Source organism: Salmo salar, chromosome ssa16, assembly GCF_905237065.1.
Source record: "Salmo salar chromosome ssa16, Ssal_v3.1, whole genome shotgun sequence".
NCBI classification, from domain to species: Eukaryota; Metazoa; Chordata; class Actinopteri; order Salmoniformes; family Salmonidae; genus Salmo; species Salmo salar.
Window position 1 is genome coordinate 12,011,270 of NC_059457.1, and position 227,916 is coordinate 12,239,185.

The window sequence follows — 227,916 nt, forward strand, 5'->3', positions numbered from 1 at the left end:
TAAATTGTAGAAATTCATACACAAATATTGAAAGCATTTAATGAGAAAACTAAAAGTTGTTCAACATGACAATATTGTCTCATTTATATTCTGTAATAATGTATTGATGGTCCTTAACTAGCCCTGGAGATACATAGACTATACAGTGAGTCAGGTCTTACATCAGCCGGCTGAAGCTAATTGGCAAAATAATTAACTCTTCCCACCTGTGAACACACACACACGAGGCACTCACATCAAACCACACCCCAATTCAGCCATGGCCACTAGCATTTCTTAATGAACCAAATCTAAAACGAGGCCAAATCAGGAAGTGCAGTCACCCTTTACACCTAACTAATGACATGTTGCGCATCTACCTTGCTACCTTGCAGATAAGCCAAGGAGGAGGACAGATGAATACAGCGGGCCAATGGAGCACTTACAACAGCAGCAGCATTGGGCAACTGGTAGGGAAGATGATGTTAAGGTGACCCAGACACAGACCCAAAACAAGTTAAGCTACCCTAGTATCCCCTTGACCATTTTGGATTGCAAAACTCAAGAGACACACCAGACAAGACACAGAGACAGCAACATAAGAACAGGTGATGGAGAGAGACACACCAGACAAGATATAGAGACAACAACAGAATAGTAAGATATGATGGAGAGAGACACACCAGACAAGACACAGAGACAGCAGCAGAATAATAAATGAGGGAGAGAGACACCAGACAAGACACAGAGACAGCAGCAGAATAATAAATGAGGGAGAGAGACACCAGACAAGACACAGAGACAGCAACATAATAATAGGTGATGGAGAGAGACACACCAGATAAGACACAGAGACAGCAACAGAAGAATAGATGATGGAGAGAGACACCAGACAAGACACAGAGACAGCAACATAATAATAGGTGATGGAGAGAGACACACCAGATAAGACACAGAGACAGCAACAGAAGAATAGATGATGGAGAGAGACACACCAGACAAGACACAGAGACAGCAACATAATAATAGGTGATGGAGAGAGACACACCAGATAAGACACAGAGACAGCAACAGAAGAGTAGATGATGGAGAGAGACACACCAGACAAGACACAGAGACAGCAACATAATAATAGGTGATGGAGAGAGACACACCAGATAAGACACAAAGACAGTAACAGAATAGTAAGATATGATGGAGAGAGACACACCAGACAAGACACAGAGACAGCAACATAATAATAGGTGTTGGAGAGAGACACACCAGATAAGACAGAGACAGCAACAGATGAATAGGTGATGGAGAGAGACACACCAGATAAGACACAGAGACAGCAGTTGAAGAATAGGATATGATGGCGAGAGACACCAGAAGGACAGAGCGGGCCATAACAGAAGAGAATAGACAAAGGAGACAATAACAAACAAGAATCTGAGACAGCAACAGACGAGACACAGATACCAACGGACAAGACACAGAGAAAGTGACAGAAGAGGGCAGATGGAGAGAGAACAGAGGTGGGTTGAGCACACAGTAGATTTTATCACTTCAAGCTGCTCTAGATTTCTATAAATTGTATTTACAGACAGTGACAAGTAAAACATGGTTTACAAATCATTTACATTTGAGGTGAAAAAACGGTGAAATGACTGTTAAAACAATAGTTTACTTCTACACTTTTTACAACCAGGTCAGGAGGAGAGAGGAGGGTTGACAAAAGAGACAGCAACAGAAGAGGGCAGACAATGGAGACAGCAACAGATGACACAGAGCACGCGATTCAGAGAGGCAGAGGAGGGGTGTGCACACAGTAGACTGTATCCCTTATAGCTGCACTATGGATTCTAATTAGTGTGTGTGTGTGTGTGTGGGTGGGTGGGTGTTCGGTACTGTAGGATTCTTTAGTCAGTTTGGCTCATTGGACGGGTCAGAGTCTAAGTTGGAAGTTGTTGAGTGGTATGGACGTTTTTGGCAATACACTGTAGATGTATGTGTTCCAGAGTAGAGAGACTCACAGTTGCTACTGTAACTGAATACTGGCAGTGTCTACTGTGGCAGGTGGGAAGGTGCAAGTTACCTGAGAAATATCTAATCTCTGAATGTTCTAATCTCAAAGTGGGCCAAATGCATGCATTTAGCCATTGACATTTTAAGTGGGAGGATCCCTGCAGACCCCACCTTCTGGCTTTGGGCTAAGCCCAGAATGTCTTCAAATCCTAGAAACACTCCTGGATTGAGTTCCTGTGCCTCTTATAGAATATTAGCTCAAAGGTATTACTTAGTTCCTGCACCTAAATATAAACAGTATCGACACCCAAATTGAGTAACAGCACCTACGTATTTCAGTCGACATCAAGCACAGCCCCTGACAGCAATGATTGGGCGGAGATCTCTTGGCCCTCCTTTCTCTATGGGAGGTCAGCTCCCACTTAGGCCAGTCAAAGCTCTTCTTTGTCCAGGCACCCCAACGTTGGAACGAGTTTCCCCCTGGTAATAGGACAGCAGAGTCCTTACCCATCTTCCAAAAACATCTGAAACCTTACCTCTCCAAAAAGTGCTTTTTTTAAATTCCCACAGCACCCCTCCATCCCCCATAAAAAAACACTTTAGAACACAACAGAAGGTTAAACAAATCAAAATATATTTTATATTTGAGATTCTTCAAATAGCCACCCTTTGCCTTGATGACAGCTTTGCACACTCTTGGCATTCTCTCAACCAGCTTCATGAGGTAGTCACCTGGAATGTATTTCAATTAACAGGTGTGCCTTCTTAAAAGTTAATTTGAGGAATTTCTTTCCTTCTTAATGCGTTTGAGCTAATCAGCTGTGTTGTGACAAGGTAAGGGGTATACAGAAGATAGCCCTATTTGGTAAAAGACCAAGACCATATTATGGCAAGAACAGGTCAAATAAGAAAAGAGAAATGACAGTCCATCATCATTTTAAGACATTAAGTCAGTCAATAGAGAACATTTCAAGAACTTTGAATGTGCAGTCGCAAAAACCCTCAAGCACTATGATGAAACTGGCTCTCATGAGGACCGCCACAGGAATGGAAAACCCAGAGTTACCTCTGCTGCAAAGGATACGTTCATTAGAGTTACCAGCCTTAGAAATTGCAGCCCAAATAAATGCTTCGAAGAGTTCAAGTAACAGACACATCTCAACATCAGCTGTTCAGAGGAGAGTGTGTGAATCAGGCCTTCATGGTCGAATTGCTGCAAAGAAACCACTACTAAAGGACACCAATAAGAAGAAGAGACTTGCTTCGACCAAGCAACACTTTGTGAGACGCAGTGTGGGTGAGCGGATGATCTCCGCATTGGTGTTTCCCGCTATGAAGCATGGAGGAGGACGTGTTATTGTGTGGGGGTGCTTTGCTGTTGACACTGTCTGTGATTTAGTTAAAATTCAAGGCACACTTAACCAGCATGGCTACCACAGCATTCTGCAACGATACGCCATCCCATCTGGTTTGGGCTTAGTGGGACTATCGTTTGTTTTTCAACAGGACAATGACCCAACACACCTCCAGGCTGTGTAAGGGCTATTTTACCAAGAAGGAAAATGATGGAGTGCTGCATCAGATGACCTGGCCTCCACAATCCCCTGACTTCAACCAAAGTGAGATGGTTTGGGATGAGTTGGACCGCAGAGTAAAGGTAAAGCACCCAATAAGCACTCAGCATATGTGGGAACTTCTTCAAGACTGTTGGAAAAACATTCCAAGTGAAGCTGGTTGAGAGAATGCCAGGAGCGTGCAAAGCTGTCATCAAAGCTGTAAGGTTCTGCTTTTCTTTTCTTAGTCAAACTTGTGTTCTTTTTCTTTGTGTTCTTGAACGTAGCCCTGTTTCTTTGTGTTCTGGAACGTAGCCCTGTCTTTCATTTTTGTTCATTGATTTTACCTATGTTCGTTTCTCACCTGGTCTCATCAGCTCCGTATTTGGTTCAGTTCTTTCTGTTTTGAGGTATTGTTTGTCATTGACTGCCTACCTGTGTTTGATCATTGCCTGCCTGTGACCACGATTCCATCGGCCACGCTCCGCGCATGAATCTACACCTTTTTCTCCCTGAGTATTCATTGCTATTTGAAGAATCACAAATATAAAATATATTTTGATTTGTTTTACACTTTTTTTTGGTTACTACATGATTCCATATGTGTTATTTCATAGTTTTGATGTCTTCACTATTATTCTACAATGTAGAAAATAGTAAAAATAAAGAACCTACTCATTCAAGGGTTTTTCTTAAACTTTTGACTGTGTGTGTGTGTGTGTGTGTGTGTGTGTGTGTGTGTGTGTGTGTGTGTGTGTGTGTGTGTGTGTGTGTGTGTGTGTGTGTGTGTGTGTCATCCTTGCCTTTTTTGAACTAGCAATTTACTTTTTTTCCTACTAGCTGTGACTTTGCTGATAGCTACTTTATTGAGGAAAATATATCTGCCCCCCCCAGATTGCATATAAACACATAAGCCGTGAACAAAATGCTCGGACTTTGCAGGGAGGTCCAGTGAAACTGCACCACGCCACTGTAGGAGTGTCTGCTAAATGACTAAAATGCTAATGTATTCAATGTTTTATATACAGTAGTAGAAAAAACAATCAATAGCCATCTTGACTGCCTTTCACAATATTGAAAGCAAAGACAAATCCTTACCACTTCTTCATTTAAACCTCAATTTTCTTTCCATAGCACTTATAATGAAGTGCAATACTTCAAGACAGATCTTTCTAAAGCCTAATTTTTCACAATAGTAATTAAGCCAAATATAATGTGATACCTACAGCCTTCCTGATTCCTTATTACATGTGATTAAACAGTGGGTTGTATCGATCTGAGTTTTATTCAGATGAGCCATCACTGTGAGGAGAGAGTGCTGAGATTGCTGACTGGAGCCAATGGAGGACTGCAGAATGACTTGGGGTTATTGTTTAGACTCCTCTGCTGTGTGTGTGTGTGTGTGTGTGTGTGTGTGTGTGTGTGTGTGTGTGTGTGTGTGTGTGTGTGTGTGTGTGTGTGTGTGTGTGTGTGTGTGTGTGTGTGTGTGTGTGTGCATTCAGGGTTTGGAGCGGCAGTCCTGTGCTCCCCACCGGGCCTGGCTGGTCTTGAGAGCAGAACTCTCCACACAGGCGGTCACTCGACCTGCTTGACAAACTCTACAAGATGGCGCCGCACTGGATGGTAGACGTTTTGCAAGCTCCCACCCAACTTTGCTATTTTGTGATTCTTTTGTTGTTTATTTTTACTTTAATTTTCTCAATGTATCCGCTGTCATTTCTTACAACCGACAACTTCTGAACATCAGATCAGCAGTTAGTTACCAGTTCTGTCTTCAACTTCGACTCATCTTCCCTCATCTTTCTGTAATTCTGACCCAATTTTAAGGCTACTCAAGAGGAAATGTCGACGTTACAGAGGCAAGAGAGGGGGGATCCTGCCGTGATTAAAGCGAAGGGAGAAATGGCCCCCTCTTCCGTCTTTTCTCCTGGTCACTTGATAATAAAATGGATGACCTCCGATTGCGGATTTGCTACTAATGGGACTCTCGAAATTGCAAAATTCTCTGCTTTTCTGAAACATGGCTCTTGGACAAGATGGCAATCCAACTCGATGGATTCTTCATTGACCGTGCCCACAGGACAGTGGAGTCGGGGAAATCGAAGGGGGGAGGGGTTTGCCTCTTCATCAACAATAACTGGTGTGCTGATTAGAGTGATGTGGAAGTGTCGATCCATTGTTCACCCGTCTTGGAATACCTGATGGTCAAATGCCTGAGGGAGTTTTCAGCTGTTATCGTGACTGTTGTACACATTTCACCTCAGGACAAGAAAAATAAAAAGCTGGCACTTAACGAACTGTAAGAGGCTATAACCAAGCAGGAAAACTTAGAGCCTGCTTTTCTGGTTGCCGTCAATTTTTATTCCGTATCATTAAGACAAGCGTTGCCCAACTTCCATCAACACGTCTCCTTTGCCACTAGACCACTGTTATTTTACCCACAAGCAAGCATACAAGCCCCTCACTCATCCGCCATTCGCCAATTCAGATCATGACTCTATACCCATGCTCCCTGTTTACAAGCAGAAGCTCAAACATGAATTACCCATAACTCGCTCTGGGAAATGGTCTCCAGAAACAGAGATTATGCTGCACGACTGCTTTACTAGCGCTGATTGGAATGTTTCGGGACTCCTCTGATAACATCGATGAGCAAACCCCCTCTGTCACTGGCCTCATTAGGAAATGCATAGGCAACGTCCCCACAGTCAAGGTTTGCTGCTTCCCCAATCAAAAGTCCTGGATTAACACTGAGGTTGGTACTAAACTAAAGGATCGGGCTACCACACACAGTGGTGTGCAGACAGCCCTGAGGCTATGGCTGAGGATAGGAACAAGTAGAAGAAGTCCCGCTATGACCTCTGCAGAGTCATCAAATGAGCAAAAGGACAATATAGGAATAAGGTGGAATCATATTACACAGGCTCTGATGCCCACACAAGCGCGCACAGTTGTGAAGAAGGCGTGACAGGGTATCTTCCCCGTCCAAGTGGTTGAAAAGTTTTGGCATATGTCATGGCTCCTCCTGGCACCAGAGGGCGACAGAGTCCGCCCTAGAGACTTTTATTGGACTCAGGTGTGTCTTATTATTTCATGATTGTGTCCCTGTTAAAAGAGGTGTGTTTTCTGTGGTCCTTTGCAGAAGCTTGTTTACTGTGTGCATTTGTTTCCTGAGTGAGTTTTTGTGACTTATTGTTTGCTGTTTTTTCAAGTGTACTGTGATCCTGCGGCTACCGTATTTCAGTAAAGTATTATGTTTATCCTTAACCATTGATTCTTTTTATTTATTTATTTTATTTATTTCACCTTTATTTAACCAGGTAGGCAAGTTGAGAACAAGTTCTCATTTACAATTGCGACCTGGCCAAGATAAAGCAAAGCAGTTCGACAACATACAAAAACACAGAGTTACACATGGAGTAAAACAACATACAATCAATGATGCAGTAGAAAAAAAAACAAGACTATATACAATGTGAGCAAATGATGTGAGATAAGGGAGGTAAAGGCAAAAAAATGCCATGGTGGCAAAGTAAATAAAGTATAGCAAGAAAAACACTGGAATGGTAGATTTGTAGTTTGAAGAAAGTTCAGAGATAAAATATAAATAATATGGTGCAAAGGAGCAAAATAAATAAAATAAATAAATACAGTAGGGGAAGAGGTAGTAGTTTGGGCTAAATTATAGATGTGCTATGTACAGGTGCAGTGATCTGTGAGCTGCTCTGACAGCTGGTGCTTAAAGCTAGTGAGGGAGATAAGTGTTTCCAGTTTCAGAGATTTTTGTAGTTCGTTCCAGTCATTGGCAGCAGAGAACTGGAAGGAGAGACGACCAAAGGAGGAGTTGGCTTTAGGGGTGACCAGAGAGATATACCTGCTGGAGCGCGTGCTACAGGTGGATGCTGCTATGGTGACCAGTGAGCGGAGATAAGGGGGGACTTTACCTAGCAGGGTCTTGTAGATGACCTGGAGCCAATGTGTTTGGCGACGATTATGAAGCGAAGGCCAGCCAACGAGAGCGTACAGGTCGCAGTGGTGGGTAGTATATGGGGCTTTGGTGACAAAACGGATGGCACTGTGATAGACTGCATCCAGCTTGTTGAGTAGGGTATTGGAAGCTATTTTGTAAATGACATCGCCGAAGTCGAGGATTGGTAGGATGGTCAGTTTTACGAGGGTATGTTTGGCAGCATGAGTGAAGGATGCTTTGTTGCGAAATAGGAAGCCAGTTCGAGATTTCACTTTGGATTGGAGATGATTGATGTGAGTCTGGAAGGAGAGTTTACAGTCTAACCAGACACCTAGGTATTTGTAGTTGTCCACAAATTCCAAGTTAGAACCGTCCAGAGAAGTGATGCTGGACAGGCGGGCAGGTGCACGCAGCGATCGGTTGAAGAGCATGCATTTAGTTTTACTTGTGTTTAGGAGCAGTTGGAGACCACGGAAGGAGAGTTGAATGGCATTGAAGCTCGTCTGGAGGGTTGTTAACACAGTGTCCAAAGAAGGGCCAGAAGTGTACAGAATGGTGTCGTCTGCGTAGAGGTGGATCAGAGATTCACCAGCAGCAAGAGCGACATCATTTATGTATACAGAGAAAAGAGTTGGCCCAAGAATTGAACCCTGTGGTACCCCCATAGAGACTGCCAGAGGTCCAGACAGTAGGCCCTCCGATTTGACACACTGAACTCTGTCAGAGAAGTAGTTGGTGAACCAGGCGACGCAATCGTTTGAGAAACCAAGGCTACTGAGTCTGCCGATGAGGATGTGGTGATTAACAGAGTCAAAAGCTTTGGCCAGGTCAATGAATACGGCAGCACAGTATTGTTTCTTATCGATGGCGGTTACGATGTCGTTTAGGACCTTGAGCGTGGCTGAGGTGCACCCATGACCAGCTCTGAAACCAGATTGCATAGCGGAGAGGGTGCGGTGGGATTCGAAATGGTCGGTAATCTGTTTGTTGACTTGGCTTTCGAAGACCTTAGAAAGGCAGAGTAGGATGGATATAGGTCTGTAGCAATTTGGGTTAAGAGTGTCACCTCCTTTGAAGAGGGGGATGACAGCAGCTGCTTTCCAATCTATGGGAATCTCAGACGACACGAAAGAGAGGTTGAACAGGCTAGTAATAGGGGTTGCAATAATTTCGGCAGATAATTTTAGAAAGAAAGGGTCCAGATTGTCAAGCCCAGCTGATTTGTAGGGGTCCAGATTTTGCAGCTCTTTCAGAACATCAGCTGAATGGATTTGGGAGAAGGAGAAATGGGGGAGGCTTGGGCGAGTAGCTGTGGGGGGTGCAGTGCTGTTGAATGCAGTAGGGGTAGTTAGGTGGAAAGCATGGCCAGCCGTAGAAAAATGCTTGTTGAAATTCTCAATTATAGTGGGCTTATCGGTGGTGACAGAGTTTCCTATCCTCAGTGCAGTGGGCAGTTGGGAGGAGGTGTTCTTATTCTCCATGGACTTTACAATGTCCCAGAACTTTTTAGAGTTGGAGTTGCACAAAGCGAATTTCTGTTTGAAAAAGCTAGCCTTGGCGTTTCTAACTGCCTGTGTGTATTGGTTTCTAACTTCCCTAAAAAGTTGCATATCGCGGGGGCAGTTCGATGCTAATGCAGAACGCCACAGGATATTTTTGTGTTGGTTAAGGGCAGTCAGGTCTGGGGAGAACCAAGGGCTATATCTGTTCCTGGTTCTACATTTCTTGAAAGGGGCATGCTTATTTAAGATGGAGAGGAAGGCATTTAAAAAAAATAACCAGGCATCCTCTACTGACGGGATGAGGTCAATATCCTTCCAGGATACCAGGGCCAGGTCGATTAGAAAGGCTTGCTCGTTGAAATGTTTCAGGGAGCGTTTGACAGTGATGAGTGGAGGTCGTTTGACCGCTGACCCATTACGGGTGCAGGCAATGAGGCAGTGATCGCTGAGATCTTGGTTGAAAACAGCAGAGGTGTATTTAGAGGGCACGTTGGTTAGGATGATATCTATGAGGGTGCCAGTGTTTGCGGCTTTGGGGTTGTACCTGGTGGGTTCATTAATAATTAGTGTGAGATTGAGGGCATCAAGCTTGGATTGTAGGATGGCTGGGGTGTTAAGCATGTCCCAGTTTAGGTCACCTAGTAGCACGAGCTCTGAAGATAGATGGGGGCAATCAGTTCACATATGGTGTCCAGAGCACAACTAGGGGCCGAGGGGGGTCTATAGCAGGCGGCAACGGTGAGAGACTTGTTTTTGGAGAGGTGGATTTTTAAAAGTAGAAGTTCAAATTGTTTGGGTACAGACCTGGATAGCAGGACAGAACTCTGCAGGCTATCTCTGCAGTAGATTGCAACACCGCCCCCTTTGGTCGTTCTATCTTGTCTGAAAACGTTGTAGTTAGGGATGAAGATTTCAGAGTTTTTGGTGGACTTCCTAAGCCAAGATTCAGACACAGCTAGGACATCCGGGTTGGCAGAGTGTGCTAAAGCAGTGAATAAAACAAACTTAGGGAGGAGGCTTCTAATGTTAACATGCATGAAACCAAGGTTATTACGGTTACAGAAGTCATCAAAGAGAGCGCCTGGGGAGTAGGAGTGGAGCCAGGCACTGCAGGGCCTGGATTCACCTCTACATCCCCAGAGGAGCAGAGAAGAATAAGTATGAGGGTACGGCTAAAAGCTATAAGAATTGGTCGTCTGTGACGTCCAGAATAGAGAGAAAAAGGAGCAGGTTTCTGGGGGCGATAAAATAGCTTCAAGGTATAATGTACAGACAAAGGTATGGTGGGATGTGAGTACAGAGGAGGTAAACCTAGGCATTTAGTGATTATGAGAGAGATATTGTCTCTAGAAACATCATTGAAACCAGAAGATGTCATAGCATGTGTGGGTGGAGGAACTGAGAGGTTGGATAAGGTATAATGAGCAGGGCTAGAGGCTCTACAGTGAAATAAGCCAATAAACACTAACCAGAACAGCAATGGAGAAGGCATATTGACATTAAGGAGAGGCATGCTTAGCCGAGTGATCAAAGGGTCCAGTGAGATTCAGACAGCTAGCCGGGCCATAGGTAGCAAGCTGGTGGAAGATGGGAGGGAGGTCTGTTTTTAGCCACCTCGTGCGTTTCCATCTGTGGTTTAGTGGGGTTCCGTGTGGAAGGGGGGACCAGTCCAAGTTGGCAAAATAGTTAGTTATAGTGGCCCAAGAAAAGTGTCCGATAGACCTATTCAGATCGCAGCCGAAAAGACAGCTAACGATTAGCGGGCCGCAGATGGGCGATCAGGTTACGTCGCGACGGAGGGGCCAGTTGGATAACTCCCTCGGGCAGATAACGTCGGTGGTCCAGTCGTGAAGACCCGATGGGGCTCCGCATCAGCAGTAAAACGGGTCAGGATAGGTGAGTTGTAGCCCAGGAGACACTTCAGCTGGCTAGCTCAGGAATAGCCCAGGAGTGGCTGACGGAACTCTTCAGCTGGCTAGCTGGCTAGCTCCGTAATAATGTGTGTTAATTCCGTGACCGACGTTGCCAATAGTCACTCAGGTAGCAGCTAGTTAGCTGCAAGATCCAGGTGTAAATGTCCAGAGCCTGCGGTAGAAATCGGGGAAAGGAGAGAGAATAGGTCCGGTATGCTCTGGTCTGAGTCGCGCTGTACAAAAACTGGCGATAGCTTTTCGAGCTAATGGATAGCTGAGGACAGCTAACCGTGGCTAGCTGAACTTCAACGTTAGCCAGTGAAAATGGCTAACCTCTTGCTAGCTTCTGTTGTGGAATTCAGATGAGGTAAGTAATACTTTCTTTTTTAAATTGGTGAGGCGGGTTGCAGGAGAGTGCTTTGAGGTTGAGTTTTTAGAATTAAAAAAAATATATATATAAAAATGTAAGTGAAGAAAAAAAAATATGTAAATATATATATACACGGGACACGACAAGAGGAGGTTAGAGGACGTCTGAACTGCTACGCCATCTTGGGAAAAAAAAAAAAAAAATCCTCGTCTGGTCTCTTCTCTGCACCTGGGTCCAACCTTACAACCTCCCAGCAAGCTCCTGCCACAACATGGACTCAGCAGAGGTCACGCAGATACGGAATGTGTTAGCCCAAAAAAGAACACTGTTAGGATGGCAGCAAGAAGCCTCCTGCAGAGTCAACTATATGTGAAGATAGAGAAGTGTGAGTTCCACGTATCCCAGGTTTCCTTCCTGGGTCACATTATCTCTACCACAGGCATCCAAATGGACCCTGTAAAGATTGAGGCGGTCCCCAACTGGCCCCATCTCACCTCACTCAATCAGGTCCAGCGGTTGCTCGGGTTTGCCTATTAATACAGCCGTTTTAAAAGCAACGTTGGTGCGTCGGTAGCACCTCTCATGGTCCTAACCTGCAAGTCCCAGACCCATTTTTACTGGAACCCAGGCTGACATTGCATTCATGGAGCTCAAGGGACGTTTCACCTCTGGACCCATCCTTGTTCATCCTGATCCGACTTGTCCCTTTGTGGTGGAGGTGGACTCCTCAGACACCGGAGCAGGGGAGGTCTTTTCACAGTGGAATGTGGAGGACAAGAAACTGCACCCATGCGCCTTTCTCTATAAAATTAAATCCTATAAAATAAAATAGCCAATTTGGATGCAATCAAATAGCTTAATTTCTCAGAGATCAAATTATACTTCAACAAAATAATCTTGCAGGAATGCTAATCTTATCTGTTTCTAACAACATAAACTATTTCAGAACAATCTGAGATGGTGGGTGTCTCTTGTGCTTTTTCAGGTGGAACTCTCCGCAGCTGACTCCCCTTCCCTGCAGAGAATGGAGTTAGTAGGATGCTCCTAGATGACTTGGTTAATATTCCTGTTCTCGATCCTACCAACCAGCCATGGATACATGTCACTCACTGTGGAAGTTGAAAACAGAGACCTCTGGCAACGGGGGCCTCCTTGGCGAAGGTAAGCCCGGCCCGGACACAGACTAAAAACAACTTCGCCGACGTGGATCCAAAGGTTCCGGCACCTTCTTCACTGGGGGCTTCCAATTCCAATAAAAAATGACTGTAGCTCTGCTGGATTAACTTTTATAGATAACTTTGACACCTTCTAGGAACAGATGATGCTCTACAGGAATGACATAGTCCATCCACATCATCTTGGCTCCTGGACTCTGTCTACACATTTCAAGAATGCATTGAGACAATAACTTATCAATGACTCAAGCCCAGCTCAGATAATCCCTACCATTGTGTGCCTATGAACCAGAGTTATACTGTTAGCACTAAGGCGGTGCGCCCTAGTAGGAAGTACACTGTGTGCAGCTCACCCTGCGCTATCAGCTCAAACATAAATAACATTGTCATGTCTACTTCTGATAAGCTTCCCAGTAAAGCAATAAAAACAATCAAGCATCCCAGAAAAGTGCTAAAAATTTCCCACATTAACATATGTAGCCAAAGATACAAGGTACATGAAATCAGTAACTTGCTAGTAACAGATGACATTCATTTTCTGACTATCTCTAAAACTCACTTAGATAATACTTTTGATTATATAGTGGTAGCAATATATGGTTATAATATCAACAGAAAAGACAGAAATGCCAATGTGGGCGGTGTTTTGCTGTCTATATCAGAGCCAAATTCCTGTAAAACTTAAAGGTTCTCATGTTAAATACTGTTGAAGTAATATGGCTACAGGTTCACTTGCCTCACCTAAAGCCAATTATTGTGGGAAGCCGCTATAGACCACCAAGTGCTAATTGTGAGTATCTGGATAATATATGTAAAAGGCTTGATAATGTATGTGATACATTTTTCAAGTTACTAATAAGCATGCACCCATTAATAAAATGACTGTAAAAACGGTTAAATCCCAGTGGATTGATGAGGAATTGAAAAATGGTATGGTTGAGAAGGATGAGGTAAAAGGAATGACAAGTCTGGCTGCACAACCGATTGGCAAACGTACTGCAAATTGAGAAATCATGTGACTAAACTGAATAAAAAGAAGAATAAACTATACTATGAAACAAAGATAAATTATATAAAGAATGATAATAAAAAGCTTTGGAGTGCCGTAAATGAAATTTTAGGCAAAAAGGCAAACTTAAGCTCCATCATTCATTGAATCAGATGGCTCATTCATCCCAAAACCCACTGATATTGCCAACTACGTCAATGATTTTTTCATTGGCAAGATTAGCAAATTTAGGCATGACATGCCAGCAACAAACACTGACACTACACATCCAAGTTTAACTGACCAAATTATGAAAGACAGGCATTGTAATTTTGAATTCTGTAAAGTGTGTGGAAGAGGTGAAAAAAATATTGTTGTCTATCAACAATGACAAGCCACCTGGGTCTGACAACTTGGATGGAAAATTACTGAAGATAATAGCGGATGATATTGCCGTTCCTATTTCCCATGTTTTCAGTCTAAGCCTACATGAAAGTGTGTGCCCTCAGGCCTGGAGGGAAGCAAAAGTCATTCCTCTACTCAAGAAAAGTAAAGCCCCCTTTACTGGCTCAAATTACTGACCAACCAGCCTGTTACCAACCCTTAGTGAACTTTTGGAAATAATGTGTGTTAGTCCAGATACAATTCTATTTTACAGTAAACAAATTGACAACAGACTTTCAGCACGTTATAGGGAAGGGTATTCAACATCCACGACACTTACACAAATTACAGATTATTGACTGAGAGAAACTGACGATAAAAAATTGTGGGAGCTTTGTTAGACTTCAGTGTGGCTTTTGACATTATCGATAATAGTCTTCTGCTGGAAAAATATATGTGTTATGCCTTTACACCCCCTATTGTGGATAAAGAGTTACCTGTCTAATAGAATCATCGCCAACATAATACAGGTTGAATCAGGAATTCCACAGAGCCGCTGTCTAGGCCGCTTACTTTTTCAATCTTTACTAATGACATGCCACTGGCTTTGAGTAAAGCCAGTGTGTCTATGTATGCGGATGATTCAACACTATACATGTCAACTACTACAGTGAGTGAAATTACTGCAACACCTAACAAAGAGCTTGCAATCTGTTTCAGAATGGTTGCAGTCTGTCAGTCTATCACTGTGCCATTCGTTTTTGTCACCAAAGCCCCATATACTACCCACCATTGCGACCTATATGCTCTCGTTGGCAGGCCCTCGCTTCATACTCACCGCCAAACCCACTGGCTCCAAGTCATCTACAAGTCTCTGCTAGGTAAAGCACCGCCTTATCTCAGCTCACTGGTCACCATAGCAGCACCCACCCGTAGCACACGCTCCAGCTAGTCACCCCCAAAGCCAATTCCTCTTTTGGCCACCTTTCCTTCCAGTTCTATGCTGCCTGGAACGAACTGCAGAAATCACTGAAGCTGGAGACTCACATCTCCCTCACTAGCTTTAAGCACCAGCTGACAGAGCAGCTCACAGATCTCTCCACCTGTACATAGCCCATCTGTAAATAGCCCATCCAACTACCTCATCCCCATACTGTATTTATTTATTTATTTATCTTGCTCCTTTGCATCTCTACTAGCACATTCATCATCTGCACATCAATCACTCCAGTGTTTAATTGCTATATTGTAATTACTTCGCCACCATGGCCTATTTATTGCCTTACCTCTCTTATCTTACCTCATTTGCACACACTGTATATAGACTTTTTCTACTGTATTATTGACTGTATGTTTGTTTATTCCATGTGTAACTCTGTGTTGTTGTATGTGTCGAACTGCTTTGCTTTATTCTTGGCCAGGTCGCAGCTGTAAATGAGAACTTGTTCTCAACTAGCCTACCTGGTTAAATAAAGGTGAAATAAAATAATATAAAAAAATAAGTCCTAAATATTTAAGTCATAAATAATAAACTAAAAGCATTGTATTTGGGACAAAACATTCACTCAACCCTAAACCTCAACTAAATCTTGTAATGAATAATGCAAAAATTTAGCAAGTTGAGGTGACTAAACTGCTTGGTGTGACCTTGGATTGTTAACTGCCATGGTCAAAACATGTTGATGCAATAGTAGCTAACATGGGGAAAAGTCTATCCATAATATAGCTCTGCTATGCCTTCTTCAGTATTGGACCCTTTATTCAATTTTCGACTAAAATTACATACCCAAATCTAACTGCCTGTAGCTCAGGACCTGAAGCAAGCATATGCACATTCTTTATACCATTTGAAAGGAAACCATTTGAAGCTTGTGGAAATGTCAAATTAATGTAGGAGAATATAACACATTAGATCTGGTAAAAGATAATACAAAGAAAAAAACATGTGTTTTCTATTTTTTTTATAATCTTTGAAGTGCAAGAGGAACGCCATATATCAAAATAGGAGACTAGGTGTAATTTCGATTTTGTCCACAAGATGACAGCAGTGTGTGTGCAAAGTTTCAGACTGATCCAGTGAAGAATTACCTCACTACACCATATTTTCAATCAAGTCTGCCAGGAGTTTGCCCAAATGTGCCGAATTGGTCAATTTATACATTTTCAAGTACATAACTATAGAGAACATACAAAAATAATAAACAATTAAAGTGTACATACTCCCAGGAATGTCATACATCATTAGCTTCCCTACAGAAAAGACACTAACCTTCACACATCTAGATGGCCAGGTGGGTGTGGAGCCAGAGACAGCAGTGGGGTCAAAATGTAGAACCCAGTTCCTACATTTTAATATAAAATAGATTTTTTTCAAACAAAACTACACTACATTTTATCTCTGGGACCCTCAAGATGACAAATCAGAGCAAGATTACTGATTGTAAGTACATTCTTTATCTTCAGAGGTGAATGTACCAAACCAGTTGCCGTTACAAAAGTGTTTTGTTGTGCATTATCCTTAAACAATAGCATGGTATTTTTGTTCTGTAATAGCTACTGTAAATTGGCCACTGTAATTAGATTAACAAGAATTTCAGCTTTCTGCCCATATAAGACATGTCTATGTCCCGGAACGTTGGCTGTTGTATACAACATTTTCTAGTCACTTTATCGCATATTGAGCAACAACCATCCAAGGCAGGTCCTACAGGCCCTAGTAGTCACACCTGGACTACTGTACAGTCATGTGGTCAGGTGCCACAAAGAGGGATTTAGGAAAATTACAATTGACTCAGAACAGGGCAGCAAGGCTGGCCGTTAAATGTTCATGGAGAGCTAACATGAATATGTCAATCTCTCTTGGCTCCTGAGTGGCGCAGTGGTCTAAGGCACTACATCTCTGCGTAAGAGGTGTCACTACAGTCCCTGGTTTGAATCCAGGCTGTATCACATCTGGCTGTGATTGGGAGTCCCATAGGGCAGCGCATAATTGGCCCAGTGTCATCCGGGTTTGGCCAGGATAGGCCATCATTGTAAATAAGAATATGTTCTTAACTGACTTGCCTAGTTAAATAAAGTTGACTTCATCACGACTTGCTTTTGTTAGAAGTATTGACATGCTGAATGCACCGAGCTGTCTGTTTGAACTACTAGCAAACAGCTCGGACACCCATGGATACCCCACAAGACATGCCACCAGAGGTCTATTCACAATCCCCATGTCCAGAACAGACTATGGGAGACACACAGTACTACATAGAACCATGGCTACATGAAACATTATTCAAATCAAATTTTATTGGTCACATACACATGGTTAGCAGATGTAATTGCGGGTGTAGTGAAATGCTTGTGCTTCTACGAATCAGGTAACCGATGCAAGCTGTAGATTCAGAGTTAAAAAACATCAAAATACACCTTATGGAACTGTGAAGAGACACATGCTAACACATGCACTCTACACACAAATGGATTTTGTATTGTAGATATGTGGTAGTAGAGTAGTGGCCTGAGGGCACACATTTAATGTGTTGTGAAAAGTGTTATGAATGTAATGTCACCTAATATTTTTTATTGTATATAACTGCCTTAATGTTGCTGTATCCCATGAAGAGTACCCTGGCAGCAGCTAATGGGGATCCTTAATAAATACAAATAATACGACCCACCATATATTCTCTGAATGTTCTGAGAACATTGCTTAAGTCACACCATTTTTGAGAACATTCACAGAATGTAGAACTACTGACATTCCCACAGAGAACGTTGTTTCTTAACATTCTCTGAACAATTTCAGAACATGGCTTTAAATAGGACCATGAGGAAACATGCAGGAAACGTTATTGTGAACGTTATGGTTTCTTAACGTTCTCTGAATTATTTTAGAACATTCACAATTGCAGAACGTTCCTAGAACATTACTAAAAATGTAATTAATCATGTTTGAACTTTTTGAACACGTTCTGTTGAAGGAAAGGAAATCCCAAGAAAATATGTTATTTTTTTGTCAAGTTCTAAGAATGTTCCAAAGCCAAGTAACTATCCTAAACCATTCCCAGAGAGTTCTGGGAAGGTTGTATACAAAATAACCATAGGGCAACCATGCTCTTACCAAGCTCTAAGAAACATATGGTTCTCAGAACATTATGTGATAGCTGGGATTAAACTGTTAAAACAGTTTCTACTGTCATGCCCTGACTTGAAAGAGTCGTTTTTCTCTGTTTGGTTAGGTCAGGGTGTGACATGTTTTTTCTTTATTGGCCGAGTATGGTTTCCAATCAGAGGCAGCTGTCATTCGTTGTCTCTGATTGGGAATCATACTTAGGCAGCCTTTTCCCCACCTGTGTTGTGGGTTATTATTATTTCTGTGTGTGTACGCCATAGTTGCGTTACATTTCTTGCTGTTTACCTGTTTATTGTTTTGGTTCGGTTTTCTTCAAATAAAGATGTGGAATTACCGGCACGCTGTGCCTTGGCTCATATATGACAGGGAATTTGAAGATAGAGAATGTGACATCTACATATATTATGTTTTTCATTTTGGCTGAAGTCGAAATATCAATATTTGTTCATTATTAGTGAAGTTGTTCTACTATAGAGAAAAATATCCTCAAGAAAGCCTGAGATCCATTTTCTTTTCACATACTGAACCATTCATTTAAATTCTTATCAAAGGCAAGGTTCCACTCTGAACTGCTTCTGAATCACCTGACTTGACAGAGACAAGAGTACTGTATCGGTGCTGCTGTGCATCTGAATGGTCTATGTGACAGGGAGGTCAATGGGGAAATGGATACAAGATGAATGCTCTAGAGTCTTGATGGTTCTCTTTTCTGTGAGTCTGAGTCAGAGCATGTCCGTGAGTTCTTGGGTAAGAGGAGAATAAAGGTGTGAGAAGACATCCACAGCAACAGTCTCAAGTGATGTATGTGTTCAATAAGATGCACTCAGTGCATCTCTCTGTTTTTTGTAGTTGTACTCCAGGGCCCAGTTGCATAAAACACGGTAAGTCAATTTTCCCCTCATCTTTTCCCTTAAAGTTTCCATAACTTTAAGTCAGTTGCACAAAACATTTTAAGGTGAATTCTCCCCTTAAATTAAGTGAAAAAAATTAAGAGTACCTATGAGGTCCCTTAACTGCCTCATTTGGTATGGATATAAATGTAAATAGCAGTGAGGATTGACACTGGAGATGAGAAGCAGGTAGAGGGAGAACATTTAATAAACAACGGCCATGAAACAGAACAGGAACAACGTCCTAACAGGAGAAAAATAACGACATCAATGCTGACACAGGGAACAAACTGAGGAGCAGACAGATATAGATGGGGTAATCAACAAAGTAATGGAGTCCAGGTGAATCAAATATTGTGCAGCTGTGTGTAATGATGGTGACAGGTGTGTGTAATGAAGGGCAGCCTGGCACCTTTGAGCGCAAGACAGGGGGAGTGGGAGCAGGCATAACAGTACCCCCCCACACACACCTGGCGTCCCACCTGGGCGAGCCTGATGGGTCGGCCGAGGCATTGGTGCTGGACAAGCTGGCTGAGGTGTAGAAGCCCAACGAGCCAGCAGAGGCGTGGGAGCCCGACGAGCCAGCTGAGGTGTGGGAGCCTGACGATCCGGCTTAGGCTTGAAAGCCTGATGATCCCACTGAGGCGTGGGAGCCTGACAAACCGTCTGAGGCGTGGGAGCCTCATGGGCCGACTAAAGCATGACGTTGGGTGGGCGTCTGCCGAGCCAACCGAGGCAAGAAGATCTCTCGAGCCAGCTAAGGCGTGGAAGCCCGACGAGCTAGCTAAGGCACCCCCGGTTCCATCGGTGACGGCAACTGGACCCGACGTAACAAACAAAAACACAAACTCCCTGATGCTTCCTTTAGGGGTGTCAGCGTTCTGTGAGGATCAACGCAGGAGACGAGCAGGTACAGGGAGAACATTTAATAAACAATGGACATGAAACAGAACAGGAATAGTGTCTGGACAGGGGAAAAATAACGACATCAATTCTGACAGGGAACGAACTGAGGAGCAAACAGATATAGAGGGGGTAATCAACAAAGTAATGGAGTCCAGTTGAGTCCAATATTGCGCAGCTGCACACAATGATGGTGACAGGTGTGCGTAATGAAGGGCAGACAGGTGTCCTGCAGCGCCAGAGAGGGGGAGCGGGAGCAGGCATGACAACAGCATTTGTGGAGGTGAATGTTGCCTTCATCTGCTCTGGTTACGAAAGGAAAACATCAACCAGCTTAGCTAAACAATGGAAGGTGCACAATCCATGGCTACAAAGCTAGCTGGCTAGTTAGCTATAACTACTCTGTAAGCTACCTTGACATACTAGAAAGTAATATAAATAAGTTGAGAAAAAAGTAACTACAAGAAACATGGTTTATTATCTTACAAAGCAATTTGGTTATCCTGTCTTGATTGTAGAAGTTATATTTTGCTATCTCACAAAATTAAAGCGATCTCTTTGACGAGACATTTCGTCAGTGAATCAGGCCATCTCCATGGTAGCCAGATAGTCTTTCTGCCATACATGCCTTCAAACTACTGTAAAACCCCTTAAGTATGCCCTTACTTAAGGACTCTATGCAATGCCCTTAAACAATTCTCTTAGGTAAGTGAAAATAATTTCTTAAGGAAAACACTTAAATGTTTTATGCAACCGGGCCCTGACACCCAGGGCAGGACGGAGAGGGAGACTGTAAAAACATTCAACAACTGAGACATAAACTAAACAATTTCCACAGACATGTAACTAACAGAAATGGAATAATGTGTCCCTGAACAAAGGGGGACAGTAACAGTCAGTATCTGGTGTGGCCACCAGCTGCATTAAGTACTGCAGTGCATCTCCTCCTCATGGACTGCACCAGATTTGCCAGTTATTGCTGTGAGATGTTACCCCACTCTTCCACCAAGGCACCTGCAAGTTCCCGTACATTTCTGGGGGGAATGGTCCTAGCCCTCACCCTCCGATCCAACAGGTCCCAGACGTGCTCAATGGGATTGAGATCTGGGCTCTTCGCTGGCCATGGCAGAACACTGTCATTCCTGTCTTGCAGGAATTCACGCACAGAACGAGCAGTATGGCTGGTGGCATTGTCATGCTGGAAGATCATGTCAGGATGATCCTGTAGGAAGGGTACCACATGAGGGAGGAGGATGTCATCCCTGTAACGCACAGCGTTGAGATTGCCTGCAACAAGCTCAGTCTGATGATGCTGTGACACACAGCCCCAGACCATGACAGACCCTCCACCTCCAAATCAATCCCGCTCCAGAGTACAGGCCTTGGTGTAACGCTCATTCCGTCGACGATAAATGCGAATCCGACCATCACCCATGGTGAGACAAAACCGTGACTCGTCAGTGAAGAGCACTTTTTGCCAGTTCTGTCTGGTCCAGCGACGGTGGGTTTGTGCCCATAGCCGATGTTGTTGCCGGTGATGTCTGGTGATGACCTGCCTTACAACAGGCCTACAAGCCCTCAGTCCAGCCTCTCTCGGCCTATTGCGGACAGTCTGAGCACTGATGGAGGGATTGTGAGTTCCTGGTGTAACTCGGGCAGTTGTTGTTGCCATCCTGTACCTGTCCCGCAGGTGTGATGTTCAGATGTACTGATCCTGTGCAGGTGTTGTTACACGTGGTCTGCCACTGCAAGGACGATCAGCTGTCCGCCCTGTCTCCCTGTAGCGCTGTCTTAGGCGTCTCACAGAACGGACATTGCAATTTATTGCTCTGGCCACATCTGCAGTCCTCATGCCTCCTTGCAGCATACCTAAGGCCCATTCATGCAGATGAGCAGGGACCCTGGTGTGACCTTAATTGCCTACCGTCTGTAAGCTGTTAGTGTCTTAACGACCGTTCCACAGGTGCATGTTCATTAATTGTTTATGGTTTATTGAACAAGCATGGAAAACAGTGTTTAAACCCTTTACAATGAAGATCTGTGAAGTTATTTGGATTTTTATTAATTATCTTTGAAAGACAGGGTCCTGAAAAAGGGACGTTTATTTTTTTGCTGAGTTTATATGGTAGGTAAAATCCACAGTGCAGTCGCTGCTTTACAATGTGCATTGCACCCAATGTGCACTGCACTGTGATTGATGGAGAGCTGCTCCTACTGTGCTCCCCTGCCTCCCTTTCTCTCTGATCCAAAATAAAAGGTGGCTTTGGTTTCTGATACAAGTCCGATGTTTTCGAACAGACAACAAGGTGCATACATGCACATTTCCTGCAGGGATAGTACTTCAGGTGGGAAAGAACTGATGGAATAGGAATGAGAGAGAGAGAGAGCTTAGGCTTCACTAAGCAGTCATGTAGACTCCTGGTCTGAATTCAGAATTCCACAAAAACCTCAAACGATGTGCAAAGAACTGTGAGCCCTTTTTGGCATAATCTCTAATCACCATCCTTGTGTTTGCATAAATATCTGTCTTATGACATCCTGTTTTCCTGTCTGTTCCCAGTTATCGGAAAAAGGAACAGTCCCATCTACATCCCTCCACTGATACAGAGATATCATATGCACAAACACGCGGACACACACACACACACACACACACACACACACACACACACACACACACACACACACACACACACACACACACACACACACACACACACACACACAGCATTCAACTACTGTATTTAGTTGTTTTCCGTCTGTGTGTTTTGTTATGTCTGTCCCACCAGGACAGACATGTGCTTGGATCCATATCAGTACAACTCAGCAGCTGCTTCACAGAGATAACACATCCCCCTCACAGTAACTGGGTTATTACATACTGAAGCTATAACACAGCCCCCAACTTGTGCCTTGTCACAGAGGAATTGGTCATATTCGCAAGTTAACATTTAGAGCTTTTAGAGATGTTCGCTGCTAATGAGGCTTAGCCAAATAGTAAAATGCTTCTTTCTGGAAAGTAGGTTGAGGACATAATAGGGTGTAAGCAGTTTTGTCTTCTGAACAATAACAAGCTACACTACAGTACCTGGCAACATGGTGAGTAGAGCCGGCCAGCGTTATGGACTACACTAGAATGAAAGTAATGTCATTTAGCAGATGCTTCTCTTCTCAGATGCTGGATAATGGATCATTACGCAGATGCAACTAACAGTCTGTGAATACAGTAAGCTATGCATTGTATAGCAGGTGTGACAATAAAGAGTTCTGTTGAGCTCAGCACATTCTGCCTGATGTGATGGAAATCAGAATCTATGAAGCAGGTCTTGCAATGTGGCATATCTAGCTCAACGCAAATCAGCTATATGTTTTCAGAGTACTTTTTTTATTTTAAGAACTTAAACCCGCCTCAAGAATCATGAAGTAGGCTTGCTGTGGACATTTTTGTTGTTACAGCTACTTTGCATCCTATTGTGATTCATCATTTGTTACCATTTACATTCTATGTAATTAGCATCCTGTTATATGCTTTTATAGCGTTTACCATTTACATTCAGTTTTGTCATCTCTGATTATAGGAAGCACAGTGATGTCAGTGTCTGCGGCCAATGGTGTTGTCACATCCTGACCAGTAAAAGGGGTTATTTGTTATTGTAGTTTGGTCAGGGCGTGGCAGGGGGTGTTTGTTTTGTGTGGTTCGGGTTTTTTGGTTTATGTTCTACATTTTCTATTTCTATGTGTTTATCTAGTTTTTCTATTTCTATGTTGGGTTTTGGTAGGACCTCCAATTAGATGCAGCTTGTTGTCGTTTCCTCTAATTGGAGGCCATATTTAGTTGGGGTTTGTTTCACTTGTGTTTTGTGGGTGGTTGTTTCCAGTATAGTCTGTGCACCTTATTGGACTGTTTTCGTCGTTTGTTTTGTTTAAGTGTTTTTCCTTTAAAAAATAAGAAGATGAGCACTTTACTCGCTGCATTTTGGTCCACTCCTTACGACGCCCATGACAGAACCACCCAACAAAGAAGGACCAAGCAGCGGAGGAAGGAGCAGAAGGAGAGCTATTTGGACTGGACATGGGAGGACATCCTGGACGGCAAGGGATCCTACACGTGGGAAGAGATCCTGGCCGGAAGGGATCGCCTCCCATGGGAACAGGTAGAGGCAACCAGAAGAGCGGAGGCAGCAGGAAAAAAGGACCAACAGCGAAGTTATGAGGGAACACGGGTAGTTTGGCTGGGCCAGGGGTGAGCCCTGAGCCAACTCCCCGTGCTTATTATGGGGAGCGTTTGGCGTGGAGAGCACCATGCTATGCGGAAGTGCGCACAGTCTCGTCCATCCGCAAGCACAGTCCGGTGCGGTTGTCACGTCCTGACCAGTAAAAGGGGTTATTTGTTATTACAGTTTGGTCAGGACATGGCAGGGGGTATTTGTTTAGAGTGTTTCGGGGTTTGTTGGGCTACGTGTTTATGTAGAGGGGTGTTTGTTTAGAGTGTTCCGGGGTTTTGGTTAATGTTCTATGTTAGTATATTTCTATGTTCTGATCTAGTCTTTCAAGTTCTATGTTTAGGGTTATTGGTTTGACCTTCAAGTGGAGGCAGCTGTTCTTCGTTGCCTCTGATTGAAGGTACTATATAGAGGGGTGTTTTTTGTAATGGGTTTTGTGGGAAGTTGTTTTTGCACTGCTGTGTTTAGCCTGTAATACTGTGCGTTCGTTAGTTTACTTGTTTTATTTTGTATGTGTTCTAATAAAAGTTAATATGAGCACTTAACCCGCTGCGCCTTGGTCCACTATATACGACGACCGTTACAGCGGTCGATACCAGCCCCCCGCAAGTGCCGTGCTAGAGTAGGCATCCAGCCAGGAAGGAGTATGCCTGCTCAGCACATCTGTCCACCAGTGCGTCTCCTAGGCCCAGGCTACCCTGCGCCTGCTCTACGCACGGCAGCCTACATCATTCCAGCCATCATTCCACGGCACAGCCCAGTTACTATAAGAAAAATTGGATTTCCTTTGCTGTTCTTTGTCAGAATGCACTCCCAGGACTTCTACTTCAACAACAAATGTTGGTTTGGTTCCAAATAATCCATAGTTATATCCAAATAGCGGCGTTTTTGTTCATGCGTTCAAGACACTATCCGAAGGGTGACGCGCGGGCGCATATCGTGACAAAAAAAATCAAAATATTCAATTTCCGTACTTCGAAGCATGTCAAATGCTGTTTAAAATCTATTTTTCTCATAAAATAGCGATAATATTCCGACCGGGAGTCGTTGTTTTCGTTCAAAGACTGAAAAAGTAAAATGGAGTCTTCACGTGCATGCGTGCACCCGTCTCATTGTTCTCAGATCGACCACTTACCAAATGCGCTACTGTTTTTCAGCCAGTAACTGCAGAGTCATCATTCAACGTTCTGGCGCCTTCTGAGAGCCTATGGGAGCCTTAGAAAATGTCACATTACAGCAGAGATCCTCTGTTTTGGATAGAGATGACAAAGAAACAAAGAAATGGTCAGAGAGGGCACTTCCTGTATGGAATCTTCTCAGGTTTTGACCTGCCATATGAGTTCTGTTATACTCACAGACACCATTCAAACAGTTTTAGAAACTTTAGGGTGTTTTCTATCCAAATAAAATTATATGCATATTCTAGTTTCTGGGCAGGAGTAATAACCAGATTAAATCGGGTAAATTTTTTATCCGGCCGTGAAAATACTGCCCCCTATCCTGAACAGTTTAAATGCAGTGGTACGTGCTTTCAGTTTTGCGCAAATGCTGCCATCTATCCACTGTTTCTGGTTAGGGTAGGTTTAAATAGTCACAGTGGGTATAACATCATTCACCGAATCAGCGTATACGTTGATATTATTCTCTGAGGCTACACAGAACATATTCCAGTCCGAGTGATCAAAACAATTAGACTGGGTTTCCCTTTGTAGTGCGTAATATGTTTCAAGCCCTGCCACATCCGACGAACGTCAGAGCCAGTGTAGTGGAATTCAATCTTAGTCCTGTATTGATGCTTTGCCTGTTTGATGGTTCGTCTGAGGGTATAGCGGGATTTCTTATAAGCATCCGGATTAGTGTCCCGCTCATTGAAATCGGCAGATCTAGCCTTTAGCTCGGTGCGAATGTTGCCTGTAATCCATGGCTTCTGGTTGGGAAATGTACATACGGTCACTGTGGGGACGACATTGTTGATGCACTTATTGATGAAGCCGGTGACTGAGGTGGTATACTCCTCAATGCCATTGGATGAATCCTGGAACATATTCCAGTCTGTGCTAGCAAGACACTCCTGTAGTGTAGCGTCCGCATCATCTGACCACTTCTGTATTGAGTGAGTCACTGGTATTTCCTGCTTTAGTTTTTGCTTGTAAGCTGGAGTCAGGAGGATAGATTTATGGTCAGATTTGCCAAATATAGGGTGAGGGAGAGTGTAGTATGTGTCTCTGTGTGTGGAGTAAAGGTCGTCTAGAGTTCCCCTTGTTGCACATGTGACATGCTGGTAGAAATGAGGTAAAACAGATTTAAATTTGCCTGCATTAAAGTCCCCGGCCACTAGCAGCGCCACTTCTGGATGAGCATTTTCTTGTTTGCTTATGGCCTTATACAGTTCGTCGAGTGCGGTCTTACTGCCAGCTTCGGTTTGTGGGGGTAAATAGATGGCTACCAATAATATAGATGAGAACCCTCTTGGTAGATAGTGTGGTCTACAGCATATCATGAGGTATTCTACTTCAGGCAAGCAATATCTTGAGACTTCTTTAATATTAGATATTTCGCTCACCAGCAGTTATTGATAAATAGACACACACCCCCACACCTCGTCTTACAAGACGTAGCTGCTCTGTCCTGTCGATGCACAGAGAAGCCAGCCACCTCTATATTATCCATGTCATCGTTCAGCCACGTCTCGGTGAAACATAAGATATTACAGTTTTTAATGTCCCATTGGAAGGATAGTCTTAATCATAGATCGTCCAGTTTGTTTTCCAATGATTGCACTTTGGCCAATAATATGGAGGGAAGTGGTGGTTTACCTACTCGTCTGCAAATTCTTACAAAGCACCCCGCCCTTCTCCCCCTTTTCCTCTGTCTTTTCTTCACGCTGATGACGGGAATTTGGGCCTTGTCTTGACAAAGCAGTATATCCTTCACGTCGGACGCGTTCTGATGTCCAGAAGCTATTTTCGTTCATAAGAGACGTTAGCAGTAACATTATGTACAAAATGACTTACAAACAATGCAAAAAAAACAAATAAATAGCACAGTTGGTTAGGAGCCTGTGAAATGGCAGCCCTCCCCTCTGGCACCATTATATTAACCATTTATAAAGGTGTGCCAAGCTTGTAGCGTCATACCCAAAAAGACTCAAGGTTGTAATCACTGCCAAAGGTGCTTCAACAAAGTACTTAGTAAAGGGTCTGAATACCTATGTAAATGTGATATTTCAGTTTTACATTTTTTATACATTTGCAAAAATGTATAAAAACCTGAATTTGCTTCATCATTATGTGTATAGATTGATGAGGGATTTAAAAAAAAGAAGGCTGTAACGTAACAAAATGTGGAAAAAGTCAAGGTGTCTGAATACTTTCCGAATGCACTGTACTCAGTGTTTTCCATATGTGCATGGAGTAGCCAGCAAAATGGAAAAGTAGCCAGCCAGGAAGTTCCATGCTGGTCATGCAGGGTCCATGGGGTCATGCCCTCCGGGAAAACAAATAGCAGAACGAGTTCTATTTTGGTGGCCTCTGGTACATTCTAATGGCTTGATTCCATCCTAAATACACAGCTAAATGATTGAATACTTTAACGACTTTACCTCCCAGATTGGTCAAATGAGTCGTGGTATTGTGTAGAAAGACATGACTTTACAATTAAAATGACTGAAAATGTTTGAAGTCAATGTGTTGTTAGTTGTTTTGGATATCGTCTAGGCCTAGGCCTATATGATTAGGACTTTTTTATTAAACCTTTTTTAACATTAAACCTGTCTTCTCTTGAAATTAAAATAATATTTACAGTTTTACTGCAATATATGAATTGCCACAATGATGTTTGTTCTTCAAATTATGTATATTATTGGCTCTGTTGCTGGGGACACTTAAGGTTAGGAAACCAATGTTTCATTTTGTAATTTGGGTATTCCTTTAACAATCACTGTGGATGGGATTCACAGAGTTGGTAGGGTTTCAGACCTGTCAATCAATCACTGTAGGTAGGATTTTGAGGGAAGATGGTAGATTAGTAATCTAGTCAGAAAAACTAGTCTAGTCCACTCTTTCAATGTAATTTACTGCGGAAAAAACTAAATCTTAAATTTAGTTTATTGAGGCAAAAACCTATGAAAAAAGGTTGTGTTCTGTCAATTAAAAATCGATTCCCTGTTGAGAAACAATATAGAATTGCAGAGGACCCCCAGACCCCCCACTAGATTACGCACCTCCACTTTTATGCAATCAGTCCATGAATAGATCTAGTATGACTGAAGAATAAAGCAACTGTTAAACATGGGCTTTGCTACACAGAATACTACTCCATTGTCAACACTTTAATCAAATCAGAAGGTCTATATCAATATATTTAACAACACCATAGTAATACCAAGTATCATGACATTAGCTTTCATAACCTTCAATCTGTTTCTTTTATCATATTTTGGACCAGAATGAGGCTCTCTCTCCTCTACGTAGACTCCAGCCACCCTAGTCATAGACTGTTCTCTCTGCTACTGCACGGCAAGCGGTACCGGAGCACCAAGTCTAGGTCCAAGAGGCATCTAAACAGCTTCAACCCCCAAACCATAAGACTCCTGAACATCTAACCAAATGGCTACCCAGACTATTTGCATTGCCCTCCCCCCCTTCTGCGCTGCTGATACTGATACTCTCTGTTATTACCTATGCATAGTCACTTTAATAACTCTACTTACATGTACATATCACCTCAATTTGATTTGATTTCCTGCAGTGAGAATTCAACATCTTCATTGAATGTTTTCTTAATTTATCTGAAAATAATCGGCAAAAAGCAGTAGTAGCCTACTGCTTTTGTTGGATGAGAGCGAGAGGGAAAAGGATACAAGGTAGTGGTCGGAGACTTGGAGGGGAGTTGCAATGAGATTAGTGGACGAACAGCATCTAGTAAAGATGAGGTCAAGCGTATTGCCTGCCTTGTGAGTAGGGGGGGAAGGTGAGAGGGTGAGGTCAAAAGAGGAGAGGAGTGGAAAGAAGGAGGCAGAGAGGAATGAGTCAAAGGTAGACGTGGGGAGGTTAAAGTCACCCAGAACTGTGAGGTGAGCCATCCTCAGGAAAGGAACTTATCAAGACGTCAAGCTCATTGATGAACTCTCCAAGGGAACCTGGAGGGCGATAAATGATAAGGATGTTAAGCTTGAAAGGGCTGGTAACTGTGACAGCATGGAATTCAAATGAGGAGATAGACAGATGGGTCAGGGGAGAAAGAGAGAATGTCCACTTGGGAGAGATGAGGATTCCAGTGCCACCACCCCGCTGGCCAGATGCTCTCGGGGTATGCGAGAACACGTGGGCAGACGAGGAGAGAGCAGTAGGAGTAGCAGTGTTATCTGTGGTAATCCATGTTTCCGTCAGTGCCAAGAAGTCGAGGTGCTGGAGGGTAGCATAGGCTGAGGTGAACTCTGCCTTGTTGGCCGCAGACCGGCAGTTCCAGAGGCTGCCGGAGACCTGGAACTCCACGTGGGTCGTGCGCGCTGGGACCACCAGGTTAGAGTGGCAGCGGCCACGCGGTGTGAAGCGTTTGTGTGGCCTGTGCAGAGGGGAGAGAACAGGGATAGACAGACACATAGTTGACAGGCTACAGAAGAGGCTACGCTAATGCAAAGGAGATTGGAATGACAAGTGGACTACACGTCTCGAATGTTCAGAAAGTTAAACTTACGTTGCAAAAATCTTATTGACTAAAATGACGAAGATGATACAGTACAGCTGGCTGGTGAAGTAGGCTAGCTAGCAGTGGCTGCGTTGTTGACTTTGTTTGAACGTGTAGCTGGCTAGGTAACCTCGATAGTTTCAGTACTACACCTTATCATGGTACAAAAGCAACTATGTAGCTAGCTAACATAGCACTAATCAAGACGTTCCTTTGTAATGTATTTAGTTTCTACGATGCTGCTCGTCGGTAATAGTTGGCTAGGTTTGGAAAATGGCGTCGCGGGGGACGAAAATAGCTGGCTAGCTAACCTCGATAATTACTCTAAACTACACAATTATCAAACTATGACAAAGACAACTATGTAGCTAGCTATCACTGCACTAGTCAAATCGTTCCGTTGTAATGTATTAGTTTCTACAGTGCTGCTAGTCAGTAAAGGTTGGCAAGCTAGCAGTGAGTTTGATGATGACTAGGTGTGTTGACTAAGTCTGGAGTCTGGACAACGGCGTCGCGGCGCGGCGCGGCTGGCTAGCTAACCTCGATAATTACTCTAAACTACACAATTATCTTAGATGCAAAGACAACTATGTAGCTAGCTAGCACAACACTAATCAAGTCGTTCCGTTGTAATGTAATAGTTTCTACAGTGCTGCTAGTCGGTAGAAGTTGGCTAGTTGGCTAGCTAGCAGTGTTGACTAAGTTAGGAGGACGAAAACAGCTGGCTGGCTAGCTAACCTCGATAATTACTCTAAACTACACAATTATCTTTGATACAAAGACGGCTATGTAGCTAGCTAAGAAAAATTGCTCAGATCAAACAAATCAAACCGTTGTAATGTAATGAAATGTAATATTACCTGTGGAGCAAAGCGAAGTGCGACTACCCGCTCCAAACCCGGAATGCACCTCCGTACCTTCAGGCTCTGATCAGGCCCTACACCCAAACAAGGGCACTGCGTTCATCCACCTCTGGCCTGCTCGCCTCCCTACCTCTGAGGAAGCACAGTTCCCGCTCAGCCCAGTCAAAACTGTTCGCTGCTCTGGCACCCCAATGGTGGAACAAGCTCCCTCACGACGCCAGGACAGCGGAGTCAATCACCACCTTCCGGAGACACCTGAAACCCCACCTCTTTAAGGAATACCTAGGATAGGATAAAGTAATCCACCAATTTGTAAGTCGCTCTGGATAAGAGCGTCTGCTAAATGACTTAAAATGTAAAATGTAGGGAGTCAAATGAGTGGCTCTCTCAGCGATGTGATTTTGGTTCTGTTCACCTAAAAGATCCGTTTATAAAGAGCTGTTCATTTGCAAACAACCCATCACTAGGCTACACTTGGTTTCCTTGTCCCGATGCAATACCATGCACATATAACTACGTTGTATGATTTCTGAATAGCAAAGGGATATAGGAGAAATACTTTCAGTTCGACACCTTTTATAAACTATTCAACACTTGCTATTCGGTTGTCAATCAAAGCACAGTAAATAGACTACGCGTCCCTACTCTGTGGCTGGCTGTGGTATGCCTATGAAACACACAAAATCTTTGTGCCACAAAACAATAATTATGTGGATTTCAACTCATTGTTACCACTTACATTACACGGGACGTGTAAATTCACTGACAGGAGATGATGCTCATGCTCTCCTTCACAACCAGGTGAAGATCAAGAAGCATCATGCTCTTCCTCCTCTGTGAAAATAAATTTGACTGCAGCCAACCAGAGTGCACAAAAATTACACAGGTACTGAGAGGCGGGACAGGCGCCAGACTGATAAATCAGCACTGTGTCCCTGTCATTCCTTGTTTTGTGACTGACAGGCACCTGTTATATCAATAGATCACTAGAAGATGCATACTGTATAGTTCATTCTAGAGGGAGAAGGCAATACGGACCTTTCTGACTAGCGAATTGAAACTTTTAAGTGAAAAGAAGCCTAGTTAATTAATGAAGTGGACAAGGTAGCCGGCTACAATGAGTCTATAGGCTATTTAGCAAACGGCAGGCACTTAAAATGAAAACATTGCATAGTGACAGTTGAGAGGTATGGTTTTCTTTAGTAAGTCAATGACCTGAAATGGGCCTCTCTGTCCCTCTCCAGTCTGAAGGGATGATGGGATTTGAGAATGTGGATGTGTGTGTGTGCATGTGTGTGTGTGTGAGAGAGAGAGAGTTCATCTCATCTGGTGGTGGGGACTGTGGCAGAGTGTGGTACTTTGATGTGATAAACTTATTCCCCTTGTGTAATTCACTTACGTTTCTCGGGTTTCCCTATTTCCTGCAATTATGGGACCTTGTTTCCTCTTTACAGCCATTTGAATGTTTATTTGTTTTTTGCTGTGGCTATAAAGCCAGTCTCCACGATCATAAATCCCTAATATCCAGCAGAAGTTGTTTTTCCCCCTGTATACTTGCGGTTCGACTTGTTTTCTCTCGCTCGACATTATTAGCTTAGTGCTGTGGAAATTCATCACTCAGATCCCCACCACTGAGCATTGGGGAGAGAGGCGGTTGGGTTTCAAAGACTGACGACTACCTGCGAAACACGAACTAGGACCAGGGTTGGTGTGTGTGTGTGTGTGTGTGTGTGTGTGTTTTTGGTTTAAAAATGCAGACAAGTGGGGACATTTAGCTGGTCCCCACAAAGAAAAAGGTTGTTTTAGGTTTAGTGGTTAGGTTTAGGGTTACAATTAGGGTTAGGATTTGGGTTTAAGGTTAGGGTTAGGTTAAGGGTTAGGGGAAATAGGATTTTGAATGTGAATCAATTGTTTGGTCCCCACAAGCATAGTAAAACAAACGTGTGTGTGTGTGTGTGTGTGTGTGTTTAGGATTCCTTTCCTGTCTCATAGATCTACACTGCAATTATGCACAACATGCTGTCTCTGCCAGTGACATGCTATAGTGGCTACAAGCTTATAGATCATTTTTGGGCTGGACTGGGTCTGACCTAGACTCATCATGCCACAATCTCCAATTGACCTTACTTCTCCCCTGGCATCTGTGATGGAGAGTCTGCCAGGGACTCTGCCACTGCCACCCCAAATTCACTTAGTCATAGTGATCCTTTGGACACAGAAGTAGAATAGGAAGAGAGAACCATTCAGAAAGACACATCACTAGCCAGTCTTTTTATGGACTCATTTTCTCTTTGTTTTAAGGGTGATTCTACAGAAGTGGTGCAAATTGGGGGTTGGAAAAAAATTAAAATTGATATCCTATTTTTCCCAAACTTTCAGCACACGTCTTACAACATATGTTAGATAGACACATCGACTACTCATACGCTGTTAAAACCTCTTTGGGATAGGCGTGCTGCTAGCTCCCCACCTCGACAACATCCGGTGAAATTGCAGAGCGCGAAATTCAAAATACAAAATTCGTAATATTAAAAATTAATGAAAATACAAGTGTCTTACATCGTTTAAAAGCTTAACTTCTTGTTAATCCAGCCGCTTTGTCAGATTTCAAAAAGGCTTTATGGCGAAAGCACACCATGCGATTATCTGAGGACAGGGCCCCACATACAAAAGCATTACAAACATTTTCCAAACAAGCAGAGGCGTCACAAAAGTCAGAAATAGGGATAAAATAAATCACTTACCTTTGAAGATCTTCCTCTGTTTGCAATCACAAGGGTCCCAGGTACATAACAAATGGTCCTTTTGTTCGATAAAGTCCTTCTTTATATCCCAAAAAAGTCAGTTCAGTTGGCGCGCTTGACTCAGTAATCCACTGGTTTCCCTCGTTGAAAATGCATACAAATGAATCCCGAAAGTAACAATAAACTTCGTCCAAACAAGTCAAACAACATTTCTAATCAATCCTCAGGTACCCTAATATGTAAATAAACAATAATATTTAAGACGGAGAATAGTATGTTCATTACCGGAGATAAATAACGAAGTTCGCGCCCTCACCGACGCGCGCCACAATACTACAGCCAAAATGGGAGCCACCTAGAAAAACTACAAATGGCAGGCGAAAACTTGAGGAGAATCCATCCGGATTTTTTTTCTTCTTGAACTCACCACTCTTTCAAATGGCTGTCTATGGGAATATCAATGGAATACCTGCCAGATTCTAGTTCCAGTTGTGACCTGGCATATACACTATGAACTTAACTGCTTACTTAATTGTTACCATATCTAATGGGGCACATGTGATTGACATAATACATTGGGGATGGGCGTGGAGTGGGGGGGGGGGTCTGATGACATGAAATAGACCTCTTTGGCCACGTACACCAGTGGGGGGGTTTGGTATTGAAAAACAGAAGCATAATGCAGAAAAGTGCCTCATATCTATGGTAAAATATGGTGGTGTATCTTCGATGTTATGCTATTTTACTTCCATTGGTCTTGGGGCCCTTGGTATCAATGATATCATGAACTTTACCAAGTACCAGGACATTTTAGACAAAAAACCTTGTTGCCTATTCCAGCAAGACAATAGCCCCAAGCACACCAAAATCCACAAAGAAATGGCTAATTAACCACGAAATCAACATTTTGCAATGGCCATCTCAGTCTCCGGACTTCAACCCCATTGAAAACCTACCTCAACCCCATTGAAAACCTACCTCAACCCCATTGAATTGAAGAGGGCAGTCCATATAAGCAGATAAAGGATATTGAGAATCTGGAAAGAGTCTGTATGGAGGAATGGTCTAAGATCCCTCCCAACATGTTCTCCAATCTCATAACATTTTTTGAACATTTAAAATATTTAAAATGTAAAACATTTTAAAACATTCTAGCTCAGCGTCATTATTCTCACAAGGGGAGGGTGCTAGAACATTGAAAACAGGGGTGACAAGCAATTGCATTGGTATAAATAATAATTTCCCTTTTTAGTGCATACAATATAGCTCAGTAGTTGTATTATTTATTTTATACACTCTTTTTTGCTCATCTTTATCAAGGCTGCCACTAATTATGGACCTGACTGTATTTATTTCTCACTATGTCAGCAGTATTAAACTTGATATTCTCCCTTACCCAAACACAGCAAATACACTGCCATAAAAAAGTATTTGCCCCCTTTCTGATTTTCAAAATGTTTGCATATTTTTGATAATGACTGTTATCAGATCTTCAACCAAAACCTAATATTATATAAAGTGAACCTGCATTTACAAATAACAAACTAAATTGATACTTATTTTATTTATTTAATTAACAAAGTTATGCAACACCCAAATTCCCCTGTGTGAAAAGTAATTGCCCCCTTACACTCAATAACTGGTTGTGCCACCTTTGTTGATCAGTCTCTCACATCTGTGTGGAGGAATTTTGTCTTTGACTCTTTTGCTTGGGCCGTGAGTTAGCCTGAAGGAGCAGAGCCTATATCGCTAAGACTTTCATTTTTTAATAAAAAGTTAAACACATTTCTACGTGGTGTTTCCTTTCTGAACTAAATATAATGGGGTATTTCTGCTATTTCAGCACTAATGTATAGTGTAAATCAGGGATGGGCAACTGGCGGCCTGCGGGGTCCCCCTTTTCTAGGAACTCAGTCAGGGTCTCAACTTACTGTTGAAAGTTAGAATAGTAGAGTACACAAGGTGCAATATTCTCTTGTTAAGTCAGTCACTGATAGTAACTCAATTAGCCCATGTCAGCTAACATTTTTCTGGATTGGTAAATTAGTCTAGTCAACTATCTAAACTTGTAGTAATCATGGTCGAATTACCAACCGGGGGCCCCAATTGAATTTATTAGTCACTCTCACTCATATTCAAATCTGCAAACATTTCTCTCCATCCTATGGCAAAATGTGTAGAATTGCAGGAAATTAGTTTTAAAATCGCAAAATCTTCTCTTCGCCCCATGACAAAGTGTAGAATTGCACAAAATTAACTCTAAAACATACTTTTTTCCTTTATGCTGTCAAGAGGTGACTCGCTAAAAGGTTTTGCTCGCAACTAAATTTCACTTAAGGCCCCCAAAATGCTAAGACTGGCTCTGACTGTATGTGTGGGTATGGATGTGGGTACACAGACCCGCGAGCCACTGCGGCCCTTCATGATGAGTTCAGATTTTTTTGTGGCCCCCACCTCATCAAAGTTGCCCATCCCTGATGTAAATCAAAGGCATGGTGGGCTCATTATTTTGGAGAGAGTACATCAGAGCTGGAAGCAAAGTGTCTTCTATTAGAGAGGATGGGTTTGTCCTCTCGCTGTGTTTAATCTGTGATGTGTTTGGTAGTGTTATCACGATATCAGAATTTTGACTTCGATACCAGGTTTAGTATCACGATACTCGATACCATCACAATACTCGATACCAAAACGATACCACAGCAAAAAAAATGCCGTATTAGCCAGCCACAGAAAGGCACTTGATCCAGACAGATCTTTTGAGTTCAATAACATTACATGACATTTTTGATGACAATTTTTCAGAGATCCATGTATGACTTTGTTTTTACTAGTCTAACTACATAATAACATAATGGCAATCATTTATTTGAATGGTAAATATAGCTATTGATAAACTGGGTAATCACAATACAGGTGAATGCATATTCAATAGGAGTGTGTGCATGCATTGAGTTATTGCACTTGTTTTGGCTGATTTCGTGGGACTGCAGATGAAAAACAATCTGTTTACCTTCTATTTGGGACTTATTTTATTGTATTGATCAACAACATTTGCATAGAAGAAGTGATCGCTTCTTTTATAAGAGTGTTTGTGGTCTCTTTAAGAGTAATGATGTCATTCACTAGGTATATGCACAGTTACACCAGAGAGTTTCAAAGGGCGCGTTCCTGTGCCTAGGCGTTGCTGACGCATGCCAGATCTTACAATGCCTGTGTAGGTATTTTAAGTATCAGCTCACCACATCATACGTTATTGCAATCTGTCTCTAACATGTAGGCTCAACATTTCCGAACAGTCCCATTACAAGTCAGAATGTTAAATGAACTTAATTTGGACATACCTGTGGTCCGCTTATTTTATCCTTATGTCGGAGGTAATCTGAGACAAAATATCCTCAGGGAAGCGTTATTAGCCAGACTTTTACTATGCTGGTCTGTATATGGTTCTGTCGGTTTGTATTTTCAGTTAGAATTTTCAATAGTGATGCAATTCACATGCCTGCCATGTACAGTACCTTCAGAAGGTATTCACACCCCTAGACTTTTGCATTTTTTTCTTGTGTTACAGCCTGAATTTAAAATTGATAAAATTTAGATTTTTTGTTAGTGGCATACAAACAATACCCCATAATGTCAAAGTGGAAGGATGTTTTTCGAAATTTTACAAATTAATGAAAAATCAAAAGCTGAAATGTCTTGAGTCAATAAATATTAAACTTCTTTGTTATGGCAAGACTAAATAAATGTAGGAGAAAATATTTGCTTAACAAGTGTAATAATAGTGTTTAACATAATTTTTGAATGACTACCTATTCTCTGTACCCCACATATACAATTATCTATAAAGTCCCTTGGTCGAGCTGTGAATTTCAAACCACAAAGTCCAGGGAGGTTTTCCATTGCCTCGCAAAGAAGGGAACCCATTGGTAGATGGGTTAAAAAACTAACATTGAATATCCCTTTGAGCATGGTGAAGTTATTATTATTATTCACTTTGGATAGTGCATCAATACACCCAGTCACTTCAAAGATACAGCCGTCCTTCCTAACTCAGTTGCCGGAGAAGAAGGAAACCGCTCAGGGATTTCACCATGAGGCCAATGGTGACTTTAAAACAGTTACAGAGTACAATGGCTGTAATAGAAGAAAACAGGATGGATCAACAACATTATAGTTACTTCACAATACTAACCTAAATGACAGAGTGAAAAGAAGGAAGTCTGTACCTAATAAAAATATTCCAAAACACACATCCTGTTTGCAATAAGGCACTAAAGTAAAACTGCAAAAAAGGTGGCAAAGAAATTAACTTTATGTCCTGAATAGAAAGCGTTATGTTTGGGGCAAATCCAACACAACACATTGCTGAGTATCACTCTTCATATTTTCAAGCATAGTGGTGGCTGCATCAGGCTATGGGTATGCTTGTCATCGGCACGGACTAGGGAGTTTTTTGGGGATAAAAAGAAATGGAATAGAGCTAGGTACTGGCAAAATCCTAGAGGGAAAACCTGGTTCAGTCTGCTTTCCAACAGACCCTGGGAGACAAGTTCACCTTTCAGCAAGACAATAACCTAAAAAACAAAGCCAAATATACACTGGAGTTGCTTACCAAGATGACATTGAATGTTCCTGAGTGACCTAGTTAAAGTTTTGACAGGCTTGAACATGTGTGGCAAGACTTGAAAATGGCTATCTAGCAACAACCAACTTGAGAGAGCTTTAAGAATTTTTTTAAGAATAATGTGCAAATATTGTACAATCTAGGTGTGCAAAGCTCTTAGAGACTTACCCAGTAAGACCCACAGCTGTAATCGCTGCTAAAGGTGATTCCAAAGGGGTGTGAATACTTATTTAAATTAGATATTTGTCAATTTGCTGTAAGATACAAGCAATTCCGGCTGATTGCAAGGAAAAGCTATTGTTTAAATATTGTGCATCATCTGCAATGTGAAGGAGATTGAAAATACAAACCAGAAATGCAATCCAACAGAGCCATATACAGACAGGCGCCCCAATAAGTCGGGTTAAAAATACTTTCCTGTGGACATTTTATCTCCACTTCCTACTGTCAAAAGGACCAACAGCCCGGACAACCGGTAAAGTAATCGAAAATATGATTTTATTCAACATTGTGACTTGTAGAGAATCTTGTGTCTTTTTAGGGCGACTTCTTTCAGACTGAATATCCATGCGGTAACCATGGTAACAGTCTGATGTATTAGGCAAAGGGAGAAGGAGAGAAGATTAAGTTAAATAATAACGTTTTTGGTGACAGCTTTGAAATCAGCATATTTTGCGTTATGGTTTCCATATTATCACAAAGTACTAGGGTAGTGAATTGATGTTCGCATCAGCTTTAAAGTTAGCCTACAAAGCTGGAAGCTACCGTTGTAAAGCGTTCTAGCTTGTAATGGACATTGTTTTGTGAAATGTAATTAACAACTTCAACATTTCTATATGCCGTGTTACATTATTCTGTGCAGCATGAGTGGGGAGCTAAAATGATGCAGCCCAGACTCCCAGTGAGTGCAGTGGTTCCTAAGGACAGGGTAGAGCTAGTAAAGAGTGGAGCAGGCACGGAGCAGGCACAGAGCAGGCGCGGAGCAGGCACGGAGCGCTCGCGCCTGGGGACATCAGCTGTGCTGATTGACAGACTTGATCCTCTCTCAATCAGTAGACGATGTGAGACACATTTGACAGAATTGAATTGATTTTGGGTAACAGACATATACAACAAAATGTACAATGTGGACCCAGAGGATATCTTGAAAGTATTATTTAAAATGCTTGTTTCCAAAGTGGTCCTCAATGGAAAAGTAGTACCGAAAGTAAAAAACAAAACCTAGTATGAAACCTTTTTTATATTCCAGTATCAAAAAAGTACAAAAGTTTGGTCTGGGTTCACAAACTGAACTGTACCGTAATAAACATAATTAAAGAATAACTAAAATAACATGGGACAGGAAGTCATATTCGGTGCTGTTTTTATATCCTGATAGGAGCAGCTCATTGAATTTGTTAATTACACAGAAGGCAAACCAGACGGCCCCATTTTCTCGGTTTTTTTAAAATTTACAGATAGGCAGATAGGCTCCAACACTCAGACATCACTTAAAAAACAAAGCATGTGTTTAGTGAGTCAGCCTGTTCAGAGGTAAAACCAGGGATGTTCTATTGATAGGTGTGTGAATTAGACCATTTTCCTGTCCTGGTAAGCATTCAAATGTAATGAGTACTTTTGGGTGTCAGGGGAAATGTATAAAAAGTACATAAAGTAAAAAGTAAATACATTTCTTTAGGAATGTAATGAAGTAAAAATAAAAGTTGTCAAAAATATAAATAGTAAAGTAAAGTACAGATACCACCAAAAACTACTTAGGTAGTACTTTCAAGTTTTTTTTACTTAAAATAAATCCTCTTAAGGATTAGCCCCTTTTTTAAATTTTTGCCTAAAATGACATGTCAAAATCTAACTGCCTGTAGCTCAGGCCCTGAAGCAAGGATATGCATATTTTTGGTACCATTTGAAAGGAAACACTTTGAAGTTTGTGGAAATGTGAAAGGAATGTAAGAGAATAACACAATAGATTTGGTAAAATATAATACAAAGAAAAAAACAACTGTTCTTTTCTATTTTTTTGTACCATCATCTTCGAAGTGCAAGAGAAAGGCCATAATGTATTATTCCAGCCCAGGTGCAATTTAGATTTTGGCCACTAGATGGCAGCAGTGTATGTGCAATGTTTTAGACTGATCCAATGAACCATTGCATTTCTGTTCCAAATTTTGTATCAAGACTGCCCAATTATGCCTAATGTGTTTATTAATAACTTTTCATGTTTAAAATTGTGCACTCTCCTCAAACAATAGCATGGTATTATTTCACTGTAATAGCTACTGTAAATTGGGCAGTGCAGTTAGATTAACAAGAATTTAAGCTTTCTGCCAATATGAGATATGTCTATGTCCTGGGAAATGTTCTTGTTATTTACAACCTCATGCTAATCGCATTACCCTACGTTAGCTCAACCATCCCGTGGAAGGGACACTGATCCCAAAGTTACACCACTGACTTTTTCAGAAAAGCATGCTCTTATTCGCACTTTACTGTTTCTGAGAAATGGTCTCCATGACAAATCAGATGGACCTTTCTATAATACAGTTTGACATTCCTTTCACATTAAAGATGATTGCTAGCATATCTGGATCTAATCGCTGGGAGATGTATTGATAGCTTTTCCAAACACGCCCTCAATAAGCAGTAAAGAATAGCATATTGCATCATGCCCTACATACTGTATATAGCCAAGTTATTTTCTACTTCCTATAGCCATGTTGTTTTTACTCATTATTTTTATTTGTTATTCACTGTTGCTATTTCTATTTTTTATTCGAAAAAATATCTTATCTTTAACTCTGCATTGCTGGAAAAAGATCCGTAAGTAAGCATTTCATTGTTAGTCTAAACTTGTTGTCGACGAAGCATGTGAAAATAAAATGTTATTTTATTTGAAACAAGTTAAGAAATAAGTTGTCCAACATGATTTACAAATGATTGATGAAGTTCATCAATGATTTTAATTAAATAACCCTCTACACTGTAATCTATATGCACAATCGTTTTTCCAGAACCTCCTCTAACGTAACGTGTTCAAGTTGAGAAGCACTTGGCACTGTATTTATTTTTAATTTCTAATTTAATATTATCTGATGTTGTTCTTGTCTGTAACTATTCTGTACTCTGTCATGTATTTTTACATTTTATGTGGAACCCAGGAAAAGTAGCTGCTGCATGTGCAATAGCTAATGGGGATCCCAATAAACTAAACTAAACTGGAGGACAACTTTCTTCTTTGTTATTGAACTAATTAGAATGACCTTATCTAGCGCCCACGTTGGTACCTCTATAAGTCATTATTCACTGACTGGAGTGCTATATTAATGAAAGCATTCCCGTCAGACACTTAAAAAAAGAGAACCAAAATGACAAATCTATGTATCGCCCTCTCTCCTAATTGAGAGGATAACTATTTTGGAACCCTGGTGTGACCTCAACCTGTGAGGTCACACCAGCTAGGTTTAGCTCGGGTTTTTCTCCTATGATGACATTGCTGTTTCCTTGTCAGAGAGTGTCAGTCGAGGCCTTTCATACAATTCAATGTGAAATAATTTGCCCTTTCACATACTGTAGGCAGAGGATTACAAGTAGGCATTCATTAATTATAGTCTCTTGTCCCTGCTATCATCCATGTTCCTCTATCAATCAAAAGACTATAGTGAACATGTAGGCTTGTTGATTGACTGAAGTGCTCGTCTTGATCGGTTTGTCTTTGACCTCCCTCACTGAGAGGTACAAAAATAAACAATCAGTCATCATTCTCAACAGCCAATCTGATGTCTAATTTAGCGCCGTATGAATCACTGGGGAAAACAGATGCACGTGAAAGAACATACACATAAGCGTCAGGGGTGTGGTCACAGAAATAATTATATTCTATTGAATGTTGTTCATGGCTCATAAACATCATTAATCAAGCTGTTCAAAAGTAATTTCCTGTCGCTGAGCTGGGCAAATTCCCTTGTTATGGTGTGGAGCAGTCTCCTCTCTCAAGTACAAGCACAATCATGCATTAAATGGGGTTTTCTATGTCCAATAATGAAATAGGTTCGATGGTTTTGTTTGCTTTACCTGTCAGATCTCATCACTGCTGAAGCTGTCCCATGATTCAACAGGCACTGAAGGTACATATGCGGTCAAATACTGTATATTGGTAAAGTGCAAGGGTGCAAATATACACTCAGCAAAAAAATAAATGTCCTTTCACTGTCAACTGCGTTTATTTTCAGCAAACTTAACATGTGTAAATATTTGCATGAACATAACAAGATTCAACAACTGAGACATAAACTGAACAAGTTCCACAGACATGTGACTAACAGTCAAAAGTAACAGTCAGCATCTGGTGTGGCCACCAGCTACATTAACCTCTCTGGGCAAGGTGGGACGTGACCGTCCCACACTATTCAACAGCGAGTGAAATAGCATGGCGCGAAATACAAAACAGCAAAGAATATCATAATTTCAATTTCTCAAACATACGACTATTTTACACCATTTTAAAGATACACTTCTCCTTAATGTAACCACATTGTCCGATTTCAAAAAGGCTTTACAGCGAAAGCAAAACATTAGATTATGTTAGGAGAGTACACACAGCCATTTTCCAAGCAAGGACATGTGTCACAAAAACCCAAAACACAGCTAAATGAAGCACTAACTTTTGACGATCTTCATCAGATGACACTCCTTGGACATTATGTTACACAATACATGTATGTTTTGTTCGATAAAGTTCATATTTATATCCAAAAACAGCATTTTACATTGGCGCGTGATGTTCAGAAAATGTATTCCCACCAAAACCCCCGGTGAATGTGCACATCAATATACAAAAATACTCATCATAAATGTTGACAAAATATATAACAATTATTTAAAGAATTATAGATATACTACTCCTGGATGCAACCGATGTGTCAGATTTTAAAATAGCTTTACGGAGAAAGCACATTTTTCAATATTCTGAGTACATAGCTCGCCATCACAGCAAGCTATACAGACACCCGCCAATTTCGGGGTCACCTAAACTCAGAATTAGTATTATAAATATTCTCTTACCTTTGCTGATCTTTGTCAGAATGCACTCCCAGGACTGCTACTTCCACAAGAAATGTTGTTTTTGTTCGAAATAATCCATATTTATGTCCAAATATGTCCGTTTTGTTCGTGCGTACAGAGCACTATCCAAAGGCATAACGTGCGAGCGCGGTACCAGAGACGAAAAGTCTAAATGTTCCTTTACCGTTCTTATAAGCATGTCAAACGCTGTTTAAAATCAATCTTTATGGTATTTTTTACGTAAAAATGTGATAATATTCCAACCGGACAATAGCATATTCATTCAAGAAGAAAAAGAAGGAACGGTGCGCTCGCGGGATCGCGCATATCCAATCCCTTTGTCCCCAGGCAGTCCACTGATTGACTGAGCTACTATTCTCTGCCCAGTGACAGGAGAATGCTGAAAGAACTTTCTGAAGGCTGTTGGACAGCCAATGGAAGCCTTAGGAAGTGCAACGTGACCCCACAGACACTGTAGTTTCGATAGAGATTCAAAAGAAGAACGACAATTCTCAGACTTTCCACTTCCTGGTTTTATTAACTTCAAATGTTATACAAACAAAACACCACTTCGAAATTATGGGGTAGTGTGTACAGATCAGTGACACATGTAATATATTTGACATTCAGGCTGCATCACAACAGAATGTAAAAAAAGTAAATGTGTGTGAATACTTTCTGAAGGCACTGTCTATACCTCAATTACCTCGTACCCCTGCACATCAACTCAGTACCGCTACCCTGTGTATGTAGCCAAGTTATCGTTACTCACTGTGTATTTATTCCTTGTGCTATTATTTTTTATATTATTTATCTTTTTTTCATCTCTGCAATGTTGGGAAGGGCCCATAAGTAAGCATTTCACTGTAAGTCTATACTTGTTTTTTTTACGGAGCATGTGACAAATCAAATTTGATTTGAGGACAACACAAGAGTAAGATGCATGCCTCATCTAGTACAATGAAAAACTATTATTGCTACATGCTACAATGATAATTATATAATCTCAGTAGCCATAAACGCTCAAACTTTTTGAGAGAGGATGGAGATGAGATGAGGGAGGGAATGGAAGGAGGAAGGAGGAGGTTAGAAACTTGAAGGAGAGACTAAGAGTTGGGCAGAGAAATGCAATTATATTAGAAGGACAAGGGACTCTTCTGTTCCTTTCTGTTTAGATTCATGAATGATCTCTCTCTCTCTCTCTCTCTCTCACTTTGTCAGGCCTAATTTTGTCTAGCTAGGTTTTTCTCAGAGACTCAGAATGCCTTTGTCCTCTATACAAATGGCAGCTGCATCTACTGTAGCTCAACAGGAGAAAAGATATGCGCAGGACAGCATTTCAGGTCTAAATGAATAAACAGTTTCCCTGCTCTCTCCAGAAACTCTGAAACTTCTAGTTAACTTATATAACTGGAGTTGCATGGCGTTGAATTTGAACTTAAATGCAGCTACTGTAATTCATGCTTTGAATGATGACTTTTTGTCATATTACATATTTATCATTCTACTGCAGGCTTTAATTACCTCATGGACCTGCATCACCCATAGGACAGCTGTTGTACTCTGTAGGGTGGAGGCCGGGTGGCTCCCCTCCCAGCCATCTCATCTGGCCTCCATCCCGGGCCCCTGGGCCCTACCCTGACAGACGGCGAGGGCCCCTCCATGGCCCTAGCCTTGAATTATAAACGAGGGATCCCCCCAGCACCCTGTGACACACCGACACCAGTTGTTTGTTAGCGGCAGAGCTGTCGTGTGGAAGCAGGAGAGTGCTTGCTGGCAGGGCTTTGGATCCAGCAGGGATTTTACAAATCACACAGAGCATTATTAGGTACAGCACAAACCCCAAGGTCCTGCAGCTTTCCCCTGCTTTATCACTTTCAAATTTGTTTCAGATTATTCCCTTTTTTGGCTGCTGTCTGTAATATACTTTGGGGCTCTGTGAGTTGAGGAGGGGTTGGGTGTCTTGTTCATTAGCTGGCAATGTTACTATAGTAATTTATTAATGGTTCTGATTTCTTTACTTTTACTGTTAAATCTCTGGTTGTTGTCTTTGGTCAGGAATGAGGAAGGCACTGTTACTGTACTTCTATAATTCTGTTTTCATCTCCCTCTGACGTCTTTCCTGTGGTGATGGTGCTCGTCAGAGAGAGTCTGCTGTTCCCTCAGGGACCTGACCCGTTGTGAACACGAACACCAGCCCAAAGCTTGGCTGAATTGACTCTCCCCAGCAGCCTGTAAGATGCATCCTGTTTGAGGCTGGACTTTCTGAAGTTCAAGTAAAGTGTCCAGTTATTCACACCCTCTCTGAATACTGAAGATAGACAGGGAACGTTTCAGGTAATATTTAGCTTCTGTTCTTATGCTTTAAGCAATATGTTTTTGAAAACTGCTATCTTGCATTTAATGATTAATTCATTCTCTCGACAGTTTTTATTGCCATGCTGCAACTTATTGTTATAGAGGTTATCTGAAACATTGTCCCATCTAGATTTAATGGAATAAAAGTGGAGGAGTGAGAGGAGGATAGGGAAGTGGAGGAACGCATATGGAGTCTATTTGCATCCTCTCTCTCTCTCTCTCTCTCTCTCTATTAAAACCAGTGAAAGAAGTCCCTGGCACAGTACATTAGCTCCCAACCATGTTAACATTAATCAGATTAGGACAGGAAGCCACCATGCCTCTCCTGCCCCCTCTCTATCAGGCCGCCCTGGCATGCTGATCAAGCATTCAATGCTAGTTTTACTTAGGGGTTAACAGAGTTCACCTCATTGTTCACCCATCAAAGCAGCATATGGTTCTGTTATACTAGTTCTGTAGACGTAGTGCAGGTTCTCATTAGAGTCAATGTAATCTCCTGTCCAGTCCAACGACTTACAGACACACTATCCCCTTTGTCTAACTGACCCCGCTATCAGCAATCATCATATTATTGTGAATCCTCCGAGAGAATATTTTTATACATTTTCTTTATTTCACCTTTATTTAACCAGGTAGGCCAGTTGAGAACAAGTTCTCATTTACAACTGTGACCTGACCCAATATAAAGCAAAGCAGTGCGAAAAAAAAAACAGAGTTACTCGTGGGATAAACAAAAGTACAGTCAATAACACAATAGAAAGATCTTTAAACAGTGTGTGCAAATGGAGTAAGGAATTAAGGCAATAAATAGGGCATAGTAGCGAAGTAATTACAATTTAGCAAATTAACACTGGAGTGATAGATGTGCAGATGATGATGTGCAAGTAGAAATACTGGTGTGCAAAAGAGCAAAAAAGTAAATAAAAACAATATGGGGATGAGGTAGGTAGTTAGGTCCTGTGTGGCTCAGTTGGTAGAGCATGGTGTTTGCAACGCCAGGGTTGTGGGTTTGATTCCCATGGGGGACCAGTATGGGGGGAAAAAAGTATGAAATGTATGCACTCACTACTACTGTAAGTCGCTCTGGTTAAGAGCGTCTGCTAAATGACTAAAATGTAAAAATGTAGTTGGATGAGCTATTTACAGATGGGCTGCGTACAGCTGCAGCGATCGGTAAGCTGCTCAGAAAGCTGATGCTTAAAGTTAGTGAGGGAGATATGTCTCCAACTTTTGCAATTGATTCCAGTCATTGGCAGCAGAGAACTGGAAGGTAAGGTGGCCAAAGGAGGTGCTGGCTTTGGGGATGACCAGTGAGATTTACCTGCTGGAGCACGTGCTACGGGTGAGTGTTGCTATGGTGACCAGTGAGCTGAGATAAGGCGGAGCTTTACCTAGCAAAGACTTATAGATGACCTGGAGCCAGTGGGTTTGGTGATGAATATCGCGAGGGCCAGCCGACGAGAGCATACAGGTCGCAGTGGTGGGTGGTATATGGGGCTTTGGTGACAAAACGGATGGCACTGTGATAGACTGCATCCAATTTGCTGAGTAGAGTGTTGGAGGCTATTTTGTAAATGACATCGCCAAAGTCGAGTATTGGTAGGATAGTCAGTTTTAAGAGGGTATGTTTGGGAGCGTGAGTGAAGGAGGCTTTGTTGTGAAATAGGAAGCCGATTCTAGATTTAATTTTGGATTGGAGATGCTTAATATGAGTCTGGAAGGAGAGTTTACAGTCTAGCCAGACACCTAGGTATTTGTAGTTGTCCACATATTCTAAGTCATAACCATCCAGAGTAGTGATGCGGGCAGCGATCGGTTGAAGAGCATGCATTTAGTTTAACAAGCATTTAAGAGCAGTTGGAGGCCACATAAGGAGTGTTGTATGGCATTGAAGCTCGTTTGGAGGTTTGTTAACACAGTGTCCAAAGAAGGGCCAGATGTATACAGATGGTGTCATCTGCTTAGAGGTGGATCAAGGAATCACCCGCAGCAAGAGTGACATCGTTGATATACACAGAGAAAAGAGTCGGCCCGAGAATTGAACCCTGTGGTACATATAGACTACCAGAGGTGTGGACAACAGGCCCTCCGATTTGACACACTGAACTCTATCTGAGAAGTAGTTGGTGAAGGCAGTCATTTGAGAAACCAAGGCTGTTGAGTCTGCCGATAAGAATACGGTGATTGACAGAGTCGAAAGCCATGGCTGCACAGGACTGTCTTTTATCGATGGTGGTTATGATATGGTTTAGTACCTTGAGCGTGGCTGAGGTGCACCTGTGACCAGCTCGGAAACTGGATTGCACAGCGGAGAAGGTAAGATGGGATTCGAAATGGTCAGTGATCTGTTAGTTAACTTGGCGTTTGAAGACTTTAGAAAGGCAGGGTAGGATGGATATAGGTCTGTAACAGTTAGGGTCTAGAGTGTCACCCCCTTTGAAGAGGGGGATGACTGCGGCAGCTTTCCAATCTTTAGGAATCTTGTACGATATGAAAGAGAGGTTGAACAGACTAGTAATAGGGGTTGCTACAATGGCGGCGGCTCATTTTAGAAAGAGAGGGTCCAGATTGTCTAGCCCAGCTGATTTGTATGGGTCCAAGTTTTGCAGCTCTTTCAGTGTGACAGTGTTTCCTAGCCTCAGTGCAGTGGGCAGCTGGGAGGAGGTGCTCTTATTCTCCATGGACTTTACAGTATCCCAAAACTTTTTGGAGTTAGAGCTACAGGATGCACATTTCTGTTTGAAAAAGCTAGCCTTTACTTTCCTAACTGACTGTGTGTATTTGTTCCTGACTTCCCTGAAAAGTTGCAGGTCGCAGGGACTATTCGATGCTAGTGCAGTCCACCACAGGATGTTTTTGTGCTGGTTGAGGGCAGTCAGGTCTGGAGTGAACCAAGGGCTATATCTGTTCTTCGTTCTACATTTTTTGAAAGGGGAATGCTTATTTAAGATGGTGAGGAAATTACTTTTAAAGAACAACCAGGCATCCTCTACTGACGGGATGAGGTCAATATCCTTCCAGTATACCCGGGCCAGGTCGATTAGAAAGACCTGCTCGCAGAATTGTTTTAGGGAGCATTTTATAGTGATGAGGGGTGGTCTTTTGACCGCGGAACCATAACGGATGCAGACAATGAGGCAGTGATCGCTGAGATCCTGACTGAAAAGTGCAGAGGTGTGTTTGGAGGGCAAGTTGGTCAGGATAATATCTATGAGGGTGCCCATGTTTACGGATTTAGGGTTGTACCTGGTGGGTTCCTTGTGAGATTGAGGGCATCTGTCTTAGATTGTAGGGCGGCCAGGGTGTTAAGCATATCCCAGTTTAGGTCACCTAACTGAACGAACTCTGAAGATAGATGGGGGCAATCAATTCACATATGGTGTCCAGGGCACAGCTGGGAGCTGAGGGGGGTCTATAATAGGCGAGAGACTTATTTCTGGAGAGATGAATTTTTTACATTAGAAGCTTGAACTGTTTGGGCATAGACCTGGAAAGTATGACAGAACTTTGCAGGCTATCTCTGCAGTAGATTGCAACTCCTCCCCCTTTGTCAGTTCTATCTTGACGGAAAATGTGGTTGGGGATGGAAATTTCAGAATTTTTGGTGGCCTTCCTAAGCCTGGATTCAGACACGGCAAGGACATCAGGGTTGGTGGAGTGTGCTAAAGCAGTGAGTAAAACAAACTTAGGGAGGAGGCTTCTGATGTTAACATGCATGAAACCAAGGCTTTTACAGTTACAGAAGTCAACAAATGAGAGCGCCTGGGGACACACAGAGCCTGGGTTAACCTCTACATCACCAAAGGAACAGAGGAGGAGTAGGATAAGGGTACGGCTAAAGGTTATCAGAACTGGTCGTCTCGTGCGTTGGGAACAGAGAATAAAAGGAGCAGATTTCTGGGCGTGGTGGGATAGATTCAGGGCATAATGTACAGACAGGGGTATGGTAGGGTGCGGGTACAGTGGAGGTAAACCTAGGCATTGAGTGACGATAAGAGAGGTTGCATCTCTGGAGGCACTAGTTATGCTAGGTGAGGTCACCGCATGTGTGGGAGGTGGGACAAAACAGCTATCTGAGGCATTTTGAGTGGGACTATAGGCTCCGCAGTAAAATAAAACAATGATAACTACCCTAAACAACAGTATACAAGGCATATTGACATTCGAGAGAGACATAAAGCGAGGCATAAAGCAATCACAGGTGTTGATTGGGAGAGCTAGCTAAGACAACAACGGGTAAGACAACAACAGCTAATCAGCTAAGACAACAACAACAGGTAAAATGGCGATGAATGGGCAGAGAGGGTCAGTTAATTACACACAGGGCCTGAGTTTGAGGCTGGGGCCAACAGATAAACAAAATAAACTAAATGGAGTACCGTGATTAATGAACAGTCCAGCAGGCATCAGCTATGTAGCCAAGTGACCATAGGGTCCAGTGAACAGCAATAGATGAAACAGGGAAGCCTTTACTACACTAGGCGAGAAGGAGACACGGCGTTCAGAAAGTTAGCAGGCCAGGGCTAGCAGAAGCATCTTCACCGACGTCCGGCAAAGACCGGTTGAGGGCATATCGGACGGAATTACATCGGCAGACCAGTCGTGATGGGTCGGCGGGGCTCCGTGTCATCAAAGGGTCCAGGCCAATTGGCAAAAGAGGTATTGTAGCTGGAGTAATTTAGTTCGCTAGCCGGAGATGCGCCTGGCTTGAGGCTAACAGGTGCTAGCTTCAGGACAAGGGCATTAGCCACTATAGCCACTCGGTTGCAGCTAGCTAGCTGCGATGATGGTGCAAAAGTCCAGAGCTTACGGCAGGAAGCCGGTGATGTAGTGGCTTCTAGTCGTGCTAGTGAAGAGTCCGGGAGGCATCAGCTGTGTATAGGGTCAACAGAGCAGGCCGAGAGATGGGCCTGGCTCAAGGCTAGCTTTGGGGCTGGACCACTCGGTAGCAGCAAGCTAGCTGCGATGATCCGGTGTAATGGTCCAGAGCTTACGGCAGGAATCCGGTGATGTAGTGGAGCAAAGCAGTCCGATATGCTCATGGTTGATCTCGTGCTGTGCAGACTGGCAGGTATTATCCAGGCTAAAAGCGGCTGGTGTCTGAGCTAAAGGTAAAGGCCACTAGCAGTGGCTAACAATGACTAAATAGCTAGTAGCTAATTATTTCAGCCACACCAGTTGCTGACAAGTGTATAAAATTGATCAACACAGCCATGCAATCTGCATAAACAAACATTGGCAGTGGAATGGCCTGTACTGAAGAGCTCAGTGACTTTCAAAGTGGCACCGTCATAGGATGCCACCGTTCCAACAAGTTAGTTCGTAAAATGTTTGCCCTGCTAGAGCTCTCGGTCAACTGTAAGTGCTGTTATTGTGAAGTGGAAACGTCTAGAAGGAACAACAACTCAGTTGCGAAGTGGTAGGCCACACAAGCTCACAGAATGGGACCGCCGAGTGCTGAAGAGCCTAACGCGTAAAAATCGTCTGTCCGCGGTTGCAACACTCACCACGAGTTCCAAACTGCCTCCGGAAACAATGTCAGCACAAGAACTGTTCATTGGGAGCTTCATGAAATTGGTTTCCATGGCCGAGCAGCCACACACAAGCCTAAGATCACCATGCGCAATGCCAAGCGTCGGCTGGAGTGGTGTAAAGCTCGCTGCCATTGGACTCTGGAACAGTGGAAACATTCTCTGGAGTGATAAATAAAGCTTTACCATCTGGCAGTACAAAGGATGAATATGGGTTCGGCGGAAGCCAGGAGGAAGGCTAGCTGCCCGACTGCATAGTGCCAACTGTAAAGTTTGGTGGAGGAGGAATAATGGCCTGGGGCTGTTTTTCATGGTTCAGTCCAAGCCCCTTAGTTGCAATATTAACGCTACAGCATAGAATTACATTCTAGATGATTATGTGGTTCCAACTTTGTGGCAACAGTTTGGTGAAAGCCTTTTCCTGTTTGAGCATGACTGTGCCCCTGTGCACAAAGTGAGAAATGGTTTGATGAGATCGGTGTGGAAAAACTTCACTGGTCTGCACAGAGCCTTGACCTCAACCACATCAAACACCTTTAGGATTAATTGGAACGCCGACTGTGAGCCAGGCCTAATTGACCAACAGCAGTGCCCAACCTCACTAATGCTCTTGTGGATGAATGGAAGCAAGTTCCCGCAGCAATGTTCCAACATCTAGTGGAAAGCCTTCCCAGAAGAGTGGGGGCGATTATAGTAGCAAAGGGGGGACCAACTCCCTATTAATGCATGTTTTTGGAATGAGATGTTCGACAAGCAGGTGTCCACATACTTTTGCCCATGTAGTGTATCACTGCATTGTCCCCAAGTTCTCTCATGTGCTATAAATTCCAGGGCTCCAAAAGACAACCTGAAACAGCTGACCACACAATCTAAATCACAGGTGGGCAACGTGAAGCCAAACACATTGGGAATAGAGCCAAGGGAAAGGAGAGTGCCCATTCAGCTGATGGTCAGCAAACTGAGAGGGAGTGAGGCTCTGAGATTGTGTAACACACATCCTAAGGCAAGAGGGAGATGGGTTCATTTAAGTCCTCACTGCAGTGTAGTGCTTTTTAGGTACTGCTTTGTGATTCTATCTATTGTACAGCAGGGCACTGTACTGTATGTGTGGGAGCTCTTCACTGTTACTGCAACATATAATCGTGTTCAATTATTTAAAAAAAAACATTACATAAACCTATGATTTGCTGTGTATAGCATAATTTTTTATATATATTCTTGTGAAATTTAGATTATAAACTCATGACTTAGCAAAAATGATGTAACTTGGCATTCGGTTTTTAGTTGAAAGCCAGGACACAGAAATGTAAATCAGGGTGTCCAAAATGTAACTGTACTGTAGGTTTGCTGATGAGGTATAATTCCAATTTTTATGGACTTCAAGATTGCACCATTAACTTTTGTTTCAGAAGTAGCTTGAACTTCCTAATACAGTGGTGGATATGTCGACTCAGCAGTCCTCCAAGCTGTGTGGACTGATGTATAAATAGTTAAGAGTGAACTTTAGAAAGACTTCCAGCTTGTCTACCTTCGAAGAAATGACACCTCCATTGTTCTATGCTCAATTAAGTCTTAACTTGGACCCGGCAAAATTTAGTTTTCACCCCATTTAAAAGGAGACTTGTTGTTGTACCTTACAAATATATGCAGCATTTGTGTCAGTCATTATGCTTGTTCCCACTCTCAATCATGTTTAGCTAGAAGATTGGGCATCTGACAGAGGCAGATGGCCAGGGAGGAACAGGGGGCAGAGGAAAGTGTGGCTAGAATATGGTAACATTCATTACACTAGCTAGTTCTACATCCAATTGGTGACAGATTAATGCGCATTTGGTAACACTTCCTTTTAAGTGGTCCTTATTACAGTGTAATTACATGTGTAATTAAACTGACAAGTATTGTAGTGAACTGTAACGACTCATATTTACAATGTAGTAACATGTACCTGGTTATAATTGCGTGCTGTAATTACAGAAGGGTAATAACGAATGCTTGTTACCAATGCACTGTATATATTGGGCTTGGGCTCATTAAATATCTTTAATGTAGGGCTCATCAAATGTATGTACGACTTATCAGGCTTGATTTTTCGATCAAAGCTCTAATCAAGTCCAGACATAGGCCTATTTATATGCTTTAAAATGCTTTTGAATGACAGTTCCGGGTTTTGGTGGGAAATACAGGGTTACCCGGGAGAAAATGTATTTATTCTTGGGATGGAACATTTGTAAAATACCGAGGAAATATTCAACCCTACCTCCCACTGCCATTTCCCGCATAATACATTTTATCGACACATAAAAAGATCCCACCAACAATCTGTCGGCACTTATAAAATTACACCTAAACTTCCTGTTTCCATCACAGCTGTGGTGAATTTTTGTATCAATATGACTTTACTTGCATAAAAACTGTGTATAGAAATGTGATTAGTAGCTAGGTTTCCATCTAGTTGGCAAGGGTTTTCATGCAAATATTCAAAAATCTGCACAAAAAACAATATCAGCATTTTCCCAGCAGAGATATGTTTCCATCAAATTGACTTGTTGCAGATAAAAGGCTGTGCGTGATGACGTAGTGCACATATAAATACATTTTGTTGTTAAATACCCATGTACTGAATAAAAAAAAATAGGGTTTGCATTGCAGTTTTAACTCTACTGATGGGTTTCTCACCAAAAATGTTGCTTTATATAGCGAGTGTGCCCACTCTGGTATTGGCAAGTGCGTTCTAGCCAACAGCACTATCTGCTTGCTGTTGGCTAGAGCGCACGTGTAGCTTACATGATAAGATTATATGGACAAAAGAGCAAGATTATTTGTATTATTCAAACGGCAGCAAAGCATCGATTATCATGTCAGCAGAATAAGACGCAAGATATTTATTGGAAAGGAGCATCAAGCTCATCAGCTTGCACTTTCACCAGCCTGTGAAGTTCATCACTTATTTCATCTGTAGCGTCATAATACATCAGCATGCTTTCCGCTGACATTTCTCGCATCATTCATTTTACCAACACAAAAAGATCTCAACTTGTGTAGCGTATTTTGTTTTTTCAACATTTGGAAAGTTTACCGAACTTTGACATTTTTTTATCAAACATACCTTACTCCCATAAAAAGGTTGGCTGGAAACCTTGTTAGTGATACTAAAGGCAGACGGTTGTTTGAGTGGGCTAAATTAGCAGGCTGCATTAGCTAGCTAAGTAAGTGAAAGTGAACATTTTTTAAACAAATATAACTAGCCCCCTTTCTCTCTGTTGCTTCTCCTTAATCTTTGAAGAACTTAAATTGTTCAAAACTGTTAAACTATTGTCTTTCTCTCGGAGTCAACTACTCACCACATTTTATGCACTGCAGTGCCAGCTAGCTGTAGCTTATGATTTCTTTACTAGATTCATTCTCTGATCATTTGATTGAGTGGACAACATGTCAGCTCATGCTGCAAGAGCTCTGATAGGTTGGAGGATGTCCTCTGGAAGTCATCATAATTACTGTTTGGACTAATGATTATGTCCCTAGATCAGCTAGATGTAGGCAAGAGTGTGCAAGGCGGTATTGAATGTGTCACTGTCTGTCACCTTGATTACTCCAATTTGACTTTCGACATGTGCACCTACGTTATAAACTTTAATTCGTAGGCTAGGCTGTAGTCAACCTCATGATGGGTATAGGAGAAATGTGTGTATTAGCCTAAACCTATCGATGTTACATTGAGCTGGGTGAATGAAATATGAATGACAGTCCTCCAACATAGTGTAATAGAAATAAGGCCATGCTCATAAAATAAATAAAAAACGTCCTCCCCAATCTTAAACGGCACCGACTGCCACTGGTATCCGCGTGAGTGACCAAGGTACAGTAATGGGCCTCAACATCACCTTCTAACCAGACAGCACTATAGTGGTCAAAACAAAAGCCAATCAGCATTAAGTGTACTAGCGGGTGAGGGCATTCACAGCCGACCGCTCAGATGAGCTCCAGCTAGACGGTTTTTCATGATTCTAGGTCTCACCGGATTAGCGACCAACAGTGTTTTTTCACCATATGTTGGTTGGTGATGTACAGTACTTCAGCACAATGAGTTACACATGTAGTTATATGCTCCTCATCTCCAGCAGCCCAATTGGAAGCCACCATCCTGAGGAGGAGAAAGATTCACTATGTGTGGAAGCTCAGTGAGGCGAGCCTACATCACATCAGCATGGGTGAAGAATGGTCTGCTAACCTCAGGATCACTCTAATGCTAAATAGTGTTCATTCATACAGGGAGCTGCTAAATGAAGTACCCCATATATACTTTAGTACTTCTACTAGGAAGTTACTTTATATCGCACTCAAATTAAATGAAACACTGCCTAAGAACTGTAACATAATTGGGCAATTCATAGACAGTTTCAGGCTTTTAGTGTGTTGATTATTTAGTCAATAATCAACACATTTCCTATCTTAATTCTCACCATTATCTCTGATAGACTGCTCTACTGTATCAACACAGCTAAACACTACCTAAACAGTGTGTTTAATTCAAATATTACTTGGGATATATGATATAGTCTAAATCAGAGAGTAATACTGCAACTACCTGAGTGTCACGACTTCCGCTGAAGTTGGTGCCTCTCCTTGTTCGGGCAGCGTTCGGCGGTCATCGTCACCGGCTTTCTAGCTGCCACCGATCCATGTTTCTTTGTCGATTGGTTATGTCTTGATTGTTCACACCTGGTTCCCATTTGGTTATGATTACTTCCCTATTTAAACCCTCTGGTCATCATGATGTTTTGTGCGTTATTGTTATACTGTTGGTATTGTTCGTTGTGTTTGTAGTTCTTGTTTTCCCTGCGTGGATTTTGTATACTGAATTTTTATTTGAGTAAATTACTTAATTTTTACTCAGTTCGGTGTCCTGCGATTGACTCCTTTCCTCATCACCAATACACTGACACTGAGGACATGCATTTAGATTCATTTATCTGCCTTTACTCACTGTAATTGCATCTGATGGCCTCCAAACGTTTAGAATATTTCAGAAGGGTGTAATGGACGCCTGAATCAATTACCTGCAACTCCCATCAAAGTGCAGTGTATAGCCTCAGAGAAGCAGATCGGACTGACACAGCACACAACACACTGCCTGCTGAGAGTGACCAAACACTTTATAGTCTATTACACGTTATTAATAGATTTATTTTATGAAGATACAGAACATGGTCTATGATATTATTCATATCTTTATCTTAAACCCCTTTCACACTATTGTACTGACCCAAACCAGGCTGCCTCAGACCTTTTCTTTTTAAACTGTCATTTCCAGCACAGCTAAGCAACTATGGTGGATATGTATCCAGTCCAGAACAGTTTTTATTTATTTGATTTAACCTTTATTTAACTACACACTACAGCATCGTCTAGCTTGGCTTGGTCCGGCTCAGTACTGTGAAAATCCCTTGATTGTTGTTAATGTCAGGCATTCTCAGTAAAACTGAGTAGGTAATAGGTTGAGGCGTACGTTGGTATGTTGAAGCGTACACGTACACATCTGTGTCTGTGTTTATGCATGATGTAAAATAAAAATGAACCATTGCACAACAGTATTGCAAAAACAGCCACACATGCCTCTATATGGGAAACAGCCACCCCCTCATACATACACATGTTATAGAGATTGCCAGATGGGTTTCCTCAGACAACGTCATGGCAGATGCAGAGTAAACACCTCCAGCCTCAGGCACTGTTCTCCTCTACGTGCTGTTACCACTACCTCATGGTCCCACTCCCAGGTCCACATTAGAATACATTTCCTTACCATACATCATACCAAACACCCACCATTATTCAATGATGTATGTTAAGTGATGTTTATTTCACCTTGCTAGGGGATATGTTTACATAGCATTTTTTTACATTTTAGTCATTTAGCAGACACTCTTATCCAGAGCGACTTACAGTAGTGAATGCATACATTTCATACAATTTCATACATTTTTTTTCTGTGCTGGCCCCCCGTGGGAATCGAACCCACAACCCTGGTGTTGCAAACACCATGCTCTACCAACTGAGCTACAGGGAAGGCAACGCAGAGATTGGCTTGCCTCAATGAGGTTTTAGTGAATGGTAGCATAGGGGAGCATTATGGCAGACATCCACACAGCCATATATGATAACGTAGGCTAAAGTACGAAAGGAGTGCGAATAAACTCCCATAGTCTTCAATACAGACCCGATCACTAATAACTCGCATTGGCAGGCACAGTATAGCCTACGTACAGTATACAAAGTGATTTGTGTGGACAGAAGACAATGGATGGAGAGTGCAACTGACAGACGGCTGGCCATTAGAGGTGTGAGGATGCTCTTGTGACACCTACTGGTCTGCATAGTCTCAATTTCCATCCTTTTGAGCGGCTCATAGAAAAGCTGGAATAAGGGAGACACTTTGCAGATGATGAAAAGATATGACAATTGGTCTCAGATATTTGAGGAAATGTACTTAAAATGAATAAAAATGCTATGATGCCCCAGTGAAACATCACAATAGCCTATGTCTGTATCAAAAGAGAGGTTGCCTAGTTTGTAATACTGTTCTATTAATGTATTCTAATTTCATCAGTGTTTTAATGGGTTGGACATGGACCTTATAGATAGACCTATGGTAGGCTACTATCCATTAGTAAATATGTTTTGATCTGAAATTGAACAGTCTGCCTAAACGAATTATCAAATACTGTAGCTACATTTGATTCACTTCCAGATATCTCACACGTGACATTTACATTTTAGTCATTTAGCAGACGCTCTTATCCAGAGCGACTTACAGTAGTGAAAGTATACATTACATACATTTTTTCTCCGTATTGGTCCCCCGTGGGAATCGAACCCACAACCCTGGTGTTGCAAACACCATGCTCTACCAACTGAGCTACAACTGTTACATAAGAGATGAATATAATTCGATTACAATAATAAGTTGGGCTAAAAACAAACAAAAGATAACTATTGTAAAATATACTGTGTCTGTAAAATGTATATAGTATGTATAAAATGGAAGTAGAAATCTATTAGTTTAGTCAAGTTAGGTGAGGGGTGGTAGGGTTAGGGGACAATAGTAAAGGAAAATATATAAACAAATATATATACAGTACCAGTCAAAAGTTCAGGGTTTTTCTCTATTTTCTACATTGTAGAATAATAGTGAAGACATCCAACTTTGAAATAACACATATGGAATCATGTAGTAACGAAAAAAGTGTTAAACAAATCAAAATATATTTTATATTTGAGATTCTTCAAAGTAGCCACCCTTTACCTTGATGACAGCTTTGCACACTCTTGGCATTCTCTCAACCAGCTTCAAGAGGTATTCACCTGGAATGCATTTCAATTAAGAGGTGTACCTTGTTAAAAGTTCATTTGTGGAATTTATTTCCTTCTTAATACGTTTGAGCCAATCAAAACCATCAAGCACTATGATGAAAGTGGCTCTCATGAGGACTGCCACAGGAAAGGAAGACCCAGAGTTACCTCTGCTGCATAGGATAAGTTCATTAGAGTTACCAGCCTCAGAAATTGCAGCCCAAATAAATTATTCAAGTAATAGACACATCTCAATGTCAACTGTTCAGAGGAGACTGCGTGGACATTAGACCAGTGGAAATCTGTCCTTTGGTCTGATGAGTCCAAATTTGCTGTGTCTTTGTGAGATGCAGAGTAGGTGAACAGATGATCTCCGCATGTGTAGTTTCCACCGTGAAGTATGGAGGAGGAGGTGTGATGGTGTGGGGGTGCTTTGCTGGTGACACTGTCTGTGATTTAATTTAGAATTCAAGGCACACTTAACCAGCATGGCTACCACAGCATTCTGCAGCGATACACCATCCCATTTGGTTTGCGCTTAGTGGGACTATCATTTGTTTTTCAACAGGACAATGACTCAACACACCTCCAGGCTGTGTAAGGGCTATTTGACCAAGAATGAGAGTGAAGGGGTGCTGCATCAGATGACCTGGCCTCCAGAATCACACAACCTCAACCCAATTGAGATGGTTTGGGATGAGTTGGTCCGCAGAGTGAAGGAAATGCAGCCAACTCAGCATATGGGAACTCCTTCAAGACTGTTGGAAAAGCATTCCAGGTGAAGCTGGTTGAGAGAATGCCAAGAGTGTGCAAAGCTGTCATCAAGGCAAAGGGTGGCTACTTTGAAGAATCTCAAATATAAAATATATTTTGATTTGTTTAACACTTTTTTGTTACTACATTCCATATGTGATTCCATATGTGTTATTTCATAGTTTTGATGTCAGAACTATTATTCTACAATGTAGAAAATTGTGAAAATAAAGAAAAATCCTTGAATGAGTAGGTGTGTCCAAACTTTTGACTGGTACTGTATATGTTTTATAAATACGTTATGGGGGATTGGAAATGATGCAGACAATTACACTGATGAAGCCACAATCTATATGCAATATTAAAGCCGATCTATTCCCTAAAAATAAAATAAATAAATCATGCACTTTTAAATAAACTATAATTCTTTCATCGTCAAAAGTAAATAATTGAGACATGTTTTTGATATACCAAACGATTGTATCTCCATTACCATTAATAAAATGTTTTACGCAAAGAAAAGACGCACAATTGTTATGAGCGCGCTGATGTAATTAACTTGTGAGATCCACGAATGTGCAAACATTGGCCGACAGCTTTCCTGCGTCTCATCAAGAATGTCAAACGCTCCTCGGTCACAGGCTCACAGCGGCCGCTGGTAGGAATGTCTGGGTTTTGTTTAAACTCTGCTGCTGTCATCGCTTCAATCTATTCGTTTCAATGCTGCGCTTCGCTATTTCCCGGACCCTGAGAATTAGCCTACTCCCTTAACTCGTCACTCAAGCCACCTATCACCGCTTTCCTCTCAAATCAGTGTAACTATAGGTACTGAAGCAGTGCCATCGAACTTCAAAACCCGCCCGTCTGGGATGGATTCACCGCGGTTTCTCACACAATTTATTACCAAGTGTCAGGGCTAAATAGTTTGCAGGTATTTATTTTCGTGGGGGCTGTGGTGAGAGAATTTATACTCCTATATTTTGTTTCCTTTTTATAGGTGGAATAAAGAACTTCGCACCACAACATACATTATGGGAATGTATATCCATTTGCTGCTTTTGCAGTATTTGGTTTCGAATTTTATGTGCAATGCTCTCGCTTTCGTCGAAGAACCCACAGATAAGCATGCGAAGTCGGATGGATATTGCGGCAGGATTTTACGGGCACAGACACAGGGTACACGGAGAGATGGCTACAATGAGTTTCGGCTAAGAGTCGAGGGGGACCCCGAAAACTACCAACCTGCAAGCATCTACAGAGGTATGCAACTAGAGCACAGTTTACTTACAGTTACTTGCTTGACTTTTGTTATACCCACCAAATTGAAGTGGCTTTGAAATGACAACTATCAGAAAGTAGCTTATTCCAGTAGCCTAACACCAAAGGCAAGTTTAAGTTCCGTGCACAAGTGACTTCATTTCGCAAATGTAGCCAACCAGAGTAGGCTACTTATCACACCTCATTATGTCACTTAAAATGCAAAACATGTAGGGACAGTTCGAAATTTACGGGGGGCGGGGTTGGTCCAACTCAAGGTGTCATAAAACAAATGCACCCCCCTCCTCAATGCAGTGTTCATTTTGGTACTCTTTTTTGTTGTTGTTGATTTAGTCTAGTCTTAGTCTTAGTCTGAATCAGGTTTGTCATTTAAATAATGATTTAGTCTTATTGTCAAAATAGCACAAACAGTGGGCCATTTTAGTCAACAAAATGCCCTTTCATTTTAGTCACTTCACATTTGTATTGCCTCATTAATTTATAGTAAACATAAATCACTGACTTCCATTTGAACAAACATACATAGCCTTGTCCTACCAACATATTCTTCTGCATAACATCATTTTCTTCCCAAGCATAACATTTTATTCCCAACAGCAGAAATATGACAGACATGTAAATAATATATAACAATTATCTGGCCATGTAAGGGGACCTAATTCAGCCTACCTAGATATTGCATATTACATACAAAACAAGCACACACACAAGCAGAGAGAGAGGGAGCGAAACGGAGAGTAGTACAATCACCAGATGCAAAGTAGTATGGGTTGCACCTCCGTCACTTAGTTGTCATTGTTATCAACGTTGCAGCCACATTGATGTCCAAAAGTAGAATGTGGCTAATGACTGTTTCGCCCAGTGATGTAGTCGAGTCGCTAAAACCTCGAGTCAGAATCAAGTTCCAGGTCCCTTGTGTTCGAGTCTGATTAAATGATGAGTCACCAATGGTCGAATCACGAGTCAAGTCACAAGTCCCTATGGCGGAAGTCCGAGTCCTTGTGCTTGAGTCCTGGTCCAAGTGTTCAAGTCGGAGTCACTGGGTCCACATTAACTCCAAATAAAGTTATTTACCCAATCAGATATAGTGTAGTGGGATTTAGTCAATAAATTGTTCGCTATCCATTTCCCTTTCTTTCCATGCTACCAGGGCCACGTTCAGTTGCAAAACATACTTGAACGCTGCAGATAGAAATTCTATTAACAGAGCCAACATTATTCCTTATTCAAAATGTCAGAGGCATGTTTGTTCTATATAGCATATTTCTATCCGAATGTATAGCTAGCTAATGAGGTAACATGACTGAACAAGGTGTTGCCTAAACAAATAGCTAACTGTCCAGTTTTAGAAAAGCCCGGTATACACTTTATGAATGTAAAATGGACAATAGAAAGAAAAAAACATAGCGCCGGTATTGTGGGTCATATCTTTTGGATGGTGATGGCTAGAATCAAGTAATTTTGTCAGAGGATATGAGGGAGACTTTGTTAGTATGTTGGTTACAGAACCTGGCTATGAAATGCAGTGGGGAAAGTGTCAGGGTTGAGTGAGACTACAAATTCAACAACTTTTCTATACTCAAGGGAGTATTGTATCGTTTTTAATTTCATAAAGCAGCTTGTGCTTCTTAACGGGAAAGGGTAACTAACTAGAAATCTGGTGGTGACTAGTTAGCTACATGGAAGCAAGCATTGCCTGTGCGATATGTGTATTCGGAGCCTGTCTGCCCACACTCATCGCTTGCTCACCTGCAGCTCACCAGCTGATGTAGGCTAGTGTGAGTGTGCCACGTCCTTCCCATTGCGGAACAGAACTGTGCTGCTAATATGAATTGTGCTTAACACTGAAAATCTCTCAATCTCTCCAAAAGCTTTTGTCCATTCCATTTAGTAGTCAGATGTTAGTCAACTGAAATTATATATTTTTTTGTTTACTTATAGTTTTTTTTCTGGGTCTATTTAGCAGTTATAGTCATGTCAATTGAAAAATTGGTGTTTGAGCAATATTTTGTTCACTTTTTGTTGACACAAATACTGCCCCAATGTAAAAAAAAATGTTTTCACATAACCCTCCCCTTGCACTTGAGCATGCTTTTGTGCCACAGTCAATGCCACGCAGGGCTATGGGCCAGAAGGTTGCGGGTTCGCCGACCACCGTGGACGAGCTCCCTCTCCCTGCCTGTTTCATTACGCTAAGATCAGAGTCGGCTGCAGACAATGATCAGCTAGGGGGAAATCAGATTTTCAACATTTTCATGCCATATTTATAATTTTAGAAAATATATGCAATAAATGTTCCACAAATTTTCTGCTCCAACGCACCACACAACCAATAACAAAGCATAACGACTCCTGCAGTTTTATATTTTTAAACATCACAATAAATGGACTATGTCAACCTCGAATAACAGAAAATACCTCCTTACCTATCTTGTAGGCCTGCCCAGTATCAAATGCTTTTAAATATTTTGGTGTTTTGTAACAGATGTCTCTTTCCATTCATCAAATGGCCACTGCACATTTTGGATTGATTGATATTATTTGTCAGTCATTTTTTGTTGTTGGGATATACACATTTTTTAGATATGCACTTTTTACATATTTTCTACCAGCATGTCACATGTGCAACAAGAGGAAAAAAACTCTAGACCACCTTTAATCCACACACAGAGACTCATACAAAGCTCTCCTTCGCCCTCCATTTGGCAAATCTGACTATAATTCAATCCTCCTGATTTCTGCTTACAAGCAAAAAATAAAGCAGGTAGTACCAGTGACTCGCTCAATACGGAAGTGGTCAGATGATGTGGATGCTTCGCTACAGGAGTGTTTTGCTAGCGCAGATTGGAATAAGTTCCGGGATTCATCCAATGGCATTGAGTATACCACCTCAGTCACCGGCTTCATCAATAAGTGCATCGACGACTTCATTCCCACAGTGACCGTACGTACATTTCAGAAACAGAAGCCATGGGTTACAGGCCACATACGCTATACACTTATAAGAAATCCCGCTATGCTCTCAGATGAACCATCAAACAGGCAAAGTGTCAATACAGGACTAAGATTGAATCCTACTACACCGGCTCTGACGTTCGTCGGATGTGGCAGGGCTTGCAAACTATTACGGACTACAAAGGGAAGCGCAGCCGAGAGCTACCCAGTGATGCGAGCCTACCAGATGAGCTAAATGCCTTTTATGCTTGCTTCGAGGCAAGCAACACTGAAGCATGCATGAGAGAACCAGCTGTTCCGGACGACTGTGATCACGCACTCCATAGCCGATGTGAGATACTTTTGAAATGTTTTTATTTTATTTAACTAGGGAAGTTTAAACAGGTCAACATTCACAAAGCCGCGGGGACAGATGGATTACCAGGACTTGTACTCAAAGCATGCGCAGCCCAACTGGCAAGTGTCTTCACTGCCATTTTCAACCTGTAATACCTACATTTTTAAACTACCACCATAGTCCCTGTGCCCAAGAAAGTGAAGGTAACCTGCTTAAATGATTACCACCCCGTAGCACTCACGTTGGTAGCCATGAAGTGCTTTGATAGGCTGGTCAGGGCTCACATCAACACCACCATGATGGAAACCCTAAACCCACTCCAATTTGCATACCGCCCCAACAGATCCACAGATTACGTAATCTCAATCGCATTCCACACTGCCCTTTCCCACCTGGACAAAAGGAACACCTATGTGAGAATGCTGTTCATTGACTACAGCTCAGTGTTCAACACCATAATACCCACAAAGCTCTTCACTAAGCTAAGGACCCTGGGACTAAACACCTTCCTCTGCAACTGGATCCTGGACTCCCTGACGCCCCCCCCAGGTGGTGAGGGTAGGCAACGACACATCTGCCACGCTGATCCTCAACACTGGGGCCCCTCAGGGGTGCGTGCTTAGTCCCCTCCTGTACTCCCTGTTCACCCACGACTGCATGGCCAAACATGACTCCAACACCATCATTAAGTTTGCTGACGACACAACAGTGGTAGGCCTGATCACCGACAACAATGAGACAGCCTAAAGGGAGGAGGTCAGAGACCTGGCAGTGTGGTGCCAGGACAACAAACAAAGGAGCTGATCGTGGATTATAGGAAAAGGAGGGCAGGACAGGCCCCCATTAACATTGACGGGGCTCAAGTGGAGCGGGTTGAGAGTTTCAAGTTCCTTGGTGTCCACATCACCAATGAACTGTCATGGTCCAAATACACCAAGACAGTTGTGAAAAGGGCATGACAACACCTTTTCCCCCTCAGGACACTGAAAAGATTTGGCAGGATCCCAAGATCCTCAAAGTTCTACAGCTGCACCATCGGGAGCATCCTGACTGGTTGCATCTTCGTCCGAGGGCCCAAAAAATTGTCAAAGATATATTTTTACACTGCTGCTACTCGCTGTTTATTATCCATGCATAGTCACTTTACAAATTACCTCGACTAACCTGTGCCCCTGCACATTGACTCGGCACCGATACCCCGTTTTTATTTAGTATTGTTATTGTTACATAATTTTCTTTTTACTATTGGACTTCCATTTTTTATTTTTTTGTAGTTTATTTAGTAAACTAAAACAATCCAACAATGCAGTTCAAGAAAATAGAGGTAAGGGCTTCTAAGTAAGCATTTCACGGTAAGGTGAAATGCGACAAAAAAAGGCTTACGCGACAAATATGATTTGACACACACACACACACACACACACACACACAGTGTGAAGATTTTTAAAAGTGACCGGGATTGCACTATTAAGTCGAGGACCTATTTCCATTGTGGTCCCTATTTTATTTTACATAAACGCATATATACGATTTCATAGATACAGACAAAAAATGATTGAGTTTGAGGGGGAGTTTAAGTACAAGTTTGTCTGTAGTTTATGCTTTAGATGTTTGGGGCTGCTGGTGAATCATGATGTGGAGGCATAATCAAAGTGACACTGGACTAGCGCACTTGCCAGAGTCATTGGGATGTATATAGCTAGGTTTCTATCTAATTGGTTAAAGATTTTCATGCAAATATTCTATAATTTGCGTAATAACAATATGCGCATTTGCGAGTTGTTTCCATGCTGTTTAATTATAGCGGGCTACCGTCTTGAAAGGTACGGGAAAAAAATATAAATGCAACATGTAGTATGGGTCCCAAAGATCCTCAACATTTTCCAGACACACAAAGCTTATTTCTCTCAAATTTTGTGCAAACATTTGTTTACATCCCTGTTAGTGAGCATTTCTCCTTTCCCAAGACAATCCTTCCACCTAACAGGTGTGGCATATTAAGAAGCTGATTAAACAGCATGATTATTACACAGGTGCACCTTGTGCTGGGTACAATAAAAAGGCCACTCTAAAATGTGTAGTTTTGTCACACAACACAATGCCACAGATATCTCAAGTTTTTAAGGAGTGTGCAACTGGCATGTTGACTGCAGGAATTTCCACTAGGGCTGTTGAAGGAGAATTTAATGTTCATTTCTCTACCATAAGCCACCTCCGATGTCGTTTTAGAGAATTTGGCAGTACGTCCAACCGGCCTCAGAACCACAGACTACGTGTAACCATGCCAGCCCAGGACCTCCACATCTGGCTTCTTCACCTGCTGGATCTTCTGAGACCAGCCACCCGGACAGCTGATGAAACTGAGGAGTAATTCTGTTTGTAATAAAGCCCCTTTGTGTGGAAAAACGTATTCTGATTGGATGGGCCTGGCTCCACAGTGGGTGGGCCTGGCTCACCCATAGCTTTGGCCCTGCCCAGTCATGTGAAATTATAGGACAAATTGGGAGAATGATGATCTGGAACTGACAGCGCATCTCAGTATCAGAACTTATACAGCCAGACTGGCCTGCTAATGTGCTTTTCTAGACCTTATAAACGGTTGAGAGTAGACCCACAGCAGATCCAAATGGAATGATTTTGTACTCACTTAAAAACAATAATGCAATTATTCATTGTATTGTCCCTAAATAAGATCAATTGAATCAATTCTTGCTCTGCTTTCTTGACATCTAAATCAACCAGGCAGGTCCTACAGGTTCTAGTTGTCGCACCTGGACTACTGCCCAGTTGAATGGTCATGTGCGGCAAAAAGGACATACAGTTGAAGTCGCAAGTTTACATACAATTGTTTACAGACAGATTATTTCATTTATAATTCACTATCACAATTCCAGTGAGTCAGAAGTTTACATACAGTAAGTTGACTGTTCCTTTATACGGCTTGGAAAATTCCAGAAAATGATGTCATGGCTTTAGAAGCTTCTGATAGGCTAACTGACATAATTTGAGTCAATTGGAGGTGTACCTGTGGCTGTATTTCTAGGCCTACCTTCAAACTCAGTGCCTCTTTGCTTGACATCATGGGAAAATCAAAAGAATGGTGTGAAAAGTGCAAATCAATCCCAGAACAACAGCAAAGGACCTTGTGACGATGGTGGAGGAAACAAAGTATCTATATCCACAGTAAAACGAGTCCTATATCGACATAACCTGAAAGGCCGCTCAGCAAGGAAGAAGCCACTGCTCCAAAACCACCATAAAAAAGCCAGACTACGGTTTGCAACTGCACATGGGGACAAAGATCGTACTTTTTGGAGAAATGTCCTCTGGTCTGATGAACCAAAAATAGAACTGTTTGGCCATCGTTAAGTTTGGAGGAACAAGGGGTCGCTTGCAAGCCGAAGAACACCATCCCAACCGTGAAGCACGGGGGTGACAGCATCATGTTGTGGGGTGCTTTGCTGCAGGAGGGACTGGTGCACTTCACAAAATAGATGGCATCATGAGGATGGAAAATTATGGGGATATATTGAAGCAACATCTCAAGACATCAGTTAGGAAGTTAAAGCTTGGTCGCAAATCGGTCTTCCAAATGGACAATGACCCCAAGCATACTTCCAAAATTGTGGCAAAATGGCTTAAGGACAAAAAAGTCAAGGTATTGGAGTGGCCATCACAAAGCCCTGACCTCAATCCTATAGAACATTTGTGGGCAGAACTGAAAAATGTGTGCGAGCAATGAGGCCTACAAACCTGACTCAGTTACACCAGCTCTGTCAGGAGGAATGGGCCGAAATTCACCCAACTTATTGTGGAAGGCAACCCGAAATGTTTGACCCAAGTTAAACAATTTAAAGGCAATGCTACCAACTACTAATTGAGTGTATGTAAACGTCTGACCCACTGGGAATGTGATGAAATAAAAGCTGAAATAAATATTCTCTTCTTAAAATAAAAACATTCTTAAAGTAAAGTGGTGATCCTAACTGACCTAAGACAGGGAATTTTTACTAGGATTAAATGTCAGGAATTGTGAGACTGAGTTTAAATGTATTTGTCTATGTAAACTTCCGACCTTAACTGTAGGTAAATTGAGTTGGTCCCGAACAAAGCAGCACATATCGCACTTAGATGTACACAGAGGGAAAGTGTCAATCTCTCTTACGTTTGGTTTTGTACACCCCTTCAAACAGCTGAAAATACAATATTTTTATCATGGAAAATATTTTTCACAGCGGTTTATTTGGTACAATGATTCTCTACACTATACTTGCTTGTTTTGTCACAAACTGAAATTAAGTGAACTATTCAAATTTTAGCAACCAGGAAATGGCCCACATACTGTAGTAGGCTCCACCGGCTGAGTTTGTTTCTCTTCTCAGTACCTGGGAGGGTCTGCACTTGGGATGGGACTACTTACTTTATCTTTGACCTATATTCTCTTAACTCCCCTCCTTTCCTGTTTCCAGTGACTCTGTACGCCTCCAGTCCCTCCTATTTTAGAGGCTTTACACTCATCGCTCTGAAGGAGGGGACGGAAGGAACCAGAGACGACCACTATGCTGGCAAATTCCAGGTAATATACTCTGCATGTTTTCTGTGCTCATATTTGAGTAATTATCTTTTGTATTACAAAATCACCACAAAGAGTCAATACATTCCTCCTAAAACCTCAGTAAGAACAGCTAAACGAGAGTTGTCTCTTTCGCTCAACTTGCGATGAAAATACACCACCTACTGAGTGAGAGTTCTCGAACAGTGAGAACAAACATCCTTAACTACCTCATAATATAAAAAGGAACAAACGCTCCCACAACCTGCTTAGCTTCAGCCCACACTGGCTCCTTCGTTTCCTTGAGTGTGTAACCTTTTTCTACTCTGAAGGTTTGAATCCCATTTTCATTGGCATCTTCAAATGTCCCTAATGCCACCCATGATAGATAATCAAATGCATTCAATATGCATTATGGTCCTGTTGAGGTCATGACATGATTATTACAATCGCATTACTACTGACTGGTTTTAGGTCTTTGTAGAAGTTGTCAATAATGTTAAATTTCATTAAATATCAAGCAATCCATCCACAGCTGGGGTGTCACGGCTGTCGAAAGGAGCGGACCAAAGTGCAGTGTGGTTGTAGTTCCACATTTGATTTAATCCGTGAAACTTTGCAATACATAAATAACTGACTTGACAAAACAACAAACCGTGACGCAGAGAGAAACAAACACTACTCAAAATATAATCACCCACAAAACCCAGGAAGAAAAACCCCTACTTAACTATGATCTCCAATTAGAGACAACGAGGACCAGCTGCCTCCAATTGGAGCCCATCCCAAACAAGCCAACAGGGTTTTGTATTTCTAAGAACATAGAAAAACACAAAACACCCCCTGTCACGCCCTGACCTACTCTACCATAGAAACTAACATCTTACTATGGTCAGGACGTGACCGTACCCCCCCCCCCAAAAGGTGCAGACTCCGAATGCAACTTAAACAAACAAAAACAAAAAGGGAGGGTAGGGTGGGCAACTCCAGTTTATGGTGGCTCAAATGCAGTCCACATAACCTTAACCTCCAGCAGAGGAGGCGGCTCCGGTTCGGGGCGTAATCCCCGCTCCACCCGCTGATCCTTCTGCTTTATTACCACCGGACCGTGGATCGTCGTCGAAAGAACCGGACTGTAGATCATTGCTGGAGGTTCTGGGCTGCAGGCCGCCGCTGGAGGTTCCCGGCTGCGGAGCGTCTCTGGAGGCTCCGGACTGGGGAGTGTCTCTGGAGGCTCCGGACTGGGGAGCGTCTCTGGAGGTCTGATGCATGGGACTGGCATAGGTGGCGCCAGACTGGTAACACGCACCTCAGGTCAAGTGCGGGGAGGAGGCACAGGACGTACTGGGCTGTGGAGGCGCACTGGAGGCCTGATGCGTGGGACCGGTACAGGTGGCACCGGGCTGCTGACACGCACCTCAGGGCGAGTGCGGAGAGGAGGCACAGGACGTACTAGCCTGTGGAAGCGCACTGGAGGGAGTGTGCGAGGAGGAGGCACAGGACGTACTGGGCTGTGGAGGCGCACTTGAGGTCTGATGCGTGGGACCGGTACAGGTGGCACCGGGCTGATGACACGCACCTCAGGGCGAGTGCGGAGAAGAGGCACAGGGTATACTGGGCCGTGGAGGCGCACTGGAGGTCTGGAGCTTATGGCTGGCACAACCCGTCTTTGCTGGATGCTCAACCCAGCTTGATAACTGCAAGGCGCGGGCACAGATCGCACCAGCCTGTGAGTGCGCCCTGACGACACAGTGCGCATCACCGCATAACACGGTGCTTGCCCAGTCACTCGCTCCCCACGGAAAGCACGGGGAGTTGGCTCAGGTCTCACCCCTGACCCCGCCAAACTACCAGTGTGCCCCCCCACCCCCCCAAAAAAATGTTTGTGGGCTGCCTCTCGTTCTTCCCCGGCAGGCTTCGATATCTGTCCAATACCTGGTCCCCTGGGAGGCGCTCTTCTCCTGCCCCTAAATCCTCCAAAGCCCTGGATATACTCCTCCTTTTCTCCTCAAATGTCCAGAGGTCCATATCACGCTGCTTGGTCCCTTAGTGGTGGGTGATTCTGTCACAGCTGTTGAAAGGAGCGGACCAAAGTGCAGCGTGGTTGTAGTTCCACATTTGATTTAATCCGTGAAACTTTGCAACACATAACTGACTTGACAAAACAACAAACCGTGACGCAGAGAGAAACAAACACTACTCAAACTATAATCACCCACAAAACCCAGGAAGAAAAACCCCTACTTAAATATGATCTCCAATTAGAGACAACGAGGACCAGCTGCCTCCAATTGGAGATCATCCCAAACAAGCCAACATAGGTTCTAGTTTTTGTATTTCTAAGAACATAGAAATAGAAAAACACAAAACACCCCCTGTCACGCCCTGACCTACTCTACCATAGAAAATAACATCTTACTATGGTCAGGACGTGACATGGGGGGCAAGCCCGCAGGCCGCCCAATGCATTTACGGTATCTCTCAATAGTAACCACCATTTATTTGTATATTTGAGTGATATAAAATAAAAGTGTACTATTTATTGCCTGATAAGTATGTATGGTTTAGGTTAATTTTCCATCCATTGTGGGCTCTGCCCGTCAAACAGAAGGGCAAATTTGCCTGTGTATCGCTAAGCTAGAAATTGATAACAACCTATTGTGAAGTGGGACTGATTGTCATCATTTAATTGCACAAATAATTGACAAATTATTCAATGAGATCAGCATGACACAGCAAAATGTATTTCCCATCCTATTGAACATCTGCTGGGAGATGTGCAAACAACAGCCTCAATCAATTTAAATAAAACTAAAGTATGTGAAGATAAAGTTAGTAAAATACTCCACTTGTGCCTTAGACCTCAGAGAAACAAACACAGATTTCCTAACCCTCCTCGCTCTTATTTATCTAGGCCAGAGAAGTTATTACCCAGGGAAGCAAGGGAAGCAAACTAAGTTTGTTTGGAGAGAGATGAGCCCAGATTAGATATAACCTTGTGTTTACAGAGATTAAAAGCATCACTTTGTTTCTACGTTACGGACAAGCTGACTCAGTTGGATATCTGCTCGTTAGGTCAAAGGGTGCGAGTGCATTACATGTAGCAGGGAAAATACACATTAGTGGTGGATGATCTACAGTGGCAGACTCCTTAGTGAAGGAATATTATACCACAGCAGGATATGACATAGTTAGGGGGAGATGGTCAACAGGTTAGGGGAAATATATGGTCACCTTGACCAAGTTTCAATAGGGCCCTGTGTCATAATGACCATGGCGTCTGTTCTTGCTGTGTCTATTCTGATAAAGGTATAGTTGTACCACTCATTTTCTCACATTTTTAAGAAGCAGAACTCAACTTCACACCTTTTTCGAAGGCAAAACATTTGCTTTCTTTACAGCATCATACTGTTAGATTTGGGTATGATTGAGGAACTATCTGTCTGTAGCGCAGGACCTGAAACAAGGATATGCATATTCTTGATACTATTTGAAAGGAAACACTTTGAAGTTTGTGGAGATGTGAAATTAATGTAGGAGAATATAACACAATAGATCGGGGTAAAGATAAAACAAGCAAAAAAACATGTGTTTTTTATTTATTTTTGTTGCATCATCTTTTAAATGCAAAATAAAGGCCAAACATTGAGGTAGGAAGCTGGGAATAATTTAGATGTTGTCCACAACAGGGCGACAGTGTGTGCAAAGTTTCAGACTGATACATTCAAGAATGAGAGAGCTACATAATATATAATATAAAGTCTCCCAAATGGCGCAGTGATCTAAGGCACTGCATCTCGGCGCTAGAAGCGTCGCTACAGACACCCTGGTTCGAATCCAGGCTGTATCACAACCGGCCGTTATTGAGAGTCCCATAGGGCTGCGCACAATTGGCCGGGTTTGGCCTGTGTAGGCCGTCATTGTAAACAATATTTTTTTCTTAACTGACTTGCTATGTTAAATAAAGGTTAAACTTTTTTTTGTTCTTTTTTTTTTTAAGTCTGCCAGGTGTCCCTCACGAGTTTGCCCAAATGTGGCCGAATTGGTCAATTGACTATTTTCTACATTGTAGAATAATAGTGAAGACATCAAAACTATGAAATAACACATATGGAATCATGTAGTAACCAAAAAAGTGTTAAACAAATCTAAATATATTTGAGATTCTTCAAAGTAGCCACCCTTTGCCTTGAGGACAGCTTTGCACACTCTTGGCATTCTCTCAACCAGCTTCATGAGGTAGTCACCTGGAATGCATTTCAATTACTATGTGTGCATTGTTAAAAGTTAATTTGTAGAATTTCTTTCCTTCTTAATGCGTTTGAGCCAGTCTGTTGTGTTGTGACAAGGTAGGAGTGGTATACAGAAGAAGGCCCTATTTGGTAAAAGACCAAGTCCATATTATGGCAAGAACGGCTCAAATAAGCAAAGAGAAACAACAGTCCATCATTACTTTAAGAGTGTGTTTTCTGTCCAAGTGACCTCCTTTTTAAAAGCTTTTCACACAAACCCAGCCAGCGTCAAAGGTTTTATTGGAAGGGAACAGCAGTAGTGTTACCATTACCATCTCAGCCGCTGTATTTGTATAAAGCATAGTTCATCATTGTTTTTATTTGGGCCAGAGATTGCACGCAACTGTTATTTAGTAGCATCCTTGAGCTAGCTCTCAAGGCTGAAGCTCACTGCAGCATGACATTGATGTTCTGTTTTATTTTTTTAAAATTTAAAGTCAATCTGCTAATAAAGTATACAGTAATAATGAGGTATAACTCTATATATTGATTCTCTAATACTGTAGCAAACATGTTCAGACATTTGTACTGTTTGAAAAATATTATATATTAAGATTTGATATCAGAGATTGCTTGAACATCTCTACGGGTTTCCGTAGTAATATAAGTGTTTGATTGATAGGAGGCTCAAGGCAAATGTTTAGTGCTCTCGAGTCTGGAGATTTCCATCGAGATCGGAAGAAACATGCTACTTTTAAATCACATGTTGTGACATTTTAAATATTGTGTCAGAAAGTTACATCCGCCCTGAGTCTCTTGCCAAGCTATCATTTATTCTATGTCTTGATTTTCTCCCATCTGCATCTCCTTGAAAAGACACATACTTTAGCAGGCGCTGCAAAGCATCTGTGTTTGCTGTGTCACCCGGGATGGAATGACTATGAAAACAGCAGTGTTCAGCTGCTCCTCCAGACCCCCCCTCCCCCCTACAAGACAATGGAATCATTCCCTCCTCCTTCCCACAGGGTAACAAATAGATATAGGCTGGGTGTTCTGTAAGAAAAGCACAGTTTCCGAAGTAACTCAACTCCAAGTTCAGCTTTCTCCTATGAATGTGTTGTTTTCCTCAGCACTGTCAGTTGTTTTGTAGCTGCCTGTGACTGACAGGACCTCCATGGTGAAGAGGCACAAAAATACATTTCAGTATGAGTATAATGTGGCCTAAGGAATACTATGGAGGAATCCTGGTGGAGCTTATGTGAGTTGGTGAGAGAAAAGAGAGCGCCACAGGGAGAAAGAGACAAAGACAGCGAGAGTGAGAGATACTAGTTATAGTGAGGGAAGACTGGGCTCACGGGTGCCTAGACAGGATGCAAATTGAAACAATTGTCAGTATCAATGAAGACATTTTTTTTTTTCTAAAAGACCTCCAGAAGGAATTCTTCCTCTTACACAAATTTATCAAGGAAAATTGCTTCCCTCCCTTACTTTCTGTCATGTGTAAAGCATCTGGCTGTTAGATCAATATGATTGTGGAGTCAGGGCAGCTGGCGAACATTCAACGGGGCCCCAGAGGTCATCTCTGTGTGAGTCTGTTGCTCGTCACGCCTGGCTTTTATTACTCTCTCATGGCCGTGGCATAGAGGGGGACTGGGCTGGACACGCCATGGACTCACAACACTGTTTTACCACTGTTTCATTGCGTAATTTGGAGTATAAATAAATAAAATAAAAAGTATTTTTATTACTGTCCTACTTTCAAGGACAGGATGCCTAGAATGTTATGCACTGTACACTCAACTGTCAATCAACCAGTCACATTTGTAGAGAGATGAGATGAAACAACATACCTACAGTGGAATTCAATGTCATAATGTATTACGACAACTCTGTTATCTATCATTTTGAACTGAAGACATCTTAGTTTTCATCAGTTTTAAGAGAAGTTGTTCGCATATCAAACTACACAAAACAGATTGTTACAGTACGTGTAATGCCAGTGTTGGCGTCTGAAAAGGATTCCATTTGAAAACATTCAGCCACGTGTGACTGTGAAATACACTATTGATCCTAGTATGAGGGCGTAGTGGAGTGTGACGCAGCAGCGAGGTGACTACAGATTACAGCCTGTCTCAAACACTAAACCATTGGTTTATTACAAGGAGCCTTGAATTATAGCATAGATCAATAATGAAAATTAGTCATAAGTCTGAGTTGTGATAATTAAAACATTAAACTTTTTCGGCACAGATGTAGTGAGCAGAGCTCCATGGGTGAAAGTTAAAATACATTTCTCAAAGGTTCTTGATCTATTTTTGAAAATGGAAAATGTTATTGACTCAATTACTCACTTTTTTTGCATCCATAACTTTGTTTCTTGGAAAAACATATGTGTCTGTGTGTTTTTTATTCTTTTGCTTTTTGTCCAAAAAGGGATTTTGGTGAGAAGTGTTGTAATTCTGACTGGTTTCCTGTGTTCCCTAGATCATAGATGAGGAGGACACCCAGTTCATGACCAACTGTCCCCCGGCTGTGACGGAGAGCACCCCCCGCAGGAGGACCCGGATCCAAGTGTTCTGGACAGCACCACCTTCTGGCAGCGGCTGTGTCATCCTCAAGTGGGTACCTTTTTTTTAATACTGATACTATTACAACAGTTATTACACTACTACCACTACCATTAACCACTTGTCCCATCTTGATTACTGTCCGGTAATATAGTCAATTGAAGCCAAGAAAGACTTGGCAAAGCTGTAGCTGTTTTTATTAAATGTGTTTGAGTGTCCCCTCACAGTAATATTTCTCATTTAAATCTAGAAGAGAAGCAGTTAGTCTCTCGTCAACCCTCAACCAGGAAAGACTGGCATGCATGTTGTTGATGTAAGTCCTGTATGTGCAAGGCGCAATGCTCTGTTTTGAGCCAGCTACAGCTTTGCCAAGTCTTTCTTTGCGTCACTTGACTATATTGACTATATTACCGGACAGTAATCAAGATGGGACAAGACCTGTTAATGCTAACAATTATTTGTTTCAGAATACTATTTCTCAATATTGATACAGATGGGGTCAAATATATTGGCACCTTAGCACAATTCACAATTTCTTCTAAAATAAGAACAAATTCTTATTTACAATGACAGCCTGGCAAGAGGCAGAATGCCTCCTGTGGGGATGGGGACTGGGATAAAAAAAATTAAAAAAGATAAACAGTCAGACAACACAGACATACGACACTGTCAACAGTACAAATACAACAGCAAACAAAGTGTGTGTGTGTGTGTGTGTGGAGGAATGTGTGTGATGTGTTTGAAGTTCAACAACATGCTTCCTTACTTATGGCAACGCAAACTAGTGAACTCAGGTGACAACTAGAGACAACTACATGTCTGCATGTTGCTAGTGATGTCCACCCGACAACCCTGTAGAGATCACGATGGTGAGTTAGACATCTCAGATTGGTGACCAAACGAGGGGCTGCATGATACAGAGTCAAGAGCCTTCAGTATAGAGCTTGAGGCTTGCACATACATAGTATCACCGTAGTCCAACACAGAAAGAAGTTTGACGACTCAACTATTTCCTGGCGGCAAAGAAAAAACAAGCTTTGCAATGCCACAACCCTGGCATTGCAAACACCATGCTCTACCAACTGAGCTACAGGGAAGGCTGTGTCTCCCAATGTTGTTGGTTTAAATAATAAACAACAGGGGACCTAAAATGTATCCTTGAGGCACACCCGAGCACAACTCTATGGTGTCCGACTTACAACCATCTGTCTTAACACACTGGATTCGATTTGACATGTAGTTCACAATTCACTGCAGAGCATGACCAGTAATCCCAATACACTTCAATCTCTGCATCAAGACAGTATGGTCCACAGTGTCAAATGCCTTTGACAAGTCTATGAATACAGATGCACAATGACTATCATTCAAAACCCTCAAAGTGTGTTGTGACAGTGCTGTGGCTAGACCTGAAACCTGATTGCGTACCACTCAAAATATTGTTTTCCTGGAGTGGAGGGCTGCTTATTGACTAGGGACTCCAATACCTTTGCCAGGACAGGCAATTTAGATATGGGCTGATAGTTATTAGGGATGCTTGTTGCATACGTCCTGGAATACTTTATGGAAATAAGGAAAGGCTAATTCAACATTAGGGATGAATTCAACTCTATTCCAGGCAATTTAAAAAACCCTGAGTATCAAACTGCTTCCAGTTTTTTTCATGACGATACGTGGGGGTAGTTTAGAAACCATCCCTTACATAGACAGTAGCACAGAGATAACTTTTATATAATTTGCAAAACACCAGAAGCATTAAAACAATGGAGTGTTGTTTGAAATAAGATCAATCAAAGACCATTTTAGAGGACACTTTTGCACTCAACCTTGTTACATTGTTAACTATCAGAGTTGGATGTCAACCAATCTAGGTTCAGGTCACCCATTAGCACACATTCAGATTGGACATTCTGTGAGTATAATAAAAAAATACAATCCAGGAGCAATCAATAGCAGATGGGGGTCTATAACAACAGGAAACAACAAGATTCAAGGATGCGCAGGGATTTGTATTGAAAGACAGATATTCACATTGCGTGGGTTTGGTAGAAGAAGTCAGAATGATCGCTGAAATATTCTCTATGTATATAGCAATGCCATCACCCTTAGATTTGCGTTCAGAACGAAAAACATTGTAACTATCAATGCTGTCGGGCTGTATCACCGCCTGGTACGGGAACTGCACCGCCCGCAACCACAGGGATCACCAGGGAGTGGTGCAGCCTTCCCAATGCATCACCGGGGGCAAACTACCTGCCCTCCAGGACACCTAGAGCACCCGATGTCACAGGAAGGTCAAAAAGATCATCAAGGACATCAACCACCCGAGCCACAGCCTGTTCAAATCGCTATCATCCAGAAGACGAGGTCGGTAAAGGGGACCGAGAGACTGAAAAACAGCTTCTATCTCAAGGCCAGCCGACTGTTAAATAGTCATCACTAGCCGGCTTCCACCCAGTTCCGCAAACCCTGCACCTTAGAGGCTGCTGCCCTATATACATAGACTTGGAATCACTGGCCACTTTAATAATGGAACACTAGTCACATTAATAATGTTTACATACTGCTTTACTCATCTCATATGTATATACTGTATTCTATACTACCGTATTTTAGACAATGCCACTCCGACATTGCTCGAGCTAATATTTACAGTACCAGTCAAAAGTTTGGACACACCTAGTCATTCCAGGGTTTTTCTTTATTTTGCCTTTTTTCTACATTGTAGAATAATAGTGAAGACATCAAAATTATGAAATAACACATATGGAATCATGTAGTAACCCAAAAAAGTGTTAAACAAATAAAAATATATTTGAGATTATTCAAAGTTGCCACCCTTTGCCTTGACAGCTTTGCAAACTCTTGGCATTCTCTCAACTAGCTTCATGAGGTAGTCACCTGGAATGCATTTCAATTAACAGGTGTGCCTGAATTTGTGGAATTTCTTTCCTTCTTAATGCGTTTGAGCCAATCAGTTGTGTTGTGACAAGGTAGGGGTGGTATACAGAAGGTAAAAGACCAAGTCCATATTATGGCAAGAACAGCTCAAATAAACAAAGAGAAATGACAGTCCGTCATTCATTTAAGACATGAAGGTCAATCAATCTGGAAAATGCCAAGAACTTTGAAAGTTTCTTCAAGTACAGTCATAAAAACCAAGCACTATGATGAAACTGACTCTCATGACGACCGCCACAGGAAAAGAAGACCCAGAGTTACCTCTGCTACGGAGGATAAGTTCATTGGAGTGAAATTCACCTCAGATTGCAGCCTAAATAAATGCTTCGGAGTTCCAGTAAGACAAAACATCAACTGTTCAGAGGAGACTGCGTAAATCAGGCCTTCATGGTCAAATTGCTGCCAAGAAACCACTACTAAAAGACACCGATAAGAAGAAGATACTTGCTTGTTCCAAGAAACATGAGCAATTGACATTAGACCTGTGGAAATCTGTCCTTTGGTCTAATGAGTCCAAACTGGAGATTGTTGGTTCCAAACACTGTGTGTTTGGGAGACGCAGAGTAGGTGAATGGATGATCTCCGCCTGTGTGGTTCCCACCGCGAAGCATGGAGGAGAAGGTGTGATGGTGTGGGGGTGCTTTGCTGGTGACACTGACTGTGATTTTTATTTAGAATTCAAGGCACACTTAACCAGCATGGCTACCACAGCATTCTGCAGCAATACGCCATCCCATCTGTTTTGGGCTTAGTGGGACTATCATTTGTTTTTCAACAGGACAATGACCCAATACACCTCCAGGCTGTGTAAGGGCTATTTGACTGAGGAGGGTGATGGAGTACTGCATCAGAATACCTGGCCTCCACAATCACCCAACCTCAACCCAATTGAGATGGTTTGGGATGAGTTGGACCACAGAGGAAATGGAAAAGCAGCCAACAAGTGCTCAGCGCATGTAGGAAATCCTTCAAGGCTGTTGGAAAAGCATGCCTCATGAAGCTGGTTGAGAGAATGCCAAGAGTGTGCAAAGCTGTCATCAAGGCAGAGGGTGGCTACTTTGAAGACTCTTTTTGAATACTTTTTTTTGGTTACTACATGATTCCATATGTGTTAATTCATAGTTTTGATATCGTCACTATTATTCTACTGTGTGGAAAATGATAAAAATAAAGAAACTCTGGAATGCGTAGGTGTGTCCAAACTTTTGACTGGTACGGTATATATTTCTTAATTCCATTATTTTACTTTTAGATTTGTGTATATTGTTATGAATTGTTAGATACTACTGCCCTGTTGGAGCAAGGAAGACAAGCATTTCGCTACACCCACAGTTACATTTGCTAAATATGTGTATGTGACCAATAAAGTGATTTGATTTGCCAGTGATATATTTTTTGAGCCAGGTTTCAGAAAGCTTACAGTACATTTGGAAAGTATTCCGACCTCTTGATTTTTCCCACATTTTGTTACATTACAGCCTTATTTAATCTACACACAATAACCCGTAATGACAAAGCAAAAACAGGGTTTTAGAAATGTTTGCAAATTTATAAAAAGGGAAATATTACATTTACATAAGTATTCAGACCCTTTACTCAGTACTTTGTTGAAGCACCTTTGGCAGCGTTTACAGCCTCAAGTCTTCTTGGGTATGACACTACTAGCTTGGCACACCTGTATTTGGAGAGTTTCTCCCATTCTTCTGCAGATCCTCTCAAGCTCTGTCAGATTCGATGGGGAGCGTTGCTGCACAGCTATTTTCCGGTCTCTCCAGAAATGTTCGATTGGGCTCTGGCTGGGCCGCTCAAGGACGTTCAGAGACTTGTCCCGAAGCCACTCCTGCTTTGTCTTGGCTGTGTGCTTAGGGTCATTGTCCTGTTGGAAGGTGAACCTTTGCCCCAGTCAGAGGTCCTGAGTGCTCTGGTGCAGGTTTTCATCAAGGATCTCTCTCTTTTGTACTCTGCTCCGTACATCTTTGCCTCAATCTTTACTAGTCTCCCAGTCCCTGCCGCTAAAAAACATTCCCACAGCATGATGCTGCCACCACCATGCTTCACCGTAGGGATGGTGCTACAGTGGTTCTTCCTTTAAAAGTTGTGAGCTTGCACTGCGGGACTTAGAGGTACCCAGCGTCATGGATTCATTGCTCCAGACCACCACAAGGGGGAGTTAGAGCACTCATTATGCATTTGGGTCCCAAGGTTTTTATATAACCAATCATATCGAGTGATTCCAATGACAAGTTTTGACGCGAGCCACCCGTGCCTGGTGGCGTTTTTCAACAAAGATGGCTGTCAAAACATTACGGTGGAACCAAATGTAAGTAGTTCTAACGTTCATGCAAGAAATGTACAATTGAGAGGAATATGTTAGTTCATGTAGAGAAAAACGTTTCTGGCAATTTTTTTGTGGTTTTCTAAATAGCGAGATTATCTGACTAGCGAACATTAGCCAGCTAGCTAGTGTTAGGAGAATGAATTTGTAATTTGTGTTTGTTTTAGGGACTCCTGAGAACACAAGCAAACCAGGCTGTCGTCTTGTGAAACAATGGATGTAAACAGTCTAGCTAGCTAAAGCACTTACAGCAAATTGAATGTACAATTGTGTAAACTTGCCTTGCAATGCAGCTGAAGTAACATAGCTAGCTAACTACTTATTTGCTTATTGTGTAGTGGAGGATATCAGTAACTGTATGCCTATGGATGTGTAGATAGCTACAGTAAACGTTTGGTATGAATATTAGTTCAGAATCTATGAGCCTCAGCTATCATAGTTGTTGTAGCAACTTCAAGACTGAATGGCATTAATGAAGCCTATGGATAGAGTAGAATATAGTAACTTTATTGTGCCAAGGATGCAAGTCCTATATACAGTTGAATTCAGAAGTTTACATACACTTAGGTTGGATTCATTAAAACTCATTTTTCAACCACTCCACAAATGTCTTGTTAACAAACTATAGTTTTTGCAAGTCGGTTAGGACATCTACTTTGTGCATGACACAAGTCATTTTTCCAACAATTGTTTACAGACAGATTATTTCACTTATAATTCACTGTATCACAAATCCAGGGGGTCAGAAGTTTACATACACTAAGCTGTGCCTTTAAACAGCTTGGAAAATTCCAGAAAATGATGTCATGGCTTTAGAAGCTTCTGATAGGCTAATTGACATCATTTGAGTCAATTGGAGGTGTACCTGTGGCTGTATTTCAAGGCCTACCTTCAAACTCCGTGCCTCTTTGCTTGACATCATGGGAAAATCTAAAGAAATCAGCCAAGACCTCAGAAAATAAATTGTAGACTTCCACAAGTCTGGTTCATCCTTTGGAGTAATGTCCAAACTCCTGAAGGTACCACATTCATCTGTACAAACAATAGTACGCAAGTATAAACATAATGAGACCAAGCAGCTGTCATTCTGCTCAGGAAGGAGATGACCGTACTTTGGTGCGAAATGTGCAAATCAATCCCAGAACAACAGCAAAGGACCTTGTGAAGATGCTGGAGGAAACGGGTACAAAAGTATGTACAGTGAGGGGGAAAAGTATTTGATCCCCTGCTGTTTTTGTACGTTTGTCCACTGACAAAGAAATGATCAGTCTATAATTTTAATGGTAGGTTTATTTGAACAGTGAGGGACAGAATAACAACAAAATCCAGAAAAACGCATGTCAAAAATGTTATAAAATGATTTGCATTTTAATGAGGGAAATGAGTATTTGACCCCTCTGCAAAACATGACTTAGTAATTGGTGGCAAAACTCTTGTTGGCAATCACAGAGGTCAGATGTTTCTTGTAGTTGGCCACCAGGTTTGCACACATCTCACGAGGATTTTGTCCCTCTCCTCTTTGCAGATCTTCTCCAAGTCATTAAGGTTTCGAGGATGACGCTTGGCAACCCGAACCTTCAGCTCCCTCCACAGATTCTCTATGGGATTAAGGTCTGGAGACTGGCTAGGCCACTCCAGGACCTTAATGTGCTTCTTCTTGAGCCACTCCTTTGTTGCCTTGGCCGTGTGTTTTGGGTCATTGTCATGCTGGAATACCTACCCACGAACCATTTTCAATGCCCTGGCTGAGGGAAGGAGGTTCTCACCCAAGATTTGACGGTACATGGCCCCGTCCATCGTCCCTTTGATGCGGTGACGTTGTCCTGTCCCCTTAGCAGAAAAACACCCCCTTAGCATAATGTTTCCACCTCCATGTTTGACGGTGGGGATGGTGTTCTTGGGGTCATAGGCAGCATTCCTCCTCCTCCAAACACGGCGAGTTGAGTTAATGCCAAAGAGCTCCATTTTGGTCTCATCTGACCACAACACCCAGTTGTCCTCTGAATCATTCAGATGTTCATTGGCAAACTTCAGAAGGGCATGTATATGTGCTTTCTTGAGCAGGGGGACCTTGCGGGTGCTGCAGGATTTCAGTCCTTCACGGCGTAGTGTGTTACCAATTGTTTTCTTGGTGACTATGGTCCCAGCTGCCTTGAGATCATTGACAAGATCCTCCCGTGTAGTTCTGGGCTGATTCCTCACCGTTCTCATGATCATTGCAACTCCACGAGGTGAGATCTTGCATGGAGCCCCAGGCTGAGGGAGATTGACAGTTCTTTTGTGTTTCTTCCATTTGCGAATGGAACTCTGTCTTTACAAACCACATAGCATATCATTACAGCAGTATGTACCGGTATGTTAGCTAGCTACCTAAAGTTAGTAGTTATACATCAAACTTGCCAGTATATTAACTATAGGCTATCTAACTACCCAACGTTTATTGACTTGATTATTCCAGTCATTCTTAGCTGAGCGAAATGGTATAGTCGTTGTGCGTTCTCAATGGACATTCGGGTGCTTTCGTAAATTCGCTCTGGCTATCCATAGGAGAAGGTAAACATCTGCACCTCGATGGTGTCAACTGTGCTTATGTCTGCGTAATGAGAAGGTAGGGAAAAAATGAAAACGGACTATTTCTGGTCTAGCGATCGATGACAAAGGAGCTCATTGACCAGACTTACATAATTCCAAAGAGGAGATTCTCCTGGTTTTAAAATGGTGCCTGACTTGAAAAAAACGAAATATACACAGCGAGATATTTGGCGAAATAGACCAGCATGCCTCTCCATAAGAAAATAACGGGGGTAGCTCAGCGTTCCAAGGGCAAAAAGTATTTTGGGGCTAGCATTTGATGACAACTGAGCTAGCTTCCCAGGCTCACATAATTAGAAAGAGGAGATTCTTATGATTAAAATGGCATCTGACTTGAAAAAAATCGAAATATACACATTGCGAGATATTTGACGAAATAGACAGATATGCCTATATTTCCCCCATAGGAAACAATGGGAAGACCACACAGTTCCAATATTATTATTTTTTTGTTTACATTTTAACTATAAAACAACGTGAGCAGGTCTCATTGCCAACAATAGCGAAGCAGGCATTGTGACGTTGAAAAATAAGCTGGGAATAGAATGTTCGAAAGGCGAGTTGTTGCCACGGTGCTCAATATGAGTTGGCAGGGTGAAAAATGCACTAAAATAAGGCTTGTTTTTCTGCGATTACTTCAAAACGACGGCAAGCAGCTTGGAAATATGGTTATATTATGAAACTGGGCTCCACGGCAGATACAATTAACTAGTTTTTATCAGAAAAGAACGTTGTTAAGAATTTCATGTGTCCAGCGTACTATCTTCACGGATTTCAGAGCACTCTCGTCTGAGTGTACCAGAGCACAGAATAATTAATTTACAAGCGCTCAACACCCGTTGAATATGGCCGGTGTCAGTAAACGTCGGGAAAAAAGTGGAATTAAATTGTTTCCAGCAGCACATTTACAGTCACCAACGCTCTGGTTAACACGAAAACTACCTTACCAGCTCAGCTAGGGCGAGTAAAATGGTCAGAGTGGTCTCATTTGTGTCTGGAAGTAGCTAGCAAGCTAGCCAACATTAGCTTGGGTGCTTGACTGCCGTTGTAAGACCAGAACGCTCAAATGAACACTACTCCTCGGCCCGAATGTCCAGTTCTTTATATCTTTAAAAAAAATAACTCAATCTGGCTTGGTGTGAATATACAATCAGAGGGGTGTACAATTCTTTATAGAAATGGGAGAATCTTTGGTTAGTTAATGTTGGTTCTGATTAGTAATTCACCTGATTCAAATAAAATAGTTGCAATATCTGCTAATTGATCATTACTGAGAAGCTTGTTAACCAGATTTTTGTCCTGCATGTCCAGAATGGCGTTCAAATCTGTCCAGATAACCAGTTGTAATTTTAATATTGCAGATAGATTGTTGCGTCTATCAATGCAATTGTCTGTATCATTTCCAATCCCCCATAGATTTTTTTTTGTAAATATATATATCCATATACATCCATAAACATTCATACATATACACATTATATACATACATACACAAACGTTATTATTCCTCGCAAACCCTACCACCCCTCCCCCAATAGGAGTAAACTAATAAACAATAACACTTAGGCTTCTACCTTCAGTTTATACGTACATACTATACACATTTTACAGACACAATCTATTTTACAATAGTTATATTTTGTTTGTTTTTAGTCCTGGCCTTCCTCTGTTTCTGATGTCCATCCAGTTTGATTTCTATTTGTAACAATGCTATTTCACAAAAGTTCTGAACCTATATACATTTTACAGACCCGGTATATTTTACATTTGTTATCTTATTGTTATTAGTCCCACCCTTCAGTTACATTCAACCCCTCCCATCTATCTCTTAACACCATCCATTTTGGATTTCTATTTGCCATTTATTTTTCAACTGTGCTGTGATGCGTCACAAAAGTACTAAACCTTTCTATTCTCATAGTTTCTACAGATTGTAAATTTAAAGATAATTTTTGCTAAAATAATTATTATATTATTGATCAATTGACTATGACTTTTCAAATCACCCAGTATTGCTATCTGCAGCGTTAGTTCTAGGTAAATGTTGCAATTCTTCCATCATTCCTGGACCTGTAACCAAAAACGAGCTACGTATGGACAGTACCAAAATAAATGATCTAATGACTCTGCCTCCTCGCAGCAAAATCTCATCTATCTATCTATCTATCTATCTATCTATCTATCTATCTATCTATCTATCTATCTATCTATCTATCTATCTATCTATCTATCTATCTATCTATCTATCTATCTATCTATCTATCTATCTATCTATCTATCTATCTATCTATCTATCTATCTATCTATCTATCTATCTATCTATCTATCTATCTATCTATCTATCTATCTATCTATCGCAATAATTTTTTATAATTTCAATTGAAAAATTTGAAGTTTTGAATCCGGCGTCGTTTTGCGTGTCAATTCATAAACCATGTGCCATGGAATCGGTATATCGAAAATCTCTTCCCAACTATTTAGAAATGTATATGGCACAGCTGTCAACTTTTTGGTCCTTAAATGAAACTGGTATATATTTTTTATTTATCACAATTTTCTTTAACCATTTCTGGTCTTTAATCCAGGGCCGACAGACACGTTCCTTACTTTTTTCCCTCTTCAACTTGCCTTTACCATTTTTGTGGTAATGTTGCAATAAGTTGGTTGTAATTTTGGGTAGAGCAGACATTTCCATGTCTGTGTTAGCTGCATGTGTGACAACTTCACCAGTCTTACTTATGATATAATTTACAGACAGTACTTTTTTTTTATTTTATCGAAAAATACGTTTTTAAAAAATCTATTAGTATATTAAGTTTAACCACAATATTGGGGTGAGACGTTCTTACTAATTTACTAGAGAACCATTTCTGATTTAAGTATAACTTTTGTATGTGTGATGCCTTGAGTGAGAGGTCTAATGATTTAATATTTAATCATTTCTGCCCTCCGAATTCATATTCATTATATAAATAGGCCCTTTTTAATTTTGTCTGGCTTGCCATTACAATAAAATTGAATATTTTTTGGTTCATATAATTTAAAAAGCAGGTCAAAACCATAAGCAAATAGGTAAACTGTGATATGACTAAAGAGTTCATCAGGATGATTTTTCTACAAAATGTTTTCCTTTCCATGACAGCAAGATCTTATCTATTTTTGCTAACTTTCTATAAAGATTTATTGGAGTGAGATCATTTCTTTCTTTTGGGATATGTATACCGAGTATGTCCACATTTCCCGTCAGACCATTTTATTGATAAACTACACGGTAATGTAAAAGTTGCATTTTTTTAGTACACTTATCATAATTTGGTTTTAATCCAGAGAAGTTAGAAAAAGTATATTGATCCTCTGAGGCTGTGGAGGGATTCTAATTGTGGTTTTAAAAGAAAACATGAATCATCAGCGCACAATGACACCTTTGTTTTTAACCATGAATTTCTAATCCCTTAATATTATTGTTGGATCTAATTTTAACAGCTAACATTTTGATGGCAATAGCGGACAACCTTGTTTTACTCCTCTTGACCGTTTAAAACTGTCTGAGACATAGTAAATAATGGCTATTTTACACCTAGAGTTACTATACATTTTATAAGAGATTCTCCAAAATTGAAATATTCCAGGCAATTATATATAAACTCCAGTCGTACTTTATCAAAAGCCTGTTCAAAGTCAGCTATGAAAACCAGGCCTGGTTTCTCCGATATTTCATAGTGTTCTATTGTTTTCAGTACTTGTCTTATATTATCTCCAATGTATCGTCCATGTAAAAAACCTGTCTGATAAGGATGAGTAATATCTGACAAAACCTTTTTTTAATTCTATGCACCAAGCATTTAGCTAGATTTTTTGCATCACAACACTGAAGTATAAGAGGCCTCTATTTTTTTTAAATGGACTGGATCTTTATATATACCACTTGGATCCTGTTTCAGTAATAATGAAATCAGACCTTCTTGTTGCGTTTCCGATAATCTACCGTTTATATAGGAGTGGTTAAAACATGTTAAAACAACCAGTTGTAATTCATTTAAATCTAACAATATGCTGTTCAGGGAATAAAAAAAAACATAGGGTCATATGAATTTGGAACATGCACATTATTAAAGGGCATTTTCTTTCCATTATGGATACATTTAAGGAAAGTGATTCTGCTTTCTTGGTCTTCACCTTTAACCAAGATGGTAATTTTGAGATTCTTATCTATCATTATGATTACACCTTTAGTCTTGTTTGGGGCTTATGGAAAAAGCAGCCAGTTTGTACAAATGGTTCTCTATTCTGTGCTTGTCCTTTTGCAGCAGGTGTGTTTCTTGGAACATTGCTACATCAATATGGTTTCTTGCTAGGATTTCAAGACAGCTGGAAGGTTTAATAGGTGAGTTTAGGCCTAACGTATAGCTAGCATTACCATTATTATTTTTAAAGTTGTATTAATGATGTAATTATTATCTTTAGTGTTAATAAGCCAAGCCAATGGATGTAAAACAAAAACATGACCCATAGGATCTAGAGTTGGGATCAAGTTTACTGTGCTAATGCAGATACAACAAAAGAGTAATTGAGAGTACTGTATAACATGGCGAACTTAGCAAATTAGGCATTTGTGGTAAGTACATAGGGGCCTCCATCTTTTGTGCATGTCCGCTATTGAGTAAACAACACATTTTGTAGTTATCACTGTTTCGATTATATATTAATGTCTTCGTTAACATGTCATTTGTGGGGGATACTTGCTGATACAGACCTGAAATGAATTGACAGGAAAGCACTATCTGATTTAGTGTCTTTTACTGCATTGGAATTGTGAAGCCAGGAGGCGTTGCCTCAGTGTATTCCGGGAGAAGCTGTGACACTAGGTGAACCTAGCCAGACTAGTCAATTTACACTTTGTAACATACTCCCTCTCTTAATTCAAATGTCTCCTGGCATTTGAGCCACTTGAACTGTCTTGTACAATCATTGTTCCATTGCCCAATGGGAATATACTGTAAGATATCAGTCCACAGGGGAAGTTCTTGATTGGCCATTATTCCCATGCTGTTCCCAATTGAAGGCCAATAGAAATAGGAGGGTCGACCTAGCTCTGAGTAGGTGAGCACTTCCCTGGGCCGACGATCACAAGTTGAACGTCTGAATTCATGTTGATCATCATGGCACTCTGCTGGTATCATTGAGTCGGTCCCATAATTGCGGTTGTCAGGTGTCTCCACTGGATATGCATTATCTGTGTACTCTGAGTATTTATCTTGCAAATCCAGAGCCCCATTATGATCACTTGTGTTGCCATCAATGGCTGTAGTAGTCTTTGTCACACTATTTACTTTTTTGATTGTTGCTTCATTGGATGGGAGGAAATCTGCTGCAATAGGGTTCAGGTTACTCTCTTCCACTCTCTCTGGAACTGTATTTTGAGGGACCTTTGACACAGCGGTCTGTCATTTAGCAATTCTGGACACAAAGACAAAACCATCTCATTGTCATCAGAGAGGTCAGTGTCACTCAAATGTGAGTTCTGACTTGTGCTGATTCCTATTGAGTCCTCCTTGTCTGTCGTTTATTTGGATCATGGCCTAGTGTCTTTCCCTCTGTCTCGAGGCAAGTCATTGACAAGTTGTAACAAATTGCGGTGAAGGATTCTCTGCATCCCAGTGGCGTTTATTTGGATCATGGCCTAGTGTCTTTCCCTCTGTCTCGAGGCAAGTCAATGACAAGTTGTAACAAATTGTGGTGAAGGATTCTCTGCAATTTCTGTCCACAAAGGTCGAACTTTGTAGACAGGGTTTTCACCCACCTGTTCCACAACCATGTAGGTATACTTCTCCAAGCAGGCTCTCAGTTTTTCTGGCCCTCCTCTTTCCCATAGGTTTCTGACAAGCACACGGTCCCCAGGTTGAAGAGGTATGCTTATTTTTTTTAACTTTCCCTGTGCAAATGAGTGTTGGCTGTTCTTTGACGTAATCTGATAGCAAGTCATCTGAACAGGTAATTTTAAACTCATGGCCCAGGTTGTGGTGAAGTTTGGCTGGATTTCCAGAGTGTGGAATATAGTCATTGAAGATCTTTTAAGAGGTCTCACGTGACCAACAGGCATTATGGTCGATCTAATCACCAGAGCTCCGCAAACCCAATACCTCTTTTTTTTCATATTTTAAACACATTATTTCTATAATTAACTCTTAAAAAATGAACCAAAGACTGACTAACAATGCCAATGACCCAAGGAGGAAAGAAACATGGCGCTTCTCTGAGTTCTTTGCCTATAGTTAAGTGTCAGAAGAAAGCCCTCAGCACTGAAACTGAGGCCTTCATAGCTGGCTACATTTCTGAGGCGTTAGCCAAGCAACAGAACTCTTTTGAAGCTATGTCACAATGGGTGTTAGCTGATGCGGTGGAACCACTCAACAAAAAAACATCAAGAGACTTTAGCGGCTTTTGAAGCCCTTACAATTGACATTGAGAGATGGATGAAAGTGGTTGACAACCTGCCTACTAAAGTGGACAATCAGCAAGGTGGAATTAGGGAAAGCAAACAGCAAACGCCGCTGGTCCTGTTGTGAAGAGGAGGACTCAACAACGGGGCCATGCAAACACCAGGGAACCTATGGATTAAATTAACTGGTCAAGAGAATTTATCCACACCTTCAAGGAACTTTGAGGAACATTTAATCTAATTGCTTGTGATCATTTTGAACTTCAGCAACAGAGCACCAGCAAGCTAGTGTACTAGCTTTCCAGCTAGCTGAGTGATTGAGACAGTAATGTTACATATAAGTTACACTGGACGCTACTGAAGAGAATTAGTTAGCTAGCTAACAGTTGTGATGACTTAGCTGCTAAAGTTAGCTGTAACATTACTGTCCCAATCACGCAGCTAGCTGGAACGCTAGTACACTAGCTTGCTGGTGCTCTGCAAGTTAACCTAGATTCTACAAACAAAGTTTTATTTTACAACAAAGTTATGTTCACAACGTTCTGTGTTAACTTTGTCTAGTGGTAGCTTGCTATCTAGCTAACCTAGCCAGCAGCTAGCTAGCTTGTTTCACGTTGCTATGACAACTGCACAGCTAGAGTCAGCTAAGTCAGCTATCACCATCACCACTGAATGATTTAGATATCCATGTTTGTGCTACATTTAAGCTTAATTGTTCAGTCATTTGAGCATTTCTTGCCTTTCTCATATCTCCTTTGTGTCAGTTAATGCAAAATATTTAGGAAATGGAGGGATCTGGGGAGTGTTTTAGACACTGCAGTAGAAACCACTGCGTTCAGTCACGGGTCTAACATTGAGGGGAGAGGGAGAACTGTTGTGTCCTAACCTGTCAGGGAGTGGAGGGATTATTTGTTTCAATTGCTTTGATACATTTTGTAGGGTTATTAGGGTGGGATGGCAATCTGAAGGGTTTTGTAATTTGATTTTTAATTTTATCCAACAATGGATATGTTTACAGTTTTTCCTGGAATATCTGGTTTACAGTTATTTAGTTGGCAACTAAATTATCCATCAAACTGGAATTCAGATCAATTTAGTGATAATTTCCTGTAATCTGAGGGGTCCTAATGAGCCAAATAAGCAAATTAAATGTCTTGACGTATCACATAGGAATAAAGTTGACGTTGCTCTATTGCAAGAGACATCTTTTAAAGGGTGATGTCTGTAGACTTCAAAACAAATACTACAAACTGGCAGCTGCTTCCTTTTTCATATCGAAATCTAAAGAGGTGCTTATTCTACATAAACACAATTTACCCCTTAAAATTTGAAAAAGTGGAAATTCTAAACAGGGCCGATTTTTTTTATTTTTTTATTTTTTTATTTAATAATATATATATATTTTTAATATATATATATATTTTTTTAATGTTTTTATATATTTTTTTTATATATATTTTTTTTTATATATATTATTTTGAATTTATATTTTTTTTGTAATTTTTTTTATTTATTTTTTTATAGTTACATACAGAATGTTCCACTCTGTTATGGAAGGAAAATAGCATTTGTATCTATTTATACTCCTAACTCATATGACAAAAATGTTCTCCCTTCTGGAACCAGAAGCTTGCTCAATTTATCGGAATCTAAGCTTATTATTAGAACTGACATGGATGCCATTATTGATTTGGGGAACAGTGGGTTAACTGCCTTGCCCAGTTGCAGAATGACAGATTTTTACCTTGTCAATCCAGCAACCTTTTGGTCAGCCCCCTGCACCTCTCTGATTCAGAGGGGTTGCGTTAAATGCGGGAAAACACATTTCAGTTGAATACATTCAGTTGGACAACTGAATCTGTAGGTATCTGCCTTTCCCTGATTCTAAGCTAGATAGATCTGGACCTTCTCATAGCTCATCACAAGTGAATGCTTCCAAACAATTTCTTAAAGATCTTAATCTTAATGACTGTTGGCGATTTCATAATCCCACAACTAAGGACTATACATGCTTTTCTGCTAGATGTAAGTCAATTCTCGAGAAAGTCTATGCTTTAACAGTTACTGATATTGCATGTTACATGGAATTTATTAAAACATTACTGCCCATTCTATCTGATCATAATCCCATTCTTTGTCAATTTTCAAATCTTCCCAATGAAAAGCGTAGACTGAGATGGAGATTTAATAATACTTTAATACATAACTGTTTAGATTAAATTTAAATTACTTTTTAAAAATAAATTATCTCTCAGTGGAGGACTCAATTACTCCCGAGTGGCGCAGCGGTCTAAAATACTGCATCTGTGCTAGAGGCGTCACTACAGACCCTGGTTCGATTCCAGGCTGTATCACAACCGGCCGTGATTGGGAGTCCCATAGGGCGGCGCACAATTGGCCCAGCGTAGCCCGGGTTAGCATTTGGCCAGGGTAGGCCGTCATTATAAATAAGAATTTGTTCTCATCTGACTTGCCTAGTTAAATAAATAAAATTAACTGCAAAAGGTTTCATAAAAGGTAACACTAAACCTTTTTCCTCTCATTTACAGAAATTAACATTTCAGAAGATCAGTGAATTAGAAAATAATTGTACAATTCTGGAAGACTTGCTTAAAAACAACTATTCAACAGAGAGAAATTGAGCTAAAAACAAGTAGACTGGAACTTAATGACCTGTTGCAACGTAGAACAGAAATCATTATGCAGAGGGTGCGACAAATATAACATTTTCAAGGGAGTAGGCCTAGCCAGTTACTGGCACTGTAGCTTAAACATGCTGAAACAATAAATGCAACTTTTAGAGCATATTATTTTGATTTATACAGTTCCTCACATAGCTTTGATACTTGCCGACTGCTTGTCGGCAGTTCCTGGAGAACCTTATGTTGCCCAAACTTTCTCAGGAAGGAACCTGTCACTTTATTACATTTACATTACATTTCACTTTATGTGAACTGAAAGCTGCTCCTTTTAAATATGAAGAAAGGGAAAGTGCCTGCTTTTGATGGAATACCGCCTTAATTCATTCTCAATGTTTGGGATGAGTGCAGCTATTATATCCCTAATCCCTAAGAAAGGAAAAGACCTCACAGATTGTGCTAATTATCGGCCAATCAGTTTAATCGTAACAGAACATGAAGATGTATGCCAAAGTTCTAGCCATACGCCTATAGAAAGTTATGAACAAGCTCATGCATCCTGACCTAACAGGGTTTATTAAAAGTTAAATGTAATCGAAAATGTAATCTATGTAAACCCCAAAAGTAGTTATTTGTCATGAGGGCCATTAACAATAACTAGTAATGCTGCATACTCAAAGGATAAAATATTACCTTTCTTGTAAAAAATAATTATAAGTTGCTGAGGTGTTGTCACTTTTGAGGACACAAGCTCAAGTACACAGTACAAATAGGAAGAAAATATGAAATATTTATTATGAATAAGGCTTGAAATGACTTACAGTATATGCTTTCTAAATGTAGTAACGGCTAACTATAAGATTTCACCTTCCTTACAAATATATGCATTTTACAGTTGTATGTTTATTTTCTAAAAGTCTCTCTTGATCAAAACTTCTACCCCCATCACTGTGAACGTCTCACAGAGCTCTAGATTGGCTTCCTGAACTCATTAGGAACACGCCTTTCATCTCATATTGAGCTTGCCCTTCTATGACAGTGTTTTTTGTTTAAACTTACATGCTAAACATGTTAATCGATCTCTGAATGTGCTACCATGATGAAACCACTCTCTCCTGCCGCGCTACATGTAACAATTGCATGCATGTGCTTTGTCAGTGGCAGTGACGTAGGGTTCAGCCCGGAGATTGATATTTGGAAGAGCGAATTAAATGGTAGGAGGGACATCCCAGCTTCAAGTGGTTTCAGATTTCACATCCTACGTCATACAGGCTCAGAAAATATACCGGTACCAGAACCACGCAGGTCCCCTAAACAGGGGACTTTACATCTTAGAGGTTCGTCAGGCAGCCGATAATATGCTCTGCCTGTTTCATGTGATTGCTGAGGCTTCCAACCTGGATACCCCATATGCAGTGTTATCATTAGATGCAGAAAAGACCTTTGACTGCTTAGAGTGGGAATATTTATGGCTTGTTCTTGAACATTTTAGTTTTGGGGCTAGATTTATACATATGATCCACACCATGTATGTGAATCTTTCTTCTATTGTATCTACTGGCACTACCCTTTAGGTATTACAATGGTTCTTCCTGTAAAAGTTGCGTCTTACTGCAGCATACCTTGCGGGCTGCTGCAGAATTCTATGGCACGTTATTTAATTGTCAGCCATTGTTACCATTAATGCTAGTTAGTGCTAGTTTGACCACCAGAGGGCATCTTTGAGAAGCATTTGATAGTCTTCAATAGTGGCTGTACTAGAGAATTTAAAACCTTTTTTGTAAGAACATAGTATGGGATTGATTTTAAGAAATTTAGCTTTATTAATTTGATTATTATTATAGTGTTTCTATTCAAAGAAAAGCGAAAAAGAAAACCCTCAGGGTTTCGGTTAGGAAAATATGGCACTGTACAACGGGTCGGGAGTAGGCTACAGTACTAAGAGCATAACATTTCCACACCCTAATTGTCGTCTAACCAATACCCAAACTGAGATTCAGTGAAAATGAAAATCTCACTGATTTATCAAGACCAGTCCCCATGCTTGTCTCAGAGCAGCACGAAACAGTGACGAAATACTGTAGTTGACCACAGTGGGAAGACTATTTCTTCAAATCCTATTGCTTCTAACTTCAGTATGGTTTTTAAATAAGACCTACACCACTTTTAACAGCACATTACTGAACACTAGTGAGACTCATGTCACCTACAGTATATCTAAAAATATTTTTTTCAATGACTTGACTCGGCCAATAATTTGATTTCTAGGGAGTTTTTCCTAGGGAGTTTTTCCTAGCCACCGTGCTTCTTTCACATGCTTTGCTTGCTGTTTGGGGTTTTAGGCTGGGTTTCTGTACAGCACTTTGAGAATATCAGCTGATGTACGAAGGGCTATATAAAAATAAATTTGATTTGATTTAAATTTGATTTAGAGGATTGGAGGATTCTAAATTAATTTCTAAGGGGCATTTTTCGTTAGGGAAAATCTGATCTGTGAGAATATCTAAGGGACTTTTATATAATTCCAAATTAATAATAATAATCGCTTTGTTTAAAAAAATAACGATATTTTGGAGATTTTTTTTTTTTCAAATAACCTAATGTGAGCGAGAATAAGGCCATTGAACAAGGGGTGAGACATTCTTACTAATTTGTAAATTAAGCCAGTTTGTTAGTAAGAATGATTTATTTCTGTTTTTAGAGGGAGAGAAACCAATAGCCCACCGTCACCTCATGGGTCTCCCCGTCGCGGACGGCACGGGTATCGAACCAGAATCTGTAGCAACGCAGTTTTCACTGCTGCGCCACTCGGGAGGCCCCATCCACAAAGTTTAATGCTGATCAATTGCCTTGCACAAAGAATCAAAATACAGAGAGGTGTTGTCAAGTTTCTATTGTCCTGCTAATAGCCCATAATGGGCTATTATAATGCGTTGTGTCCAGGTCAGGATAACCCAAACATTTCTTTATTAAAGACTATCAGAAAGAATGTTGGTACTTATTTATTTTGATCCAAAGCCATGAATGAGTGAGCCACACAGCTTTATGTAGGTGCCGAGGCTATATGACTGTGCCATCAACTTGATTATTTAGCAGACATCACTTGCTTATATTCAATCAACACATATCTTAAGAATATCATGTAATATAATTGAACATTTTCGTTTCCCTTAGAATAAAACCCTAGTGTAAAAACAGTTTTAGGAAGTAATACTGATGAGTAGAAACAAAAAAATAAGTGCTTTTTCAGGGTGTGCACGTGCAGGACAGAGGAATAGTAATTCTTAAACTATTGTTCTAAATTCAGTCACCTTCTTCATCCTCATCATTCAGTTAATTGAAATTCAATTTTGAAGTAGTGCACAATTATCAGTTTCTATTTGGTTTATGTCGCCCATTCATTGTCAGTTAGAGACACCTATCATTCCAAATGAATTTCCTGAAGATGTGGTTAAACCCAGAGGTGTCAGCTCCTTGGCTTACTATAGAAGAGTCAATAATTTATCCGATTTAGATTAGAAGATTTATTTTCTGTATTGCCTCCTAAAAATGATGCATTATTGTTTGGACCTATTATAGCATACTGAGTCAATGTGTGGAAAGCTACAGAGAAACATGAGTTTTAAATGGCATTCATACTTTCCAGTATGGCATAATAAAGAATTCTTAGAATGTAATAAACCATTTACAGTGCATTCGGAAAGTATTCAGGCCCCTTGATTTTTTTCCCCCCACATTTTGTTACGTTACAGCCTTATACTAAAATGGAGGAAAAAACAAACATTTATATCCATCGACACACAATACCGCATAATGACGAAGCAAGAAAGGTTTTTAGACATTTTTGGAAATGCATTACAAATAAAAAAACGAACATATAACATAAGTACTCAGACCCTTTACTCAGTACTTTGTTGATGCACCATTGGTAGCTATAACAGCCTCTAGTCTTCTTGGGTATGACGCTACAAGCTTGGCACACCTGTATTTGGGGTTTCTCCCATTCTTCTCTGTAGATCCTCTCAAGCTATAAGGTCTCCAATGCCAAAATAACATGCAAAACAGGCAACCCCAACTGCCCTGGATGATGAGTCACCACTGGTCGCTGCACAGCTATTTTTAGGTCTCTCCAGAGATGTTAGATCAGGTTCAAGTCCGGGCTCTGGCTGGGCCACTCAAGGACATTCAGAGACTTGCCTCAAAGCCACTCCTGCGTTGTCTTGGCTGTGTGTTTAAGGTCGTTGTCCTGATGGAAGGTGAACCTTCGCCCAAGTTTGAGGTCCAGAGCATTCTGGAGAATGTTTTCCCTCGATCCTGACTAGTCTCAAGGTCCCTGCCGCTGAAAAACATCCCCACAACATGATGCTGCCATCACCATGCTTCACCGTAGGGATGGTGCCAGGTTTTCTCCAGACGTGATGCTTGGCATTCAGGCCAAAGAGTTGTTTCTCATGGTCTGAGAGTCCTTTAGGTGCCTTTTGGCAAACTCCAAGTTGGCTGTCATGTGCCTTTTACTAAGGAGTGTCATCCGTCTGGCCACTCTACCATAAAGGCCTGATTGGTGGAGCGCTGCAGAGATGGTTGTTCTTCCATCTCCACAGAGGAACTCTAGATTTCTGTTCAGAGTGACCATCGCATTCTTGGTCATCTCCCTGACCAAGGCCCTTCTCCCCCGATTGCTCAGTTTGGCTGGGCAGCCAGCTCTAGGAAGAGTCTTGGTGGTTCCAAACTTCTTCCATTTAAAAATGGAGGCCACTGTGTTCTTGGGGACCTTCAATGCCGCAGAATTGTTCTGGTATCCTTCCCCAGATCTGTGCCTCGATACAATCCGGTCTCGGCGCTCTACGGACAATTCCTTCGACCTCATGGCTTGGTTTTTGCTCTGACATGCATTGTCAACTGTGGGACCTTATAAAGACAGGTGTGTGCCTTTCCAAATCATGTTCAGTCAATGAATTTACCACAGGTGGACTACCACATCTGAAGGATGATCAATTTAAACAGGATGCACCTGAGCTCAATCTCAAGTCTCATAGCTAAGGGTCTGAATACTTATGTAAATAAGGTATTTCTGTGTTTTTATTTTGAATACATTTGCTAAAACCTGTTTTCGCTCTTTCATTATGCGGTATTGTGTGTAGATTGATGAGGACAAACATGTATTTAATACATTTTAGAAAAAAGCTGTAACGTAACAAAATGTGGGGAAAGTCAAGGGCTCTGAATACCTTCCGAATGCACTGTATATCAGATTCTTGGTCTAAGGGTATTTATACTTTCAAAGACATATTCAATGTGAATGGACTCTTCAGTTTCTAGGAAATTCGCCAGTGTTTTAATGTCCCAGGTTCATCATTTTGTGTTTACCTTCAACTCCACCTACCTATTCGAGCCTATGGGGTCCTCTGTGGAGCAGAATTACAGATTTACCGGTACACCCATTGGTCAAACTTCTAACGAACAGATGATCCTCAGAATAAGTTGTTTCTCATGTCTATAGTCAATTAATTCTAGCAGCACAAAAACAATGAATTTTATCCACTGAATGCTGAAAAGAAATTACACTTTCTGACAGACAGACAAATTGGGAGACGGTATGGAATCACCGATTTAGTTAATTTTTAAATCTTTGTTTGGCGAGCATGAGTCCTGTTTCTCTGTTTTGTTTTGCGTTTAAATGCACACTTGAGTGTGCATAGATGTACCTGGCTTGCGTGCCAGAATAAGTGGGGCTTCTTGTATATACAGTGCCCATTTGGGTATGTTTTGACTGTTCACTTTTGGTTAACTCAAGGGGAGGCTGAATCTGAGCCTGGTAACCTGTGCGTTACGGGTTAAGTCAGGTTTTGCCAGACGAGGGTTTTGAATGCTGACATTTTAAAGTCATAAGTTTTGTAAATATTTGTAAATATCAAAATCATATTGAAACACCAGCGCTGTGAAAATAAATTCAACATCCATTTGCACCTCTAGCTGCCTCCTGCTGAATCTATGTCCTTATGACTGCTAGGAGGTACCTATTTTACGCCAGGATATACCCATGCCCTCCAGTACTTTTCTCAAGGTACCTAGTCAATAGAGGTCAGTTCAAGAGGAGAGTAAGAGGTGATACTCATACTGCCCATTGGGGCCCTTTCTGGGGTAGTTTTCTGCTTGATGGTAACATTATCCTCAATTTCTCTTTGCATAAAAGGCCAAAAAAAGGACTGTTCATCTGTAGCCCTCTGGTAGAACCAGTTGTTTATTTGAACCTGCTCCCCTGAACAGTACACCTCATTCCAGATACAGTTTGTTCCATTCATGGAGGTATTTTCTCAGAGCAGTGCTCTAGTTTGTCCATTGCTGACCAAGTGGTTGATTGTTCTCTCTGAGGAGCTTGAGCAGTGGGCCTATAGTGGGATCTTCCTCTTGAGCTCTCCGGATCTCGTTGTTGGTCACAGCCGGCAGCAGCATTTCAGTCTTTTCTCCAACGGGACAGAACTGGATGTTCAAGGAAGCCAGCCAAGAGGACTCATTTTCTGCCATCCTACTTCCCTGCCAAATGGCTGAGATTGTCTCCTGTGACAATTCCTTGTCAACCACCTACAAATGCCCCTCCAGAGTCACAGGCAGTTGTGACGGTGTTTGCATCACCGTTAGTTTGTCCTGGCCTATACTTTGTTAAATAAAAAATCTGCCAGCTCTCCCACCCATCTATGCCATTGGCATTCAGCTTAGCAGTGCTCATAACATAAATCAAGGGGTTATTGTCTGTTTACACTGTAAAATGGGGGAGTGTAAAACAGTCTCCGAATTTTTCGCAGACAGCCCATTTCAAAGCCATAAACTCAAGCTTTCTTGAATGCAAATGATAGTCTTTCTCTGCTGTGGTGAGAGTTCTTGAGCCATAGCCTATCACTCTTAAGTTCCCTTCCAGCTCTTGGTAGAACACAGCTCCCAAACCTTCACCTGACGCATCTGTGTGAAGGACCAATGGAAGTTCAAATTCTGAACAGGAGTAGGTCTATGAGCCGCTTTATGGTTTGTAGATGTTCGGCTGTCCAGTTCACCATTGCTGTTGATGGGAGTTGGCCTGTGTCTGAATGTTTAGTTTTGGATTTCTTCTTGACAGCTTGGAGTAGCAGGTCACCTGTTTTTTTGGTGGTTTTGGAGCAATTCATACAATACTTTGGCAATTCTGGAAAAGTCCTGTTGGATGTGTTTGCAGTTTGTTTTCCTTGTGTTTCAGATTATTTTGTGCCCAATAGAAATTATGGTAAATAATGTATTGTGTCATTTTGGAGTCACTTTTATTGTAAATAAGAATAAATTATGTTCCTAAATACTTCTACATTAATATGGATGCTACCATGATTACAGATAATCCTGAATTAATATAATGATGAGTGAGAAAGTTAGAGGATGAAAGATCATACCCCCAAGACATGCTAATTTATTGGTTGGAACCCTGTGGTCCTAGACACCTCCTTAATTTCCTTTGACTGTCTCTCCTTTTGTGTTTTCTCTCCACCGTTAACCATTGCATCAATATCATCTTTCAAGTTAAGCGGTATTGAGAAGCCTTGATTCTCTGATTCCATCAATGCAGAGAAGCTTAACCGTATGTTGATATACTCAAACACTTCATCACAGTCATTTGTCTCTGGAATGCTGTCTCCCTTTCAACTAAAGGTGCCACTGCTCGCAGCTCCAGTTCATTTAACTGTGGTAATTGTTTGTTTTTTTCTTCCCCCAAACAAGTGTCTTATATGCAGAAACTATTGTGGACAACTACTTGAAACTTCACACCGTAGGTCTAGACTAGTTCTGTCCTGCTGTTGATCGCTGTGCTGAAGTTGTAGCAGGCTGGTTGTCTCCTCACTCCACTGTAGCAATCCCGGTTGAGCCCCCACATTGTCTGGGGCCTGAAATGAATTGACAGGAAGCAGGATCTGATGTACTGTATTTTACTGCATCAGCTTCATGAGTTGTCCATACAGATTCATTTCATAGGGTTCAACAACTCATTAGAACAAATAACACAACAGAGCAAAGAGCCAACTGAATAAATAGACAAACTGGAATACAGGTAACTAGGCTAGCTAGCCCTAATGATAAACAACTTCAGTTGCTATGGTAGCTAGGGAGCTAAAATATTTGCTAAATGTAGCAACAAACTCCAAAATACAGATCTGCCACCTCTCACACAGTGGTGATTTTAGCATGTAAATCTTGGTGGGGCAAACATAATTATGTTTTTAGATGTATGCCAGTAAAGCTACTACACAGCACTAAACAATACATTAATTGCACTATAACGGTGACAAACAGTGCGCACAAACTGTTAAGGCCTACATAAAGCTGTCCTAACAGCAAAGTTATTTTTTTTTTTTGCACCATGGAGTAAATACTTACCACTGCTTCACCTGGCTATCAGCGGAGACTTGTCTGGCAGAGAAACAGTTCATTCAGCCTCATTTACTGCATTTAAAAAAACCATAGCTGATATGGCTGACTTGCTTTAAACAAATGTGGTCTCTACTGACAATTGAGATGTGCAAACTATGGCATAAGGGGAGGACGAGCTGATAAGAGGCAATCTGTAATTTCGATTAAGACATTAATGAGCGAGCTAGGACAGACTTTACATATTTGTTGAGCACTTGTATAATGTACAGCAACAGAATTCAGAACATGGGCCATTCTTACAGTATTCTCCCTCTACACCAAGTCAGAACCGTAGGATAAATAAACAAGTCATATAAGCACACAATGAAAGCTCTTACAATATTTGATGATCATTTCTCTAAAACAGGCTATAGGCTAAATGTGCACCACCAAGTCAGAACAGTAGGCTAATTTATGAGGGGAAAGGGAGCAAATTATTAAGGTGAGGCACATGGGCTACTAACGGCTTGCTACACAACATACATTTAGTATTACTTTCTTAACTAAAGTATACATATCTTCCTGGCATATTACGTCATGTATGCAGCAGCATACAATACCTTTTTGGACTCACCTTGTTTTGCTGTGCTCACTTGAACAGGAAGGTGGTGCGTTGGTCCTTCGTGAAAAATGTTATCAAACTTTATCAAACTGTCATCAAAGTCTGGCATTCTCTGGATTTATGGTGCTTTCAAGACAACTGGGAACTCAGGAAAAAAACAAGGTTGAATCATGACGTCAGTGATCTTCAGGTCGGAGCTCTAGAAAGAGGCCCGAGTTCCCGACTTGGAATTCCGAGTTGGATAACCATTCAAAACGTATTTTCCCAGTCGAACCTCATTTTCTTCCGTTTTCCCAGTTGTCTTGAATTCACTAAAGTCTGAGATTTCCGAGTTACCAGTTGTTTCGAACACGGCAGAAGTCATGCTGGATTGACAGCATGGGCAATGTGAATGTTTATCCTTTTAAGCTTGGAAAAGACACCCTTAAATCTAGACTTGGACCACACAATCACTAGTCTGAATAGTAGGCTAGTGATTGCTTTGAATGCTTGCAGTTAGTCACAGATTCCTTCCAAACCACTCATTGTTGAATTTGCAATTTCCAACTTGTTGTGTAATGTTTATGTCCAGTGGCCGATGAGCACCGAAACATTTTATCTAGAATTTCCTTCCATAATTTCTCTTCATATGACAAGGATTGAAAATAATTTGCCAGTAGATTGTCGACTTGATTCATGATGACGACCGCTAGCTAAAATTTTGAAAGTATGGTATTGCTATAGTAAATAACATAATTAGCTGTAATTTTCTGTGGCCAATTTATCTGAGCCTTCTTGGATGGGCACATCTAATGTAATTCTATGGCAGTACCCAAGAGACTTGAATTTTCGAGCTCTATCCGTATTGTCCCCATGAGTGATGGAACACTGAGCCAATTATGGCACAACTAGAGAACATTACCAACCCCGTATTTTCCACTGACTGCCCCACCACCACAGAAAGCACTGAGCTAGGCTGAAAAACCTGAATTTTTTTGGAGCTGCCTTACTCAAGAAAGCAAAAAAAGAGACCGTGATTGTAAGCAGCTTTATTAACTGAATGATTTTTAAATTTTTTGTTTTTTACATTGTTTGCAAACTGATATGTGACATGAATAAATGCCAAAATAACATGCAAACATGCAAAAAAAAAAACTCTAAACAGGTGGGGCTCAAAACAGGTGGGGCTCTGCCTCACCTTCCCTGAATGACGGGTCACCTCTGCTTCACGTATTGGGCGTGAGACATGTATTTAACCCTCATCTCACGCTCACATACCACACCTCATGCTTTAAAAAGTGCTGCTTTTTGGCCTCCCGAGTGGCGCAGTGGTCTAAGGCACTGCATCGCACTACAGCCTGGGGTTCGATCAATGACTGGAAGTCCCATAGGACGGCGCACAATTGGCCCAGCGTCGTCTGGGTTAGGGGAGCGTTTGGCCGGGGGGGCTTTACTTGGCTCATCGCACTCTAGCGACACCTTGTGGTGGACCGGGCTCCTGCAGGCTGACAAACATCACCTCTCCCAAGCCTGTTGGGGAGTTGCAGTGACGAGACAAGATCGGAATCATGAAATTGGGGAGAAAAAGCTGGTTAAAAAAAGTACTGCTCTTATTTTTCGAATTAGTCCAATTGTATAGTCAGTGCTTTAACTTTTCAACTGTGCCTCACGAGTTAAACATGCATCTCTCTCATGTAGAATAAGTAATCACGTCGGCTCTATTTGTGGTATTTCTATCTGCAACTTTCGAGAATATTTTCATACTAAACATGGCCATGTCCTGCCACAGAACTGTGAACCGCGGCACATTGAAGCAAATTATTTGTCTAGGTATGTAAGGTCATCAAAAGGATTGGATGCACTTTTTAAAGAAACGGCCCTCAAGGATAGAGTGGAGCAGACGCAGCTGAATGGAGAGAGAGAATGTTCTCCTCTGAGTTTATAAAACTGTAGAAAGAGCAGCATGGTAGCACTGTTGTCTTGTATAATGTTGTCAACAAATTAGGTTGCTGTTACTCCCGTCCCATATACAGAATGTTGCCTTTTGACATCATGTGCTAAAGTCGATTTTAATCCACACTTGAATTAGCCTGGTCCCCTCGTTTCATGTTTGTTATTGAGCCTAAACTCTAGGGGGCTGTGACAACGAAAAGGCAACAGACAGTCCTACAGTGGGGTTTGAAATGATTGACACCCTTGATAAAAATGAGGAAAAATGACTCTATATATAATAAATGATTCAAATACTGAGCTACTGTATATTGTATGCTAACAAAAATAAGGAATTTATATTCAATTGCTCAGAGAAGGAAAGTAATATATTTCTCAAAAAGGTAGGGGTTAAAATGTATAGCTCTGTTTTCAATACCTCACCTTCCGAGGATAATGGCACTGAGCCTTTTTCTAAAATGTTTTATAAATCGGAGAACACATTGGGAGGAATCTTAGACAATTCCTCCATACAGAATCCTTCCAGATCCTTAATATAATTTGTTTGCTCTTATGGACTGCAAGCACCGCTTGACTCTCTTCCCAGACTTGTTGATGAAGGGTCCGGTCCCTCGATGATCCTGTCCTACGTGAACCTTTCGAGAGGCTAGCTAAACGAACGCTACATAGCGTGCTAGCCAGGTTGGCTAACTCTCTGAGGTGAGCTAGCTATTACTAGCTATTTCTGCATCCCCACGGTAGAGTTGCTGGGGTAGCTCTCTTGTTTAGTATACGTATCTTTAAGTCGCTCGGCGAGCCGACGTAGATCTTTGCGCAACGCGAGAAAACACGGTGTCATCTATTTTTCTCAATGAGGTACCTGAGTGCCCCGCTGGGAACAGACGCTCCTGCGTACCAGTGGCCTCAAACACTCCTTTACGTGATTCCGCCAGTGGTTCTGATTCAGCCCACGTTGAATTGGGTGCGCCGGGAGGGCTTACCATTGATTCTTGTGGCTCCCCGTTGGCCCAAGCAGCCTTGGTTCATGGTGATCATCTGCCTTTTAAGCGGGGACCCGTGGAAACTCCAATTGCGCTCCCATTGCGACTTGCCGCTGGTTTTGGAAGCACTGTATGTGGCCCCCTTTGATCCTCAGGAGTTGATGGATCTGAAGATCCTCTCTTACAAAACCTCCCTGCTCATGGCTTTGGCTTCAACTAAATGTGTTGGGGACTTCTGTACACTCTTCCTGTACTCTAAGGTGACGTTGCTTCCAAATGTGGCCTTTGCCCCGAAAGTCATGGCTATGTCCTACAGGTCCTTAGCTTTTTGAGCTATTCGGTTTTGTGACCAACTTTTTGTCTGTTTTGCTAATCCAGGTCGCGGCACGGCGCTCTCTAAGCAGCGTCTCTCCCACTGGATTGTAAAGGGTATGTCTCTGGCATATAGCAGCAAGGGGCAAAGGTTACCTAGCGGTGTACGCACCCACTCCACTAGGGGTCTGGCAGTGTCTTGGGCGTTGTTTAAAGGGTTGACTGTAGGAGATATTTGTGCTGCGGTGAGTTGGGCATCACCACACACTTTTGTGAGGTTTTATCGCTTGGATGTCACTGCTCCCAGTGTAACACACAGTGTAGGGGGAAAGGGGAAAGTCGCTAGGCAACACATTGTGTGCATAATACCCAGGCTGCTACATCTGGTGGGGTCAGGTCTGGGTGGTCTTCCATTGTCCAGTTCATTTAGTACCCATTGGGATCGGCTTGGTGCGTGATTATATTTCCCCATAGCATGTGTACCGAAGTTGACTGACAAAGGGAAAGTAACGTTATGACTATAACTGATGTTCCCTGAAGGAGGGAAACAAGGTACAACACCTGTCTGGCCCCACTCCACCCATACCTGTGCTCTGTGAAGTGCGGTATTAAATTGAAGGAATGAACCCGATTGTCACGCTTATCGTACAGCGAGCCAATAGTATGTTTTGCCTTGTTTCCCTCCTTCAGGGAACAAAAGTTAGTCATAATGTTACTTTTTCAATGGGTTTCAAGTCCGGAGACTGAGATGGCCATTGCAAAATGTTGATTTTTATGGGCAATTAACCATTTCTTTGTGGATTGTGATGTATGCTTGGGGTTATTGTCTTGCTGGAAGATCCACTTGTGGCAAAGTTTCAGCGTCCTGGAAGACGCAACCAGGTTTATGGCTAAAATATCCTGGTAGTGAAGTTCATTTTTCCGTTGACCTTAACAAGGGCCCCAGGACGCAAAATAACCCCATAACATCAAAGACCTGATATGTCCTGATATGTCTTTGTCCATGAATGGCTGCAAAAATACATAGCCTCATATTCATTTTCAGTGTTGGATATTAAATGCTCCAGGCCTCAAATATCATTTTATGACATTTTTGTATTGTGTACTTCCTAGGCAGAGATGGTAGGGGGACTCACAACTCATAAACACATTACATTTTGTCTATATAGAATAAGATGATGGCAAGGATCTTCAACTAATACTAATACAAGTACTTTGTTGAAGCACCTTTGGCAGCGATTACAGCCTCAAGTCTTTTTGGGTATGACGCTACAAGCTTGGCACAACTGTATTTGGGGAGTTTCTCCCATTCTTCTCTGCAGATCCTCTCAAGCTCTGTCAGGTTGGATGGGGAGCGTTCCTGCACTCTACAGAGATGTTCGATCGGGTTCAGGTCCAGGCTCTGGCTGGGCCACTCAAGGACATTCAGAGACTTGTCCCGAAGCAACTCCTGCATTGTCTTGCCTGTGTACTTAGGGTTGTTGTCGTGTTGGAAGGTGAACTTTTGCCCCAGTCTGAGGTCCTGAGTGCTCTGGAGCAGGTTTTCATCAAGGATCTCTCCTGTACATTGCTCCATTCATCTTTGCCTCCATCCTGACTAGTCTCCCAGTCCCTGCCACTGAAAAACATCCCCACAGCATGATGCTGCCACCACCGTGCTTCACCGTAGGGATGGTGCCAGGTTTCCTCCAGATGTGACACTAGGCATTCAGGCCTTTAGAATCTTGGTTTCATCAGACCAGAGAATCTTGTTTCTTGTCCTTTTACTGAGGAGTGGCTTCCGTCTGGCCATTCTACCATAAAGGCCTGATTGGTGAAGTGCTGCAGAGATGGTAGTCCTTCTGGACGGTTCTCCCGTTTCAACAGAGGAACTCTGGACCTCTGTCAGAGTGACCATCGGGGACCTGGTCACCTCCCTTACCAAGGCCCTTCTCCTCCGTTTTCTCAGTTTGGCCACGCTGCCAGCTCTAGAAAGAATCTTGGTGGTTCTAAACTTCTTCCATTTAAGAATGATGGAGGCCACGGTGTTCTTGGGTACCTTCAATGCTTCAGAAAATGTTTGGTACCCTTCCCCAGATCTGTGCCTCGGCACAATCCTGTCTCAGAGTTCTATGGACAAATTCTTCGACCGCATTGCTTGTTTTTTTGCTCTGACATTCTCCGTCAACTGTGGGATGTTATATAGACAGGTGTGTGCCTTTCCAAATCATGCCCAATCAATTGAATTTACCACAGCTGGACTCCAAGTTGTAGAAACATTTCAAGGATGATCAATGAAAACAGGATGCACCTGAGCTAATAGCATAGCAAAGGGTCTGAATATTTATGTAAATAAGTTATTTCTGTTTTAAATTTGTAATAAATTTGCTAACATTTCTAAAAACCTGTTCACTTTGTCATTATAGGGTATTGTGTGTAGATTGAGGGAAAAAAGTATTATTTTACCAATTTTAGAATAAGTCTATAACGTAACAATGTGGAAAAGTCAAGGGGTCTGAATACTTTCCGAGTGGTGTGTGTTTATTTATTTATTTATTGGTCATAGTCCTAAGCCATGTCAAAATATGTAGAATTTCAGGAAATTAGCTTTAAAACTGTAACATTTTCCTGGGGGAGGACCCCCAAACCCACATCTAGGGGTTGTGTCAGGGGGCAATGATTTTCAAGATAGCTTGGAGTGAGATTTTCTTTCTTTGAAAGTTGGCAGCCAAGAAAATAGCACTTACATATAAAACTGCATTTGGATATGAATTTCATAACCTGTTAGGTATGTTATGAACTTGTTATCAATAAGCCTCTTAACTGTAAACATGTTATACAGGCTAAAAATGAAAAATGTACTGTCACAACAGCTAGTGAGCTAGCAGTCCGAATGCCCTTTAGCTGACCAATTCAACATTAGCTGACGAATTCTTGAGTAAACAACACATTTTGCAACGATCAAAAGGTCATCACTGTTTCGACTATATCTTCAATTGTTTATGTCTTCGTGAACATGTCATTTGTGGGGGATACTTGCTGGTACAGACCTAAAATGAATCGGCAGGAAAAGCACGATCAGATATAGTGTCTTTTTATTGCATCGGCTTCATGAGTTGTGAAGCCAGGCGGCTAGGCGTTGCCTCAGTGGATTCCTAGAGTAGCTGCGCTACCCACGCACACACAAACTTGCATGATTAGCATGAAGGGAGAATAGGCAGCCTAGCCCTAATAATTCTCAAAAAACAGTTGAAATTGGGTGTTAAATAACTATTACCATGGCATATTGCTTACTCACCTGAAAGCTCTTTCTTATGTTAAGAAATGTGAAATTGAGGTGAGATCGAATTGGTGCTTGAATACTGAACAATTAAGCTCTGCTGTATAGATATTTAAGAGAGATTTTTCCCTAACACATCCTGTCTCTCCATCCCCTGCCCTGTATTTACAGTGCAAATAGTGCTTTGCTTCACTGACTTAGTGCTAGATGTAACTCACTCCTCTCTGCCTAGCTTTTTGAAGCTATATCCACAATAGTTACTTTTAATATATCTTCCCGTCCCATACGACAGATGGCTTATTGCAGTCCTGGTATTATTCCAATAAATGTTGCACCGAGAAACATCTGCTATGCAAATCCCGCCGTATTGCTGTCACTTTGTCTTTGCCTGTCAAAGTAGAGATACAGCTCTCTACCTCGTACCGGAGCGTTGGGCTGCCTGCCAGACAAAGGCCATGAAACACAGCTGCCAACTCTATCCACTGAACATCAAATAGAACTCAAATTACTGCTAGAAGAGGATCCAATACTTCTCCCACTGAATATCACATTTAACAGCTGAGATCCCAAAACGATGCTCCTCCTTCTACACTACAGAGTCCTGCCATTAGTGCTAGTTTATCTTGTATACTGAAATGTCAACGGCTATTATGTCATAGGGCACTGCATATAAAGCCCTTAGAGGTTTGACCTGAATAGTGTCTTAGAGTTGCTGAAGAAGACAGACTCTCTTTTTGAGGGTGAGGTTAAGAAAAAACAGTGTTTGAGAGTCAGATGAAGAAGAACGAGAGATGAAGGTCTACATGGAGCTTCCGCTCACTATAGCCACCCTCTCCCCAGTGACACAGAGATTGCAGGCGGGCAGCAGCACTGGGGACATGCGGAGCCAGGGCCCACAGGCCTGTGTGTGGGACCACAACTAAAGGATCCTAAACACTCCCGCAGGAACTAATGTTGTGGACAGAAGCCCAGCCCAAACCGTTGGCGTGAAGAACATAACCATGGAGAGAGCCATGGAAGTCAGGGATATATTAACCAAAGATTACCCAACTGCAACCTACTGATGCCAGCAAATGTTAAGATATTTACATTGGGTTAGTTATTTTACCAGGCAAGTCAGTTAAGAACAAATTCTTATTTTCAATGACGGCCTAGGAACAGTGGGGTTAACTGCCTTGTTCAGGGGCAGAACGAGAGATTTTTACCTTGTCAGCTCGGGGATTCGATCTCGAACCTTTGAGTTACTAGTCAAACACTCTAACCACTAGGCTACCTGCCGCCCCATTTTAAAGTGAAATGATAGTGAAAATGATGTATTATAACATGCAAAGTCCCCGCTGAGCTCCATACAATGTAACTATGGCCTTTAGAACAGCTGTATGGCTGAGCATATATATCAAAAGATTCAGTTGTGGAGAAAAGTTTGGCCTTGAGTTTGTCTGTTTGGAGAAACACATGTACAGTGAGGGGGAAAAAGTATTTGATCCCCTACTGATTTTGTACGTTTGTCCCTGACAAAGAAATGATCCGTCTATAATTTTAATGGTAGGTTTATTTGAACAGTGAGATACAGAATAACGACAAAACAATCCAGAAAAACGCATGTCAAAAATGTTATAAAAGGATTTGTATTTTAATGAGGGAAGTAAGTATTTGACCCCTCTGCAAAACATGACTTAGTACTTGGTGGCAAAACCTTTGTTGGCAATCACAGATGTCAGACGTTTCTTGTAGTTGGCCACCAGGTTTGCACACATCTCAGGAGGGATTTTGTCACACTCCTCTTTGCAGATCTTCTCCAAGTCATTAAGGTTTCGAGGCTGACGTTTGGCATCTCGAACCTTCAGCTCCCTCCACAGATTTTCTATGGGATTAATGTCTGGAGGCTGGCTAGGCCACTCCAGGACCTTAATGTGCTTCTTCTTGAGCCACTCCTTTGTTGCCTTGGCCGTGTGTTTTGGGTCATTGTCATGCTGGAATACCCATCCACGACCCATTTTCAATGCCCTGGCTGAGGGATGGAGGTACTCACCCATGATTTGACGGTACATGGCCCCGTCCATCGTCCCTTTAATGCGGTGAAGTTGTCCTGCCCCCTTAGCAGAAAAACACCCCCAAACCATGTTGTTTCCACCTCCATGTTTGACGGTGAGGATGGTGTTCTTGGGGTCATAGGCAGCATTCCTCCTCCTCCAAACACGGCGAGTTGAGTTGATGCCAAAGAGCTCCATTTTGGTCTCATCTGACCGCAACACTTTCACCCAGTTGTCCTCTGAATCATTCAGATGTTCATTGGCAAACTTCAGACGGGCATGGATATGTGCTTTCTTGAGCAGGGGGACCTTGCGGGCGCTGCAGGATTTCAGTCCTTCACGGCGTAGTGTGTTACCAATTGTTTTCTTGGTGACTATGGTCCCAGCTGCCTTGAGATCATTGACAAGATCCTCCTGTGTAGTTCTGGGCTGATTCCTCACCGTTCTCATGATCATTGCAACTCCACGAGGTGAGATCTTGCATGGAGCCCCAGGCCGAGGGAGATTGACAGTTCTTTTGTGTTTCTTCCATTTGCGAATAATCGCACCAACTGTTGTCACCTTCTCACCAAGCTGCTTGGCAATGGTCTTGTAGCCCATTCCAGCCTTGTGTAGGTCTACAATCTTGTCCCTGACATCCTTGGAGAGCTCTTTGGTCTTGGCCATGGTGGAGAGTTTGGAATCTGATTGATTGCTTCTGTGGATAGGTCTTTTATACAGGTAACAAGCTGAGATTAGGAGCACTCCCTTTAAGAGTGTGCTCCTAATCGCAGCTCGTTACCTGTATAAAAGACACCTGGGAGCCATAAATCTTTCTGATTGAGAGGGGGTCAAATACTTATTTCCCTCATTAAAATGCAAATCATTTTATATCATTTTTGACATGCGTTTTTCTGGATTTTTTTGTTGTTATTCTGTCTCTCCCTGTTCAAATAAACCTACCATTAAAATTATAGACTGATCATTTCTTTGTCAGTGGACAAACGTACAAAAATCAGCAGGGGATCAAATACTTTTTTCCCTCACTGTACGTGTCGTGGCCTCAGATCCTGTGGTTTGATGAGACTATCACAATTTTCTTTTAGCCCCCAAAAGGTTTCTGTCTGCCGAGAATAGTCTCTCCTGAGAGACGAGCTGTAGAGTGTGTGAGACAGAGTAGTCATACAGTATCTGTCAGAGATTTGATGGACTGTCCTGAGGATCAGCCTCAGTCTGGCTCTCTGCACATTGGTATTCTGCTGAGGTTGATGGGGAGCAGGTCTGGCAGTGCCTCTGGCGTGCGCTCTGATGGGGGGGATTTTACCACCTCTCCTCAGAGGAAACAGACAGTCAGTGCCTCTTACACTCCTCACGTAACCTTGTAAAACCATCCGGAAGTCTCGTAAGCTTACATTATTTTTCGCTACAGCGCATCGGTAATCAGCATGGTAATTACGAGGCTCCTTCTCATGCACTCTGTGTGTGTGTGTGTGTGTGTGTGTGTGTGTGTGTGTGTGCCCCGTCCGTCCGTCCGTCCCTGGGAGTTGTGAGCTAACATGAGCGCTGTATTGCATTGTGCTGTCAGTGAATAGAAGGAATGCTATTCTTTCTCCTCTGCAGGGCCAGCATTGTGCAGAAGAGGATCATTTACTTCCAGGATGAAGGTTCCCTCACTGTCAGACTGTGTGAGAAAGGTACAGCATATCTGTCCTATACGAATATTACTTCTCACGGAACAGCCCAATGCTTTTATATGGTCTGTTACTGTAGTAGATTATAATGGCGATATTGTATGTAGTCATATTCAGAAATTATATTCGGTCAAGCAAGATCACCATTCTTATCTTCACTTTGTGTGGGTGTGTGCGTGGGTGGGGTTGAGGGGTCATGCGTACGTGTGTGTGGGTGGGTGGTTGTGTGTGTGTGGGTGGGTGGGTGGGTGGGTGTGTTTCAGAGGCTGTGTTTGGGGAGACCACAGAGAAGCCCCCTCCGGAATGCTGTGCCTGTGGGACGGCCAAGTACAGAGTCACCTTCTATGGGAACTGGTCGGAGAAGATTCACCCTAAAGACTACCCCAGTAAGTCCTTCACTGCAGTCATGTATGTACACCCACGCACACTGCACATTGCTGTACAACTTCCCACCTGTTGCTCAACTGTCCGTTTGCTCTGGAGTGTGAAAGGATTTGCACCATTTATAGTCATTAAGCAAGATATTGTGGTTTTGGAAGAAACACAAAAAGGTTACATTTTACCCTGGACATATTTAGACTGTCTGTTGACTTTAGTAACATACTGCACGAAAGAACAGCACACTGTAGTTTAGAGCAGTGGTTCCCAACCTTTTTTGAACTGTGGCACACCTTGATGGGATATTAAATTCTGTGGCACACCTAAAATGTCCCTTCTAATTTATTTAGTGGTAATGACCTCATCTGATCCATACTGCAAATCATCTATTGTCTGTGACGTTTTTTTAAAGGTTTGTTTTCATAGTTTCTTACTCATGATGGTTCATTTGTGCGTACCCTTTTAAGAGCTTCCTGTCAATTTGAGCCAGAAAGAAAAGCATGTAGCTCTGATAAAATAGGTCTTTAGTTTTGAACGGTTTGGGCTAAAGATGAGCTGCCTTCTGCACTGTAAAGGTGCAACCACAGACGCAAAGCCATGCTCTGTTTCGTTATATGGCAGAGGCTGTAGTATAGCTAGTATAGCTAAACCCAGAGTATAGCTAAGCCCAGAGTATAGCTAAGCCCAAGGACTAATCAGACTTGCCTGTTCTAATTCTTTTCACAGACAAAGTAAAATCATACGAATGAGTTTGCTCGTGATGGGCACCCCTCAAAATGATACGAACATAACAGCAGCCTGAGTGCACTGGACTTGAAACAACGATACAGATGTAATCATGTGCCATTTCATGTTTTATCAGACTGGCACTGCATTCCACAGGTCATGTTTATAACGGTTAAAAAAAAACAAGATTAGGAAAGGTTTTCCTAGACTCCTGAGAGTTCCTCAAGGCAAACCACTTTGGAACCACTGGTTTAGAGGATTTCTCTCAAATTATTTGTGTGTTGTTGGGATTTAAACAAATACTTTTCAGTAAGCCTAAGTCAGTAAAACAGTATGATATTGGATAACTGTTATGATACAGTCTCCTCTTTTGGAGCTGATGATCCGAACCACACACATATTCCCTGCAGTCAGTGTTATGTAGTCACAGCTTACAAAGGGAATCGCCATAAATAATTTGAGATGGGAAGAGACTCTTTTGGCAGGAAACAAGAAAAAAGTTTTGGTACATTAAAGCACATCACATGGATTCTCTATAGGCCTGATGGGCTTAAAGAGATGAACTGTATAGTTTACCTTTCCCTCCAGCTTTATATCTAATCTTTCACGGAGGGAAGCGTATCATGGGAAAACTTAATTACATTCAAGGGTAAGTAAAAAAAATGATATGTACAAATTGGTTGGTGTGTGTGTGTGGTCTGACTGGGTCTATTCCAGCCTCAACTCTTTCAGTAATGATGAGGGCTCCACCAGTGGAAGTGCGGGCCTGTCACAGTATATCTAACAGTGGCCTTCCAGCCACATGCATGGCTAATGAACACTGTCTCCACCACTCTGCTGTTAGCCTCACACGCCCAGCAGACACAGTTAAAGCCAGGAGCGATCTGTCAGCCTCTACACCTACACATGTAGGATCTTAATTTTGCTACAGTTTGCTACAGCAGGAAAGTAGTCCTGCAGCAACAGAAAATGAGTTCTAATTCATCCACATTTTTGTAGGGGGTTGATACATTTTTCATAAGGGAAAATCAAGTCTTAAATTTCAAAGTGGAAATTGCAAACTTCATTAGCCTTTTTAAACCTCAAATGCACTGTGAGTTTAACATTTCCTGCATTGCAGGAAAGTTCTCCTGCAACATGGTGATCAAATTAAGATCCTACATCTGTACACAGACACACGCAGACGACTTTGTTTCTTTGTCACCACCCTATACAGGACGTGCCAATCATTGGTCAGCCCTCATCGGGGCGTCCCACTCCAGGAGCTATGTCCTGTGGGAGTACGGTGGCTTCGCCAGCGAAGGGGTGAAACAGGTGGCAGAGCTGGGGTCTCCAGTTAAGATGGAGGAGGAGATAAGACAGAAGGTAGGTCCTAAAAAACATCATGGGTTCCGAACTGTTCATGTTTGCTGATCCGCAATATCTGATCTTCAGACAAAAAGTGGCTTGGATCTGACTTTCTGATGTCTTAATGTGCCTGTCTCCGCTTCTGAAACAGCATGTCAAAGGTTGATCAGTTAATGGAAGGCCCTCTCTGGCATATTAATGAAACACACAAGTCTGTATATTGGCTGATCTGCACCGCTCTGCTATTTAGTGCTAATTCCCTGCTCTCGGGTGACATGGCAACAATAGTGTTGAGGCCAGGGACAGATGAGATGCAGAGGGGCATTGTGGGATGGCTGTGGAGGAGCGGTGGCATGGCTAATGGAGGGAGAGGTGAGTAAGGATGGCCGCCTCACAGAGAATCTTAAAGGTCACACAGGAAAGGCTCGTAACCCATGTGATCCTTTCTTCACCACAATGCTGTGAGGGCCGACTAATAATGGGAATGTTGACAAGTGTCAGATGGAGGATAGTGTTCTTTTTGACTTCCTGTCACAAGCAAATATGATTGGTTGTCACGGATTCTGGATGTGGGCACAATCACCAATATCTGCTTTCAACTTTTCTGTTTATAATTCAATTACTCAATTGTTGTTGTTGTAAAATAAATTACTGTGATATCAATCAAAGTAGAATTAAACCCATAGGAATGTGCTCAATATACATTTGAAACACCTATTACTGATTGAAATTGGTAATAAAATAGGGATAGAATTACACAGGAAACATATTAGTTAATGGTCCATATAAAATACACATTCTTCCAGAATTCAAAGAGCAGTCTTTAGGTCGTGTTATGACTTTGTTTATGGATGTGGCAGTGACAAGTGTTCTCAAATCCATAGAATTAGGAATTCAAATACTTGAATGGACATGAACCTTCTTATGACAGTGTAAATGGTCAGCCATTTTGGTAAGGGAGTTGGTAAGCCAGTAGTCAGCCAGTGCTGTCATAAGATATTGGGTAAAACAATGAATTTGAAGATTATTTGCACAGTGGGCTCTAGTTTAACAAACCTAACGCAATGGTAAATCTAAGCGCTGGCTGTAGGTCTATTGGTCCGGGGGTGTGTGAGAAATATTTTTTATATTTTCACAGCCAGAATTATGAGAACAATAGCTGGCGGTGGCTCAAAAGGGCTGGGTTTTGATGTATAAACAAGTTGTAAGTGTGACGAGGGCTTGGCCACTGGCCAATCAACGCATTCCATGGCTTATTTGAAAAAGCAAAAAAAAACATTTAACCTTTTATTTAACTAGGCAAGTCAGTTAAGAACAAATTCTTATTTACAATGACAGCCAAACCCTAACCCAGATGACACTGGGCCAATTGTGTGCCGCCCTATGGGACTCCCAATCACGGCCGGTTGTGATACAGCCTGGAATTGAACCAGGGTCTGTAGTGACGCCTCTAGCACTGAGATGCAGTGCCTTGGACGCTAAGCCAATCGGCATTATTACTACATGCTTTTGTCTCAAGTTCTTTAGGTTATTTGTTTTATTTTATTTAACCTTTACTTATCCAGGTTAGTCTCATTGAGATCAAATACATTTTTCAAGAGAGACCTGGTCCAACCAAGACAGCAGCAGGGGGGAACAATATTTCAGACAAATATCAGACATAACAATTTACAGACATAGACACACCATAAACAGAATTTTGACGTAGACGCACATAAATTGTGCGTCTACGTCAATAGACGCTTGTATGTTCTGTAATTGTAATTTATGTGCGTCTACGTCAAAATTCTCTATATATATATACCCCCGCATGAAGTCCTAATGACAATCACATTCCTCAGTAACAGGTGTCAACCAACCTTTTTAACACTTCTGATCTGTTCTGACTTTAACACCCGTTTAAAGTAAGTAGGAGTGAGACCTTAACTGCTATTTATTTCCTGACCTTATCGAAAAAGAACAGAAATAAAGCGGCAGTTTTCCCAAAATGGCCTTAAAGGTCATGGTATGCCAATGTTTAAGCCTACCTAGAGTCAGTGAAAACCAGCCAACGGCACTATAGAGATCACAGTGATGTCAGACGCTTTCAGTTAAAACCTGGTCTGCAGCTAATAGTAGTAGGCGGAGGTTTAGATAATTGCTTTCATGGCTCTATGCACCTCTGAGACAAAGGTTAGAAAGAGAACCTGGAGCAGGAGTGCTCGGGAGTGCACAGGGTGCTCATTTTGACCTTTTAACCCTATTAAATAATTTGCCTGCATCAAGAAAATGCTGATTAAAAGAGTTCAGAATAGAGGTTTTCTCAGTTACTACCTGTGAGTCTACCAGCAGTTGTTAAGGAAGCTGTGCATCTTTTTTGCACTCCAAACCTTTCACTACTTGCCAACCTTTGTAAGGATTATTCAGATTCTCAACATTAGATTTGAGGTAGTCTGCTTTCAGTTTTCGGGTCCTAGCTACACCCTGATTCATTCTGAATGCGTTTAAAAGCCATCCAACCATCAGCTGAATAAGACCCTCTTATTGACGGTCTTTGCGTTATCGTCAAGTACTGGCAACAGTAAAAAATTAAAATGACATGTTTGCTCACAAGCCTATGTTTGGAGTGTTGGCAGTCAACATTGTTGTAAATTGCTTCAAGGAGCCTAGCCTATATGTCTTTACGTATCACACGTCTCCTAAAATGGAAAACACTTAGCTCTTGTAAATGTTATATTATGTTTGAGGCATGTTCTCAAAAAGAAAAATATAGCCTAGGCCTGCCATTGATACCATATTATAGAACTGAATCATTTAAATATGTTTGGAGGAGCGCAGCTTTGGTAACCGGACGAGATGCGCTCTTTGGAGATGTCATGAATACTTGAGCAAGCGATATATAGCACTCTGAAGAATAGACCATTTAAACACCTTTTATGGATAGGCTACTTTGCAAGGTCAGGATAAAAAAATACATGACGCATTGCTGTTAAACTAGCCTTAGTAGCTGAGGCCTAGGGAAAGGGTACCCTATGGAGGGCTCGATATGAAACGAAAAACAAGCAATCAGTTTTTTTAAAACAACAATATTCATAAATAAGATGGGGTCAGAAGCATGATATCGTAAATTGCTTTATGTGTAACATTCGCACGTCTATACAAAATACTAGGTTCCTGTCAATTGTATGTGCGAGGCAGATTCTCAAAAAACGGACGAGGTGTGCTTATTGAAAATGGGGATGGATAGCCTACTTGAACAAGCAAAATGCAAGTATGTATAATGTGAATTATGAAAATGAATGAGGGCAAAAACCTCTAAAATATTTCAAAGCACTCTCAGTAGACCATTTCTACTGAGAAATGGCAATTACAACAACTGTGACAGAATCTCCCACCACAAATGGACCAAGCAGCGGAGAAGGGAGTCAAGGGAATACGGTCTGGACTATAGGAAGCAGCGCGCTTGGGAGGAGATGGCATCCTGGTCGCTGGAGGTATTGGAATCTAGGATTGACTGGACATGGGAACAATTACTGGACTACTGTGACAACCTGCCTGGGAGGAAGGTAGAGCACGAGAGTCACCCCCAATAATTGTTTGGGGGGGGCACACGGGTAGTTTGGCTGGGCCAAGGGTGAGCCCTAAGCCAGCTCCCCGTGTTAATATGGAGAAGCGTATGGAGTGGAGGGCGCCGTGTTTTGCTGAAGTGCGCACAATCTCGCCCATACGCACGCACAGTCCGGTGCGAGATATTCCAGCCCCTCGCAGATGCCGTGCTAGAGTGGGCATCCAGCCTGGTAGGAGGATGCCTGCGCAGCACGTCTTGTCGCCGGTACGCCTCCTAGGACCAGGCTACCCTACCCCCGCTCTACGCACGGCAACCATCAGGCCCCTGCACAGCCCAGTTCGCCCTGTACTAGTACCCCGCTCGTACAGGGCTACTAGTTCCATCCAGCCAGGAAGGGTTGTGCAGGAGGTGAGATCAAGACCGCCTGTGCGCCTCCATGGCCTGGTGCTTCCAGTTCCTGTCTCTCGTGCGGACCCGGAAGTGCGAAATCCCAGTCTGGCACGTCCAGTACCAGCACCACGCACCAGGCTTCCAGTGCGTCAGCCCAGTCCGACTCGTCCTTGTGTCCTCCTCCCAGAGTGCTAAGAACCTTGGCGTGATCCTGGACAACACCCTGTCGTTCTCCACTAACATCAAGGCGGTGACCCGATCCTGTAGGTTCATGCTCTACAACATTCGCAGAGTACGACCCTGCCTCACACAGGAAGCGGCGCAGGTCCTAATCCAGGCACTTGTCATCTCCCGTCTGGATTACTGCAACTCGCTGTTGGCTGGGCTCCCTGCCTGTGCCATTAAACCCCTACAACTCATCCAGAACGGCGCAGCCCGTCTGGTGTTCAACCTTCCCAAGTTCTCTCACGTCACCCCGCTCCTCCGCTCTCTCCACTGGCTTCCAGTTGAAGCTCGCATCCGCTACAAGACCATGGTGATTGCCTACGGAGCTGTGAAGGGAACGGCACCTCCATACCTTCAGGCCCTACACCCAAACAAGGGCACTGCGTTCATCCACCTCTGGCCTGCTGGCCCCCCTACCTCTGAGGAAGCACAGTTCCCGCTCAGCCCAGTCAAAACTGTTCGCTGCTCTGGCACCCCAATGGTGGAACAAGCTCCCTCACGACGCCAGGACAGCGGAGTCAATCACCACCTTCCGGAGACACCTGAAACCCCACCTCTTTAAGGAATACCTAGGATAGGATAAAGTAATCCTTCTAACCCCCCCCCTTAAAAGATTTAGATGCACTATTGTAAAGTGGTTGTTCCACTGGATATCATAAGGTGAATGCACCAATTTGTAAGTCGCTCTGGATAAGAGCGTCTGCTAAATGACTTAAATGTAATGTAATGTAATGTAATGTAAATGTAATTTCAAACCCCTTTATTCATAGGCTACTTGGCTAATGGCCAGAATAAAATATGCATCTCTGCAATGCTGCTAAACCAGCCCTGATTAAGGGAAGGGTAGGCTATCCTTGGTTTATAATCAAATTAAACAAAATGGGGGGAACCAATCACCGGGACAAAGGGCACATCTCTTTTCCATGGGCATTGTGCGCCATGGCTGGATAGGCTGTGCTTCCACCGTCAAAGTCCATGCCATTATCAACTGCGTTACCACTGAGACCTGCTTTTTGTGGGTCTTAACTTCCCATTAGCACTGCATAAAATTTGAACTTTTGCACTTGTTTTTGACACACCTCAATATTGCCACACCTCCCATCTCAGCACAAGAGACCTGCCGAACCTAGCGTTAGAGCTGGAAAGTGTGCCAGTTTTTACATGGAAAAATTGCAATCTAATGTGCGTTTGACACTTGCTTCTCCTTAGTGCCAGACGTAAATAGAGTCCAGTGTGTTTTTTTTAGCTAGCTAGCCTGCCAGTTTAAGCGGAATGATTACAATATTGTTTTTATTAACTTCCAACATTCCATACAAACAATGCAGGAAATCCACAGCCATACACTGGCTGAAAACAGTTGATGATTGGATTTAGACAAGTTGTAAATGCAACAAGTACAGAAACTGTATAATATTAGAACACACACATCATTCCAAGAAAACAAACATTGAGACAGTTATGGTCTGTTTAAATACACTACCGTTCAAAAGTTTGGGGTCATTTAGAAATGTCCTTGTTTTCCATGAAAACATACATGGAATGAGTCGCAAAATGAATATGAAATATAGTCAAAATGTTGACAAGGTCATAAATAAGGATTTTTTATTGAAATAATAGTTTCCTTCAACCTTTGCTTACTTAAAAGAATACTCAATTTGCAGCAATTACAGCCTTGCAGACCTTTGGCATTCTAGTTGTCAATTTGTTGAGGTAATCTGAAGAGATTTCACCCCATGCTTCCTGAAGCACCTCCCACAAGTTGGATTGGCTTGATGGGCACTTCTTATGTACCATACAATCAAGCTGCTCCCACAACAACTCAAAAGGGTTGAGATCCAGTGACTGTGCTGGCCACTCCATTATAGACAGAATCCCAGCTGACTGCTTTGGGTCATTGTCCTGTTGTAGGAGGAAATTGGCTTCAATTAAGCTCTGTCCACAGGGTATGGCATGGCATTGCAAAATTGAGTGATAGCCTTCCTTCTTCAAGATCCCTTTTACCCTGTACAAATCTCCCACTTTACCACCACCAAAGCACCCCCAGACCATCACATTGCCTCAACCATGCTTGACAGATGGCGTCACGCACTCCTCCAGCATCTTTTCATGTTTTCTGCATCTCACGAATGTTCTTCTTTCTGATCCGAACACCTGAAACTTAGATTCGTCTGTCCATAACACTTTTTTCCCAATCTTCCTTTGTCCAGTGTCTGTGTTATATTGCCCATCTTAATATTTTATTTTTATTGGCCAATCTGAGATATGGCATTTCTGTGCAACTCTGCCTAGAAGGCCAGCATCCCGGAGTCGCCTCTTCACTGTTGACGTTGAGACTGGTGTCTTGCGGGTACTATTTAATGAAGCTGCCAGTTGAGGACTTGTGAGGTGTCTGTTTCTCAAACTAGACACTCTAATGTGCTTGTCCAGTTGCTCAGTTCTGCACCAGGGCCTCCCACTCCTCTTTCTATTCTGGTTAGAGCCAGTTTGCGCTGTTCTGTGAAGGGAGTAGTACATAGCATTGTAAGAGATCTTCAGTTTCTTGGAAATGTCTCGCATGGAATAGCCTTGCTTTCTCCGCACAAGGATAGACTGACGAGTTTCAGAAGAAAGTTATTTGTTTCTGGCCATTTTGAGCCTGTAATCAAACCCACAAATGCTGATGCTCCAGATACAGATCAATTAGCCTTTTAAAATGATAAACTTGGATTAGCTAACACATTGTGCCATTGGAACACATGAGTCATGGTTGCTGATAATGGGCCTCTGTACACCTGCAAGTGCCTTGCAAAAGTATTCATCCCCCTTGGCGTTTTTCCTATTTTGTTGCATTACAAACTATAATTTAAATTGATTTTTATTTGGATTTCATGTAATGGACATACACAAAATAGTCCAAATTGGTGAAGTGAAATGAAAAAAATTACTTGTTTCAAAAAAAGTAATGCGTGCATATGTATTCACCCCCTTTGCTATGAATCCTAAATCAGATCTGGTGCAACCAATTACCTTCAGAAGTCACATAATTAGTTGAATAAACTGCAATCTAAGTGTCACATGATCTGTCACATGATCTCAGTATATATACACCTGTTCTGAAAGGCCCCAGAGTCTGCAATACCACTAAGCAAGGGGCAGCATGAAGACCAAGGAGCTCTCCAAACAGGTCAGGAACAAAGTTGTGGAGAAGTACGGATCAGGGTTGGGTTATAAAAACAAATATCAGAAACTTTGAACATCCAACGGAGCACCATTAAATCCATTATAAAAAAATGGAAAGAATATGGCACCACAACACACCTGCCAAGAGAGGGCCGCCCACCAAAACTCATGGACCAGGCAAGGAGGGCATTAATCAGAGAGGCAACAAAGAGACCAAAGATAACCCTGAAGGAGCTGCAAAGCTCCACAGCGGAGATTGGAGTATCTGTCCGTAGGACCACTTTAAGCTGTACGCTCCATAGAGCTGGGCTTTACGGACGATTGGCCAGCAAAAAGCCATTGCTTAAAGAAAAAATAAGCAAACACATTTGGTGTTTGTCAAAAGGCATGTGGGAGACTCCCCAAACATATGAAAGAAGGTACTTTTGGCCATCAAGGAAAACGCTATGTCTGGCGCAAACCCAACACCTCTCATCACCCCGAGAACACCATCCCCTTTGCTTTGCTGCAGGAGGGACTGGTACACTTCACAAAATAGATGGCATCATGATCGAGGAAAATTTGGTGGATATATTGAAGCAACATCTCAAGACATCAGTCAGGAAGTTAAAGCTTGGTCGCAAATAGGTCTTCCAAATGGACAATGACCCCAAGAATACTTCCAAAGTTGTGGCAAAATGGCTTAAGGACAACAAAATCAAGGTATTGGAGTGGCCATCACAAAGCCCTGACCTCAACCCTATAGAACATTTGTGGGCAGAACTGAAAAATGTGTGCGAGCAAGGAGGCCTACAAACCTGACTCAGTTACACCAGCTCTGTCAGGAGGATAGGGCCAAAATTTACCCAACTTATTGTGGGAAGCTTGTGGAAGGCTACCCAAAACGTTTGACCCAAGTTAAACACTTTAATGGCAATGCTACCAAATACTAATTGAGTGTATGTAAACTTCTGACCCACTGGGAATGTGATGAAAGAAATAAAAGCTCAAATTAATCATTCTCTCTACTATTATTCTGACATTTCACATTCTTAAAATAAAGTGGTGATCTTAACTAACTGACCTGAGACAGGGAAATGTTACTAGAATTAAATGTCAGGAATTGTGTAAAACTGAGTTTAAATGTATTTGGCTAAGGTGTATGTAAACATCCGACTTCAACTGTATGTGTTCCCTTGTCTTGACAGTCCCAAATCTATTTGCTCCCAATTAGATAAGACACTCTATAACTTTATATGGAAAAGGAACCCTCACAAAGTAAAAAGAATAAACCATATGACCAAAAGTATGTGGACACCTGCTTGTCGAACATCTCATTCCACAATGGGCATTAATATGGAGTTGTCCCCCCCCCTTTGCTGCTATAAAAGCCTCAACTCTTCTGGGAAGGCTTTCCACTAGATGTTGGAACATTGCTGTGGGTGCTTGCTTCCATTCAGCCACAAGCATTACAGTGAGGGGAAAAAAGTATTTGATCCCCTGCTGATTTTGTACGATTGCCCACTGACAAAGAAATGATCAGTCTATAATTTTAATGGTATGTTTATTTGAACAGTGAGAGATAGAATAACAACAAAAAAATCCAGAAAAACTCATGTCAAAAATGTTATAAATTGATTTGCATTTTAATGAGGGAAGTAAGTATATGATCCCCTCTCAATCAGAAAGATTTCTGGCTCCCAGGTGTCTTTTATACAGGTAACGAGCTGAGATTAGGAGCACACTCTTAAAGGGAGTGCTCCTAATCTCAGCTTGTTACCTGTATAAAAGACACCTGTCCACAGAAGCAATCAATCAATCAGATTCCAAACTCTCCATCATGGCCAAGACCAAAGAGCTCTCCAAGGATGTCAGGGACAAGATTGTAGACCTACACAAGGAAGGCTGGAATGGGTTACAAGACCATCGCCAAGCAGCTTGGTGAGAAGGTGACAACAGTTGGTGCAATAATTCGCAAATGGAAGAAACACAAAAGAACTGTCAATCTCCCTCGGCCTGGGGCTCCATGCAAGATCTCACCACGTGGAGTTGCAATGATCATGAGAACGGTGAGAAATCAGCTCAGAACTACGCGGGAAGATCTTGTCAATGATCTCAAGGCAGCTGGGACCATAGTCACCAAGAAAACAATTGGTAACACACTACGCCATGAAGGACTGAAATCCTGCAGCACCTGCAAGGTCCCCCTGCTCAAGAAAGCACATATACATGCCCGTCTGAAGTTTGCCAATGAACATCTGAATGATTCAGAGGACAACTGGGTGAAACTGTTGTGGTCAAATGAGACCAAAATGGAGCTCTTTGACATTAACTCAACTCACTGTGTTTGGAGGAGGAGGAATGCTGCCTATGACCCCAAGACTACCATCCCCACTGTCAAACATGGAGGTGGAAACATTATGCTTTGGGGGTGTTTTTCTGCTAAGGGGACAGCACAACTTCACCGCATCAAAGGGACGATGAACGGGACCATGTACCGTCAAATCTTGGGTGAGAACCTCATTCCATCAACCAGGGCATTGAAAATGGGTCGTGGATTGGCATTCCAGTATGACAATGACCCAAAACACATGGCCAAGGCAACAAAGGAGTGGCTCAAGAAGAAGCACATTAAGGTCCTGGAGTGGCCTACCCAGTCTCCAGACCTTATTCCCATAGAACATCTGTGGAGGGAGCTGAAGGTTCGAGTTGCCAAACGTCAGCCTCGAAACCTTAATGACTTGGAGAAGATCTGCAAAGAGGAGTGGGACAAAATCCCTCCTGAGATGTGTGCAAACCTGGTGGCCAACTACATGAAACGTCTGACCTCTGTGATTGCCAACAAGGGTTTTGCCACCAAGTACTAAGTCATGTTTTGCAGAGGGGTCAAATACTTATTTCCCTCATTAAAATGCAAATCATTTTATAACATTTTTGACATGCGTTTTTCTGTTGTTGTTATTCTGTCTCTCACTGTTGAAATAAACCTACCATTAAATTGATGGACTGATCATTTCTTTATCAGTGGGCAAACGTACAAAATCAGCAGGGGATCAAATACTTTTTTCCCTCACTGTAGTAAGGTCGGGCACTGATGTTGGTCGGTTAGACCTCGTGATTAGGCCTCACAGTCAGCGTTCCTATTCATCCCAAAGGTTTTCGATGGGTTTGAGGTCAGGGCTCTGTGCAGGACAGTCAAGTTGATACACACCGTTCTCGACAAACTATTTCTGTATGGACCTCCCTTTGTGCACTGGAGAGGACCTTCCCCCAACTGTTGCCATGAAGTTGGGAGCACCATTATTCCTCCTCCACCAAATGTTACAGTGGGCATTACGGCAGGTAGCATCCATCAAACCCAGTTTCGTTAGTCGGACTGCCAGATGGTGAAGCGTTTCCACTGCTCCCGAGTCCAATGATGGTGAGCTTTACACCACTCCAGACGATGCTTGGCGTTGCGCATGGTGATCTTTGGCTTGTGTGTGGCTGCTCGGACATGGAAACCCATTTCATTAAGTTCCCGACGGACAGTTCTTGTGCTGATGTTGTTTTCAGAGGCAGTTTGGAACTTGGTAGTGAGTGTTGCAACCAAGAACAGATGATTTTTATGCGCTACGCGCTTCAGTACTCTGTGGTCCCATTCTGTGAGCTTGTGAGGCCTACCACTTCGCGGCTGAGCCGTTGTTGCTCCTAGACATTTTCACTTCACAATAACAGCACTTACAGTTGACTGGGGCAGCTCTAGCAGCGCCGAAATTTAACGAACTGACTTGCTGGAAAGGTGGTATTGTTTGCCACGTTCAAAGTCAAGAGCTCTTAAGTAAGGCCTTTCTACTGCTAATGTTCGCCTGTGTGTGCTCGATTTTTATACACCTGTCAGCAGTGGGTGTGACTGAAATAGCCGAACCCACTAATTTTCAAGGCGTGTCCACGTACTTTTGTATATATAGTGTGTGTTCTTAATGTGTTGGACTTTACTACTTTTAACCAAGTCGAAAAGATATATATTGGACAAATCATTACTTTAAAGGACCCAAACCTTTTGGTTTACAATACCAAATCTTATTTTCAGTAAGTTTAGTGGTTTAAGTTTCCTTTTGCAGTGTCCTTATGCAGTTGAAAAATGTGCTTAATTGTTGGTCCCTTCTATGCAAACATATTTTCCCCCTCATAAGTATGTTATATGGAATAATCTTGTCATAAAATATAAAAACAAGCCACTATTTTTAGGACATTGGTTTAGAACGGACATTTTACTTGTGGGTCAGCTTCTCATTTCGGACGGACATCTTTATACATAAAATTATTTTTTTAGAATGTATGCGCTCACTCTCTCACTAAAGGAATATGAAACAGTGTGTTACCAGATGGTGTTCTAGCCCTTTTGAAACAAATTGTGGTCAATACAGATCCATCACTTCTAAATTCAGCCATAGTAATTGTCTCTATTATTTTTTTTTTGAATCAATAATTCATTAATTATAGAAACTTTGTTGTAAATTAGTTAAAGGTATGGACTTTATCATACAAATATGTGATCACAAACAAAGTCAGATAAACACTCTTTAAAATAACTAAGGTGTTACCTGTTCAACGAAAGTATTTGTAAATATATTAGAAATGTTGATGAGAAATGTACATTTTGTCAATCTGGGACAGAATCTCTTGAGCATTTGTTTTCCTAATGTGTGTATGTGACTGTGTTGTGGGTGGGTTTTCAGCTGGACTTAGGTAGAATATTTTGGCTACAGTCGGGACATCCATCTGCAAGCTTCTGATGTTCTTTTTGTTTTTGATAGTCCAAGATTCTCCACTAACAAAAGTATGTGATGAATTTGATTATAAAATGCATTAAAAAAAACATAGTATTCAATATTTTTAATTGTAGATTTAAACAATTACTTTGCCACATTGAATACTATGATCTGTAAGAAAAAGACGGTAATGAAACCAATTGATACTCTTAAGCTTTTCAAATTTCTTTGAATGTAAAAACCCTGTGTTTTTGTGTTTGTTTGTTTGTATGCTTGATGTTTTGTGTTACAAAAATCTATACTGTACATCCTTAAAATTTGTAACACATTTTATTGCGTATCCTTCACAATGAATGGATTTTTTTTTTAAACAATGGCTGCCATTTTTAAAGCATTCTAGAACTTTGAGTGTTTGCCATAGCCACTCTAGAAATTCCATAGGATCTCTATGCTCATCCCTTCTGTCATCCATCCACTGCTGTGCCCTGGCCTGTTAAGTCTACATCATTCATCATACCTGTCATCTGTTTGCTTTGGAATGGCATCTCCTTGATCATATATCAATGTGGCCATCAGAGTTCTTTTTTTTTTTTTTATATGATTCTATGTAGGCCATTCATATAATGGCTTACATACTGTAAACATTTCTCTCTAAAGATGAAGCCATAAGAGGAAGATATTTAGAGTGAAATCATAGATATGACAGCAGGGTTAGATAATCAGTGTTTTGGCATCTGTGAGTGTCTCTCTGACAACATGGCTGTGTCTGGGAGAGTGCGTTTTGAGGTTTCTGCTATCTGGTCTATGGTGTGTTTTTCTTAGAAATCGTCAGTCTGTTCCATCTGTGTATTGTTTTATTTGCTGAGTACGTAACAATGTGATCTGTATTTAGATTACTGTGATTTCTCAGTCATTGCTAATCCAAAAGAGAGAATAAAGTTGCTGCACACACACAGATCCAGAGGTAAACTCATGCTTCATTTGTCAAAGCTTACACAATAAATTCTAAATGTCCTGATGTTTGTGACAGTGACGAATGTTTTCATGCTGTATAGGGTTAAATGCAACTACATACAGTGGCAAGAAACAGCATGTGAACCCTTTGTAAATACCTGGATTTCTGCATAAATTGGTCATAAAATTTGATCTGATCTTCATTTAGGTCACAAAAATAGACAAACACAGTCTGCTTAAACTAATAGCACAGAAACAATTATACGTTTTCATGTCTTTATTGAACACACTGTGTAAACATTCACAGTGCAGGGTGGAAAAAGTAGGTGAACCCTTGGATTTAAAAACTGGTTGGACCTCCTTTGGCAGCAATAACCTAAACCAAACATTTTCTGTAGTTGCGGATCAGACCTGCACAACGGTCAGGAGAAATTTTAGACCATTCCTCTTTATAAAACTGTTTAAGTTCAGCAATATTCTTGGGATGTCTGGTGTGAACTGCTCTCTTGAGGTCATGCCATAGCATCTCAATCGGGTTGAGGTCAGGACTCTGACTGGGCCACTCCAGAAGGCGTATTTTCTTCTGTTGAAGCCATTGTTGTTGATTTACTTCTGTGTTTTGGGTTGTTGTCCTGTTGCATCACTGAACTTCTGTTGAGCTTCAATTGGCGGACCGATAGCATGACATTCTCCTGCAAAATGTCTTGTTAAACTTCGGAATTCATTTTTTCCGTCTGATACCAAGCTGTCCATGCCCTGAGGCTGCACAGCAACCCCAAACTATGATGTTCCCTCCACCACACTTTACAGTTGGGATGAGGTTTTGATGTTGGTGTGCTGTGCCTTTTTTTTCTCCACACATAGTGTTGTGTGTTCCTTCCAAACAACTCAACTGTAGTTTCATCTGTCCACAGAATATTTTTCCAGTAGCGCTGTGGAACATCCAGGTGCACTTTTGCAAACTTCAGACATGCAGCAATGTTTTTTTTGGACAGCAGAGCCTTTTTCCGTGTAGAATGCCCTTTCTTTCTCACTCTTAACATTCCATGCTCATCATTTGACAATGCCCCGGGAAGTGACATTGTCCAGTTATGGGGTGATTACATTTTCTAATTCTGCTACTGACCTTGGGGAAATGCTACTGAAGGAGCTCAGCATTCATTTCTTGCCAGGGAAGGGACATAGTTTCTTCTTAACACCGACACGTAACAGTAGCATCAAGATAAGGCAGGGCAAAACATGGATTAATCTGAATATACTTAAAAGAGACACCATAGGACAAGAGCTGGAAGTGATGCTCAGAATGTAAATCTCCATGTTCTGAACACTTTATTACAATGTTTTGTTGGATATTTTTGTAAATAATGAATGAAGATTAAAGCTAGAATCTGCAGTTAAAACAATAACAAAGTTGCCGCCCTGCCTCTGTTTTGGTAAAATGATGATGATGGATGGGTTTGGAGAAATATATCCACACTCAAATGTATAGACAGAGCTATGGATGCAAGGACTGACCATCCATGAAATCAAAATGACAGTTTTAACCATATTTTGAGGCTATAGACCTTTTTAATTGTCAGAACAATAATGCGTTCTATATGCATGTGCAACCAAGAGGTTCCCCAGTAAACATCAGATGCTGTAGTGTGCCATAATTGCTAGCTAGCTAGCCATCTAGCTAGTTAGCTGTCTAGCTAGTTAGCTGTCTAGCTAGCACAAAATTACAAGTTCGTATTTCTTGATCCAACCAAAAAAGAGATCACACAATTTATATACACACATTGACTTGATGCTACCAGATCCACTAAACAAAACATTTATCAGATGCCATGACCTCTGCAGACCCTTACATAAGTGTGCTGATGGGCCTATTTCCAGTTTATTATTAGTTTGCTCTAGTGGTGTTAGCTAAATACATTTTGGCTAGCACAGCAAATAACCACAGAGCTAGTGTGATGTGAAGGTAGAGAATGTTCAGCTTACTTGGTTAGCCAGCAAGATGGAGATGAATTAATCTCGTGACAGCCAACAATATAATTCAACTAATGTATGTATGTCAAAAGTGAGCTAGCAGCAAAATAAATTAGACAGAGAGATCAAACTGCTGAGTTGGCCTGCATACGATCCCAGCTTCATCCCTGCAACTCAGGACAGCAGATTTAAACAATGGACGCAGAAAGGCATCACATCATTCAGTACAATTATAAGGAATGGGGACCTAGATAACGTCCAGGACCTAAGTAAAAACAACATGGCTTGGATAAACAAGATTTTTACAGATACCAACAAGTTCGACATTATTTCTTAAGGGAGATAAAAGTGACTGACCCTCGAGCACCTCCAAAAATCTATCCAAGTATTCACTAACGCATACAACTTGGGGAGTAACAAAAAAACTATCTCAAATCTCTACTTGGGTATTCAAACCTCAGAAACATTCTACAAACTATATTAAAAAGAAATGGGAGGAGGAATTTAACATTGAAATAACTGATGAAACATGTTTGAACATATTAGAGACACAACAAAGCTCCACCAACTCAAGGTCATGGAGAGAATTCTGTTGGAAGAATGTTGTACGTTTCTTCATAACACCTAAACTGAAATCAAAACAGACTGGCTCCCTACATCCTTGTTGGAGAGAATGCGGCCTATCGAGGGTGGATCACTCTCATATCTTTTGGACTTCCCCCGCAATCGAAACCTACTGGGGAGAAATAAGATCTAACATTGGAAAAATTATGGGATTTGACATAGAACAAACATTCTTTGTACTTGGGTGAAATACCTGATAACTTACACAATAGAGAAAAGTACCTCTTGAAGGTCCTACTGGCAGCCAGTAAAAAGGCTATCACTAGGAAATGGCTACAAAAGACCCTCCCACAGTGACACAATGGATAGACATTGTAAAAGAAATACACCACATGGAGCGTATGACCTTTGCTTTAAGAACACAAGAGGAGAGAGGTCAGGAATACTGGGAAAAATAGGTTTCGTACTTGGAAAAGATCTAATTCAAAGATGTCAATGTAACTAATATGATGAAGGTATGACGTGCACTATAACTGCCAGATCCTTTTTGTTGTTCTTTTATTTTACTTTATTTGTACTTTTTGTGTTCCTACAATAAAAACAAAGTATAAAAAAAGTGAGCTAGCAGCAGTAATTACCCCACTATCAACCCCTCCTCTCGCCCTCACAAATCTGTCTCTACTAGCTCTTAATTTTCTTTCTTCAAAACACAACTATATTTTACCCAGCTGTATTGCCTACTTAGTTTCAATTAAGAAACATAATAATGAACCGCTAGCTTGTGTTAGGCATGTAATATTGACCTCCGGTTATGAGACCTAGCTAGTGGTTTGTTTACATGTAGTAAAGCTAGACTATAACACAAATGCTAGTGCTCACACCTTGTGGTGGTGATGTTGAACTGCATATAATTACACCAGGATGATACATAAAATGAAGCAAACAAATTGCAACTATGTCAAGCAACATTTTATTTTTAAATTAAATCAAATGATCCTTAATATATTCCTTTCTGCACAACCTCATTATAGTGATATTTGCTAATAATGTCTCTCTCCTGAACATGTCATCCTTAAAGGGGCATTCAAGCAGTTGTTACATACAATTTTGGAGTCATTAATTAATGATATGCACCCATTGATTCTTGAAGAATGGAAAGGTCAAATGCTTTATTATCTAAATGTTAAAAGTGTGTGGGTGACGGAGGGAAACAAAATGGTGCAGTTTGAGGCTATGTGGCGGAGAGTGATGCGGGAGATGGAGGTGTAAGCAGGTAGGTCTGTGTAGGACTGATGTTGTGGATATTTGTGTGGGTCTGTGTGTTGTCGCTTGTATATGTATGTTTTGTATTGTTAAAAAATATATATGATTCGTGAAGAATATAACTTAGAAATGCCTCATGAGCTTAGTTAAACTGTCATACCCCATCAGAACCCAAAGTATAAGCTTGTTTTACTCCAATGTTTGTAAACAAAGTACATGTAAACAAATACTATATAGCCTAAAAACCTGTTTTAAGTTTATAATTTTGATATCATGGGTGGTCAGTCATAGCATCCATGTGTCTAATGAATTTGAGAGTGGTTACATTTCTCCAGCCCCATCTGTCAGCTTTTTACCGAAACCGGAGCGGGAAGTATGCTTTGTTATTGTTTCAACTGCTGATTGCTGCTGTAAGGCCAGGGCCGGTGCCAGATCGAATCAGTTGGACGGGCATTTGATTTCCATAGGCGGACACATTTTTTTCACGGTACCTCGTGTGCACACGCACGCTTTGTTTTTTTAGAACACCATAACCACTGGGCCTCGGGTGACTGCAACATTCTAACAGAATAATTAATACATTTTATATATGCTATCACATGTAGAAAATAGGCAGAATCTACCACACATCCAAAGCTGATTTGTGAAGGTGCTGGAGGCAAAACTGGAGAAACAGTTCTATCACAAAAATGATAATTTGGCTGTGTTTATGAAGGTCTTAGGTATCATTTCACTGGTACTGTATATATATTCTAAAGCTCAGACACACCTACTCATTCCAGGGTATTTTTTTTATTTATTTTTTCATTATCCCCTGTGTATTTATACCTGTGTTCTCTGTTTGTCTGTTGCCAGTTCGTCTTGTCTTACCAGTGTGCTTTCCCGTCTTCCTGTTTCTCAAGTTCTGTTTCCTAGTTTTTTCTGCTTCTGACCATTCTGCCTGCCCTGACCCCAAGCCTGCCTGCCGTCCTGTACCTGCCTGACTCTGACCTGATCACGAACCTCTGCCTGTCCTCGACCTGCCCTCTGCCTGCCCCGTGTTCATAATAAATGATCTGAGAACTATGCTATCTGCCTCCTGTATCTGCATCTGGGTCATATCCTGAGTCGTGATAAATTGAGATGATTTGGGATGAGTTGGACCGCAGAGTGAAGGAAAAGCAGCCATCAAGTGCTCAGCATATGTGGGAACTCTTTCAAGACTGTTGGAAAAGCATTCCTCATGAAGCTGGTTGAGAGAATGCCAAGAGTGTGCAAAGCTGTCATCAAGGCAAAGGGTGGCTAATTTGAAGAATCTCAAATATAAAATATTTTTTGATATGTTTAACACTTTTTTGGTTACTACATGATTCCATATGTGTTATTTCATAGTGTTGATGTCTTCACTATTATTCTACAATGTAGAAAATAGTAATTATAAAGAAAAACCCTTGAAGGAGTAGGTGTGTCCAATTTTGACTGGTACTGTATATCTTTTTTTAAATAACACAATCATTTTAATTACTTTTACTGTAAAATATGTGAAAACAAAAAACACAAATTTTAAGTTTTCAATCACTTATTCGTGGACTGCCTTTGTTATAACTATGAAACAGAAAGCATCGTGTTGGAACGTGGTAACAGCAAAAGCAATAATAGCTTTATAATAGCTGAATATACTGTAAGTGTCGATGATGGCAGTCAAAAATCGTCAATTATCAGTTGGCGCATGTCTATGTCACATATATAACGAAAGCTGGTGAGTGCGTTGCTGATTTAGTTTTTTTTCTTGATATGAAATTTTGTGCTGATAATCAACCGGTAGCATTGTCTTGTTCTATCCAAACGCCGCCGTCCCTTCCTTTCTCCTGTCTCACTGTTTCATTTTGTGTTGACACGAGCATCTGGCTTTTTTTGCGCTTAGTCCTCGGAGGTGTAGGTTCATGCTGAGGCTCAGAATCAGAATAATAATTATCAGGGATGTCATCAGGATTCATTTCTTCCCCACCATCGAAGTCGTTTTCATTCAAATCTTGTAGCATTTGTCTTTGTCTTCTTGCCACTGTAAATTACGGACGCTCTCACTGTGTTCTCCAAATAGTGGATTTATAGAGGGTACATGCCATTTTAAGATTATAATTAGAATAGATCAATACAATAGAATGGCCCACCCTTTTCTTCATTCACAATTGGTGATTAGAACATGATGCAAGGTTGGCTTCCCCTCGCTCATCAACTCACCCATTCTCCCCAATTCTCCACACCATGCTTTACTTCATTTACTTAATCTCTTGTTATACAGTATGTGTGAAATTAGTTTCGGTATAGTTTTGGTTCAGTTTCAGGGTGATTATCAACTGGGAAGGAGGAGGGGAGCAGGAAGGAGGTGGGGAGCATGCCCAACTGTTGGGAGAAGGAGGGGCAATGGGGGAAAACATTCAAAAAAGTAAACTTAAACTGGTTATAACTCCAGTTCTGTTTGTGATATTACGATTATAACAATGACAGTGTGTTTTATAGACTTAATTTGTAAAAGTCAAGGACGGAGGGTGGGCATGACTTAAACCAAATCAAATAAAACAAAATTGTATTTGTCACATGCGCCGAATACAACAGGTGTAGACCTTACAGTGAAATGCTTACTTACAAGCTTACTTACAAGCCCTTAACCAACAATGCTTTAAGGACACTAGTTAGTTGAGGTAATATGTACATGTAGGTAGAGTTAAAGTGACTATGCAAACAGAGAGTAACAGCAGTGTAAAAGAGGGGTCTGGGTAGCCTTTTGATGAGCTTTTCAGGAGTATTATGGCTTGGGGGTAGAAGCTGTTAAGAAGCCTTTTGGACCTCGACTTGGCGCTCCGGAACCGCTTGCCGTGCGGTAGCCTAGAGAACAGTCTATGACTAGGATGGCTGCAGTCTTTGACAATTTTTAGGGCCTTCCTCTGACACTGCCTGATATAGAGGTCCTGGATGGCAGGAAGCTTGGCCCCAGTAATGTACTGGGCATACTACCTTCTGTAGTGCCTTGCGGTCGGAGGCCAAGCTGTTGCCACACCAGGCAGTGATGCAACCAGTCAGGATGCTCTCGATGGTGCAGCTGTAGAACCTTTTGAGGATCTGAGGACCCATTTCAAATATTCTCAGTCTCCTGAGGGGGAATAGGCTTTGTTGTACCCTCTTCACGACTGTCTTAGTGTGTTTGGGCCATGATAGTTTGTTGGTGACATGGACACCAAGGAACTTGAAGCTCTCAACCTGTTCCATTACAGCCCCGTCGATGAGAATGGGAGCGTGCTCAGTCCTCCTTTTCCTGTAAATGTCAGAGTAATAAACACATCTATTAATGAGCAGTCCACATGATTGCTTTAGCAGTTCTAGTGTGGGTTTTATTGTAAAGGCAAGTCAGTTAAGAAGAAATAGTTCTTTACAATGACGGCCTACCAAAAGGCAAAAGGCCTCCCGTGGGGATGGGGGCTGGGATACATTTAAAAAAAAAAAAAACACATCACGACGAGACACACCAAAACACTACATAAAGGGAGACCTAAGACAATAGCATGGCAGCAACACATTACAACACAGGATGGTGGCAACACATGGCAGCAGCGTAACATGGTAGCAGCACAAAACATGGTACAAACGTTATTGGGCACAGACACCAGCACAAAGGGCAAGAAGGAAGAGACAACGATACCTCACACGAAGCAGCCAAAACTGTCAGTAAGAGTGTCCAGGATTGAGTCTTTGAATGAAGAGATGGAGATAAAATGGTCCAGTTTGAGTGTTTTTTTTTTGCAGCTCGTTCCAGTCGCTAGCTGCAGCGAACTGAAAAGACGAGCGACCCAGAGATGTGTGTGCTTTGGGGACCTTTAACAGAATGTGATTGGCAGAACGGTGTTGTATGTGGAGGATGAGGGCTGCAGTAGGTATTTCAGATAGGGGGGAGTGAGGCCTAAGAGGGTTTTATAAATAAGCATCAACCAGTGGGTCTTGCGACGGGTATACAGAGATGACCAGTTTACAGAGGAGTATAGAGTGCAGTGATGTGTCCTATAATGAGCATGGGTGGCAAATCTGATGGCCGAATGGTAAAGAACATCTAGCCGTTCGAGAGCACCCTTACCTGAAGATCTAGAAATTATGTCTCCATAATCTAGCATGGGTAGTATGGTCATCTGAATCAGAGTTAGTTTGGCAGCTGGGGTGAAAGAGGAGCAATTATGATAGAGGACACCAAGTCTAGATTTAACCTTAGCCTGCAGCTTTGATATGTGTTGATAGGTGCTGAGAGAAGGACAGTGTACCGTCTAACCAAGTACTTGAATGAGGTGACTACCTCAAGTTCTAAACCCTCAGAGGTAGTAATCACATGGGTGGGGTTAGGGGCATTCTTCTTACCAAACCACATGACCTTTGTTTTGGAGGTTTTCAGAAGAAGGTTAAGGGCAGAGAAACCTTGTTGGACACGAACATAGCTTTGTTGTAGAGCATTTAACACAACATATGGATAGAGGCCCGCTGAGTATAAGACCATCATCTGCATATAAATGGATGAGAGAGATCCTACTGCCTGAGTTATGTTGTTGACGTAAATTGAGAAAAGCGTGGGGCCTAGGATCAAGCCTTGGGTTACTCCCTTGGTGACAGGCAGTGGCTGAGACAGCAGATGTTCTGACTTTATACACTGCACTCTTTGAGAGAGGTAGTTAGCAAACCAGGCCATAGACCCCTCAGAGACACCAATACTCCTTAGCTGGCCCAAAATAATGGAATGGTCTACCGTATCAAAAGCTTAGGCCAAGTCAATACAAATAGCAGCACAACATTGCTTAGAATCAAGGGCAATAGTGGCATAATTTAGGACCTTTTAAGGTTGCAGTGACACATCCCTAGCCTGAGTGGAAACCAGATTGCATACCAGAGAGAATATTAAAGACATCAGGAAAGCCAGTCATTTTTTCCAACACTTTTTGATTGGACATGATTTGGAAAGGCACACACCTGTTTATATAAGGTCCCACAGTTGACAGTGCATGTCAGAGCAAAAACCAAGCCATGAGTCCCCAAGAACACAGTGGCCTCCATCATTCTGAAATGGAAGAATTTTCGAACCGCCAAGACTCTTCCTAGAGCTGGCCGCCCGGCCAAACTGAGACATCGGGGGGAGAAGGGCCTTGGTCAGGGAGGTGAACAAGAACCTTATGGTCACTCTGATAGAGTTCTAGAGTTCTTCTGTGGAGATGGGAAAACCTTCCAGAAGGACAACCATGTCTGCAGCACTCCTGCAATCAGGTCCTTTATGATAGAGTGGGCAATCCTCAGTAAAAGGCACATGACAGCCTGTTTGGAGTTTGCCAAAATGCACCTAAAGACTCTCAGGCATTATGGACAGTATTTGGATAGAATATGTAGTATATATGAAGAATATGTAGGATAGAATAGTATATTTACAGCAACAGTTTAATAGGATGGCCTTGACGAAAATACAGTATATATACGTATGAAATGGGTAAAACAATATGTAAACATTATTAAAGTGACCATTCTATGTACATAGGGTAGCAGCCTCTATGGTGCATGGTTGAGTAACCGGGTGGTAGCTGGCTAGTGACAGTGAGTAAGTTCAGGGCAGGGTACTGGGTGGAGGCCGGCTAGTGATGATTATTTAAGAGTCTGATGGCCTTGAGATAGAAGCTGTTTTTCAGTCTCTCGGTTCCATCTTTGATGCACCTGTACTGACCACGCTTTCTGGATGATAGTGGGGTGAACAGGCCGTGACTCGGATGGCTGAGGTCATTGAAGATCTTCTTGGCCTTCCTGTGACATCGGGTGCTGTAGATGTCCTGGAGGGCTGGCAGTGTGCCCCCGGTGATGCGTTGGGCAGAGCGCACCACTCTCTGGAGAGCCCTGCGGTTGCGGATGCTGCAGTTTCCATACTAGGCGGTGATACAGCCCAACAGGATGCTCTCAATGGTGCATCTGTAAAAGTTGGTGAGGGTCTTAGGGGCCAAGCAAAATGTCTCATCGTTGTTTGTAATCAGGGCTACCACTGTTGTGTCGTCTGCAAACTTGATGATTCCGTGGAAGGCGTGCGTGGCCACGCAGTCATGGGTGAACAGGGAGTACTGGAGTGGGCTGAGAACCTACACAGACGCAGCAAATTGCAACTATGAAAATGCTCATCCCATTTCCAGACTCGAAAATGCAAGTAAAGATTCCTGTGGAGTATGTGGTCTCTAAATGCGTTGCTTGTTGCAAAAAAAGCAGGAAAACTTAAAGAATGTGCCTTGCAACGTCTGAATCCGACTCTAATTAAACATTTGGCAGCACATCACTTTTATACAGAAGGCATAGAGTATGTCCCCCTCTATATCCCCCTCACAAGGCTTGGATTAGCTCAGTCTAGAGCTGGGGCAATTTAGAGTAAATAAGATCTCTGGGGAGCTCTCTCTGTCAGCCCGGCCTTTCCACCACGCCTGCTAGCCCGTCCAGTCCACAGTACATGATGGGAAATATTGCCCAATACTTTTTACAGACAGTCTTAAGCTATCTCGGTTTGGACGGCCGCCACAGAATTCTTCCCTGTGTGAATCTTCTGCTCGCTGGGCCCTTTGTTCAGGCAGGATTCAGTAGAGTAGACCGCTGCATTGTTTGACAGGAGTTCCAGTAGTTTACCGAGGAACAATTGTCTAATTTCAACCAACTGGCAATTTCCTGGCTGCCTGTCAGCTTAGCTTTGCGATGTTGCATGGAGACATCAGTATTTGAAAGACAGGCCTAACCCCTCTCTTGGCTTGTGAGGCTGTTTTTACAATGGACTTGAAACTGAATTGAATTTTACTGAGGTAGAAGTTTCTGTACTTTTATTTTTTTGTTATATCAACGTTTCCTCAACCAGCAACGATTGTCACTTGAAAAATAGATGTAAAACGATATTGCTTGGTAATCATATCCCAACCATCTGGTGTTTATTGTTTGAGCTTCTCTCATGACTGTTATTAGATTTCTGACTTCACTCACCATTGTCACTTCAGAACTATGTGATATGCTCGTGAATACTTTGTCTGGTTTCTACAGAACTGTGGATCCCACTCATCTTTTTACAGTCTGGCCAGTGGCCATACACATTCCACTACAGCTGGTCAAACGTGTGTGTGTTTGTTCGGGCCCACCACCCACTTTAAATGCTTTCCCAGGGGACGAGAGAGGCTTTTCCTCCGTAGATAGGATGTATCCTAAGCACCCATGTTTGACTCTGTCCAGTCTGCCAGTGTACTCTGTTCAGGTCTGGTGGACACAACTCCACCAGGGGAGAAAGTCTGGTCCAAAGGTGCACAGTTCATAGATTCCAGTAAGCCCGGGATTACAGAAGAATCTCAAACATCCAGCTGGGAATTAGCTCTGATAATAAGACAAAGCCCAAGATCTCTTAACAAATCTTTAATCCTGGGCCTGGAGGAGCGATATGCCTCACAGCACCCACAGGTGTGCACAGGTAAACAATATTGCTGGGGTTAATTTGACTTTCTGTTTACCTGGAAGAATAATCACGTGAATATTTGATAGAAATTTTACTTTGGTTGGAGATTGTTTTGTTTGTATAGTTCTGCAGAGCACAAAGACTTCCTGTAGTAGTAGAGCAGCATGGTATCAGTGACATGCAATATAGCTCTATACTGGAGGTTATATGTAAACGTCATAGGCAACATGCGCTAGCTATGCACAGGGTCTTTATCTGGCCAGGGACATCGAAATTAGTGCACAAACATGTCCGACTATTTCCTGGAGTATTCCATTTCAGCTGTAAACAAAGTTAGAAGTTTGTTGTCAGTTATCGTCGGTCTGGAAGTTGACAAAGCGCATCTATATCTTATCCTCTCACCAGACACTTCACAGATAGAATGTATTTTGACTGGAATGTCTTTTCCTCCGTCTCATAAACAAATCCTAAGTGTTTCGGTCTGTCTTTTTACTTTACTTTTTTTCCCCCCCGAAGGCTTCATTTCACTGAGATTGTCAGAGGGTTGGGATGAAATCAGCGGGCATGCCAGCTTGCATAGCTGTCCTTCACTTTCATCTGAATACTTGACTTCTTCAGAGGAAATTGCTGCAAACCTATCCGAAAGCCAAACTCAGCCTTTATTGCCTGCCATATACATCCCGGTAAGCGGGTAAAAACCTGAAGCATCCAGGCAGCGCTTGACAGCATCTCTTCCGATCCCCTCCAATCTTGACATTTCTAAAGCACAATAAAATAATGAATTTCTGCTTAGTAAAGCTATCTTCAAATGGAATCTCAAATGTTTGGAAGTACTTTGTCACCTCGTGGCAACATCAGTATACTGAAGTCCCGAAAGCTCTGGGAACTTTAGCAGGAGCTGTGAACAACTAACTGTTGTGTGACTGACAGTGTGTACTGAGGGTCAGTGTCCTAGGCTTTTGAAGGGCAGGTCCTACGCTTTTGTAGTGAAGGTTCCCTTGGTGGGTTTTTGTTGTTGTTGGAAACATTCAACATGGTTCTTGGCTTGTTCCCCAGAGGGATTGTACTGAATGTCTCTGTCTCTATTAGTAGGAGTGTTCCCATGTTAAGATTCAGGCAATATGGCCCGATCCCTCCAGCTCCTAAAGTCCTCATAACACAGAACCCTGTAAACACAATAAAGCCACATTATGCACAGAGCTTCTTTAATTCATGAGGGTCCCCTCATAAATGTGTTTTCAATTAACGGCATTTGGCAGCCATGGTTTTCCTATGTAAATGAACCCTTAGGTCCAAAGGCCTTTCTGACAGTAATCTACCCATAATTTGCTCTGTGGATTCCTCCCTCCTGTACCGCAGTGAGAGGCCTGAGAGCATGCATTTACACACACAAACATACACACACACACACACTGGTTTGAGTGACAGTCTGGACTTTCTCCCCTAAACACACGTCACACTCTCTCCAAGGCAGCTATTGTCTTGTGGTAGGAATGTGATATTCCTTAAGAAAAGGATTTCCAGGACCGTCTCAGTGTCGGCATGTCAAACATTTCATTCCTCTGTACAGTTCCCCACTGCTGCAATGTGGTCACTCTCATACTGCTGCTCTATTATCTTTATCTAAGAGTAACATTGAGAGCGAACACTGCCTATTATACAATTCATACACATTACCATATCATTATTTGATAATAATCAGTGGGAGGAATTATAGTGTATCTGCCAAGATGTAAACCTAGAGTACATTATCCTTAGCTATACACCTACACAAGCCTGGAGGCATTCCATTCATATTCATAGTAAATATACTGAAATAAATATAAACGCAACATGTCAAGTGTTCGTCCCATGTTTCATGAGCTGAAATAAAAGAGCCCAGAAGTTTTCCTTATGCTCAAGAAGCTTATTTTTTCTAAAATGTGTTGCACAAATTTGTTTACGTCACCGTTGGTGAGCATTTCTCCTTTGCCAAGATAATCCATCCACCTGAAAGGTGTGGCATATCAAGAAGCTGATTAAACAGCATGATCATTACACAGGTGCACCTTGTGCTGGGAACAATTAAAGGCCACTCTAAAATGTTCTGTTTTGTCACACAACACAATGCTACAGATGTCTCAAGTTTTGAGGGAGCATGCAGTTAGCATGCTGACTGCAGGAATGTCCACCAGAGCTGTTGCCAGATAATTTAATGTTAATTTATCTACCATAAGCCGCCTCCAACGTCGTTTTAGAGAATTTGGCAGTACGTCTGACCTCATAACCGCAGACCATGTGTAACCGCCAGCCCAGGACCTCCACATCTGGCTTCTTCACCTGCGGGATCGTCTGAGACCAGTCACCCGGACAGCTGATGAAAAGGTGGGTTTGCACAACCAAAGAATTTCTGCACAAACTGTCAGAAACCGTCTCAGGGAAGCTCATGTGCGTTTTTGTTGTCCTCACCAGGGTCTTGACTAAACTGCAGTTGGGCATCGTAACTGACTTCAGTGGGCAAATTATCACCGCCGATGGTCACTGGCACGCTGGAGAAGTGTGCTCTTCAGGGATGAATCGCGGTTTCAACTGTACCAGGCAGATGGCAGACAGCGTGTATGATGTCGTGTGGGCGAGCAATTTCTGATGTCAACATTGTGAACAGAGTGCCCCATGGTGGTGTTGGGGTTATGGTATCGGCAGGCATAAGCTACTGGCATCGAACACAATTACATTTATTAATGGGAATTTGAATGCACAGAGATACCGTGATGAGATCCTGAGGTCCATTGTCATGCCATTCATCTGCCGCCATCACCTCATGTTTCAGTGTGATAATGCACAGCCACATATCGCAAGGATCTGTACACAATTCCTGGAAGCTGAAAATGGCCCAGTTCTTCTACAGTAGGGCCTGCATACTCACCAGATATCTCACCTATTGAGCATGTTTGGAATGCTCTGGATCGACATGCATGACAGCGTGTTCCAGTTCCCGCCAATATCCAGAAACATTGCACAGCCATTGAAGAGGAGTTGGACAACATTCTACAGGACACAATCAACAGCCTGATCAACTCTATGTGAAGGAGATGTGTCACACTGCTTGAGGCAAATTGTGGTCACACCAGTTACTGACTGGTTTTCTGATCCACGCCCCTACCTTTTTTTTAAGCTATCTGTGACCAACATATGCATATCTGTATTCCTAGTCATGTGAAATCCATAGATTAGGGCCTAATTAATGTATTGCAATTGACTGATTTCCTATTTTTGTTCAGTGTAGGTGCAGTGCATTCGGAAAGAATTCAGATCCCTTGACTTTTCCCACATTTTGTTATGTTACAGCATTATTCTAAAATGAATTAAATAAAACATTTTCCTCATCAATCTACAAACAATAACCCATAATGACAAAGAGAAAACAGGTTTTTAGACATTTTTGCACATTCTTAAAAAATAAAAACAGATACCTTATTTACATAAGTATTCAGACCCTTTGCTATGAGACTCGAAGTTGAGCTCAGGTGCATCATGTTTCTACAACTTGATCGGAGTTCACCTGTAGTCAATTAAATTGATTGGACATGATTTGGAAAGGCAAACACCTGTCTATATAAGATCCCACAGTTGACAGTGCAAAAACCAAGCCATGAGGTTGAAGGAATTGTCTGTAGAGCTCCGAAACATGATTGCGTCGAGGCACAGATCTGGGGAAGGGTACCAGAACATTTCTGCAGCATTGAAGGCCCCCAAGAACACAGTGGCCTCCATCATTCTTAAATGGAAGAAGTTTGTAACCAACAAGACTCTTCCTTGAGCTGGCCCCCCGGCCAGGGGAGAAAGGCCTTGGTCAGGGAGGTGACTCTGCCAGAGCTCCAGAGTTCCTCTGTGGACAACCATCTCTGCAGCACTCAACCAGTCAGGACTTTATTGTAGAGTGGCCAGACGGAAGCCACTCCTCGGTAAAAGGCACATGACAGCCCAGTTGGAGTTTGCCAAAAGAGCACCTAAAGACTCTCAGACCATGAGAAACAAGATTCTCTGGTCTGATGAAGCCAAGATTGAACTCTCTGGTCTGAATGCCAAGTATCACATCTGGAAGAAACCTGGCGCCATCCCTACGGTGAAGTATGGTGGTCGCAGCATCATGCTGTGGTGACGTTTTTCAGCGGCAGGGACCTTGAGACTAGTCAAGATTGAGGCAAAGATGAATGGAGCAAAGTACAGAGAGATCCTTGACAAAAATCTGCTCCAGAGCACTCAGAACATCAGACTGGGGCGAAGGTTCACCTTCCAACAGGACAACGACCATAAGCACACAGCCAAGACCACACAGGAGTGGCTTCGGGACAAGTCTCTGAATGTCCTTGAGTGGCCCAGCCACGCTCCCCATCCAACCTGACAGAGCTTGACAGGATCTGCAGAGAAGCTTGAGAGAAACTCCCCAAATACAGGTGTGCCAAGCTTGTTGCGTCATACCCAAGAAGACTCGAGTCTGTAATCGCTGCCAAAGGTGCTTCAACAAAGTTCTGAATACTTATGTAAATGTGATATTTCAGTTTCTTTTATACATTTAAGGGAGCTTTGAAAAAGTCAAGGGGTCTGAATACTTCCCGAATGTACTGTATCATCTCAGCAGAAAATAACATAATTTGTTTCCTCATCTACAATGATTCAGAACTTAACCTGTTAGGGCTAGGGGGCAGTATTGACACGGCCGGATAAAAAACGTACCCGATTTAATCTGGTTACTACTCCTGCCCAGTAACTAGAATATGCATATAATTATTGGCTTTGGATAGAAAACACCCTAAAGTTTCTAAAACTGTTTGAATGGTGTCTGTGAGTATAACAGAACTCATATGGCAGGCAAAAACCTGAGAAGATTCTGAACAGGAAGTGGCCTGTCTGACAAGTTGTTGTTCATCTTGGCTCTTTTTATTGAAGACTGAGGATCTTTGCTGTAACGTGACACTTCCTACGGCTCCCATAGGCTCTCAGAGCCCGGGAAAAAGCTGAATGATATCGAGGCAGCCTCTGGCTGAAACACATTATCGCGTTTGGCAAGTGGCCGATCAGAGGACAATGGGCTTAGGCGCGTGCAGGAGTCGACCCTGTGCTTTATTTTCTTTCCTCTTTTTACCTAAACGCAGATTCCCGGTCGGAATATTATCGCTTTTTTACGAGAAAAATTGCATAAAAATTGATTTTAAACAGCGGTTGACATGCTTCGAAGTACGGTAATGGAATATTTAGAGATATTTGGTCACGAAATGCGCCATGCTCGTCACCCTTATTTACCCTTTCGGATAGTGTCTTGAACGCACGAACAAAACGCCGCTATTTGGATATAACAATGGATTATTTGGGACCAAACCAACATTTGTTATTGAAGTAGAAGTCTTGGGAGTGCATTCTGACGAAGAACAGCAAAGGTAATAACATTTTTCTTATAGTAAATCTGACTTTGGTGAGTGCTAAACTTGCTGGGTGTCTAAATAGCTAGCCCTGTGATGCCGGGCTATCTACTGAGAATATTGCAAAATGTGCTTTCACCGAAAAGCTATTTTAAAATCGGACATATCGAGTGCATAGAGGAGTTCTGTATCTATAATTCTTAAAATAATTGTTATGTTTTTTGTGAACGTTTATCGTGAGTAATTTAGTAAATTCACCGGCAGTGTTCGGTGGAAATGCTAGTCACATGCTAGTCACATGCTAATGTAAAAAGCTGGTTTTTGATATAAATATGAACTTGATTGAACAAAACATGCATGTATTGTATAACATAATGTCCTAGGGTTGTCATCTGATGAAGATCATCAAAGGTTAGTGCTGCATTTAGCTGTGGTTTGGGTTTATGTGACATTATATGCTAGCTTGAAAAATGGGTGTCTGATTATTTCTGGCTGGGTACTCTGCTGACATAATCTAATGTTTTGCTTTCGTTGTAAAGCCTTTTTGAAATCGGACAGTGTGGTTAGATTAACGAGAGTCTTGTCTTTAAAATGGTGTAAAATAGCGTCCCACCTAGCCCATAGAGGTTAAGTGTATTTTCATATTCTCTTCCAAACCTTGCAAGTACAAACCTGTACTGCCAAGTCTAATTTTAGAATACTTCTTACTTCTGCTTGTATTCCTTGGCCAACCTCCGACTGTTTTGTGAAAGGGATATGTTGACGGATGAGGACACTTGTCTCAGAGAGCACTGGTGAAGTGAGCTGGCGTAAGATAGCACTGAGTAGAGACATGGGAAAGTGGTTGTCAGTTATTTGTGGGAGAAGATGAGGGAAGAGGGAGGGAGGTGTATAGAGAGTGGAGGTTGTGTAGTGAGCTTTGGCCGCTGACAGACAAACTCACCAAGCTGACCTAATTGGTGCCGAGCAGTGAAGCCAAACGGAAGGAGCTGATTGGACACAATGAGCTGAGGATAGTGATGGTGATGGTGGCTGGGTAGAGAGACATGGTTGAGCTCTCCGTGTGTGTGTGTGTGTGTGTGTGTGTGTGTGTGTGTGTGTGTGTGTGTGTGTGTGTGTGTGTGTGTGTGTGTGTGTGTGTGTGTGTGTGTGTGTGTGTGTGTGTGTGTGTGTGTGTGTGTGTGTGTGTGTGTAGGGATGTTGACGGGGAGGATTTAAGAGAAGCACACACTGCTTGGAAACATGTCTCAGTGCTGTCTGGGTAATGAATAGAGTGGGGATATGAGAGCGAGGAGAGAGGGAGCACTGGCCTTCATACGGACCCCTAGGCTACTGTCTCACTAATAATATATGATGAGTTTCCAAAATGGCAAGAAATTAGTTGTGCATTTTGATGAGGTTAAATTGACACCTGTTGGGGATTTTGGTGACTTACATCTGCTGCAATTCTTGCACATCTTTCTTAGGATGTCTAAAACTGTTACCTGAAGTTACTCGAGCCATATTCAGGACACCCTCACGCTGAAATTAGAACGTTTGCAGAGACAACTATCTCTTAACACACTCTGTCACGTTTGATGTCCGATGCCTTTGATAGCACACTTTGTAGTGGGATACTACATCAAGGCTCAGAGACTCATACAGTCAGTCGATGGCCTTATTTCTCTCTTATTCCTTTGTTATAGTAGCTCACTGTCAAATATTTATTCCATACTACTCTACTTTAGTTAACTGCTCTTCAACTACTTTTTAAGGAGGCCAGTATATTATTTGCTAATATCAACAGGACTTCCAACCAATCAAGTGTCTATTATTCATAGGTGTAGCTTCTCTCTTTGATAAAGGACTGGTGAATTGCTTATTTTGATGTTTTTGTAGTCATCTGATTTTGATGTTGGAAGAGAAGGTCATTTTATTGATAATCAGAATTTAGTCACTGAAATCAGTCATCCGAATTGACGACAACTAATGCATATATCCTATTCAAGACATCAAGGCTCCCTGAATTTGAAATGAAAGATTGTTGCTGCACACGGTACCTGTCTGTTGGCCTCACTGAAGGTGAAGCTGAAATCCTCTGTCAGCAAATCAATTGTAAAGATCGGATCAGGAGGAAGCTCTCTCTATATGTTAACCGACAGAATGTCCAAATAGGATTGTCTTTTTTCTCTTTTCTTTTCATACTAGGGTGTTATTGGAATCCACAAATCGTTTGTTATAAGATATGAGAAGTTGAAAGGAAAACTTTAGGAGGCTTGCAATATCAAAACTCTTTTTGCTAGTAGCTCGAGCTCTCTTCCCCCTTTCAACTATCCATAAAAGCCCCTGATCTCCAATGTTTACAAGGAAACATTTTCTAGCCTGAAAAAGTGGTAATGCTATGGTGGAGAAGCAGATCCACAATTTTATTAGATATCTAAACTGGGCGGTAATTACAAGCCTGAGGGATTGCCTTTGCAACGAGATTAACATTCTGAATATGTATCACACAGCCCAGAAGGTGATTAATATGATTGCTTTGGTATGTTAAGAATTTTATAATATCCTCTTCCCTGAACACTGGCTGAATGGTAAGATGCCCACCACACCTGGTGTAGGTTCTCTTAACTGTGACATTGGCTTTGAATTATTAGCCAGACAGAACACAGTCAGTTTCGTCAAAAACAAGAATGAGCTTATGAATCAGCAATTACATGTGAAACCCTAAGTGGGAATGGATGGTTGGGCATTTCAACAAAACAAAAAGATTAAAGGATTTTTTTATATAGATTGTGTTCTGTCCTAATTGTTCTCTTGTATAATTGTTGTCATGTAATTGAAAGAAGGGACTAAGGTTTTGACGGAGAGGGATTTGATTCAGTTCAGGTTGAAGAACTTTCTGTTAAGATGAAAGAGGAGGTAGCGAAGCCCTCATGCTTGATGTCAGAGATACTAACGAGCAGCCCAACAACAAAATACCAAAAGATTTTTCTCTTAGTGCTGTAGCATGTTTTTAAATGTATTAACCACTCCACCACCCACCCTCTTCGGATTACACATATCTTCGTTTTTTTTACAGCTTTTTTGCTACATATACATACAGTTGAAGTCGGAAGTTTACATACGCCTTAGCCAAATACATTTACATTTCTGACATTTAAAACAAGTAAGAATTCCCTGTCTTAGATCAGTTAGGATCACCACTTTATTTTAAGAATGTGAAATGTCAGAATAATAGTAGAGAGAATTATTTATTTCAGCTTTTATTTCTTTCATCACCTTCCCAGTGGGTCAGAAGTTTACATACACTCAATTAGTATTTGGTAGCATTGCCTTTAAATTGTTTAACTTTGGTCGAATGTGTCGGGTAGCCTTCCACAAGCTTCCCACAATAAGTGGGGTGAATTTTGACACATTCCTCCTGACAGAGCTGGTGTAACTGAGTCAGGTTTGTAGGCCTCCTTGCACGCACATGCTTTTTCAGTTCTGCCCACAAATGTTCTATAGGATTGAGGTCAGGGCTTTGTGATGGCCACTCCAATACCTTGTCTTTGTTGTCCCTAAGCCATTTTTCCACAATTTTGGAAGTATGCTTGGGGTCATTGTCCATTTGGAAGACCCATTTGCGACCAAGCTTTAACTTCCTGACTGATGCCTTGAGATGTTGCTTCAATATATCCACATAATTTTCCTCCCTCATGATGCCTTCTATTTTGTGAAGTGCACCAGTCCCTCCAGCAGTAAAGCACCCCCACAACATGATACTGCCACCCCCGTGCTTCACAGTTGGGATGGTGTTCTTTGGCTTGCAAGCCTCCCCCTTTTTCCTCCAAACATAATGATGGTCATTATGGCCGCACAGTTATATTTTTGATTAATCAGACCAGAGGACATTTCTCCAAAAAGTATGATCTTTGTCCCCATGTGCAGTTGCAAAACGAAGTCTGGCTTTTTTTATGTCGATATAGGACTCGATTTACTGTGGATATAGATACTTTTGTACCCGTTTCCTCCATCATCTTCACAAGGTCACTTGTGTTCTGGGATTGATTTGCACTTTTCGCACCAAAGTACGTTCATTTCTAGGAGACAGAACGCATCTCCTTCATGAGAGGTATGAGAGCTGTGTGGTCCCATGGTGTTTATACTTGCGTACTATTGTTTGTATAGATGAACGTGGTACCTTCAGGTGTTTGGAAATTGCTCTCAAGGATGAACCAGACTTGTGGAGGTCTACAATCTTTTTTCTGAGGTCTTGGCTGATTTCTTTCAATTTGCCCATGATGTCAAGCAAAGAAGCACTGAGTTTGAAGGTAGGCCTTGAAATACATCCACAGGTACACCTCCAATTGACTCAAATGATGTCAATTAGCCTATCAGAAGCTTCTAAAGCCATGACATCATTTTCTGTAATTTTCCAAGCTGTTTAAAGGCACAGTCATCTTAGTGTATGTAAACTTCTGACCCACTGGAATTGTGATAGAGTGAATTATAAGTGAAATATTCCGTCTGTAAACAATTGTTGGAAAAATTACTGGTGTCATGCACAAAGTAGATGTCCTAACCGACTTACCAAAACTATAGTTTGTTAACAAGACATTTGTTGAGTGGTTGAAACATTAGTGACTTCAACCTTAGTGTATGTAAAATTCCGACTTCAACTGTATATATTTTGTTACGTTACAGCTTTATTCTAAAATGTATTAAATTGTTTTTTCCCCCTCATCAATCTACACACAGTTTTAATGACTCCAACCTAAGTGTATGTAAACTTCCAACTTCAACTGTATATAGCATTCTATTGGTGGCAAGAATTTTATATAAAAACTAACTGTTGAATCAAGTGTAGTTTTGTGTACCAGTTCATAAACCATATGCCATGGAATTGGTTCAATCGAAAAGCTCCTCCCATTTATTTTGCAACCTGTATGGCGCAGCTGTCAACATTGTTTTCCTCAGATGAAACTGGTATATTTTTCTATTTATTCCAGTTCCTTCAGCCAATTTTTATCATTTATATATGGCAGATAAACAAGTTCCCATCCTTCTCCCTTTTCCACTTGCCTCTTCCATTTTTGTGGTAAAGCTGCAATCAGTTGGTTGTAAGTTTGGATTGAGAAGATATTCCCATATGTGACATAACTCCTCCGTTTCTATTCTTAATATCATTAACAAATATAATTAAAAAAAATGTAATTTTTTTTCTCCATAAATTATGTTTTTTTTATCAGTATATTTGAATTTAACCATAACATTTGTTGCAATATTTGTTCTATCTTTTCTGGAGGATAAAACTGAAATTGTGACCAGCTTTGTATGGCTTGTTTATTAAGAAAGGGTGATACTTTAAACAAAATTTCATTTTCAAATAGTCGGAAATGAGAAGTTGTAATCTGTATAAAGGCAAAAATGATTTTTTTTTTACAAAGGATGTGCCCTTCTTAATAATCTACTGGAGAACCATTTTGGGTTTAAGTTTAACTTATGCATGAGTGAAGCTTTTAGTGAGAGGTTTAAATCTTTAATATTTAATCATTTTAGTCCCCCAAACTCATACTCATTTTATAAATAGGCACAATTAATTTTGTCTGTCTTAGCATTCCAAATAAAATGAAATATTTCTTGCTCATATGATTTAAATAAAATGAGTCATCTGGAATAGGCAGTGCCATGAGTACGTAAATAAACTGTGATAGGACCAAAGAATTAATCAATGTGATTTTTCCATGAATAGACAAGTATTTATCTCTCCATGGTTGCAGAATCTCATCTATTTTTGCTGACTTTCTATTGAAATTAATTGTGGTAAGTTCATTTATACACTGCTCCAAAAAAATAAAGTGAACACTAAAATAACACATCCTAGATCTGAATGAATGACATAATCTTATTAAATACTTTTTTTACATAGTTGAATGTGCTGACAACAAAATCACACAAAAATAATCAATGGAAATCCAATTTATCAACCCATGGAGGTCTGGATTTGGAGTCACACTCAAAATTAAAGTGGAAAACCACACTACAGGCTGATCCAACTTTGATGTAATGTCCTTAAAACAAGTCAAAATGAGGCTCAGTAGTGTGTGTGGCCTCCACGTGCCTGTATGACCTCCTTACAATGCCTGGGCATGCTCCTGATGAGGTGGCGGATGGTCTCCTGAGGGATCTCCTCCCAGACCTGGACTAAAGCATCTGCCAACTCCTGGACAGTCTGTGGTGCAACGTGGCATTGGTGTATGGAGCGAGACATGATGTCCCAGATGTGCTCAATTGGATTCAGGTCTGGGGAACGGGCGGGCCAGTCCATAGCATCAATGCCTTCCTCTTGCAGGAACTGCTGAGACACTCCAGCCACATGAGGTCTAGCATTGTCTTGCATTAGAAGGAACCCAGGGCCAACCGCACCAGCATATGGTCTCACAAGGGGTCTGAGGATCTCATCTCGGTACCTAATGGCAGTCAGGCTACCTCTGGCGAGCACATGGAGGGCTCTGCAGCACCCCAAAGAAATGCCACCCCACACCATGACTGACCCACCACCAAACCGGTGATGCTGGAGGATGTTGCAGGCAGCAGAACGTTCTCCACGGCGTCTCCAGACTCTGTCACGTCTGTCACATGTGCTCAGTGTGAACCTGCTTTCATCTGTGAAGAGCACAGGGCGCCAGTGGCGAATTTGCCAATCTTGGTGTTCTCTGGCAAATGCCAAACGTCCTGCACGGTGTTGGGCTGTAAGCACAACCCCCACCTGTGGACGTCGGGCCCTCATACCACCCTCATGGAGTCTGTTTCTGACCATTTGAGCAGACACATGCACATTTGTGTCCTGCTGGAGGTCATTTTGCAGGGCTCTGGCAGTGCTCCTCCTGCTCCTCCTTGCACAAAGGCGGAGGTAGCAGTCCTGCTGCTGGGTTGTTGCCCTCCTACGGCCTCCTCCACATCTCCTGATGTACTGGCCTGTCTCTTGGTAGCGCCTCCATGCTCTGGACACTACGCTGACAGACACAGCAAACCTTCTTGCCACAGCTCGCATTGATGTGCCATCCTGGATGAGCTGCACTACCTGAGCCACTTGTGTGGGTTGTAGACTCCGTCTCATGCTACCACTAGAGTGAAAGCACCGCCAGCATTCAAAAGTGACCAAAACATCATCCAGGAATCATAGGAACTGAGAAGTGGTCTGTGGTCACCACCTGCAGAACCACTCCTTTTTTGGGGGTGTCTTGCTAATTGCCTATAATTTCCACCTGTTGTCTATTCCATTTGCACAACAGCATGTGAAATGTATTGTCAATCAGTGTTGCTTCCTAAGTGGACAGTTTGATTTCACAGAAGTGTGATTGACTTGGAGTTACATTGTGTTGTTTAAGTGTTCCCTTTATTTTTTTGAGCAGTGTATTATTTGAGATGTGAATACCAAGTATGTCTACTTCACCATCCATCCATTTTATTGGTAAACTACACGGTAGTGTAAAGACAATGTTTTAACAATCCAATACGTAAATCTTTACACTTGTCATAATTAGGTTTTAATCCAGAGAGGCTAGAAAAGTGATCAAGATCTTAAATGAGACTGAGCAGGGATCCAGATTGCGAATTTAAGAAAACTAGAATCATCGGCATACATTGAAACCTTTTGTTTTTATCCCCTGGATTTCTAACCCCATTATGTTCTTGTTGGATCTAATTTTAATAGCTAGCATTTCAATGGCCATAATAAATAGATATGGAGACAACGGACAGCCTTGTTTTACTCCTCTTAAAAGCTCAATACTTTCTGAGAAGTAACCATTATTTACTATTTTACATCTGGGGTTGCTGTACATAACTTTAACCCACTGTATAAGATATTCACCAAAATTAAAGTAATCCAGGAATTTATATATAAATTCTAGTCGTACTTTATCAAACGCCTTTTCAAAATGTGCAATGAAGACCAAGCCTTGTGTCTTTGATGTTTCATAATGTTCAATTGGTTCAAGTAATTGTCATATATTATCTCCAGTATATCGTCCATGTAAAAAACCTGTCTGATCAGGATGAACAATATCTGGTAAAACCTTTTTTATTCCATATGCTATGCATTTCGCCAGGATTTTCACATCGCAACATTGAAGTGTTAGAGGCCTCCAGTTTTTTAAATGGACTGGATCTTTATACAGTACTTAACCACCTGGGTCCTGTTTTAGTAGTAATGAAATCAGACCTTCTTGTTTAGTACCTGAAAGTCTACCATTTGTATAAGAGTAATTAAAACATGCTAATAATGGATCTTTGAGTACATCAAAAAAAGGTCTGATATACCTCTACTGGTATACCATCAAGCCCTGGTGTTTTTCCAGACTGAAAAGATTTTATTGCCTCAAAAAGTTCCTCTTCTGTAAGTTGGCCTTCACACAGGTATTTCTGTAAATGTGTTAATTTTACATTATAATTAGGAAATAAATCCTTACAGTTAACATCATTCAGTGGAAATGGAGGAGACTGAAAAGAAAACATATGCTTAAAATATTTTGCTTCCTCTTTCAAAATATAATTTGTTGAATCATGGGTAACTCCATCATTTGTAACGAGTTTCTGTAAATTCTTTTTAGTAGAATTTCTATGTTGAAGATTCAAGAAAATGTTTGTGAATTTTTCACAATTTTCCATCCGTTTCGCTTTATTTGTGTAAAGAATTACACTTGATCGTTCTTGAATAAGTACCTCCAATTCTTTTTGTTTTTCCTCTAACCTATTTTGTGCCTCTATAGAACAGTTTCCATAACCATCTACCTGCTCTGTTGCTTCCTCTATTTTCTTTATTAGTCTAATCTCTTTTGACCTAAACTGCTTTTGTTTTCATGAAGGGTATTGTATTGAATGACCATCTGAAAGTACATTTGAAAGTGTCCTATATAATAAGGGATCTGCTATGTTGTACAAAAAAAGTAAATTATTAATTATTTTTTCTTAGTTAAGAACAAATTGTCATCCAATAGGCTTTGATTACATTTCCAATATCCCCGTCCACGTGGAAATTCTGTAAGAGTTATATGGAGGCAAATTAGATTGTGGTCCGATCGCATTCATTCTCCTATTAATACTTTTTTACTTTTGATGCCAGCAAGAATGAGACTAGGAAGTAATCAAGATGGCTAGCTTGATTAAGCCTCCTATGTATATCTCACTAGGTCAGTATTTTTCAACCTCCATATATCCACTAGTTCTAATGTATCCATGATCTTTGTGATCTCCTTAAGTGCTTGAGGGTGATAGTGTGTAGAGTGAGGTACGATCCATTGAGGTACTTAAAACCGTATTATAATCTCCCACCATAATAATAGGTTCTTTCATTGCTTCTGAGCTCAATAGATTATTATATATATTTTCGAAAAAGTGTGGATCATCATTATTTGACCCATATAGATTAATTAGCCAAATCTGTTTTTGGTCCAGTAGCATATTTAAAATAATCCATCTTCCTTGCAGATCTGTTTGCACAATTCGATCAAAATTTGTATTAATTAGTATAATCACCCCTTTTGAGTTTCTTTGCCCATGATAAAAATATATTTCTCCCTCCCAACCTCATCTATATTTATAGAATGAGTTTCCTGTAAACAATAGATATTATATTCTTTCTCTTTTAGCCATGTAAAATGTGTCTTTTTTATAATCTGCTAAGCCATTACAATTATAACTTGCTATACTTACTTACCATATTGATACCCAAGTTTCAATTATACTTAACACAACCAATGTTTGTAAACTTACTATTAAAAAGCACCATGATGATTAAGTGTCCATATAGCTGTACCATAATAATTTGCACGGTTAAGCATACTGTAGCTGCAACTTTGTAAACCTCCAATTGTCCTAATATTCCACGCACTAAAACCTCCCCCCATATCTAGGTCTATTGTCACTAAGACCATCAGACCATCTCCCTGACTCATGACGCACCTTTGCATCCTAAGGCAAACCCTTGGCCGACAATTGGCGTTGACCAGAGGGAAATATGGGCAGTCCCATGATAACATAAATATCTATGAGGATGCTTAAGAGAACCAACCAAATAACATGGAAAACAATAAAAAAAATAACAGCACAATCTTATAAATGCATACTCATATTAGAAAGTCCTAGCAAGGCTATAAGCATGTCAGTCCAGCCTGCTTAGTTCATTGGATTCAATTGTTCCATTTTTTTTTTAAGAGAAGAGAATGAAGAGAAAACAACCTAAATATATTGCAAGACCAGACATTTTTTAATGTTCATTACATTCAAGAAATATTTCATGTAGTACTCATTATATCCTGTTGTATTCCGGAAAAAAATAAAAGGAAGAAGGACAAAGGAACATAGATTCTAACTGCTGCTAATGACTGCAAGTAAAAAATGTGTCTTAGGCATCACATTATTTCCTGTTGTATCGTGCCGTGGCTGTGCCAGAGCTGACCGCAAACCAAACCCGGGCACCCCTCTATGGGAAGGCATACCCAAGTTCAACTCACAATCGACTCCGACACAGCCACGGCACGACAGCCAAGGACACATGCAGTACTGACAATCCAGAGCGAGTAAACTTTTTAAATGTAAAAGGGTAATAACACCAATTATTTTAGGATCATATAGGCCTTTTCCAATAGAGAACCTAGGCAGGTTTTTAATTATATAATAGTTTATCCTAGCCCTATAATAAATCTATTCATATTCATTAAGTTTTATCTTAAAAGCTAATCGTTCCGATTCACATCGGCGAACAAGGGCTGCACCATATAACAGCTTTTAATTCATAATATACCCCGACCTCTACAATATGGCCATATCATATTAAACTTTAAAAAACTACCATGGTATTTCTAATGTACAATCTTCAACTTAAATAAAGAAAAAATCATAAAGAAAAAAGTCAGCCTTACCTATCTTCGCCTTCCCCTAAATCAAAACCTGATATTATGTCCATATAGTCCAAAGTTCCATAATGCCTAAATAGAAAAAGGATAAGTTCATCATACACATTCTGCATTACCATAAGTCCAACCTTATTTTAAGTTCACATAGTGTAACGTGGGTCGTATAAAGGGGACCAAGGCGCAGCGTGTATAGTGCTCATATTTACTTTTAATCAATACACTTTAACAAAACAACAAAACGACCGATAACAGTTCCGTCAGGTGACATACATTAAACAGAAAACAACTACCCACAAAACCCAGGAAGAAAAACCCCTACTTAAATATGATCTCTAATCAGAGGCAACGAGGATCAGCTGCCTCCAATTAGAGATCAATCCAAACATAGAAATAGAAAAACTAGAACTTAAACATAGAAATATATAACATAGAAAAACCCAAAACACCCCCTGTCACGCCCTCACCTACTCTACTATAAAAAATGACATCTTACTAGGGTCAGGACGTGACACATAGTCCTCGGTTCCATACTGCATGAATATAAAAAATATATACAAATATATATAAAAAAATCGTTCATGCAACAAATAATTTTTTTTGTAAAAAACAAATGAATCCGTATTTGTACTGTGTAATGCGGTGCAAATATGTGTTGGGGACTACTTCAACAGGAGGTAGCTATCACTCACAGCCACGTTGTAATCTTCGAGTCCTTGAACATTTGGTTGTTTACTTACAATTTATCCACCACCAGACGAGCATTCTGCTTCTCTGATCAGAGCCTTTTGAAAGTGGGGTACAGGGCACGCCATCTGTCCACTATTTCATGAGGAAATTGCTCATTAATAGAGAATGGGGTGTTCTTCAATTCCCTACCCTGTTGTAACAAGGCAATTTTCATTCTGAGTGGGTTAGCATAGCTACGATCAGACGGGGCCTTCCCTCTGCTCTGCCACCGAAACGGTGAGCTCTTTGAAAATCAATTGTTTCCACTTGTTTGTCCATCATCATGAGATTACGTTTCATGAACACCTTGACTTTTTCCTCCGTTGACTGATAGTTTTCATTTTCATCATCCTTTATCCCCATTATAGCAATATTATTTTTCAAACTTCTGCACTTTAGAGCAAGTAATTCGGCTTTCATTGTTTTATTATCATACCGTAGCCTCTCTGTAGTAGTGTCTTTATAGAAGTCCACGGTAGTTTTAATATCTTATTTTCCGCTCGTATTTCTTCCATAATTTTATTAGTGTAATCCATTCCTGTTTTTAAGGCCTCAACCTCCCCAAGTAGCCCAGGCAATAGATCCAGTTTTTTTAACTGCTCGCTCATGCTTGAAAGCAATGCTCAATCTTCTGGATACATAGTTATAAAAATGTCCCCCTCCAATGTTAAATTAGGAATTTTAGACTTGTTTGTTTGTTTCAATGTATCCGTTTCTTTTTCGAGCATATCAAAATGCTGATCAATAAATAGTTCCAGATTCTCTATATTATCCAGAATGTTTGTTTCGTAGTTATCAGCTAATACTCAATTTTTGTGATTAGTTCATGGGACAAGCTGTGCCTTCCATGCTGCCACCGCCACATCATCAAAATCCAGAGTGCATTTTTTACTGTAGCATGTTAGCAATTAACAAACTATGTGTGTCTTAGCCACAAGGAACGTTCTGCTCAAGCCTTTGTAGTGTACCATTTAGCAATGCTAGTGGAAACGGATTGTATCAGTTAGCCGTGCATTGAAAAACATGGAGAAAGAGCGGCGAATAATCTCTTCAAACCCACAATCATAGTAGGCCTGGCTGTTGATTCCTTTGTTTCATTAAACATTTGGCAGGCTGGTTTATTGATGATGAGACATTCAAAGGCCTTGGATATGACCCTGTTTCCTTTGTTAGGGATGATTTGTGAATTATATTTTCTGTGTGACAAGTAGATGACTTTGGTTCTCGTCCCTCTTCATTATAATTGTTTGACTCAGTTATCTCTACCGTCACTTTCCATTAATGTAGTTCAGAGTTACTAGAAGAGACAAGATAATTACAATTGCGTGGCTTATGTGGTTATTGCTATCCTAACAGCCTGAATCACACATTTACATTTAGTCATCTCCATAGAGCTTCGGTGGGGGTATCTACAGCGCCTCAGACCTGAATGTACGTGGATGGTATGGTAATACTTTTATCAGCAGTTTGACGCTGGGGAAAATAGTGTTTTTTAAAAGCATATCTCTACAGTTAGGCTATGTGTATTTTACATGTTTATATAGATAAAAGCATGTGACTTTATAATAGAGTTCTACAAAAAAAGTGGTACAAAAAACTACAAAAGAAAAGTGTCTATCAGATGGGCCTACGAACAAGACAAGATAGAATATTTAGTGCGTAACTCCCTACATTTCTATAAAAGACAGATCCAAGCTTGGCTTATACCTGCATGCATATACAGTGCCTTCAGAAAATATTCACACCCCTTGACTTTTTCCACATTTTGTTGTGTTACAACCTGAATTTAAAATTGATTTAATTTAGATTTTCTTGTCACTGGCCTACACACAATGCCCCATAATGTCAAAGTAGAATTATGTTTTTAGAAATTTGTACAAATTAATAAAAAATGTAAAGCTGAAATGTCTTGAGTCAATAAATATTCAAAGCCTAAATAAGTTCAGGAGTAAAAATTAGTTCCATGGACTCGCTCTGTTTGCAATAATAGTGTTTAATGACTACCTCATCTCTGTACCCCTCACATACAGTTATCTGTAAGGTCCCTCAGTGGAGGAGTGAATTTCAAACACAGATTTAATCGCAAAGACCAGGGTGGTTTTGCAATGCTTCGCAAAGAAGGGCACCTATTGCTAGTAAAAAAAAAGCAAGACATTGAATATCCCTTTGAGCATGGTGAAGTTATTAATTACACTTTGGATGGTGTATCAATACACCCAGTCATGACAATGATACATGCGTTCTTCCTAATTCAGTTCCCGGAGAGGAACTCAGTGATTTAACTATGGTGACGTTATAAAAAAAAAAAAAAAAATTGTTGTGGTCATTTCACCCCCTTTTTCTCCCCAATTTTGTGATATCCAATTGCGATCTAGTTCCAAAGGCTGGGCCTAATATAGTGTATAAGAGGTCATACAATAAGTTTTGTCGTGATTCTTATGTTAATGATGTAAATAATATTTGCTGGTGTGTAATGAGGATCAATCAGATGCTGCACTTTACACGTTTATGAAATTGCTTATTCCAGTTACAAATAAGCATGCACCCATTTAATGTCTGTAAAAACAGTTAAATCCCCTTAGATTGAGGAGGAATTGAAAAAGTGTATGGTTGAGAGAGATGAGACAAATAAGTCTGGCAACACAACTGATTTGGCAAACGTAATGCAAATTGAGAAATCATGTGACTAAACTGAATAAAAATAAGAAGAAACTATACTATGAAACAAAGATACATTATATAAAGAATGATACTAAAAAGCTTTGGAGCACCTTAAATGAACTCTTCGTCAAAAAGGCAAACTCAGCTCCATCATTCATTGAATCAGAGGGCGCATTCATCACAAAACCCACAGATAATTCCAACTACTTTAATGATTTTTTCATTGGCAAGATTAGCAGATTTAACCATGACATGCCAACAACAAATGCCAACACTACACATCCAAGTATAACTGACCAAATTATGAAAGACAAGCATTGTATTATGAATTCCGTAAAGTGAGTGTGGAAGAGGTGAAAAAATGATTGTTGTCTATCAACAATGACAAGCCACTGGGGTCTGACAACTTGGATGGAAAATTACTGAGGATAATAGCAGACGATATTGCCACTCCTGTTTGCCATATCTTCAATTTATGCCTGCCTGAAAGTGTGTACCCTCAGGCCTTAAGGGAAGCTAAAGTCATTCCGCTACCTAAGAAAGTAAAGCTCCCTTTACTGACTCAACTAGCCGACCAATCAACCTGTTTCCAAACCTTACTAAACATTTGGAAATAATTATGTTTGACCAGATATAATGCTATTTTACAGTAAACAAATTGACAACAGACTTTCAGAACGCTTATAGGGAAGGACATTCAGCAAGCACAGCACTTACACAAATGACTGATGATTGACTGAGAGAAATTGATGATAAAAAGATTGAGGGCTGTTTTGTTAGATTTCAGTGCGGCTTTTGGTATTATCGATCATAGTCTGCTGCTGGAAAAACATATGTATTATGGATTTACATCCCATGCTTATTGTGGATAAAGAGTTACCTGTCTAACAGAACACAGAGGGTGTTCTTTAATGGAAGCCTCTCCAACATAATCCAGGAAATCAGGAATTCCCCAGGGCAGCTGTCTAGGTCCCTTACTTTTTTCAATCTTTACTAACGACATGCCACCAGCTTTGAGTAAAGCCAGTGTGTCTATGTATGTGGATGACTCAACACTATACATGTCAGCTACTACACCGACTGAAATTACTGCAACACTTAACAAAGAGCTTGCAGTCCGTTTCAGAATGGGTGGCAAGAAATAAGTTAGTCCTAAATATTTCCAAAACCAAAAGCATTGTATTTGGGACAAATCATTCACTAAACCCCAACTAAATCTTGTAATGAATAACGTGGAGCAAGTTTAGTTGACTAAATTGTAAACTGTCATGGTCAAAACATATTGATACAACAGTAGCTAAGATGGGGCGAAGTATGTCTTAATAACAACACTATCAACAAGGCAGGTCCCACAGGCCCTAGTCAGGTGCCACAAAGAGGTACTTAGGAAAATTACAATTGGCTCAGAACCGGGCAGCACGGCTGGCCCTTAAATGTACACAGGGAGCTAACATTAATTATATGCATGTCAATCTCTCATGGCTCAAAGTGAAGGTGAGATTGACTTCATCACTACTTGTTTTTGTAAGAATGATTGATTTCAGATGATTTCTTGGTTGGGCAGGGGGCCAGAAACTCATTTGGAAGCCTGCCTACCTGGCCGGACTGAGTAAAGTCAACTCAGCTGAAGGTCTTTTTTTTAAATAGTATTTATTATTTTACCAGATAAGTTGACTGAGAACACATTCTCATTTACAGCAACAACCTGGGGAATAATTACAGGGGATGAATGAGCCAATTGTAAGCTGGGGATGATTAGGTGACTGTATGAGGACCAGATTGGGAATTTAGCCAGGACACTGGGGTTAACACCCCTACTTTTACGATAAGTGCCATGGGATCTTTAGTGACCAGAGAGAGTCAGGACACCCGTTTAACATCCCATCTGAAAGACGGCACCCTACCCAGGGCAATATCCCCAATCAATGCCCTGGGGCATTGGATTATTTTTTTAAACCAGAGGAAAGGGGGCCTCCTACTGGACCTCCAACACCACTTCCAGAAGCATCTGGTCTCCCTTCCAGAGACCAACCAGGACCAACCCAGCTTAGCTTTAGAAACAAGCCAGCAGTGGGATGCAGGGTGGTATGCTGCTGGCAAAGCAGTCGAAGCAGTTACCGCTAGTGATTCGTGGGTTGACTCTATGGGGCAGGCAGGTTTAGGGTCATGAAATATTTTGTGGATGAAGGGCAGGTAGGTTGAATAAAGAAAAAACATATAAGTGCATAGGGCTATAAGCTGTAGGGCCCAACTGTACGCACACCAAATAGCCTACACGCCAATCGCCAAATACTTTTGGGAACGGGCAGAAAAAGTAAATGTAGAGCCACTGAGTCAAAAAGGACAATGTCTGAGTTTAATTCAATAAGAGAAAAGCTGCGAAGTGAAGAGTTAAAAATAATGAGAAGGGAGGGTCAGAAAAGTAATGTTTGGGAAAGATTTGGTGAAGTGGTCAAAGAGGATGATAGCAGTGTTACAAGACGGGGACATCAACCAGGCCTATGGCACGTCAAGGGAACTGTAGCCTACTGTTCAGATGGGTTAAATGGAAACTGAAATCTGGACACTGACTTTAGGTCTACAGTCTCTCACATAGCCTTAATATTAACTCCTGCGGAATTAAGCATTTCTTGCAGTTGAAGTGTTATGTTTATCAGCTTCATAAAAGCTGATATTCAACCACATAAAATGCATCGAAGCCGAATTGAAATATTATCAGAAACATGTTGGGTCATTTTGAACAGAAAGAAAGTTATTGCATTTTCTCTCCGGTGCCTAAACGTCTTTGCTCCGTGAAAGAAGCAGAGATGACAAAGAGAAGTTTATTCTGTTGATCAAGGGTTTATTTAGTCTTCTAAGTCAAAGTATAATGACAGCAGAGAAGCTGTATGTATATAATTATAAACAGTTGACTAACACATTGAGAACTTGGGACTATAAGGTTCTATCTACAAAAAGATGATTGCGATAATTGGCTTTAAAGTTTCAAATCCTCCTTGGTTTGAAATGGGCACCCCTACATTTTATCCCCTGAAACACAATCCTCTAGCAGCTAGCTCATGCCCTCCTGCACACTTCCCACATTTTGGAATCTCCCTCCTACAAAGTGCTGCGACATGACCATAAACATTGCAACACTGCAGTGGATTCGGCACAAATGTTCTAAGAGGATAACTCATACATCCTAACATGACCTTGGCGGGTCAAGACTCAAAACTCAAAAGGACTGACAGTGACTGCTCTGTTTCACCACGCTCACCACTGGGTTTGCGTCTCATCAAAACGGCGGGAATCAAAAACACCAGGAATCTTTAACTTCAATTGCTCCAAATCCACCCTTTAAGTTATCCCATAAATCACTCCTTTCAATGTTGCCCTGTTCCTAAGAGCAAAGCAAGAAACAGATCTTGACCCAAGTTGTGTGACACGGAGTGCCCGCTCCCTCTGGTCAGAAGAAAAACAAACAAATATCACAAGTCCTCTACAGGTTCCCTTCACTAATTCAACTGCACCCAACTCCTTTCCCACCCACCCTGAAACCACAAATGGAACCGCCAAAAGGCAAGGATCCATTTTCTTAAAAAATGTCACTCCTACTACCAGATTCTTAATCAGAGTCTTTATCATTCTTTATCGTGTTCATTGGTGCCAGGGTCGTGTTCCAAGCTCTTCATCGCACCTTCCACCTCATTTAACTCGCCCTCATTCACTTCCATTTCACCTCCAGAACTCGGTCTGGCACACGGCACACTCTGTTTGCACTTGACACCACTCTTCTTCGACACACCATCTGAATTTTTATCGCCATCTTCCTCAAATTCAAATCCAAACTCTGCTTTCCTCATTCTCCTCGACCTCTTCTTCTTCTTTTTTCCCTTCCATTCCTCCTCAGAAATACACCTTTCTTTGTCCCTGTCCCAATATTCTTCTTCTCCCGACTTTGTGGCATCCCGATGTAACGCCATGCATTATCGTCCTGCTCACCTCGGTCATGCATTGTTAATTTATCATGATGTGATATGGTTATTCCTATTGGCTGATGCATTATGGTTAGTGGTATTTAAACCCTGTAATTTCCTTGTTTGTCAGACAGGACGGGGAACAGGTTGGCATGCTGCCGGTTACAGTTATATTTGAAGCATGTTTTTTTCTTTGCTTGAGCTCTACTTATTTTGATTCAGATTGTCTTTGAATAACGGCCTGTTTGATATTTTTGTTTTTACACATTGTACAGTAGCCGGCTATTTGTCACGTTTGCTAATAAACGTGTAACTCTGGGCAACAAGAACTATCTTCATTGTCAGCCTCCTCACTGTTAAATTGAATCTGTATTTAACTAGGTAAGACAGTTAATTAAGAACAAGTTATTTACAATGACGGCCTACCCCAACCAACCCGGGCGATGCTGGGCCAATTATGCCCTATCAGACTCCCAATCACAGCCGGATGTGATTCAGCCTGGATTCGAACCATGGACTGTGGTGACACCGCTTGCACTGAGATGCAGTGCCTTAGACCGCTGCGCCACTCGGTGTGACCAATAGCATATGGATGGACCATGCTAGTTGGAAATTAGAATTGACAAATTACACTCGAATGAAAGTTTGAAATGTCCATGGCAGGGTCGAAAAAATGCTTTGAAAACTGACTTTGAAATGTTTACAACTTTAAAGGCAAATGTGGGGACACCATTTGTGTACTTCTATTCATCTTCATGTTAAATTATTTGAGGTATGTTGAAAAAATGTCAAAGTTTTAAGAAACCAAACATCTTAAGTGTCTTTCTTCTCATCATTATGTGCAAATGTGTTTTCAGTCATGTCTCACGTCAAAGCACTATGATACCGTGTCTGCAGTATTATTTCATTTTGGCTGGGTTAATTAAATTGAGTCATAGCCTAAACTAATTAATGCTGGTCTGATGACAACAGAACACTGACAACAGAACAATTCATGCGTCGGTCTAAACATTGTCTAGAGAAATACCATGTAACGAAGCAGGAAGGACAGACAGAAAGACACAAAGTTTGTCTTTAAGTGTCAATCAAAAACTTTATTTAAACAGGGAAATCTTATGAAATCCTCTTTTACAAGGGAGCCCTGCACACAATCATACAAATTCACAATATTTACAATTCCAAAGCAATAAAACATACAATATTTACAAGCAGTTCAAGAACAGTAACTTATAAAACACAATAATGGAAAACAAACACATTCCTCAGTAAAAAGGTTATCAACCAGCTGTCTGAACTGCCCTAGCGGCACCAAAACATCAAATGTTAGAGATTACTGGAGATCATTCCACAAGTAAGGTGCAAAAAACCTAAACACAGATCTACCTAACTCAGTAGAGACCGAAGGGATCTCTGGAGTTAGCCATCTCTGAGACCAGATCTGGTAGCTCGTATGTCTGTAGGTTTACAATAAAGTATGTTTTTGCAAGAGGGCTTTAACCATCTGTATAGCCACTTCGTGCTAATTAGACATACACTACATGGGCAAAAGTATGTGGACACCTGCTCGTCTAATATCTCATTCCAAAATCATGGAAATTATTATGGAGTTGGTCCACCCTTTGCTGCTAAAATAAATCCCACTCTTCTGGGAAGGCTTTCCACTAGATGTTGGAACATTGCTGTGGGGACTTGCTTCCATTCAGCCACAAGAGCATTAGTGTGGTCGGGAACTGATGTTGGGCAATTAGGCCTGGCTGGCTGGCAGTTGGCATTCCAATTCATCCCAAAAGTGTTTGATGGGGTTGAGGTCAGGGCTCTGACCTCGACAAACCATTTTCTGTATGGACCTCGCTTTGTGCACGTGGGCATTGTCATGCTGAAACAGGAAAGAGCCTTCCCCACACTGTTGCCACAAAGTTGGAAGCACAGAATTGTCTAGTATGTCATTGTATGCTGTAGCGTTAAGATTTCCCTTCACTGGAACTAAGGGGCCTAGCCCGAACCATAAAAAACAGCCTAGAACATTATTCCTCCTCCACCAAACTTTACAGTTGGAACTATGCTTTGGGGCAGGTAGTGTTTTCCTGGCACCTGGTAAACCCAGATTTGTCCGTCGGACTGCCAGATGGTGAAGCGTAACTGATCAATCCCGAGAACGCATTTCCACTGCTCTACAGTCCATTGGTGGCGAGCTTTACACCACTCCAGCCGGCGCTTGTCATTGCGCATTGTGATCTTAGGATTGGGTTCGGCTGCTTGGCCATGGAAACCCATTTCATAAAACTCCCGACGAACAGTTCTTATGCTGACGTTGCTTCCAGAGGCAGTTTGGAACTCGGTAGTGAGTGTTGCAACCGAGAACAGATAATTTTTACGCGCTTCAGCCCCTGGCAGTCACGTTCTGTGAGTTTGTATGGCCTACCACTTCGCGGCTGAGTTGTTGTTGCTCCTAGATGTTTCCATTTCACATTAACAGCACTTACAGTTGATCGGGGCAGCTGTAGCAGGGCACAAATTTGACGAACTGACTTGTTGAATAGGTGGCATCCTATGACGGTGCCATATTGAAAGTCACTGAACTCTTCAGTAAGGCAATTCTACTGCCAATGTTTGTCTATGGAGGTTGCGAGGCTGTGTGAGCGATTTTATAGACCTGTCAGCAACAGGTGTGGCTGAAATAGCCAAATCCACTCATTTGAAGGGGTGGCCACATACTTTTGTATATACAGTGGGGCAAAAAAGTATTTAGTCAGCCACCAATTGTGCAAGTTCTCCCACTTAAAAAGATGAGAGAGGCCTGTAATTTTCATCATAGGTACACTTCAACTATGACAGACAAAATGAGAAAAAAAATCCAGAAAATCACATTGTAGGATTTTTAATGAAAACAAAAGTTTATCTCAATACTTTGTTATATACCCTTTGTTGGCAATGACACAGGTCAAACGTTTTCTGTAAGTCTTCACAAGGTTTTCACACACTGTTGCTGGTATTTTGGCCCATTCCTCCATGCAGATCTCCTCTAGAGCAGTGATGTTTTGGGGCTGTCGCTGGGCAACACGGACTTTCAACTCCCTGCAAAGATTTTCTATGGGGTTGAGATCTGGAGACTGGCTAGGCCACTCCAGGACCTTGAAATGCTTCTTACGAAGCCACTCCTTCGTTGCCCGGACGGTGTGTTTGGGATCATTGTCATGCTGAAAGACCCAGCCACGTTTCATCTTCAATGCCCTTGCTGATGGAAGGAGGTTTTCACTCAAAATCTCATGATACATGGCCCCATTCATTCTTTCCTTAACACGGATCAGTCGTCCTGGTCCCTTTGCAGAAAAACAGCCCCAAAGCATGATGTTTCCACCCCCATGCTTCACAGTAGGTATGGTGTTCTTTGGATGCAACTCAGCATTCTTTGTCCTCCAAACACAACGAGTTGAGTTTTTACCAAAAAGTTCTATTTTGGTTTCATTTGACCATATGACATTCTCCCAATCCTCTTCTGGATCATCCAAATGCTCTCTAGCAAACTTCAGACGGGCCTGGACATGTACTGGCTTAAGCAGGGGGACACGTCTGGCACTGCAGGATTTGAGTCCCTGGCGGCGTAGTGTGTTACTGATTGTAGGCTTTGTTACTTTGGTCCCAGCTCTCTGCAGGTCATTCACTAGGTCCCCCCGTGTGGTTCTGGGATTTTTGCTCACCGTTCTTGTGATCATTTTGACCCCACAGGGTGAGATCTTGCGTGGAGCCCCAGATCGAGGGAGATTATCAGTGGTCTTGTATGTCTTCCATTTCCTAATAATTGCTCCCACAGTTGATTTCTTCAAACCAAGCTGCTTACCTATTGCAGATTCAGTCTTCCCAGCCTGGTGCAGGTCTACAATTTTGTTTCTGGTGTCCTTTGACAGCTCTTTGGTCTTGGCCATAGTGGAGTTTGGAGTGTGACTGTTTGAGGTTGTGGACAGGTGTCTTTTATACTGATAACAAGTTCAAACAGGTGCCATTAATACAGGTAACGAGTGGAGGACAGAGGAGCCTCTTAAAGAAGAAGTTACAGGTCTGTGAGAGCCAGAAATCTTGCTTGTTTGTAGGTGACCAAATACTTATTTTCCACCATAATTTTCAAATAAATTCATAAAAAATCCTACAATGTGATTTTATGGATTTTTTTTCTTCTCATTTTGTCTGTCATAGTTGACGTGTACCTATGATGAAAATTACAGGCCTCTCTCATCTTTTTAAGTGGGAGAACGTGCACAATTGGTGGCTGACTAAATACTTTTTTGCCCCACTGTATAGTTTAAGTCCAACTAATTTAGAGTGTCACAGAAATGTGGTTTTTCCTTTAGTCAAATCAACCACGCTCAGTATCCACGACTAGCTTTGCTAAAGGATATTATGTAGTTTGGAATGTAGTTTGGAACCAATAGAGAATGTTTGTAATGTTAGAATGCGCTGGAGTTTTGACGTAACATGCACACTGTAAATCTCATGATTGATTGAGTTCTTTTTTCATTAGGCAGGCACTGATATTATTTATAATGTGCGTAGCTTTGGTTAGCCTCAGGCGTCACTGGTATACAGTATCTACTATGGCTTGAGTAGCCTCAGACAACATTATACCATGATGTCCTTTTACCTGCAGATCTGCTGTTACAAATGTATTCCCCTGGTTGATAAAACAGAGCCTATACCCTGACATGATTAAATAGTCTGTGATTTATGTTTGACTAATGTAATCTCTTGTCAAGTAATATCTAACATAAATTCTGAATTATGGATGATTTATCACTTGGCACCGCAGAAAACATCCTCCAGCACCCAAACATGACAAATTACCCTTATCTGATGAGCCAGAGTAAACTTACGCTAGATGCTTTTGCTGTTGCCGCAGTGATGTTATTAAAAGGAAATATTTAATCACACAGTATTTTTCCAGGCCTGAGGCAGAGAAAGAAAGACAAGTCTTGTTGGTCATATGACTCCTGTCTCATTTTGTTAGACATTGATTAATAAAATACAGGACAGAGCTGCATGTGTATAAATGCTAGCCTCCGAAACGATTAGAGACCAGCCCAATTGACGAGGCAAATCACTAAATGACAGCAGACAGTTTGATCATGACATCTTTTCCACATATGATTTTTCCATAGAGACCGGTGAGAGGCATTGAGATGTACTTATTAACAAACGTGAAATTAAATGGAGAAAAGCTGGTCACAGTTAGCAGTCTAGGTCAGACAGAAGACAGATTACAGTCAAAATTATGTTTATGCTTAAGAACTAACCTTGCACTCAGACTCAAATGAAAAAAACATAACAACCTAAACCAATGTTATGTAATAGTCCCATTTTCCTATTTTTGAAATACAAAAATACATTAAAGACAACCCACACGCATGCAAGCACAGGCACATAGTCTGAATATCTTGCATCCCAGGGATTACGTAAAATCGCGTACATCCTATAAGAGATGTCATTATAATTCCACAGTGAATTGAAAATACATCACACAATATCCAGACCCACACACTGGGGAGCAAGGCCCACCCAATAATTATATGTATTTTTACCTAAACATGCAAACACCATCAGATAGAATTCATAGCAAGCAGTGCACTGGAATGACATTCAGATGAACTGGAATGACAATTCACTCTCATGGGATGGGTGGCCAAAAATAACTAAATGAAAGTCACATCCCCAACAAGCCACGAATATGACATGGCATTGTGTGATCAATAGCATGAGATTAGCTATAAAACTGCAAATGTTCCCCTCTACCCTATAGCAAAATGTGTAGAATTGCAGGAAGTTAGCAGTTCCCACCAACAGATTTGGGCTACGCTACTGGCTCAAGGAGTCTGGAATCATATATGTCATATTGATTGTGTTTATAAAGCGTGGCAGGTAGCATAGCGGTTAAGAGTGTTGGGCCAGTAACCAAAATATTGCTGGTTCGAATCCCCGAGCCGACTAGGTGAAGAGTCTCTCTGTGCCCTTGAGCAAGACACTTAACGCTAATTGCTCAGAGTGTCTGCTAACTGACTAAAATGTTTAATGTAAATATATATTTCCTGACTTGCTGTGCCTTATTTAGTCAATGTCATTTAACCTGGTTTAGTACTCCCATGCACTCCTCCATTTTCCAATTTGCACTCCCTCATTTGACTTACCGCACAGTAGTAATGTGTAAATGATGCCAAGCACTGTAGATGAGAGACACAGATGAATGTCATTGTTGATATCAAAGAAATCTATTTTCCATGTAGTATCAGTTCTTATTTTTTTGGAATATGCCAAGTAACAGGAGATACTTTTTAACCTAACTTGGAAAGTCAGTGATATGTAATGCTTTTCAACCAGCTCATATACTGTAATGTTACATACATATCTTATTAATTTGTGTGAAATCAAGCAGCCTCTATCAACCCATACATAGGATTAGGGGGAGGTATAGTACACTGGTAATCTGTCTATAATGAAATAGGCAGGACACGGGATCGCCAGGAAGTTTGACCAATTAAGAACAATGACCTTTTGCCAAAGTATAATTTAAGGATTAAAGTTATAAAAATTCAAAACAAGTATCTACCATGATTTGCATTGAAATAATCATTGTAAGGGCAGTTTATTTGAACATCAGGATGTAAAGGATTGAACTATTAGAAGGTAGGAGTAGTTCTCATATAAAGGCTATATTCATGCAAATGCATGCATGCATGCAACTCTTATACAGTGCTTCAGAAAGTATTCATACCCCTTGACCTATTCCACATTTGTGACTCGTTTCAGGTAACTAGGCATATTTCGCACTTCACTACTTCACAGTAGAGGAATTTCATCGTAATTTAAAAACAATCAAAATGCATTTTCTGGCAGAAATGCCTTCTGGAATAAACTTGTGTGCCATCTGTAAATACGAATAAAACAATACAATTACGAGCCTAATTGGTTTAGCCACGAAAAAAGATAGTAACCTTCCCGCTAGCCATAATTGGCTGGGATAATGGATGTGCTGGACATGCCTAGAGATGAGTTCTGATTGGTCTGCCATGTAGCATGCTTCTGTCTATTCCACAAGCTGCTCAGTATGTCTAGGTAATCCTTTCTAACGTGGCTTTTTTTTAAAGATATCTCGAACTTCAACAAAGTTTTAAAAATTTTAACCTTTGTTTAACTAGGCAAGTCAGTTCAGAACAAATTCTTATTTACAATGACACCCTTGGAACAGTAGGTTAACTGCCTTGTCAGCTCAGGGATTCGATCTTGCAACCTCTCGGTTACTGGCCCAACGCTCTACTCACTAGGCTACCTGCCGCCCCTCAGTGGAATCAGTGGAATGCCCGGTAGAAGCAGAGTTCGATAGCTAAGGATATGGAGAAAATTATCTCGTTTGATTGCAAATATTATACGGAGGGAGTCAAAAAGAGAACACCTGTCTCCAGATTACATCTTCAAACTAAGGGCAAGCATAGCGTCCGTGACAGGGAGGGAGAAGCGTTAATCCATGTATACAGGTAAGAGGGTCTAGCTAGCTACATTTTCAGATATTATATATTTCTCATTTTGTCAAAGTCGTTTTCATTGCAAGTTAAAGCATACTGTTAGCTAGCTAGCTAACATTACGTGTATGATCTGTGTAGTAATACTATTCGTATCTCAGAAATCGATTTTGCAATTCTAGTTAAAGCCTAATGTTAACTAGCTAGCTAACATTGAACCTAGTTGGATAAATTGAGTTACCTGCAGTTTCGGTATGAGTTGGGATTATGGTTCATTGTTTAGCTAGCTAGCTACATGTCTAAACAAACGACTCCACTATGCAAGTAATCATTTCACTGTATCGTTTACACTTTCTGTATCCTGTGCATTTGACAACTAAACATTGGTTTTATTTGATATAGTGTGTGTTTACCAGAGACTAATGTGAAGAACATGACCTGCACCAAAGTCAAATTAGGATATAACGTTAGGTCAACGAGGCAGTGTCCAAGTTCTAAAATTCTCCGGTAGAATGCCCTGCATTTTATTTCGTCACACTCACAACCGCTATTTTCTGTAATTAGATCGCCATTAACTTGTAAATAATGATCTTGTTGTGAATTCATTTTCCTGTGATAATTGTAAAGAATTAGCTGAAGTTAAGACGTTGTCAGCTATGATATGGTCATTATTTGAACTGACTATCGAGCTAACTTAACATTAGCTGGCTAGCTAACAAGCTAGAAACGAACCAAAACATTGTTTAGAAAGTTTATTTCAGTTGCCTGGTTTAGTAGATTGACATATCCTTAATTCATTTTTAAACGGTTGGGTTTGTTGGTGTCAAATTACACCAGTTATGCTATTTTTGACCACCAGGCTGCTGATATCATGCAGATTGTCGTTTTTGTGCTTTGTTGTCTGCACCATGCACAGTATATAGTGTACTTCATTCCACACTGTTTGAACTAAGAGATTAAAAAGGTCTGCCACAAGGTTATGTGGGTAATTGTTTCCTGTAATGATTGTATAATACACCCTCCGAACTGCACGGTTGCAGCACAACAGAAGACCACACCATCATCTCCCAAAGCCCAGTCTCATTCTCCAGACAGTCACCCAGAATTGCTTTTAAACTCCAATATGACAGCGTTTATTCTTTATTACACACTCTCCCAGAGGCTCCCAGCTCATTTAACATTATTACGATTTGACAATATTTCTCCCGCTGCCGTGCAATAGATCCCTTGGCAAAGTCACTAGGTTTTGATTGTGCTCGGGCATCAGATGGGAGCGGCAATGGCGGAGGCAGAAGTATGCTGGGTACGTTGGGTCCTCGGAGTGCCACATGCTGGCAAGACAGCTGAGTCAGGGGAGCTGCTCTGCCTGCCTGCCTCTGAGCATGATGTGATGGGGGAGAGCAGTGTGGTTATGGGGGCTCATGGCCCTGCCTCTCAATTCCTCTCCGCTTGCGGGAGTGACTGGCCTGACTGGCACCTCACTGAATTCAAATCAATTACAGCCCAGACTTCTCTGTAGGTGGATATAGACAAACAGACAGGGCTTCACAGGAGGTCAGCCTAGGGTCAACATGACAAATAATTAAAAGATCAACCTTTTAGGGAAAAAGATAAGAGTGCCTTGATTCTGGGGAGGTAAGAGCAAAGATAAAAGTGAAGACAAAGTCTAAGATATATTCTTTGTCAGAGTGCTATTTATCAGAGAAACTTTAGGTAGGCTACTTACTACAAAAACAAAGTATGTAAAAAAAAATAGCTACTGTTTATCTTTCTCTAAAAATGGCGACACGCTTTGTGTCATTGAGCTCACATTCAGCAATAATGAGTAAAAAGTAAAGGCTGTGTAAGGACTATTTTACCAAGAAGGAGAGTGATGGAGTGCTGCATCAGATGACCTGGCCTCCACATTCCTCCGACCTCAACCAAATTGAGATGGTTTGAGATGAGTCGGACCGCAGAGTGAAGGAAAAGCAGCCAACAAGTGCTCAGCATATGTGGGAACTCCTTCAAGACTGTTGGAAAAGCATTCCAGGTGAAGCTGGTGGAGAGAATGCCAAGAGTGTGCAAAGCTGTCATCAAGGCAAAGGGTGGCTATTTTAAGAGTCTCAAATATAAAATATATTTTGATTTGTTGGTTACTACATGATTCAATGTGTGTTATTTCATAGTTTTGATGTCTTCACTATTATTCTACAATGTAGAAAATAGTCAAAATAAAGAAAAACTCTTGAATGAGTAGGTGTTCTAAAACTTTTGACTGGTAGTGTAAGTATTTAGACTCTTTGCCATGAGACTCAAAATTGAGCTCAGGTGCATCCTGTTTCCATTGATCATCCTTGAGATGTTACTACAGCTTGATTGGAGTCCACCTGTGGTAAATTCAATTGATTGGACATGATTTGTAAAGGCACATACCTGTCTATATAAAGGCCCCACAGTTGTCAGAGCAAAAAACCAAGCCATGAGGTCAAAGGAATTGTCCGTAGAGCTCTGAGACAGGATTGTGTTGAAGCACAGATCTGGGGAAGGGTACCGAAACGTTTCTGCAGCATTGAAGGTCCGCAAGAACACAGTGGTCTCCATCATTCTTAAATGGAAGAGGTTTGGAACCACCAAGACTCTTCCTAGAGGTGGCTGCCCGGCCAACGTAAGCAATCGGGGGAGAAGGGCCTTGGTCATGGAGGTGACCAAGAACCCGATGGTCACTCTGACAAAGCTCCAGAGTTTCTCTGTGGAGATGGGAGAACCTTCCAGAAGGACAACCATCTCTGCAGCACTCCACCAATCAGGCCTTTATGGTACAGTGGCCAGACGGAAGCCACTCCTCAATAACAGGCACGTGCCAGCCCGCTTGGAGTTTGCCAAAAGGCACCTAAAGACTCTCAGACTGTGAGAAACAAGATTCTCTGGTCTGATGAAACCAAGATTGAACTCTTTGGCCTGAATGCCAAGCGTCACGTCTGGAGGAAACCTGGCACCGTCCCTATGGTGAAGCATGGTGGTGGCAGCATCATGGTGCGGGGATGTTTTTCAGAGGCAGGGACTGGGAAACTAGTCAGGATCAAGGCAAAGTTGAACAGAGCAAAATACAGAGAGATCCTTGATGAAAACCTGCTCCAGAGCACTCAGGACATCAGACTTGACCTCAGTCCAACAGGACAACGACCCTAAGCACACAGTCAAGACAACGCAGGAGTGGCATCGGGACAAGTCTCTGAATGTCCTTGAGTGGCCCAGCCAACTCTCAACGGAAATGTTGTTCATGAAAACAACCGTAGTTAAATCCAAACAGATTTGATAAATAGACCCGGCTGTGATCTAGTCTTCCCTACAGTCTTGTATGTAATTGAAGTGGTAATGTGTATATGTTGAAGGAGAGAGTGTGTTATTAAAGGGGGGGGGGGGTGAAAAGCCAGTGGGAGGCCGGAAGGATAATCTGAAAACAAAACAAATATTTATTTAATGGTTGCCAAATACAGTCAGCTCAAAGTATTGGGACAGTGACACCTTTTTTGTTGTTTTGGCTCTGTATAACAGCAATTTAGTGACCCCTTTTTGTTGTTTTGGCTCTGTATAACAGCAATTTGGATTTGAAATGATACAATGACGATGAGGTTAAAGTGCAGACTGTCAGCTTTATTTGAGAGTATTTTCATTGATATCGCATGGACCGTTTAGAAATTACAGTACTTTTTGTTCGTGGTCCCCCCATTTTAGGGGACCAAAAGTATTGGCACAAATTCACTTTAAAGGAGTGAAAAGTTTAGTATTTGGTCCCTTATTCCTAGCACATAATGATTACATCAAGCTTATAACTCTACAGACTTGTTGGATGCATTTGCTGCTTGTTTTGGTTGTGTTTCAGATTACTTTGTGCCTAATAGAAATTAATGGTAAATAATGTATTGTGTTATTTTGGAGTCAGTTTTATTCTAAATAATAATAGAATATGTTTAAAAAAATTCTACATTAATATGGATGCTCCCATGATTACAGATAACTTTGAATGAATTGTGAGTAATGATGAGTAAGAAAGTTACAGACTCACAAATATCATACCCCCCCAAATAATGCTAAAAATAACCTCCCCTGTTATTGTAATGGTGAGAGGTTAGTATGTCATAGGAGTATGATATTTGTGCTTGTATTTCACAGCCGGTTTGGGTTTGCACCTCGCACCCTTTTTTCTGTCTCGCTTCTTCTCGCCATCAGTCATCTTCCTCGCCCGGTCCTCCGACATGAATTCCATCTCTGTGTGGGACTTCAGGAAACTCAGTATCGATCCGCCAGCCGCTGCGATGCCACACGTCCGCTAGCTCCGAAGCCCTCGCTCGACTACCGTTCAGTTCAATCACTGTTGAACTGGATTGGCTCATTTACTTTTTAAAACAAGATTGAAGCTTACAAATCTGTGTAGGGTGTGTGACAAACGATAGCCTGTGGTGTTCCCATCAATCTGCTCTTTGAGCTTGTTTATTTTCGGGAAAGTGATTTACAAAAGTAAACCTTCAATAGTGAACGTAAAAGCAATATGCTGGCTACTGTTGATAGTCTCAACAACAAAAAGCTACAAAGAGACCCTGTAGCCACGTCAGTATCTCTTTTCTCAAAATGACTTGTTTTCTATAGAAATCCACAAAGAGAAGGAGGCTTTCCGGGTTTTGCGGAACCATCAGTCAACCATAAATAATGTATTTTTTATGCATGCACGCGGGGCGCGTCCCAAAAAGATGATAATAATAGGCTACATGTAACACCACAGATCTCTACCACCCTGTTTTTCCTTTGATTTCAGACACCGCACTGTCTCACAGAGCAGCATCAACCCCTGCTTAGTTATACATCAAACGGGTGTGTTTGCTACTGGGCCTTTTCAGCAGCAGGTGACAATGCAGCTACGTTAGCCTACCTGCTCCCCCAGACTGGCCAGCTCAGCTGAGCTACTGTGTATGATTCACGAGAGGGATCCTCTTGTGGAAAAAAACAGCCGTTATAAAATAACAGACACATCTGGTCCCAAGATGCCCACTTTCACAGCTCTCAACTTTGGAAAGTGTTTTAGATTTCATAAGAGAGGAATTAACCCGGTTGGGTATCTTTCTGTGTTCTCCATGCAGTTTTCTCTAATTTGACCAAACTAATGCATCTTTCTCTCTGTGTGTTTGTCATCCACAGGGTGATGAAGTTCTGACGGTGATAAAAACCAAGGCGCAGTGGCCAGCATGGCAGCCCCTGAATGTGTGAGTACACTGTGATGTACAAGAGTACCCTCACTTTTCACAGGATTTCAAATGTTAGTTGTCTGTCTAAAAACGATGAAATTACTTGTAGAGATTATCATTTGATAATCATTCATTGAGAATTTAGATGAAAACAGAATTTCTCATAGAAAACAGGCTAAGGAGGAGATAATCACCCAGCGTTAATTCAATAGCTACCTGCCTGGCCTGCGGGTGTTTTCATTTTTCATGAGGTATTTTGTTTGCAAAAGAAAGACTCCTGTTTTGATGAGAGATGTGTTTCCTCTGGGTGTTTCTGTGATTAGGGTTATAGACTCCCTCCAGTTCCAATATGCTAAGACGTTACATTTACCTATTTTAACATCAGCCAACCAATTAAGCCAGGCAATTTTCTCTCTTTAGATGAGGCTGTTTGGAGAAGTCAGATACATTTGTTTTATGTAAAGGGGGATCAGAACAACATAGATGTCTCAAAGGGAAGGAGATTGTTTAAAAAGACTGATGTGCATGTGGAATAAGTCTAAATAAGGCACAGCGAAGTGTAGGTTGTTGTTTCCATACTTCTTTAATCATCTCACAGGAACTGCTTGAATTAGATCAGTTGTATCTAGTTGAGCAGTATTACACTCCCACATCGTGTTATTTTACAGAAATGTACAGAGTTTTGTTGTTTATCACCTAATTAACATGACAAGGAGAAATATGATATAAGTATCGCTTCACACGTCAGTAACTATTCAGATGTTACTGGATGTTATTCTCCTCTTAGTATTTGTGTTGTGGCAATTAACACATAAATAGAGTCCCAAAAAAGCACCCTATCCCTATATAGTGCACTACTTTTCACCAGGGCCTATAGGGCTCTGGTTAAAAGAAGTGCACTATATAGGGAATAGGGGGCCATTTGGGACAGAACTGTCTATTTGCCTCCACGCACATTCACCAGCATTAACATTTCCAACGTAACATCTATCTCATGAACACATATTTTTTGTGTTCTAGTGATACAACATTATTCTCTCTAAGTTCTAAATAGAAACAAGTAATTATTTATTAATATGTTGAGCTGTTATGAACGAAACGTGTTATACGTTTTTGTTTGGACAGTATGTAGCTCATTTAAACACTTAAAGCAGATAATTGGTGTGGTATGTGATGCATTAAAATGAAACCCAAGCTGTCTTCACCAGTCTTTAACATTATGTCATTGTGTGTTGATCAATCAGATCAGTCTGCACATTGAGGAGCATACGATGCATGTCTGTATCTGTTTGTCTATTCAGGCGGGCAGCTCCCTCGGCTGAGTTCTCAGTGGACCGTACACGTCACCTCATGTCCTTTCTGAGCATGCTGGGGCCCAGCCCTGACTGGAACGTGGGGCTGTCTGCAGAGGACCTCTGCACCAAGGAGTGTGGCTGGGTCCAGAGGCTGGACCAAGACCTCATCCCTTGGGACGCAGGCACCGACAACGGGGTCACCTACGAGGTGAGGCCCTGGGGCCCCCAGACATGGGGGTCAATATGTAGTAAATGGCTCTGGTTTCAGTTATCAAGTAAAAATACTTCTGCCATTCTAACTTCCATAACCAGGCCTCTGTATTTTGCCATAAATCTGTAACGAAAGCAGTTGATCTACTTTCATTAATAGTGCAGGAGCGTTGCTTTTTTATTTTTGACTTATGAATATACAAATCATCCAGCCTCGGCTGAAAAACGCATAAACAGATTCAGCGAAAACACACTGTAAACATGAAACAGCACATGCACTGTGTTGTCGTTTTATTGAGGCGGACATATTTACCCAAGTGGCTGCCTCACTGACTAGTCTTGTGTCGCTACACTGTAAATATGTACCCAACAAATCCTGCGCTGGAATTTATAGTTAATTTTCTGCTGGCTTGAAAGATACTGGGAAAAGAAAAGGAAAGACACTGCCATCTATAGGCCAGAAAAGACACTGAAGATACAGTATATCCAGACTTCAATGCATACCCACACACATAGCATAATCATACACACTCTGTAAATAGCCTTTATACTTTCTATGCGAAGAAAGCGGATGAATCATGCATTCATATACTCCATATGTTGGCTGCATCACCAATTAATAGATCAGCCAAAAGTGAACTAAAACTAGATTCCCTGGAGTTAAAGTAGAAAGGGACTCAATAGCTTTTGTAGTTTTCTCTTCAACTGTTTTGGAACGGCAGCATGAAAGGTGATTCACAAAGCACCTAGCAGGAAACAACGTCATAAATCACTCATAAAAGGAATATTACACAGCCGATCAATTATGCATATTAAGATCAAACACAGAAGCCCCTAACAGATGGCAGCTGAACATGACGAGGTGCTCGCTCTCAGCCCTGTGCCCATACTGTTTCACTAGCTCCCTTCCCTGTGCCCATACTACATATTACATTACATTTGAGTCATTTAGCAGACACTCTTATCCAGAGCGACTCACAGTTAGTGCATTCATCTTCAGCCTAAAAGCACCAAAATACAGTTTTCAACCCCTAAAAGCAACAACAGGGGTCATTTTTGGATGTGATGGAAAAATACACTTTCTGTCAAACAGTAACCCTTTTTGATTTTATTAACCTTTTGTAACACAAGTTCTTTAAATTCCACATATTCAAAATACACCGTCTTTTAAATGTTTTGAAAATATATTTTGATACATCTCATCCATAGCCACTTGTTATGAACATTTGTCTGTTATTCAAAGTGTTGTGTTTCTGTCGTACTCAGAGGCTGATAATTTGACGATTGAGCTAATCTGACATACCGGTATGACCTAAAATGGCCACAGATAAGGTCGATTTAGGCGATATGGGTGCCGGTGACATCAGACTTTTAGCTCTAGTTTAAATTTCATCTAAAAGATGAGACTCTCGACTTGGTGTAGAGACATTGACTGGAACCTAAATATGTATTTACATTTTTGAGATATTTTTGAGTTACCGGGGCTGCCACGCCCCCCAGAGGCCAAATCTGGGGTGGATCCATATCAATCTATTTTCAGGGTACATACTGTACATCTATCTACCTCTGTACCAAATGTTGTGATTTCATTGCAAAGTTTACTATTGATTTCGCATTTACATCTTAGGTTTGCTCAACAAGTATACAAAAGAGATATTTCAGGCTTTTTAAGACTGAGAGGTCTTATTTAAGACACTATACCCCATGTTACAGTTACTGCCAGCCCTGTGCACATACTGCCCTGTGTTACACTTAAAAGTCCAATAAAGCCGGGTTTTTTTTAAATCTCAATATCAAATCATTTCTGGGTAACAATGAAGTACCTTAAAATGGTAAAAAAAAATAAAAAAAATAGCTTCTTAGGAAAAGGCAATTTCTCAAGCAAGAGTTTGACTGTCTGGGAGTAGTCCAAGTGGGGAGTGGGAAACTGAAAATGTGCTGTTATTGGCAGAGAGGTTTGAAACTCTCTTTCTTATTGTTCTTAACTAATTTGCTGCTAGGTGATGTCACCATGTAAGACCAAAACTCCAAACCAAAACTTTCAGGCAGTCTTTTCAAACAGTTCTTGCACTAAAAGGGCATGATCAGTTTTCACAATTTTACAGTATTATTAGTGTGGATATACAGTGGGGAGAACAAGTATTTGATACACTGCCGATTTTGCAGGTTTTCCTATTTACAAAGCATGTAGAGGTCTGTAATTTTTATCATAGGTACACTTAAACTGTGAGAGACGGAATCTAAAACAAAAATCCAGAAAATCACATTGTATGATTTTGAAGTAATTAATTTGCATTTTAGTAGGTGTGTCCAAACTTTTGACTGGTACTATGTGTGTATATATATATATATATATATATATATACACTGCTCAAAAAAATAAAGGGAACACTAAAATAACCCATGGGTTGATAAATTGGATTTCCATTGATTATTTTTGTGTGATTTTGTTGTCAGCACATTCAACTATGTAAAGAAAAAAGTATTTAATAAGATTATTTCTTTCATTCAGATCTAGGATGTGTTGTTTAAGTGTTCCCTTTATTTTTTTGAGCAGTATATATATATATATATATATATATATATATATATATATATATATATATATATATAAAAACTCAGCAAAAAATGAAACGTCCTCTCACTGTCAACCTCGTTTATTTTCAGCAAACTTAACATGTTGTCACGATTCCTACCGACGGTGGCGCCCCCTCCTGCTCGGGTGGCGCTCGGCGGTCGTCGTCACCGGCCTATTAGCTACCACCGATTCCCTTTTTGTTTTTCCCTTTTTTAATGTTTTCTCACCTGCCCTGAGTTAGTCATTAAGAGGGCTATTTAGTTCAGCTGGCCCGCTCCCTATTGTGCGGGATTGTCTTTCTGTGTGTCGACTGCGTTTTGTTCGACTGTGCTTGTCGAGTGTATTTTCCCTGTTGTTGGGAAACCTTTTATTTTGTGCTTGTGGTTTATTAAAATTACCACACAGTGTTCGCTGCTTCCTGCGCTTCTTTCCGCCACACAACAGACAAGCCGTTACAGAATCCCGCACCACAAAGAGCATGGAATCAGCTGGAGCAGCGGGCACTCCACTACCCTCGATGGAGGAACGTGTCCTTCATAATACATCGGTCCTGCATTGCATCGGATCCGCCATGGACCAGATGATGGAGAGGATGGACCGATGGGAGAGGAGTGGTATCCTCTCTCCACCTTCACCCCCCGATACACCCATCTCCTACGACGTCTGGCTCTGGCGCGCTTCGCCTGGAGTACGATGGGACGGCGGCTGGGTGCAAGGGGTTTCTTCTCCAGTTAGAGTTGTAACTGGCCACCGTCAGACCTGCTCCTACAGGAGAGGACAGCGTGAGTGCCCTCGTTTCCTGCCTGACGGGCCGAGCTTTGGAGTGGGCTAATGTGGTCTGGAACGCTCCAGACTCGGCGAGGGACCACTACCCAGAGTTCACCCGCCGCTTTCGGGCTGTTTTCGACCACCCCCCTGAAGGTAGAGCGGCGGGTGAACGGCTGTTCCACCTCAGGCAGGAGACGAGGAGCGCTCAAGACTTCGCGCTGGAGTTTAGGACCTTGGCTGCTGGCGCGGGGTAGAATGACAGGGCCCTCATAGACCCCTACCGGTGTAGTCTCGGAGCGGACGTCCGCAGGGAGCTGGCCTGTAGGGACACCAATCTATCCCTGGACGAACTCATTGATATGTCCATACGGTTGGACAATTTGCTGGCTACCCGTGGGCGTTCGGAGAGGGTCCTGCCCGTTCCACCCCCGTGCACCCCCGCCCCTACCCCTATGGAGGTAGGGGGGGCCATGCCAAGGGGCACCGGAGGAGGTGGCTCCTCCTGCACCAGCTGTGGTCGGAGAGGACACACGGCCGACCGGTGCTGGAGGAGCCAGTCTGGGAGTCGAGAAGGCAGGCAGAACACTTCTCGGTCACCTCAGGTGAGTCAGCACCAGATTCGCCCAGAACCCCCTGTTGGTCATGTGTTTTTGCCTGTTTCATTTTCAAAAAAATGTCCCTCTTCCCAGTATAGGGCGCTAGTCGATTCAGGCCCAGCTGGGAACTTTATGGACCGTGGACTTGCCATTAAGCTGGGCATTCCACGGGTGCCGATAGATTCCCCCTTCCCCGTGCACTCCTTAGATAGCCGACCATTAGGGTCAGGGCTAGTCAGGGAGTCTACGGTGCCGCTGGACATGGTAACGCTGGGGAATCATAAGGAAAGCATTAATTTTTTTCTTATTGATTCACCTGCGTTTACGGTGGTGCTGGGGGTCCCCTGGCTGGCTGGTCACAATCCCCTAATTTCGTGGAAACAGGGGGTTCTCCAGGGGTGGTCGGAGGAGTGTTCAGGGAGGTGTCTAGGAGTTTCCATAGGTGCCACGTCGGTGGAGAGTCCAGACCAGGTGTCCACCGTGCGCATTCCCCCTGAATACGCTGATTTGGCGATCGCTTTTTGTAAAAAGAGAGCGACTAAATTACCACCTCATCGACAAGGGGATTGTGCGATAGATCTCCAGGTTAACGCTGCGCTTCCCAGGAGTCACGTGTACCCCTTGTCACAAGAGGAGACGGCGGCTATGGAGACATACGTCACGGAATCCTTGGGACAGGGGTACATTCGGCCCTCCATCTCACCCGCTTCCTCGAGTTTCTTTTTTGTGAAGAAAAAGGAGGGAGGTCTGCGTCCGTGCATTGATTATAGAGGTCTAAACGCGATCACGGTGGGGTTTAGTTACCCACTACCTCTTATCGCTACAGCAGTGGAATCATTTCACGGAGCACAGTTCTTCACAATATTGGATCTCAGGAGCGCGTATAACCTGGTGCGTATCAAGAAGGGAGATGAGTGGAAAACCGCCTTTAGTACCACATCAGGCCATTATGAGTACCTCGTCATGCCGTATGGGTTGAAAAATGCTCCAGCCGTCTTTCAATCCTTTGTTGACGAGATTCTCAGGGACCTGCACGGGCAGGGCGTGATTGTCTATATCGATGACATTCTGATATATTCCGCCACCCGCTCCGCGCATGTGTCCCTGGTGCGCAAGGTGCTTGGTAGACTGCTGGAGCATGACCTATACGTTAAGGCTGAGAAGTGTGAGTTTTTCAAACGAGCCGTCTCCTTTCTGGGTTATCGCATTTCCACCACTGGGGTGGTGATGGAGTGTGACCGCGTTAAGGCCGTGCGTAATTGGCCGACTCCAACCACGGTGAAGGAAGTGCAGCGGTTCTTGGGCTTTGCCAACTACTACCGGAGGTTTATCCGGGGGTTTGGCCAGGTAGCGGCTCCCATTACCTCACTGCTGAAGGGGGGGCCGGCGCGTTTGAGATGGTCGACGGAGGCGGACGGAGCCTTCAAGAAGTTGAAGACACTGTGCGCCCGTGTTGGTGCACCCGGACCCGTCTTTAGCGTTCGTAGTAGAGGTGGACGCATCCGAGGCTGGGGTGGGTGCCGTGCTATCACAGCGCTCGGGTGCGCCACCGAAACTCCGCCCCTGCGCTTTCTTCTCAAGGAAGCTCAGTTCGGCGGAGCGTAACTACGATGTGGGGGACAGGGAGTTGCTAGCGGTAGTCAAAGCCTTGAGGGTGTGGCGACACTGGCTTGAGGGGGCTAAGCACCCCTTTCTCATCTGGACCGACCACCGAAACCTGGAGTACATCTGGGCAGCGAGGAGACTGAATCCACGTCAGGCAAGGTGGGCCATGTTCTTCGCCCGGTTTAGGTTTACCATCTCATATAGACCGGGTTCCCTTAATACTAAAGCCGACGCGCTGTCCCGTCTGTATGACACGGATGACCGATCCATCGATCCAACTCCCATCATTCCAGCGTCTAGGCTGGTGGCACCAGTGGTGTGGGAGGTGGACGCGGACATCGAGCGGGCACTCGTGTTGGAACCTGCGCCTGCGCAGGTGCCCGTGGGGCGCATGTATGTGCCGCTCGATGTTCACGATCGGTTGATTCGGTGGGCGCACACGCTACCTGCGGCGGGTCATCCTGGTGTAGAGAGGACAGTGCGGAGTCTAAGGGGGAAGTATTGGTAGCCCACCTTGGCTAAGGACGTGAGGTCATATGTCTCTTCCTGTTCGGTGTGTGCCCAGAGTAAGGCTCCTAGGCATTTACCGAGAGGGAAGTTACAGCCCCTCCCCGTTCCACAACGGCCATAGTCGCACCTGTCTATCGACTTCCTGACAGATCTTCCCCCCTCTCAGGGGAACACTGCGATTCTGGTGGTTGTGGATCGGTTTTCTAAGTCCTGCCGTCTCCTCCCCTTGCCCGGTCTCCCTACGGCCCTGCAGACTGCGGAGGCCCTATTTACCCACGTCTTCCGGCACTACGGGGTGCCGGAGGATATTGTCTCTGATCGGGGTTCCCAGTTCACATCCAGGGTCTGGAAGGCGTTTATGGAGCGGCTGGGGGTCTCGGTCAGTTTAACCTCCGGTTATCACCCCGAGAGTCAATGGGCAGGCGGAGAGGGTGAACCAGGAGGTGGGCAGGTTCCTGAGGTCGTATTGCCGGGACCGGCCAGGGGAGTGGGCGAGGTATATTCCCTGGGCAGAGTTAGCCCAGAACTCACTTCACCACTCCTCTACTAATATGTCACCCTTCCAGTGTGTGTTAGGGTACCAGCCGGTCCTGGCCCCATGGCACCGGAGCCAGACCGAGGCTCCTGCGGTGGAGGACTGGGTTCAGCACTCCAAGGAGACCTGGAAAGCAGTACAGGACTCACTAAAGGAGGCCAGTGCTAGGCAGAAAAGGAGTGCTGACCGCCACCGCAGTGAGGCGCCGGTGTATTCACCGGGTGACAGGGTCTGGCTCTCGACCCGGAACCTGTCCCTCCGCGTGCCCTGCCGGAAGCTGGGGCCGCAGTGTGTGGGGCCCTTCAAAGTCCTGAGGAGGATAAACGAGGTGTGTTATCGGTTGCAACTCCCTTCCTATTACCGTATTAACCCCTCGTTTCATGTGTCTCTCCTCAGGCCGGTGGTGGCTGGTCCCCTACAAGAAGATGAGATGCCGGAGGTCCCTCCACCCCCCCTGGACATCGGGGGGTCCCCGGCGTACAGCGTAAGGGCCATTCTGGACTCGAGACGCCGGGCGGGGGGCCTGCAGTACCTCGTGGACTGGGAGGGGTACGGTCCGGAGGAGAGGTGCTGGGTGCCGGCGGAGGACGTCTTGGACCCATCCATGTTGAAGGAGTTCCACCGCCTCCGTCCGGATCGCCCTGCGCCTCATCCTCCGGGTCGGCCTCGGCGCGCTGCAGGAGCCGCGCGTCAGGAGGGGGGGTACTGTCACGATTCCTACCGACGGTGGCGCCCCCTGCTGCTCGGGTGGCGCTCGGCGGTCGTCGTCACCGGCCTATTAGCTACCACCGATTCCCTTTTTGTTTTTCCCTTTTTTTATGTTTTCTCACCTGCCCTGAGTTAGTCATTAAGAGGGCTATTTAGTTCAGCTGGCTCGCTCCCTATTGTGCGGGATTGTCTTTCTGTGTGTCGACTGCGTTTTGTTCGACTGTGCTTGTCGAGTGTATTTTCCCTGTTGTTGGGAAACCTTTTATTTTGTGCTTGTGGTTTATTAAAATTACCACACAGTGTTCGCTGCTTCCTGCGCTTCTTTCCGCCGCACAACAGACAAGCCGTTACACATGTGTAAATATTTGTGTGAACATAACAAGATTCAACAACTGAGACATAAACTGAACAAGTTCCACAGACATGTGACTAACAGAAATGGAATAATGTGTCCCTGAACAAAGGGGGGGTTAAAATCAAAAGTAACATTCAGTATCTGGTGTGGCCACCAGCTGCATTAAGTACTGCAGTGCATCTCCTCCTCATGGACTGCACCATATTTGCCAGTTCTTGCTGTGAGATGTTACCCCATTCTTCCACCAAGGCGCCTGCATTTCCCCCATTTCTGGGGGGAATGGCCCTAGCCCTCACCCTCCGATCCAACAGGTCCCAGGAGTGCTCAATGGGATCGAGACCCGGGATCTTCGCTGGCCATGGCAGAACACTGACATTCCTGTCTTGCAGGAAATCAAGCACAGAATGAACAGTATGGCTGGTGGCATTGTCATGCTGGAGGGTCATGTCAGGATGAGCCTGCAGGAAGGGTACCACGTGAGGGAGGATGATGTCTTCCCTGTAAAGCACAGCATTGAGATTGCCTGCAATGACAACAAGCTCAGTCCGATGATGCTGTGACACACCGCCCCAGACCATGACAGACCCTCCACCTCCAAATCGATTCCGCTCCAGAGTACAGGCCTTGGTGTAACGCTCATTCCTTTGACAATAAACGCAAATTCGACTATCACCCCTGGTGAGACAAAACCGTGACTCGTCGGTAAAGAGCACTTTTTCCAGCCCTGTCTGGTCCAGCGACGGTGGGTTCGTGCCAATTGTTGCCGGTGATGTCTGGTGAGGACCTGCCTTACAACAGGCCTACAAGCCCTCAGTCCAGCCTCTCTCAGCCTATTGCGGACAGTCTGAGCACTGATGGAGGGATTGTGCATTCTTGGTGTACCTTGGGCAGTTGTTGTTGCCATCCTGTACTGTCCCGCAGGTGTGATGTTTGGATGTACCAATCCTGTGCAGGTGTTATTACACATGGTCTGCCACTGCGAGGATGATCAGCTGTCCGCCTTGTCTCCCTGTTGCACAGTCTTAGGCGTCTCATAATACGGACATTGAAATTTATTGCCCTGGCCACATCTGCAGTCCTCATGCCTCCTTGCAGCATGCCTAAGGCACATTCACGCAGATGAGCAGGGACCCTGGGCATCTTTCTTTTGGTGTTTTTCAGAGTCAGTAGAAAGGCCTCTTTAGTGTCCCAAGTTTTCATACCTGTGACCTTAATTGCCTACCGTCTGTAGGCTGTTAGTGTATTAACGACCGTTCCACAGGTGCATGTTCATTATTTGTTTATGGTTCATTGAACAAGCATGGGAAACAGTGTTGTTTTGATTTTTACGAATTGTCTTTGAAAGACGGTCCTGAATAAGGGACGTTTCTTTTTTGCTGAGTTTATATAGGAAATCATATTTTTGACTGCACTGGGCCTTTAATACCAACTCTGCACCTATACTAACTCCTATTAGAATTACTGTTAGTACTGTTGTACTAACTCCCTTCCGTGGACCTATATTACCCTATCTTACACTTACTCCTAGCCCAATGTCCATATTGTGTCACTCATAGTCCACCCTGTCTCGTACCATTCCAGTCTCCCAACAAGCCAACGATACCCCAGGAGAGGATCCGGCCCCTGACCAGCCTGGACCACCCCCAGAGTCCCTTCTACGACACTGAGGGAGGCCCTATCACAGCCTTGGCCCGGGTGGTGGTGGAAAGGATAGCCAGAAAGGTACCTTCAGCACCTGGCTCATTCATTCCGCTATCTTTGTCTGTGTCTGCTCCCTCTCTCTGAAGATATGTGAATGTTCATGCAACATAACTTTCCTCACAGTCACTATACATGTAATGTTGCTTTGGATACATAGCTCTTTGAATGGGCAGTAGACTGACCAGGTGAATCCAGGTGAAAGCTATGATCCCTTATTGATATAACTTGTTAAATCCACTTAAATCAGTGTAGTTGAAGGGGAGGAGACAGGTTAAAGAAGGATTTTTAAGCCTCGAGACAATTGAGACATGATTTGTGTATGTGTGCCATTCAAAGGGTGAATGGTCAAGACAAAATATTTAAGTGCTTTTGAACGAGGTATGGTCGTAGGTGCCAGGAGCACCGGTTTGAGTGTGTCAAGAACTGCAACGCTCTTTCACGCTCAACAGTTTCCCGTGTGTATCAAGAATGGTCCACCACCCAAAGGACATCCAGCCAACTTGACACAACTGTGGGAAGCATTGGAGTCAATACGGCCAGCATCCCTGTGGAACGCTTTCGACACCTTGTACAGCCTGTGCCCCAATGACTTGAGGCTGTTCTGAGAGCAAAAGGAGGTGCAACTCAATATTAAGAAGGTGTTCCTAATGTTTTGTACACTCAGCGTATATTGCCATAGTGATCATAGCAAGTCTTTGGAAAACACATAGAAAAATGACAATGTGTTTGTCTCCTGACAATTGAAGCAAAGAATTATAAAAAAAAGTCTTTCTATCTTTTAAACCGACAACCAGATGTCATATTGACCTAACCTCCATTTTACAGAAGATTGCCAAGAAAATAAATTACACATATTCGGGTGTTTACCCTTGTCTCCGATGAGAATGTGATATTAAATGGTAAATTAGGAATCTTATCAGTGTTTGTGATGTTGAATCATGTTTCTTGTCCACAGGGAGAGCAGTGCAATATTGTCCCGGACACTGTGGACGATATTGTGGCAGATATTGGCCAGGAGGAGAAGGAGGAAGGTGTGGAAGCACTTTATCTCAACCAATTTGGGATGTTCAATTTAAAAGCCACACACTCTAGCTGCTGGACTTGCTTTGCCTGAATCCATGTTTAAACTTCCAGATGTCTGTCTGCTGAACACCATCAACACGGCAAGCAGGAGAAATGAACCTGTGGAGTTTGTTTCTAACCACACTCTGCAATTAACGTCCAATTCTACCTTTGAACCGGGTTCTCTCTAACCTCTTTCTGTTGAGGGCAACACTGTCTGTTTCCTTAACAGGAAGGTCTCTAGTACATTACAATACACGTACTGTGGGTACTATACAGTAACTATACACTGTGGTTAGAGCAAGACCTGAACTGTATGAACTTGCATTTACTTTTTTAGGCAGTTAGGCGCATTAGTCCATACCTATACAGCTCCAGCACATTCTAAAGCAGTGAAAATATAGGGTTATAAACAACAAAATTGAGTTTGAATACTCCCCTCCCCATTTACATGATCTCATTAGAATATGACAAGATAGTGACATTTAACCAATGCCGTTATTGTCACCAAGATGCATTGTCACCAATGCAGTTATTGTCAACCAAGATGACTTGCCAATGCATTGTCTAATAGAGTATTTCTTCCTCCAGATGACACTCCAGAGACGTGTATCTACTCCAACTGGTCTCCGTGGTCAGCCTGCAGCTCAGCCAGCTGTGACAAGGGCCGGAGGATGAGACAGAGGATGCTGAAGGCCCAGCTGGACCTCAGTGTTCCCTGCCCTCACACCCAGGACTTCAAGCCCTGCATGGGGCCTGGCTGCAGCGAGGAGGGTGAGGACTAAGGACAGTGTCACAGGCCTGTTTCTCATTTAGCGCTAATGCATGGCACTTGAATAGCACCGTTCAATCACTGGTATGAGTCAGCTGACAAAGTCGCCTCAGCTTAGACATGAATACAGTTGTTTGCCTGCCTGGTAAATGGCTGTCTTTTTAGACTATATTGGGTGAAACGTCTATGCATTTTTGTGAGAATTGAAATCCAACTGTTTTGTCTCATTCAGAACATGTTGTTCCATCTCCAATGGCTGTAAAATAGCTTCCAAAAATTGGGAAAAGACAGTGAATTATATGTTATTGTTTAAAACAAAGCAGGTCATAAAGAAGAGGTTGTTGGCTAAAGATTTGTCTGCTGCTCTGCAGGCTGAGCTGGTGATCGATCCCTGTGTAATCGTGTACATGTCATATTGACTAAAGACAGTCAGCATATCCATGTATGAGAACAGGGATTAGGGTTGAAATGGTGTCACGCTCCTCCTCCAATTTACTAAGCCAAGCACGAGAAAATACATTGTTGCCATTGTTTTCCCTTTCCCGGTTTACATGCTACGTAAGATGCACAATCAATACCGTTTTGTTGCTGGCATTCAAATACAACATGTAAAGATGGGACTTTGGAGTCTCATCAAGTCCCACAACCAGGTAAAGATCCAAAGACAAGAATATGATATTCCACAAACGCTTCTTCTTCCAGTAAACAAGACAGATCTGAAGGCTGATCTATTCAGTCAGATTGACATCAACTTTGTTTCTCAGGAACTAACTGGTCCTTTGTCCAATTCTCATCAAAGTTGTCAATTTAATCCACTATGCCAAAAGGCACATGATCAGTCATGCAGAGGTGTTTGTCATTCCTCCCTTTATCGCTACTCGTGCCCCAAATCTCAGCTTTGTCAGGGCTTGATAAGTGTGTTTGAATTGTTCAAGGCTATTGTTTCCCTCCAACACACACTATCGATTAATAGGACCGGCATCGTATGCTTTTCTTGCTGCACGTCACTCCTTTCCTTTCTTGTATCGCACCGTTAACGTCTGTGGTTGATTGATATTCCTGAAGCTGGACGTGGCCCCTGGGGGCCTCATCAGGGCCACATTTATTTACAGCTCTTATTAATGATCCACTTAGTTCTGCTTTATTAAACTACGCTCACAGCTGCTTCCAATCTGCAGGCAGGCAGTGTGATGGACCAGACGAGAGAGAAATCCATAGAAAGTTCCCCAAAGTTTATCCATCCTCTATGAAAACAAATCTATTTACATGCTCTGTTCCCAGATAATTGGAGAGAGTGGAGTAAGCTTAGGTAGGACTAAATCAATTACTATCGGGTGTGTTACTTGTTACCAGAAGAAGGTGCAGGTGTAATTCAGAGGTGTCAGCTAGTATTGATGGAATGAATGGACAGAGCTGTTGCATGTATGGCGTTTTTAATTACCCTGCTCGTTTTCTCTAGCCTGGTTAAACCAGACTGAACCCTGCACTCACCATTACACAATGGTGACCACAGCCTCCAGTGTGGTTTAACCAGGCTTTGTCTTTGCCTCGTCATTCCCAGAAGCGTCTACCTGTATGATGTCAGAGTGGATCAGCTGGTCTCCGTGCAGTGTGTCCTGTGGGATGGGGATGAGGTCTCGGGAGCGCTACATCAAACAGTTCCCGGAGGATGGATCCATCTGCTCTCTGAACACTGAGGAGACGGAGAAGTGTGTGGTCAACGATGACTGCTGTGAGTCTCACTGAAACATGGGGGTACTAGTTGCTCTGAGTCTTTGCGACATTAGGATCATATTGTGAGTTCAGGCCTTTTGTGTTAAAGCTAGAATCCTTAGTTGCTGCACCATTTAGTGGTTAGAGCGTTGGGCCAGTAACCGAAAGGTTGTTGGATCGAATCCCCGAGCTGACAAGGTAAAAATCTGTCGTTCTTCCCCTGAGCAAGGCAGTTAATCAACTGTTCCCCGGGCGCCGAAGACATGGATGTCGATTAAGGCAGCCCCCCGCACCTCTCTGATTCAGAGAGGTTGGGTTAAATGCGGAAGACACATTTCAGTTGATGGCATTCAGTTGTACAACTGACTAGGTATCCCCCCTTTCCCTTTCCCATTTTTGGACTTATAATTCATGATATACTGTATACACATTGATTCTTAAAGAATATAACTTATTTCCAGGATTGGGTAGGTTACTTTCTAAATATAATCCGTTGCTCGTTACCTGTCCAAAATTCGAATCAGTAACGTAACTTTTGGATTACCCAAACTCAGTAACTTAATCTGATTACATTCGGTTACTTTTAGATGACTTTCCCCTTAAGAGGCATTAGAAGAAGACAAAAATGTAGGTTACCAATTGAACGGCATCTATTGCAGGATAAATCTATGTTGAAGTTTACATAGCTGGTCATATATGGATGTTCAATTTACTTTATTTGTTGGTTATGTAGACTTCTTGTAACCCATCGCTTTCTACTACATACAATAATAGGAATAAATTATATCTTTACATTAATATATATAATTTATAAGCAAAAATGAATGTAGCAACTACAGATTGCCCCTTTTAAGTCTATCAAAAGTGTGCGAGTTTGAGCATGTGTCCATTAGGCCTATGGATTTTTTAGTTTTATCAGCATGAATTAAATTGAGCAATAAAAGCCTCACTTTTATTCCATATGCTGGGATCCACACTATGCAGCTGTTGCAAGAGCACATTTTTCACTGGCTGTCCACTGGTTTAAAATGTTTTTATTGATAGGCAGGCAGTTTAAACTTCTTGAATTCAACCATTATTGGGTTGAAATACAAACTTAGATTTGTGAACAGCCATCCACAACAACCACTATCCGCAAATAGCTAAATGAGAGAGCAGCAGTGTGATTCACATCAATGCGCTATGTAGATATCAGTGGAGGCATGTAATCCGTTACTCCCCAACCCTGCTTATTTGTCTCATGAGCTTAGTTCAACTGTCATACCCCATCAGAACCCAAAATATAAGCTAGTTTTACTCCAATGTTTGTAAACAACGTAACTGTAAACAAACACTGAATAGCCTAAAAACATGCTTAAAGCTATAATTTGTATATTATGGATGGTCAGTCCTTGCATCAATTGGTCTGTCGGTCAACTTGAGAGTGGTTACATTTCTCCAGGCCGCCCCTCAGCTTTTTACCAAAACAGAGGCGGGGTGTTCATTTGTTTTTGTTTCAACATAAGATTGTAGCTTTAAAGACTACGATATGATGTTTAGTCTATAATATGATGGCGTGATGATGTATAGTCAAAGTAATCTAGAACAGGACATGAAAACAACCACAAATCCTATGTTGATCATCTTCTAACTATGTGTAATAGACACACCTGCGCATAATGGTCACGTGGGCCGGCATTCTAACAGCTTCCAACATAATCTTTTTTACTGTTGCCTAGGTTTTAACTCGGCCCTATTTGTATGAACCTGATCCTTTATCACCGTATGTACCTCTGTGATGAATGGTTAGTGCCCTTTGTATAGCCATGTACATAATGGTCATGTGAGGTGAAATGTGGAAATATTTTTGGATGTGAGCGCTCACTCCGTTTGACCTAATTAAGATCCTTCTGAATCGAAACATTGTCAATAAAGGTGGTAACTGTGAGCATATTCAGTGTGCGGGCCTTTCTGTTCTTTTGAGGTACACTTCCTTTGAGCAGCTGCTATATGCCAACAGGCTTATTCAGTCAGTGTGTTAATGAATCCAAGTTTCTCAAGTAATGTTAATAACAGTAATCGCAAGCTGCCATAACAAAAGAACCATCCCATTGTATGAGCGTTTATCTGTCCCTGTCCCTTCCGTCAGCCCCCAGTAGCTGTGTGGTGACGGAGTGGGGTGAGTGGGTTCCCTGCAGCGCCACCTGTGGGCTGGGCATGAAGCAGCGTGAGCGCATGTTGAAGATGCCCCCCTCCGATGGTTCCATGTGCAAAGTGGAGGTGGCAGAGGTGGAGAAATGCATGATGCCCGAGTGCCGTGAGTAACGCCCCCCCACACCCACTCAACACCTGCCTCATCCCCCAGGTCCCGGGCTGCAGGCCAGAGACACTCCATCTAAAAGCACTGTGACAGGCAGCCGTGTTCAGCCATCTGCCAAGGGGCATCTGTAGTTTTTATGTATCTAGATCCAACAGGCTAGGTACACACTAAAATTGACAGAATATCTCAGAAGAGAGAATGCATGAGAATACACTCAGTGTACAAAACGTTAAGGACACCTGCTCTTTCCATGACATACACTGACCAGGTGAATCCAGGTGAAAGCTACAGTATGATCCCTTATTGATGTCACTTGTTAAAACCACTTCAATCAGTGTAGATGAAGAGGTGGAGACCGGTTAACACAATTTTTTTAAGCCTTGAGACAATAGAGAGAGAGATTGTGTATGTGTGCCATTCAGAGGGTGAATGGGCAAGACAAAAGATTGAAGTGCCTTTAAGCGGACTATGGTAGTAGCTGCCAGGCACACCGGTTTGTGTCAAGAACTGCAACGCTGCTGGGTTTTTCATGTTCAAAAGTTTCCCCGTGTGTATCAAGAATGGTCCACCACCCAAAGGACATCCAGTGAAGCATTGGCATCAAAATGGGCCAGCATCCCTGTGGAACGCTTGTAGAGTCCATTCCCTGAAGAATTGAGGCTGTTCTGAGGGCAAAAGGGGGAGGGGAGACTCAATATTAGGAAGGTGTCCTTAATCTTTTGTACACTCTGTATATTCACCCAATGAGATCATTTTAAGTCCCACGTATGAAAAAAACAGCAGTTGAAGGTAGCGTAAATGAATGTTGTATGTTGAAACTACCGAACAGCAGTTGATCTGAAGAGCAGGGGACATTATTATGTATTATGTGTGCAGACTGACAGTCCCCCCATGCTTGGTCTATCTATCCCTGCAGACTCTATTCCGTGTATGCTGTCTCCGTGGTCCGACTGGAGCGACTGCAGTGTGACATGCGGGAAGGGAGTGCGTACACGCCAGCGCATGCTCAAGTCTCCAGACTTGGGGGAGTGTACTGAGGAGCTGGAACAGGTGGAGCGGTGTATGCAGCCCGAGTGTCGTAAGTGTCACCATCAGATGTTGCCATGCTGTTTACCACTACCATCAACGCCAAAACACAGTGTGACCACTAGAAACTAGTGCCCAACTTTGTGCGTAATATTTTACATTCATATGTTTTTTTTTAGCACTGTCAGAGCCTGGTCCCAGATCTTTCTGTGTTGTATAGCTGACTCCTGTGGTTTGTTTTGCATAACAATAGCCTGTGTGTTGCCAAAAAGGTGTTGAGACTTAGGCTCACAGACAGACATAGTGGAAATCAGACACCAGACAGATTTCCGTCATGGAGGATTTGACATCTTCCGTCTCCTTGTACTTTGACATTTAAACTGGAGCTCCATGATTTATATTCTAACCGGGTTCCTTGCAAAGTAAAAAACAAATGTTCTGCAACGAATACACAATTGTTCCCTGCAAAGTAATAACAAATGTTCCGCAAAAATACACAATCGTATTATTCCATGAATGATGCAGTCAAATGTGAAAATGGATTATGGAAAGAATTATTGAAACGAGAAATAGTTTTCTAGAGACATTAGCAAGTAACTTTTCACAAAACCTTTCAATACCCCCCCCAAACCATTTCATATCTCTCCCCAGCTACGGACTGCATGGTATCAGAGTGGACGGAGTGGTCTGAGTGTAATAAGTCCTGCGGTAAAGGACACACCATCAGGACGCGCATGGTGAAGCTGGAGCCCCAGTTTGGAGGGGAGCCTTGCCCCGAGACGGTCCAGAGGAAGAAGTGTAAGATCAGGAAGTGCAAAAGGGGCTCCAGGGCCAGTGAGGAGAGGAAGAGACGGCGGGGGGGAGAGGTGGGCGGAGGGAAAGAGAAGAGAAGGGGCAAACAGCAAGAACGAGATGCAGCAGTGGAGGAACAGCCAGGTCAGTCATCATCGTCACCTTTATGGCATAGACACTGTATACAGTGCCTTGCAAATGTATTCATCCCCCTTGGCGTTTTTCCTGTTTTGTTGCATTACAAGCTGTAATTTAAATTGATTTTTATTTGGATTTCATGTAATGGACATACACAAGATAGTCAAAATTGGTGAAGTGAAATGAAAAAAATAACTTGTTTCAAAAAAGTCTAAGAAATTAAGTGGTGTGTGTATTTGTATTCACCGGCTTTGCTATGAAGCCCCTAAATAAGATCTGGTGCAACCAATTACCTTCATAAGTCACATAATTAGTTAAATAAAGTCCACCTGTGCGCAATCTAAGTGTCACATGATCTGTCACATGATCTCAGTATATATACACCTGTTCTGAAAGGCCCCAGAGTCTGGAACACCACTAAGCAAGGGGCACCACCAAGCAAGCGGCACCATGAAGACCAAGGAGCTTGGGGTATCTGTCCATAGGACCACTTTAAGCTGTACACTCCATAGAGCTGGGCTTTACGGAAGAGTGGCCAGCAAAAAGCCATTGCTTAAAGAAAAAATAAGCAAACACATTTGGTGTTTGCCAAAAGGCATGTGGGAGACTCCCCAAACATATGAAAGAAGGTACTTTTGGCCATCAAGGAAAACGCTATGTCTGGTGCAAACCCAACACCTCTCATCACCCCGAGAACACCTTCCCCACAGTGAAGCATGGTGGTGGCAGCATCATGCTGTGGGGATGTTTTTCATCAGCAGGGACTTAGAAACTGGTCAGAATTAAAGGAATGATGGATGGCGCTAAATACAGGAAAATTCTTGATGGAAATCTGTTTCAGTCTTCCAGAGATTTGAGACTGGGACGGAGCTTCACCTTCCAGCAGGACAATGACCCGAAGCATACTGCTAAAGCAACAATCGAGTGGTTTAAGGGGAAACATTTAAATGTCTTGGAATGGCCTAGTCAAAGCCAAGACCTCAATCCAATTGAGAATCTGTGGTATGACTTAAAGATTGCTGTACACCAGCAGGAACCCATCCAACTTGAAGGAGCTGGAGCAGTTTTGCTTTGAAGAATGGGCAAAAATCTAAGTGACCAGATGTGCCAAGCTTATAGAGACATACCCCAAGAGACTTGCAGCTGTAATTACTGAAAGGGGGGGGGGGTGAATAGTTGTGCTTGCTCAAGTTTTCTGTTTTTTGGTCTAATTTCTTGTTTGTTTCACAAGAAAAAAATATATTTTGCATCTTCAAAGTGGTAGGCATGTTGTGTAAATCAAATGATACAAACCCCCCAAAAATCTATTTACATTCCAGATTGTAATGCAACAAAATAGGAAAAATGCCAAGGAGGGTGAATGCATTCGCAAGCCACTGTATATACCTTTGTTATTATCATCTTCATCACTGTCTTCATCATTATCATCATCTTCATCAAGACCATCTTCATCACCTCTATTATTGTCATTAACTCTTTCAGCCGTGTTCCACATTTTGATTAATGTCATTGTCAAGCCATGCTTGATTCATGATTTATACACCACCTTGATGTATCCTTTATATCCCAAATATAAAGGGCAAAACATTTATAGGGCAAGTCATTGACGATGATTTCACAGTCACTCATTAATTCTCCATGAGTCCCGCTGAGGTATCGGTTGTCCCTCGAATGTAAATAGACATTTCTCAGTCAAGGGTCAAGGGGCCCATGCAGCCCACTCTCAATCGCCCCGCCCAAGGCTTGAGAGGATCAACTCTGCCCCCTCCTCCCTCCCTCTCTGCCTTGCCAGCCGGGCGCAGAGCGATGGCTGTGTTAGAGTGGCTACACTCAATGCTGATCAGCCCTGTCAGGGTGATACAGTGACTGGTCCAGCTCACAGATGGTCGTCCTGATGATCCAAGCAGGTAGAGGCCGACTAGTCAGGGTGGGCTTTGGACTGCTGCCTCCCAACAGAGACAGGCCTCTTTAACCTGGGGCCAATGAGCTGTAGACAGTGACAAATACCCCCACCGTGGTATATCCTCTAGGGTTGCTAGGCAGCATTACCCCCACCACTTACCATGCATAATCAGTAATAATGGGAAATGGAGGCTGGACAGGGACTCCTTGTTCTTACACTGTCAGTTTATGACAGATCAATCTGTTACGAGTGATGATGATGATTGGTCATGCAATGGAGGCTTGAACATTGCACATTTGATAGGTCTCACTTGTGATCACTCACGTTGAAGTTGAAGTTCACTTTATTTGAATCAAATCTGTATTGTGGATGTAAATTGCATGTTTTAGAAGAGTTCAGACACTTTTTTGGCGATTTCACTTGGTTTGGAGCAACTTACCCCAACCAGCGATACACTTCCTCATGCTCGTTCTGCAGAGCCAGGGCTTGGATAAAATATGAACAAAAGCAAAAAGAAAACACACAAATTTTTTTGAAACGTCAACACTCTCAGTATAGTGCTGCAGGTCTTCAGACTTTATCTGCAACATTACTTTCCATTTTGGACCGACTTTTGGAAACCCTGCTGTACACTATATTTGCTTGTTTTTTCACATAAACTGAAATTAGGCGAACTATTCGAATTTTAGCAACCAGGAAATGGCGGAATGATTTCTGCGTAGTGCATCTTTAACTGATATGTCATATTCAATTAGGATATTACTAAACGGGATGGATTTGGCAAACTAAAGAATGTAATCTGAAACCCTCCTCTCTTATGTCATTGACTTGTTCCCACAGGTTGCAAGATGAGGCCCTGGTCCAGTTGGACAGACTGTACCAAACACTGCGGCGGGGGGATCCAGGAGCGCTTCATGATGGTGAAGAAGAGAGCCAAGAACACCCCGGCACAGGTCACCAGCTGCAAGGACAGGAAGGAGATCCGCGCCTGTAAAGTCCATCCCTGCTAGGGGGCGCTGCTGTTTATCTGTGTTTCTCTGTGATATTATACGATGCACTCTGTTAGGGTTGGGGGGAGGAAGGAGAAGCAGACTCAGTCAGTGTTGATTTAGCCAAGGTAGGCAGTCAGTGTGGTGGAGACAATCCACCTGTGTGTTGGATGGAGATAAGAGATTCTCCAGAGACGCCATTACTGTAAGCATTTAGTGGATCACTGGGCTGAGGACGAGACCAGCGTCAGTCATTAGTCTTCTAGTAGCCTCATCACTCAGCAGGCCTATGTATTACTATGTAACCAACACTATACAGTACACCACAACTTCACAACCACACACAATACAACACGTTTTTTTACAATGTTATTTTTGTCTTTATACTACCGTTGTATTGGCTTCACTAGCTAGCAGTGATGACACTCTTGCATGTCTAACGTTTCTTAGTCAGAAGACTTCACTTCACTGGTTGTGGCCCTAGACTTCAAACTGTGGCCAGATTATGATGATCACCATGTTTAAAAGGGCAGTTGCAAATCTTAGAAAGAGCCGCATTAGTCCAGGCCCCTAGCCTAGGGCATCACAAGGAATTAGCTTTTTGCATTTTTTTCCTGCCCCAAATGTTTTTATCCGGGTCACTCCAGCATTCCTGTATCATTAAGGCAGGTCTCCAAACATCACTGCCCTGTTGATTTGGGCATAATAACCCCATTGGTTGAACCACAATACTCCATACAGTTTGTACAAAGTAGCTCTGTATACAAAGTAAGACTTTTTCGAAAATAAGTGTTGATTGTAATGAAACGTTATTAAATGAAAATACCAACCAAGTAATTTATAAAAAATATTGTATCCTGTGGTTAGTTTGTTAATTTGACAATTATGTTCCAAAACAAAGCACAGGTGAACAATCATTCCAGGTTTTTGTATGCCTCAAATAGATTATTCTTTTCAAGACAAGAATCTGTTGTGACTTTTTATTCCATTGTAAAACATGTAGAGGCTTAAACATAGAGATGCCTCATTGAGAGGGCAGCGATTGTGTGCATCATTAGATATTGTGTTCTTTTTGTGTATTTTGATAAAAATGTCAGCCAAGACTTGCCAAACTCATATTTAGATGTTCTCACTCTTATTTTTTCTGTCCTCTCTCTTTCTTTTTTTGCCTCTATACCATATCACACCATATTTTGGAATAAATCACCTTTACAATAAAAGTACATGTGAGAAATAATTCTGAATGTCTTTTTGCTCATCACACTTTCTTTTGACAGAGCATGTACTGTACTTTCAATGTCTGCCTTGACTGTAGGCACAGTATGAATCCACTAGGTGGAGACCATGAAAAGGAAATTGAGAGAGGAAGAAGGACCTTGCAGCTTAGCCACTTGTCTGAAATGACCTAGCTCAATCATACAGCGCTTGTATGTTATTGTAAAAGCCATTGTTTCATATTGCTCTCAATGAGATAGTCATTGACTTTGACAGTGAGTACCCAGCTCCAGGGTTCGAGAGATGAGCTACCTCCCAGCTGCACTGTATGAGATCAACCAACAGGGAGAGAAAGAGCACAATTTATTTATAAATGTTCTTCTGCCACTGTCAAATCAGCCCTGTGCCTCAGTTACTGCTCAACCACAGGTTTAACCAGGGCTGTGATAGATTTAAGAGAACCAATAGCAGATGGACTTTAAAAAACAATCTCTCATTTGACTTTCTTCATCACAAAAGGTTTATTTTTCATTTCCATTCAATGTCAAACCATAGAGAGAAATTAACAATTGCATTCCTTTCTTGAATTTCAAAAGGGGAAGAACACACTTGTTTTTCAATAAGGTAAGCATACAATGTGTATTTATAAATTGGTCTTAGCCGTAATGGCCACTGAGTTGATTGACTGGGTAGTGTTAAAGCCAGCCACTGTAGCCATGGTAACAAATACAGAGGCCTACATTGTACACTCATGAAAGATTTACTATGAATTGTGGGAGAGACACTTGCTGACACAGATATTAAATATCTATGGTGGGGGGGGGAGGCATCCGCCGAGATGGATTGCCGAGCACCAAAAATCTCATTTTACTTGTCAGATGCGTCGTAAACAACAGGTGTAAGACTAACAGTGAAATGCTTACTTGCGGGTCCCTTTCCAACAATGCAGAGTTAAAGATAAAAAATTAAATATAGAATATAAATAGTGACACAAGGAACACAGTGAATAACTAATAACAATAAAGAGTCAAAATAACATGGCTATATACAGAGAGTACCAGTACTGAGTCGATGTGCAGGGGTACAAGGTAGTCGAGGTACTATAGCAATGTACATATAGGTAAGGGTAAAGTGACTATGCAACAGGATAGATAATAGACAGCAGCAGCAGCATGTGTGTGTGGTGTCAGAATGCATGTGTGCGCATGTTATGTGTGTGTGGGCGTATGTGTGTGTGATTGTGTAGGTAGAGTCCAGTTTGTGTGTCAGTGCAAGAGATTTAGTGCAAAAAAGGGTCAATGCAGGTAGTCCGGGTAGGTTCCACACTTGGTGCACTGGTACCGCTTGCCGTGCGATAGCAGAGAGAACAGTCTATGGCTTGGATGGCTGGACTCTGAACATTTTCTGGGCCTTCCTCTGACACCGTCTGGTACAGAGGTCCTGAATCGCAAGGAGCTCAGCCAGCCCCAGTGATGTACTGGGCCATACTCACCACCTTCTGTAGCACCTTGAGGTCGGGTGCCTTGCAGTTGCCATACCAAGCGGTGATGGAGCCAGTCAAGATGCTCTCAATGGTGCAGCTGTAGACATTTTTTAGGATCTGAGGGCCCATGAAAAATCTTTTCAACGCCCTGAAAGGGTAGAGGTGCTGTCGTGCCCTCTTCACAACTGTGTGGGTGTGTGAACCATGTTAATTCCTAGTGATGTGGACCAGTGGAGGTTCCTTTTGTGAGAACAGCTCATAATAATGGCTGGAATGGAATGGATGGAATGGTAGAAAACCCATGAAAACTATGTTTTTGATACAATTCCATTCACTCCATTCCAGACATTATTATGAGCCGTTCTCCCCCAGGAGCCTCCAATGATGTGGACACTGAGGAACTTGAATCTCTCGACCTGCTCCACTACAGCCCCATCAATGTGGATGGGGGTGTGTTTGCCCTTTAATTTCCTGCAGTCCACGATCAGCTCCTTTGTCTTGATGACGTTGAGGGAGAGGTTGTTGTCCTGGCACCACACTGCCAGATCTCTGACCTCCCTATAGGCTCATCCTACCACCGTTGTGTTTACAGCAAACATAATGATGGCGTTGGAGTCGTGCATGGGGGTGAACAGGGAGTATAGGAGGGGACTAAGCACACATCCATGAGGGGCCCCCATGTTGATGATCAGTGTGGAGGATGTGTTGTTGCCTACCCTCACTGTCTGGGGATGGCCGTCAGGAAGTCCATGATCCAGTTGCAGAGGGAAGTGTTCAGTATCACGGTCCTAAGCTTGGTGGTGAGCTTGGAGAGGACTATGGTGTTGAATGCTGAGCTCTATTCAATGAATAGCATTCTTACATAGGTATTCCTTTTTGTCCAGGTGGATGAGGGCAGTGTGGAGTGCAATAGAGATTGCATCATCGGTGGATCTGTTGGGGCGTTGGAATGGTTCCAGGGTTTCTGATAGTGTAGATGTGAGCCATAAACCAGCTTTTCAAAACATTTCATGGCTATAGATGTGAGTGCTCTGGGGTGATAGTCATTTAGACAGATTACCTTGGTGTTCTTGGGCACGGGGACAATGTTGGCCTGCTTGAAACAAGATGGTATTACATTTCTGGTCAGCGATAGGTTGAAAATATCAGCAAAGACACTTGGTCAGCGAATGCTCGGAGTACGCGTCCTGGTATTCTGTCTGGCTCTGCGGCCTTCCGAATGTTAACCTCTTTAATTGTCTTACTCACATTGGCTACGGAGAGCAAGATCACACAGTCGTCGGGAACAGCTTGTGCTCTCATACATGGTGACAGATTATTTCATTTACAATTCAATGTATCACAATTCCAGTGGGTCAGATGTTTACATACACTAAGTTGACTGTGCCTTTAAACAGCTTGGAAAATTCCAGAAAATTATGTCATGGCTTTAGAAGCTTCTGATAGGCTAAATGACATCATTTGAGTCAATTGGAGGTGTACCTGTGGATGTATTTCAAGGCCTACCTTCAAACTCAGTGCCTCTTTGCTTGACATCATGGGAAAATCAAAAGAAATCAGCCAAGACCTCAGAAAAAATATTGTAGACCTCCACAAGTCTGGTTCATCCTTTGGAGCAATTTCCAAACGCCTGAAGGTACCACGTTCATCTGTACAAACAATAGTATGCAAGTATAAACACCATGGGACCACGCAGCTGTCATACCGCTCAGGAAGGAGACGCGTTCTATCTCCTAGAGATGACCGTACTTTGGTGCGAAAAGTGCAAATCAATCCCAGAACAACAGCAAAGGACCTTGCGAAGATGCTGGAGGAAACAGGTACAAAAGTATCTATTTCCGCAGTAAAATGAGTCCTTTATCAACATAACCTGAAAGGCCGCTCAGCAAGGAAGAAGCCACCGCTCCAAAACCGCCATAAAAAAGCCAGACTATGGTTCGCAACTGCACACGGGGACAAAGATCATACTTTTTGGAGAAATGTCCTCTGGTCTGATGAAACAAAAATGTAACTGTTTGGCCATAATGACCATCGTTATGTTCAGAGGATAAAGGGGGAGGCTTGCAAGCCGAAGAACACCATCCCAACCGTGAAGCACGGGGGTGGCAACATCATGTTGTGGGGATGCTTTGCTGCAGGAGGGACTGGTGCACTTCACAAAATAGATGCCATCATGAGGAAGGAATATTATGTGGATATGTTGAAGCAACATCTCAAGACATCAGTCAGGAAGTTAAAGCTTGGTCACAAATGGGTCTTCCAAATGGACAATGACCCCAAGCATACTTACAAAGTTGTGGCAAAATGGCTTAAGGACAACAAAGTCAAGGTATTGGAGTGGCTAGCACAAAGCCCTGACCTCAATCCTATAGAAACCTTGTGGGCAGAACTGAAAAATGTGTGCAAGCAAGGAGGCCTACAAACCTGACTCAGTTACACCAGCTCTGTCAGCAGGAATGGGCCAAAATTCACCCAACTTATTGTGGGAAGCTTGTGGAAGGCTACCCGAAATGTTTGACCGAAGTTAAACAATTTAAAGGCAATGCTACCAAATACTAATTGAGCGTATGTAAACTTCTGACCCAATGGAAATGTGATGAAAGAAATAAAGCTGAAATAAATAATTCTCTTTACTATTATTTATACATTGACTATTAACTATTATACATTTAACATTCATAAAATAAAGTGGTGATCCTAACTGACCTAAGACAGGGAATTTTTACTAGGATTAAATATCAGGAATTGTGAAAAACTGAGTTTAAGTGTATTTGGCTAAGGTGTATGTAAACTTTCGACTTCAACTGTAAGTATTCAGACCCTTTGCTATAAGACTCGAAATTGAGCTCAGGTGCATCCTGTTTCCATTGATCATCCTTGAGATGTTGCTATAACTTGATTGGAGTCCACCTGTGCTAAATTCAATTGATTGGACATGATTTGGAATGGCACACACCTGTCTATAGTAGACAGTGCATGTCTGAGCAAAAACCAAGCCATGAGGTTGAAGGAATTATCTGTAGAGCTCAGAGACAGGATTGTGTCGAGGCACAGATCTGGGGAACAGTGGCGGTTCTAGACCATTTCAACTGGGGGTGCCAAGCTGGGGCCAGTTGTACTGTTAGAGGGGCCAGTGACATTAGACGTTATTGTTGTCATATCGTTTTCTTCACTGCATTGCAGGCATTAGCAGGAAAAAGACCATGTTCATAATCATTAGTGTTCCGCGTTGCCACTGTCTAATAACGGATGTAAAAAAAGAACGATAGCAAAAATTTCTTATGTAAAAATTATTTCATACTCCACATTTAGGGGGGCCACAAGCGGGTCCAAAATTGTTGTCACAGGGGCAATGTTTTTTAGCGGAAGGGACTTTGAGACTAGTCAGGATTGAGAGAAAGATGAACGGAGCAAAGTACCATCGAGATCCTTGATGAAAACTTGCTCCAGAGCACTCAGGACATCAGACCTTCCAACATGACAACAACCCTAAGCATTTACATTTAGTCATTTTTTAAGCACACAACCAAGACAACGCAGGAGTGGCTTCAGGACAAGTCTCTGAATGTGCTTGAGTGGCCCAGCCAGAACCCGGATTTGAACCAGATTGAACATCTCTGGAGAGACCTGAAAATAGCTGTGCAGCGACACTCCCCATCCAACCTGACAGAGCTTGAGAGGATCTGCAGAGAAGAATGGGAGAAACTCCCCAAATACAGGTGTGCCAAGCTTGTTGCGTCATACCCAAGCAGACTCGAGGCTGTAATCGCTGCCAATGGTGCTTTAACAATGTACTGAGTAAAGGGTCTGAATACTTATGTAAATTTGATGTTTCTGGGTTTTTTGTATTATACATTTGCAAACATTTCAAAAAAACTGTTTTTGCTTTGACATTATGGGGTATTGTGTGTAGATTAATGAGGGGGAAAACAATATAATCCATTTTACTATAAGGCAGTAAAGTAACAAAATGTGGAAAAAGTCAAGGGGTCTGAATACTTTCCGAATGCACTGTAGATGAGCTTAAACTCTGGTGTTGTTGTGGTTCCCGTTTACATTCTGACCTGACTTCATATGTTTTGTTAACAACAAAAGTGGTTCTATATTTTCTTTCAGCATTTCGAAAGGTCCATGCAAAAAAAAAGTCCTAACAACCGGCCAACTCATTAGTTTAAGTAGTGTTAGTGTTAGTTTTGCAAATTTCTAAACAAAGCCAATTCATTCATAAAATCCCCTGTTTTTGGAACTTTCAATAAGTCATAAGCAGGTATTTTACTTCAGAAATTCACTAAGGGGTCGATTCCAACTTAGGAATGTATGCCTTTCCTAAGCACTTCTCAGTATTTGGTATTTACCCTTACCTTATTCAGTCGTGTAACACACTGCGGGTGTGGCAACTTTGCACGCTCTGAATAAATTGAATTCAACCGCTGTAAACCCTCCCACTCGCTGGCCAACAGATTTTCTTGTGGAGTTTTCATTCAATAGTGTTTTCAGTGCACTTATCTTAAGCCATCCTTTTAAATACATTGTACCTTTTAGTTAGAATTGTGTCTACAAATACATCGAGAAAACAGGTTAAGAATATCAGGGATTAATGAAAGAAAGACACTTAAATATATGCATATTCCTCACTGTTTCCCAATTGGTAGATTTAAAAATCTCTGATCTTGTAGATTATTTAGGTTTTGCAAAGTATTCATGAATAATAAAAAAAAACAGGCCTTTATGCACGCAGAAAGAAAACAGTGGTTTGATTCATTCTGAAACTTGGCACATCCCGTTCTTCAACCCATGGTAATGTTGGAAGACTAGTGTACATATAATTATATTCGGAAGAATAGTGTATAATAGTTTTCTATACCCTCATCTATTGCCTGCACCAACCATGTAACTGTTTGATGACACGGCCAAGTATTGCTCCATGCGTTAGGTTCAAACTGTTACGGCTTGGTCTGCGCTCCATAATGATTTATTTAGCCTACATATATATATATATATGCAGTGGCGATTTTAGCATGTAAAACTCCCCACATTATTTGTAGATGCATGCCAGCAAAGCCACTACACAACTCAACACTAAACAATACATTCACTGCATTATAATGGTAACAAATGGTGCCCACAAACTGTTAGGGCCTATATAAAGCTGTCCCAACAGCAGAGCTTTCTTTTCAGCACCATGGAGTGAATCCTTACCACTGCTACACCTGGCCATCAGCGGAGCCTTGTCTGGCATAAAAACAGTTCATTCAGCCTCATTTACATGCCTTTTTAAAAACATAGCTGATATGGCAATTGCTTAAACAAATGTGGTTTCTACTGACAATTAAAATGTAGAAATTATGGCATAAGGGAACGACGAGCGTATAAGTGGCAATCCGTAATTTCGATTAAGACATTAATGAGTGAGCTAGGATGGAAGTAGTCAATATAAATATTTGTTCAGCACTTTTGAAATGTACAGAACATGGGCCGTTCTTACAGTATTCTCCCAGCACACCAAGTCAGAACTGTAGAATAATTAAAGGGGGCATATAAGCAGACAATGAAAGCTCTTACAATATTCGATTATTACATTTCTCTAAAACAGGCTATATATGTGCACCACCAAGTCAGAACAGTATGGATAAATTATGAGGGGGAAAGGTACCAAAGTATTAGGGTGAGGTACATGGGCTACTAACAGCTTACTACACAACATACTGTACACTTAGTACTACTTTCTTAGCTACAGTATACAAATATCCCTGGCATATTACATCATTCATGTAGCAGCATAAAATACATTTTTGGACTCCCTTTGTTGTGCTGGTCTCACTTGGAACAGGAAGTGGGGCAGTCCTTCTTGTGGGCTCTAGAAAAGAGGCCCGAAATCCAGACTTGGAATTCAGAGTTGGATGTCCTTTCAAAATTATTTTCCATATTTTCCAGTTGGAGCTAGTTTAATCCGAGTTCCCAGTTGTCTTGAACTCACTGAAGTCTGACATTTCCCAGATCCAAGTTTCCAGTTGTTTTGTACACAGCAGAAGTCATGCTGGATTGACACCATGGCCAATGTATTCAAACTTTTCTGGTCCATGGCGTTTCCCCATTTTTAGTGATATCCAATTGGTAGTTAAGATCTTGTCTCATCGCTGCAATTCCCCTACGGACTCAGCCAAGGTCGAGAGCCAAACCGCACTGCTTCTTGACACACTGCTCGCTTAACCCGGAAGCCAGCCACACCAATGTGTCGGAGGAAACACTGCCAGCCGGAAGGAGTCACTTGAGTATGACGAGACAAGGACATCCCCTAACCGGGACGATGCTGGGCAAATTGTGCACAGTCTCATGGGTCTTCCGGGTCACGGCCGGCTGTGACACAGCCTGGGATCGAACCCGGGGCTGCAGTGGCACCTTAGCACTCATTGTTGAATTTGTGTTTTCTAGCTTGTTGTGTAATGTTTATGTCCATTGCCTGATGAGCACCGATACGTTTTATCTATCATTTCTACTCATATGACAAGGATTGAAAAGGATTTGCCAGTAGATTGCCGACTTGATGCATGATGATGACTGCTTGTCTAGCTTGCTAAGATTTTGAAAGTATGATGTTGACATGATCAGTCCAATCAAAGCTAAGGTAGATATAATGTGATTTGATGTCATTTTATCTGTGGCCAATGACCTTGAGCCTTCTTGGATGGCAGCACGCAAGGGGCTTGCATTTTCAAGCTCTACCCATGAATGACAGACCACTGAGCCAATCACGGCACGACTAGAGAACATTACCAGCCCCTACACTCCGTATTTTCCTCTGGCTGACCCACCACCACAGAGAGCACTGAGCTAGGCTGAAACACCTACATTTTGGAGCTGCCTTAACTCTAGAACGCAAACTGATATGTGACATATATTAATGTCAAAATAACATGCAAAACTAAAAATGTTAATGTTTTATTATGCTAAATATGATGCGTCGCCACTGGTTGATATGCTTCAGTTTGCTGCCATATGACTGGTTTTAAATTTGTCTCCAGTGATTATAAGGTATAATAGATCTAAAACAAGTGTAATTTATATTTACAATTCCCTTGATCAAACGGATTACTCATTTACCTAACTCTTATCAATAGCTGTTATTAATTTGTAAATTATAGTGCATGGAGAATGGTGTTAAAGTAGATGCTTTTTCCACTTGGAACCGGTAGGTTTGCTAGACCTTATTCACGGTTTCCTTGCGTGTAAAGGTGGTGAAATATTAGGGAATTAAGTCAAGGTCAGAATACAGTGTATCTGTAGACACACCACCGCCACATCTTTATTTATTTCATCTCCACCCAAAACGAATAGCGGGTGAATAGCATTTTCAAGGTCAGAATACGCATAGAGAGAAAAGTGCATAAAAAGGGAATTACTTTCTATTTACGCACGCTTAAATCGGCCCCTATGTGCTCGACATTCTCCAGTTGGCACGCCCTGATCTGTTTCACCTGTCCTTGTGATTGCCTCCAACCCCTCCAGGTGTTACTTATTTTCCCTGGTGTATTTATCCCTGTGTTTCCTGTCTTTCTGTGTCAGTTCGTCTTGCATGTTCAAGTCAACCAGCGTGTCTTTCCCGTGCTTCTGCTTTTCTATTCTCTTTTACTAGTCCTCCCGGTTTTGACCTTTGCCTGTTTTTCTGGACTCCATTCACGCCTGCCTGACCATTCTGCCTGCCCTGACCTCGAGCCTGCCTGCCATTCTGTACCTCTGAACTGGTTTTGACCTTTTGCCTGTCCACGACCATTCTCTTGCCTACCCCTTTTGGATTGTTAATAAACATCTTGGACTCTAACCATCTGCCTCCTGTGTCTGCATCTGGGTCTAGCCTTGTGCCCTTATACCAGTAATCTTCAAACACTCAGCCTTTGGAGCGATAATGGCTGCATTATGGGTAGGCTGCCAGACCCCATACCTCATGGACATGTAGATGAGCTTCAACTCTGGTGTTGTTGGAGTTCCTGTTAACGTTCTGACCTGACTTCAACTAAAGTGTTTCTATATTTTCTTTCTGCATTTCAAAAGGTCCATGCTAACAAAAAGTCCTAACAACCGGCTAACTCTTTAGTGTTAGTAGTGTTAGTGTTAGTTTAGCAAATCTCTAAACAAAGCCCATTCGGGCACAAAATTCCCTGTTTTTGAAACAGTTAATAAGTCATAAGTAGGTGGTTGATTACTTCATAGATTCACTAAAATAACAATAAGCTAAGAGAAATTGCTGTTTTTGACCATGATTTGAGTAGTCACGGTTAAAAATAACTTTAAGCATTTCTATTGAATATTGTCTGATGGTAATCATTTTTTAATATGCTAATTATTCAGCATACATAGTTTAATAATACAGAAGAGGAAAGAGAAAAGCCGTGTGGTTCATTTATACTTTAGATGCATAATGTAGACGTTTTTATACCAATATCCAATTATTTGAGGATAACAAATACCTTACTATAAGAGATGTCCAATAAAATGAACAAAAATTGCTTTTTACCCCAAAAACATTTTTCAAGCAATAATTTTGCTAGGACTGTCTGGGAGTGGTCTGAGTGGGGAGGGGAAAACGGGAAAACTAGCTGTTATTGGCAGAGCAGTTTGGAACTCTCTTTGTTATTGGTCTTTTAACCATGTGATGTCAGTGGCAACAGGTAGCCTTGAGGTTAGAGCGTTGGGCAAATAACTGAAAGGTTGCTGGTTTGAATACCTAATCGCTCAATTCTGCCTCCAGGACAAGACTCATCCCAATAAACATCGACCTTCGATTAACCTCTTACATCTAGACGTTCCGCTAACGGAACACCTGCTCCAATATCCAATGATGGGCGTGGCGCGAAATACAAATTCCTCTAAAATCCGAAAACTTCCATTTTTCAAACATATGACTATTTTACAGCATTTTAAAGACAAGACTCTCGTTAATCTAACCACACCGTCCGATTTCAAAAAGGCTTTACAACGAAAGCAAAACATTAGATTATGTCAGCAGAGTACCCAGCCAGAAATAATCAGACACCCATTTTTCAAGCTAGCATATAATGTCACAAAAAACAAAACCACAGCTAAATGCAGCACTAACCTTTGATGATCTTCATCAGATGACAACCCTAGGACATTATGTTATACAATACATGCATGTTTTGTTCAATCAAGTTCATATTTATATCAAAAAACAGCTTTTTTACATTAGCATGTGACGTTCAGAACTAGCATACCCCCAGCAAACATCCGGTGAATTTACTAAATTACTCACGATAAACGTTCACAAAAAACATAACAATCATTTTAAGAATTATAGATACAGAACTCCTCTATGCACTCGATATGTCCGATTTTAAAATAGCTTTTCGGTGAAAGCACATTTTGCAATATTCTCAGTAGATAGCCCAGCCATCACAGCTAGCCATTTAGACACCAACCAAGTTTAGCCCTGATCAAACTCCGATTTACTATTACAAAAGTTTCATTACCTTTGTTGTCTTCGTCAGAATGCACTCCCAGGACTGCTACTTCAATAACAAATGTTGGTTTGGTCCAAAATAATCCATCGTTATATCCAAATTGCGGCGATTTGTTCGTGCGTTCCAAGACACTATCCGAAATGGTAAATCAGGGTCGTGCGCATGGCGCAATTCGTGACAAAAGATTTCTAAATATTCCATTACCGTACTTCGAAGCATGTCAACCGCTGTTTAAAATCCATTTTTATGCCATTTTTCTCGTAAAAAAGCGATAATATTCCGACCGGGAATCTCCGTTTAGCTAAACAGAGGAAAGAAAACAAAGCTTTCGGTCGACGCGGGCACGAGCCTGAGTCTCACAGTACTGTAACCAGCCACTATCCAAACGCGCTACTTTGTTTCAGCCAGAGCCTGCAAAGCCACGATTCAGCATTTTGCCGCCTTCTGAGAGTCCATGTGAGACGTAGAAAGTGTCACGTAAGAGCAGAGATCCCCTGTAATAGATAGAGATAATCAACAAGGCCAAGAAATGGTCAGACAGGGTACTTCCTGTACAGAATCTTCTCAGGTTTTGGCCTGCCAAATGAGTTCTGTTATACTCACAAACACCATTCAAACAGTTTTAGAAACTTTGGAGTGTTTTTTATCCAAAGCTAATAATTATATGCATGTTCTAGTTTCTGGGCAGGAGTACTAATCAGATTAAATCGGGTACGTTTTTTATCCGTCCGTGAAAATACTGCCCCCTAGCCATAACAGGTTAAAGCTGCAGATGTTGTTTGCTGCATTCCGTGCACTGGGCCTTTAAGAAATATTGTTCTTAAACCATTTCTCACAATCAGGCATTATTCCCCTGTAACCATCCATTTCTTCAGGTACAGGGCACGGAATGCAGAAAACAACATCTACACCTTTAATAAACGGTTTATATTTATTGGGATGAGTCTTGTCCTGGGGGCAGAATTTAGCAATTTCCCCTAGAAAGGACAGATGCAAAGTCAGCATTTTCCATATTGTAAAAATTCATAAAAACAGAAATTAGCTTTTGGGTCTTAATTATAAGGTTAGGGTTATGCATCAGGTTTAGCATGATGATTAAGGTTTGGGTCAGATTTTATGACTTTGTGGCTGTGGCAGCTAGTGACCATTCTGCAGAGCTGCCTCCAGAACAAGATTTATGACAAAAAACGCTAACCTGCTGTCACGATTCCCACTGACGGTGGCGACCCCTCCTGCTTGGGTGGCGCTCGGCGGTCGTCGTCACCGGCCTATTAGCTGCCACCGTTTCCCTTTTGCTTTTCCCTGTTTTTATTTTGTGACACCTGTGGTCAATTAGCCATTAGAGGGGCTATTTAGTTTAGCTGGCCCGCTCCTGTTCGTGCGGGATTAATGATTGTTTCTTGTTAGACGGCTTATGTTCGTGTCGACGTTGTTGGACGCCGTATGTATTTTCTCCCCTGTGTGTGGGAACATTTGTTTTTTGTGTGAGTGTATATTAAAAACACCACTACCCTGTGTTCGCTGCTTCCTGCGCCTCATTCCTCCTCCACGATTACCAAGCCGTAACACCTGCGCTATAACCATGGTCACTATGTTTATTATTATTCACCCCACATACACTATATATACACAAAGTATGTGGACACCCTTTCAAATTAGTGGATTCAGCTATTTCAGCCACACCCATTGCTGACAGGTGTATACAATTGAGCACACAGACATGCAATCTCCGTAGACAAATATTGGCAGTAGAATGGCCTTACTTAGGAGCTCACTGACTTTCAAAAACATGAAACATGACATAATACATAACATTGATAGACAAAAACAGCTCAAGGATATAACTACATCATAGGATGCTACCTTCCAACAAGTCAATACGTCAAATTTCGGCCCTGCTAGAGCTGCCCCGTGCAACAATAGCTCAGCCATGAAGTGGTAGGCCACTCAAGCTAACCGCCGAGTGCTGAAGCGCGTAGTGTGTAAAAATCATCTGTCCTCTGTTGCAACACTCCTTACCGAGTTCCAGACTGCTTCTGGAAGCAACGTCAGCACCAGAACTATTTGTCGGGAGCTTCATGAAATGGGTTTCCATATCCGAGCAGCCGCACACAAGCCTAAGATCACCATGCGCAATGCCAAGTGTGAGCTGGAGTGGTGTAAAGCTCGCCGCCATTGGACTCTGGAGCAGTGGAAACGCGTTCTCTGGAGTGATGAATCACGCTTCACTATCTGGCAGTCCGATGGATGAATCTGGGTTTGGCGGATGCCAGGAGAACGCTACCTGTCCCAAAGTAGAGTGCCAACTGTAAAGTTTGGTGGAGGAGGAATAATGGTCTAGGGCTGTTTTCATGGTTCGGGCTAGGCCCCTTAGTTCTAGTGCCCCCGTGCACAAAGCGAGGTCCAAACAGAAATAGTTTTTCAAGATTGGTGTGGAAGAACTTGACTGGCCTGCACAGAGCCCTGACATCAACCCCATCAAACACCTTTGGGATTAATTGGAACACCAACTGTGAGCCAGGCCTAATCGCCCAACACCAACACTCGACCTCACAAATGCTCTTGTGGCTGAATGGAAGCAAGTCCCCGCAGCAATGTTCCACTCTTCCCAGAAGAGTGGAGGCTGTTATAGCAGCAAGGGGGACCAACTCCATATTAATGCCCATGATTTTGGAATGAGATGTTCAACGAGCAGGTGTCCACATACAGTACTTTTGATCATGTAGTGTATGATAAGCAGGTCCACTTTTCTATTGCGATTTGAACAAAGGGTCCTGTTTGGTGTAGGAACTGTAGACAGTGGAAGGATACAGCAGTACAGTATCTCAGAGTTGTGGACTGGTGACTTGGACTCAAGTCTTGACTTCAATCACAAATTTGAATAACTTGAGATTTGACTTGGACTTGGAGCCTCAAGACTCGAGACTCGACTTTGACTTGAGACTGAGAACTAGAAATTATCTGTCCAGGTTTTGTAATGTTTTATCATTCGTTTTGTGCCATCGAGTCTAAGTGGATTAAGCTACATGCAGCCGAGACAGTAGCCGCAGCATCGCTTTTGCAAAATAAAAAATGCAACAGATCGACTCGTGAAACGCACACTCGGGACACTCTGATTGGACCAGCAAACTGTCAATCAACACAGGTCGGGTGAGCTAACGAACAGATTGCTGGTTTGCTGTACAGCTATAGGATCTGGTGTAGTGCAAACGTGAAATTGTAGGGAAAGAGGATTGCCATGATAAATAAATATGCAGCTCCCCAAAAATGTGGTGATCAAGAATATTAACTGTTTTCTTTGTAAGCTAACCAGTAATGGGGCAACAATTGCTTGATATTGACCATTTACTTATGAAGCTTTCATTTGGAATTTGTTGTTAAAATCAAATATTACTGTGACGAAGACACACCAAGAGCACTTCACTTGCGCTCTCCAAACTCCCGCCAGCGAAGACTGCTTTTTTTTCTCCTTGAAATATTTGCTGTTGCTTTCACACATTTAAAAGTATTGGTCCTATGTGGTAAATCTATATTCCATCTAATACTACAATAATTGCTAGCGTTTCATCATTCCATTACCTTACTTTTTATTGGAACACGTAGACATTTCTGTTTCATGTTTGATAGGCCGACAGTACATTTTCATTTTGAAGCCAACCATTTCTTACCGTGCTCTGAGTGGGAGCAATGTTTATAGTGCATATGAACATTCGCAAGAGTCATGAGGTAGACGTTATGTTTATTTAAGTCAATGGTTTCCTTTGTTCATATTTCCCGGGTTATGTCGGAGTTCCGTTGTCTCTGCCATTTTAGCTGTGCATAATAGGAGCGTGTGCGCCTTACTTCGCATAGAAATAGGTTAAGTGGCTTGCGCTCCACGCTTTGGAGTCAGAATGTTGAATAATATAAAATGATTGTTCCATGTATACGTGGTGTTGGAATATCATTAATAATCATTAAGTCTGATTAAAAACAATGTACCAATGTAACAATGGAGGTTGAAATTGCCTTTTATATTGTAGAACCAGTTTATTGGATGATGTAATTGCCAATAGGGTAATTGTATGGTCCTGGGGGCCCAAGTGCTTATTATGTAGACCTACCTGTTTGAGCTCCTGTTAGACAGATTCCATTTGGTTTTTCAGATTGGACAGATAAGACCTGATACAGAGGCTATTTCCTTTTGGGCTATTGCATGTGTATATTTGGTAAATCTAAATATTATTTTGTATGATATGGTGCTTTTACCATTGGATCACCAATACCTGTAAATCTACACTCTGAGCACGTCAACCTGCCTTGCCTTCTGCTGATTTGATGCCCTTATGACTGCTACAAGGTCCCTATTTTACAATTACATAGGCAGATAAAAATAAGTTGTAAACAAAATAATGAAAAGGGCTGTCCTGTAGCCTCGATAAGTAGACAAAGATTTGTGGTTGAACAAGTCGTTGCATGTATAGATATTTTGTTTTGCTTAACTTGTGACTCGACTCGACTTGCTCTTAGAATGCCCTACTTGGACTTGACTCGAGTCTTCACCCCGTTCTACTTGGGACTCTACTTGAGACTCGGACCTTGTGACTTTGAATAATAGTGACTTGGTCCCACCTCTGCAGTATGTCGTGATCATGTTTTAGAGGTTAGGTCTGAATCTGGTCACCATGGGTTCATTCAATCAACTACCACCACAACATCTGACATGTCTCTGCTGTGTGTTCCATCCCCCTCCAACCTCCCTTCCCTCCCACCATACCACCCCGTGATTGCTTCAGCGCTATTGTATCCTGGTGGGTAGTAATTGTGTTGAGCTAACCCATACAGTGCATGTCCTCTGAGCTCCATATAGAGCTGTGTTCTCAATCATCGTAAACAGAAGCACATCAGCTTGCACTTTGAAGAAGGAATGGAAACTGATGCTGCTGAGGGAGCTGGTCTTTCTCTATCTTGACTAGCTGTGAAGTGTAGACTAGTGATGGGCCGTTCGCGAACGTCGTGGTGAATGTTGGGAAACGAACCGCATCGACTCCATGCTTTGTATACTGCCGCTATTGCTTTTTGAACTTCAATCAATGATTATCTGCAAATAAGTTACAAAATAATTCTCTGAAGATGGTGAATCTGCACTGCAGAAACAATAAATAGTGGGGAGAGAACTTCATTCTGCTCCACGCTCATTTTTTGCAGTTCATAAAAAAATTGGTATTTTTTTCACAGGTGATCTAATCATTTGGAAAGGTAAAAATGTATTTGAACATGCGCATCACGATCTGGCATTATGGTAGCCTACTTTTTTTGGGGGGGCGGGGGGGGGGCTTTACATTAGAGATATACAAAACAAAATACATACATTTCTCCAATGCAACTTCAAGAGCTGGAGGCTGATCATTTATCTGGCATATTGATACAAATCTATTTAGTGAATTGATGGGAGACAAAAACTTATGTGACATTTATCCTCATTTTCCAATCGCCCTTTCAAATATCTTTCCTACTGTATCATGTTAAAATTTGTTGAGCCTATAGGTCAGGGCTTCATTGCTGCCGTGTTGGATGGAAAATCTAGCAAATCAATACTAAGTCCAGACATAGAAAGGGCCATAGTACAAATTGGTAAACATGTCATGTACACACAGGGAAAGTCAGGAAATGCCTTATACTAACTCTGTGAAACCATCTGAGAAATGTCAGAATCAAGGATGACCAGCTAATTTGTTTACTTTAAGACATCAATGCTGAAAGCTAATAATTATGAAGAATGTCATGACCAGTCAATTAGTTTACTTCTAAACAGCAACTTAGCACAATAGGGGAGTAGGGGAGAGTGGGGTAAGTTGAGCCATTTGTTACATTCAGCATCACTACATAAAGGGAAAAATAGAATTATTTCTAACTGATTGCTTCTACACGTTCTAACAAAGATACCTAAATATATTTCATGATGTTGTGTATCCCTGGAACTAATCAGAATTCATGTAAACATAACAGTTCTGAAAACATAGCTTGTCCAAAAAAAAGTGGTCTCTTGGCACAACTTAACCCGGGTATGGGGTAAATTGAGCGTAGGGACAGGATATGTTTTTACACCTTGGAGTAAGTGGGTGATGGTGCTAGAAAGTAAAAGTTGAATTCATGGAATGGGGAGTTGTAACGGTTGTCGGATATAGACCAAAATGCAGCGGGTAAATGTGCACTCATCTTCTTTATTATAATCGGACAAGAAGGAGAACCAAAATAAACACATACACAAAGAAAACCACGCCGACTATTCACATGCTGGTAAGGCACAAGGCTATACACAGACCAATCTCCCACAAAACACAAACAAAACACATACCTATATATAGGACTCTCAATCAAAGGCAACTACAAACACCTGCCTCCAATTGAGAGTCTAACACCCAATACCTAACATAGAAATATTAAACTAGAGAGAACATAGAAATACAAAGAACATAGAACATAACCCAAAACCCGGAAATAATAAATCAAACACCCTTCTAAGCAAACCACCACCCCGAACTACATAAAACAAATACCCTCTGCCACATCCTGACCAAACTACAATACAAATAACCCCTATTACTGGTCCGGACGTGACAGGAGTGTGGTATGTTGTAAACGCAGCAAAAAATAAATGGCCCTTTTTCAGGACCCTGTCTTTCAAAGATTATTTGTAAAAATCCAAATAATTTCACAGATCTTCATTGTAAAGGGCTTAAACACTGTTTCCCATGCTTGTTCAATGAACCATGAACCATGAACAATTAATGAACATGCACCTGTGGAACGGTCGATAAGACACTAAAAGCTTACAGACGGTAGGAATGAGCGTTACACCGAGTCCTGTACCCTGGAGAGGGATCGATTTGGAGGTGAAGGGTCTGTCATGGCCTGGGGCAATGTGTCACAGCATCATCGGACTGAGCTTGTTGTCATTGCAGGCAATCTCAACGCTGTGCGTTACAGGGAAGACATTCTCCTCCCTCATGTGTTACCCTTCCTGCAGACTCATCCTGACATGACCCTCCAACATGACAATGCCACCAGCCATACTGCTCGTTCTGTGTGTGATTTCCTGCAACACATGAATGTCAGTGTTCTGCCATGGCCAGCGAAGAGCCCCGAACTCAATCCCATTGAGCACGTCTGGGACCTGTTGGATCGGAGGGTGAGGGCTAGGGCCATTCCCCCCAGAAATGTCTGGGAACTTGCAGGTACCTTGGTGGAAGAGTGGGGTAACATCTCACAGTAAGAACTGGCAAATCTGGTGCAGTCCATGAGGAGATGCACTGCAGTACTTAATGCAGCTGGTGGCCACACCAGATACTGACTGTTACTTTTGATTTTGACCCCCCCCCTTTGTTCATGGACACATTATTCAATTTCTGTTAGTCACATGTCTGTGGAACTTGTTCAGTTCATGTCTCAGTTGTTGAATCTTGTTATGTTCATACAAATATTTGGATTGTGTATGTGTGCCATTCAGTAGATTGTGGGTGAATAAAAGTTCAAATCGTTGGATATCCTCAATCAGGCTAGATTCCAATAGTAATAGACATGACTTTGCAAGCCAGCATAATGTGACTTGATGCTGGTTTTGCAGGTGACAAGCATATGCTGCTTATGCTTATACTGGTCACCAGTGTCCAAAACACAATGAAGGCTGGTCACAAGCAAAAACACAGCGAAGGCTGGTCACCTGCGAAAACACAACGTATGCTGGTCTATGCAGGTTTTTCTCAGCAGAGTCTTCAGTGTCCTTCAGTATTTTCTTTGTCCCTTGCTGATGCTCGAATTGACTTCTTCCCTTTTTTCACTTCCTTGGCTGCTCTCTCAAGAACCACAAGGGGGGATAGACCACTGCTTGTATTATGTTTCTATACACAGGGAATGATGATGTCTGCTCTATAACAATAAAAAGGCACTATCTTGAGTTCATATGCATGACACATTGCAAAAATACTATGCATATTATGCATAAAACGGACTAAATGTCATCATAATTTGTCTGGGGTATGGTGGTCATTGGCTCAACTTACCCCATGGCCATCAGCTGGGAGATGACAGATGTTTGTGTTCCCAAAATGTTCTCCTTTTTAAAATTGCCTAAATACTCCAATGTCCATAATTAGCCTACAGTCTCAGAGACATGACGCCTGTTGCTAAAGAGATATTATGCAGTCTGCCTCAGTTGGTTGTACACGTGCACATTATAAATAGAAACTGAGAAAACACAGATTCCCAAAGCTCAGTGAATGTATCACCTCACAACACAGCACAGCACAGTAGAGTGCTGCTCTGATACCATACATTGCGGTTTAGGTAGGAGACACAGATAAGAGGAGGAAACAGCACACTACAAATGAACCTCAGGTCTAAGTTAGTCAATTACCATGTTAAACAAAGCAAACCAACAAGAGTATCCACATTTTTGATGTGCAAATTGCCCAAAGAGACAACAATCTAGCAAATTACAGTTATCAAATGACTCTATAAGAAACAATCTAGCAAATTACAGTGATCAAATGACTTTATAAGAAGTGGATTTTAAACTAATAAGGGAAATATGTAGCGTTGCTCTTTTTCACCCACTAAGGCCTCATTAGCGTGTAGTCAAATTTGTAGAACTCAGATCCTAGGTTCCGATTTCATTGCACCAGTTGACAACCAATACGTGTCATTAATGGTAAAACGGTGGATGAAAAGGAAAGATCTACTGCAGCATATGATGCTCTGGTGGGCTGGTGAGGAGCTGTAGACAGACAGGGGCTGACAATATCTTCACCAGACCGTTTGTTAATATTGTACACATCTCTCAAAACATACACAGACACAGAAGCAGACACGCATGTGCACACGCACACACACCAAGTAATAAGAGGTGGACTAGGAACAGAGTAACAACCCTGACCAACACTATTTGGAAATCAGCTCAAGCACGGCAGATGAGTGCTGCTCTCTGCTACCGCAGGGCAAGCGGTACCAGTGCACCAAGTCTGGAACCAACAGGACTCTGAACAGCTTCCTCCCCCAAGCCATAAGATTTCTAAACAAGACTGCTAAATAGCTAATCAAATGGCTACCCGGACAACCTGCATTGACCCTTTTTTGCGCTAACTCTTTTGCACTTAGTATGTACTCATACTGGACTCTACACACACACTCACAGATACTTACAGTGACTCCCCAACACCCAAACACACACACGCACACATCAGTGGAGGTTGCTGAGGGGAAGGCGGCTCATAATAATGGCTGGAATGGAACGAATACTCCCTATATATAGCCAAGATATGTTCTACTCCCTATATATAGCCATTTTATTTTCTACTCCCAATATATAGCCATGTTATTATCTGCTCCCTAAATATAGCCATGTTATTTTCCACTCCCTATATATAGCCATGTTATTTTACACTCCCTATATATAGCCATGTTATTTTCCACTTCCGATATATAGCCATGTTATTTTCTACTCCCTGTATATAGCCATGTTATTTTCTTCTCACTGTATATAGCCATTTTATTTTCTACTCCATATATATAGCCATGTTATTTTCCACTCCCTATATATAGCCATGTTATTTTCCACTTCCGATATATAGCCATGTTATTTTCTACTCCCTGTATATAGCCATGTTATTTTCTTCTCACTGTATATAGCCATTTTATTTTCTACTCCATATATATAGCCATGTTATTTTCCACTCCCTATATATAGCCATGTTATTTTCCACTCCCTAAATATAGCCATGTTGTCACGTCCTGACCATAGCAAGATGTTATTTTCTATGGTAGAGGAGGTCAGGGCGTGACAGGGGGTGTTTTTCTATGTTTTGTATTTCTATGTTCATGTTCTAGTTTTGTATTTCTATGTTGGTTTTGTTTGGGATGATCTCCAATTAGAGGAAGCTGGTCCTGGCCAGGGTGGAGACCTGAGCCAACTCCCCATGCTTACCATGGGGAGCGAGTGAAGAAGCAAGCACCGTGTTATGTGGTGATGCGCACTGTGCCACCAGTGCGCATTCACAGCCAGGTGCGATCTGTGCCCGCGCCCCGCATTTGCCGAGCTAGGTTGAGCATTCAGCCAGGAAGGGTGGTGCCAGCTCAGCGCTCCTGGTCTCCAGTTTGCCTTCTCGGTCAAGGATATCCTGCACCGGCGCTGCGCACTGTCACCAGTGCGTATTCACAGCCCAGTGCGCCCTGTGCCCGCGCCCTGCGTTTTCCCGGGTGAAAGTAAGCATCCAGCCAGGATGGGTTGTGCCAGCTCTACACTCGAGATCTCCAGTGCGCCTCCACAGTCCAGTATATCCTGTGCCTGCTCCACGTACCCAGCCTCCAGTGAGTCTATCCAGCCTGGTACGCCCTGTTCCTGCTCCCCGCATTTGCCCTGAGGTGCGTGTTACCAGTCTGGCGCCACCTATGCCAGCCCATGCATCAGGCCTCCAGTACGCCTGCCCAGTCCGGGGCGTCCTGCTCCCTGCACTCGCCCTGAGGTGCGTGTTACTAGTCTGGCGCCACCTATACCAGCCCCACGCATCAGGCCTCCAGAGCTTCCGGCGACAGTTCCCAGTCCACGTGGCAGAGGGTATTTGTTTTATGTGGTTCAGGATGGTATGTTAGTTAGGAGGGCGTTTGATTTATTATTTCCGGGTTTTGAGTTATGGTCTATGTTGATGTATTTCTATGTGTAGTCTGGTTGATCTATTTCTATGTTGAGTTAATTGGGGTGGACTTCCAATTGAAGGCAGCTGTGTGGTGTTGCCTTTGATTGGAAGTCCTATATTAGTTGGGTGTGTTTGTGTATTGGTGGGAGATTGTTCTGTGTTTAGCCTTGTGCCTTGCCAGACTGTCTGTTGATCGAGCGTGCTCTTGTTTGTTATTTTTGTACGTTCATTCTGAGTTAATAAACGTCAAGATGAGCTTACACATACCTGCTGCGTTTTGGTCCTCCATTACCAACGACAATCGTGACACCATGTTATTTTCCGCTCCCTGTATATAGCCATGTTATTTTTCGCTCCCTGTATATAGCCATTTTATTTTTCGCTCCCTGTATATAGCCATGTTATTTTTCGCTCCCTGTATATAGCCATGTTATTTTCCGCTCACTAAATATAGCCATGTTATTTTCCGCTCCCTAAATATAGCCATGTTATTTTCCGCTCCCTAAATATAGCCATGTTATTTTTCCGCTCCCTAAATATAGCCATGTTATTTTTCCGCTCCCTAAATATAGCCATGTTATTTTCCGCTCCCTAAATATAGCCATGTTATTTTCCGCTCCCTAAATATAGCCATGTTATTTTCCGCTCCTTAAATATAGCCATGTTATTTTCCGCTCCCGATATATAGCCATGTTATTTTCCGCTCCCGATATATAGCCATGTTATTTTCCGCTCCCTAAATATAGCCATGTTATTTTACGCTCCCGATATATAGCCATGTTATTTTCCGCTCCCGATATGTCACACAGAACCCTGTAACCTCAGTGCCACACCTATGTTGGAGTTTACTTAAGGATAGGAATCATGGAGATTGTTGGCTTTTCTTTTGCACACTAAATAAGTGAACTACTTCGTCAAACAAGGAAAACCATAGAGCTTCGAACCTCCCTTATTTTTATACTATCATACATGGGATGCTTCACGGTGTGCTAAAAGATGCAATATAAGACATTGAGTATGTAGATCCCATTTCAAATGTAGATATTACAGTTTCTCCATCTGAGGGGAGAGAAAATGGTCCCCAAACAAGAACAAATGCAGTCACAGACCATGAAACCATAAATTGTTTAAGATGTAATAAATATTGATTCAGGACGGATAAGACGTACAGGATTGAGAGAGGTGCAAATGAAATTGAAATGGGTTGTAGATTACATTATAGATTCTATCTGGTCATAAAATAAGACATTTGATTTTTAAAAGCTTTCTACTCTCATACTTGAGATGGAGGTGAAAATATATCAATGGCCATTAAATAGATCGGAAATAGAGGTTATTCCTTCACTTATGACTTAATGGATGTGACTATTCACAAACGTAGCTTGTTTCATTTGGCTAAATTGGGTACTACAGGTGTAGGGTCTTAATTTGAATTTTCTTGCAAATTCGTCCAGAGCTCTAAACGTTCAAATCCGTCCAGAGCCTTATACATTCATGTCCTGCTGTAAATATTCCCGGTAGCTAGCTAAATAGAGCTCGCGAAGGATATTTTCAATAACAGTATTTTGCAAGTAAATAGTTTTGCATTCACTATGATTTTAGAGATACAAGCTTACAGCCACTGACTGGTTGTGTTAAAAATGTGCCTAGCTTTCTGTGTCCGCATTGTGTCCGCCTCTGTCATGTTTCTGAGGGGATTACTTTTAAGCCCTACCTGCCCAAACTTGTGATTTGTTAGAAGAGCTGTCAGTCTGAAGAGCACCCTTCCTGAATTGGCCAAGAAAATCCGACATGATTCCCAGACCTAGTGTTGTCCTAGGTCTGGGATTTTCCGAGACTACTCTCGCTCTCTGAACTGATATGACCACAGAGTCCTGTGTGAACAGCAGCTTTAGGCAGAACATAACCTTTCAGCCCAGACTCTCAGCCCTCTATGTCTTTATGACCACCACTTCTCAGCTATTCACGCCCCCACTTAAGTGTACTACATCCCTGTGTGGTTATTGCTTTTCTCCACTGCAGAGGATGGACACAAAGCAATGGGCCGCTGCTTCTCTTGCCGGTGCATGGAGCGCCTCTGATGAGATCTGTCACCCGGGGCATCAACACTCCAGCATCAGGGACTTATGAGAAACTCCAGTCTTGTCTCAGAGCATCATGATTACTTCCCCTAGCAGCACAGGGGTGGGAGCATCCTTATTAGTCACACAGGAAATAAGTGATTACGTGAACACACTGTCATAATTTTTCATCTGAGGCTAATGAGAGCTCCCTGCGTAGTTTCATTTAAACCACTGCCTCCATATGAACGCCATTCCTCACATCCTCAACCCTAGGAACTACATTACAGCGTGATATGATTAACTCTAGGTTCATGCAATTGTTTTGTGTTGTATTGTTTTGTGTACTGCTCAAACATCCAACCCCCTTAACAACGATGTAGCCAACAGCACAATCACTACTGTTTGTGATTGCAATCTCATCTCAATGATAACACTGACTTGATGAACACACCACCAATAGTTTACCATAGACCTACATTAATTTTGGACGGTATAATGATCACCATAGTTCCTGTAAATATTATCAAACCTGACATAGCAAATTTTATGCAGTATCTTTGCCAGCAAACGCATCCTATCAAGACAAAGATAAGTATTGTGTACACTGTATAAAGTGTACTGTGTATACTATAAAAATAGATACATGCTACAGTATACATACTGGAATGCAGTTTTGATTTAAGTGAGCCCATGCAGTCTCTGTACTACAGATGTAGAATCTTAATTTGATCATCCTGTTGCAAATACTAGTGTATTTGAGGTTTAAAAAGGCTGCTGAAGTTTGTAATTTAACAAAATAATTCACATTTCCTGTTGCTACTGGGTTAAATCCTTGCTGTAGCAAACTGGCTCAAGTTAAGATCCTATGTCTGTAGCACTTTAAATTAATGATTTATACCCATTGATTCTTGAAGAACATAACTTATACATGTGTCATGAGTTTAGCTCAACAGTCGGACCCAAAAATATATAATTAATGTAATTATAAACAAACACTGTATAGCCTCAATACATGGTTAAAACTGTTACACGCTTCAGCACTCGGTGGTGCCCTTCTGTGAGCTTGTGTGGCCTACCACTTCACGGCTGAGCCATTGTTGCTCCTAGATGTTTACACTTAACAATAACAGCACTTACAGTTGACTGGGGCAGCTCTTGCAGGGCAGAAATTTGATGAACTTACCTGTTGGAAAAGTGGCATCCTATGATGGTGCCACTTTGAATGTCACTGAGCTCTTAAGTAAGGCCATTCTACTGCCAATATTTGTCTATGAAGATTGCATGGCTGTGTGCTCGAATGTATACACCTGTCAGCAACGAGTGTGGCTGAAGTGGCCTAATCCACTAATTTGAAGGGGTGTCCACTTACTTTTGTATATATAGTGTATTTTAGAGTGGTTACATTTCTCCAGCCCCATTTCGCAGCTGTTTACCAAATCAGTGGCGTTGTGAAACTGTGTTTTATTTAACTGTATATTTCCTCTTTAAATGTATGGGTTATAAGATCCTATGTGTTTGGTTGCATATGTATGGTCTAATTAACTGGAGTTGGCACCATTTTGTGACAGTGAGACCCAGTGGCAGGTGGGAGCAGAGACATAGACGAGCCTCTGTACCACACTCTCATTAGTCTTCATTCCATGATGAGAGAGGTGTGTGTGTCTTATGCTTTAGTCTCTCTCTGACTTCTATTGCCTCTCAGAGACATACATTGTTTACGTGAGAGTAACAAGGACCCTGGCAGAAAGCTACAGTTAGTTTTTCTTCAGTCTGTTAGTTGCCATAGACGACAAGAAGGCAGACTCAGATATGAGGAACGGAAAAGCAAACACTTTTTTTCCTCAGCATGTAGCCACAACTGTTGCTGCTGGGCAACTGTACTATTGGTGTGTATTGCACACAAAAAATCTGGGTGTGGAGAAATCAAATAGTCTTTCAAATGTACAGTCTAAATTGCTTTCCAGAAGCACAATTTCAAGAATATTTCCAGATGAAGACACAGGTGTTTGTTTGTATGGTAGTGCATCACTGTCTATCAGTAAAAAGCTGAGGATTCCGATACAAGGCACCAATGAGACTGCTCTGCATACCAACAAAGTGTCTTTTTTCTCTCACTCACTTCCTGAACCCTAATGCCAAGAGTTTAAAGGACTGCTTTGTTTTGGACTAAGCTCTCATCTCATCTCATTATCCATCTGTTATCAACATAAACTGAATCAGTGTTTTCTGCTGTTTATTGTCATCATGGCTGAAGACCTTGAAGACCTTGGCAGAACCATGAGAGGGGCTTCTCTATCACAACATTGACTGATTGACATATCCACAGTGAGGAGGACCAGATCCCCTTTGTTCCTCAAGGCAGCTGGGAGAAGCTAAGCCTTCAGTAAATCCTCCCTAAATAACAAACTCACATGCCAAAGGCTCCAGAGACCCCTGTTTGATCGCATCATACTTATCAGTGAGTTTCATGTTAGCACGGCGCCATTAGACGACTTCACCTCTGCCCTATGACTGTATGACGTCACCCCTTTCAGGTGATACGTATTGATGTCTTCAAACTATTACATGTAGAAAATTTGACCTTTCAGTGAGTTATATTAGAGATGGGGTGGTAGCTCTGCATCTTGCGGACACAATTGTAATATCATTCATTTGCAGCCGAACCGGCTTTGTACATGCATACATATGTAAGCAATGCACACACAAATGGTCACACACACACACACACAAACGCACACACACACATGCACATCTCACACACACAGACACATATAGACACACACACTTATACAAGCCAGTGTTTTTCGATAAATATGAGTCTGCACAAACAGAATGTAGGTCCATAGTAATGTGTGCATTCAAAGGAGAGCATGGTTCATGGTTAACTTGAAACAAGAAAAGCACTTCAAACACAAGTTGACTCATAACAGAGGCTGGAGAATGAAAAACATATTTTCCTAGGCATTTCTTTGACATTTTACAAGTTAATAACTTCACAAAAGGCATTTCTTTGATATCTTACAAGTTGAATAGCTAGGGAACATGAAAGAGACCTGTATTTGCTCATTTACTGAGGCTTATTTTCCAACTAGCTGACATTTACTGTCCTTTTCCTTAATTAGCTTAATTGTTAACCTCTTGGGGCTAGGTGGGACGCTAGCGTGCCACCCGTGGTGCACTCCATCAACAGCAGGTGCATTTCAAGAGCGGCAAATTTGAATCCAAATAAATGTCAAAATTCAAATTTTTCAAAAATACAACTATGTTACACCATTTGAAAGATAAACATCTCCTTAATCTAACCACGTTTTACGATTTCAAAAAGGTTTTACGGCGAAAGCATAAATTTAGAGTATGTTAGGACAGTACATTTACAAGAGTTGTGTGTAATGTTTTGTCAAGTCAAAGACAGGGTCACCAAAACCATAAAACCAGCTAAAATGATACACTAACCTTTTACAATCTCCATCAGATGACACTCCTAGGACATTATGTTAGACAATGCATGCATTTTTAGTTCTATCAAGTTGATATTTATATCCAAAAACAGCGTTTTACTATGGCATTGATGTTGAGGAAATCGTTTCCCTCCAATAACCGGCAGTCAAGTCAGCGTCACAAATTAAATAATTAAAATTAGAAAACATTGGTAAAATATTATATTGTCATTTAAAGAATTATAGATTTACATCTTTTGAACGCAATCAACTTGCCAGATTTAAAAATAACCTTACTGGGAAATCACACTTTGCAATAATCTGAGCACTGTGCCCAGAAAAATACGCGTTGCGATACAGACTAGACGTCATGTTGGGGAGATCTAAAATCGAAAATACTATGTAAATAATCCATTACCTTTGATTCTCTTCATCAGATGTCACTTCCAGGTATCACAGGTCCATAACGAATGTAGTTTTGTTCAAAAAAGCTCATCATTTATGTCCAAAAATCTCCGTCTCGTTAGCACATGATGTAAGCCAGCCGGACTTCTCGTCATGAACGAGGGGAAAAAATATATTTCCGTTCGTTCAAACATGTCAAACGTTGTATAGCATAAATCATTAGGGCCTTTTTTAACCAGAACATGAATAATATTCAAGGTGGACGAATGCATACTCTTTTATAACGTATTGGAACGAGGGTACCCAACATCAACTCGCGCGCAAGGTGTCTAATGGGCCATCATCGTTCCATGGCTCTTGTTCGGTCAGATCTCCCTCCAGAAGACTCAAAACACTTTGTAAAGGCTGGTGACATCTAGTGGAAGCAATAGGAAGTGCCAAAATATTCCTAAACCCCTGTGTTTTTCAATGGGATAGGTTTAAAGTCAATACAACACATCAGGTATCCACTTCCTGTCAGAAAATGTCTCAGGGTTTTGCCTGCCAAATGAGTTCTGTTATACTCACAGACACCATTCAAACAGTTTTGGAAACTTTAGAGTGTTTTCTATCCATATATAATAAGTATATGCATATTGTAGTTACTGGGTAGGATTAGTAACCAGATTAAATCGGGTACATTTTTTTTATCCAGACGTGCAAATGCTGCCCCCTAGACCCAACAGGTTAAAGGTATGTGGTGAATCCTTACAAAGTGACAAATAGGGAACAGAGTCATGTTTGAATTTTTTTTTATCCATTCTTTATCCAGGTAAATCAATTAAAATCACATCCATTTAAAGGGTGACTGCACTTCCTGATTTGGCCTTCTTTTTCATCAAGGCACGTTAAGAAATGCTAGTGGCCATGAATGAAGGCAAACAAGGGTTGTCTTGGGGGTGTAGTTTGATGTGGGTGTTTATTCGGTGTGTCCTTGCCAATCACAACAAAAAAAGGCAAGTAGTGAATACAGCAAGGTAAGCTAAACTAGTTTTGCTGTGGAGAGAACAACGTTTTGAAGTTGAGGACTTCTCCCCCCCCTGACTGACTTTCCATCTCAAGATGGTCAGCTAATTCAGTTCTATGTGTTGGCTAATGCCTGCGCTGACCTTGTGTTTAGCCAAGCTGATAGAAGCTAGCTAGCTACAGTGGTTGCTCGACTGAAAGTTTTGAGATTATGCTGTGGGATTTAGAGGTAATTTGTGGTTTAGTACGGTACCCTGCGTCACTGCTTCATTGCTCCAGACCAGCACAAGTGGGAGATGTATACTCATCTTTTTTGAAGAAGAAGAAGGAAAAAGAAAATAAACACGTACACAAAACAAACGACTCTAAACAGTCCCGTCAGGTGCAACAAACACTAAACCAGGAAATAACTACCCACCAACCCCCATAGAACAAACACCCCTATAAATAGGACCTTCAATCAGAGGCAACGAGAAGCAGCTGCCTCCAATTGAAGGTCAACCCAATAAACACCACATAGAAATAGACCAACTAGAAATAACATAGAAATTCACTAACATAGAACATAACCCAAACAACCCCGAAACACCCTAAACAAACACCCCCTGCCACGCCCTGACCAAACTACAATAACAAACAGCCCCTTTACTGGTCAGGACGTGACATTATGCTTTTGTGTCCCAAGGCGTTAATGTGTCTCTGACAATGAATGGGCGACATAAACCAAACAGAAACTGATAATTGTGCACGACTTCAAAATGTAATTTCAATTAACTGAATGATGAGGATGAAGAAGGTGATTGAATTTAGAACAATAGTGTAAGAATGACTATTCCTCTGTCCTGCACGCGCACACCCGGAAAAATACACATATTTTTTTATTACTTCTCGTCAGTATTACTTACTGTTACAAACTACTGTTGTTTCACTAAGGTTTTTATTTTAAGAGAAACTAAAATGTTCAATTATATTCCATGATATTCTTAAGATATGTGTTGATTGAATATAAGCAAGTGATGTCTGCTAAATAATCAAGTTGATGGCACAGTCATATAGCCTCGGCACCTACATAAAGCTGTGTGGCTCACTCATTCATGGCTTTGGATCAAAATAAATAAGTACCAATATTCTTTCTGATAGTCTTTAATAAATAAATATTTTGGTTATCCTGACCTAGGCACCAAGTATTATAGTCTCTAAAAGGAAAAATATTACCATCATCTCTTGGGCATGTCATTTTCCATACGGATCCATAACGAATTACTATGGAAATAAATATCACTCAATGACAGAAATATTGGAACAAAGTAGGCTAATGAAGGTAAACAAATTGTTGCTTACTGAAAAATACTCTTTCAAAAAAGACAGCATTCAGAGGTCAAGACAGCACTGCTCTGAGACAAGCATGGGGACTGGTCTTGATAAATCACTGAGATTTTTATTTACACTTAATCTCCATTTCGGTATTGGTTAGACTACAATTATGTTGTGGAAATGTTAGGATTATTTTGCTCTTACTGTAGTACTGTAGCCTACTCCTGACCGGTCACGTTGTACAGCGCCATTATGGGCTATTAGCAGGACAATAGATATTTTGTGTAAGGCAATTGATCAGCATTAAAAACTTTGTGGATGGGGCCTCCTGAGTGGCGCGGTGGTCTAAGACACTGCATCACAGTGCAAACTGCGTTGCTATAGATGCTGGTTCAATACTCGTGCCAGCCGCGACCGGCAGACCCATGAAGTGATGGTGGGCTTTTGGTTTCTTTCCCTCTAAAAACAGAAATAAATCATTCTAAATAACAAACTGGCTTCAGTTACAAATTGAACGTCCCGTGTTCAAGAATGACCCTTTTCTCGCTCACTTTCAGTTATTTGAAAACAAAATAATCTAAAATATATGTATATTTTTTTAAACAAGCTATAGAAAGTTGATTACAATTTCAGTTTAATCCACCAGAATATACAGAACAAATAATACAACAAATATTGTGGTTAAACTCAAACATACTAATTGATAAAAAAAACGTTAGCAATTGGAACCTTTAACAAGTGGAAGGGGGAAAAAGTATTATTATTATTATTATTATAAACCCTGTTTTTCACAAGCGTAGCAGGCTATGAATTCTGCAAACAACTTTTCTAGGATGGGCTATTAGCAGGACAATATATATTGGTCATAATGGTCATGGCTCCCGAGTGGTGCAGTGGTCTAAGGAACTGCATCTCAGTGCAAGAGGCATCACTACAGTCCCTGGTTTGAATCCAGACTACATCACAGCTGACTTTGATTGCGAGTCTCATAGGGAGGTGCACAATTGGCACAGCATTGTCCAGGTTAGGGGAGAGTTTGGCCTGCCAGGATGTCCTTGTCCAAAAAAATAGGCGCAGTGGGCTTTTGGTTTCTCTCCCTCTAAAAACAGAAATACATTTTTATTTTGGCCTTTATAAATATTATTTTATTCATATTACAACCTCTGAATTTCAGTAATTTGAAAATGAAATAATCTGCAAAATATCGTTATTTTTTA

At 41.9% G+C, this 227,916-nt stretch overlaps 1 protein-coding gene across 4 annotated transcripts; it reads left to right on the plus strand.

Moving 5' to 3' along the window:
* Positions 1-59,548: 59,548 nt before the first annotated feature.
* Positions 59,549-196,868, plus strand: LOC106573225 (spondin-1). 4 transcript variants are annotated; one of them, XM_014148063.1, is made up of 17 exons: positions 59,549-59,607; positions 59,947-60,209; positions 67,989-68,095; positions 74,788-74,921; positions 110,938-111,011; positions 111,272-111,394; positions 113,329-113,477; positions 174,030-174,094; positions 175,378-175,579; positions 184,818-184,958; positions 185,893-185,968; positions 186,591-186,773; positions 188,333-188,503; positions 190,613-190,780; positions 191,700-191,861; positions 192,461-192,745; positions 195,483-196,868. In XM_014148063.1, exons 1-17 carry the CDS (start codon positions 59,567-59,569, stop codon positions 195,650-195,652), a joined length of 2,514 nt encoding a protein of 837 aa, XP_014003538.1. In that variant the 5' UTR covers positions 59,549-59,566; the 3' UTR covers positions 195,653-196,868. The 4 variants fall into 4 exon arrangements, with proteins under 4 accessions (XP_014003538.1, XP_014003539.1, XP_045552900.1 ...); XM_014148064.1 differs by having other exon boundaries at positions 188,336-188,503; XM_014148065.2 differs by lacking the exon at positions 59,549-59,607 and adding an exon at positions 59,608-59,774.
* The last annotated feature ends 31,048 nt before the right edge of the window (positions 196,869-227,916 follow it).

Bases quoted from the DNA above. Each gene is read 5' to 3' on its own strand.
- LOC106573225 (XM_014148063.1), top strand. From the start codon at position 59,567: ATGTCAAACGCTCCTCGGTCACAGGCTCACAGCGGCCGCTG. The intron at 111,395-113,328 runs GTAAGTCCTTCA...CACCCTATACAG, and splicing joins TCACCCTAAAGACTACCCCA to GACGTGCCAATCATTGGTCA. The intron at 191,862-192,460 runs GTAAGTGTCACC...ATCTCTCCCCAG, and splicing joins GTGTATGCAGCCCGAGTGTC to CTACGGACTGCATGGTATCA.